At 39.2% G+C, this 220764-nt stretch overlaps 2 protein-coding genes, 2 long non-coding RNA genes and 1 other non-coding gene across 27 annotated transcripts; 3 read left to right on the plus strand and 2 right to left on the minus strand.

Annotated features, from left to right (window-relative positions):
• Positions 1-1609: 1609 nt before the first annotated feature.
• On the plus strand, positions 1610-107481 carry ERAP1 (endoplasmic reticulum aminopeptidase 1). Of its 5 annotated transcripts, none has more exons than XM_086693369.1 (19): positions 1610-1672; positions 60544-61087; positions 63103-63241; positions 65889-66023; positions 73101-73221; positions 73952-74106; positions 74454-74567; positions 76125-76256; positions 80668-80799; positions 80952-81023; positions 82815-82969; positions 95586-95665; positions 96253-96436; positions 98207-98363; positions 99013-99197; positions 100135-100296; positions 100780-100920; positions 101491-101572; positions 105829-107481. In XM_086693369.1, the coding sequence occupies exons 2-19, from the start codon at positions 60561-60563 to the stop codon at positions 105982-105984; spliced, it is 2829 nt and encodes a 942-aa protein (XP_086549495.1). In that variant the 5' UTR covers positions 1610-1672; positions 60544-60560; the 3' UTR covers positions 105985-107481. The 5 variants fall into 5 exon arrangements, with proteins under 5 accessions (XP_086549495.1, XP_025779377.1, XP_086549594.1 ...); XM_025923592.2 differs by lacking the exon at positions 1610-1672 and adding an exon at positions 53887-54178; XM_086693468.1 differs by lacking the exon at positions 1610-1672 and adding an exon at positions 53928-54150 and having other exon boundaries at positions 60548-61087.
• Positions 74578-75530, plus strand: LOC147584258 (uncharacterized). The gene is made up of 2 exons (XR_015246424.1): positions 74578-75040; positions 75277-75530. It is a non-coding gene; the product is annotated as an uncharacterized LOC147584258 (long non-coding RNA).
• A 1255-nt stretch (positions 107482-108736) lies between the features above and the next one.
• Positions 108737-219181, minus strand: CAST (calpastatin). 19 transcript variants are annotated; one of them, XM_086694294.1, is made up of 32 exons: positions 218971-219181; positions 205885-205947; positions 186234-186305; positions 160557-160616; positions 156204-156269; positions 155550-155591; positions 153666-153722; positions 153088-153201; positions 151985-152065; positions 148374-148442; positions 146876-146974; positions 145174-145254; positions 144073-144111; positions 143364-143456; positions 143139-143228; positions 141168-141272; positions 137234-137317; positions 136321-136368; positions 135194-135289; positions 133457-133552; positions 129600-129701; positions 129007-129090; positions 127320-127370; positions 127075-127146; positions 121286-121381; positions 119515-119622; positions 118128-118220; positions 116611-116655; positions 116097-116192; positions 114846-114917; positions 110258-110323; positions 108737-109318 (listed from the first exon to the last, which is right to left on the minus strand). In XM_086694294.1, the coding sequence occupies exons 1-31, from the start codon at positions 219043-219045 to the stop codon at positions 110273-110275; spliced, it is 2400 nt and encodes a 799-aa protein (XP_086550420.1). In that variant the 5' UTR covers positions 219046-219181; the 3' UTR covers positions 108737-109318; positions 110258-110272. The 19 variants fall into 19 exon arrangements, with proteins under 19 accessions (XP_086550420.1, XP_086550475.1, XP_086550701.1 ...); XM_086694349.1 differs by lacking the exon at positions 218971-219181 and adding an exon at positions 218298-218450; XM_086694575.1 differs by lacking the exon at positions 156204-156269 and having other exon boundaries at positions 141168-141269.
• LOC147584259 (uncharacterized) lies at positions 110766-128199 on the plus strand. Its single transcript, XR_015246457.1, has 2 exons — positions 110766-113080; positions 116979-128199. It is a non-coding gene; the product is annotated as an uncharacterized LOC147584259 (long non-coding RNA).
• On the minus strand, positions 145826-145930 carry LOC112861811 (U6 spliceosomal RNA). The gene has a single exon (XR_003223704.1). It is a non-coding gene; the product is annotated as a U6 spliceosomal RNA (small nuclear RNA).
• Positions 219182-220764: the final 1583 nt, after the last annotated feature.

Here is a 220764-nt window from a genome sequence, read left to right on the forward strand (position 1 = left end):
TGCCCCTCCCCCATTCATGCTCTGTCTCTCTCTGTCCCAAAAATAAATAAACGTTGAAAAAAAAAATTATATTCCTTGACTATGTAACTTTGGGAAAGTCACTTAATTTCTCTGTGCTGTTTTCTCATCTGTAAAATAGGAATGATGGGGATAAAACTGCTTTTCAGGGTTGCATTAGAAGTATTTCCCATTGGGGCACCAGGGTGGCTCAGTCAATTGAGTGTCTGACTTCAGCTCAGGTCATGATCTCATGGCTCATGGGTTTGAGCCCCACATCAGGCTCCACGCTGGCAATGTGGAGGCCGCTTGGGATTCTCTTTCTCTCTCCCTCTCTCTCTCAAAAATAAATTAATTAATTAAGTAAATAAGTACAATAATAAAAAATAAACATTTTAAATCAGTATTACCTATTTTTTATTGACATATAATTAACACTCAATGTTACATTAGTTTCAGGTGTACCGCATGGTGATTCCACACGTCTGTATATTATGCTGTGCTCACCACAAGTGTAGCTAGCATCAATCACCATATGACATTATTACAGGAAGTATTACCTATTTTTATTATGCTTGTTGTTGCAACTCATTACACTAAAATTTACTGAGAGTTTTTTATGTGCCAGGCACTGTGCTAGATGTCGAGGATAAAATGATCACAAGATGCAGTTTCTTCTCTCAAAGTACTCACTTCCAGGCAGGGAAAAGGTCAAACAAAACGATGACAATACACAAAGTGATAAATTTACCAGGAGTAAGACAGGATGCTTTGAGACCACATGGGAGGCTAACCTCCTGGAATTTGCATGGGAGAAACTCAGGAGACCAGGATGGTGGTCTAGAGACTTGTGGACCCAGGGAGATTATATGGAAGTTTTTCAACATTTTAATGACTGGAACAACTATAATGTGTATACCTGTTAACTATCAGGCCTATGACCTAGAAAACTACTGAGTTCTCCCATTCTTGAACCCAGCTCTGCACTTCGTGGTGGTAACAGATGTGCAGGGACAGAAAGGCAGATAGATAGTCCACATGTGATATGTTGGGTTTATACTTGAGAAGGAAAACACATATCCATCAACACACGTGTGCACATATGTGCATAGGTGTGTTTGCACTAATTATCAGAGAACTGAAAATTACCTTCTTCTGCATCTTTTTATTCCTTTCTATTCCTATAAGGACAAGAAGGGAATGTCTTGGGCCTCAAATTCACTGGACTGTAAAAACAGATCTAAGTGTGGCTCAAGCAGTTGAGTAAGTGATAGAGAGGTAGAAATGATCCAAGGGCAGCCAAAGTTTGGTTGCAATATTCTTAGACTGGAGGTGAACCAAGGTTTAAAAAATGTCATCATACCTTTTTTTTTTTTTGAACAGAGTGTGTGGTTGCTGTGAGTTATGTCCTTACCCTGAAATCAGAAGTTACTGTGCAATTCACTAGGGAAGCCCCACCAGGGGCATTGATCTGGTCATACCCATGTGGGTTGACTTTTCCTCCAAAGCCTTCTTGATACACTATTGTTTCAAGAGTGAGAGATGCAAGGTATGCTGTGAAAGTATTTTGACATAATTACTGTTTATATTCTTGCAGTTCCACTTCATTGGATATTTATTCAACTTCCCTCATCATTGACTGAAAGTATTTTTCTACAGGCAAGAAGGAATAATGGTGAGTACCATCATTATTACATTTGTTATCATAATCATGATGATGCAAACATATAGTCTCTTCTCCTCCAGTGTGTTTTTCTTTAATACTAATTTACACGTATGTGTTAAAAGATAAACCAAGGCATATTAAACATTTTAAGCATTTATTTGAGCAACACTCAATCTGAATCAGGCAGCATCAAACTGCAAGTAGTCAGGAATGTTCCATTGACAGAATCTAGAGGAAACACTTTTAGAGAGAAGAGGTGGAAGCAAAGCAAGAAAATTATTTGGCTACATAGCTTATGCAGTTACATTATTTGGGAAAGTGTAATTGGCTTGTGATTGGCTTGTGATTGATTTGTCCTTACGTTTGTGATCAGCTTGTCATTGGTCATTAGGATTGTCCTTAGGTTTCCATTTCTTAACCTTGAGGCATTTACAGGTTTAGGTTTGGGATTGCCTACATAGGCTGCTAAGATATTAGAATCACCTGAGTCTAATGGCCTCCTGGTTTAATTAATTTCACATACATGATATACGAATTGGAGAATGAGGTCAGTGTATTGGGGAAGTTGTGTGTAAGTTGTGTGAAGTCTACTCTTGGATTGTATTTTAAATTTTGGTCAAACAGATTTCTGTGGAAGTGCCTGTCTTCAGGGACATGTATTTCAAAAGAGGAAGTAAGCATGACTCCAGGGTAAAATGTCACAAAGGTTGGAACGACTGAGATTCTTTGGCAAATGCCCATGGAAATTTACCCATTTTAGTATAACTTCTTATTAGGATTTTAATTAGTTCTGTTTAGGGCATTGGTTTCAAACTTTCATTGGTTTTGAGTATTCTGCTGTTAATGCTATTTTTCCCTACAGACCCTATTATTCTTAGTGTACAATTTTTGCAAAATGCAAAGTTGTTCAGGAACACATAATGGTGTTATTGTAAATGCCTCTATTTGTCGCTTGAACATAAAAGATGAAAATAAAAACCAAGAGTTCACAGTTTTGGTTTGTTTTACAACATTGGTCATTGATTTGAGTGCATAAATCTGCTTAATCCAATTTGTTTATAGATCCAAGTAAAATTATGGGCCATAGACCACTTTATCAACATCTGTTTACATCTTTCAGTGTCAATTGAATTAAAAACATAGCACTAATTTGTGTCAATGACTACAATCTTTTATTGATATTTGCTACCTTCTAGATGGTCACTATGCTAAGTGTGTTGCATGATCATCTCATTTGTTCTCACAACAGATTCAGGAGATTTAGGAGGTTGATATTATTACTCCCATTTTATAGATGAGAAAAGAAACTTTTAAGAAAATTAAGTAAGTAGGGGCGCCTGGGTGGCTCAGTTGGTTAAGTGTCCCACTTCTGCTCAGGTCATGATCTCATGGTTTGTGAGTTTGAGCCCTGCACCAGGCTCTGTGCTGACAGCTCAGAGCCTGGAACCTGCTTTGGATTCTGTGTCTCCCTCTCTCTCTGCCCCTCCCCTGCTCATGCTTTGTCTCTCTCTGTCTCTCAATAATAAATAAATGTTAATTTTTTTTTAAAGAAAAGTAAGTAGCTCAGGTAACACAGCTGTATGTGTGTGTATTCAAGACTGCTCAGGAACAAGAGAGCAGGATTATTGAACTCAAGATAGGGTAAAAATGGCAGTGACTACAGATTTTCTCCAATGAGGTAATGTCCTTCAAAAACCCATCCTTTACTGTTCTGTTTGTTTGTTTTTTGTTTTGTTATCTGAGAGAGTGTGCAAGTGAGGAGAGGGGCACAGGAAAAGAGACTCTGAACCCCATCGGGAGGTGTGGGGCTCAATCCCACGACTCTGAGATCATGACCTGAACTGAAATCAAGAGTCAGACACTCAACTCCTCAACCAACTGAGCCACCCAGTTGCCCCTATTGTTCTTTTTTAAGTGAATACTTCCTCTCTTTGGGCATAAATGCAATTCCTACCACTATTAAGAGTCTGCACCACTTTGCTTACCTTTCTAAGGTACAGGAAAATTATCTTTTCTTAGTCCGTTTAAGTACTTTGAGGTTGATTGGACTACAGATTTGAAACACTATTTCCTGTTACCTTAGGCACTCTGCTCACAAAACAAATGTTGAAACCCTGCATGGGGAAAACAATCTTCCCAAAGCCACATTTCACTGTGAGTTCCAAATTTACATCTGTCACTGGCCTGTGTGGGAAAGGAAATTTGCCTTAACAGGTTTGTTCCCTAGTTTACAGTGTGAATGAATACAACTCAGATTATCCAATCCCTTGATGGAAGAAAATGGGTCCACTGGGCTAAACTGAGTTGATAACAGTTGCCCTTCTTACCTAATGGGTGCCTTTATATCTTCCAGTTCTTGACATTTGCCTATCTGTACACACTTCTAACTAGAGATAAGAATACAAAGCATTGGCACTGACTTTTGGAATAATTTTTCTGAACTTAATAGTGTACATATTCTCAATATGTGTGAGGCTAAAGCAATTGTAGCCTTTCTGTGTTAGACTACATCGTCAGATTTACCTGCAGCCTTCCAATCTATTTCTGCTACAATCTAGATTCTGTTCTCCCCTACCTTCTGTCCACAGGTTGTTTCAAACCAGAGAGAGAGCAAACAATATCTCCCCTGGAATCATTGGCCCCAGTCCTGTCTTTAGAGAATACAGCTTGGCCCTTCCTTCCTCAGTATCTTCTAGACTTGAAGACTGATTTTCTCTTCTTTGTTTTAGCAGCTTTCTGGCCTCAATCCTTTATCTGCTTAACTCTGTATTGGTTGAATGAATGAACAAGTACACATACTACCAGCTCAGTCCAGTCTCCCAACTCTGCCCATAAAGTGAATCAAGGGGCATTATTTTTAGCCATGTAAGAGAAATGTTTTAATAAAATATTTCTAGACAATCAAATTTAAAGTAATCTAACATCTACTGCATATTATTCTGTCTTATTGTGAGTACAGTGCATTCATATTTCAAGGTAGCTGAATCATAAGATAATTTAAAGCAGTTTAGCCATGAAAATCCCTGCAGCATATGAAGAACTAAGATTAAATTTAAGGCAATAATAATTCCTTGTCAGAAGAAAATGAATATATTCATCAAGGTACTTATTTGAAAAGTAATTGAGTTACCGTTTCTATTCACATTACCATCTGAACATTGTAAAACTAAATTTAAAACTATGGGATTGTAATATGGTTTTTTGAAAAATCTATTTTAATTGTCAGACTTGAATATAAGACTCTGCATCTAAAATAAGTTATTTTTTCAGAAGTAGGAGAGCACTAAATTATATTTATGGGAACATAATATCATTTTTTTGGTTGTTAAATAGAGTTCCTATAACTTGTCATAAAATTTTAACTAGAAAATTCTAAGAATGAGGTTTTTTTTCAATATTTACTTCAAAACAAACTTGAAAACATAAGTTTCTTGAGCCACAAATCTAGATATGCAAAAATTGTATTTTTTGTCTATATGCGATTTGAACTGACTGAACTATCTTGAGACCCAAATCCACCCAATTTAGAAATTCAGGAGTCAAATCATGGTTTTCTTAGTGAATTCTGGGATTGTGTCTTTCTCGTTCAGGGTTTTTATTTTCTACTTGGAGGTCAGGGATGGGCCTTATGGTACACACAGATTGGGGAGGTTAGAGATAGCAATCTTGTCTTCAGTCAGGATTCATCCTTACTGTCACTCCCTTTTCATAAAAATAATGTTGTTCATCTACGTTATCTGTGTCAGACATGACGCTCCTGAGTATATAAGGCCAGAAAAATGTACTGACCCTCTCTTTGTTGTAGTAAATCAGGGAATCTAAGAGCCTTGATCCATGGTAATAGAAGTGGGAATCTGGAAAAAAGTCAAGTGAAGGATTCCCACAGAGGGAACTCACTGTTGGATGCATGAAATGAAAAAATGAATGAATAATGAATGAACAAATAAATGCGTAAATAAGTGAATGTTTTCATTGAGGCCTAGGAGGCTGTTTGCTCCTCTTTTCACATGATACAACCACTCTAAGTTGATTGCTTTTTCTCTTCTCTGCTGTCAGAGGACTTGCTGTTTGCCTTCTGTACCACAATTATTATCTGTGGTGTCCTTGCGATTGGTCTCCTTTACACTTCCTGTTTTTTTCTTCTTTGGTATTTCCTCTGGCTCTTGTCCTCTTTCCTGTGTCTCAGCTTTCCTGAGAAAAGGTTAATGCTTCATTGCCATTTTCAGCGAGAGCAATCAGGCACTGCTGGCCCCAGCATACAGTGCACTGTTGTGTTCTTTGGCTCCTCTGCTGCTTCCGTGCTAGAGAGGCCTGTCATTGTAACTGCTCCCATTCCAGGGCTCAAGAGGAGGCTTGCCAGAAAACAGATATTGTACTTATTGTCCTAGATTGAAAACATAAAGTGAAATCAGAATCTGGGTGTAGGTCTGCTTCATCATGCCTGTAGATTGCATGGACAAAAACCCACAGGACCTAGGCTGAAAAAAGAAAGAAACCAAAGAAAAGCAGCATCAAAAAAATGTTTGACATTATCGATCAATAGAGCAGTCCAGTTTAACTGTGGTGGTAGCCCGTGCCAACACTGCTCTGTGTCCCGAGTATACAGAGGGCTCTAGACTTTTGTTTTTCCTTGGTGTTTTGTTTATAATCTAATTCACTTGTAGATTCTGGTATCCCTGCTCATTCTTTATCAGTAAAAGGAGACACACCATGTAAGTCACCATGCAGTCTGATGAAGTTCACCCACTTCTCAAATTCGTGCTTCAACAGAGACAGAATTATTGCTTAGAAAATTACTTTCAGATAATCAAATCTCAAAGTCATGCCTTCAGTTAGAGAAAAGTTTAATTACTATAAAGCGTTAATTATAGACCATAACTTAATTATCACAGGCTTTTAATTACCTGAAAGCCTTTCTTATCAGAAATAATTTTCATGGATGCTGTTTATATATTAAAATAGATATTTTTGAGGGAGTAGAAAGCGAAAGAAACTGAACATGCCAAAATGTTTTCTGACACCCTCAGCTGGATTATCAGGTCTGTGATTCTAAAGCAGCGTTCTACAAAGTGGGCACCATAGGATACTAATGTGTGGTGCTGGGGTGGGGGCAGGTGGACCATGGGGAGGTTTCTATGGACTAATAGGTTAGGAAAGCAGTGGGAGAGTTGAGGAGTTTAATTTATTATTTTTATTTCGTACAACAAGCTTTAGTAACAGACCCTTTAGTAGCATGCCAATAATGCAGTATAAATCTCCAAGAGAAAGAAATACATGCAGCATTTCCTGGTTTTATTTCAACAGAATGGTAGAAGATCTATGTCCTGGTGTTCTATGGAGCACGTTTTGGTATATCTACACTATAAATTAATAAAAGTAATTACCAGGATACATATAAATATGGTGTTTACATATAAAGGACATATCAAAGTTAAAAATTGATAACAGAAGCATGGCATAAAGAGCTATGACTGGAGCAAGTATGCTTGGTACAATTTCACAGAATTCATTTGTACATGTATCAGTCTTGCCAGTGTTAGTAGGTTGCTAAATAAATACATGACATTGAAGTATACATTCCGCAGAAAAATCAGATGAGTTATTTTGAAAATCAGCAAGACTTAATGGAAATCAATCTTATTTAGTTGCTTATTATTGTTCAATCAAGGGAAGGTTTATTTCAATAGATTGAGGGAACTTCTATTTCAGTGTTACAATATATAGTAATCACAAAATTAAGCTTAAAGCATTCATAGGAGCCTTTGCTCCAAAGTTCTTTATTACAATATGAAGGTATCATCAGGAAAAGTTTTTCATAAGCAATATTTTAGCATCCATTTATTTCTCTCAACTCTTGTTACTTACAAACATTGGCTTTCAGATTATCTTCATCTAGCACATTTTAAAAAAGATTTATTTCATGTCGACTTAACTTTTTTTAAAAAAAATTTAATGTTTTTATTTATTTTTGAGAGACAGAGAGAGACAGAGCATGAGTGGGGAGGGGCAGAGAGAGAGGGAGACACAGAATCCGAAGGAGGCTCCAGGCTCTGAGCTGTCAGCACCAGAGCCTAATGCAAGACTAGAACTCATGAACCGCAAGATCATGACCTGAGCTGAAGTCGGACGCTTAACCGACTGAGTCACCCAGGCACCCCTTGACTTAACTTTTACATGGCATTTTCCTGGACAGTCACCATGCCATTTCAATGACCATCTGATTATGGCATGCAAATAGGACCTTAAATTCATCATTTGTTCCATTTTTAAACTTATTTACATCAGCAGAAGCAGTCTCCAAGTCAACTAATTCTTTTACCATTGCTTCTCTATTTCTGAATTCTGAATTTTGATTCATTTTCTGATTGTCTGGATAGGGGAGAAGATGCAGGGGGTTGGGAAAGAGAACAAAATATAAAACTGTCATCCATGACTTTACTACTCACTGTGTGATCCCGGACTAGCAGCAGCAGCAACAGCATCTCTTGGGAGTTTGTTAGAAATGAAGAAATTCATGCCCATCCCAGACCTACTGAATCAGAATCTGCATCTTAACAAGATGCCTAGGAAATTCATATGCATATTAAAGTTTAAGAACTGGTAGAGGACATCAATTCTCAAACTGGGCAGTATATTGCAATCACCTTGGGAGTTTAAAAAGGTACTGATGTCTAGCTTCCTGTGGAAATTCTGATTCAGTTGGTATAGAGTCTGGCCTCAGTATCAATTTTTTTAAAAATTTTAATTCCAGTATAATTAACATATAGTGTTTTATTGGTTTCGGGTGTACAATATAGTGATTCAACAATTCTATACATTACTTAGTGCTCATCAAGATAAGTGTACTCTTAATTCCCTTCATCTGTTTCACCTTGCCCATCTTCCCTCTGGCAACCATCAGTTCATTCTCTATAATTAAAAGTCTGTTTTTTGGTTTGTCTCTTTTTTCCTTGGTCCTTTGTTTTTTAAACTCCACATATGAGTGAAATCACATTTGGCTTTTCCTGACTGGCTTATTGCTCTTAGCATTATACCCTCTAGTTGTTACAAATGGCAAGATTTTATTCTTTTTTATGATTAATAGTCGTGTGTGTGTGTGTGTGTGTGTGTGTGTGTGTGTGTGTGTGTGTGTGTTTACCACATCTTTACCATTTTTCTGTTGATGGACCTTGGGTTGCTTCCACAATTTGGCAATTGTAAATAATGCTGCCACAAACACAGGGGTGAATACATCTTTTCAAATTAGTGGTTTTGTATTCTTGGGTAAATACCCAATAGTGGGATTAACGGATCATATGGTAATTCCATTTCTAATTTTTTGAGAAATTTCTGGACTCGTTTCCAAGGTGGCTACACCAGTTTGCATTCCTACCAACAGTGCAAGAGGGTTCCTTTTTCTCCATATCCTTGCCAACACTTGTTGTTTCTTGTGTTTTTTATTTTAGCCATTCTGTCAGGTGTGAGGTGATCTCTTATTGTAGTTTTTGTTTGTGTTTCCCTAATAATGAGTGATCTTGAGCACCTTTTCATATGTCTCTTGACCATCTGGATGTCTTCAGAGAAATGTCTGCTAATGTCTTCTATTTTTTTTAAGTTTATTTATTTATTTTGAGAGAGACAGAGACTGTGCAAGTGGGGAGGGGCAGTGTGTGTGTGTGTGTGTGTGTGTGTGTGTGTGTGAGAGAGAGAGAGAGAGAGAGAGAGAGAGAGAGAGAATCCCAAGCAGGTTCCGTGCTGCGAGCACAGAGCCCCATGCAGTGCTCAAACCCATAATACTATGAGAGCATGACCTGAGCCAAAACTAAGAGTAAGATGCTCAACTGACTGAGGTACCCAGGCGTCCATGTCTTCCGTCCATTTTTAAATTGGATCATTTGTTTTGGGGGATGGAGTTGTATAAGTTCTTTATATATTTTAAAAACTAACCCTTTATCAGATATGTCATTTGCAAATATCTACTCCCATTTCGTAGGTTGCCTTTTAGTTTTCTTAAGTGTTTCCTTCCCTGTGCAGAAGTTTTTTATTTTGATGAAGTCCCAAAGTTTATTTTTGCTTTTGTTTCCCTTGCCTTAGATGACGTATCTAGTATCTAGTAAGAAGTTGCTGCAGCCAATGTCAAAGAGGTTACTGTCTGTTTTCTGCTTTAGGATTTTAATGGTTCCAGGTCTCACAATTAGGGTCTTAATCCATTTTGAGTTTATTTCTGTGTATGGTATAACAAAGTGGTCCAGTTTCATTCTTTTGTATGTAGCTGTCCGGTTTTCCCAAAACCATTTGCTGAAGAGACTATCTTTTCCCCATTGCATATTTTTTTCCTCCTTTGTCAAAGATTAATTGACCATATAATCATGGGTTTATTTTGGGGCTTTCTATTCTTTTCTAAAGATCTATATGTCTATTTTTGTACCATTACCATATTATTTTGATTACTATAGAGTTGTAGTATATCTTGTAATCTGGGATTGTAAGACCGTCAGTTTTTATCTTTTCAAGATTTCTTTGGCTATTCAGAGTCTTTTGTGTTTCCATACAAATTTTAGAATTATTTGGTCTAGTTCTGTGAAAAAATGTTGTTGGCATTTTGATAGGGATTGCGTTCAATTTGTAGAGTACTTGGGAGTAGTATGGACATTTTAACAATATTTGTTCCTCTAATCCATGAGCGTGGAATTTCTTTCCATTTGTTTGTGTCATCTTCAATTTCTTTCACCATTGTTTTATAATTTTCAGAGTACAGGTCTTTCACCTCCTTGGTTAAATTTATTCCTGGGTATTTTATTATTTTTGATGCATTTGTAAATGGGACTGTTTTCTTAATTTCTCTTTTTCCTACTTCATTCTTAGTGTATAGGAATGCAATGATTTCCGCACATTGATTTTGTATCCTACAACCTTCCTAAATTCATTTATCAGTTCTAGTAATTTTTGGTAGAGTTTTTGGGTTTTATATATGTAGTATTATGTCATCTGCAAATAGTGAAAATTTTACTTCTTCCTCACTAATTTGGATGCCTTTATTTTTTTGTGTGTGTTGTCTGTTGTTGTGGCTAGGATTTCTAGTACTCTGTTGAATAAAACTGATGAGAGTGTGAATCTTTGTCTTTTTCATGATCCTAGAGGGAAAGCTTTCAGTTTTTCACCATTGAGTATGTTGAGTATGTTGAGTATTATGTTAACTGTGGGTTTTTCATATCTGATTTTTTTTAAGTAGGCTTCATACCCAGTATGGAGCCCAATGTGGGGGCCAAACTCACAACCCTGAGACTAAAACCCAAGCCAAGATCAAGAGTTGATACTCAAATGACTGAGCTACCCATGTACCCCCATATATGACCTTTGTTGAAGTATGTTCCCTCTAAACCTACTTTGTTGAGCATTTTTATCATAAATAGTTATTGTACTTTGTCAAATTATTTTTCTGCATCTATTGATACGACCATACTGTTTTTATCCTTTCTTTTGTTGATGTGATGTATCACATTGATTGATTTGCAAACATTCAATTTTGCATGCAAGCGATAAACCCCACTTGTTTGTAGTGAATCATTTTTTTAATGTATTGTTATATTCAGTTGGCTAATATTTTGTTGAAGATTTTTACACCTATGTTCATCTAAGATATTGGCCTGTAGTTCTCTTTTTTGGTAGTGTCTTTATCTGGTTTTGCTTTGGGGTAATGTTGGCCTCATAGAATAAATTTGGAAGCTTTCCTTCCTCTTCTATTTTTGGAATAGTTTGAGAAGAATAGGCATGACCTCTTCCTTAAATTTTTTTTAATGTTTATTTATTTTTTGAGAGAGAGACAGACAGACAGACTGTGAGCAGGGAGGGGACAGAGAGAGAGGGAGACACAGAATCCGAAGCAAACTCCAGGATCTGAGCTGTCAGCATGAGAGTGATGTGGGGCTTGACCTCACGTACTATGAAATCATGACCTGAGTTGAAATTGGAAGCTTAACTGACTGAACCACCCAGGCACCCCTGAACTCTTCTTTAAATGTTTGGTCCAATTCACCTGTGAAGGCATCTGGTTCTGGACTTTTGTGTGTTGGGAGTTTTTTGATTACTGATTTAATTTTGTTAGGGGTAATCAGTCTGTTAAAATTTTCTATTTCTTCCTGATTCAGTTTTGGTAGGTTATATGTTTCTAGGTTGTCCAATTTATTGGCATATATTTTTCATAATATTCTCTTATAATTGTTTGTTTTTCTGTGGTATTTGTTGTTATTTCTCCTCTTTCATTTGTGATTTTGTTTGAATCCTCTTTTTTTTTTTTTTTTTTTTAATGAATGTGGCTAAAGGTTTATCAGTTTTGTTGATCTTTTCAAAGAACTAGCTCCTGGCTTCATTGATCTGTTCTGCTGTTTTGTTTGTTGGGCCGGTTGGTTTTGTTTTTAGTTTCTATATCATTTATTTCTGTTCTAACCTTAATTATATCCTTGTTTTTGCTGTTATGGGTTTTGTTTGTTCTTTTTCTAGCTCTTTTAGGTGTAAGGTTAGGTTGGTTTATTTGAGATTTTTCTTGCTTCTTGAAGTAGGCCTGTATTGCCATAAACTCCCTCTTAGAATAGCTTTTGCTGCATCCCAAAAATTAAAAAGAAATTAATATTTATTTATTTTTGAGAGAGAGAGAGAGACAGAGCGTGAGTGGGGGAGGGACAGACACACACACACACACACACACACACACACACACACACACACATACACACACACACAGAATCTGAATCAGGCTCCAGGCTCTGAGCTGTCAGCACAGAGCCCGATGCAAGGCTCACATGAGGTATGAGATCATGACCTGAGCCGAAGTCAGATGCTTAGCTGACTGAGCCACCCAGGTGCCCCTACATCCCCCAAATTTTAAACCATTGTATTTTCATTTGTCTCCATGGAGTTTTTTATTTCTTTTTTATTTCTTTATTGATCATTCATTTTTTTAGTAGCATGTTATTTAACTTCTATATATTTGTGTTCTTTCCAAATTTTTTCTTGTGGTTGATTTCTAGTTCCATGGCATTATGGTCAGAAAACAGGCATGGTATGACTTCTATCTTTCTGAATTAGTTGAGACTTATTTTGTGGTCTAATATGTGATCTACTCTGGAGAATGTTCCATGTGCTCCTGAAAATAATGTGTATTTCATTGTTTTAGGATGGAATATTCTGAATACATCTGTTATATCTATCTGGTCCAATGTGTTATTCAAAGCCTCTGTTTCCTTGTTGAATTTCTGTTTGGATTATCTATCCATTGATTTAAGTGAGGTGTTAAAGTCCTCTACAATTATTTATTACTATCTGTTACTTCCTTTATGTTTGTTATTAGCTGCTTTATGTATTTGGTTTCTCTCATGTTGCGTGCATAAATATTTATAATTGTTATATCTTCTTGTTGGATTATTCACTTTATGATTATTATATAGTGTCCTTCTTTGGCTCCTGTTACAGTATGTTTTAAAGTCTATTTTATCCAATATAAGTATTGCTACCTCAGCTTTCATTTCACTTCCATTGGCATGAAAATGCTTTTCCATCCCCTCACTTCCATCTGTGTGTGTCTTTAGGTCTAAAATGTGTCTTTTGTAGACAGCATACAGATGAGTCTTCCTTTTTTTTCATTCTGTCACCCTATGTCTTTGATTAGAACATTTAGTCTATGTTCAAAGTAATTTTTGATAGTTATGTATTTACTGCCATTTTGTTACTTGTTTTATGGTTGTTTTTGTAGTTCCTCTCTGTTACTTTCTTCTCTTGCTCTCTTCTCTCACAGTTTGCTGGTTTTCTTTAGTGATTATTTGGATTCTTTCTCTTGATTTTTTGCCTATCTATTACTGGTTTTGATTTTCAGTTATTATCAGGTTTACATATATCATCTTATTCATATAGCAGTCTATGTTAAGTTAATGATCACTTAAGTTTGAACCCCTTCTAAAAGCACTAAATTTTTATCTCTCTCCCCTCCAAGTTTTAGGTATATGGTGTCATATTTCACATTTTTTTATTCAGCGAGTACTTTAACTGATTTCTTTAGGATACACTTAACTTTATTGCTTTTGTGCTTCCTACTTTTCTTACTCCTGCATATGGTCTTTCTTTTCTACTCAAGGAGTCCCCTTTAACATTTCTTTCCTTATTATTTTTTAATTTTTTCAGTGTTTGCTTATTATTTTTTTTTTCAACATTTATTTATTTTTGGGACAGAGAGAGACAGAGCATGAACGGGGGAGGGGCAGAGAGAGAGGGAGACACAGATCTGGAAACAGGCTCCAGGCTCTGAGCCATCAGCCCAGAGCCCGACACGGGGCTCGAACTCACGGACCGCGAGATCGTGACCTGGCTGAAGTCGGACGCTTAACCGACTGCGCCACCCAGGCGCCCCCAGTGTTTGCTTATTATTGAGAGGAGAGACAGCATGAGTGGGGGAGGGGCAGAAAGAGAACGAGACACAGAATCTGAAGCAGGCTGCAGGCTTTAAGCTGTCAGCACAGAGCCTGTTCCAGGACTTGAACCCACAAACTATGAGATCATGACCTGAGCCAAAGTCGGAGGCTTAACTGACTGAGCCACCCAGGGGCCCCTCTTTTATTATTATTTTTTTAACATTTCTTATAAGGCTGGTTTAGTGGTGATGAATTCTTTAACTTTTGTTTGGGAAATTTTTTATCTCTCCTATTCTGAATGCTAGTCTTACTGGATAGAGTACTCTCGGTTGCAGGTTTTTCCTCTTTCGGCACTTTGACTATATCATGCCACTCTCTTCTGGCCTGCAAAGTTTCTGCTGTGAAATTAGCTAGTAGCCTTATGGGGTTTCCCTTTTATGTAACTGTCTTCTTTTCTCTTGCTGCTTTTTTTTTTTTTAAATTTTTTTTTTTCAACGTTTATTTATTTTTGGGACAGAGAGAGACAGAGCATGAACGGGCGAGGGGCAGAGAGAGAGGGAGACACAGAATCGGAAACAGGCTCCAGGCTCTGAGCCATCAGCCCAGAGCCCGACGCGGGGCTCGAACTCACGGACCGCAAGATCGTGACCTGGCTGAAGTCGGACGCCCAACCGACTGTGCCACCCAGGCACCCCTCTCTTGCTGCTTTTAATATTCTCTCTTTATCACTAGTTTTTGTCAGTTTAATTATTATGTGTCTTGGTATGGACCTCCTTGGGTTGATTTTGTTGGAGGCTCTCTATGTCTTCTGGATCTGGATTTCTATTTCTTTCTCCTGATTTGGATAGTTTCAGCTATTATTTCTCCAAATAATTTTTCGCCTTTTCTCCCCTCCTTCTGGCATTCCTATAATGTGAATGTTATTACAGTTTGTATTGTCACTTAGTTTCCTTAATCTATTTTCATTTTTTATTTTTCTTTTCTCTCTCTCCTATTCAGCTCAATTGCTTTCCATTACTTTGTACTCCAGGTTGCTAATTCATTCTTCTGTTTCCTCTAGTCTACTATTTATTCACTGTAATGGGTTTTTAATTTCAGTTATTGAGTTCTTCATCCTTGATTGGTTGTTTTTATGTTTTCTAACTCTTTGTTAAGGGTTTCACTGAGGTCCACCACTCTTCTCAAGTCCAGTGAGTGTCTTTATGGTCATTATTTTATTTATTTTTTTTAATTTTTAAATGTTTATTTATTTTTGATAAAAAGAGAGAGAGAGAGAGAAAGAGAGAAAGAGAGAGAGAGAGAGAGAGAGAGAGAGAGAGAGAGAGAGAGAGAGAGAAAATGAGCGGGGAAGGGGCAGAGAGAAAGGGAGACACAGAATCCAAAGCAGGCTCCAGGCTCTGTGCTGTCACACAGAACCTAATGTGGGGCTTGAACCATGAGATCATGACCTGAGCTGAAGTTGGATGCTCAACCTACTGAGCCACCCAGGTGCGCCCCTATAGTCATTAGTTTAAATTCTCTATCAAACATATTACTTATCTCTGTTTCATTTAGCTCTATTGCTGTAATTTTGTCCTGTTATTTCATTTGGGATATATTCCTCTGTCTTCTCATTTTGTCTAAGTCTATGTGTCTGTTTCTATGTGTTAAGAAAGTCAGCTATGTTTCCTGGTCTTAAAACTAATGGTCTTGTGAAGAAGAGGTCTTGTAGTGCCCTATAGTGCAATATCCCCTGTTTATCAGAAACTGATGTCTCCAATGTGTATTGCGTGTGCCCTACTGTTGTGACTGAAGTGTATTTACCTTTAGTCCAGTCATCTTCAATGGCTCTCTTTGCCTGTTGTGAGCAGTGTTTGGTCCCTGTGTTATTGTTAGATGGCCAGTTTGAGGCTGCCTGGGGCTGCCTGGGGCTGCCTAGGACTTGAGTTTAGTCAAAACTTGAGTTTTAATGCCAAAACTGTAGTAGAACCAAACAGAACACTATTTCTATGTTGTCCCCTGAGAAGCTTTGTTGTTGGGTGGGTCCTGCAGTCAGACTAGATGTCAGCCCCCAGCCCACTGCTGGTGCCACTGTCTGACTGGTGTGCGTGGTTATCTTCACTTTGTAGTAGTGCTGGCCCTTGTTGGGGCTGCTTGCACACTGCTAGGCTTATGGTACTCCTTTCTATGCATTCCTGCCACAGGCTTGTTAGAGAGGGTGGGTCCATAGGAGAACGTGGTGGCAGGCTGGGTACCTGATGCATCAAGGTCTGCACAGGTTCGCTGTGGGAGGGGACTTACAGCTACACAGGAGAACATCTGCTGAAATTAGGATGGAGAGGGCATTTCCACAGGAGAATTCAGGGGATGGACATTGCTGTTAGCAGGGGAGGTAGAGAGTGTTCAGCTGCACTCATTTTTGTATATGTAGTCTGGGGGTGGGGGGACAGATGAGAAAAATAGCACCTACAGCTCTTTTGTTTTTGGAGAAGTATCTCAAAGATCCACGCCTCTGCAGCATACACTCTGAGATTAGTAAATAAATCTTCCCCAGATGTTTTCCAAACTGTTGCTTCTATGCTATATCTCAGCAGGGATGTTTGTTATGCTATCTCTTTAAGGACAGTTTCCTATTGCCCCTCTAGCTCTCCTGGAGTTGAGCCTACTGGCTTTCAAAGTTGCATGTATTAAGCTCACTGATTGTAAGAACTCGCAAAGTTAGGCCCCTCTGTTTTACAAAGCCACATGTTATGGGGATTGGTCTCCCTAGTGGGGGTCCTCTGTGCCTTGGGCGCCTCTCCCTTCTTTAAGCCTATGGTGTCTCTCACTCCTGTGGACAGTCCCGTGGGTCACTTTGACTCCTGACTGTGTCTCTGCCCTTCCTACCCTCTTTGATATGGCTTCTTCTCTACAGTTAGCTTTGAAGAGCATTTTCTGCCAGTTTTGGGGTCATTTTCTGGGTTGTGTACACTGATGTGAGTGTTATCTAGGTGTAGCTGTGTGATGAGGTGAGGCTAGGATCCTCCTACTTCACCACCTTCCCCCGAAGTCTAGGTGTCAGGATATTTAAAAGTGGCCCAGGTCATTTCAATGTGCAGGAAACTTTAAGAACCACTGGTCAAGGACAGTGGAAGGCCAAATAGGTCAGAGCAGTGGATCTCAACCTTTGGTGTATATCTTTACCAAATCAAGTAATACAAAGGGTCAGCCTGCTAATGTAGGACAGATCCTGAGCCTTTGTATATGCCTCTTTTCCCAGTTAATAAACACCAATATCTAAGAACCACTGCACCAGGAAAGTATAATGTAATTACAGGGCAGCTTTAAGGACCTCTTTGAAGCTCCTGGAGATCTTCCTTTGGTTCTGTTTTTTATGACCAAATTAGAACATTGATAAAAGCTTCTCTGTAAGCATCTCTGTGACCATTCTACTACCTTTCTGTTTTACATTCTAATATGTATCAAGAATGGATTCTTCCAGGGGTTAATTTATACCCTGATTGTTTGTGAGACTATTATTACCAAGAGCATTTTAAAATATGAGAACTTCAAGGAAAAAAATCAGAAGGTTTTCTTTACTTTTTCTTTTTCTTTTCTTTTCTTTTTCTTTTCTTTTCTTTTCTTTTCTTTTCTGGTAGAATATCTCCATTGGGAGACTCCTCTCATTTCATTCTAAATATTCAGAAAATTAGAATCATTGTCTTCCCTCCTGAATGAGAAAATCAGAAGATTTAAACGATGTAGTAACATAATTTCTTTCTCTCTGAACAATATATGAAAATTTTCATGTCCAAATATATTTAGATTCATGGACTTTTACAGCTACAGTGGGTCTTAGGCATGATCTAATGTAATTGTTATTTTCAGTTGAGGAAAAGGAAGACTGGAAGGAGTCAGTGAATACCCAAGGTCACACAGAGAATGTCAGAATATGAACAACAGTTCTGATCATTTTTATTCTTTTATTTTTTTGTTTTATTTTGTATTTGAGAGAGACAGAGACAGAGACAGAGAGCAAGCAGGGGAGGGGCAGAGAGATGGAGACAGAATCTGAAGCAGGCTCCAGGCTCTGAACTGTTAGCTCAGAGCCCAACGCGGGGCTAGAACTCACGAGCAGTGAGATCATGACCTGAGCCAAAGTTGGATGCTGAACTAACTGAACCACCCAGGTGCCCCAGTTCTGATATTTTTTTTTAAAGTTTGAGTACACAAAACTGCCACATCAGCCTGAAGTATGTGGGCTAAGTATTATAAGGATAAATTAGTCAAATAAAAGAACCAAGTTTATAGGTAATATACTTACTGATGTGCATATAATTAATGCTTTGCAACATAATAAAGCCTGAGTGGTAAGGAGTTTGAATAAATGATTACACTTAGTGTTACTTCACACTGACATCCTTATTTTTCTATTCCCAGTTTAATTCTCTATTCTACATTAGCAGCATTAGAGCTTCATTTTCTCCCTAGTAACATGGATTGTCATAGTCAATATATATGCCATTCTGTAGACAAGTTTATAAACTTTGAGGAATAGAATGCCTTAACACCCCAGCGTATTTGGGAAGAGATTCAGACATAATTGTCTTTACCCTATTTGTTATTTCTGATTTCCCTGCCTCTCTTCCCTACTCCTCAAAGCTATAGTATCTCAGCTTCTTTCGTGAGACTGAAGGTGAATACTTGTAAATAAACAACCCTAGCTTCCATAGTGCTTGAGTCAATAGCCCTTTTAAAATGTTTGATAAATTCTCTCTAAAGGAGGTAGAGAGTGCCAGAAGCCATGCTGGGCAGAATTCTGAAAATAAGCTCTGTTTTTAGCACTCTCCCGTCTTCCACTCCACCTGTGACTCTCTCTTTTAAAAAAAAAAAAATTTAATGTTTATTAATTTTTGAGAGAGAGAGACAGAGACAGAGTGTGAGCTGGGGAGGGTGACCCTCTTAGTGTCTCCCGACAAGCACACAGATTCTGCCTGCTACCAGCTGCTTGCTCAGCCTTCCTTCCCTGGAATCCTTCTACCATGCCTGGCCTGTTTCCTACTTCTCTCAGGAACCAGGGCATCTGATAAACCTACTCAAACTAAAGTGTTAATATCCTAAAGAGTGACCCTCATTATTTTAGGGTCTTTTTACTGCATGTAGGAAAGGCTGGTTGTAAATAGCTTAAGCCAAAAAAAAAGTGTTTACTGGAAGGAAGATGAATGAGAGGAATATCTCTGAGAATTTCAGAGTTGCATCACTTATCTCTGGAAAATTCAGGGAACAGGGTAGGAAGTATATTTGAATCTTATCTGAGGGGCAGACATTAAAATGACAGCTCCATCGATGTGTTGGAGCTGGCTCATCACAACTGGGGAGAACCACTTGTTATATTTTCAGAAGTTTTGCAAACCAAATAGTATTACATTAATAGCTTGAAATTGACCACGATGTTTTAACACCAAGGAAATCATTAAAAGCTGCAAAAAGCATTTCTAGCATATTGTTATTCAGCTCTAACTTTGTTCCAAGATTCAAACTGAAAAGAGAGATTGTTGGAATAACACGGTTGAAGTGTCCATTTCTCACGTATGGCCAGGAATACAGGGTTATAATATACAAACATAGCAAACATGGTGTATCAATGGTGTCCTCAGAGAAGGGAATTTTTATGAATTGGGCACTCACCCAAGACCTTTCTGCACAGTTACTATCTCTTTCTCAGATAATATATTTGCATCCCAACCAGGGTTAAGCAATTAGGAAATTAGGAAATGTGACATGGGTTCTTGATGGGAGCAAATTTATGTACCTACCCATGACCATGATGAACACTGTAGCTACTCCTGTGGGTCACAACTGACTGCACATTATAATAACCTGGGACTTTAAAAATAGACCCACGCCTGGGCTACATCAGAGATTCTGCTTTACCTGAGTATCAATTGGTTTAAAAGCACCCCAACGAGGTGAGTAGTTAACAATACTGTTTTTTTATGTTTGAAAGTGGCTAAGAGAGATCTTAAAAATTGCTCATCACAAGAAAAAAATTGTAATTATATGTGGCGATGGAGGTTAACTAATCTTATGGTGGTAATCATTTTACAATATGTACATGTATCGAATCATTATGTTATATAACTAATCTAATCCAATGTTATAGGTCAATTATATCTCAACTTTTAAAAAGGCACCCTATATAATTCCAGTATGCAACCAGGATTGAGAAAAACTAAGATTATGGGTTAACATCATGAAGGGTCTTACATGAATTCTTAAGTGAAATCTTTACATATTTGTCCCTTGTTGCTAAGTCAGAACTATTATCTATAGACTTTTATACTATAATATATGACAGACTTAAATTTTATATTATGTTACAGACTGTAAAGTGGACTCTGATTCATCATGGAAAAGGAAGAAAGAGTGGTAATAAAGCAGTTGATGTGTCCAGGGTCAGGGACAGCCTTGCTCTCTGGAGAATGAGAATGTAATTTGGGGCTGATAACTGAACCGAGATGGCTCCAATAACTTGGCAGTGATGTGTCAGGCACCCTGTTGGGGTTAATAAGTCAAACTGAAAAGTTTTGAGACAGATGGTGCAGATTAGGGGGTTTTCATTACTGGAAAGAGAGGAGTTCTTAAGAATGCTTACAAGCATTTACTCATTTATTGATTCCATTCTTTCTTTCGGGCAGCAATTATCTATTGAGCAAGTATTATATGTAAGGTACTGTGCTAAGTCCTGGCAACATAGTACACGGTCTTATTGAGTTTCCATTTTAGCAGAGGAGACAAGAAATAAACAAATCATTACAGATTTAAGCATTTACAAGATTTAAGATTTATAAATGTAAATAGTGCTATGAAAGAGAGGCTCAGAGTTTCTGAAGCCAAACAATAGGAAGACTTGAGACCTATTCTAGGAAGTCAGGTGAGGTCGGGGGAGACTTCTGGAAGTATATTAGAATATTTGTGGGACTTATTAAAGAACGTTGAAGATAGAGATTGTTTCAGGAAGCTGAAATATCATGTGGCAAGGGCTGTTTTGCTGGAAGGTGGCAAATGTATTTGAGAAACTGAAAGAAACCCAGGGTATCTGTTGGGCAGGGAATGATGGAGAATACAAGACTGATAAAGAAGGCTGAAAAATGACCATGCAGGGCCCTCTAGACTATTGTGACATATATCCTAAAGGTAATGAAAACAATGAAAGCATTTTAAGAATAATATTGTATAATAAAGAATTTGGCCAGTCTTTGTCCCTGGTTCCTGAGAGATAACCTCTAAATCCTTGGAATTTCTTGGGGCGCCTGGGTGGCTCAGTCAGTTAAGCGTCCAACTCTAAGTTTCAGCTCAGGTCATGATCTCACGGTTTTGTGAGTTCAAGCCCCACATTGGGCTCTGTGCTGACAGTGCAGAACCTGCTTGGGATTCTCTCTCTCTCCCTCTCTCTCTCCTTCTCCCCCAGTCACTCTGTTTCTCTCAAAATAAATAAATAAACTTTGAAAAAAAAACAACAAAAAAAAGAAAATCCTCTAAATTCTTGGAATTTCTTGAGCAATAGAACTGTTTGCTTTTCATAGTGACCCCCTTGACCACACCTGAGTTAAGGCTGATGAGATGACTCAGGATAGGGGCTGCTTGCAACAGAAAAAACAACCATGTCCTTAGAGACTTGGGGTGTAAAGCCATGTGGTATCAGACTGACCTCTGAGGAGAAGAGTGAGCCTGGAGATTGACTTCTGTCACTTAGCCGGTGATTTACTGATGCCTCAGTAATAAAACTCCAGTAAAAACTCTAGATGTAGAGGAGATGGTGAACTTTCTGGTCAATGATACACATCCATGTGCCATGATAGTGAAATGTCCTGAGGACACAGATGTTTCATGTTGGGACCCTCTCAAACCTCGTCCATATGTTTCTTCATTTTGGTTGCTCCTGATTTTCATCCTTTATAGTAAAGCTATAATTTTAAGTATAAGATATGCCTGAGTTCCATGAGTTATTTTTAGCAAATTATCAAACTTAAGAATGGCGTGGGAACCCCTGAATGTATAGCCAATTGGTTAGAAGTGTGGGTGATGGGGAATCCCCAAACTTGTGACTGATGTGTAAAGTGAGGGCAGTTCTGTGGGAAGCTATGCCCTTAACCTGTGAATTCTGTACAAATTCCAGATAGTTGATGTAAGAATTGCAATGCAAATAGGTGTGTGTGTGCATACATGCATGTGCATGTATGTGCCTGCACATGTGCGTGTATGTGCCTGCACATGTGCATGCATGTGCATGAGTGTGTGTGCATGTGTGTGTGTGTGTTATAGCAAGTGATTTGCTCTCATGTTACAGTTTTAGGCTCAAACTTAGATCTCTCACTTCCTCTTAGAAACCTTTCCAACTCTTCAAGGCAGAGTTTGTAGCTTATTACTTGGGTTCCCAAAGGCTTTCATTCTTTTCTCTGTTCTGATGTCTACCCAATGTATTAAAATTATTTGTTCACGTGGCTGAATCACTCACTTGGCTGATCACTCCTTGAGGACAAAGAGCTTGTCTGATTCTTCTTCAGATCCTCAGGCCCCACCCTAGGCCCTGAAAGAATGAATGAATGTTCAGGTGGAGGGCAAGAGAAGTGAAGCCCTGCTCACTGAACCTCAGCGGTTTTTATGGCTTCTTACATAGCTTCAAGTTGTTGTCATGGTTGGCCTTTGGGAGGAAATAAATGGACAGCAGTGAGGAAGTAATACAGTAGGGCAAATCTGTCCCACAAATTCAAGAATTCAAATAGCAAGGTAGTAACTATTATATGCAAATAGATAAATCTATGTATCTAAGTCACCATGTTTCTCAAAACTGGGAAGAAAGGAAGCCTAGATCAAAGTGTGTCTCTTCAATGGTAATCTTTGGACTACTGGTATGAGAATATTCCCAAGGGCTCCCTAATCCATCTCAGGAATTGATCCACCTCAGACCTCCCAGCCTAAGCCTATGGCTGGGCTGGGACCTAACTTCTGCAGTTGTGGCAACCCATTTAACAATCTAGACATTTGCAGATTTGCAGATCCAAATACCTGCAGATATCTGCAGACTACTACTGGCCTACCAGTGGTCTCTGTTTTGCTGCCATGTCCTAAAAAATAATTTTTAAACACTATATATCTTCCTAACATTTAAAACATTTAAATCTAGAGGTGCCTGGGTGGTTCAGTCGGTTAAATATCTGATTCCGGCTCAGGTCATGATCTCATGGTTTGAGTTTGAGCCTGGCAGTGGGCTCTTTGCTGTCTGGGAAAAGCCTGCTTCAGATCCTCTGTTCCCCCATCTCACTCTCCCCTACTCATGCTCTTTCTCTCAAAAATAAACATTAAAAAATGTTTAACAAACATAATTCTTCGAAAAAAATTTTAATTAAAAAATAAAAAAATTTATATCTACGTCTAAATTTTAAACATCTAAAAACACTTGGATACTATTAATAGTTATAAATGATGTAAATTTTGGCATGTTGTAAGTATTGACATTTAAAACTCTTCTATTACATTTTAAAATATGTTCAGTGGAGAATGAATGCCATAAAAATTTGATATCTATCATATTTATACTAAAAAGATAAACATGTTATTTTCAAACAGTTGTAAATTTCTCCTTCCTCAACACTTCACTTCCTCCCCAGAATTTTAACCTAATATAATATATTTTGTGATTGAAAGTCTTTATCCGATTGTGATTTCCTGAAACAAAAATATGCATATAAATGGAAATATAAATGAAAATTTAATTTCCAGTGACCATACGGCTTAAGTATTTTAAGCATCTTCTGGTTTGCACTATCATTATAATCATAATCAGTACACCATTGATCAAAACAATGTAAATGTATTACAAATTCTGATGATTAAATTATTTAACATCATACATCTATTAAGGAAATGAATGAGTCTTATTTTTCAGTCAATGCATCTGTGCACAACTATTGCTAGAATGAGTCAGGATTCGGCATCAATTTTATTCCTATTTTGAATTATTTTTTATGTAAGTGCTGAGGAACTTGGTTCACATAAGTAATATTAGTTGAGAATGTAATGAGCTTTGTTCTGGTAATGTCACACAATTCTTTGAGCTCCTTGCCATTTAGATTCCAAAAAAATCACACAGCAATGTATCATTAAGAAATCTTTTAAGGGGCACCTGGGTAGCTCAGTAGGTTGAGCGTCCGACTTTGGCTCAGGTCATGATCCCACAGCTCGTGAGTTTGAGCCCCACGTTGGGCTCTGTGCTGACAGCTCAGAGCCTGGAGCCTGCTTCGGATTCTGTGTCATCCTCTCACTCTGCCCCTAACCCACTCACACTCTATCTCTGTCTCTCTCGAAAATAAATAAACATTAAAAAAAAATTTATTTTAAAAAAGAAGTATTTTTAATTATCTATCAATGAGATTTTGCTTTAATTTTATTGAGAGGAAGGATTTGAAATCATTTTGAATAAAAAAGGATTTATTGCCCAATCATTAGAGGCATTCACTTTCTCAATATCAACAAAATATTTCACCTTTCTCTTTATTTGCATCATGGAGGTTTTTCAATCTTCAGGAATTGATTTATAGTAAGATTAGCCATGGAGAAGTTGTTGGCCTTTTTTTTTTTTTTTTTTTTTTTTGTAAAGTGAAAGCAAAGGTGGAAAGGAGATCCTGTATCCCCTCTAACCCACAGGAGTGTTTTCAGACCATGTTTAGATAGGGTGCATACCTAGCTGAAGCTCTGGAAACTGATCATCTGGGAGCCACCTGTTTTTCTGGGTGTCCATTACGTAGTCCTTGTGTGTTCCCAGAGGCCTGATTACTCCTTTTGGAGACCCTGACCTACCTAATGATGTTTGTGGTAACTAACAATTAGGATGGGCCTTCCTTACTTGTAAGCCTTGCTACTGCTGGCTTTTGAAGGGTTTGTTCATGTTACTACAACTGAATTTAACTCTCAGTGCAATTTAAAACATGGTTATATGGAAAAAACACACTTTAAAATCTTAAACTTAGACTTTAAAATCATGCATAGAGACACCAAATAACAAAATAACCACTAATCTTTAAAACATCTTGTATTCCTTTACATGATTTCATACAAATAGATTTTCTATTTCTACTAGGGATATTCTATTTTATTGTTCTTGTTAAATGATAAATGATGAGAAATCCAGACCACAGGACTGGTATTTGAGACCGCCATTTGAGCTTCTATCTGGCTTTCATTTATGTTTTTCAAGATCATGATTCATGCACTTAATAGGACAGTGTCCTGTCCTCCATGTCCTCAGGGCACTTGACAGGTCCCTGAGGACTCCATCATGTGATAAGAATCACTCAGTAAGTCTCAAAGCACCTCCAAATTGGCTTTTGTTATAAGCTACTTGGCAGCTCTAATTATCTTTGAAACTTCTGGGTCAGTCAACAGAAGGGTTTTGCCTTTCTCAAGAGGCAATGTCTTAATTTTACTTCAAGCCACAGACAATGTCATAGTGATATCTTTTCCACTGACACCAAAACAAACTTCTCAACCACCATTATATTCCTAGAAGCTCTGTAGTACTCCTTATGATCTGAAAGGGTTCAACATATAGTAATTACTAAAATAAAAAGCCCTAGGGGCGTCTTGGTGACTTGGTCAGTTAAGCATCTGACTCTTGGTTTGGACTCAGTTGTTTATCTCATAGTTTGTGAGTTCAAGCCCCACATTGGACTCTGCATTAACAACGAGGAATCTGCTTGGAATTCTCCCTCTCTCTCTCTCTCTCTCTCTGCCCCTTCCCTGCTCATACACACACAGGCAGACACACACACACACACACACACACACACACACACACACACACACACACTGTCTCTCTCCCTCTCTCTCTCTCTCTCTCTCTCTATCTCACAATGAATAAATAAGCTAAAAATAATAACAAAATAATAAACAGCCCTATTTCTGGTGGTTCTAAACTGGTTTTGTGCATAAGAATTATATGGGGTGCTTCTTTAAAATGTACATTTGGGGGCGCCTAGGTGGCTCAGTCGGTTGAGCGTCAGACTTCGGCTTATGTCACGAACTCACAGTTTGTGGGTTTGAGCCCCAAGTCAGGCTCTGTGCTGGCAGCTCAGAGCCTGGAGCCTGCTTTGGATTCTGTGTCTCCCTCTCTGTCTGCCCCTCCCCTGCTCACTCTCTATCTCTGTCTCTCAAAAATAAATAAAAATGTTTAAAAAATTTTTTAAATCTACATTTGTAGCCCCTGAATCAGATCTTGATTTAGTAGGTCTGAAATACTACCTATTACTAAGTAATTATTATCTTATATTTCTTGGGGTTGTCAACATTTGTATCTCATAGCAAAAATTCAGATAGAAATGAATTTTCATAAGATGTTGTATACAGTATGGGTTAAGCACAACGTAGCAATGTGTTAGTAATAAGAGTGAAATGAAAAAACTACTCCTTCACAACATTGAACACTTCCAGCGATCACTTCCCCAAGTCTGTTTCTATGTTCTTCATTAAAGAGTGTCAGCAAATTGTAGCTACCACTGATGTGGATTAATTTTATTTTGATTATGTTCCCAAATATTTCTTTATTCTTCTTCTTAAGGTAATTCCTTTTACTGTCAACCAGGACAAATGTGAAAGTTCTGGCTCAGTGGAAATGTCTGTTCATCAAACCCAGGACCCCATTTACCATGCCACAATTTAGCAACTAATCGAAAGTCCCTCATATTGGATATGGTCTGATAGCCGTGTTGAAATGAAATAAGGAATCAACATTAGTGACACCTTCACTATGCACAGCACTCTTTTTGGTTGGCATGATTATTTCCATTTCACGGATTAGAAAATCCAAGCTAGAAAGCTGAATGAATTCTTAAGGATACAAAATGACAGAGCTGGAATAAGAACCCAGCCTGTTAACTGCAAATCCATGCATTAAACATGTTGACAAACTACACATATATTCTAGCAAAAAGAAAATTAACTTACTAATATGTTTCTTGTGACAGTGAGGTTACTAAAAACAATTTTCTTTAATCAAATCTCACTTTAATTGTAGATGTAGTTGAATTACTGAGGAGCCCAAACTCCACTGACACTAACAATTTAGCACAACTCTTTATTCATTCTGTGAAGCTATATCTAAGATTTCAAGTTTTAGTTTTTCATATATAATTTTTACTTGGGGCTGTCTCGTTAATAACTTTACTCCAAATGACATACCTTTTTGCTACAATCAGCAAAGAATTATTATTACTACATTAATGTTGGGAGTGTCCTACTATATTTACAAATACAGAGACAAAGATGTATGGATAGGAAACACAGAAGACACATAAAAAGTTGAAAGTGGAAAAAAGAAAATCCTGTAAATGAAGTTGTATGATGTTTTCTTTTTTTTTTCACTTTTTTTTTCACTTTTTTTTTCAATATATGAAATTTATTGTCAAATTGGTTTCCATACAACACCCAGTGCTCATCCCAAAAGGTGCCCTCCTCAATACCCATCACCCACTCTCCCCTCCCTCCCACCCACCCCCATCAACCCTCAGTTTGTTCTCAGTTTTTTTTTTCAACGTTTTTTATTTATTTTTGGGACAGAGAGAGACAGAGCATGAACGGGGGAGGGGCAGAGAGAGAGGGAGACACAGAATCGGAAACAGGCTCCAGGCTCTGAGCCATCAGCCCAGAGCCCGACGCGGGGCTCGAACTCACGGACCGCGAGATCGTGACCTGGCTGAAGTCGGACGCTTAACCGACTGCGCCACCCAGGCGCCCCTGTTCTCAGTTTTTAAGAGTCTCTTATGCTTTGGCTCTCTCCCACTCTAACTCCCCCTTTTTTTTTTTTCCTTCCCCTCCTCCATGGGTTTCTGTTAAGCTTCTCAGGATCCACATAAGAGTGAAAACATATGGTATCTTTCTCTGTATGGCTTATTTCACTTAGCATCACACTCTCCAGTTCCATCCACGTTGCTACAAAGGGCTATATTTCGTTCTTTCTCATTGCCATGTAGTACTCCATTGTGTATATAAACCACAATTTCTTTATCCATTCATGTATGATGTTTTCTTATGCAAAGTGAGGTCGGGAGCCATGTGACTAAATTATTTTTATTTTGATGTCTTCTCAGTCTCTGAAGTAGCGATATATGAATAATAGTACATCAGTGAACCAACATTTTGACTTGACTTTATAATGGAGAACACATTTTTAAAAATATTTATGTATTTTACAAAATGGATGGTTTAGGGAAAGGAAAGCTCACAGTCCTTGAGAGAAAATGAGAGAATTGTAGAAGGTTAGAAATGGAAGGGCCTTAGGTATTATCTAGAAGAGTAGTTTCATGCTTTTTTTTTTTTTTTTTTTAATCTGGGAAACTCCCTTTCCAAAATCCACAATTTTGATCTCAGTAAACAAATCTACACTTCCAAAAAAAACTTATTAAGGAATACTTATGTGATCAAAACACACAGGAATGAAAACATTGTACTTTTGAAGCTTAGGGCCCCATTTTTTGGAGACGTATCATGGATCATAAAAAGATAATCAATAGGACAAAAGCAATCGTAAAAATGTCATCATTCACAGATTGAATAATGCAATCAATACTTTTAGCTTCTGTCAAAATATTTACTGATCCAGAAGCTTATTAGCCTAAAGGGATCATGAATTCAATTCAAGCAGTATTTCAAGAGCATTTATATGGAGAAACCTAAAACCTAAGATATTTGTAGCAACATTCTTCCCTTGTATGTAGAAAGTTATCTGTTACATAGAGCACATTTTTGGAGACTAAATGTATGTTATAAATCTTGTTTATTTTTGTAAAGATGACATAAATATTTTCATGTGTAAAAATCATAAAATGACACAGCTGGAAAGGACCTGGAAATAATTTCCTCAGATTCTTTGATTTTTATACATTGCTCAGTTAAGAGGAAGACTGAAGAGATATTTGTGAAACAATCTAAACACAGCACCCTTGTATATTTTTACATTTCTCACAGTCTTTTGCAGTTGTTGTATGCACACCCGATTCCATTCAACTTTATCAAGACTTTCCAAAATAATCAGCATGGACTTCATAGATGCAACAACAACTGCTTTTTACCACCCATTTGTTCCATAACATTTCATTAACCTAAGTAACTATATTGACACAATTGGTGTCAACAGGTTGGGGACAAATACAAGTGACTCCTGGCCAGCATTTTCCTCAGTTGAGGGGACACAGTTCTCTGGCACACCAGGAGCTAAGTGTGCTGTGCTATCTATCAGTCAGCATGTTTTCCAGGGGGAATAGAGAGCTTGGGTTAATCTACTGGATCAGTTTGTGTACCCAATTACTGTGAAATTGTTATGTTAGGTTGGACTCTTGTTTAAGCAAATTTACTCTTCATCCCCTTCCCCCCATATCTGAATGCTTGGACTCTGTAGAGCTAGCTCTTCCCCATCTCTTGGATAAAATCACAGACAGTCTCCATAGTTTCCTCTGGTTATTCACAGACAAGAAAAAGTTCTAATTCCATCTCAAAATATTCTCATTGCAGTCATCATACAGGAAAGTTTACTGTAATAATAATTTTAAAAAACCTCAAACCTCATTTGAAGTGACAGCTCTCCTCAACCTCAGCTTGATCCCACTCTAGAAGACAAATCTGCAGTGGGAACAGAGGTGGGTATAGGCTAGCTTCTTCTCTTCCTCCTCTAGTCCAATTTGCCTATTCTTTCATTAACAGAAGTAGACATTCCACACTTTCAACTGTACCAGCTAATGCCAATCCAATTTGCTGTTCAAAATGGTTTACATACTCACTAACAGGGAATAGCATTTCCACTGATGAGGGATATTGACTTTTCCCTACATACCGTTTTGTACTCTTGGCCTTTTGTGCTCTGAGTATATATTACTTATTCAAAAAATACATATAAAATTATTAAAAATAATAATAATGAATCATCATTAATTTGGAACGCAGATGCCCTCAAGGAAACTAAGCCACATGTTGTAATTTCTTAACCCTACTTCCTAGTGTTTTCTTTAATTCAATAGTGAGCTGATTATTATGTCAGCCAGAAAATTTTCTTATAGATGACTATGTCTATATTCACAGAATCTAAAATGATTAGTGTCACTGGATTAGAATGGATCAAAAGATCACAGTGATGAGAAGAATTCAATCAGGAAGTCTTAATGTATATCAGAGAAATGACTAGTTCATTTGTTGCTATGGGGAAAGTGATGTTTTCAATTCCTTTCCCGTTAAGGGCATTCTTGGGTTTAGTAAAATCCAAAACAGGCCAGCATTCCAGGAGTACTACTAGCGCTGTAGCATGCAATGTTGTAAATAAACTCAGGTGAATTTCAGAAATCCACTGTATTTTATTTAGTGTATGAAAAAAAACAAAGAATTGTTTATTACGGTAATAATAATAAGTTATTTGGGATTGGACCCAAGGGGACTTCAGAGTTTGTTTAAATTCATGGATGTGCAAAATTACAATGTCATGAAGAAGAAACTGTTAATTGTGATTGCCAGTGACTGAATGATTTCTTAAGATCTAGATTATTTTGAAACGTATTGGCCTTCTCTCCCTCCCCAAGTGTCTAGAATTGCTGAACTCTAAAATATTAAAAACTAGGACAGATTCCCACTCATCTAGGATGATGTCAGGATGACCTCTCTTCTCACACAGAAGGGTGGTTCTGAAAGTCTCTCACTCTCTCTTTACCCCGAGGATTCTGTAATTATCCAAATGCCTCCCCCAAAATGATAGGTGCATCACTATGTGGGTTGAAAGACAAAATTGCTCAATTAGAGGATCTGTCTGTAATAAACTTAAAAAAAAAAAAAGCTACTAATGTCATCAATTCTCATTTATTTAATTTTTTTCTCTTAATACATATTTACCTAAGTAATATTTATAATTGAGAATTTAATATTAGAAGACTGACTTAATAAGTGCTCAATATGTGTTTGCATTATTATTATTATTACTAACATATTTTTACAATCAATCTACAGCCTTTTATATTTTAGTAATATATTTACATTCAATAATTGGATTTTTAAAATGTATTAATCTTTACTTTGTGGTCGTAATTTACATGTAATGATCTTTAAAAGATTTATAAATCAGGTAATCTAAGTAGATGCAGAAAAAGCATTTGACAAAATACCACATCCTTTCTTTTTTTTTAATATGAAATTTATTGTCAAATTGGTTTCCATAACAACACCCAGTGCTCATCCCAACAGGTGCCTTCCTCAATGCCCATCACCCACTTTCCCCTCCCTCTCACCCCCCATCCAACCTCAGTTTATTCTCAGTTTTTAAGAGTCTCTTATGGTTTGCCTCCTTCCCTGTCTGTAACTTTTTTTTCCCCTTCCCCTCCCCCATGGTCTTCTGTTAAGTTTCTCAGGATCCACATAAGAGTGAAACCATATGGTATCTGTCTTTCTCTGTATGACTTATTTCACTTAGCATAACATTCTCCAGTTCCATCCGCGTTGCTACAAAGGGCCATATTTCATTCTTTCTCATTGCCAAGTAGTATTCCATTGTATATATAAACCACAACTTCTTTATCATTCATCAGTTGATGGACATTTAGGCTCTTTCCATAATTTGACTATTGTTGACAGTGCTGCTATAAACATTGGGATAAATGTGCCCCTATGCATTAGCACTCTGTATCTCTTGGGTAAATTCCTAGCAGTGCTATTGCTGGGTCATTGGGTAGATCTATTTTTAATTTTTTGAGGAATCTCCACACTGTTTTCCAGAGTGGCTGCACCAATTTGCATTCCCACCAACAGTGCAAGAGGGTTCCCGTTTCTCCACATCCTCTCCAGCATCTATAGTCTCCTGATTTGTTCATTTTGGCCACTCTGACTGGCGTGAAGTGATATCTCAGTGTGGTTTTGATTTGTATTTCTCTGATGAGGAGTGATGTTGAGCATCTTTTCATGTGCCTATTGGCCATCTGGATGTCTTTTTTAGAGAAGTGCCTATTCATGCTTCTGCCCATTTCTTCACTGGATTATTTGCTTTTCAGGTGTGGAGTTTGGTGAGTCCTTTATAGATTTTGGATACTAGCCCTTTGTCCGATATGTCGTTTGGAAATATCTTTTCCCATTCTGTCGGTTGCCTTGTAGTTTTGTTGATTGTTTTCTTTGCAGTGCAGAAGCTTTTTATCTTGATGAGGTCCCAATAGTTCATTTTTGCTTTTAATTCCCTTTAGAGATGTGTCAAGTAAGAAATTGCTGCGGCTGAGGTCAAAGAGATTTTTCCCGGCTTTCTCCTCTAGGGTTTTGATGGTTTCCTGTCTCACATTCAGGTTCTTCATCCATTTTGAGTTTATTTTTGTGAATGGTGTAAGAAAGTGGTTTAGTTTCATTCTTCTGCATGTTGCTGTCCAGTTCTCCCAGCACCATTTTTTAAAGAGACTGTCTTTTTCCATTGGATATTCTTTCCTGCTTTGTCAAAGATTAGTTGGCCATACTTTTGAGGTTCCAATTCTGGAGTGTTTATTCTATTCCATTGGTCTATGTGTCTGTTTTTGTGCCAATACCATGCTGTCTTGATGATTACAGCTTTGTAGTAGAGGCTGAAGTCTGGGATTGTGATGCCTGATGCTTTGGTCTTCTTCAATCTTACTTTGGCTATTCAGGGTCTTTTGTGGTTCCATACAAATTTCAGGATTGCTTGTTCTAGCTTCGAGAAGAATGCTGGCACAATTTTGATTGGGATTGCATTGAATGTGTAGATAGCTTTGGGTAGTATTGACATTTTAACATTTATTCTTCCAATCCATGAGCATGGAATGTTTTTCCATTTCTTTGTATCTTCTTCAATTTCCTTCATAAGCTTTCTATAGTTTTCAGCATACAGATCTTTTACATCTTTGGTTAGGTTTATTCCTAGGTATTTTATGCTTCTTGGTACAATTGTGAGTGGGATCAGTTTATTTATCTTTCTGTTGCTTCATTATTAGTGTAGAAGAATGCAACTCACTTCTGCACATTAATTTTGTATCCTGTGACTTTGCTGAATTAATGTATCAGTTCTAGCAGACTTTTGGTGGAGTCTATCAAGTATTCCATGTATAATACCATGTCATCTGCAAAAAGTGAAAGCTTAACTTCATCTTTGCCAATTTTGGTGCCTTTGATTTCCTTTTGTTGTCTGATTGCTGATGCTAGAACTTCCAACTCTATGTTAAAAAACAGCGGTGAGAGTGGACATCCCTGTCATGTTCCTGATCTCAGGGGGAAAGCTCTCAGTTTTTCCCCATTGAGGATGATATTAGCTGTGGGCTTTTCATAAATGGCTTTTATGATCTTTAAGTATGTTCCTTCTACCCTGACTTTCTTGAGGGTTTTTATTAATAGAGGATGCTGAATTTTGTCAAATGCTTTTTCTGCATTGATTGACAGGATCATATGGTTCTTATCTTTTCTTTTGTTAATGTGATGTATTACATTGATTGATTTGTGAATATTGAACCAGCCCTGCAGCCCAGGAATGAATCCCACATGATCATGGTGAACAATTCTTTTTATATGCTGTTGAATTCGATTTGCTAGTATCTTGTTGAGAATTTTTGCATCCCTATTCATCAGGGATATTGGCCTGTAGTTCTCTTTTTTTGCTGGATCTCTGTCTGGTTTTGGAATCAAAGTAATACTGGCTTCATAGAATGAGTCTGGAAGTTTTCCTTCCCTTTCTATTTTTTGGAATAGCTTGAGAAGGATAGGTATTATCTCTGCTTTAAATGTCTGGTAGGGGCGCCTGGGTGGCGCAGTCGGTTGAGCGTCCGGCTTCGGCCAGGTCACGATCTCGTGGTCCGTGAGTTCGAGCCCCGCGTCGGGCTCTGGGCTGATGGCTCAGAGCCTGGAGCCTGTTTCCGATTCTGTGTCTCCCTCTCTCTCTGTCCCTCCCCCGTTCATGCTCTGTCTCTCTCTGTCCCAAAAATAAATAAACGTTGAAAAAAAAAAATTAAAAAAAAAAAAAATGTCTGGTAGAATTCCCCAGGGAAGCCATCTGGTCCTGGACTCTTATTTGTTGGGAGATTTTCCATAACTGATTCAATTTCTTTGCTGGTTATGGGTCTGTTCAAATTTTCTATTTCTTCCTGTTTGAGTTTTGGAAGTGTGTGGGTGCTTAGGAATTTGCCCATTTCTTCCAGGTTGTCCAGTTTGTTGGCATATAATTTTTCATACTGTTCCCTGATAATTGCTTGTATTTCTGAGGGATTGGTTGTAATAATTCCATGTTCATTCATGATTTTATCTATTTGGGTCCTCCCCCATTTCTTTTTGAGAAGCCTGGCTAGAGGTTTATCAATTTTGTTTATGTTTTCAAAAAAACAACTCTTGGTTTCATTCATCTGCTCTACTGTGTTTTTTATATTCTATATTGTTTATTCTGCTCTGATCTTTATTATTTCTTTTCTTCTGCTGGGTTTGGGGTGTCTTGGCTGTTTTGCTTCTATTCCCTTTAGGTGTGTTGTTAGATTTCATATTTGGGATTTTTCATGTTTCTTGAGATAGGCCTGGATTGCAATGTATTTTCCTCTCAGGACTGCCTTTGCTGCATCCCAAAGTTTTTGGATTGTTGTGTTTTCATTTTCATTTGTTTCCATATATTTTTTAATTTCTTCTCTAATTGCCTGGTTGACCCATTCACTCCTTAGTAGGGTGTTCTTTAACCTCCATGCTTTTGGAGGTTTTCCAGACTTTTTCCTGTGGTTGATTTCAAGTTTTATAGCATTGTAGTCTGAAAGTGTGCATAGTATGATCTCAATTCTTTTATACTTATGAAGGGTTGTTTTGTGACTCAGTATGTGATCTATCTTGGAGAATGTTCCATGTGCACTAGAGAAGAGAGTATATTCTGTTGCTTTGGGATGCAGAGTTCTAAATATGTCTGTCAAGTCCATCTGATACAGTGTATCACTCAGGGCCCTTGTCTTTATTGATTCTGTGTCTAGATGATCTATCCATTTTTGTAAGTGGAGTATTAAAGTCCCTTGCAATTACCACATTCTTATCAATAAGGTTACTTACTTTTGTGATTAATTGCTTTATATATTTGGGGGCTCCGGTATTCGACACATAGACATTTATAAATTTTAGCTCTTCCTGATGGATAGATCCTGTAATTACTACATAATGCCCTTCTTCATCTCTTGTTACAGCCTTCAATTTAAAGTCTAGTTTGTCTGATATAAGTATGCCTACTCCAGCTTTCTTTTGACTTCCAGTAGCATGATAGATAGTTCTCCATCCCCTCACTTTCAATCTGAAGGTGTCCTTAGGCCTAAAATGAGTCTTTTGTAGACAGAAAATAGATGGGTCTTGTTTTTTTATCCATTCTGATACCCTATGTCTTTTGGTTGGAACATTTGGTCCATTTACATTCAGTGTTATTGAAAGATACGGGTTTAGAGTCATTGTGATGTCTGTAGGTTTCGTGCTTGTAGTGATGTCTCTGGTACTTTGTGGTCCTTGCAACATTTCACTCACAGAGTTCCCCTTAGGATCTCTTGTAAGGCTGGTTTAGTGGTGATGAATTCCTTCAGTTTTTGTTTGTTTGGGAAAACCTTTATCTCTCCTTCTATTCTGAATGACAGACTTGCTGGATAAAGGATTCTTGGCTACATATTTTCTGTTCATCACATTCAAGATTTCCTGCCACTCCTTTCTGGCCTGCCAAGTTTCAGTAGATAGGTCTGTCACTAGTCTTATTGGTCTCCCTTTATATGTTAGAGCGTGTTTATCCCTAGCTGCTTTCTGAATTCTCTCTTTATCCTTGTGTTTTGCCAGTTTCACTATGATATGTCATGCAGAACATCAATTCAAGTTACACCTGAAGGAAGTTCTCTGTGCCTCCTGGATTTCAATGCCTGTTTCCTTCCCCAGATCAGGGAAGTTCTCAGCTATGATTTGTTCAAGTACACCTTCAGCTGCTTTCTCTCTCTCTTCTTCTTCTGGAATTCCTATGATATGGATATTGTTCCATTTGATTGCATCACTTAGTTCTATTAATTCTCCCCTCATACTCCTGTATTTTTTTTATCTTTTCCTCAGCTTCCTCTTTTTCCATAATTTTATCTTCTAATTCACCTATTCTCTCCTCTGCCTCTTCAATCCGTGCTATGGCTGCCTCCATTTTATTTTATACCTCATTTATAGCATTTTTTAGTGCCTCGTGACTATTTTTAGTCTCTAGATCTCTGTAGCAATAGATTCTCTGCTGTCCTCTATGCTTTTTTCAAGCCCAGATTAATTTTATGACTATTATTCTAAATTCTTGTTCAGTTATATTGCTTAAATTGTTTTTGATCATTAGCTGTCGCTACTTCCTGGAGTTTCTTTAGAGGAGAATTCTTCCATTTCATCATTTTGGCTAGTTTTCTGTCCCTTATGTGTTTTAAAAGCTTGTGTGCTCTGCACCTGCAAACACTGCCATATTAAAGGAGGGTCATACACTTTCCAGGGCCTGGCCCTTCAGGAGCTCTTTTTCGGGGATTGTTACTTGCTCTCTGTTGTTGTGACTTTGGTTATTTTATTACCCTACTCGTAGTAATATTTTGTACCCTCCACCAGGTGTGCTTTGATTTGTTCCTTGGACTAGCCCACAGGGGCTCAGTCACAGGACTGAGCTTGTACAACAAGTTGCAAACCTCAGGACAGATCAACACACATCATGTTAGCAAACAGCGAGAAGTTGGTGGACTTGTCAGGTTGTCCCGCCATCTCCGAGTGGTCCTGCCACCTCCCATCTCCTTTCATTATGAAAAACCCTCAACAAACTGGATATATAAGGACATACTTCAACATAATAAAGGGCATATATAACACACTCACATTATACTCAACAATGAAAGGTTGAAAGCTTTTCCTTTAAGATCAGAAACAATACAAAGATGTCCTCTCTCACCACTCTTATTCAATACAGTACTGCATGTCCTAGCTAAAGCAATCAGGCAAGCTAAATATCTGAAAAAGAAATTTTTAAAAAATTCCATTTGTAATACTATCAAAAGAAATAAAATGCTTAGGAGAAAATTTAACCAAAGTGAAAGATTTGTAAACTGAAAACTATAAAATTTTTTTTTAATTTTTTTTTTAACTTTTTTTTAATTTATTTTTGGGACAGAGAGAGACAGAGCATGAACGGGGGAGGGGCAGAGAGAGAGGGAGACACAGAATCGGAAACAGGCTCCAGGCTCTGAGCCATCAGCCCAGAGCCTGACGCGGGGCTCGAACTCCTGGACCGCGAGATCGTGACCTGGCTGAAGTCGGACGCTTAACCGACTGCGCCACCCAGGCGCCCCTGAAAACTATAAAATTTTGATGAAAGTACAAACAAACTGAAGCAGACACAAACAAATGGAAAGATACCCATTATCTTAATATTATTAGAATGTCCATACCATGCAAAACCATCTATAGTTTCAACACAATCCTTATCAAAATTTTGATAGCATTTTCCCAGAAATAGAAAAAAAATTCCTAAAATTTGTATGAACCACAAAAGATCCCAAGTAGCCGAAGCAATCCTAAAAAAGGAGAACAAAGAGAGAGCAAAAAAGGAGAATTACGCTTCCTGATTTCAAACTATATTATAAAGCTATAGTAATTCAAACAGTATAGTGCTGGCACAAAAATAGACACATCAGTGAAACAGAATCAAGAGCCAAGAAATAAACCCCTGCATAATCAGTCAGCTAATAATTGACAAGGAAGCCAAGAATGCTCAATGGGGAAAGGATAGTCTCTTTAATAAATTATGCTGGGAAAACTGGATGATCACATGCAGAAAAATGAATTTGGGCCCCCATCTTACACCACTCACAGAAATTAAATTAAAGAAATAGATTAAATAGATTAAAGACTTAAGCATAAGCATAAGACTGAAAACCATAAAACCCCCAGAAGAAAACATAGGGAAAAAGCTCATTGATTGGGTCTTCTCAATGATTTTTTGCATATGACACCAAAAGCACAACAACAAAAGCAAAAATCGATAAGCAGGGCTACATCAAAATAAAAAACTCCTGCAGAACAAAAGATATTACTAAAATGAAAAGGGAAGGTACAGAATGGAGAAAATATTTGCAATACATGTATATGATAAGCGGTTAATATCCAAAATATATAAAGAACTCATTCAACTCAACAACAAAAACAGCAACAACAAAACTTGATTCAAAAATGAGCAGAGGGACTGAAAGAAGGCATACAGATGGCCAACAGGTACATGAAAAGATGCTCACATCACTAATCATCAGGGAAGTGCAGATCAAAATCACGAGATATCACCTCATAGCTGTTAGAATGGCTGACATCTTAAAGCCAAGTGTTGATGAGGATATGAAAAAAAAGGGAACCCTTGTGCACTGTTGGTGGGGATATAAATTGGTACAGCCAGCAGAGAAAACAGTATAAAATTTCCTTAAAATATTAAATATAGAACTACTGTACAATCCAGCATTCCCACCTCTGGGTATATATCCAAAGAAAATGAAAACAGGATATTGGAAATATATCTGCACTCTATGTGTATTTCAGCATTATTAACAATAGCCAAGATATGGAAACAATCTAAGTATCTGTCAACGGATGAATGGCTAAAAAAGTTGTGGTATATACACATAATGGAATATTCAGCCATGAGGAAGAAGGAAAGGCCATTTGTGATCATATGGATGGACTTCAAGGGCAGTATGTTAAATGAGATAAGTCAGAGAGAAAGACAAATACTGTATGATATCACTTATATGTAGAATCTAAAAAAAAAAAAAAAGAACCTGTAGATACAGAGGGTAGAATGGCGGTTACCAGGGGCTGGGGATGTAGAAACTGGGTACATGCTGGCCAACATACACAAATTTGTAGCTCCAAGATGAATAAGTTCTGGGGATCTAGTACACAGCATAATGATTATAGTTGGCATTACCATATTAGATACTTGAAAGTTGCTAAGAGACTACTAATCTTAAATGTTCTTACCACACACAAAAAAAAGAAATGATAATTACATGACATGATGGAGGTGTCAGCTAGTGGTACCATGGCAATATGCAATCTGTAAGTGTATCAAATCATCATGTTGTACATCTTAAACCTACACAAATTTATATGTTAATTATATCTCCACAGTGAAGAAGACCTATCAATTAAAGGCTTGACTCTGTAATAGAAAATAAGAAGTAATTGGGGTTAGATACTACAAAACACAGCAGAGATGGTGTCTACATTTTCAGTGGTTCTGTTCTTTTTGTGCTTAGTAGAAAATGTTTACTTTTTTTTTGAAAATGTTTACTTTTGTACAAATGCCAGGAGAATAGCAGGTTTAAAATTTTAAATAATTTATAACATGAGTGTGGTTCATTTCTAATAGGCCTAACCTATCACTCTAGCTTTTTTTTTTTTAATTTTTGAAAAATGTTTATTTATTTTTGAGAGAGAGAGAGAGATCACAAGTGGGGAGAAGGACAGAGTAAAAGGAGAGAGAGCATCCCAAGCAGACTCCATGCTGTCAGCTCAGAGTCCTCTGCAGGGCTAGAACTCATGAACCACGAGGTTATGACCTGAGCTGAAATCAAGAGGCTTAACTGAGTGAGTCATTCAGGGGCCCCTAATAGCTTTAAATAGGTTAGTCTGTGAATTAAAAAGTCTTACTTGGAAAATAATTATGAAACCTAATAAATTTGACTTTAAATTGGCCCAATAGGAAAAATAATGGTCACTGTCTCAGGACTCACTACTCTTCTATTATACTCATGGGGTTTCAGCCCATACAGGGGTCTCTGTGTTCTTCAAATCAGCATTTGGGAATTTTTTTTTTTCAGGGAGGTGAGTGGCATGCCATGGGTAGAAGTCAGGGGAAAGGTGAAGCGGAGGGGAAAAGTAAAATGGGAACTACTATTACTACTTTAAGATTAAAAGCACCCAATTCCAGAAAACGTTTTTGTATTTTTACTTCATAAACAGAGGGAAATATGTCAGTGTTATTTTTAACTTCTTACTCAAGTGTCTTCCACCTCCAACTGACTTAAAAAGGGAGATAGAAGGGAGATAAAAGACCATATGTCCCTTGTGGTCATGAATTAAAGGGCTCACTAGAACTTCTCCAAGTGTCTGCACTTTTATCCGCCTCTACCCTCCTCTGCCTGTGCTGGAGTAAACCCACACCAGAACACAGGGAATATGTGTTTGGAAAGATGTGAACTAGAGCTGGGGTTACAAGGCAGGTCTCAGATCCCAGAATTGTTAATATAATACTAAATGTTAACGTTGTAGCACTATTTGTTAATTCCATCCATCCCCTTCCTTCTCAATACTGCCTCATAAATACCATGGGTATTTGAGTGTGGTAAAAAAAAGCAGGGATTATTTTTATAGCTACACTCTGCACCAATAAATATATCTAATAAACATTTCTATAACCAGTTTCTTTCATCTTCAGGGAATAGTTTTCCTTACAGTTAGAGAACCTGACCCATCTCTAATGTCCAATTAATCTTAAAATGAGGGTAAGAAAATGAAGGGGACATGGTGAGGTGGAGGTCCTTCTGGAGAAGAAAAACCACACCTTCAAGGCAGGGGTCAAAAATTCAGATACTTTGAAGGGTCCAGTGGGTAATAGGAATACAGTATATGAATGTACCGCAGTAATATGGTTAGGAAATGATGTGCTGGCCAACTAGAGAATGCATAGCCAATTCACACATGTTAAAAACAAACAAACAAACAAAACAAAACACCAGTCTGGCTGAACCAAGAGGCTACTTTCATGCCACCAATATACCCATTGGGGATCATTCTTTTTAAAAAGTTTTAGGGGCACCTGGGTGGCTCAGTCGATTAAGTATCCTACTCTTGATTTTGGCTCAGGTCATGATGTCATAGTTTGTGAGTTCAAGCCCTGTGTCAGGCCCTGCATGGACAGTGCAGAAGCCTGCTTGGGATTCTCTCTCCCTCTCTCTCTGTTTCCCCTTGTCTTGTCCCCTTTCTCTCAAAATAAATAAATAAGCTTAAAAAAAAAGGGATTTAAAAAATAGGGTTTATTTGACTAGGTTGAAGATCCCTGAGTTTCACTTATTTCTTTTTGTTTTTCCTAAGTAGATATTAAAAATAGATAAAGCTGGGGCGCCTGGGTGGCTTGGTCGGTTAAGCATCCGACTTCGGCTCAGGTCATGATCTCACGGTCCGTGAGTTCGAGCCCCGCGTCAGGCTCTGTGCTGACAGCTCAGAGCCTGGACCCTGTTTCAGATTCTGTGTCTCCCTCTCTCTCTCTGCCCCTCCCCTGTTCATGCTCTGTCTCTCTCTGTCTGAAAAATAAAACGTTAAAAAAAATTTAAAAAAAATAGATAAAGCTTAGAGAAAAGCCATCCCTGTGAATAAACAGTAATAATTAACAACTTATCTGAAGCTTCCCAAAGTTCTTCCCGCCCAAATTTTCTTTCCCACTGGTTTGCCACAGAGCCTACAACCTCACTGGCAACTGTCACCAGGCTGGAAGCAATGGCCTGGAGGGAGTGGGCAGAGCAGGGGAGGAGGTCACTTTCCCACAGTAGCTTCCAGAAGACACCTGTGAGTTCCATAGATACTTAGCTGTCATGTAGCCAACAGCCTCCAGCAAAGTCATGAGAAAAGTGAAAAAGTGTCAGGTTTTTATGTAGACAATGCATTTCAAAAGAAATTAAAATCTCTGGTCAGCCAGGAACACTGACAGCTTTGGAGCACAAAAGGTAGGAGGCCAGGGAATGAAGGAGAGCCAGGCACCTGGTGGTGGGGAATGAGGGACACATCAAATATCTGAACTAATGTTATTGAGTGTCTATTCGATGCCATTTACTTTGTTTGGTGCTGGGGACACAAAGAGAAACAAGCTATGAATCCATCCATCAGGTAGGACAGAAATGTAGCTAGTTGCAAGATTTTTATCAACTCCATGACTCAAGTTTTTTCATATTTAAACATTTCCAAAATTAATGGCATCTCACAATTTTTTTGGCAGTAGTTTGTTTTTTGTTTTTGTTTTTGTTTTTTGTTTTTTGTTTTTTTTTTTTTTTTTTTTTTTTACCTCTTCTACAGTGGTACTTAAAATAATTGTGTTTGTTACAACAGAAGAAACAGAGCAAACAGATTGGGACATGTTACTATTGAACGGGAAGAACACTAGAGTTAAAATGTATTGTATAGATTATAGTGAACTACTGAAAGCTTTGGATCAGGGGAGTAACATGTGAAATCTCTGTATCCACTCTTCCTCTTGCTTGATCCTTCTCCTCTTATTCAATAACGTTTTGGAGCACATTCTATGGGTCATGTTCTCTGTTACATCCCAAGGATTCAATGGTGAAAAAGGGACATAGCCGTTAATCAACTGGGTCTAATTGACAATTATAGAATACTTCATCTAATGGTAGCAGGGTACATATTCTCCAGCTCACATGGAACATTTGCCAAGACAGACCACAGTCTGGACCATAAAACATGGTTTACCAAATTTAAAAGAATAAATATCATATAAAGTATGCTTTCAGACTACAATGGGATTGAACTAAAAATTGATAATAGAAAGATAGCCAGAAATCCTAAAGTATCTGAAGACCACATAACACACTTCTAAATAACACATAGGTCAAAGAAGATATCTCAAAAGAAATTAAAATGGAGGGGAGCCTGGGTGGCTCAGTCAGTTAAGCATCTGATTTCGGCTCAGGTCATCATCTCATGGTTTGTGAGTTTGAGCCCTGTGTAGGGCTCTGTGCTGACAGCTCAGAGCCTGGAGCCTGCTTTGGATTCCGTGTCTCTCTCTCACTCTCTGCCCCTTCCCCATTCACACTCTGTCCCTCTTGGTCTCTTAAAAATGAATAAATGTTTAAAAAAATTTTTTTTAAAGAAATTAAGGAGGTGCCTGGGGGGCTCAACTGGGTAAGTGTCCAACTCTTGATTTCCGCTCAAGTCATGACCTCACGGTTCGTAAGTTTGAGCCCCACATTGGGCTCCGTGCTGGCAGTGTGGAGCCTGCTTGGGATTCTCTATCTCTCTTTCTCTCTCTGCCCCTCCCCTGCTTGCTCTTGCTCTTTTTCTAAAATAAATAAGTCAACTTATAAAAAAAAATCTTAAAAATAAAAAAAAGAAATTAAAAGGTATTTTGAACTGAATGAAAATGAAAATATAACCTATCAAAATTTGTGGGATCCAGTGAAAGCTATGCTTAGGTAAAAAGGAGACATAGGTTCTGGCCTCATGGAACTTATTAGCTAGCTGAGGAGACTGACCAAAGACCAAGAAAGCAAAAAAAATTTTAAAAGGAGTAGAGGCACCTGGGTGGCTCAATTGGTTAAGTGTCCGACTTCAGCTCAGGTCATGATCTCACGGCTCATGGGTTCAGGTCCAGTGTCAGGCTCTGTGCGGACAGCTTGGAGCCTGGAGCCTGCTTCAGATTCTCTGTTTCCCTCTCATCTGCCCCTCCCGTGCTCATGCTCTGTCTCTCTCTCAAAAATAAGTAAACATTAAAAACATTAAAAAGGAGTAAAAAATTGTGATTATAGCTGTGTTAAATAATAAAGGATGTGCGACTACCTTTTGTTAAGGGAGTCAGAAAAGGTAGTGTTTAATTTGAAATCTCATGGTTGCCAGGAGGGAAAAGTTTTCCAGGGTAAGAGAATAGCATGTGTGAAGCAGAAAACTGCTCAGCATGTTTGTAGAAAGAAGATTAGCATGGTAGAAACCTAGCAAAGAGAAGAGATATAGAAGAAAATAAAAGATATTAGAGAAGAGGTATAATGATTTGGAAAGTTGGGATTTGATCACTGAGACTCTTAGACCTTTGGATGTGTCAAGAGAAGCCATTAAGGTGTTTTAAGCAGGAAAATTAGGAATCAATTTACATATGGGGACAAAACTTCTAGGTGAGTAGAAGAGATATTTGGGTCCTGGCTCAGGCCTGACCAAGAACTACAGCAGAGGCAGACACCTGGGCACCAAAACAGCCTGCCATTAGAATGTCTGAGGAATCTAACTTCTGAGGTAATTTGTGTTGTCAAGTGAGTTTGACTAAATATTTGAACATCAGGCTTTGGGTATGAATACAGCATATTAATTGTTAAATTCACTCTAGCAGGATGACAAGATTGTATCTGCAATTACATAGCCATGATGGGCAGTAGTACAGAAGATTCTGGCCCATTGATCTTTCCTATTTAGAACTTAAAACAGGTTTGGGCAGGAGAAAAATTTGGTACCACATTCTGCTTTAAGCTCAGCTTGACTGCACTCAACACCCCTCTGAATCTCCACTTCAACTGTTCAGGCAAGGGAAACCAGCCCAGAGGTGTCCATTTTAGTAACTCCAGCCATGGTCCTATTTCTTCAGAAAGAAAGAGACTTAATAGGGGAACACTGATTATTTCTGAGCCAGATTTTGGACTCCAGAATTGGAGAACCCTTCCATAGATTCCCAAAGAGCTGGCTGTGAAGTAAAGAGTTGCTCAGCACCCTCCGAATCAGTCTATTAATATACTGTAGGAGCACATGGTAAGAAACTAACTTGGATAGGATACCAAAGCCACAGGAAGACTAGATATGGTACTGCTCAGAGTTAGAAGCAAAACAAATCCAAGACAGCCAGTAACAGAAGTGCTAGGGACTTGTGGGAAAGCCAAGACAGTCAATAATAGAAGTGCCAAAGACTTGTGAGAAAAATGGAAATTTCATTGTAGATGACACTCAGAAAGAACCCTCAGTGATTGAACTATATTCACAGTGTTTGATTGCTTTAGTTGGGTGCTGGGTCAAAGATGTGTCATATATCTCTTAAATATTTCATAGTATTTTTTTTTCTTTAAAAAGTGGGAACTCACTCCTAGCAATGACAGAGCTAAGTAATTAATTACTTGATAGGGTACAGGGTGATCTTGGGAAATCAGAGACAGACCAGACAGTGGAACTCCTCTGGTTTCTCAAAGGGTTAGATATGGTTGGCACCTATGCCCTCTTGCCCTCTCAGAGAGATAAAGCAGAGACACCTGAGAATTGGATGAATAAGAGTAGGTTAGGAGAAGTAGGGGCTAGGGAGATTCAGGTGGCTAGAATAGCATGTAGTAAGGTCGTGAGGCTGGAAGAAGAACAGTGCACTAGAAAAACTAGAAGGCTAGTGTAGCTGAAGTGCAGAGGGGAAGGTGGGAAATGAGGCTCTTGAGGTATGGGTGGAGGAAAGGACAACAGACTTTAGGGAGTCTCATCTAAAAGGGCTAAAAAGAAACAGGGAAAGGCCCTAGCCACACACAGAGCAGCCATTCTCTGGCTTTCCTCCTTAATGTGGGCTATGTCCTAGTTTGACTGGATGAGTTAATGTGGGGTGGTTCATGAGAGAAGGGCCCTGAGAATAGGTGACATTACTGGAGATTCAAATTGGAAGGCAGACCTCTATTTGTAGTCTCACCTGGTGCAGGTAAAGTTCCTCTGAGGCTTACTACCCTCAGAAAATAATGGGTCTGGGCCTAATGGCCTACATGAGATGGAGCCAATGCCAAGAAGGACTATTTCCAAGGGAATTGTCTCTAGGAAGTGGGTCTGCTAGAGTGAGAAATTCACCTTTGCCTACATTCACCTGCCTGCCTTGGGAGTTCAGGACTCTTGTCCTCCACAAGCAGGTGTCAATTTTTTAAAAGAGTTCCTGTCCAGGGCAAGATGCTTCAGAATAGAAACTTGAGTTCCATCCTCTTGGAGGAAGTTAGAAGGGGTGGGATTTTTCTCTCTGAATATGCAGATTTACTGATGGAAGATAGTAAAAGAAAAGTAATTAAAGTATTAACTTGTGTGTTTTTCTCCCCATATTGTTTAGTCCTCTATCTCAAGTAGATAACTGAGATAGTTTAATTTCCCTGTTGCAGGGTCATTCGTATACCCTAAGGCAGAACTTGCTTGAAAGCAACATCTAAGTTGATAAAATCTGAACATTTTGGTGAATCAGCTGGGGGCAGAGGAAAGGGAAAATAGCAAGAGAGATTTTTAAATTCCCAGCCTAGGTTAAGCTGAAGGTATGTACATTCCAAAGATAGAAGGAACACATGTACCACTAGCTGACAGTGTTCCTGCAGAGATCTCAAGATCTCAGATCCTTTAGGAAGGATAGACCCTAGGGCCGAAGCTCTCTCTGAACTGCCTGGAGGCAGCAGATCCCCTGGACTGGAAGGTGAGGGAGCATCTCCATGATAACCAGTAGGAACCTAAGACTGGGCTGCTTATGACCCTGGGATATTTTGACAGTGCTTAAGACCTTGGGACAATGGTTGTGCTCTGGGGAAGTGTGGAATGAAGGCAGTAATACTTGAGATCAGATATCCCAACAATCTGTTGGGACGGAATCTTAGAATAGAATTTGTTACCTTAAATAAAATTTTAAAATGTGTTGCTTTTTGCACACTTGAGTGAGAGGCTAAGATTCTAATCCATTTTGTCCATTTCGCCTGCTTTGTGGAATGCCTTATAAGGAGGCAAGCATGGAAATGAGGGGAATTTGGAGGCTGTTGTAGTATCTAGGCAAGAAATAGTGTGGCCCTGGATTAGGGTAATGGGATTGGACGTTAGGAAAAGTGGAAAGGTAACAAGTGGTGTCAAGTTTTTTTGGTACCTGTGATGGATAGACTCCTAAGGTGGCCCCCAGACCCCTGCCTCCTGGTAGCCATGTCCCTGTGTGACCCCTGACCTGAGAGTATGAGCAAGACCTGCCACTTGCTTCTAACTAAAAGTTGATGGGATGTAAATGGTTATGTGATTGTGTTATTTAAGAGTGTAAAGCTCACTTTGACTCAGTTGCTCCCTCCTTAGCTGGCTTTGAGAAGGCAGACAGACATGCTGGGGGACCCCACACGGTAAAGAACTGCAGGTAGACTCTGGGAGATGAGGGCAGACTTCAGTCAACAGCTCCAAGAAACTGATGTGCTCAGTCCTATAAACTAATGGAACTGAATTCTACCAACAATGAAGTGAGCTTGAAAGGGGATCCTTCCTTAGTCAAGCCTTGGATGAGACCACAGTCTTGGAAGTCGTCTTAATCGCTGCCTGTGAGACCCCCAGCAAAGGACTCAGATAGGTTGCACCTGTACTCCAGACCCACAGAAACAGTGAGGCAATAAATGTGTGTTGTTTCCGGGGGCTAAAGTTGTTACATAGCATAGTAGAGCATAATAGCATGTTCTTAAGGGCACCCATCTCTTCCCACTCACAGGCATAATAAAGTCCTATATAAGAAATCATTATGTCTATTGGCACACTTTCTCAACTTGTTTTTCTGGCTGAATCTAGTTATAGCCTCTCTGCTTGAGAGCCAGTGTTTGGATTTCTGCTGGTTCTAGTTGAAATGGTACCTTCTCTTCACTTTATTTAGGTTTCTGACCCCAACTTTTCACTGGACAATCTTTCTGATTCTGCTTCCCTCCTCATCCACTCCCTGTACCTGTCCTCCTCTCCTCTCCCCCATCATAGTAGTTGTTCTCGTAATCCCTTTCTTGACAACTCTGGCTTCCTGGTTTAGATTTCTGGGCCCCATGCTTGTCTAGGATAGTGGTTTATACAGATGACAGTATAGGAACCAGATTGAAGAAGAGGAAGTTAGAAGTTAAAGCACTAGTTAAGAGGATATTTACAAAAGCACAGGTGGGAGGACTGGAGGCAACAGGAATGAAGAGGAAGAGAAAGATTCAAGACACCTTTTAGAAGTAATATTGACAGGCCCTGGTAAGGTTGAGGGGTAAATGGACAAAGGCCCTAGATGATAATGTATGAATGGCTCATAGGTTGGGTGACTAGACTGAGGGTAAGATCATAACCACACTTGGAAGCATCCACCCCTCACTGATCCCTTTTAAACTAAGATGTTACATAAGTAACCCTACGCTAGGAGAGATTTGAAAAGCACAGAATCTGAAATAGGCTCCAGGCTCTGAGCTGTCAGCACAGAACCTGATGCAGGGCTCGAACCCGTGAACCGTGAGATCATGACCTGAGCCAAAGTCGGACGCTTAACCAACTGAGCCACCCAGGTGCCCCTCACTGATCCCTTTTAAACTAAGATGTTACATAAATAAACCTACACTAGGAGAGATGTAAAAAGCAGAAGCACATAATCTCTAGAATTCATCCGGGGCCCACCACTAACCTGGCTCCTCTCACTTCCTAGCCATATATCCCACAAGTTACTTACCTTACAGAGCCTCAGTTTTATTGATGGGAATGAAAATGGAACATACCCTAGAGTGTTGTTGTTAGAATTAAATAACACACTTCATAGCGCTTAACACACAGGAAATGTTCAAAATATGCCAGTTTTTATTACTGAGATGTGCTCCTTTTCAACACTCATGCTTTTACCAGGTTCAGATTTCCTACTGCTTTGCGATCTCCTTTCTGAACTATATGTTTCATCTCCTAGTTTTCACAGAGCTCCTAGTTTTGACTTTTTCTTGCTTTGACTTTGGTAGTCATCTAGGTATAGGACATGACTGCCAGTACCTGGTAATAGATAAGGAACCCCTCTGCCCCTTTCTTCACCTTGTGTTTCAGCTGGGTCCATGGGACTAAAGGGCCAGGCCTGCTTTTCTTCTCGATCTGCCCACAGTCTGTACAGGACTCTTGCAAAGCTTTTGCATGACTCTCAATTTTAAATACATTTGAGTACATACTTTCTCCTGGAAAATGGAGTAAAATGAATTTTAAAAATTTGTGACCCCTTCAAGATCCTTAATGAAGTTTTAGAAATGCAGCTTATTTTTTTTTAATGTTTATTTATTTATTTTGAGAGTAAGAGAGGGGCAGAGAAAGAGAGACAGTGAGAGAATCGCAAGCAGGTGCTGCACTGCCAGCACAGAGCCCGACATGGGGCTCGATCCCACGAACTGTAAGATCATGACCTAAGCTGAAATCAAGAGTCAGACACTTAACTGAGTTACCCAGGTGCCCTGTTTGTTGTTTTGAGATTTTTATCACTTCAGAAATTGACTGCACCCGTGATGATGAATGGAGAACAACAGGATTGGATTGGGGTATGGATTCTGCATGGTTGGATAGGTCCACTCAAGGGTCAAGTGGCTCCTTCTCTGGCATTAGTTCATTATAATTCTAATTCACACCTCAGTGAAATTACCAACTATTCAAGTTCTAGACATTCAAGTCACCCCCAAATAGTCAAAACTTTTAATATTAAATCCATAGCTAATGAAAGTCTATATGCTCAGTTTTTTGGTGATGTCATGGAAGGCAACGATATCATCACAAAATATTAGAATATTGTGCTGAATGCACACAGTGTTTATAAAAAGGTGGATGTCAATACTCAGAACTCATCCCTTATTTATTTATAATTTTTTTAAGTTTATTTATTTATTCTTAAGAGACAGAGACAGAGAGAACAAGCAGGGGAGGGGCAGAGAGAGAGGGAGAGAGAGAATCCCAAGCAGGCTCCTCACTGTCAGCACAGAGCCCAATGCTCCATGAGACAGTGAGATAGTGACCTGAGGTGAAACCAAGAGTTGGACTCTTAACTGACTGAATCACCCAGGTGCCCCCATCCCTAATTTAAACCATTTTTGAGAGTGATTATTTCATATGCTGTATTTCTTTTTTTATGTTTATTTATTTATTTTTGAGAGAGAGAGAGGACGAGCAGGGGAGGGGCAGAGAGAGAGGGAGACTCAGAATCTGAAGCAGGCTCCATGCTGTCAGCGCAGAGCCCGACATGGGGCTCGAACTCACAAACTGTGAGATCATGGCCTGAGCTGAAATCAGATGCTTAATTGATTGAGCCACCCAGGTGCCCCTCATATGCCATATTTCTAAATGCTGATCTGATCTGGTCTTGTAGTATCTGAAAAGACAGATTCTGGGGCAGGTTTTCAGTCATTCAAACTTACAGTATATCCGATCTTTGAGGAAGCTTAAAGGCAAGTAATACGTGTTATTGGTAGGAAAAGTTTTGATTCCCTTTTTTCCCCCTCTCTCTGTCACATATACACACTCCAAAACTTACAAAGCCTGTGCCATGGAGCCATAGGCTCTCCTCCCTTCCTGGGGTCACAGTACTTTTCCTTTGGCTGCTTCCCATTGCCAGGGAAATTTCCGGGGCTCTCCAGAGTACACAGCAAGCAATTGTAAAGACTGGGTGATTGTGCTGTCCCAGCTTTATCAATGAATCTTTGAAAAAATGGAGTTGTTCTTAGACGATGCTTATCTGAAATTGAGTGACATTATCAAAATTACTTACATCAAGTTGGTTGATTAGAAATGTAGTTCAGGTTTAGGCTTCATTGGAATTTGGATTAATCAACTTCAAACAATGTATGGGAAGCAAAGAAAAAAAAAAAAAATCTCACGTTTCCCACGGGACACAAAAGACACTACGCTACCTTCCTTCAAGTGAGTAGTGGAGTTAGTGGGTTATAAAATTGAGACTATGATTTGTTTGCTGTCTTAAAATTGCATGCAGCTGATACCCAATTCAACCAACCTTAATCCAAAACGGCTGCTTTATTGGAAAGATGTGGGATGGCCCACAAAACTGAAGAACTAGCCTCAGGAAGGAGGTAGTTTCATGCCGAGAGGGTGAAATCAGAAAATCTGCACAACAAAGGAATCTCTCAAACTCTGCCTCTAATTTCTTCTTTCCCTCTTTTGTGTGGGTTTCATATTCATAGGCAATGCCCCACAGTGGGAATTTGGCCAGGAACTCTAAGGCCATATTCTTACAGCATTGGGCTCACAAAGAAAAAGGGAAAAAAAGAGGCTTCTCGGCTAGCATCAGCCAGAATAATGCTGGGCAAAGCCTCTGAATGTCCTGGCTTTTGTCATGTGCCAATCCTTGTGAGACAGGGAAACTGTAGGACTCCATGAAGAACTGCTGTTTTTGCTCCTTTTCCTGCTTTTCTTCCTGCACCCCCACCTTACACATGCCTTATAGTAAGTACAGTGTATCTCCTCCTTGTAAGGGTCAAGGAGTTAATGATTTTTTTTTTTTTTTTTTGGAGTCTTCCAGCACAATAGATAGCATCTAAGGAGTGACTAGGTGAGGTCATCATTTATGTTTTCCAGACACCTTGACGCCAAGACCCTTGGCTCCAGGGGGTAAATGATTCATGTAGGACACTTGAGCACTTGCAACCTTGTTTTGACCAGTTCCTAGGTGCCTGAGAGGACACCTACACCAGACCACAATTCTCAATAAAAACCCTAGACCTCAAGCAAAGACGAGACTCACTCTTCTTTCCTTTCTGAATCTTCAAAATGCTCTGTCTATATCTATACCCTCTCCATATCCTCAGTAAACTCTGCTCTCACTTCCTCCTGGCTTGCATTTGATTTCTATTCTGCGTGAAGACAAGGACTCTGTTGGCCCGTCCTGTGGGATGCCCTCTGGGTTCTCAGACCCAGCCAGCCTCGGTCACTTGGACCAGTCACTGTGGCCAGAGAATGGGGTTGCTATGTTCATCCTAGACTAAGACTGAGTCATGTGACTATGAATTTACCAGAAGGAGGAAAAGAATGGGTGCTGAACAGACAAAAGTGGGAAAGAAAAGCCCCTAGAGACATTTCAAAGGTAGCAAAGTGTAACACTTGATGCTTGGCAAAGTGTTTGTCACAGAGGCAAACATACATCACACTTCCAAGTGCTCCATGCCTCTTATAAGTTAGATTTACAATCAATTTTACAATAATTATTTTTTGTCCATAAAATATTCGAAATTACTTGAGGCTTCCTCATAATTATTTTTTTATTTGCTCAGCTTCAATACAGTTTAATATTTGTGGTGAATATTGTGATTGGCTTACTCAGTACATCTTCCAACCTTGTTTCAGAATTCCTCACTCCATTGCAGTCTGGAAAGCAAATACTTCTTTGCCCAGATCTTCTTGCTCCAGAGCTCTGGGTGTGCATTAGGCTCTGCCAAACAGAAGCACTGGCAGGACAGTAGAATTTGAAACTGAGTTTTAAGTGGAAAGAGAGGCCAGGCTTGAGAGGTTGATTTTGCTGGGCAGACTGTAACATCATGACATGATTCTGAAGCCAGCGGCTGGGCTAACAACTGCCCAGTTTAGCAGATGGCTTCTAAGTTGTGACAAGAGAACGTTTCAATGGTGGCCAGGTTCTACATTGTGGTTTTGGAATTTGTTCTTGGAAGCTCCTCCTAGTGTGTGTTCTTTAAGCCTTCCCACTGATTAGGTGCCTCATGTAAAAGCCTGCAACAAATCCTTTTTAAATTAAATACCTTGAATGGATTCTCTTCTCTGTGACTGAACCCTGACTGATACAACATACAAATTAGTCTTTAAAATGTCACTGGTCATTTTGGTTATTTTTCCTTTCTGCCTTTTTAATTATGTGCATACAAAACACAAAATGAGGTTGGCATTATTTGTTGCTTTCAATGAACAGGTGAATTGGGAAGTGATCACAGTCCCTAATGAGACAAGGTTTCCTAGATTCCTAGGGAACACCTGCTATTATTCAAAATGCCTGGTGGGAGATCTTCCATTTGCCTCTCCTGATCCACAAAGCATGCATGAGTTTACTGGACAGAAGTTCTCATGTGAGCAAACTGGATCACTCACTGACACCTGGAGGCCTTGGAGGCTATAGCTATCTGCTCACATTGCCACCACAGCTGCAGATGAAAAACATCACCTGATCCCAAAGCCCATTTCTGGTTGAATTGTAATGAAAAAACTTCCCTTGATCTCACCTTGTTTGGGGCTTGGGACAGGATATTAATTTTGTATCACAAAATACCCTTGACTGGAGAGACTATGCAGAACCAAATCTATTTTGTTATTTTTCTAAAGGAAGAAAAAATTGAAAAACAAAGGTTGAGAAATTCTGTTTGAGTGTGGTACCCCAAATTCTCAAAGGGAAAGAGACTAAACCGAGAGGAGAAAGCCTTAGTAAAAAAAAAAAAAAAAAAAAAAAAAAAAAAAAAAAGGTCTCAGAGGGATTGCCTTCCTCTTTCTTTCTTTCTTTCTTCCTTCCTTTCTTTTTCTTTCTTTCTTTCCTTCGACATTTCTTCCAGTCTTAATATTCTAAGGGGAGCGTAGAAAATGGTCATTTGAGGGGCGCCTGGGTGGCGCAGTCGGTTAAGCGTCCGACTTCAGCCAGGTCACGATCTCGCGGTCCGTGAGTTCGAGCCCCGCGTCAGGCTCTGGGCTGATGGCTCGGAGCCTGGAGCCTGTTTCCGATTCTGTGTCTCCCTCTCTCTCTGCCCCTCCCCCGTTCATGCTCTGTCTCTCTCTGTCCCAAAAATAAATAAATAAACGTGGAAAAAAAAATTTAAAAAGCTTAATATTCAGGAAAAGAAAAATATTAAAAAAAAAGAAAATGGTCGTTTGATTTGAAAAAGCAGAGGAAGGGTTTTAATACGGGGAGCAGCAAATGGACGGGCGGGGGGGGGGGGTCCGAGTAGCCCCCTTGATAGTGGTGGGGAAGTTCCAGGGAGGTATCTAACCCCTTCTTCCTCTGAGGCATCTCCTAGCATAACTCCTGTCCATTAAAAGCCCAGAAGTTTCAGCATTTCACACAACAAAGAATTATTCTGGGTTCGTTTTTTCTTTCGGAGGCGGGCCAAGAGCTCGCAGTCCATTTGCAGAGACGAGATGATGGACACCAGTTGAGTCCAACCGGCGTCGAGCCCGTCCAGGCTCCGTAGAGAAGCAAGCTCGAAGCCTGCCCGGGTCACCTACGGCCGCACCAACCCTTTTTTAATGCGCTCAACCCTGGGAGCGCCAAAGCCTAACCACTGTTGGGGGGGGGGGGGAGGTTCAAAAACACACTCAGAGAAAATGATCTGCATTCATAAAGGGGTGCTCCTTCCCGCCCGATCTGCCCTGCGTTGCACCTCCTCTGTTTCCCTTACGTGCAGCACTCTTGCGAATTCCCGGCAGGGTTACGGCGGTCCCTCCGCACAGGTTTCCCTCGTCGCAACTCCCGCCTCAGCCGAGGGCTCTCCCGCGCCTGCCGGGAGAGCGCAGGCAGCTGCGCACCTCGCGCCCGCCTGCCTCTGCCCCGGCCCCGCTTTCACTTTCTGTTCCGGGGAAGGCGAGGCAGGCGGCAGCGGCGCCAGGGTGAGTCGGCTCTGTTGCGGACCACCAGGTACAGCGCGCCCGTCCCCAGGACACCCCTCGGGGAGCGGGCTGCGGGGCTACAGAAGAGCAACCTCCGCGCGCCCGCCGGGGAGGCCCGAGGGCGCGGGGCGGAGGGCAGCGAGGCGCGTGGGAACGCGGGGCCGGGGGTTGTTGCGGGGCCCGGGCCCGAGTCCGCGGGGAGGGCGGCGGGCTCCGCGGCCTGCGGGTCCCGCTCGGGTCCTTCTGGGCCAGGAGAAGGCAGGGGGCGCAGGGCCGGTACTCCTACTCCGCGCGCTCTCGGCCCCCCTCTTCCTGGAAGGCGGGAGCCTCGTCGGTGCTCCGCCTCGCGGCTGGGTTCCTGCCAAACTCCAAGTCCACCCGGCTCCCAAGTAGGGCCAAGTGGAGGGGAGGGGCGGGGTGGACGCGGGTTTGGCCGAGAGGGGTCCCCTGGGGGTAGTTACCGGAGAAAAGAACGTGGCTTTGGGTTAACTGCTGGGTTGGGTGTGTTGAAGGATCAGAGTGCATAAATGTCAAGAACAGTTTTTTTCCCTGCTTGTCTTGTACTGGCTCCCAGCCACTGTCTTCCCTTCACTCTGGCTCTAGCCGAGTTGTATTCAGATAAAGCTGTCCTGTTTGAGCAAATTAAAGTTGCCTGTCTGGGTGCCTCACTCGCCAGGTGGGCCTGCACGTTAATTTCACGGAAGGAGATGAAAAGACACTTCCTTAGCGTTTTCTGGAAGGTTCTTTGTGTAGGCCAGGTTCAGAAGGAAATGCTCAGTTTTCTGGTGAATGCCCAGAGAATTTGCTCTCAACTCAGGATGTGGTCAACAATCAAAAACAAGAACAAAAACGTTAAAAAAAAAAAAAAAAATGGCCAGTGTTGTTTCTTTTCCCAAAGATTTGGAATTGTACGGATACACAGCACATTTTCAGGTGGGCCTAAACAGAAAAATTTTAATTGGTTAAAAAAAAAATTCAAGTTAATTCAGCATTTTTATTGTTACCAGCAGTGACCAACTGTTATCAATGCTTGTTAATTTAATTGTTCAGGACATTTTGGAAGAAAGTCCCATTGCCTCTTGATGATAGATTTCACATTGAGTGGTGTTCAATAAAGGGAAGGGTGTAGTCACCCAGGATCAGTTGTCCCTGACTTCTTTGTGAGTGGGAAAAGTCCTGATCAGCAAAGGGAACCTAAATAAGGTTTCTTTCTTTTCTTTTTTCTTTTCTTTTCTTTTCTTTTCTTTTCTTTTCTTTTCTTTTCTTTTCTTTTCTTTTCTTTTCCTTTCTTTTCTTTTCTTCCCTCTAAATAAGGTTTCTAAAGTAACTTCCTGGCAGTGAAGTAATGTTAGATACTCTGTTACTGTTGCACTTTCATCTACAGCATTGGCTGTTGACACATGCTTTATTTAGTAAGATCAGATGCCAAAGGAAGATACTTTTTAAAACTTTAAAGAAATGCAGTAAAGTACAGGAAAGTCCTTGAAAACTTTTATCTCTGGGCTCTAAACCTGTGTGTTCATCTACCTGCTTGATATTTTCTCTTGGATGTCTCAGAGACATCACAAATTAAACATTAAAAAGCGAACCCTTCATTCCCTCTCCTCCTTTGAAAACTGTTGCACCTCTGGTCTTCTCCATCTCAGTAAATGGCATATATGACTAACCAGATGTTCATTATAGAAACCTGGCACCATTCTGATGTGTTCTTTATGTCACCCCCCACTTCTGGTTCACCCCAAGTGTAGATGTTGAGTACATCCATCTCTCTGTCTCTCCCCTCCCTTCTGTCACTCCTTCCCCCTTTTCTGGTGACACCACTAGAGTACAAGCCACTAGCTTATTTTATTGAGACTACTTTCTTTTCTTTTTTTAAAGTTTATTTATTTTGATGATAGATTTGATGATAGATTTCACATTGAGTGGTGTTCAATAAAGGGAAGGGTGTAGTCACCCAGGATCAGTTGTCCCTGACTTCTTTGTGAGTGGGAATTTTTTCCTATTTGAGAGAGGGAGCCCAAGCCAGGGGAGGAACAAAGAGAGAGAGAGAGAGAGAGAGAGAGAGAGAGAATGAATCCCACGCAGGTTCTGCACTGTCAGTGCAGAGCCCCATGTGGGACTTGAACTCACACACCTTGGGATCATGACCTGAGCTGAAATCAAGAGCTGGAACCTTAACTGACTGAGCCACCCAGCCACCCCTGTTGAGACTACTAACTGGTTCCTTGGCCTTTACTCATGCTCCTTTCTTGTTCCACACAGCTTTTAAAAATGTGAACTGGATCCTAAGACCTAGCTCAAAACCCAGTGGCTTCTTATCGTACTTAGGATAGGATCCCAAATCTTTAACATGTCTACAGTCCACATGGTGGTCTGGTCCCATGTGGCCCTTTTCAGGTTCACTAGCCTTTATAACCAGCACTCTCTACTGTCTGAGAGCCTACAAATATGCTTGCTGTTTCCTCTCTGGAAAACTCTCCTTCTCCCTCTTTTCTTAGCTAGTTTGAATTTGTCCTTGAAATCTCAGCTAAAATATCCTCAGAGAGCCCCAATATAAATCGGTCTGCCCTGTTATTCTCTTTTTCATATGTGTGGGTTTTTCCTACATAGCCCTAATCATGGGGAAAAATTCCTCCCATCCCAGTTCCATAAGCTCTTTGAGGAAGAGGATGCATGCTATCTTACATTGCCAGTGTCCAGCAAAATCCTTGGCATATAATAAGCCCTCAATAAATATTTGTCAAATGAACGATTGAAAATATTTTAACACAGTCTAGGGGAGCCAGGGTGGTTCAGTGGGTTAAGTGTCCGACTTCAGCTCAGGTCATGATCTTACAGTTGGTGAGTTCAAGCCCCACATCGGGTTCTGTGCTGATAGCTCAGAGCCTGGAGCCTGTTTTGGAGTCTGTTTGTCTGTCTGTCTCTCTCTGCCCCTCCCCTACTTGTGCTTTCTCTCTCTCTCAAAAATAAATAAACATTAAAAAAAAAGAAGATATTTTAACTCAGTCTTTACAACAATGCTATGAGCGAGGTATTATCTCAATTTACACACAAACAAAACAAAACTGGGATTAAATAACCTGTCCAAGGTCATACAGTAAGTATGTGGCAGAGGAGGAACTCAAAGTCAGGTTTTCTTTTTCTTTACTGTAAGTGTAATATATATCATTATCTTACTGTAAGTGTAATATATATTATCTGACAGTAAGCATTATATATTATTGATATAGCAACAGTTAGAGATATGTCCATCTGTATTCTCACATTTATGCTGTCTACATTACATGTTCCATTTAGGTTTCCTGGCATCACATCCCCCTTTGAGACACAGCCATATTCTCTTTGACCCCCTCCCCTCATCGACTCAACCTTGCAAAGCCTTTGATATGAGGTCTCCCTGCCAATTCCTTCAGCAGCCTGTAGACCTTGCTGTCAGCTCAGAACCAGTTGGAAATTTTAGATTTCCTCCTGGACTTTTAGAGACCACTTGGGGACTTTTGTAGTCCTCCCGTGCCCAAACCTGACACCTTCAATGCACTCTCTACCATCTTGGGGTACAGGTAACATCCACAAAGCTACTGCCATCAGAAATTCAAAATGGAAGCATCACACAAATTCCCTTTATTTCTGCTCTCCCAACTTCAAAAGGAATCCATCATTTTGCCCCTGCGCTGGAATTCTGCCTGAGGAAGTAGAAGTGGGCACTCTTTACCGCTTTGGTGTTAAACTTTACTCTTCTCGGGGCGCCTGGGTGGCGCAGTCGGTTAAGCGTCCGACTTCAGTCAGGTCACGATCTCGCGGTCCGGGAGTTCGAGCCCCGCGTCAGGCTCTGGGCTGATGGCTCAGAGCCTGGAGCCTGTTTCCGATTCTGTGTCTCCCTCTCTCTCTGCCCCTCCCCCGTTCATGCTCTGTCTCTCTCTGTCCCAAAAATAAATAAACGTTGAAAAAAAAAAAAACTTTACTCTTCTCCTTCAAATTGCTTCACTTCTCAATGGCTGGAAGCATCCTGTAGCTGGCTCCTACATGCACACACACACACAAAACAAGAAACACGTGAACAAACAAACAAAAAAACCTGTTCTTAGAATGAGCGTGAACCTTTGATTCTGTCTTCTCTTGTGCCTCTGTGAGTGATTGTCTCTGCTGTGTTGGTACCCCTTCTGTGGGGAAGGCAGATTTAGGCACCTTTAAATGTGTGTTTGGGAGGGGAGCAGGATGGACGATGAGGGCCTGGGGACAGTGCATCAGTTATTACCTTGAAGTTATATCCCTCTGTGTGGGGTTCAAGGGGTGAGACCAGGGTTTGCCAAGGATTATCTAGGAGGTTCTCAACTTGGCTCTCCAGGAGAATCTCTAGATGAAGGTTTTTAAAAATCCTGGTGCCCTGACCTCATCACCATAGATTTCAGTTTAATTATTCTAGACAGGGATCCAGGCACCCGTCATTTTAAAAGCCTCCTAGGTGATGTTAATATGCAGCCGGAGTTGAGAACCGCTGATACAGAAGTAGAATCCCATGTACCACATTGTAGCATTACTACTTTTCTTATGTGATCTGTATATTCAGGAGCCAGAGGAGTTTGGGGGAATTAGGATCACTTACCTGGATTCATCTGGCAGGGATCCTTTCCTGGAAAACACCCATTAGAGAGACGTCTCTGTCTAAGAGAAATATGCTCAGTTTTCAGGCATGCTTGCCTACTCTCTTAAAATTCACATTCCTTTTGTGTCCTATGACCTTTAAAATAAAGTACAAAATACAGTCTGCAGAATGACTCCCAGCGTGCTTTGAGCGTCATTTGGAGTCACTTCCCTCCTTGCCTTGTGAGTAATCATTATGCATGCAGTTCTCCTAGGGTTTCTTCTGTCCACATTGATTGCCCAGCCAGCCCTCCACTTTCTCCCTTTGTGCTTTAACTCCCGCCCTGGTTTCCTCTTCCTTCAGTGCCTTTAATGCCCTCCCTTCATTTTCAAATCCAACCCTTCCTTCCAAACCATGCTCCAATGCTGGTCTTGCAGGAAGGAATCCCAGAGTCACTGTGCAGCCAAAGTCACTCTCTCCCTTCTCCCCCAGCACTGTCTTTTATTATTATTCCTAAAATGCTCCACACTTTCTCTGTTGCATTTCATTGTGTATGAATGTTTCCTGCCTTTCCAGATTTTGAAGTCCTTGATTGTGGGATTTGTGTTGTGTATTATTTTATCCCACACAGTACTCAGCACATGGCCTTGTATGTAGCAGGCATTCAACATATATTTGTTAAATACTTGCAAGAGAGAATCCTGGGGATTGCTATGTTTATCACAGACTATTGGTGTGAACTCTTTAAGTCATTCCTGGCTAAATTAATATTAGATTAACTTTTGGTACGACAATTTGACAAAGATGCCGGCCGCTGTTATTGAAGGTTACTGTTAGGGATACTTGCCTCCCCACAGTCCTGGCCACTCAGCATCTGTGTCTCCTTCCTTTGCTTCCTCTATGTTAGTAATTCTCTACTTTGTAAGCTTGGTGGGCAGCCAGACCTGTCCCTTCCTGCAGAAGCTGTGAAATCCAGATTTTTGCTTTTTCCGCCTCCCTGACAGGCGGGCAGGGTGGATACCTGACCTCAGCTGAAAGAAGTATTGCCAAATTGCAGGGGCAGCAGAGACCTCACATTGGCAGTGGCTGCAGCAGTGGCCAGCGTCTGATCCCTAGGCAGAAGGGTGGCTTCCTCCAGTGTGGGTCCAGTGTGGGTGGGACTGGTCACCTGGCCAGTTTCTCTGATATGGTTCTGGTGTCCATCTTTGCCTGTTTTATATATTTATTTAAACATTTTTTTAAACATTGTTTCGTTTTTGAGAGAGAGACAGTGTGAGTGGGGAAGCGGCAGAGAGGAGACAGAATCTGAAGCAGGCTCCAGACTTCGAACTGTCAGCACAGAGCCTGATGCAGGGCTTGAACCCACTGACCACGAGATCATGACCTGAGATGAAGTCAGATGCTCAACTGACTGAGCCACCCAGGCGCCCCAATCTTTGCTGTTTTATGGGGCTGGTTTCCCAAATATCCTGATAACTCTGTGACACATTTGATGAACTACTTAGTGAGCTTGTTCTTCAACCAAGAACCCTGAATGATAGAGTTCATGTAAATTTGTAAAGCTAAATGATACTTTTTAAATAGATATTAAGATTGGTGCTAACCATAAACTTCTTTCTTCTATGAATCAGTAACATAGGGAAGGTAATTTTACTTTCGGGGGGAAAAGACCTAAACCTTTTGAAAGTTTGTATCTGTATCTGTTAATCCTGGGTAGATACAATGTGAAATTACGCAATCTTGATAATATTTTAGTGACTCAATTTTTTTTTCCTTGGGGTGGGGGGCCTTTTATACATTTGTTTCACTAGGTAGTGTGAGCAAGAAGATGATATCTCTGTCCGTCAAGTGGCCACTTGGAACCATGCTGCTTCTACTGTCCTCACTGTTGATTCTCTTAACTGTGTCAACTCCTTCCTGGTGTCAGAGCAGTGACACCTCGTCTCCAAAAGCTAGTAATGGGTCACCATTCCCTTGGGATAAAATTCGACTTCCTGAGCACATCAGCCCGGTTCATTATGATCTCATGATCCATGCAAATCTCACCACTCTGACTTTCGAGGGAACCACTCAAATAGAAATCACAGCCAGCCGGCCTACCACTACCATCATCCTGCATAGTCACCACCTGCAAATATCTAAGGCCACCCTCAGGAAGAGAGTTGGAGAGAGACTGACTGCAGAACCATTGAGAGTCCTGGAATACCCGCTTCATGAGCAAATCGCACTTCTGGCTCCCGAGCCTCTGGTTGTTGGGCTCCTGTACACAGTTGTCATTGACTATGCTGGCACCCTTTCTGAGCATTTAAATGGATTTTATAAAAGCACCTACAGAACCAAAGAAGGGGAAGTAAGGTACTTTTTTTCTATTTTTTTAAAAACTTCAAGTGCTGTCCCCATACTAAATTTATGATTTCATATGGATTATCTCTTAAAACTCCCTTGATCATTGAATGCTTTTCCTTGTTTTGATTTTGCGTTTCATTTATACAGCTAAACATGGCCAGTAGATTCTTTTTGTGTTTTTGGATGTCACGTTTCATTCTGTTTTAACCAGTTTTCTTTCCTTCAGCTCTGTCAAAGTACCTGTTTGTTTATTTAGTTAGATTTCTGGCATATAATAAATGTTTTTAATTCTCTCGGTCTATGTATTAGTTTTCTTCAGCTGCTGTAACAATGTATCATAAACTGAGTGCCTTAACACAACAAAAATTTATTCTCTCACAGTTCTGGAGGCCAGAAATTCAAAATCCAGGGCTACACTCTCTACATCTCTGAGAAGAATCCTTCCCTCCATCTCTCTAGTCTGTGGTGGCCCTCCTTTGTTGGCATTTCTTGGCTTGCAGCTACATCAGTCTGGACTTGGCCTCTGCTGTCACATAGCCATTCCCCCAGCTTCCCTCTTCTTGTAAGGACACTGGTCTTATTAGGGCCCAACCTGATGGCCTCATCTTAATTTGATTACATCTGCAAAGACCCTATTTCCAAATGAAATCACATTCACAGATACTAGGGATTAAGACTTCAACATATTTTTGGAGGATGTAATTCATCCCATACAGCCTATAAGAAAAGTTTTTTTCTCAGTTAAAACTCTTTTTAGAGATTCTCACCTGCCTTTCTATTGTTCTGTTTTTAAGAAGGTATAATCTATTTTGGGAGATTTTATGCTGAACTTTAAAATCAAATTTTATTTGCTAGTAGATTATAGTCACTTATTCTTCTGATTCCATATTATTCTTTTGAGGTTAAAAAAAGGTCAGATGCTACCAAAAAGAATGTTTTGAAAAGTCAATTTTATCCCTATTATGGTCCCTAGTGATAACCACTACTTTTATTTTGGGGATCATCCTTCTAGACTTCTTTTTGGATATGGTTATACATTATGTAAGTGGAGCTATGTTATATTTTCTGTTGTATAAGGAATTTTATTTTAATATGTTGAGGAGATGTTTCATATGAATGACTATTCCTATACATCATTTTTTTTTATTTTTCTTTTTATTTTTTTTTTTAATTTTTTTTTTCAACGTTTATTTATTTTTGGGACAGAGAGAGACAGAGCATGAACGGGCGAGGGGCAGAGAGAGAGGGAGACACAGAATTGGAAACAGGCTCCAGGCTCTGAGCCATCAGCCCAGAGCCCGATGCAGGGCTCGAACTCACGGACCGTGAGATCGTGACCTGGTTGAAGTCGGATGCTTAACCGACTGTGCCACCCAGGCGCCCCTCCTATACATCATTTTAATGACTTTATTAAAATGTATGTTTTGCATTGATTTAACTAATCCACCATGATGGATGTTTCCACCTTTTCAGCAATAGCAGTATCTTTGAAAATCATTTCCTTGGAATAAATGCCTATAAACAAAATTGCTAAGTTAAAGGGTCTACAGTCTTTTGATATCCCTTGCCACAATCCTCATCCCTAACCAATAATGTATCTGGGCAATCCTTTTAGAACCAAAAAGCCAACAGGTATGTCTCTTTAATTTACATTTCATTGGTTATTGAGGAAGCTGGGCAGTTTTTGATATGTTTATTGACTATTTATAGGCCCTTTCTCAGTGAATTGCCTGTTTATGACCTGCCTGCTATTCCACATGGTTGTTGCGTATACTCTTACTCATTTTTAAGTGTTCATTTTTCTGTCAAGGCTATTAACCCTTTGTCAGATAACTTGCAATTAATTTTCCCAGATTTTTACTTGTCTTTTTACTTAGTTCATGATAACTTTTGTTGAAACATTTGTTTTAGTAGTGAAATCAATAATTGTGTGGTATCTTTAGGAATTAAAAACCAAACATACATCTATTTTGGAGTCCCTGGTGCTTTATATTATATTTTTATTTCACTTGCCATAATTTTAGAGTACTTGCATCAACACATTTTGAACCTACTGCAGCCAGAATGGCCTTTCCCTGCTTTGATGAACCTTCCTTCAAAGCAAATTTTTCAGTCAAGATCAGAAGGGAGCCAAGGCACCTGTCCATCTCCAATATGCCACTGGTGAGTCTGAACTCCTGTATATCTACTCACAGGAAACGTCTATTGATAGGCTATGCCTTGCATTTCCCCAGTGACAGTTATTAACATTCACGTCACCTGTGTTATTTGGTTTATTGCATGACTTTTCTTATTTCATTCCCAAGCTATACTTTTGTTTCAAGTAACAATTTATTTGTAGCCAAAGAAGAAACTGTCCCTAAAACTAGGAAGATTTCAACACAAGTCTCATTCCAGGTCATTGATATTGACAGGAGGGAAACTGTGTAAGGAATCAGGGCAGGTTTAAACGAGAGTGCCCTTCCCAAAGTGCTTTTGCCTTCATTTTGTCTTATGACCTTTTGAAAGGATTTTAAAGGGAACACTTTGTCAAATAAGGCCATATTTCTAGTATACAGTTATTTTCTATAATTTCTATATATGATAAACTAATACTAGCTATATAATTTGTAACTATATGCGTAAAATTGGGCTGACAGAAAAAAAAAAAGTAATCTTTTTGGAATATCATGGTATAAAAGGTAAGTAGTGATAGATAGCTCAGTTCCCTTTAAGGAAACCATTATCCTTCAATACCAAAGCAAATATGGACAGTGTTCCATCTGATTTTCAAAAGTGGTGAGAAAATGGCCGTGCCAAATGAATAAAGGTACTCAGTAAGTGCCCCTAACTCTAAGCTGATTCTGGCAGCTCAGAAAAACTCATCTGCAGGGCTATCATTCTGCAACTGGTGCACATCAGCTCCTAAAGCACACGCAGGCTTTGTTCAGAGAGCTCACTGTGGATGACACTCAGGTGGAACTGACTTGGCCCAGAGTCTTCAAGGGTATACCAGCTCCTTCCTGTGCTGACCAAGGAGGCAAAATATTAGCATATAGGGACTCTGAGAGCCACAGCCAGCATCTAGGACAGTACCTTGCAACTCTAAAAACTCTGTAGAGCCCCTCCCTCACTGAATACCATAAAAATCCCTTCCTCAAACAAGATTCTGACAGCCCGCCTCAGAGGGTTGTGCTCTGTTCTGTGAAGAGCACTCTTCTGCAAATTTCTGCCAGCTAAGAACTTCTGTCTACTCCACCCACATTTGTATATGAAAACACAGGAAACAATTGTGGTGTTTTTCTGATATAAATTTGAGATAGAGAACATGGTGGTTCCAATTAACATTCCATCCCTGGGATGGGAATGTGTTCTCTAATTACAGAATCACAGCTTTAAGAGAATAAAGCACAGAGATAAGATGGAATCAAGGAGAATACTGATGACCAAAAAAGATTGGTGGAGAAACTTGTAGGTTTTCAGGAGGTAGGCTAGGAGCTCCAAAGGCTTCACAAGGATGGTGGAGCTAAATCCATAGGTATCTAAGACCTCTAGGAGAGGAAAATCTCTAATGTAATCTTGCCTCTTGGACAGGAAAGCCCTCCCATTGGCAGAAATCTTACAGGATCAGCCTGAACTCAGGCTGCGGACCTGGAGTTTGGGGGAAGGACAGTGGGGTCTCAAAGGATCATTTCAGTGGCTGGAAAAGCAAATAGACCATTGGAATATTGAATTGTTTGGGCAGTGGGCAAGATTTAATCACATTTAAAGGTTAATTAATTAACCTTAATTAATTAATTATTAAAATTTCCTCTGCAATTTCCTAGTAAATAGCACAACTTCAGGAATGAGAATTTTGACTAGGGCAGAAGGCATTTAAAAAGAAGAGGTAATTTGGAGTTTTTTCCAGAGTAAACCTGTGTCGACTGTCAGAGTCAGGACTTAAGTGAGCAAAGAGTGGCCATCACACACACATAACTGGTGGTTGGTTGGTATTAAAAAGAAGCACAAGGGCACTGAAATAGAGGTAGAAATAAGATATCAGGAAAAATGCATGTGTTAACATGGAATTTCCCAGGCTGGTTCTCCTCTTGTTCTTGTTCTCCAAACTCACACCCCAGTGCTGTGTGTTGCCTGAGGTATTACACTTCCCTTTTTGGAAGCAGACCTCTTAGACTATACCGCCATCACCCCCACCCCACTGCAAGGCTTCTCCCTGATTGCACTTAAAGCTGATTCCAATGAAGCAAATCAGAGTTTGGAGGAAGCTTTGCCATGTCAGGCCCAAGCATGGGTTACTTTCAGTTTTTTAGGAAAATAGAGGCTCTATTTAAGCTGTACATGGTTACATGTTTTCCCACAGGAAAAAAAAATTAGACATTGTATTTCTAGATAATTCTCAAACCTGTATTTATGGTCAGGTGGACTACCTCTTAGTGAAACCACCAATCTCAGGTTTGCTTTGTCCCATTCATATTATTAATCCTCATGTACCAGATATGAGTTAGTTTGCAACCATCTGGGGTATTGAAAAGAAATTTAGTGATGATAGTTGCACAACTGTAAATATAATAAAAAAACACTGAACTATATACTTCAAAATGGTCAATTTTATGATATGTGAATTATATCCCATTTAAAAAAATTGAGTAGAATGGTCTTTATATCTAAATTATAGTCAGGTATTAGAAAGACAAATTTTAAAATAATTATATAAATATTGTGCTATGTACTTTCAATATTATATCTGGTGGTAAGGAGATTTCTGTTTATAAACTGTTTTCAATGCATTGGATAATTGGATTATATGCTGATTTTATTCTGATTTTAGGTTAAATCTGTGACTATTGCTGAAGGACTCATAGAAGACCATTTTGATGTCACTGTGAAGATGAGCACCTACCTGGTGGCTTTCATTATTTCAGATTTTAAGTCTGTTAGCAAGATGACCAAGAGTGGAATCAAGGTGAACCTGTGATTGTCACATAGGGTGGCCAGCTTGTCCTGATCTGACACTGTCCTGGTTTTAAAACTAGAAGCCCCACATTTTGGGCACATTCCTGAGTCTTGGCCCAACCAGGAAGGTTGGCATCCTATTGTTACAGATGCTCGTATTTATAATGAAGTTCTAACACAAAAACATGCAGAGAGGCTTGGCCTGGCCTAGATCATAGTCCTGGCTCCACCTTTAGCAGGCATTCTGACCTTGACTCTGCTCCCTTTGGAACTTAGTTTATATTTCTTTAAAATGTGTAAGTTGGACCAGATCCTGCAGTGTTTTCTGAGGTTGCCTCTGGCTGTCACTTACTGCAGTTTAGAAGTAAATGTCACTGACTACCTGAGCAGAGGATTTCTGGCCTTGAGTAGGAAGTAAAATAGAGCAGTCTGCTTGGAGTATTAAATGACTCTGGGGAGAGCATTTATGCCAGCTAATACTGGAATACTGGAGAAAAGATCTTGTTTCAAGGAGTACTTGCCCCTTTTCTGGGTACCATTGCATAAGGAGCAACCTATTCAACTATATGTTGTTGGGCTCTGAATGCAAATAGGTTTTTTTTTTTTTTTTGGAGAAGAGGAGCTTTAATTTGAAGATGCCTAATTTATTTATGCTGGTTTTCTCTGAGGCCTGAGTAGATAGGACTTCTGGGTTGGTGAAAGTGTGAAGATTTCAGCGAGAGTGGCTTGCCTGGAGATGGTATGGAAACTTTGTGCCTTTTCCCGTACCTTGCCCTGCACATCTCTTTCTCAGTTACATCCTTTTATAATAAGTAAAATATTCCTCTGAGTTTTGTGAGCTGCCCTAGCAGATTAATGGAACCTAAGGGGGAGGTCTTTGCAACCTCTAGTCTGTAGCCTGTGGGTCAGAAGCACAGATGGTAACCTGGACTTGTGAATATCATCTGAAGTGGGGGTGGGGACAGTTTTGTAAGACTGAACCTTTATGTTGTGGAATCTGGTGTATCTCTGGGTAGTGTCAGAATCGAGTTGGAACTGTGGGACACTCAGGTGGTGTTGGAGAACTGCTTGGAGGTGTGGGCATAACACCCCCCAACACACACACACACACACACACACACACACACACACACACACACACATTGGAATTAGGTCCAAGAATTCTTTTTACCTATTAGTATTTTTAGGCCTTTTATTTCTTTAAACACATTAAACGTTTTATATTCTAGTTAACTGTCCTATCTGAAGTCTTTATGTGTCTCATTCTGTGATTTGTTGTTTCTGCTAGTTATTGTTTTGTTCCTGTGTGTGTATTGAACTTACACTATCTGAGTTGACAGTGGGTTTCCACAGAGAATTTGTTTGCTCCTGGCAGATGCCTGGGAGCCCTTACCAGCCCATGAACCGCTTTAAATCAAATTATTAGCTTCAGGTTTTTGAGCCACCTGGTTATTGTGAGTCCAGTTGCTAACCAGCATGAAGATTAACTTGCTGATTCACTCAGGACTTCCCACAACCTTCCCCATATGGTACCAAGACTTGAAAAAGGCATTTTTCCCCCTTGCAGTCTCCTTGAGGAAGGGGATGGCTATTTTTAGTTTATCTTTACAGAAAGGGTATGGTCCTATAGGGTTCAACTTTATGCATGGTGCATATTCTGTTGGGGTTTCCCCCCTTGGACGGGCTCTGGACTTTGTCTTCTATCCCCTGAGACCTTCAATGCTGTGAAAACCAAAGCTCAAGTCCATTTGTGTTAGGTTAGTGTCCTCAGGACAAAAGCTGGCTGCAGGGCTCTTCTGTCTAGGAGGGTTCTACTGTTACTCATTTTTGGCATTTAAGTTTTCTTTACTTTTCCATTATTCCATAAGAACATTTTTAAAAAGACCTTTTTGTTTACGTTATCCAGCATGTTGTAGTTTTCAGAAGGGGACTTGGTCAGAAATAGGTGGCATTAATACAAGAAATCGAACTTCCAATTTTCTTCCTAAGTGGCAACCATATTCCACAAAATGAAACTGTTGATGTCCATCTTCCATACAATTGTGGAGATGTCATAGACTCTGGATCTGGAGTTCTCTCTTGTCCATCAAGAGAGCGGACACAGGATTAAAATGAGACAGAGGCTAATATCCGGGAGGAGACCAGAACCCTGAGTAAGGGTCCTTGCTTCGTTTTTATTAGGATCAGAAGGCTTACAAGTGTGATGGCTGTGCACAAAGACACAGTGAAACTGTGAATATTAACTCATGTGTTGGTGAGAAAAGGTGATCTTGAAGATATGCAGTGTTAGGGGTTTGGGTCAATACAAAGCAAAGTCCTGGCATTGGGCAGATGGTTGTTTATGGCAGGCATGAGGCCCAAGTTATGTTAATATGTTGATTTACATAAATTTCACCATGGCTAACAGTATGAGCGAAGAAAGGCCTAGCTTCCAAAGATTAACAAGCCAGGGTCCTTTTAATTTCCCTTTATGTGCAGAAATTATAGGGCCAGACAAGCCTCTGTCCTTCCAAAAAATGTTCTGTCTACTAGATTGGTCAAAGGATATGGTCTTATTTGAATATTTTGTTTCAAGATGTCCTCTAGGACCCCTGTCAATAATGGTCCAATTGCCCCAGTGAAGATTATGCTCAGTCTCTCCATAACAGGTTGTCCAAGGAATATTATTCCAGGGGTGGTCTGAATACTTGAGACTAGAGCAAGCTAGAACATTAGGAGTGTGAGATATGTTTGTTTTTTGAGGTATATCAAAGTTTGTGGCTGAGAAAAAGGTAAAATTGGCCTTTTAGAGATTTTGGTCTGTACATGTAAAAGCCAGTTGATTCTTACTTTGAGACAAGCAGATTGCTAAGTTTGGTAACACACATAGGAGGTGCTGGGATAAGCCACCATTGAGGTCTTGGCATATAAAGCCAATGCTCTTGTTCAGTTTGGAAGGGCAGGTTAAGATTGGCTCCTCCCATGAATTCAGTGTCATTATTGCTACCAGGAATATCCAGGTCTAGGAGTGTTAAGCTGTCAAATATAGGTGGGTTAAGGAGATGAGCCCAATATGAATATTGAGCTTGGCCCGGACAAATGAGGACAAGGAGAAGAATCAGGGTTACCTGTATCGAATTCCTGTCAATGATGGAGATCATGGCCATCAGATGCGAGTCAGGGGTATATGCAATACCATTGTGTTGTAAGAGGATGCCGACCTGGTTAGACAGGAGATTAAGGCTTCCCCATGTTATGTTGCGTTTGTGGAGTGGCTTCAGGATGAGGAGTCAATGAAGAAGCTTCTTCCATCTTGAAAAAGGGGGGCTGGTGGCTGCTCATTAATTGTCATTCTCTGGAAGTACTGGTTCATTGGAAGATATCCAGGGGTCTCCATGGTATGGCTTCACCAACCAACAGAGAGGGGATCCATAGAGGTCCAGAATCTGAAAGAACACAAACATATCCTCCTCAACCCCAGGTGAGAAGTTTAGTGGGCCCAGTCCATGTGGGCCCCCTTTCAGGGGTTTGGTATAGCACCATAGGATGAGAGGGTTTATCTGATTTTGAAGAATGTCACTCAGCTGCTGTTAGTCTTTGAGGATTAAGATTTAAAAAGTTAAGAGTAATCATAGCAAGATCAAGAAGGAGCTGAGGTTGTAATGTAGATAGCCATGGGTATCTCTCCCTTTTTTGTTTTTTTTTTTTTTTTGTTGTTGTTTTTTTAATTTTTTTTTTCAACGTTTATTTATTTTTGGGACAGAGAGAGACAGAGCATGAACGGGGGAGGGGCAGAGAGAGAGGGAGACACAGAATCGGAAACAGGCTCCAGGCTCTGAGCCATCAGCCCAGAGCCTGACGCGGGGCTCGAACTCCCGGACCGCGAGATCGTGACCTGACTGAAGTCGGACGCTTAACCGACTGCGCCACCCAGGCGCCCTGCTTTTTTGTTTTTTAAACACGTTTTTGAGCATACTATGTGCTCCTTTTACAATTTCTTGGCCTTGTGGATTATAAGGAATGGGTAATTCCAACCAAGGCTTAAGTAAAACAACTTAAAAAGGGCATGCTGTCCTGTCATTTTACCCTTTTTGTTAAAATTTTATTTATTACCTTTAACAAAAATGTATGCTCATTTTTTATATCTTTCTTACATATCTCTTACTTTTTTTATATATGGAGTTACTTTCCTTATTTCCATTAGCCTTAATTATATTTAGCAGAATTTTAACTCTTAGAAACCTTAGTCTCCATTGAAAACAAAGTAGTAACCAATTGTAAACCATCTGTTACATCAGAAATTTTTTAGGTGGCAGACTTATGGATCCATTAAGCATAAAGCATGCTTTTTAATAGATTTAAATGTCCTCAGTATTTTTGTCACAGAAGCCAGAAGCACAAACCTACGGTTAGTAAGCAATGCTTTACCATTCCATTTGATTTGGAAGAGGCCTAAATGTTCAATAGATTTAATTTATCATTTAAGCAAAATGTTAAAGTTTCAGGTTACCAAAGACCCTGAAAGCTATTTTAACAATTACCCATGAAAACTATGAGACAAAGTTAACCATTACTTTAAGTCATCCTTTGGCTGACAAATTGGAAAAGAGATAAAATGAACTTATTTGACTTTCAGTGAACCTTAGTAGAATAAAGTTTTATTATTTAATTTTGATAATTTAAAAGACATGTCTATCTTAATTACATTTTATCTGTGTCCTCTTAAAAGTTTACCATTGTCAATTTTTTCCTGTGGAACCAGTGAGGAATTCTGAAGTGGGTGGCCCTAGTCTAAGGGGGTATTTTTTGCTCTTAGGAGGAAGAGTTGATGCTGCCTGAGGCATTGAAGAGCCAGATATGCAGGTTGTATCCCAGTTGGTGCAGGACCCTGAGGAGTGGGAAGGGAAGGCCTAAAGGGTGAGGTGCCCACAGTTGGCCTGAAGGCAGATAAAGGCATAGAGGGCAGAGAAAGAGTTCTCATGGTCCTAAAGCCTGTTAGCTCAGATAGATGAGCAGGTACAGATTTTTGTTTTGTTTTGTTTTTCACTTGTGGAATTAGGCAGTCTTATGTCAGGCCAGAGAAGACAGAGAAGTTCCCCAAGACAAAAGGAGTTTTGGCAGCTGCTTGGGAATATTCCTTAAAACCTCCATCCTGAGGTAGACTAACCAGAGACAGTTGGCTCTAATTATCGTAGTCATTGACCAAGGAAATGAATGAGGGAGAAACCCCCACGTGTAGTTAGAGTAGCCAGAGTATATTGGGAGTAACAGTGAGAGAGAGAGAGTCCCCTTTAAAAGAGACGGCCTGTGTAAAATAAGTCATACTATTTTAGTGTATTGTTTTGCTGACAATGATTGGAAGCTGAGCTTGTTGCCTTAGTTGGGAACATTGTCCTGTACTGGACAGTTGTTCAAAAGACGCTGGAATAGCAGCGTCAAAGTTTTGCATAGCACGAGTTACACAAGCGTCATGAAACTCTTGGGCATAGACAGCATACTGGGCTGGAGTCAAAATGATTTTTATAAGAGAGCCCCAGTCCTAGGCACACATGGAATAGTGCCACAAATAGTTTCTAAAATGCAGATCGTAAAAGGGCTGTGGAGCCATACAGCTGAACTGATTTCTGCAATTCCTTTACTATTTGAAAGAGCAGGCCTTCACGGACGTATTGCCCGTTTTGCCCGACAACGGGAAACACCTGGAATTCACCGGCCTTCTGGGCTTCTTAATGCACTTTTGCATTGGGGTGAGGACTTTATCAGAACCAGTCGGTGAGGTTTCTTGAGGCTCGATATCGTCCCACCCTTTGGAGAGAGGGTGTGTATCTTCTGGCTGTAAAGGCAGTGAAGGCACAGGCTGACTATAAAAAAGCCTAGGGTTTTCCTCTTTTTTGGGTAATTCTGTATCTTTATATGCATCATCTGAACTCAATGGGAGAAGGGCAGTATGGACAATGGACCAAGTAAGGATTACCTCAGGGGAGGACATTAGCCACCTCGGAATGCTGAGATTTTAATGTTTTCCCTACTCGCTCCCAAATATCAAGATCATAAGTTCCTTGTGATCTGATATCTGAGGCAGTGTTGCTGGGTAATTATAATTCAGGGAGTGCTTTCTGAGTGAAGATAGTGCCAGCCACCTTTCCCAATGATTGTAAAATATGAATGTACTCTTTCTGCTCTGGGGATAGGGAGTCTCCCATGATAAATCTCTCCAAAGTTCCGCGGCAGCAAATCCTAATACAGTTTCGCTTTTCTCTTAGTTCATCAGGAAGAGATTGTAATCTGGTGTGTTTTTCTTGGAGCTCTTTAGTCGGTCCATGGCATCCCGCAGTCCTTGAGTTGCACCACCTTCTGGCCATGTCAGGCCTGGGTCACCATCTGTTGTAGACTTAGGGTCTGGAGTTCTCTCTTCTCCAGCAAGAAATCGGGACGCAGGATTAAAATGTGAGAGAGGCTAACGTTTCGGAGGAGACAAGAGCCCCGAGTAAGGGTCCTTGCTGTGTTTTTATTAGAATCAGAAGGCTTAAAAGCGTGATGGATGTGCACAAAGAGACAGTGAAACCATGAACATTAACTCACAGTTGTGAGGAAAAGGGGGTTTTGCAGATATGCAGTGTTAGGGGTTTTGGTCAACACAAAGCAAAGTCCTGGTGCTGGGCAGCTGGTTGTTTATGGCAGGCATGAGGGGCGTTGTCTGTTTATCCTAGCTTGCATAGGGGACAAGAGAGTGAGAGCATGCTACCTCAGGGACATCAAGGTACCTTTCTTTGCTAATAAGCTCCCCTCTGGGCAACTTTGGCCTGTTGCGGTTGGGCAGCAGCCCTATATACCTGTTACCTAGGGCTGGGCAACAGCCCTATTTACCTGTTCACCTATTCTGGACCTTCCCTCCCATGAAAGCAGCTTTCTGATTCTGTACTAAATTGGGGCGCTTCGGCCCTGAATATCTAATCTTGGTTACCAAATCTTGGGTGCTTTCATCCTGTGGCTTCCTATTTCTTTATGCCTTGTTAACCCATGGGTGCAAGCTCAGAGAATTCCTAAGTTTATTCCCCACGTGGAGAGAAGCCACTATGGCATTTGAGTAACTGTGCTTTCTCTTCAGGTTTCCATATATGCTGTGCCAGACAAGATACATCAGGCAGATTATGCACTGGATGCTGCAGTGACTCTTCTAGAGTTTTATGAAGATTATTTCAGCATTCCATATCCCTTACCCAAACAAGGTAGAAATTTTGCAAGATTATTTCAAGTTGTGGCATTTAATGACCTCAGCTATGTATTATATGCCCGTAATTGGCATTCCCATGGTATCTCAGCAGCCCTTCAAGTCTAGACCTCTGGCAGGAGAAGGTTGCTCCTTCTCACCCCTAATCTATACAGTAAATTTCTAATAATAGCAGGAGCAGATCTTGATAAGATTTCTGAGGCACATGTCATGGTGATAATTTTACCTTCTGACCTTAAAGATAAACTCAGTTGTATTCGTGGGCAGACAGCAAAGGGCAGAAGCTGCATCTTTTTCATTATTTGCACATATTTGGTAGAAATAGAGAGGGTGCTCAATAAATTTTTCTTAATGAACACATTTACACAGTGTAAGGAAAATCTGCAGTTTCCTTCTTAATGGGCTTTTAAAACTATTATTTGTTTGAGATTTTAGGTGTATGGGAGTCGAGGGCATCCAAAGTCAAGTGTATAATTGAGGAAATTATTATTAAGAGTATCCAATCCCTGAATTCCTTGTCAGAAAGTTGGAAGAGGAGTCAGAAGGCCCGAGGCCCCAATCTGACTTTGTCATGCGATAGCAGAGCAACCCTGAATCACTGAGCCTCTTTTTCTAGGTTGTGATAAATTCTTTTTTTTTGATCCCTACACCCATCCATTCTGAAAGTTAGTGTGTTTGGGCAATGTCTAGTTTAGGGACTGTTAATACATTTTTGTGTCCTTTCCAAGATCTTGCTGCTATTCCTGACTTTGAGAGTGGCGCTATGGAAAACTGGGGACTGACCACATACAGAGAATCTGTTCTATTGTTTGATTCTGAAAAGTCTTCTGCATCAAATAAGCTTGGCATTACTTTGACTGTGTCCCATGAACTCGCCCACCAGGTACACAAGATAAATGATACTTTTAAAAATTGTGGTGAAACTACATCTATTTTGCTTTTATGGGACTTGAAAGACTATTCATATTGATACATGAAGTGTATCGATTCATCTTTACTTTGTCTTTTTTTCGATAGGAAAAATGATTTCTTTTAAAGCATAAGGTCCCATGTTTTAAAATGAATGTCGAAAGGTTTTTCTTCTTATTTTGATAAAAAATTCTGTAAATGTTACTTATATGCTGACATTGAACATATGAAATCTTTCCTTCTGAATGCCTTATGTCTGTAACTGTGTAGATAATCCAGTCTCCATAGAAATGTATGAATAATCTAGTACTTTCCTTTTAGTGGTTTGGGAATCTCGTGACTATGGAATGGTGGAATGATCTTTGGCTAAATGAGGGATTTGCGAAGTTTATGGAGTTTGTGTCTGTCACTGTGACTCATCCAGAACTGAAAGTCGTAAGAAGTATTTACTTATTTTTAATAAGTTGATACTGCTGTTTTGTTCAGTGTTGCTGGTCTTTGATTATAGAATTCATGGAAATATTAATAACTCCCTGATAGCTTAGATAAGAATCTGGTTTCTAAAATGCTAGTGAACTTGAAAGGTAACACAAATGCTTATTTCCTAACTGGATTGCTTATTTCCAAATATGTGATTGTTAGGAAATTATGTTAAATCTTATCCTCCCTTATTATAAAAAAGCTAGAAGTAATGACAGCCTGTCTGTTGCATATCATTTCCTCAACCATTAGGTTTCTCTCTGAAGGATTATGTACAGATTGCTTTTATTTCAATAGTATCCTGCTTGTCAAATCAAATACGATTCTACTTGTTTTAGGTAACTGCACACTTGTTTACTTATGAGCCTACACTCGGGAGTCCCAGACTTAATGCTTTGGAACCTTTACATGTTTATTTTAAAAATCAGGTGTTGGGGCGCCTGGGTGGCGCAGTCGGTTAAGCGTCCGACTTCAGCCAGGTCACGATCTCGCGGTCCGTGAGTTCGAGCCCAGCGTTGGGCTCTGGGCTGATGGCTCGGAGCCTGGAGCCTGTTTCCGATTCTGTGTCTCCTTCTCTCTCTGCCCCTCCCCCGTTCATGCTCTGTCTCTCTCTGTCCCAAAATAAATAAAAAACATTGAAAATAAATAAATAAATAAAAATCAGGTGTTTAACTTGTGAAAATCGCATGTAGTAAAGCTAAAAAAGAAACTTACTTTAAAAACAAACAAAATCCCCCAAACAATCCTTTACCCCACTATAATTTTGACCTAGGCGTATATTAACTTCTCATTTTCATCTTCCTGTACACATAATTTATAGTTGTAATGTCTATATAACTATTGTACTACAATGGATCATAAATATTTTCCCATTTCCACGTATGCCTTAATAATAAAAATGATGATGTGTGTATGTTATTCTGTTGAGTAATATGCCCTAAGAAATTAGATTATATTTGGAATTTGTCCTCCATTTTTTTTTTTGACCATATAGTTTTAAATTTAAATTTCTATGGGGTGCCTGGGTGGCTTAGTTGGTTGAGTGTCCAACTTCCGCTCAGGTCATGATCTCACGGTCTGTGAGTTTGAGCCCCGTGTCAGGCTTTGTGCTGACAGCTCAGAGCCTGGAGCCTGCTTCGGATTCTGTGTCTCCCTCTCTCTCTGCCTCTCCCCTGCTCATGCTCTGTGTCTCTCTCTGTCAAAAATAAATAAACATTAAAAAATTTAAATTTCTTTGCCTTAAAATAAGATGATTGGAGATGTTGGAATCACTACACATTTTAGTTTGTTGTTTTGGCACTGTTTGACTATAGGAATGATAGTTCTATTTTTAAGTTAAGAGAAAATTGTCTTCTAAAGTGATAGGCATTTAAGATGAACAAAATCTAAAATGTTCACCTAAAATTGTTTCTAGGATGCTCTTTAGAAAACTGCACTTCTGTCTAGCCCAGATAAAACATTTGTCCTTTGATATTTTTTATCTAAAAATAAATCAAGTCTTTGTCTCAATAGGAAGATTATTTCTTTGGCAAGTGTTTTGATGTGATGGAGGTAGACGCATTAAATTCTTCACACCCTGTGTCGACAGCTGTAGAGAATCCTGCTCAGATTCGGGAAATGTTTGATGAAGTTTCTTATGAAAAGGTAAAAATGGATTATAAGGGTACATTTTAGACATCAAACTTATAAAGACTTTGGTGGAGAGATGACAGAGGGTTGTGGGGTGGCTTTCCATAAGGAACAACCCAGATGGAATGCCTTTTATGCTGTCCCATGCTGGCAGGGGCTTAACTTTAAGTTAAACTTAAACTTGACTCTTTAAGGCTTAACTTGAAGTTTGGTTTGTAATCCTAAAGATTATATTATAGTCAGTTTGTCATTTACTCTGTCATAAAGTGAAAATCCATGGTCTACAATAACTTTGTCTTTTATTTATCATTCAACAAATAGGTCTTGATTGAGCATAATTGTTGTACCAGGCAAAAATCCGTGCCCCATATAGCTTGCCTTTCACTGCCTTCAAAAATGGTTTATATTGTTGAACTGCAAAATACTGTCCTATACGGTGTGTTTAATACAGAATTGGAAATGGTTGCTAACATCTAGTGGGAAATTTTACACAAAAATCTTGATATCTGGCTTCTCTGGACAAGAAAAAAGAAAAAAAAAGGATTCTTATGACACTGGTTACATGGAACCTGGGTAATTTCCCTTGGCAATGCAACCTGGAGATAAAGTCATAGTTCCTTCTTCATGAGATCAAGGATGCTTTTCCAATTCTCTTTCCATTCCCAACTGTTTCCATTGTTTTTAACGGGCAGAGAAGGTCATTATCATTGTACTAGGCTGTTTTATTTGTAGTAAACAACGGTATTTCTTCGATGTTTCCATAAGTAGTTCAGGGGAGATAAAAACAACACACAAGTACATAACTTGGTGGAACAAATTAGAAAACCCAAAAACAAACCCACACATACGGTTATTTTTTTTTTTTTTTATCTGTGAAAAAAGAGCCAAGAATATACAATGGGAAAAGGAGAGTCTCTTCAATTAATGGCTGTCCCACGGTTGTGGGACCGAGCCCTGTGTCTAGCTCTATGCTGGATGTGGTGTCTGCTTAAGATTCTATTTCTCTGCCTCCTCTCCTGCTCCCGCACTCTCTGCCTCTAAAAGAAAACACACACACACACACACACACACACACACACACACACACACACACACACACACACATTATATATTTATAATAGAACTACCTGCGTAGGGCAGCTCCATTGCTCTTTGTGCAGAATTAAAAAATAGAACTACCGTATGATTCAGCAATTCTGAGTGTTTAAAGAAAACAAAAACACGAATTCAAAGATAATACATGCGTTCATACTCATTATAGCATTATTTACAATAATGAAGATAAGGAAGCAACCTAGGTGTCCATCAATGAATGAATGGATGAAAAATGTGATATGTATATACAGCAGAATATTATTCACCCACAAGAAAGAATGACATTTTGCCCTTTGGACAGTGTAGATGGACCTTGAGAGCATTATCCTAAGTGAAATAAGTCAAAGACAAATACCATATGATTTTGCTTATATGTGGTATTCTTAAAAAACAAAAAACTTCACCTTTCACAGAACAGATTGGTGGTTGTCAGTGGGTGAAGGGGGTTAAAAGGGTACATATTTTTAGTTAGAAAACCTTTAAGTCACTGGGATGTAATTTACAGCATGTACTATATAGTTAATAATACTGTATTGCATATTGGGAAGTTGCTAACAGTACATCTTTAAAGTCCACATCAAAAGAAAAATTGTAACTCTATGTGGTAACAGATGTTAACTAGACTTATTGTAGTAGTCACTTCACAGTATATACAAATATTTAATCACTATACACCTGAAACTGTTACATGTAAATTATACCTCCATAAAAACTTCAAATATTTGTGTTTTTTAAAAGTTTATTTAGTTATTTTGAGAGAATGAGCAAGTGTGAGTGGGGAAGGGGCAGAGAAAGAGGGAGAGAGAATCCCAAGCAGGCTCTGTACTGATAGCCCCAACATGGGGCTCGAACTCAACAACTGTAAGATCATGATCTGAGCAGAAACCAAGAGTCAGAAGCTTATTAACTGATCCACCCAGGCACCCCATCAATAAAAACTTCAAAAAGTATCCATTCTTTTGGCAGAGATATGCACTCCATGTCGATATTCAGGGATCCTGACTTTGCCTGTTATCCCCACCGTCCCCTAGAGCCACAGAAAAAGGGACAGTCTATGTCTTGAGAAGATATAAGAAATTCTCTCAGAAAAGGAGATTTTGTACTTCTTAAAGGGTGATTTCTTTCTAGGAAGAAAAGGAAGTAGGAAGGGCTTTCAGGGTCAATGGAATCATTATTGCTTAGAAAAAAGATTTAAGATAAGATAGTATATACAGGAAGTGAATAGAGGGGTTTGAGGGGAGAAGAAGGATGTTTTTGGGAATTAGAAAGTTACATTGAAAAAAAAGGTGGAAGAAGACCAAAGCAGGAGGCATCACAATCCCAGACTTTAGCCTCTACTACAAAGCTGTAATCATCAAGACAGCATGGTATTGGCACAAAAACAGACACATAGACCAATGGAATAGAATAGAAACCCCAGAACTAGACCCACAATCGTATGGCCAACTAATCTTTGACAAAGCAGGAAAGAACATCCAATGGAAAAAAGACAGTCTCTTTAACAAATGGTGCTGGGAGAACTGGACAGCAACATGCAGAAAGTTGAAACTAGACCACTTTCTCACACCATTCACAAAAATAAACTCAAAATGGATAAAGGACCTGAATGTGAGACAGGAAACCATCAAAACCCTAGAGGAGAAAGCAGGAAAAGACCTCTCTGACCTCAGCCGTAGCAATCTCTTACTCGACACATCCCCAAAGGCAAGGGAATTAAAAGCAAAAATGAATTACTGGGACCTTATGAAGATCAAAACCTTCTGCACAGCAAAGGAAAGAACCAACAAAACTAAAAGGCAACCAATGGAATGGAAAAAGATATTTGCAAATGACATATTGGACAAAGGGCTAGTATCCAAAATCTATAAAGAGCTCACCAAACTCCACACCCGAAAAACAAATAACCCAGTGAAGAAATGGGCAGAAAACATGAATAGACACTTCTCTAAAGAAGACATCCGGATGGCCAACAGGCACATGAAAAGATGCTCAACGTCGCTCCTCATCAGGGAAATACAAATCAAAACCACACTCAGATATGACCTCACGCCAGTCAGAGTAGCCAAAATGAACAAATCAGGAGACTATAGATGCTGGAGAGGATGTGGAGAAACGGGAACCCTCTTGCACTGTTGGTGGGAATGCAAACTGGTGCAGCCACTCTGGAAAACAGTGTGGAGGTTCCTCAAAAAATTAACAATAGACCTACCCTATGACCCAGCAATAGCACTGCTAGGAATTTACCCAAGGGATACAGGAATACTGATGCATAGGGGCACTTGTACCCCAGTGTTTATAGCAGCACTCTCAACAATAGCCAAATTGTGGAAAGAGCCTAAATGTCTATCAACTGATGAATGGATAAAGAAATTGTGGTTTATATACACAATGGAGTACTACATGGCAATGAGAAAGAACGACATATGGCCCTTTGTAGCAACGTGGATGGAACTGGAGAGTGTGATGCTAAGTGAAATAAGCCATACAGAGAAAGACAGATACCATATGTTTTCACTCATATGTGGATTCTGAGAAACTTAACAGAAACCCATGGGGGAGGGGAAGGAAAAAAAAAAAGGTTAGAGTGGGAGAGAGCCAAAGCATAAGAGACTCTTAAAAACTGAGAACAAACTGAGGGTTGATGGGGGGTGGGAGGGAGGGGAGGGTGGGTGATGGGTTTTGAGGAGGGCACCTTTTGGGATGAGCACTGGGTGTTGTATGGAAACCAATTTGACAATAAATTTCATATATTGAAAAAAAAAAAAAAAGGTGGAGGGGAAGAAACAACCTAAACAGAAAATTTTTTTTTACCCTTGAACGAATTCCCTCATTTATGTCCCTTATCCATTAGAGGCATTTGAGTTTGTGATCTACAATCCACATGAATGGGGGTGGAGGGGAAAAGAGCCCTTAACCCAGGAACACAGGGTATGTAGGAATTCTCTTTTCTCATTGTTACTCTTGCCTTCTATGCTCCAGCTGTCTGTGCTCCCCTCCCTTCCTTAACCGGTATCTCTGCTTCTACCTCTTGGACCTTCTGCCCCCACTGCTGCACTAGAGTGGCAGTGGGGAAGGCAGGTGGTGGTCCAGGGTTCAGTGTTGATGCTGCACCGTTTGCTGACCTGTGAGTAATGGGAATGGGCCATGATGTTAGTTTGTCCTGTGGGAGACTTGGTTGCTTAGTGGACTGAGAAAGAACAAAAACAGTCCTGTTCAATCCCCTCCCTAGACAGGTTTAGGTTTAACCTACTTTCTTTAAAAAAATTTTTTTTAAAGTGTGATGGTGGGTTAGATGATTAAACTATAACCATGCTTGACATTGTCTTTTCAGGGAGCTTGTATTCTGAATATGCTAAGGGATTATCTCAGTGCTGATGCATTTAAAAGTGGTATTGTACAGTATCTCCAGAAGTATAGCTATAAAAACACAAAAAATGAGGACCTGTGGAATAGTATGGCAAGTGTGAGTATGGTTTTATTTATCTCTATTTTCGGAATCCACAGGCTTATTATCATGTTTTGTTTTGTTTTTCCTATACCATATTAATCCATCTGAGCAGAATCATGAGTGTTTTCTACAGAACTGAGAATAATATGTTTATTTTTGGTTTTTAGATTTGTCCTGCCGATGACACACAAAGAATGGATGGCTTTTGCTCCAGGGGTGCACATTCATCCTCATCCTCAGTAAGTTGTTAGATCTCTACATGCTACCCCTAAGCACATATTTTGAGTCCGCATTCTTTGAAGGAAACCTCTGTGCCAAACTCTTTGAGGCCCTTCATTCTGTCATTCTTCTCTACAAAAGATTGTGTTTAAACTATACCAGACCGACAGTCTTTTATAATTTCTTTTGAGAACTATCTACACAAGGGAGTTGAATAGCATTCTTGGGTAACAAATATCACTGGTACTGATTTGTTGAGCTTCATTCTCTGTAAAGCAGTGAATGTATGGCATGTTTCTATGGTAGACGGGGTCTGTATCAGTCAGGCTATATGGATCATTTCCATAGGTCTTCATTTGTGAAACAACAAATAAGGGCAGTGAACATTCTGGAGAGCTTACTATGTGTCAGGCAAGTGCTAATAAGCACTTAGGTACATTACCTCCTTTACTTTGCAGAATAAGACCATGAGTGGGGTACTTTTACTTCTATTTTAACAGATTGGGAATATGGAATCCAAAAGCCTATGCTTAGTAAATTACAGAGTGGGGATCTGAATTTAGATTTAATTCATGTGTTTAACTGTTAAGCTGTGAAGAATTCATAATATTTGAGTCACAAAACAATGTGAGTCTGTTTATCTGGACTTGTGGAATATTTTCCTAGGTGGTGGAGGTTAAATCCACAGATTCAACTAAATTTTATTCACCATATTTTAATTTTTTTGGCTTTTGGTTTTTAGAGATCGCTTTATTCAGTAATTTCTAGATTGTTTTGTAGCATGTTTTGTCTTTTTTTACTAGCTCTTAAATATCTTTAGAAGCTTTTTTTTTTATTTTTGAGTGTTATCTTTCTTTTCTTTTAATATAATTTATTGTCAAATTGGCTTACATACAACACCCAGTGCTCATCCCAACAAATGCCCCCCTCATTGCCCGTCACCCACTTTCCCCTCTCCCCAACCCCCCCATCCACCCTCAGTTTTTTCTCTGTATTTAAGAGTCTGTTGTGGTTTTCCTCCCTGCCTCTCTGTTTGTAACTATTTTTTCCCCTTCCCTTCCCCTATGGTCTTCTGTTAAGTTTCTCAAGTTCCACATATGAGTGAAAGCAGATGATATCTGTCCTTCTTTGGCTGACTTATTTCACTCAGCATAATACCTTCCAGTTCCATCCATGTTGCTGTAAATGGCATGATTTCATTTTTTCTCATTGCTAAGTACTATTCGATTGTATATATAAACCACATCTTCTTTATTCATTCATCAATTGATGGGCATTTAGGCTCTTTCCAGAAGCTTTTTTAGTATCAAAATGTATTCTCCTTTGAATTTATGACTGTTGAGTGTGGACTATCTTGATGTTACCACTTAGGAAGTACAGGCTGTTGACTGATGATTTCCGCCTCCTCCCGCCCCACGTTGCTTCTCTGGGAGCCAGTAATGATATATAGGTGTTGAATGCCTGGCCATTTTGTGTCCCTTCTCTGCCTTCATTCCCATGCCTGCTTTGTGCGGTGTGCCAAGCCAAGGTATGCCTGGTAGAACCAGATACATGCTCTCAAGACATGACCTACACATGTAGATAGAGGAAGAGAATGAAAAGAAGTAATCAGTGCTCTAGTGGGAATGCTATGGCAGAAGACAGTGTGGGGAAGGGAGGAAGGAGGACAGGGTCTGATGAGCCAAGGAAGGGATGAGGAAAAAGCCTCACAGAGGTTGTCAACAGGAAGTAACCCTGTGAGCGCAAGCTTGGGTTCTCTATTAGAGTTGGGTGAGCGGTCACATGTCGGTTTTTTTCTGTGTATAAATCAGCACTGGCGTCAGGAAGGCCTTGATGTGAAAACCATGATGAACACGTGGACGCTGCAAAAAGGCTTTCCCCTGATAACCATCACGGTGAGAGGGAGGAATGTACACATGAAGCAAGAGCACTACAGGAAAGGACCTGATGACGCCTCAGAAACTGGGTAACATTCATAGAGAAAAGCTCATTTTGTTGCCTAGGTACCACCTGCCTTGTACGATGAAATCTTATTTTTCAGAGTGCTCTTAATAGATGCTGAAATATTTCAATGAAAGCTATGTATCCTATAAAGGTGATTACACAACATTGTCTTCCCAAAAGGATAACAGTGGCTTTAAACCTTGGTTCATCTCCCTAAAGCTGATTATATGTAATTATTTTGACATTCTCACATTGTGTAGTTTGATAGGATGGTAATTTCCAGTTACTGACTTGAAGTGACCACTGCTAAATTACAATAGTGCCTGGCATTTGGGTTTTCACTGAGGGCATAAACATTTAGGTGACTTCTGGGGATTATGAGAGACTCAGATCTCTTTTGGAAGTCCAAGTTAGATCCTGGGACCTGTTCAGCTTTAACACTTCAGAGATCAGGAGATGTGGCAACTTGATTGACTCTTGATAGGCCGTATGTAAAAAATTTTATTTTGAAATAATTTCACACTTACAGAGAAGTTGCAAGAAGAACACAAAGATTCTTTACCCAGGTTAACATATATGTTAACTCTTAACCACATTTGCTTTATCATTCTCGTTCTCCTCCTCCCTCCCCTTTTCTCCTCTGTGTCTTTACAGTTATAACCCAAAGTATGTATATACAACCTAAGATAAAACCTTTCCATGTGTAATCCAAAATACCCAACAGTTAAAAAAAATATACTCTCTATATCTATATCTTTTATATGGTCTCTAAATAACATGTATTATTGAAGTATAATTAATATCCTAGTAGTTTAGGTGTAAATCCTACTGATTCAATGTATTTTATGCATTACAAAATGATAACAATGATAAGTCCTGTTACCATCCTAAATAAAGGTATTACATTATTGACAATATGCTTTATGCTGTAAATTACATCCCATGACTTACTTATTTTATAACTGGAAGTTTTTATCTTTTAATCTTCCTTACCTATTTCATCCCCTGTCTCCACCCCCTGTTTCCTTGTTTATGAGTCTTTCTGTTTTGTTTGTTTTGTTTTTCAGATTACACATATAGGTGAAATCTAGTTGTATCTGTCTTTATCTGTATGACTTACTTCACTTGACATAATATGTTCTAGGTCTATGTCTGTTAATTGCATATGGGAAGAGTTCATTCTTTTTTATGGTTAATACTCCACTGTGTGTGTGTATGTATATATGTGTATGTGTATACTATTGTATATGTATAGACATACACACACCACATCTTCTTCATCAATTTATCAATAGACACAGGTTGCTTCTGTATCTTGCTATGATTAAACAATACTGCAGTGAACAATACAGGCACATGTATCTCTTCAGATGTATGTTTTCATTTTCTTTGAATAAATACCCAGAAGTGGAATTGCTGGATCCATATTGGAGTTCTATTTTTAATTTTGTGAGCAATCTACATACTATTTATGATAGTGACTGCACCAATTTACGTTCTCACCAATTGGAAAATGGAGCCTTCCATTTTCTCAACATTCTTGCCTACTCTTGTTATTTTTTTCTTTTCTTTTCTTTTCTTTTCTTTTCTTTTCTTTTCTTTTCTTTTCTTTTCTTTTCTTTTCTTTTCTTTTCATCATGGTAAGTGTACTCTTGATTCCCCATCACCTATTTCACCCATCCCCCCACCCATCTTCCATCTGGTTTGTTCCATCTGGTTTGTTCTCTATAGCTAAGAGGCTACTTTGTGGTTTGTTTCTTTTTTCTTTTCCTCATTTTTTGTTGTTGTTTCTTAAATTCCACATGTGAGTGAAATCATATGGTATTTGTGTTTCTCTGACTGACTTCACTTAGCATTATACTCCCTAGCTCCATCCACATCTTTGGAAATGGCACGATTTCATTCCTTTTTATGGCTGAGTAATGTTCACACACACACACACACACACACACACACACACACACACACCACATCTGTATCCATTCATCTCTTGATGGATACTTGGGCTGTTTCCCTAATTTGGCTATTGTAAATAATGCTGCTATAAACATTACGATTCATGTGTCCCTTCAAATTAGTGTCTTCATATTCCTTCGGTAGATACCCACTACTGTGATTACTGGATCATAGGGTAGTTCTATTTTTCAGTTTTTGAGGAATCTCCATACTGCATTCCACAGTGGCTGCACAAGTTTGCATTTTCACCAATAGTGCACAAAGGTTCCTTTTTCTCCACATCTTTGCCAACACTTGTTTCTTGGGTTTTTAATGCTTCTGACAGGTGTAAGGTGAAATCTCATTGTAGTTTTGAATTGCAATTCCCTGATATGTGATGTTGAGCATCTTTTCATGTGGCTCTTAGCCATCTGTATGTCTTGTTTGGAGAAATGTCTGTTCATGTCTTCTCATTTTTTAATTGGATCATTTTTTGGGTGTTGAGTTATAAGTTCTTTATATGTTTTGGATACTAACCCTTTATTGGATATGTCATTGGCAAATATTTCCCATTCTGTAGGTTGCGCTTTAGTTTTGTTGGTTGTTTCCTTCACCATGAAGAACCTTTTTATTTTTATGTAGTCCCAATAATTTATTTTTGGTTTTATTTCCCTTGCCTCAGGAGACATCTAGAAAAATGTTGTTGTGGGCAACTGCCTGTGCTCTCTTCTAGGATTTTTATCGTTTCAGGTCTCACATTTACGTCTTTAATCCATTTTGAGTTTATTATCGTGTATGGTGAAAGAAAGTGGCCCAGGTCATTCTTTTGCATGTAGCTGTCCAGTTTTCCCAACACTGTTTTATACCAGTACCATACTGCTTTAATTATTCCCATTTTGTAATATAACCTGAAATCTGGCATTGTGACACCTCCAGTTCTGTTTTTCTTTTTCAAGATTTTTTTTCAAGAGGTCTTTTGTTTCATACAAATTTTAGGATTGTTCTAACTCTATGAAAAATGCAGTTGCTATTTTAATTGGAATTGCATTAAATCCGTAGATTGCTTTGGGTGCTGTAGACATTTTAACAGTATTCTTCCATTCCATGAGCATGGAATGTCTTTCCATTTCTTTCCATTGTCTTGAATTTCTTTCATCAGTGTTTTATATTTTCAGAGTCCAGCTCTTTCACCTGTTTAAGTTTATTCCTAGATATTGTTTCTGGTGCAATTGTAAATAGATTGTTTTCTTAATTTCACTTTCTCCTGTTTCATTATTAGTGTATAGAGGTGTAACAGATCTCTGTCCATTGATTTATATCCTGTGACTTCACTGGATTCATTTATCACTTCTAGTAAGTATTTTTTTTTTAGTCGAGTCTTCAGGGTTTTCTATGTATGGTATCATGTCATCTGAAAATAATGAGAGTTTTATTTCCTCCTTATCAATTTGGATGCCTTTTATTTCTTTATGTTTAATTGCTGTGGCTAGGACTTCCAGTACTATGTTGAATAAAACTGGTGAGAGTGGACATCCTTATCTTTTCCCTGACCTTAGAGAAAAAGCTCTCAGTTTTTTACCATTGAGTATGATGTTGGTTGTGGGTTTTGCACATAAGGCCTTTACTATATTGAGGCATGTTCCCTCTAGACCTACTTTGCAGATGGTTTTTATCACGGATTGATGTACTTTGCTCAGTGTTTTTTTCCGTATCTATTGAAATGATCATAGGGTTTTTATCTTTTCTCTTATTAATGTGACATATGTTAATTTTTTTTTTTTTTTTTTTTATATGAAATTTATTGTCAAATTGGTTTCCATACAACACCCAGTGCTCATCCCAAAAGGTGCCCTCCTCAGTACCCATCACCCACCCTCTTCTCCCTCCCACCCCCCATCAACCCTTAGTTTGTTCTCAGTTCTCAACAGTCTCTTATGCTTTGGCTCTCTCCCACTCTAACCTCTTTTTTTTTTTTTTTTTTTTTGTTCCCCTCCCCCATGGGTTTCTCTTAAGTTTCTCAGGATCCACATAAGAGTGAAACCATATGGTATCTGTCTTTCTCTGTATGGCTTATTTCACTTAGCATCACACTCTCCAGTTCCATCCACGTTCCTACAAAAGGCCATATTTCATTTTTTCTCATTGCCACGTAGTACTCCATTGTGTATATAAACCACAATTTCTTTATCCATTCATCAGTTGATGGACATTTAGGCTCTTTCCATAATTTGGCTATTGTTGAGAGTGCTGCTATGAACATTGGGGTACAAGTACCCCTATGCATCAGTACTCCTGTGTCCCTTGGATAAATTCCTAGCAGTGCTATTGCTGGGTCATAGGGTAGGTCTATTTTTAATTTTCTGAGGAACCTCCACACTGCTTTCCAGAGCGGCTGCACCAATTTGCATTCCCACCAACAGTGCAAGAGGGTTCCCGTTTCTCCACATCCTCTCCAGCATCTATAGTCTCCTGATTTGTTCATTTTGGCCACTCTGACTGGCGTGAGGTGATATCTGAGTGTGGTTTTGATTTGTATTTCCCTGATAAGGAGCGACGCTGAACATCTTTTCATGTGCCTGTTGGCCATCCGGATGTCTTCTTTAGAGAAGTGTCTATTCATGTTTTCTGCCCATGTCTTCACTGGGTTATTTGCTTTTCGGGTGTGGAGTTTGGTGAGCTCTTTATAGATTTTGGATACTAGCCCTTTGTCCGATATGTCATTTGCAAATATCTTTTCCCATTCCGTTGGTTGCCTTTTAGTTTTGTTGGTTGTTTCCTTTGCTGTGCAGAAGCTTTTTATCTTCATAAGGTCCCAGGAATTCACTTTTGCTTTTAATTCCCTTGCCTTTGGGGATGTGTCGAGTAAGAGATTGCTACGGCTGAGGTCAGAGAGGTCTTTTCCTGCTTTCTCCTCTAAGGTTTTGATGGTTTCCTGTCTCACATTCAGGTCCTTTATCCATTTTGAGTTTATTTTTGTGAATGGTGTGAGAAAGTGGTCTAGTTTCAACCTTCTGCATGTTGCTGTCCAGTTCTCCCAGCACCATTTGTTAAAGAGACTGTCTTTTTTCCATTGGATGTTTTTTCCTGCTTTGTCAAAGATGAGTTGGCCATACGTTTGTGGGTCGAGTTCTGGGGTTTCTATTCTATTCCATTGGTCTATGTGTCTGTTTTTCTGCCAATACCATGCTGTCTTGATGATGACAGCTTTGTAGTAGAGGCTAAAGTCTGGGATTGTGATGCCTCCTGCTTTGGTCTTCTTCTTCAAAATTACTTTGGCTATTCGGGGCCTTTTGTGGTTCCATATGAATTTTAGGATTGCTTGTTCTAGTTTCGAGAAGAATGCTGGTGCAATTTTGATTGGGATTGCATTGAATGTGTAGATAGCTTTGGGTAGTATTGACATTTTGATAATATTTATTCTTCCAATCCATGAGCAGGGAATGTCTTTCCATTTCTTTAAATCTTCTTCAATTACCTTCAAAAGCTTTCTATAGTTTTCAGCATACAGATCCTTTACATCTTTGGTTAGATTGATTCCTAGGTATTTTATGCTTCTTGGTGCAATTGTGAATGGGATCAGTTTCTTTATTTGTCTTTCTGTTGCTTCATTGTTAGTGTATAAGAATGCAACTGATTTCTGTACATTGATTTTGTATCCTGCAACTTTGCTGAATTCATGTATCAGTTCTAGCAGACTTTTGGTGGAGTCTATCGGATTTTCCATGTATAATATCATGTCATCTGCAAAGAGCGAAAGCTTGACTTCATCTTTGCCAATTTTGACGCCTTTGATTTCCTTTTGTTGTCTGATTGCTGTTGCTAGAACTTCCAGCACTATGTTAAATAACAGCGGTGAGAGTGGGCATCCCTGTCGTGTTCCTGATCTCAGGGAAAAAGCTCTCAGTTTTTCCCCGTTGAGGATGATGTTAGCTGTGGGCTTTTCATAAATGGCTTTTATGATCTTTAAGTATGTTCCTTCTATCCCGACTTTCTCAAGAGTTTTTATTAAGAAAGGGTGCTGGATTTTGTCGAAGGCCTTTTCTGCATCGATTGACAGGATCATATGGTTTTTCTCCTTTTTTTTGTTAATGTGATGTATCACGTTGATTGATTTGCGAATGTTGAACCAGCCCTGCATCCCAGGAATGAATCCCACTTGATCATGGTGAATAATTCTTTTTATATGCCGTTGAATTCGATTTGCTAGTATCTTATTGAGAATTTTTGCATCCATATTCATCAGGGATATTGGCCTGTAGTTCTCTTTTTTTACTGGGTCTCTGTCTGGTTTAGGAATCAAAGTAATACTGGCTTCATAGAATGAGTCTGGAAGTTTTCCTTCCCTTTCTATTTCTTGGAATAGCTTGAGAAGGATAGGTATTATCTCTGCTTTAAACGTCTGGTAGAACTCCCCTGGGAAGCCATCTGGTCCTGGACTCTTATTTGTTGGGAGATTTTTGATAACCGATTCAATTTCTTCGCTGGTGATGGGTCTGTTCAAGCTTTCTATTTCCTCCTGATTGAGTTTTGGAAGAGTGTGGGTGTTCAGGAATTTGTCCATTTCTTCCAGGTTGTCCAATTTGTTGGCATATAATTTTTCATAGTATTCCCTGATAATTGTTTGTATCTCTGAGGGATTGGTTGTAATCATTCCATTTTCATTCATGATTTTATGTATTTGGGTCATCTCCCTTTTCTTTTTGAGAAGCCTGGCTAGAGGTTTGTCAATTTTGTTTATTTTTTCAAAAAACCAACTCTTGGTTTCATTGATCTGCTCTACAGTTTTTTTAGATTCTATATTGTTTATTTCTGCTCTGATCTTTATTATTTCTCTTCTTCTGCTGGGTTTAGGCTGCCTTTGCTGTTCTGCTTCTATTTCCTTTAGGTGTGCTGTTAGATTTTGTATTTGGGATTTTTCTTGTTTCTTGAGATAGGCCTGGATTGCAATGTATTTTCCTCTCAGGACTGCCTTCGCTGCATCCCAAAGCGTTTGGATTGTTGTATTTTCATTTTCGTTTGTTTCCATATATTTTTTAATTTCTTCTCTAATTGCCTGGTTGACCCACTCATTCGTGAGTAGGGTGTTCTTTAACCTCCATGCTTTTGGAGGTTTTCCAGACTTTTTTCTGTGGTTGATTTCAAGCTTCATAGCATTGTGGTCTGAAAGTATGCATGGTATGATTTCAATTCTTGTAAACTTATGAAGGGCTGTTTTGTGACCCAGTATATGATCTATCTTGGAGAATGTTCCATGTGCACTCGAGAAGAAAGTATATTCTGTTGCTTTGGGATGCAGAGTTCTAAATATATCTGTCAAGTCCATCTGATCCAATGTCTCATTCAGGGCCCTTGTTTCTTTATTGACCGTGTGTCTAGTTGATCTATCCATTTCTGTAAGTGGGGTGTTAAAGTCCCCTGCAATTACCACATTCTTATCAATAAGGTTGCTTATGTTTATGAGTAATTGTTTTATATATTTGGGCGCTCCAGTATTCGGTGCATAGACATTTATAATTGTTAGCTCTTCCTGATGGATAGACCCTGTCACTATTATATAATGTCCTTCTTCATCTCTTGTTACAGCCTTTAATTTAAAGTCTAGTTTGTCTGATATAAGGATGGCTACTCCAGCTTTCTTTTGGCTTCCAGTAGCATGATAAATAGATCTCCATCCCCTCACTCTCAATCTAAAGGTGTCCTCAGGTCTAAAATGAGTCTCTTGTAGACAGCAAATAGATGGGTCTTGTTTTTTTATCCATTCTGATACCCTAAGTCTTTTGGTTGGCGCATTTAATCCATTTACATTCAGTGTTATTATAGAAAGGTATGGGTTTAGAGTCATTGTGATGTCTGTATGTTTTATGCTTGTAGTGATGTCTCTGGTACTTTGTCTCACAGGGTCCCCCTTAGGATCTCTTGTAGGGCTGGTTTAGTGGTGACAAATTCCTTCAGTTTTTGTTTGTTTGGGAAGACCTTTATCTCTCCTTCGATTCTAAATGACAGACTTGCTGGATAAAGGATTCTCGGCTGCATATTTTTTCTGTCTAGCACACTGAAAATCTCGTGCCAATTCTTTCTGGCCTGCCAAGTTTCAAAAGAGAGATCAGTCACGAGTCTTATAGGTCTCCCTTTATATGTGAGGGCACGTTTACCCCTTGCTGCTTTCAGAATTTTCTCTTTATCCTTGTATTTTGCCAGTTTCACTATGATATGTCGTGCAGAAGATCGATTCAAGTTACGTCTGAAGGGAGTTCTCTGTGCCTCTTGGATTTCAATGCCTTTTTCCTTCCCCAGTTCAGGGAAGTTCTCAGCTATTATTTCTTCAAGTACCCCTTCAGCACCTTTCCCTCTCTCTTCCTCCTCTGGGATACCAATAATGCGTATATTATTTCTTTTTAGTGTATCACTTAGTTCTCTAATTTTCCCCTCGTACTCCTGGATTTTTTTATCTCTCTTTTTCTCAGCTTCCTCTTTTTCCATAACTTTATCTTCTAGTTCACCTATTCTCTCCTCTGCCTCTTCAATCCGAGCTGTGGTGGTTTCCATTTTGTTATGCATTTCGTTTAAAGCGTTTTTCAGCTCCTCGTGACTGTTCCTTAGTCCCTTGATCTCTGTAGCAAGAGATTCTCTGCTGTCCGCTATACTGTTTTCAAGCCCAGCGATTAATTTTATGACTATTATTCTAAATTCACTTTCTGTTATATTGTTTAAATCCTTTTTGATCAGCTCATTAGCTGTTGTTATTTCCTGGAGATTCTTCTGAGGGGAATTCTTCCGCTTGGTCATTTTGGATAGTCCCTGGCGTGGTGAGGACCTGCAGGGCACTTCCCCTGTGCTGTGGTGTATAACTGGAGTTCGTGGGCGGAGCCGCAGTCAGACCTGATGTCTGCCCCCAGCCCACAGCTGTGTCCACAGTCAGACTGGTGCGTGCCTTCTCTTCCCCTCTCCTAGGGGCGGGATTCACTGTGGGGTGGGGTGGCCTGTCTGGGCTACTTGCACACTGCCAGGCTTGTGATGCTGGGGATCTGGCGTCTTAGCTGGGGTGGGTAGGCAAGGTGCACAGGGGCAGGAGGGGCAGGCTTAGCTTGCTTGCTTCTCCTTAGGTGATCCTCTTCAGGAGGGGCCCTGTGGCAGCAGGAGGGAGTCAGATCCGCTGCCGGAGGTTTGGCTCCGCAGAAGCGCAGAGTTGGGTGTTTGCGCGCGGAGCGAGCAAGTTCCCTGGCAGGAACTGGTTCTCTTTGGGATTTTGGCTGGGGGATGGGCGGGGGAGATGGCGCTGGCGAGCGCCTTTGTTCCCCACCAAACTGAGCTCTGTCGTCCGGGGGCTCAGCAGCTCTCCTTCCCTTTGTCCTCCAGCCTTCCCGCTTTCTGAGCAGAGCTGTTAACTTATGACCTCCCAGACGCTAAGTCGCGCTTGCTGTCGGAACACAGTCCGTCAGGCCCCTCCGCTTTTTGCAAGCCAGACTCGGGGGCTCTGCTTGGCCGGCGAGCCGCCCCTCCGCCCCAGCTCCCTCCCGCCAGTCCGTGGAGCGCGCACCGCCTCACCGCCCTTCCTACCCTCTTCCGTGGGCCTCTCGTCTGCGCTTGGCTCCGGCGACTCCGTTCTGCTAATCCTCTGGTGGTTTTCTGGGTTATTTAGGCAGGTGTAGGTGGAATCTAAGTGATCAGCAGGACGCGCGGTGAGCCCAGCGTCCTCCTACGCCGCCATCTTCCCTCTCCTCTGACATATGTTAATTTTTGTGTGAGTGTGTGAATATTGAACCACCTTTGCATCCTGGGAATAAATCTGGCTTGATGGTGGTATATGATTTTTTTAAAATGTATTGTTGGATTAGGTTTGCTAATATTTTATTGAGGATATTTGCATTTATATTCATTAGAGAGATTGGCTTGTAGTTCTCTTTTTCTTCTAATTATGGCCTTTTGTTTTTTTCTTAAAGAAGATTCCTTAACATTTCTTATAATGTTGGATAGTCGTCATAAACTCCTTTATCTTTTGCTTGTGCTAGAAATTCTCTCTCTCTTTCTTTTCTGAATATTAACCTTGCTTGGTGGGTTATTTTGGCTTTAAGTTTTTCCCTTTCAGCACTTTAAATATATTCTGTCACTCCCTTCTGGTCTGCAAAGTTTGTGCTGAAAAATCAGCTGATAGTCTTATGGGTTTCCCTTCTTTGTGACATTTTGTTTTTATATTGCTGCCTTTAATATTTTCTCTTTAACTGTTAACATTGTAATTATAGTATGTCTTGGTGTGAATCTCTTTGGATTCATCTTGTTTGGCAGTTTCTGTGCTTTTTGGACCTAGATGTTTATTTCCTTCCTCAGCATTGTGAAGTTTTAACCATTATTTGTTTAAATACGTTTTCTGCTCCTTTCTTTCCCTCTTCTCCTTCTGGGACCACTATAATGTGAATGTTTGTCAGTTGATGTTGCACCACAGGTCCCTTATATCCTATCCTCATTTTTAATTATTTTTTCTTTTTGCTATTCTGATTGGGTGATTTCCACTATTCTCTTTTCCAGATTATTGATCTGCTCTGTATCGTCTAATCTGCTCCTGATTGTTTCTATTGTATTTTTCATTTAAGTTGTTATTCAGCTCTGTGACTTCTATCTGGTACTTGCTTACATTTTCTGAATATTTATTGAAGTTCTCACTGTGTTCTTCCATTCTTCTCCTTAGTTCAGTGAACCTCTCTATGACCATTACTTTGAACTCTTTATCAGGTAAATTATTTACCTGTATTTCATTAGAGTTTTTTTCTGGAATTTTCTCATTATCTTTTGTTGGAATTTTAATCCTCTGTTTCTTTAGTTTGTTTCATTTCATATGTATATTTCTATGAGTTAGGTGGCAGAGCTACTTCTCCTGGTCTTTAATGGACTGGCCTTACACGGGAGCATCCCCTGTGTAGATTGTGTGTGCCTAGTGGTTTTGGCTGTCCAGCGGAAGCTGAAGTGGGATGGCGGGGAGTGTCCTAGGGCAAATTGCACCAAGGTTGTCTTGGTGGGATGGCTGGAGCTGGATTGGGAATGGGCCCAGAGTTCCCAAACATTCTGTGCTGTGGCTGCCCTGGTGGAATAGCTGGAGCTGGAGTGTGCATGGGCTTGAGGTTCTGGAGCATTCTTTCCCTGGGCCACCCTGGAAACAGCTGGAGTTGGAGGGGATGCAGCCCTGGTGGAATGTCTAGACCTGGAGTGGGAACAGGGTCCTAGGCTACCCTGCCCTAAGGCTGCCAGTGGCAAGATGGCTGGGGCTAGAGTGGGCATAAGCCAGGAGGGTCCCAGGGTACCGTTCTGGGGCCACCCTAGCAGGACATCTGGAGCTGGTGTGGGCTAGGGTCCTTAGACTTGCTGGGGTGTCTCTAGCCAGCTGGCTATAGTGACTGAACCCAGCTCCTGTCCACAATATCATGGTTTAGGGGGAATATAAACAGTGATGCTCACCAGAGCCTATGACTGCAGAGAGTTCTAGAAATTTCCCCACTCTTTGGTAGATTCTCTAGAATTAGTCACTGGATTTTCTTCACTTATAATCTAGTTGTCCTGTAGATTTCTATTTGTCATTTCCAAGGGCAGGCAAGTCTGCCTGTGGAGCCTCTGGTAATATCCTTCCCTCACTGTGTTAGGTTGGGGTTCCTTTTATTATCTTGTCTCTGTCTCTGCCTTCTTTGTGTGGTCCCTCTGTCATTTGTTGTGCAGAAGCTATTCAGGCAGCCCTCCGTTCTTTTTCAGGAGGAGTTGTTCTATATGTAGGCATAGTTTTTTTTTAATATGAAATTTATTGTCAAATTGGTTTCCATACAACATCAGTGCTCATCCCAACAGGTGCCCTCCATATGTAGGTATAGATTTGGTGTATTCACAGGAGGAAGTGAGTTTGGTGTCTTCCTATGCTGCCCTCCTGGATCCAGAGGAGCTTGTATTTTTTCTTAGCTGAAGGTAGTTGTACCCTGAAATAGTTCAGTGTGATATTTTCATAAAAACAAGAATGTTGACTTGTGTAAGCACAGTATAATTATCAAACTTATGAAATGAAGTTGATATAATCCTTTTATCAGTAAAGTTGATTTCAGTTTTCCAGTTGTCATAATACTATATAGCAAAAGAAAAAAATTCTCATTCAGGATTTAATATAGGATCACATTGTATTGTCACCCATGTTCAGTTTTGTGTGTTTTTTTTTTTTTCTTTGCTTCCTTAAACAGTTCCTCAACTTTTTTCTTTCTTGACCTTGGCATTTTTGAAGAGTACAGGCCACTTTTCTTAATAGAATGTCCTCCATTTTTTATTTTCTGCTGTTTTTCATGATGAGATTCAGGTTGTGCATCATTGGCAGGAATTTTACAGAAGTGATGTTGTATTCTTAACAGATTATTTAGGGGCCACATGATGGCAATTTATTCCATTAATAGTGGTCAGGGTTTTTAAGGTAGGACCTCTGAGTTCCAATCAGCCAACCACTGCAAAGGATGCCAGGGCTCCCTGGAGCTCAAATTCCTAGCTATACTGAGAAGTCCAAGAAGAATGAACATTGCCTAAGCTGGCACCCCTTGCAAGGCAGGAAAACAGGCTGGTGTTGTTTTGACCTCTTGGCTGTAATAGTTTCGGTACCATCTTTTAAACTAGCCAGTGTCTGGCATATGATAGATGATTTAATAACTGTTGAAGTAAGTCAACAAATAATGCATCCTTTCTTGAAGGTACCTGTGGCATGTTCCATTGACATTCATTACGAGCAAATCAGATTCAGTCCAAAGATTTTTGCTGAAGACAAAAACAGGTAACTTCTTGTAGAAATAACCAGGATAAGTTAAGAAACTGGAAATGTGTAAGACTTAGGTACTCAGTTTGTTGTACTATTTATCTTGGTTAAAACCTAAAGACCAGGTCAACCTTTATTCAATATATTCAATAACCTTTATTGAAAGCAAATCTTTGGCTTTCAATTTTAGTGAAGATAGAAGGTTGAAAATATTCTCTTGTGTCAAAAAGCCAGTAATCTTGCCAGACCAAGATTAAAACAGTTGAATTATATAATGCTAAATAGGAGGGCTTACTAGTGAAAATTCCCTATTATTTTGTTAACATTGCTGGATTATTTTGCATGTATAACCTGAAATGTGGCTGTATTCTTCCCCTAGATCTGTAAATCTGAAAAAATTGGTGTCTCAAGCTAGTATTGGCTTTTACCTATTGGAATGGGCTTTTATGGTTTCTAAAATAAATGTGTTCAATATGAAACTCATTTCAGTATTAAAATTGTTCAACATTAAACTTCCCTTTAGTTTCTTTGTCCAGTCTCTGATCAGAAAAGCTTTCATCAGTGAAGAGAGAAAATGGAACTATGATTTATTTTATTTGCTCTAGATGTGCTCATTCTCCCAGAAGAGGTAGAATGGATCAAATTTAATGTTGGAATGAATGGCTATTACATTGTGCATTATGAGGATGATGGATGGAATTCTTTGAGTGGTCTTTTAAGAGGAGCACATACAACAATCAGCAGCAATGATCGGGCCAGTCTCATTAACAATGCATTTCAGCTTGTCAGGTAATACAAACTCCTCAGGGTCTTGGTTTATTTCTGAAAGCAGCTGTTAGCATTTGAATGCTTGATTTCTGAAGATGAAAATGATTACTTGCTAATTAGAAGTTGAAAGGTGTCTTCTCCTAAGTTCTTCTTACAATCCAAGGTTGCTTTTAGTCTCATGGTTAGCCATGTGTCTGTGTTTGCAGAGTAAGGTAAAGGAAGTGATCTGTATTTTAATCTTTTTTTTTTTTAATGTTTTTATTTTATTTTTGAGAGACCATGAGAGAGGCAGAATGTGAGCAGGGGAAGGGCACAGAGAGGGAGACACCGAATCCGAAGCAGACTCCAGGCTCCAAGGTGTCAGCACAGAGCCCGACATGGGGCTTGAACTCATGAACTGCGAGATCGTGACCTGAGCTGAAGTCAGACACTTAGCTGACAGAGCCACCCTGGCGCCCCTGATGTTTTTCATTAACAACTCAGACTGATGCAAAAGGGTGTAGAAAATCAGGAGATCAGCATTCTGGAGAAGCCCTTTGTCCTGCAGCTTTTCTGGCCCTGCTATAATACAGGAGGTTTCTGCCCTGCTGGGTCCTTCACATTCTGGAAACCTTAGAAGACCAAGTGGCTCAGTACCAAGTTTTTGCATTGTGACTCTTTTATTAAAAAATTTCTCCCCCCAACTCCTCAAACTGGATACCTGAACTTCACAGCAGCTGTATGGAACATGCTCATAAAATGTGGACTAACCAAATGATCTTTGAGTTGTTAAGGACAGTGTTCACTCTAATTTTTTGCCTTATGACAATGGCTTTTAAGGAAATGGTTCCTAGGTGCTCAGTCAGTTAAGTGCCCAACTCTTGGATTTTGGCTCAGGTCATGATCTCATGGTTCATTTTGTGAGATTGAGTCCTTTGTTGGGCTCTGTGCTGACAGTGAGGAGCCTCCTTAGGATTCCCTCTCTCCCTCTCTCCCTCTCCCTATCTCAAAATAAATACTTAAAAATAAATAAACTTAAAAAAAAAAAAAAAAAGGAAATGATTCCTTAACCTGAAACTCAAACTTCTCCAATATTTAGGCAGAACTGAAGTCCTAAGGGGAGTCACCCATGTGGGAAGGAATGATTCTATAGTTCTCATTTCCCATGTACCTTTGCTCTAAATGTTGAGTTCTTCATTTCTGACTTCTCAAGGTGGCAAAAAGCAATGACGATAAGGACAGAAGTTGTTTATCTAGCGGTTTCTGCGTTACTGAGACCATTTCCCTCTATAACATTATTGCTTAATTCTTAGAGGGTTTTGTGTTTACTTACCTAAGCATATACCCTGCCACTGAGACTTTTAACCCCTGGCCTCCATAATGAAGGGTTTACATCTATATTCAGTTTCTTTTTGAAATGGAGATAAGAATGTGTTCAATCCAGACACTCAGACTTTTGACTGAGTGGCAATCTCTGCAACCAAGATTACTGATTTTGATGAAAACTGACATCTTACTCTGGAAGTTGAACACACAATCCACAGTTTCACAGAGGGAGAGATGCTGACCTGTCTCCATTTTTTCTTAACCACAAGTTAGCCCTGGCCCTGTTATTCGAGAAACTTCCTCCACAATGGTAAATAAGCTAGTGTTATATGTGAAAGAAAAGATACTTATATAAAGGTCACTATTATTAAGGGGGCATTAATATCTGACTAATGTTTGGCTGGGAGATGAAAATATCTTTTGAAACAAAAAATTGATTTCCTGCATTTTTTTTTTAAACTGCTAACCATGGTGTCTCTTGACCAGCAATGGAAAGCTATCAATTGAAAAAGCCTTGGATTTAACCCTATACTTGAAGCATGAAACTGAAATTATGCCCGTGTTCCAAAGTTTGAATGAGCTGATACCTATGTATAAACTGATGGAGAAAAGAGATATGAAGGAAGTGGAAAATCAGTTCAAGGTAGAAGCCTTAAATAAATTGAATAGTTACATAACTGATTTGCTTTTGTGTGGGTGTAGGAAAGCATCCTTACCATTGTTCATATATGTATGTCCTCACATATATTAAGGAAAAGTAAATCAAAATTAACTCAGTGTTTAGACTAACTAGCAAAGATTTGGGTCTTACTGGCACAGACGGTGGTAAGAATCTGTACTCAATTTTTATGGATTTGTTACTCCTTTCTTTTTGCAAATACTTATTTCATTTTACTACTGCATTTTGATGGTTACTATTAAGATATGCTGAGTCCGGTACTTGAGGAAGAGGCACAAAAGCATTATTTTTGGCAAAATGTCATGAAGTCCTTTTGTATAATTTGCTCTCAAAATTTAGTGCTATCAACTCTCTTAGTTTGTTTCAAAAATGGCAGTTCATCCTGATTTTTAAATAGATGAAGGTATACTTACAAATGTTATGGAAATAGTAAAATCATTTTTTCTTGTTTTTGACCCTTTTATAATTAAATATAAACAGAATTACATGATTTTAAAAATAAGAGTTGGATTAAGCTTTAAAAATTAATCCCCATATCCCGAGGGTGTGTTGGTTTGTATAAAACATGAGATGGCCTGGGACCATTGTGGTGACACATGTGGCTTTCTCGCAGGCCTTTCTCATCAGGCTGCTGAGGGACCTCATTGATAATCAGACGTGGACAGATGAGGGCTCAGTCTCACAGCGAATGCTGCGGAGCCAGCTCCTCCTCCTTGCCTGCATGTGCAAGTATCAGCCCTGTGTACAGAGGGCAGAAGCCTATTTCAGAGAGTGGAAGGAAGCTGGTGGAAATTTGAGGTCTGTGTTTACAGAACAACCCATTTGTTCATATGAAGGGTATCTTTTCTGTTTTTCATCATTGGTGCTAAATGTTGGGAGGAAAAAAAAAGTATACATAAGTCTCCTCTGCTGTACTTTTTGAGAAAATAAATTATTTTTTAAGATTTATCTATGTATCTCTCAACTTTCTTTTAAGAAATACTAGGAATTTATATATATAAATATAAATATATCAAATCTTTGCAGATAAATATAAATATATATATCAAATATTTGCAGAGTTAAAATAGGATTAGAATAATTCCAATTTAATAGAGGCAAGGGTCAGAACGAAAACAGCTATCCTGGATAGGAACAGAGGCAGTGCCTGCCATAGAGGTAGCTCCTTTGGGCCTCCAAAGTCCCTGATGGGGTGTGTATAAATACTTGCTGACACTGTCTAAGCAAAGTAGGATCTTCCTGTATTTGGAATTGATTCTTGATGTACTTAAGGACTGTTATATTTGGGGCTTAAATGTCTCCAGGAAATATTAAGCAAACAAAAAGTATACATGCTTCCATTTAAAGAAATGCTTCCAAACAGTCCTCCCGTTGGATTCCTGACCTTTGTTCATGGATTACTTCTTGAGTCTAGTTTGCATTTCTTTCTTTTGGTTTAAAAAGTGACCACCCGTCGAGTTGCCAGCATCATTAACATATGTTAGATATGTTGGTATTTATCAAAGTGGAATTTCACATAATGTTTTTGAGAACGGGACTTAAAATTGAATTTTAGATGCTTTCTTGTACTTCTTTCTTAAAATCTAACTGAAGGAAAGAGGTTATTTTTGTTGACATTTCCAGGCACATTTCTCTGATCACCAGGCCATTTTATCAGCTTGTAATTGGTCACCATTATACATTCAAACACACTTCCTACATCTCAGACTCTCACTAGGTATGTTCTTTTCCGCAGTCTGCCCAGTGATGTAACCTTGGCGGTGTTCGCTGTGGGGGTCCAGAACCCTGAAGGATGGGATTTTCTTTATAGTAAATATCAGTCATCTTTGTCCAGTACCGAGAAAAACGAAATTGAATTTGCCCTCAGTATTAGCCAAAATGAGGGAAAGCTTCAGTGGTGAGTAATTCATTCGTGTTTACATGGCCATGAGGAATTAAATGACATCAGATGCTTCTGACGTTGTTTTTGTTCTCTTGGCCAGGAATTGCCTATTCTGCTGGGAACAGTTAAGTGGGCACACATCTAATGAGTATGGTAGTTAATTAGTGAGAAGCAGGTATTAGGAAAAATATTTAAAGGAATATATATTTGTATGTTTTTAAAAGAACATGTTTAGAAATACATACCTTTAGATAAAACTTTCTTATTTATTTTCTCTTATGAACAAATGTGATTATATGAGAATGGGTGTTGTGAACACTATATAAGTGTGAATTTTTATTATGTACATCTAGCAGGTTTATTAGCACTCTAGTTACCTATTTGGTCTTTATTATTGACGGATTGGCTTTTTTTCTTTCATGCATTATTTTATTGAAATGACTTACAACTTTTCCAAGGACTATTTGTTGTTACCATTTCTTCTCTTATTCATTTTAGGCTACTAGATGAAAGTTTTAAGGGAGATAAAATAAAAATTCAAGAGTTTCCACGTATCCTTAGAGCTGTTGGCAGGAACCCGGTGGGATATCCATTGGCCTGGCAGTTTCTGAGGGAAAATTGGGATAAACTTATACAAAAGTAAGTAGTGCCAAAAATTGTGCCGTGACTAAAAAAGTCCATTAACCTGGCTGTGTTTTAGCTTTGTTTGTAAAACAACAGTGGTGGTCTAAAGGGATTTTGTTTGTTTGTTTGTGTTTTTTTTTTTATTGCAGATAGCACATAGAGATACTTTAAAAATATTCTTAGAAAATATAAAACTCAGAATTTAGTGCTAACTAATGAATCTGGGTAGTTCAGTTTTCCATTCCAATCCCTTTCTGCATCTGCTGACCAATTAGCCTTCCTCTGCACAGTTCAACCCACGTCTTGCTTTAACACTTCTGCTTGTTTGCACCTGCACTTGCCTAGCTCTCATAGCACTTACTAAGCCTCTAGCACTTTCTTTAGGGTACTGCATCTTTTATTCAGCTGCTGGTGTATTTATATTTTACAATGGTATGTTAACACATTGGAGGATGCGGATCATGTCATAGATTTTTTTCCTGCCTAACCAGTTTTTAGTTAATTCCTGTAAAATTTATACGGCACTTAAAAACATGTTAAGTGAATAAATACTTTATGATACATCTTGACAACTTCAATTTGCAGGTTTGAACTTGGCTCATCTTCTTTAACAAATATGGTAATAGGAACAACAAATCAGTTCTCCACAAGAGCACGGCTTGAGGAGGTAAACAAAACTTTTAAATTTAAGTGACAATTAGCTAATAAATATGGGGTAGACAAAAGGGTATGAGGAGTTAGGAATGGATTTTGTCACTTAGTAGATGTTCTTTTCAGATGCTGTGGTGTTTTGGACACCAACCAAAATCAGTTACAATAAATTATTGAAAACTGTGCCTCTTTGTCAACATGTTAAGAAGTCTTAGCTCTGCCATTAAAATTTTTAGGGCTTAAAAATTACTGGAAGCATTTAATCTCTGTTTATTGAGATGTTAAAAGTGATCATTAGAGATATAAATGCCCTATGTGATCATCTAGCTGTTAGGAAATCTGGAATCTTGGTTCTCCACTATCTAGATTCATGATTTTCTTACTTATTTATATGCCATGTACTTGCAGAAAGAATTTTAGGCAACTTGTAATGTCCATATATAACAGAAATGTTAAATACCAGAAAGCTGCATGATTGACAGAAAGAGGTAACTGTATGAGGGATTTATGCTGAGGATAATTTATTGCAACTGTAAATGTATCACCACTTCGTAGCAGTCAAGACAAAAAATGAGAAAACCATAGGAGTTACTCCTATTGTCTGGTAAGAGAGAACCTGAAATGTAAAAGTTTTCCACCAAAGCAAACTTTTCTTCTGGCCTTAAACTTTGAGGAAGTGGATGTCTAGGTCATTGTTGTGTGGTGTTCCTTCTCTAATAATGTTTTCTAAAGGTGTAGAACAAATTTTACATGGCTTTAAAAATATGTTGCCTTTACATAAAGTCTGAGAGCCTAATACTATTTTTTTTTTTAGGAATACTTCCATTGTATAGTCTGGTTACACCATGATACAGCTTGATACAGGGAGAATGCTTTGAAAATCAAAAGAACTGTTGTATCCCTGATTTTCTCTAGTTTTCAGTAGTTTCATGCAGGCTTGTAAAATTGCACACAATTCAGGGTTGAACTCTAGTGAGGTCTACAGCAGAGCTACTCTATGTGATGACTGAAGACCAGTCAGGGGCTGTTAGTAGCAAGACAGCTGTCCCTAGACCAGATCTATAGCAACAAAACATTTCATTCATTTACTTGCTTATTCAAGTCTTTTCTCATTATTTCTTTAAAGACATTACATTTTTATTATAAGGCAAACATGGTTTTAGTTTCTGGGGCTATGATGACGAACAGAGTAGACAAAGTCTTGGCCCTCATAGAGCTTAAATTCTACTGGGGAATCAGTTACGGACAGATCAACCTACGTCAGGTGGTTACATGCTCTTAAGATGAATAAGGCAAGGTAAGGAGAGAGTGGGTACGGGATGGAGCTTTGTTCTATGGAATAATTAGGAGACCTTTGAGCAGAAACTGAAGGAAATGCAGTTGTCGTGTGCAAAAGAAACATCAGGTGCAAAGGCCCTGAGGTAGAGCATGGAAATGACATCTTGGATGTCATCAGAAGGGAGAGTGTCTTACTGACAGGTAAAATGTGGGAGTTAGTTTGAGCCCTTCTCGGTCCTGACATCCAACTCCTCCCTGAGTCTTGTTGGCTCGGCTTTCAGCATATACATTGTATCTGTGCACTTGTCTGCTTTTACTCCACCCCAAGCCTTTCTCATCTCTGGCCTGGCCTATGGCTATAGCCTCCTGCGTGTCTTCCCAATTTGCCAATACCAAGTCATTTTGCACATTTAATACTGAAAATCAACCCATGACTGACTCCTCCATGAACTCTTACCTATTCAGCTTGGAATAAATCCCAAGACTTTCCTTTGAATGTGCACAAGACCATGATGACTGGGCTCTTGCCCACCTCTCCAGCCCATTTTCACATGCTTTTCTGTGTCACCCTCATACAACACTTGAGTCACTCAGCCACTTCCTGTTCCAGGGCTACCAGGTGTTTATTTTGTCTCTAAGCCTCTAAACTTCTTTCTTTTTCAATGTTTATTTAATTTTGAGAGAAAGCAAGAGAGCAGGGGAGGGGCAGAGAGAGGGAGACAGAGAATCTGAAGCCCGACATGGGGCTTGAACTCATGAACCATGAGATCAAGACCTGAGCGGAAGTTGGACACTTAACTGAGCCACCCAGGTGCCCCAAGCCTCTAAACTTCTTACCTCTGCCTGGCTTGCTCTTTCCCTAACTTGGATAAAGGAACCAGTGGAAAGGCTCATTTTATCCTGTAGAGGTCTCAGATCACATGTCACCTTCCCAGACTACTCTGTCTAAAGCAGGCCACCCCCTTCCCCAGTTACTGTCGTAGCCTCAGTGTGTTTTGTCCACGGTGGTATATTTAAAGTAATCATAGTTTACCGCTTGTTGTTTTCCCAGCCAGAGTGTAAGCTCCCAGAGGACAGGCTGCTTGCCTGGTTCATTACCTCCTCCTCAGTGTCTAACACAGGAATTCAGCCAGAGGGATGAATAAGTGCCAAACAGTCATGAAAAAAGGGATGAGGATGAGTCCCTGATACAAGCTGGGTTTTAGGGTCTGCACTTTACTCACATTATATAACTACATCCTCACCCGTGCTTTGCAAGGCAAAGAGCATCCTCTTGCTACCAAAGTGAAAACTGAGTCCCAGACAAGTTAAGTTGTTTACTAAGGATCAAACAAGTTAGTAGGATAAAACTGTTTCTTTCTGTCTCTATATCACACCACTTATTGCACAGAACATGTTCTCAAGGAGGCAGGTTTGAATCAAATGCTCAGTTGAGAGGATGGATTTCTCAAGGTAGATGAAGATAGGAGAGAGAATTTTGGGTCAAAAGAGTTGAAGGGCAAGGGTTAGCAGCTGGCTTCGTTTACAGGTCTTACAGTTTTTTGTTTTGTTTTTCTTAGTGGTACTATCATGAAGGGCTCTTTCAGGATTATTTTAAATAATTTGAAAATAGTTAAATAACATATTAAATAATTAATTAGTAAAATTAATGATGTGATAGGACTGTTCTAAAGTGCCTGGAGTCATTCTTTTAACTGAGTATGAATCTTGAGTTCTGAAAGGATGTAACAGTAGGCTGAGCTCCAACTGAATGCAGGCCCATGAGGCATGCTAAGTGTTTTCTAGGTTGCTACAGCAGAGGGCAGGCCTTCAGCTCATTGAAAAGTTGTATTGAGGTACCAATTTTAAAACAAACCTGAATCATTTAATATTGGAATTTGATCTCTCAAAAGCCTATTCTTATTCCCAAATTTATAATACGATATTACAACACAGATTTTTTTTAAATGTTTATTTTTGAGAGAGACATCTCAGTCAGAGCGTGAGCAGAGGAGGGGCATAGAAAGGGGGGCAGAGGATCTGAAGCAGGCTCTGCACTGACAGCAGCAAGTCCCATATGGGACTCAAACCCAGGAACCATAAAATCATGACCTGAGAGGAAGTTGGATACTCAACCAACTGCCACCCAGACGCCCCTACAACATGGATTTTTAAGAAAATAACTGTCTGGAATCCATGCTGAATAAATACTGCATCTTGACCTAGACTTACCTCCTGTCTACAGAGTCAAAAACTTACAGATTAATGCTGTGAAAACATAAAGGACAATGTTAAGAACCTTTTAAAGGTGAAAGAGAGTACTGCAATAGTCAATGCTGTTGCAAAGCCACACTGTTCCTCATGTGAGCTTAAAGGAGTCGATACCCAGCCATGAAACAGGGAAGGTATTTTTGAGGAGACAGCAGTGTCTTATCTGTTTAAAACCATGGACAACTTTGTGTGGATTTTATCTTGGAGGAACAATACATGAATTGCGGATTAGTGTAAAAAATTTGGCGGTTTGGGAGATTTCCACCATAACCTTCTTGTTTCTGTAATGACCTACAAGGCCAGGCCCAAGGAGAAAGACTGTACTTGTGGGGTTCAAATTGTTTTCCTTGGCAAAGAAGATACTCTGCACATTTAGCTTTTTAGATATGTTAAAAAAAAACAAAAAACAAAAACTAAGCTTGCATTGGTGTGTATATAACAATATATATTAAATAAACACACTCAAACCTTAATTATAAAACAGTATACAGTGAAGTCTTTTAGAATCTGGCAACTGGGAATAAATAAAACTGCAGAGAAAAATGCAGAATTTGACATCATGATGCATGAGCTCATTTCGTAGAGCTTAAATTTCTGTGTACACAATTCTACCCAGACACGGGGCACTGCCTTCTATGTATAATTTGGGCAAATGCTGCAATTTTGGCTTGTTTTAACTAGCCTGAAAGTTTATTTATGTAATACAATAAAACAGATTTTTAAAATTTGCTTTTTCCTTACAAGGTAAAAGGATTCTTCAGCTCCTTGAAAGAAAACAGTTCTCAGCTCCGTTGTGTCCAGCAAACAATTGAAACCATTGAGGAAAACATTCGTTGGATGGATAAGAATTTTGATAAAATCAGAGTGTGGCTCCAAAGCGAGAAGCTTGCACTGCTCTAACAGTTTGTTCCTTGGTGGTTCCTGTGGTAACATTATGCTAAAATTTTGTCAGATGTGATTATTTTCAAACCAGAGATGGCTCTTTTGGCTTCTGCTGAAGATATTTTTCCATTTCCTTCGTACTCATTTGACTATTCCTGTGACAAAACGGGCTACTAAATTGTTCATCGATGGGTTACTGCCACAATGTATTTTATTGACAGGTGTCACCCTGCAATCTAAACGCAAGCAGTGGGTTCCCTACTGTAGAGGAGTAGCTTATTTCTACCGTTTTATGTCCTATACTTAAGCCTTGTGCTTTCCAAACCCCTGCTCCCCATGTGTGTGTCATCCATAAGCTGATTTGTCACTCTCCTTTAAAGACCTGTGCATAGTGAGGACTGCTGAACAGTGAACCCTTGGATCAGTGACTAAGCATGTTCCACCTTTCCCTTCCCTGCCACATGTCCAGGGGCTGACATGTAGGCACATGTCATCAGGCTTGTTTGCTGACTTCTGTCAGTCTCCCAGGAGGGCAGATGGGAGCTGGGGTAGGGGAGAATAGATGGGGGTGTTGTATTTCCCTGGTGCCCTTGCAGGTTGCCTCGGGTGGCCTCCACCAAAGCTTGGCTCCTGAGAAGCGGCCCTCTTTTTACCCAGCCTTCTCCACCTCTGCCTTCTAGTAACCATTCCTCCTCTCATCCCTCCAGGATGAGGGGAGGGTGAAGTGGGAGTCTGGCTTTTCATAGTCCTAGCAGTACTTGTGGGTTCCTTACACCCATCCCCATACCTTTGTTTAAAAAACAAACCTTTTTAGAGAACTCTTCTCAATCCTAATTTGAGTGTGTGGTCTATTTCCTCAAGGACCCTGAGTGATACAGTGTCCCTCTGAAAAAAGCAGAGTACATTCAGGTCTAGAGGAGAAAGCTTTGATTTGAAGTTGAACCTGGGAGCTGTTGATACTTAGGTAGGTGATGCTTCCTCTCTCTGCTCCATATTTGGCCTAGTTTATAATTCCCCAAAACCTTGTTACTGGCACTGCCACTAAGTCATGGCAGAGTCTCCAATAATGTGAAACTGAAATTATTTATATTAGCTTAAGTGTGGCAGTGAGTTGTTTTTATGAGTTTAACATACTATAAAATTTAAAAGAATATATGAAAAATGTCAATGTGTTCTAATATATTGTGGAATAGAGTGACATGAATGTGTTTACAATTCTCTTTTTATATGTATTGCATAGTCTAATGGTTTGAGAAATAAAACCAGGAATCACTGGTAATGTCCACCCCCAGGTATTAACCTTCTAAAAGACATACAAAGCCAAGATTTTAATGTAAAATACTTTTAATTGTTTTGTATTTTGACTTAATGAAACATGGAAATAGTGGTTTTCATTTTGGTCACCTGAGGAACCTATGTTAATTTGCTTCTGGAGAAGTCCATTTTCTGAATAACAATATTGCTACAACAATGTGCAAATACCTTTTTGGGAATAAAAATTCTATTTACTTCTAAGCAGACATTTGCAATCATTTCCTCCTAATTAGGTAGAAGAAGACTCAGACTCTGTAGCTTAGTCTCATCATTAATTACCAGTAAACGCCCAAGTCTTGAAGACATTGCTAATGAACAAAAAGGCATATTCAGGGTACCTTTAATGTTTACTTTTACAAGCATTTCTTAAATCTCTGGATTTAAAAATATTTCTGTATATGCAGGGAAATTAGTAATACTGCAGCCATTTCCCTGCAAACACATCTGTCAATGTCAAAGATTTCATTTTGAAAAAAAAAGAAAAACTTTATACTACCTAATTAGAAGACTTAGAAATACAGTTGAAATCCCACAGGAGCAGTGTTCATTATTTTCTTGTCAGTGCTTTGAAAAGGTCTGTTTACTCTCCCCAGCACTGGCTTATATTTCCCAGATTTAGAGTAATAGAATAATGCCCGCATCTCTCATGGGATAGATACGCAGCATTTAAAGGGGGCTAAGCATGATATCCTATATGTATGTGCATGACTTTTCATGAGAATTTTGGAAGAGTTAGCAATATCATTTTATGCCCCATTATAGGTACTGTTGTTGTTTTTCCTCCCCCCACTTTCTGGACTGTATTGGTGCTATTTCTCATTTTTAGAGAAGTCGGCTAAGTTCTAATAAGAACTTAAAACATATGCTAAGGAAGGCTGTGCTTTCTGAAATGAAGAATTCCAAATCAGTTTTATGACATGTACCTGATATCTTTTCCTGCATCCAGTACCAAGAAATAAAGATGAAATTATTTATCAAAATCCCCTCAAGGATATCAGTGCTATGTTCATAAACAATTCATTCCAAAAGATCCGAGAAACCATTCAAAGTTGTATGACATCAGAACCTAGTTCTTGAATTGCTGTGGGAGAAAAGCAGGTTTTTAAATTTCAGATAGCTTTTTTTTTTTTTAAAGAAGTTTTTATCTTTGGTACACCTACCTTCCTTAAAGCCAGATGGTATACAGTGCACAGACTAAAGTGGCAATGGTCTAAGCAGATAATTGCTGCTCTGCTTATATGTAGCAAAATGGAAAGCATAGCTTAACACAGTAACCCAAGTGAGTTCAAGGCATATGAATATTCTAAGGATCATATTTTCTTATTTTTGGAGCTTGCTATGTGGTGACATATAGTCTGCATTTTGCTTTTCTGACTTGATTCTAGTCTTAGTATGTTTTGTGCTGGCTCTAAGGTGTAGAAGTCCTAACCTCTGGCAAAAAAAAAAGAGTACTGGGTGCAGCATGTCCTGGTCTGTCCAGGTTATTAATTTATTAGCAGCCCAAGAGGAGATATGTGCCCACTGTACAATATTTTATGTTTGACTTATAAACATTAACCCAAAGAAACATCAAATACAGTTCTAAAGCCCAAGAGGAGATGGGTAATGAAAAATCAGAACATTAAACACATTCAAAGCATTGTTTTCCAAATGCTAACAATAAAAGTAAGTGCAAATGGAAAAAAACTAATGAGATTTACAGGCACTGTGTGTAGAATGTGCAAAAGTCTGCAAAGGTTTTTCCTTTTATATGTTGTTTTAAGAAACTATCAAATATATCTCTTAGAAATATAGAGTTCCCGTCTCTCCCAACTGAAGGCAATTTTTAAAAATTCAAAGTTTATCAATACTCAGTAAGTTACACAGATGAACCAGACAAATTCATTTTCTTTCTGGGAAAAGAATAACCAATGTTTAGGATGTCAAGAGTCAACAAATAACACTGTTTAGAAACCACCCAGAAAAATTTTCTTTTGTTCAAAGCCTTTTGTCCTTCAAAAGTCACCATTCACCAGCTGAAGATTGTATAGGCAGATACCTTGAAAAATTCAAAGAAAAGAAATCCAGTGAATACATAATTTTCTTGTTATAGGCATAGTAAATGTAACATTTACTAATAATGCTATGTAAAAGATAGCAACAAGGAATCTCCTATGAGTAAACATGAGAATGATTTTAGAAAATTCTAGAATTTAGAAAATAGAAAATTTTAACTTGGGGAAAAATCTTTGGAACAGTTCTAATAAGTGTACCACCCTTGTTATCCGAAACAAAAGTAGACCGTGGTGAGAGAGAGTAACCCAATCTAACCTACATTTTTATTTTCTTTAGGATTTGGTCAGCCAGTGGTCATAAGCTTTAATGGCTTAGATTAACACCTATTCTTATATATAGGAAACATATAAGAAATATAAGGGCTCTCAAGGTACATCTCCTGATTGCCTTATCCAAACAAGTTCTTCAGTCACCATCAGAATTAAATAAAGTACTTGACTTTTGCAAAACTAAGATGAACAAAAGTGGTCAATCATTTCCTTTGCTTTTGTTTCAAAAAAAACCCTGTAGTTTCCTCTAGACATAAGAGGTACTTGTGTTCCCCTCACCATGTGTTGGTATTTTGGTAATATCAGTATCATAAGGACATTTCACTGTATGATGTTAACAGGCTAACTGGGTAACCTGCAGTCACAAGCATCTGGGTTTCAAAGAGTCGACTAGACTTAGGTGGTCATTTTTAAGAGCCTAGTCTGATATATTAAAGAGCTCTTAATTATAAGATTACTGTTTTTAAACATTCCAGGAGCATATTATTCCATTTATTGCTTTTCAGTGAATTAACCTATTGACAATGCTATGTGCATTTTATGCCAATAGTATGAAAAGAACATGAATAAGAAGTGGGTTTAGTTTCCCTTGCCTATAAACAGGTCTGTAACAAGGTCCAGTTGTCTTCATTTACAACAAACCCTGAACTTACCAAATAGTGTGAACTTTAACTTGTATTTTTTTCATCAGCTTTTAGCTTGGAAGTTTCATCCTGTGCCTAAAAGGGAAAGCAGAACCATTACTGAACCCCTCCTTTCCTGGATTAAGTATCAAAAAGCAGATCAATCATAAGATTCTTATGAGTAGATGGGCTTTTCAAAATTAAAGGGTCAAAAGATGACAAAGTGGAGGGAAATTAAATGGGCCTTTCTAAGGATTTTTCATTTAGCCCAAACTATGAACTGTTGACCTTCAAGTTTGTAAACTAAAAATAACCATGGGGCGCCTGGGTGGCGCAGTCGGTTGGCGTCCGACTTCAGCCAGGTCACGATCTCGCGGTCCGTGAGTTCGAGCCCCGCGTCGGGCTCTGGGCTGATGGCTCAGAGCCTGGAGCCTGTTTCCGATTCTGTGTCTCCCTCTCTCTCTGCCCCTCCCCCGTTCATGCTCTGTCTCTCTCTGTCCCAAAAATAAATAAACGTTGAAAAAAAAAAAATTAAAAAAAAAATAACCTTAGGTGATTTTAAATTTTTTACTCTCATTTTTTTTTTTTTTTTTGAAGGCTAGGGTTAATTGAAGAACACCACAGGTATTATTGGATGGTATTCATTCATTTTACAGTGATTGATTCTCTCTTAATTGGGGGCACTACTAAATATGGAGTTATTAAACTTCGTTTTGACCATGTACTTTGTATAACTGAAATTAAATATGTTTGCTTATTTAACCTATTTGAGATGTAAGTTCATGAGCAGCTAATCATCAGTCTGGTTTCCTATATCTTTTATGGGTTTCACTTTTTTTTTTTGAGGTTATAAATTGACATATAAGCTGAATTTACACTTTAACATTATTCTAAATTTTACTATATATTTGCCTTTCCAGTGAGATTTGTACTTTCGTAAGTTTCCTGTTACTAATTAGCAACCTTTATTTTCAGCTTGAAGAAGTTGCTTTCACATTTCTTGTAAGGCTGGTTTAGTGCTGATGAACTCCTTTAGCTTTTCCTCATCTGGAAAATTTGCTCTCCTTTTATTCTGAATGACAGCTTTGTTAGGTAGAGCATTCTTCATTGAAGTTTTTTTTTTATTTCAGCACTTTGAACAGGTCCTGCTACTTCCTCAGGTCTGCAAAGTTTCTGCTGAAAATCTGCTGATAGAGACCACTGGTTTTCTTTTGCTGTGTTGAAGATTCTTTCGTCTTTAACTTGGGATTTTTAAATTACAATGTTACTTGGTGTAGGTGTCTTTAGATTCATCTTTTTGGGGGATCTTATGGGCTTCCTGGATCTGAATTTCTGTTTCCTTTCCCAGGTTAGGGAAGGTTTCAGCCATCATTTCAAGGAAGTCTGCTGCCCCTTTCTTTACCTCTTCTTCACCTGGGACCCCTATACTGTTAATGTTTGCCCATATGATGTTGTCCTAGAAGTCCTTCAACCTATCTTCACTTTTTTTTCCATTCTTTTTTCTTTTTACTGTTATGATTGGATGAGTTCCACTGCTATGTCTTTATGTTCACTAATCCTTTCTTATGCTTCACCGACTGTTCAATTTTTCAGTTCACATATTGTATTCTTTGGCTCTGTGACTTCTCTTTGGTACTTCGTCATTACTCTCATCTCTTAAGTTTTCATTGTGTTCATCCACTCCTCTCCCAAATTTTGTGACCATCTTTGTAATAACTATTATGTTGACTGCTTCATCAGGTAAATCATTTAGCTCCATTCTGTTAAGGGTGTTTTTTTTTGTTTTTCATGAGGTTTGATCTTTTATTTGGAACCTATTCATCTATGCTTCATTTTCCTTAACTCTGTATTGGTTTCTATGCCTTAAATAGACACCTCTCCTAGTCTCGCAGGAATGTCCCCACGTAGGAGATAACCCTTTTGTTCAACCCTGCTGTAGCTCTTGGCTGTCTCTCAAACCTCTGTGATAGGCTGCTTGGACAATTTTATTTTTAGTGGCTCCTAGTATTTGAGGGTGTGCCAAGATCTGTCAAGGTCACAAAAGGGAGTATCTCTGTCAGCACCTAGATTGAAGCTGATTAGAAGGCAATTCCTTACACAGAACTCTTTAAACAATGCACACATATACAGGCTGGTGAAACCACAAACTAAGTCCTGCTGACTGCCAGAGCCCAGTCATCTAGAGGGGTCCCTTGGGTGACAGTCACAAAAACCGGGTTTTCAGATGAGTGTATTAAACTGCTTTCCAGGAGATGCTGATGACCTGAAGTGAGGAAGAGGGAGATGGGAAAGATGGTGTCCACCAGCCTCTGTCCTAGAAAGTATTTAAGCAGGCCCCTAGGGGAGTGTTAAATAAGATGCCTGATCCTCAGAGGCCAATGCATAACATAAGCCATTACACCTTTCACAGAAATTCTGGGTGCTTTTCAATTGGTTGGACTCTGGAGCAGATGTGTCTGTGGTCTCAAGCCCTTTAAGAATAGTTCTCAGATCACTAAAGCCTTGTGGGTTTTGTGGACACAAGCCCTATTGGTTTTCAAAGCTAGATATTTGTGGGATTCTCTCTGATGCAGGTCTTAAAAGGTAGGATGCCAAATATGGGGTTTAAACTCTTTGCTCCTCAGGAAGAAGCTGTGGGTTTTGAGTTCCCTTTTGATTATGGGTCATGGTGCCTACAGTTGAGTTTACAGTGAGATTGTGTTCCTGTCCCCTCATTGCTTCCATTTGGGCTGCTCTCATCTGCTAGGTAAGTAAGAGTCACCCAGCTAGTTTTGGGTTTTTGTTTTGTTTTTTTTCTCTCCACAGGGCATTGTTCCATATGCAGCTATAGATTTGGTGTGTCTGTGGGAGAAGGTGAGCTCAGGATCTTCCAAGGTCACCATCTTGATTCTTTGAGTTTTGCTATGGCTAGAGTATTATTTTTAAAGCCGTATCTTCAGTTTCTCATTACAGTCTGGGTATCACAGTAATAACCCTTAAATCATATGTTCTTGGAATGGGAAAAGTTCTAGAAATTGTCTAATCCAACTTGCATTCCTTCTGAGCACAATATGAATAATTTTGATAATAAAATCTCAATCATTTGTCTCCATTAATGCCCAGCTCTAAGAAGTGGGACCCTGTAACTTTTTTAAGATTTTATTTTTAAGTAATCATTACATCCAAGGTGGAGCTCAAACTCACAAACCCAAGATCAAGAGTCACATGCTTCACTGACTGAGGCAGCCAGGTGCCTCTGGACACTGTAACTTCTCTTCATTAGTCTTACTACATAATTTTTCAAGTTGCTCTAGAAAGTAGAACTAATAGTTCTCCCTCCAGGTGGCATCTAATGAAAATTCTGGATATAAAAACCCTAAGGTCTTCTCCCATTTTGTATACTGCTTCTGTGTTCTAAAATTTATACAAACCACATTCCCTGGTGTTACCCTCCCCTCCCCCACCATGAATTTGCTATGACTTTTATAGTGAATCATATATCATAAGTTGTTGACTTTTTTTCTTAATGGTATATAAAGTAATCGTTTAGTTTATAACTGGCCATTTAGATTTGGTGAAATACAGTATATGAATCTGTCTTGCCAATGTGTTATCCACAAGTAGAAATTGTGCAGTAGGCAATTTCAAGTAGTGGTATGAGTCTTTGGAGAGGAGAAGGTGTAAAAAAAATTCACCCTTCCCAATATTTGCTATAGATGTTTGAAGGTTGGTGAAGGGATGGAAGGAATGGGACTATAGGCAGAAGGGCTTCTAAGTTTGAGAATTGCTTTTAAAATGGCAAACGAACTGGAATGTGTTTAAGCTGAGTTTTTTTTTTTTTTTTTTTTTTCAACGTTTATTTATTTTTGGGACAGAGAGAGACACAGCATGAACGGGGGAGGGGCAGAGAGAGAGGGAGACACAGAATCGGAAACAGGCTCCAGGCTCTGAGCCATCAGCCCAGAGCCCGACGCGGGGCTCGAACTCACGGACCGCGAGATGTGACCTGGCTGAAGTCGGACGCTTAACCGACTGCGCCACCCAGGCGCCCCTGGAATGTGTTTACAATACAAAGGAAAAGTAGATTAAAAGGTCGAAGATACTAGAGAGAGGTGATTATTGGCCCCTCAGAAAGAAGGGCCAAATCAGGGCAAGCGGGAGAGAGGATTTGTCTTTGGGTAGGTGGAAAGGGACCTTAGGGATTTTGTGCAAGGTGGCCTCATTTTTCTCTCTAAAGTTGAAGGCAAGGCTATCTGCAGACAGTGGTGGGAAGTGGCTGAAAGAGGGTTTTGGGAGGGGAGGGATCCTACCCTGATTATCGGCTAGCACAGATGGCTGGTATCACAAACTGTACAATTATGGTGGGGTCTTCCATACTTTGTGTGATAAAGGGGGAAATGCAAGAAACTTGAATTGTGTTAAAAATGATCATTTAGATTTCTAAAGTCCCACATACTTTTATAAAGTAAGTTCCTATTTTAATATCAACTTCTTTACCAAGATATGCTACAGGATAGATAGTACTTAAACTATTATTTTATTCTAAATAGATTCCAGTTAGAAACTAAATTGACTAAAAGGATAAATCCCACTCCATGTAATTTCTAAGCTAATATATAGTATATTTAGTGCTTTTTACCTTTGCAGAATCCTTTGCTTTACCCCCATTCTTGGGTGCTTTGGAGCTGGGAGCAGTTGTCTTGACTTTGTCCTAAAGCAAAGGAAACGTCATAAGGTTATTGTTATCATCAGTGCCTCTAACAGTTAACTCTGGGCTGCAGTCAAATCAAGTGTAATTAAAAAATGGAAAACTGAATATACATAGAAGTGTTTAAGTTGGGAAGTAAAAACACTTAAAAATACAGTGGAAAATGTGGGTCACAGTGATGTTCTGCCAATTTCCATGAGGAATTTTGGTCATCAAAACAGAGCTTGCTTCTATCAGGACTGGGTTTTATGTGCCAACAGAGCAAGAATGAGATACTGTTTTCAGTGTTATGGAAAACAACTTTAACAATGAAATCATCAGAGAAAGTCCCATTCACCAAAAGGCATTATTTATCCAGGAATGAGAAATAGGATGCTGAGGTGGTCTAGAAATTAAATTACCCAATATGGGGAGGACTGACAATTCAGTGATTGGGAGAGGTTTTTAATAAGAGCAAAACATATCTGTAGTTATCAATTCTTCTGAAAATAACAAGGAAGGGCATTAATTCACTTTTCCTTCTATTTGACTTAGATATGCCACACACCTGTTGTACTACATATTTTTCTCATTCATCTTTAATCACATGTTTTGAGTACCTGCTGTGTCCCAGGAATTTTGCTAATGCTGACCACAGCTGCTTTGTAAAGTGCACAGCTCACGGTTACAAATACACAGGCAAAGACCTTCCCCCCCAGGTGCAGGAGAGCATGGAAGAGAGGCCCCTGACCTTGGCCTGGGAAGGGAGAAGCAGTAAGAGCTGATGCTTGAACTGGGTCCAGAGGGAGGGAGTCAGCCAGCTGGGCAGTGTAGAAAGGACAGGGAATCCCAGAGGGCAACAGCCATGAGAAGGTACAGTACAGGGAGGGACTGCTCTCATTTTAAATGAACACAAACAAAAATAAATAAATAAACGAACACAGACAAAGCATTAGTGTCAAACTCATTAGTGTGGAAATCAAACATGGTGGCTATAGAGATTATACAGCAACATAGAAAACATTTACGAAATAATATTGAGAATGTTTTACATATGCACTTGAATTACTACTATATTAAACAGATACATATGGAAAAAGATGGCATCATTGCCATTGATGCTATGGCATCATTGAATTCATTATGTAGCCTACAACTCTATGTATTCACACAAAGAAAGGCCATATTAAAGTAGCATAGTACCTTCTCTGCTGTCTTCTCTGAGGTTTCTGTGGGTGTAGGACAGCTGTCAAAATCACCTGAGAGGGCATCAATGGGGTCTTTGTCAGCTGCAGATTTCTGAGATATTAACAGAAATAACCATCAGTGAAGGAGCACAAGGCAAAAATACCATAAGGAACATTTTTCCACATCACTAAAAATATTAAAAGAAAAAGGAAACCTTGCTGGCATTCTTTTCCTAAGAAACTAATGTACAATAAAGGAGATATTAAAACATGAAAATCCTTACACATTTACTTTCTCCTCTTTTATACATGTTTGCTTAGTATTCTGAGCCTCAATTTTTCTATCTGAAACATGGAACTGTGAGGGCTAACCAAGAGAAATCACACACACCCGTTCATACATGTATGTCTTCACATCATTCCAAGCACAGGGTAGCCATTCAATAAATTTCAGATTTCTAAAATGTAAAGTTCAGCTAGAATGAAAAAAAAAACCTTTCCTTATGGGAATATGCTGCTATGATATTTACCTTTGAGTCCTTGGGTTGCTGTGTAGGTGGCTTTACGGGTTTGCCCTTAAAAATAAGGCAGGTTATTGGTTAAACATAGATCTTAGTAAAAGTTTACTTAGATGCAGCCACTAATTGTAAAATCTATTGTCTAGTGATCTGAGATACAACAGAGTATTGGTTTGCAGTAACTGATAAACCTCAAGAAAGAGTCTGGTTGTGGAAGAGAAGGGAAGGAAACAATTATTAAGGAACTTTCTGCCATCATATGTTAAAATGCTACTTAGAATATTATTAAAAATAACCTGTGTTTTTCTTTCTTATTTATAAAAAGATTACACTTTGGAATGATTTGAGGGGCTGCAATGGCATATATTTTTTTTTTCCAGGATTACAAGTACAACTCAGCAGGGACTTTACCCATCTACAAAGGCAAGGGTTTTAAACAATACCTTTCCCACAGAATACAAGCAGGGTAAGGCAGTATTAGCAAGGCAGGGAGGCTTCTAGCACGATGCAGAATTGCTATTTTCGGGAATACTGAATGCAAGCAAGGAGAATGGATTTCTGTAATAAGAGACACTGAAGCTAACACTCTTCAAACCAGGGCATCCTCAAACCCACCAAATGAATCAGTATAGAAAGAGAAGGATGTAACCTGGGCTTCCTTGTTTCTCTTTGAACAGGCCTGGAAAGGTTCTTCATCATATAACTGACTTGCAATGAGGAGCCAAAAGGGAAGGATACAGGCCCAGCTGACCTAAGAAAATCTGGCTTTATGTTAGAAACAGAAGACCAACGGCTTCTTTTTTTTCTTTTTTGATTTTTTTTTTTTAAATATCTATTTATTATTTTGAGAGAGAGACTGAATGTAAGCAGGGGAGGGGCAGAGGGAGAGGGAGACACAGAATCTGAAGCAGGCTCCAGGCTCTGAGCTGTCAGCACAGAGCCCGATATGGGGCTGGAACCCATGGACCAAGAGATCATGACCTGAGCCACCCAGGCACCCCAAAAACTTGATAGAGCATATCTAGATATAGAAATAGGACTTGTGGTGGGGAATATAGTGTTGCCTGTCCTTACTCTGAATAGTGCTGGTGGTAGTGTAGAGGAAGACCCCAAGTCATGGAAGGGCCTTATTTATCTGCCCTATTAAATCAGTCCAGTACCAGCTGAAGTCAGACGCTCAACCGACTGAGCCACCCAGGCACCCCACAACTATCATTTTTATAGCCTTTTCTTGCAAAGAGAATTCATCTATGTACTGCCCTGGAATCACTGTTCAGCACTGGTGAGTGACTGAACATTATTCAACTCTACACCACAGCACCCAGCACAGTGAACATCATATGGTATTGGTTCAGGTGAATATTCAACAGAATTCTAGACAACCTGTTCATCAGAAACACATTAAAAGCACTCAGTCGTGTTACAATTTTATGCTATTGTTAAAGTGCACCTCCTATTCATTTCAACTGATATCTGAATTTAAGAAGCTTTGTGATATATATCCAACCTAGACATTTGCCTTCATTTACCTCATCATCATTATCCAGGAGATGTCTATATTCAGGGGGGATGGTGTCATCTCTTTCTCCCAGCTTGTCTCTATGTTCAGCTTTAGCTTTTTCCTGCAAACATGGAATAGATACAATATTTTCTCCTTCACTTACACAACACTTGTAGCACTCAGTGTTTACTGTACTTTACTGAGGCAAAACAGAATTTTTATTTTCCAAGTAACAACAAAGCGGATGACTTCCAACAGACTTCAACAATAGTTGATGGAAAACAAAGTAAACTCAGGTGCTTCTCTAGGTTAATCCACACCGAGATTGTGTGAGTTTCTACCTTGTATTTTAAAATAAATGATGAAATATTTATCCTTAGAAACGATGAAAAGAGATAAAGCCCAATGGTATAAACTATCTTTTGTCTTTATGTGAATTTCACTTTTTAAAAAAAAAGATCAAGTCTTCGGACCTTGATATTTAGAGGTAAAATACTTACAACTTGGACATGCATGAGCAAACCTTGAGGGGCCAGCACAAGCAGCAAATGGCATAGCAGGGGTACCTTTAACCCTCCCCGAATCCTCACCTGACTGGGGCATGTCTGGAACTGGTTCAGTGACATTCACTCCCCACCCCCCACCACCCCCCAGCCACCAGGAGAGAACAGGCTTTATTTTTCTGCATCATTATCATTTCATTTTTCAAATACAGGTGAAGTTCACATCAATATTCCTGTAACACTGGTGGAATTAAGACTTCAGGATCCTTTGAAATGCCCTGGGACATTCTGGGACATGGATTTGGGTGGCTAGTTACTTCCAGGTTTCAAGGTGAAGGGGTCATTTAGTACTGTACATTGTTAGGCAGGAATAAGCATTTACTCTTGTTCTAGAAGGTGGGTGGGGCTAACAGTGTGTGCCTTGCTGACATGCCTCTCCACAGTGCTTACTCCTGGCTTAGCGCTTCATTTGGGGGTTTGCATGCAGTGTTAATGGTGGCTCAGGAGGCTGATAGGGAAAACTCTGGCAATTAGGGGACCTCTGCCCTTACATGGACCAAATAGGTCATCCTAAAAATGCCATACACCTGATATATACTTATTACTAGATAAAACTAAGAAAAGTTAATGTGGGAAGAGAATGAAATTAAAGTAGCGCGGCACTTCTCCATCATAACTAAGTGTAGTCTCGCTAACAGGACATGTGCCTGAACCTGTGCACTCGCATAGTCCTCACTGAGGAAATAAATACAACAGACTATAGAGAAGGAAAAAATGAGACTTAAGTCATTCAACTGTTCACTGAAATGCCAGATTTTTTTTTTTGTTTGTTTTTCCTTTTATGTGCAGTGTAGGATATTCTATGCTTTAAACTTTAAATTTCACTTATTAGTATATACATATTTTTTTTACCTTGACCTTATCCTCTATTGGTTTGTTCTCATCTGGATCAGGCTGCCTTTGTCCTAGACTGTCAGAAAGTTGATCCAAGGCATCATCCAGTTCCTTGTTGTCGCCCTGCTAAAAAGTCAATCTGAATTAGTCGCTGGCTAGCAAAATCAGGTCACCTACTGGAATGTGGGCCTGCCACGGCCAATAAGACCTCCATCAACTCATGAGAGTTTGACCAAGGAGATGGGTAGAGTCGTGGAAGGTGGCCCTTGGGTAGAGCTCCTTCTCCCTAATCTCTCCTTCTCCACACTTCCACTTGAATCCCAGATGCCTTTCTTTTCCAAAAAAAAAAAAAAAAAAAAAAAAAAAAAAATAGGGGGTTCCCGGTCTGATTTGTTGGAAAATGTGCCTTATGGTGCGTTCAGTGTATGCAACACAACTGGTGACAGTCTAATGTCCCTAGGAAAAAAAAATACATGAATTACGGTAGCTTTTTTAATTCATTATTCACCTGTATTCATTTAAGTAAAGATAAAGATGTACACCTAGTCTGAGTGATATCTTTAGGCAAAACATGAACTGAAATTAGACTTTCCAATGGGAAAAGTGATGGGAAAGGTGTTCTAAAACATACTTGCGAAAGGCATACAGGCTTTGGATTGCAGATGTTGACCAATCGCCTCACCCAAGGCAGAACCCCTCACCTCAGGATTAGGAGCTGAAGCGTAACTGGCAGCCTGAATTAATAATGATTCTTCCTTTCTGTGCACAGGCACATTCATCATTGTGAACACACACACACATACACACACACACACACACACACAGCATTTTACTGGTTTTAAGTGTTTCGTTGGAGCTCAGGATTATAGCTCTTAATGGAGGAGCTACCCACGACTGAGTCTGGGCTTTGTCATTTGGGCCTCTGGATATTTTCAGATGATCCTGAGACTGACCCAACGGGATGAAAATTCATTCAGAATCTAAGACTACAGCACTAAGTAAGCTTTGATGCTACATCAAAAGGAAAGTAAGCGTAGCTGACTTCACTAAAGCTACTTCCTCTCCATCTAGCAAATGAGGCACTTGTTCTCAACCAAAGGAGATGGGGATCTGGTTTAGGGCGATCTCTTTGATGTGCTGCGGTCTCCTCGCCTCGATAGTGTATAATTTGGTACTGCACAGAAAATTAATCAAGGAAGTCTGGGAAAGCTTTGGTCCCACAGCCTCGCCTCAGGACATGTAAATAATTAAAACAATATTGATGCTGAGGTTTTCGTATTGCTAACATGAAAAGGACAACGTTTTACTGGTGTGAATGAATGGGAGGAAAACTGCTCTTCCATGACATGCTTGAATTTTGGGGAGAAGCGGCTCGAACACTGAGCAATTCCATAGAATAAACTTGAGGTTAAATAATAGGTAGTATTTATAGCATGTGTCAGGAAAAATCTAAAGGAGGAGAAAATAATCAAGAAAGCTAATGGATTTTTTTAAATCTAATAATTCAAATAAATGTGCAATGCACACTACTGCTCTTTCAATTCTAATAAAGTAGCAATAATATTAAGTTCCAGGGAAGTGTGTGAAATATTTCATAAACACTCTTTCATTTAATTATTTCAGATATACTGTCATCTCTCCAACTGGCTAGTCTTACACATCTTCTAAAACAGAAAGTGCTTTATCTTCTCAACAATTTTGTTTATTTTCATTTACTCTAAGGCAAGGGTCCTATTTTCTTCCTTATTTTGTTGTTGCTGCTGCAAAAATATATTTCTATGTTGCTTACCACATGAGGGGGCGGGCCAGCAGAGTATGTGGTTGGAGCTGGGGTTTGGGAAACCACTTCAGAGATGGCAGCAGAAAGGTTAGCTTCTTCAAATTTCTTTAAAAAGAAAAAAAAATTATTACATACAGTATATTACACAAAACTATGCCCGCAATGCCATTGCTTAAATACAGTTTTTAATACTTTATTATTGTTTATTCTCTTCATCCAAATGGATGCAAAGTAACACATAATCTTTTGGGGGGAAGAGACAGAATCTCAAGCAGGCTCCACATCCAGCACAGAGCCCACAATGAGATCATGACCTAAGCCAGAAATCAAGAGTCGGAAGCTTAACCCACTGAGCCACCCAGGTGCTCCTCAAAGTAACAAGTAATCTTAATTTTTATTCTATTTCCTCCTCCATAGTTGCAGTTTACACAATCTCCTGATTTCTATTCCTATTTATTATTCCAAATGTTCAAAAATCTCATAACGACTTAAAAGTTTCATGGTTTATTTACATGTTCTTTGGTGTACATTTAGGTTGTTTGCAATTTCTCAGCTTTCTTCTTTGTTAATTACTCTGTAGGAGTTCTACCAGTGGTTCTTTTTCTGGTGCTGCCTACATTCCACCAGACTGCCCCCTCCACAGTTGCTAGAAAGTCATAAAGCTAAAAGCAATGAATTAAGCATGCTTGTTTTCCATGGCCTTCCTTGCCTCAATTAGATATTTGTTACATATTTTTAATTTTGATATGAGATGGATAATGATATACAAATGTTGCTTTATACTTGTTAATATGGTGTGAGGTTTGTTTTATTTTTTCTTAATGTTAAATAGCATATTATTCCAGAATCTTTCTGAGATTATGATTCATTCTCCTTTTAAAAATATACTAAATCTTTTATGTTCATTTCTTGATTTTTCCCATTAAATTACAGCTTTGTTTTCTGATTCAGAATTGAATTGATCATTATCATGTAAATCAATCCCTGCATTTAGTTGGGTTAATCTTTCCTAGAAATATTGAAAAATGGTTTTCAGTATTTTTTCATGTTTTTATGTCTTTGCTTTTCAAACATATTTTAGAATAATTTTACTGGGCTATACAAAGTACCTTATTGCTATTTTAATTTAAAAAATAACTTATAAGATGACTAGAAAGAATTGTCATGACTCTTTTCAGACACTGAGTCAGACTGTCTTAGATATTTTAATTTTTTCATATTCTAACTTTTCTGTTTATTTCTTGTATTGCTCTTTTCTTTACATGTCTGACATCTCATTTTAATCGTATTTTCTAATCTGTTACTGATGTACACAGTATACACAATGTTAACTACATATGTGCTCTCTACAACTAGGAATATCTGCAAATACACAAATGTTCCTTTTTAATACTTGTCATTTCTTTTTCATGTGTTGTTAATGATTGTTCATACAACATTAAGCAGAAAAGATAATAGAATTTTTTATACTGTGTTTTTAAAGGAAATGCTTCTAGCTTAACTCCAAATATTTGATTCTTGAAATTAAATAGATACTCTTTAATACATTAAGGGATTGTCTACTTTTGAAAGGTGACATTTGAAATACATCTTCTGTATGGATGTAATTGATTATTCTTATTTGATACACTACTATGCTATATAAATTCTAATATTAAATAAATATTTAATTTCTGACTGATAATTAATCCTTTAATAATTGTATATTATCTTTGTTAAACATTATACATCTACAGCTTTAAGTGACTTTAGTTAACAATGCTATATTGATCAAGTTTTAAGATTAGGACCATCATTATTTGTAGAAGCAACTATATAAGCCATATTTTTGAAGATATGGTTATGTCACATGAGACCAACTGCTGTTAAACACTTAAGAGTCAATTTTAAACTTCTCTTGGAAGCAAAGTTTGAAAACAGTTCTATTGTCTTCAGTTTTTCTTTTGCTTAGATTCTATGAATTGTGTTTTACATTTTGTTGTAAAAAACTACTGTACATATTGGTTTTTGATCATTTAAATTTAAAATTTTAATTTTACTGGTAACTTTTCTCTTATTTCTGCCAATGTTTTATAAAATGTTAGTCATTCATAAAAACCAACTGTTGGCTATAAATGATTAATTTGATTCTTACATTGATTTATGCTATTTTAATAAGATTTTTTTCTCTTTTACATTTGTTGGTATCTTAAAAAATTTTAGTTATTTCAAATCAAGCAACTATGAGCCATTTTAGTCTCAGGCTGCTATTTTCTTTTTTTCTTTAATTTTAAATTTATTTATTTAAATTCAAGTTAGTTAACATACACTTAACTGGTTTCAGGACTACAACCCAGTGACTCATCAGTTACATATGTGCTCATCCCAACAATGGCCCTCCTTAATGCCATCACCCATTTAGCCCATCCCCCCCCCCCAACCTCCCCTCCAACAACCCTCAGTTTGTTCTCTGTGTTTAAGAATCACATATAGTTTGCCTACCTCTTTGTTTTTATCTTATTTTACTTTTCCTTCCCTTCCCCAATGTTCATCTGTTTTGTTTCTTAAATTCCACATACGAGTGAAATCATGTGATTTGTCTTTCTCTAATTTTGCTTAGCATAATACACTCTAGTTCCATCCATGTTGTTGCAAACAGCAAGATTTCATTCTTTCTGATGACTGAGTTATATTCCATTGAATACATACACTACCTCTTCTTTATCCATTCATTAGTCAGTGGACATTTGTGCTCATTCCATAATTTGGCTATTGTTGATTGTCTTGCTATAAACACTGGGGTGCATGTGCCCCTCCAAATCATCATTTTTGTATCCTTTAAGTAAATACCTAGTAGTGGAACTCCTGGATTGTAGGGTAATTCTTTTTTTAATTTTTTGAGGAACCTCCATGCTGTCTTCCAGAGCGGCTGCACCAGTTTGCATTCCCACCAACAGTGCAAGAGGGTTCCCCTTTCTCCACATCCTTGCCAACATCTGTTGTTTCTGGAGTTAATTTTAGCCATTCTGACAGGTGTGAAATGGTATCTCACTGTGGTTTTGATTTGTATTTCTCTGTTGATGAGTGATGTTGGGTATCTTTTCATGTGTCTGTTAGCCATCTGGATGTTTTCTTTGGAAAAGTGTCTATTCATGTCTTCTGCCCATTTCTTTACTGGATTGTTTTGGGGGTGATAAGTTTGATAAGTTCTTTATAGACTTTCCATACTAACCCTTATCTGATATGTCATTTGCAAATATCTTCTCCCATTCCATCAGTTGCCTTTTAGTTTTGCTGATTGTTTCCTTCGCTGTGCAGAAGCTTTTTATCTTGATGAGATCCCAATAGTTCATTTTTGCTTTTGTTTTCCTTGCCTCTGTAGACATGTCTAGTAAGAAGCTGCTGCAGCTGAGGTCAAAGTGGTTGCTGTCTGTTTTCTCCTGTAGAATTTTGGTGGTTTCCTGTCTCACATTTAGGTCTTTTATCCATTTGGAATTTATTTTTGTGAGTGGTGTAAGAAAGTGGTCCACTTTCATTCTTCTGCATGTCACTGTCCAGTTTTCCCAGCACCATTTGCTGAAGAGACATTTTTCCATTGGATACTCTTTCCTGCTTTGTCAAAGACCAGTTGGCTATACCTGTGCGGGTCCATTTCTGGGTTGTCTATTCTGTTCCATTGATGTATGTGTCTGTTTTTGTGTTAGTCCCATAATGTCTTGATGATTACAGCTTTGTAATCAGGCTGCTATTTTCATCTCCTACTTAACCTGCTTGCTACTTTCTTTTGGGTGGTTAGTTTATAATATCTTATTTAAATGTAAAAAAATAGCTTATTTATAATAATAGTTTTATAATAGCTTAAATTTGAAATTTAAAATCCAATAAACATTTGGTTAGTCAGATTTCTCTTCCTCTATTATTAAGACATTTATGGTAATAAATGTATCTCATGAATACTGGTTTGGTTGCTTATCGAATTTTTTTAAATATATTTATTTTAAATGTTGTATTCTCTTATGTGTATGAGAGTGGGAGAAGGGCAGAGCGAGGGAGAGAGAGAATTTTAAGCAGGCTCCTTGTTGTCAGCACAGAGCCTGATGGGGGGTGGGTGGACTCGATCTCACGAATCATGAGATCATGACGTGAGCAGAAAATCAAGAGTCGGATGCTTAAAAATTGAGCTATCCAGGTGCCCTGCTTATCAAAGATTTTCATTTGCAAATGTCTTATCCTTGATTTTTCAAATAGTCTATTCTGAATTTACTCCTTGATCTCACTGATAGTGGAATGTTTTTAAAATTCTCTTTTTAAGTAGAATTTCTACTTTATTGTGATCAAAGAACATGGTATGTACAGCAGGCACACATTTATATTTGAAGATTAATTATGAGTCAGAATATGATGACTTTTCCTCCAAAGTTTTTGGGACTTTCCCCCAAATAATTTTCTACTTTGGCCATTTGACTTACTGTAATTGGTTATTTCTACTTTATTAACTACAGACACTAACAATTTTTCCCTTTGCGAGATTAATTTTCTAAGCTAGAATTTTTTTTAAAAAATGGTTGTTTTGGGGCACCTGATGGCTCAGTCGGCTAAGCATCCGAGTTTGGCTCTGGTAATGATCTTGCAGTTTGTGGGTTCGAGCCCCAAGTTGGGCTCGGTGCTAAAAGCTTAGAGCCTGGAGCCTACTTTAGATTCTGTGTCTCCCTCTCTCTCTCTCTCAAAAAAAAAATAAACATAAAAAATGTTTATCTCTAGTCATGTCACTGCTATGCATCTTCTTGGGTGGGGATATAAAGGATATAAAGTCACTGTTACATTTTCTTTGAATTTCTAAAAGAAAAAAACCCTATAATAATAATAATACAGATGGTATAAGGAAGGGAATTAAGGCATTGGATCCCTCTAATTTGTTCTTATGTTTTGCATCACTGTAATGATAAGATTCCATATTCTGAGGATACCGCTCACTTTATATTCTTCCCTAAATTAGGACTCAAGAGCCTCTCTGTAATATAAGCTGTTTGTATGGAGGAGGAAGAGTGGAAGGTCATGGAATGGGGTGACTCAACTGCGTGGGCATGGTGTTTTCATAGGGGTATTACGAGGACTCTATTACTAACTGGTTAGTAATACCTTCTTTGACGGGCTTATTGCTTCACAGAGTCCAAAAACTTTGAGCAACTCCAACGAATCATTATTTCTTCTAGTTACTACTCATTCTGCTTCTCAACTAATGTATGTTCCGTGACACTGTCCACATAAGAACCTTGTAAACAGATAACCCCAATCCCACACACACAAAAAAGGTCTGGAGTTATTTAAGTGTGGGCACTCCAACAGACTTACATTTGCATATAAATAAGCCATAAAAATCCTGTAGTAGAGAAACCTGCTTACCATTACCCAACATTTCCTAAAATTTCTAGTAATAGAATTCTCTTTGAGGAATTATCTATTCTACCCAGAGCTAAGTTTTCCTATGAGGTAATTATGGAAAATGATAAATTGTAAAAATATTAACAAGTAAAGTTATTTGAGACATACCTTTGGATAAACTCAAATTTTAAATTCTCTTTTCATAGGTATACTTGATAGAGTATGTGCTCATTGGTTCAATTAGTTACAATGTTGCCAATGTCCACTGTGCTGGTACACTTTGAGGACACAACACATTTCTAATGGCTACAATGGCTTGAAAGCCTTTAATTTTATGATTATTTCCTCACCTCCAAAGTCAGATTCTAAGTCACTAGTTTCCATTTCTTTCTGCCACCCTAAGAGCAAGGAAATAAAATCAGGAGTTTCAGACTTACAAGAGATGAAGAGTTTGGGGAACCAGCAAAGTCCTTAGACAAAGCATCAAGAAGGAAGTCGTCAGTCACGGGCTGCAAGAACCAAAAAATATATCAACAAACACCACCTCAACTGTTTACTCATTATTCAAATGATGTCACTATTTACTGTCAATCAACTTATTACAAAGAAAGCTATCCCGTTCCAGAATTAACAATCAGGGCCAGATGAGAAAGATCTACTCAGAGAAAAGTGGCTTGCTTACTGGAAGTGATTCCTTGGGCTCTTTTGGCAAGAGGGGTTTTCCATCTTTATCCTATTCGGAAGAGAAAACCATGGCATTAAACCATTTCTCGTGATTTATCCTGTGGGATCTATCACAAATATGAACGCTTTTAAACACTGTAAGGGGTCTACAGGTCATACCTGACATTGTACATTATAAATTAGATTCATCGTTTCAGGAAAAACATTCTCTCATCAGAGAATATGTTCTAATTAGTTCATTCCAACCAACAGCTCAGGCATTCCCTAGGCGTGGGAGCTAAAAAATGAAGTAGGCAAGGCTTGTGACCTCAGAAGCCTATGAACTAGTGCAGCAGAGAAACATGCAAATAGTTGAAGTAGTGTGGCACAAGGTTCTGTGACAGGGCACTTACAGGACACGAAGGGAGCAAAGGGATGCACCCCTCACGTGTGTGGGGGATGGGCTTTGCAAATGTTGCCTGAAAAAAGCTGGCTAAACTTTACAGCCAATATATTCAACATTATCCATTGAGGAATACTACTTGGCAATGAGAAAGAACGAAATCTGGCCATCTGTAGCAACGTGGATGGAACTGGAGAGTGTTATGCTAAGTGAAATAAGTCAGGCAGAGAAGGACAGATACCATATATTTTCACTTATATGTGGATCCTGAGAAACTTAACAGAAGACCAGCGGGGAGTGGAAGGGGGTGAAAGTTACAGACATGGAAGAAGGCAAACCATAAGAAACTCTTAAATACTGAAGACAAACTGAGGGTTGATGGGAGGTGGGAGGGAGGGAAAGTGGGTGATGGGCATTTGATGAGGGCACCTGTTGGGATGAACACTAGGTGTTGTATGGAAACCAATTTGACAATAAATTATATAAAAAAAAAAAACAAGACAAACAAACAAAACATTATCCGTTGATTCGGTGCCACACCCTGCAGTAAGCACTTAGGAATAGCACAGAAAGTAGGACAGACAAAATTCCTGCCCCGGGAAGCTCATCCTTATGGCTCAGACGATGCCAAGTTTCAGATGACTCTAAGTGCCACTTCTGAGAAACAGGACAGAATCATTAAAGCATCTTTTAGTAAAGAAAAATTTATAAATGAACGGTAAATCCCATTAATCCACATATACAAAAATAGGCGCAAGGCTACATATGTATGTAGCTGTATAAAATGCATATAAATGTATATACATTTAGGTGAATATTCTCTTGAGCAGTGGTATTTCATGAAGATGACTGACATTGGTTCTACTGTCCACGTGTGCCCCTGTTCAAATGGTTGTACTTCAATGACTCCCCTCCGTGTCACTAGCTGTGTACAATCTCTACTTTCAAAATAAAGGAAACAGAACAACTATCCTTCTACTCAATGTTAAACAGGCTTTCTTTTTCAATGTGTATCTAAGAGTTGGAAATTTTTCTTCACAGGAAATAGTTATTCCTCATTTTGGTTTTTCCTAGTTATATAAAGGCTTTCTAAGTTTTTCTTTGCTTCTGGTATTGTAACAAAGCAGGTATTACATGGCAAAAAATTAGGTAGCTTAGGCATTAGATTTTTTTCACTTAAGTTTTAAGGGAAAAACTATCACTTAAAAACAAAATCTTTATATTCTGGGCCTGTTTCCATGTCCCTTCTTTATGTTTATAAAATTCAGTAGTAACTAAAATAAAACAGAAAAACACTGTTCACCTTGATGTCTTCTAATCTGTAATCAGGAGGAATTGTTTCTTCTTTTTCACCAAGTTTTTCACGATCCTCTTCTTTGGCTTTCTCCTGAATAAAAATTATACCATTCTCATTATTAATATATCCCCACAAAGTGGATGTCTAAGTGCCTACATTTGAGGGAAATAACTCCAGTGTTAGATTAGAACATATGTATGGCCTTATGTGTAGAGTTCCTACAGCAACTCTACACATCTTTCACACCCTCCCCTACTTGAGCCGGCTCAGACAGCACCACTATGCCGGCTGGGCTAAAAAGCAACGAAAAGGAGGGTGGACAGCTGCCTCTTCTCTCAGGACTCCTCGGCAGTGGAAATGCACATGGCCAAGGTGAGATTCAGAGATTATGTGCATGTTCTCCATCCACTGCTGTAGCAAAACACTGATGCTTTACTCAGGTTTAGATTGTCAAACAGGATATGCTCCATAAATAGATAAAGCCAGCTCGTCATGTGTTGTAGGAAATTAAAAAAAAAAAAAAAAAGATGACTAACTTGCTTGGGGAGTGAGGAACATCAATCACAGCTACTTTCAGGAAGTGACTGAGCTGCTATTACCTTGACTTTATCTTCCACAGGCTTTCCATCTTCTGGATCTGCTTCCTTTTTCCCCAGGCTACCAGCCAAGGCTTCTACAGCATCATCTGGCACCATGCCTTTCTAAAAGCATATTTGTGGATATACTAAGAAGGCAGTTAATCACTCCTTTTAAAAAAGACTACAACAAACAATTCAGAAGGGCATATCCTTATTTCAGGCTTGGATAAGAAGCACAGTCATCTTTTAGTAATTTGAATTACCAACTGAATTGGAATCTATGTTTAGGGACGCCTGGGTAGCTCCGTCGGTTAAGCTCCAACTGGTGATTTCAGCTCAGGTCATGATCTCACAGTTTGTGAGCTCGAGCCCCTCGTCAGGCTTTGCGCTGACGGCGAGGAACCTGCTTGGGATTCTCTCTCTCCTCCTTTCTTTCTGCCCCTCCCCCGTGCTTGCTCTCTCTCAAATTAAGTACACTTAAAAAACATCTTTAGAATATATGTTTGAAAAACCTAAAATGTTAAAAACTAGACCAAATTTCTTATATTAAGTGGGTACAACATATATTGACACGGAGAAACTCACATAATCTAACCCAGTTCTTGGTTTGGAAATAAGGAAGACAATGGGATGAATATACCTCAAACAAGTGGAAAGCCAGCAAAGAAGTGACCTGTACGGTAATCATTCTAGAGATGGTGCAGGAAAGATTTTCAGGCCTATCAGAGGACATTCCTCTCAAAGCTCTGTGATATAAGCCTGGCCCATCCCAGAGGTGGTGGCTCGGGCAGAGCCTCGGCCAAGATACAGAAGTTTGTGTTCTTTACCAGGCTTCTACTGGCCAAAGTGGATTCATGCTGATTCAGGTGACTGTGGCTGGCTAACCTGAGTGGCACGATGGGAACTGTCTACCTGGGGTCCCAGTGTTCAAAAGGAAATGTGCTCCCTTGTGATACAGTGAGCTCTAGCCATGCTGGTTATTAAAATGAAACTGAGTGAAGAAAACATGAATGATATAAAGGGAAAATAAAGGAGAAACTATGTTTGGGCTAAAAGATAGGACTCGATTTGACTTTTTCCAAATCACAGGTCAAGATCCACACATTAGTGGTTCATAAAATCAACAGTTCAGGGGCAGGACTTTTTTTTTTCTTAATTTTTAAAGTTTATTTATATTGAAAGAGACAGAGACAGTGTGGGCGGGGGAGAGGCAGAGAGAGAAGGAGACAGAGAATCCCAAGCAGCATCTATACCATCAGTGTAAAGGAGCCCGACATGGGTCTTGAACCCACGAAACCGTGAGATCATGACCTTAGCTGAAATCAAGAGTCAGATGCTTAACAACTAAACAACCCAGGTGCCCCAGGACTTTTTTTTTAATGAAAGAATAGAAAATAGAATGCATCATACATAACAAGAATAATTACTTCTAATTAAGCTGTTTTTTTCTATTATATAGATACTGGGTTGAAATATGAATGAATTTCTTATTGCTGTTCTTGGTTAAAGTGTGAAAGCTTCTGAATTAAAAAGTCTCAAAGTTTATTCTTATAAAATTCTATGACCTCACATAGAATACATATCTGAATATTAGAGTAAAAATGTCTTTCTGTTTTATATGGCTTAACCAACAATGTAAGTAAGAAAAGTTTTTCTGCTAAGTTGCACTGCAAAAATATCAATGAGGAAATGGAACCTGAGTGGAAGGTGATTTATCACCATCTGGTGGTTGGACACTGCATAGATTTTATTCCCAGGAGCTGCAAAACCCCCTGATGTATATCTAATTTGTTTGGGATTCTATCTAAAGTGCAAGAGTTGCAGTGACCAAAGTCTTAACCAAGCAATCAGAATTGCTAGCTGATCTAAGACATGTCCTCATACTTCACTTTTGTTTTCTCCTACTCTCTGCTGTAGAATCTATGGAAACTACTACTTCCTGTTAAGCCTGTTTCCCTTGGTTTAAGAATTAAACCAAACAGAGCAAAGCTAGGATACACAGCATTTTTAAGAGCAAAGGAATCAGGAAATAGGACTAGGGCCTGCAACTTCTATTTCTGTAGTGTTTTATGTTGTCAAATTCACAACTAGTATTCAGGTTTCTGGATGTCCTTAACAAGCTTTATATGAACAAGAACTGTGCAGGGCACATATTAGGCTCCTTTTTCTGCTTGGTTTTCTTTTGCTCACTAATCTTCAAGCCCTTCTTGGGCCCTCTGACCTTTGTCACACTCCACAGCTATTCTTGTGGCTCTCACGGGTATCCCAATTACAGAAATGCCAACTAACTTCAGTGATGGTAATCTCAGCAACCATGGTCAGCGGAGCTGACAGAACAGAAGCGCAGAAAAGATCATCAGAGAATGGGAAACACAGAGCCCTTTTCTGTGCACTAAACATCCAGTGCTCGACTCGCTATAGTCAGGGTAAAGTTGGAAAGGAACGAACCCTCAAAGGCCCTGGCAATCACCTGGAGCACAAGAGGCAGAGGATACATACATGTTTAGGTCACAGAGTTCTTCTCTGGAATGTTGGCTATTGTCTTTTTGATTCCACTCACTGCCTCTGTTCTTCCTTCCTTCACTGTCTTGCCCCACATACTCTCCTCTTCTCCAATTCTTTATCACCGTGCCTATGGCTTAATTCCCACAATGTGAAAGTTCTAGAGTGTACCCAGAGACCTCAAAAAGAGGTTGAGTCCTGTGTAAGGCAGGAGGGAGACCCTGGACTTTGAGGGGATTTTCACTTGGCACCAAAAATGTCCCTGGCAGGAAGCAGCCATATCAGGGCACCCAGGACACACGTCCTACAACTTCTCCACCCTCTTTTTTCAAACAACTAAATGCACTAAACCCAAGCACACCAAGTCCTCTGGGCTGGCCTGTCCTTGGTTCACTGTTCTCCCCAGGAAAACAGTGCTGTTCCCACTTCCCGGTGTGATCTTGCCTTCCCTCTGTGAGTATTTCCTAATTCCTCCTGGGGGCGGGTCCCTTCGCCCATGTTCCCCCTGCCCTTTTTCCATATGAGAATGATCAAATTCTACTGTAAAGCTTGAGATCTGGCCATCTATCCATGCTAGATGCTAAAGTGGCTAAGAGCAGAAGCCTTATCACTTATCTCACCCAGGCTCTGAAAAGTTAAATGGATTGCTCAAGGTCAACTCAAAGCTTCATTTCCCTCATCTATAATAGAGAGATGATCAGAACAGGGTTCATAATGTCCTTGTGAAACTTTAATAAGATATTGCAAAGCATCCAGAACAACTTAGCTATTCACTAGGTCTGTAGTAATAAAGCACAGTCCCATCAGCTGTTACTCTGAGTCAGATTCTACCTGCTAACAGAAACAAAGCCCACTGAACTCAAAAAGATTCAACTACTTAATTACCATACTTCATACAAAAGTTAGAGAGAGAGAGCTAAGAAGAAAAGGGAAACGAACTGAGTTAACCTTCCTTCAGTTGGGAGTGGGGGGAAGTCATGATGATATTGGTGTAGATTATTCCTTTAGGACAGCCAACAAAAGGTACCATCAGGCTATCTGTGGAACTCCCAATAGGCTCAAAAGATATGGGAAAGTGAAAGAGCAAGATTATCCACTACAGCTGAAGAACCAGTAAGAATTTCAGAAGGTGAAAAAAAAAAAAAAAAAAAAACAACAACACAGCCTGTAGAAGTTTAATGAAAAACTTAAATCTAGCTTAAATTTGGAGGATACCCTGAAGCCAAAAGAACAGTAGACCCCATAGCTCTAAAAGATTTTCTTTTTATCTTATCAGAATAAAGTGATGCGTTGGCAACACACAGTGGCAAGTGCACAGGAAAAAGAACTACCTTCCCAGGACACTGCTCAATGTCCAAGGGAACACTAACACTCACCAAAGGAGCTGGCTTGGTCGGTGTGGACAGTATAGTACACATGGAAGCTCGAGGCACAGCCTCACTCACAGGAGTCAAGGCAGCAGCCTGAGATGCCTGCGGAGAGAGGCAAGTACAAGGAAGAGTTTTTAGAAATATCTAGTTGGTAAGACTGAACAATAAGGGACCAACGACACACTCTGCTATATTATATGCTGTGAGCATGACTTTCTCAAATGCCTAAGGATTGCTAAATAGTGAATAAATCGCAGGTTCAAACTCTTCTACCATGATTTCAACTTGGTTTTACCTCTTACCTTAGGTAGGTTACTTAAACTCTGAGACTCAGTTTCACATCTGGAAAATGAGAACAATGACAGTACCTACATCTCAAGGGTCAACATGAGGCTTTCAGTAAAATAAAACATGTCCAGTGCTCTGCATACTACCTAGGAACACAGCTCAATAATATCAGCAACTATTATTATTTATATTATTTTCAGAAAATATATAACAATGATACACCAATTATAGAATGTAATGTTTTAATATAAATCCATCATTTTTATATATTTAATATTATCGTATCAATTGTAAATGGGTATGTTTACAAATGCAAGGTAGTAATACTATCCCAGAGGTTCCCAAAGTATGGTCCCTGGACCAGCAGCATCAGCCTTACCAGCCTTACCATTTGTTACAAATGCAAATTCTTAGGGCTCCACCCCAAATACTATAGAAATTCTGGAGGTGGAGCCCAGCAATCTGTTTTAACAAACCCTCAGGCAATCCTGGTACTAAAATCTGAGGATCACTGTGCTATCTTATCACAAGAGTAAAATTTCAAACAAACTGGTTTTAATCCAGACATTTACGAAAAGTTATCCTACATGTAAGGTGCTCAGTAGATGGTCATTAGCAGGGCACTATCTCTTCCTTCAAGGAACTTACTATTTACTGAAAACTATGTACACACATCAGAGGTGGAGATGAAGACAGCTAAAAGCTTCCTTGCAATAAAGATCTTAATAGATATACAAAGAACAATAGAGCCCCTGACATATTGTATTCTGCTTAGGTAGGTTTGGAAGGGTGGTAAGATTTGGGGAGGGAAAAGCAGGAGACAAAGGCCATACTTTAGCAAAACTTTAAAGGCCTGGCTAACATTTTAGATGATGTCGAATTAGGAAGGAAGTTTATTCTACATGGCAGGACCACATGGGAAAAGCCAAGGACACATACACTCAAGCCCTTATTGTCATGGTTTAGTAATGGGAGGACACACCTTGGTAGGGAAGGAAGCCAGGGCCAGAACACGTTAGCAGGGACTTTATTTTGTGGGGAACAGGGAGCTCCTGAGGGTTGGAGCACGGGAATGATGTGACTACTACCACGCTTGAGAAACAGTAACTCTGGCGGACATGTGGGAAGGACGGCAGTAAGACTGAAGACAGAGGCCACTGCCACCATAAGGTGAGTGGTGATGACAACTTTAGGTTACAGTAGGAGGAACAGAAAGGAAAGCATGGATGTGAAGGAATGATTATAGGACTTAAATTACAATAACATCTGGGCCAGTGTGGGAAAAGAAAGCCCATCTAGAAAAAGTCAAGATCAAAACTGCATGTAAAAAAAGATGGCATAATGGGTCTCCATCAACTACATCATGCTAAAATAGTTGGGCCTCAGATTTTTAAGATTATAGAAAAATATCTTTAAAAGCCCACAAAATAGAGACTTCTATTTTTAGAAACATACTTCTGTTTTTTTGGTTGTCTTAGATCGTTTTCCTTTACTTTTGGGCGGGTCAAAATCTTCTGAAAGTTCATCAATGAGTTCTGATTCACTCAGGGCCTGGAATATAAGAAAAACACTATATTACAAAGTGACTCTTTTTGGTTACAAGAAAGTTTTACATAGAGAATTTCCTGTTAACAGGTATTAAGCCATATTTTAGGATCTAAATCCAACATTTAATGTTTGGGGTATTTTTAAAATTTATCAATGTAAGATAAATGTCATGCAACAAGTAAGGAATACTAAACACCGGGGTACCACAAAAATGTTCATGATTTAGTCCAAAACTTTCCTGTTAATTCAGTTTCAGAAGAATTCTGTTCACATAAAACCACCTTTTCTTTCTAATGAAGATCTGTATAGTTTTTTCGTATGTGACTGTTTTTCACTATTTCCTAATGAGTGCCTTCTGAATAGCTCAGGAAACACAGATCATATACTCCTTCCCTAAGACTCTGAGGGATTTTGGCAACAAAGTTCTCCCATCCCTAGTTCCTTCAGATGAAATGGTATTATTCATTTGGAGCATGTGGAAATTTTGAGCAATACCAGTCATCTACAACAGAACGGCATGTCATCTAGAAGCTGTGCCTCTGTTGGTAGTCTGAGTTTTGAGTCCTGGTCTTGCTAGTTTTTAGCTGTAAGATCTTGGGCTATTTACATGTCTCTGCCTCTGTTTCATCGCATGTAAAATGGGAAAAATCACAGCACCACCTTCATTCAGTGAAGACCTGACTGCTTTAGACCAAGTTAAGGCAGTGTAGAATCATTAAAATATCTGATGTCATGATTATAATCAAATTCTGAAGTGCCAACAATATAATTTGAGGCATTCTTGACATCAGCTCCTAATGTGCAATGAATGCCACCTACAAACTCCCAATATTCTAGTAATAATTCATGAAGAAAATAATCATAAAAGATATGAAAAGGAGTCAGAGGTATGAGCCAAGTGTTGCTACCACAAGTTCCCCTCTCTTTACAACTAGGTTGGCATTCAAAGTCTCCACAGAGAAATCCTGTCAAAATGATCTTCAATTTATACTTTACAGTTCTTTTGCTCTTTATCAGAAAGATCATTTCCTAACCTTGGATTTTTCTTCAGGCTCTGGCAAAAGTGGTTTTCCATCTTTATCCTGTAAACAAAATTGAAAATTCATTGAAAGTTAAATAGAACATTTTCTTTTCATGGCTCGTTAAGTTTCTTCTAGGGAATTCCAGGAAAGGAGGAGATTTTTTTCCCCCTTATATTTTAATGATCTGTTTTTGAGTGAATTTCTTATATTTGAGTGAATAAATTTTCAGTATTTTTTAAATCAAGTATCAGAATAAACAGCTAAGCTCTAAAATAAACTTAAAAAGTCTCTGTTCTCCAATCCAGGGTGAAGAGGTAGATTTCATTCCTGTAATCCTTTTTTTGTTTTTTGGAGATGACGTTTCACAATTTAGAATATTTCTAAACTGAGGAACTTTCTGTATTAGCACCTATAAGGACAGTTTCCATATAGAAGCACATAGAAGAATCAAAACATTTTCTATCATGTGTTTACGTTTAATTTTTGAAAGATAAATTACAGATATAATTACAGAAGTCCACCATCCTCACATTAAACCCAAACCACCACCAACAAACCACCCTAAGGATACTGGCAAATAGCTACACATTTATGTCTACCCCTTCAAAGATCTATGGTGCTTTTATCCATACAACGGTTACAGAAAAATTTATTCCCAAATTGTTTCTTATGCTTCAAGGTTAAGGATCTATATCACGCATTGTTAATATCTGGAACACTTGGATTTGTGGGAATTTTAATGACCACACGGTTACTACTTAGGAAACAATCAACTACCTTTAAAGAACAGGAAAGAAAGGGTTCAGGGGGTTCAGTTAGTATAAGAACTGGGATAGTCATGTTCTTGAGCATCATGGGAACAGTCCCAACAGAACATGATATGAAGAAGAGCATATTCTGTTAGGTGTCATGGCTAACAGCATACCGTGGTTGGCTTTAATCTATACTCCGAAGGCACAGTTTCATCATCTTCACCACACTTTTTTAGTTTCTCTTCTTTAGCTTTTGCCTGATTAAAGTGGAGAGGGAAATAAAACACAAAACATGTGGGTAATGTAGGTAAAACAAGAGGATATCACTTTATGTACTTCATAAGTGTTGTAGAGAAAACCATATCAGATTCAAGTGTGTGTCTGTGCTTTGTAAACTACAGAGCACAAGACCATGGTAACTGGTTGGCTGTGAGGAAGACAGAAAAAAAACAACAGGGCGAGGAATCCTGGAGAGGTGTCCCCGCCCTGCTCTCAGCTGCTCTATCACCTTGGGGAGCCACTTAGTCTTTCTTAAGCAGTAAAATGGGGCTACCAATAATTTTTACCTAGTCCACTGACTTGTAAGGATCACTAGAGAAAAGGAAATAAAATATCGAGACCATTAAGCACAGTGCATAAGTTAGTTGTAATTATTTCAATAGCCTTCATCTCTTACTCAGTTATCTAGGGGGGAAAAAACCAACCAGTTCCCATGGTTAAATACAGTTCAGAAATGGGAGAAGCAGCTCATCACAAATCTTGGCTGATCCATGGATAATTGGTTTTACCTCTTTTAAAAGGACTCTTTTTTAATTTTTTTTTTTTTAATTTCAGTATCGTTAACATACCAGGTTACGTAAGTTTCAGGCATACACTATAGTGATTTAACAATTCTGTATGTTACTCAGTGCTCATCATGGTAAATGTACTCTTAATCCCCTTTACCTATCTCATCCAACACCCCATCCACCTCCTCTCTGGTAACCATCAGTTTCTTCTCTAGAGTTAAAAGTCTGTTTCTTGGTTTGTGTCTCTTTCTACCTCTTTTTTTGTTTGTTTGCTTGTTTGTTTTGTTATAGTCCACATATGAGTGAAATCATATGGTGTTTGTCTTTCTCTGACTGGACTTCTATCGTTTAGGTTTATATTTTCTAGCTCCATCTATGTTATTGCAACTGACAAGATTTCATTCTTTTTTATGGCTGAATAGTATTTCATTGTATGTATATACCACATCCTTATCCATTCATCTACTGATGAACACTTGGGATGCTTCCATAATTTGGCTATTGTAGATTGCTGCAATAAAAAAGGTACTCCCTTCACTAAGAACTAGGACTTTATTGGATTACTGAACCATGAATAACCAACTGCATTCGAGATAAAAGTGCAGTTCTATAGGAGATCACTGGCTTCTAGGATATAGCATTTGCATTTTAAACTACTGGTGACTTATGGGAAGTTCCATGATATGTAATAATTGGCACCTGTACCAACGCATGGATTTAGATCACAAAACAAGGAGCTCCTGGGCACAAAGAGGAATATCACTTAGCAAATTCCAGCTCAACCTACTGCTCCATCTGTATTTCAACCTAAAATAGTAGTTCTCCATTGAATGAATGATTGATTTTAAAAATATTAAGCACTTTTAATGAGCCAAGCACTCTTCTAGGCTTTAGAATTACAGTTTTATTGTCCTGTAAATTAACAATTATCATTAAGGGATTAAAGTTGTGGTTTTTTTTTTAAAAATATTTCCAGTTATATTCTACTGCAACACGTGGAGGAAGTCCTATTACGTAGTGGCACTCCCCCATTCAGAAATTCGTGAGGTTTCTACCTATAAAACAGCCTTCGTGAAAGTCAGAAGTCACCTGTAGAAGACTGTCCTCTCCAGGCTTATGGACAGTGAGAATCATGTGCACCGTTAAATCTTTTCTATTCCTGTTTGATCTTTACATTCTTTTTATTTTTTTTTAGTTTATTTACTTATTTTGAGAGAAAGAGAGGGAGTTTGAGAGTTTGAGCAGGAAAGGTGCAGAGAGAAAGAATCCCAAGCAGTGACAGTGTGGAGCCCAATGGAGGGCTTCACCCCACAAACCGTGAGATCATGACCTGAGCTGAAATCAAGAGTCAGTTGTTTAACTGGCTGAGCCACCCAGGCACCCCTGATCTTTATATTCTTTAAATGCCTGCACTGTAGGCACTGAAGACAAATGTCTACTCAACTGAAATAGCACCAGACCAGGTCACTACACACAGAAATGGGGAGGATTAATGAGGTATCATTGTAGAATACTTATGTCATGATACATTATAAGAATAAGTAGGCATGGATGTCTTCTCTGAAGAATGATGCAATTTCTCCATAGAGAGCTCTCTAGTATGGAATAAACTGAAGTGGTTTGGGACTCCTATAGAATATTAACCTTCATAAGGCTTATCAAAACATCAGAGTATCCAGAAAGTAATAAATTCACCATTAGGCACTAAAATTCAGCTTAAGAATCCAGAGGATTGGAAAATCTTAGGAAATATTTATACTTTGAATATAATTAAAAAGAAAACTACTTGGATGTAAGTAAGTAAATAAATAAATAAAAGGAAAACTAGTGGAAAATAGCGGAAGATAAAGTAGAAACTAATAGAAAGAATAGAAAGAACAGTCCTTTTAGTTTTAGTTAGAATTTTAGAAGTTCACTGCTGTGGAGGTTTTCTAGAGGAAACATAAATACATTTATACATGTATCCCAAAACTAGTTACCCCAACTGCTTACGAACTTATTTTTATGCAACACTTTTTACAACTACTGACCTGATTTTAGTCACCCTAAGACACTTTGCCCTGAGATTTATGTTTATACGTTTCCTCCCCGAATTACTGTCTTATTAAATCACACCATTCTCTGTAAAAAGTCTGAAATAAAGTGCAGTTGGTCCCCTGCCCTGCAGCTGTCTGGTGGTGGGACTGTAACTCAACTTGGTCTGCTCCCCCACCAAGACACACACACCTGCAGGGTCTTGCCAGGACCATCCTCTCCCTCAGACATTTGTCTATGTGGCTGCTTTAAATAACGTGTGCCTCACACTGTCTTTATGACAATTTCCTTTCTTCTCAATACATTACTTGGTCTTGGAGGACGAGGACTGCTTCCCCCACTCCCCTGTGTTTGCCTTCACAAAGCTTGTCATGCCACACTGCGCCTGGTAAGCCCTCAAAGAAAGCTGAAGATAGAAACTGGCCCATTTTGGACCACAGCAATCCCAGACTCAGGCCAGGAGCCTGTGAGACTCACTTTCCTCAGTGATTCAGAACAGGAAGTGACAGCGGAGGCAGCGGCATTATGACAGTGACAGGCACATGCCAGCTCCCCTCCCTGAGCTGATAGGCTGATGCTTCTGAGGGTGCCCAGGCTGTATTTCCATGTCCCCCAACTACACTGCCTTGTCAACAATGCCCACAGGCCAACTCCCTCTTTTATCCCAGATAACTCAGCTGAAAAATTCTTTAAAAACTGTAATGTCATGGTAAAACTCTCCTCCACCAAATATAAGCTTGTTATGGCTCAGAAGGCTTGCTAAGATGTTGAAGTGTAGTAGGCATGCAGGAACTGCAGTTACAGAGTTAATCCTTGCTTGATATTATTCTAATTTGAGACAAGATTTTCAACATTTTTCTCCATAGTTATAAAAAGAAGGATATTCCCACCCCATCTACCACATTCCCCCTCTCTGCTTATAAAAAGAAGCACCTGGAATCCTTTTGAAAACACAAATTTCCAATGTCCACAAGAGCAGACAAACCTCTCGCCAAGCCATTGCCTCCAGGTTATCTTGTTAGTCAGGTGTCATTTAAGCATTGGCAGAAGAGATTAGCATTCACTTTACATATTAAAACTCTAGATGGTTTAAAAGACAATACTCAACTATCCTTCTTGGTTGCTAACTATGCAAGAATGAAAATCTAAGTTAACTAGACTCTGAAAGTAAGGCAGAATGAAGAGTAGTTAATTTTTAATCTCCAAAAAAGAAAAGTTGTGTAAGAACATTTAGTTTCATAACCCGCCGAACAACATGCTTTGTATATGAATCCAAGGTCAGTACCTCATCAACTTCTTTAATGGAGCTGAGGTCGAGCTCAGGTTCTGGCTTCCGAGTGCCCAGCGAAGCAGAAAGAGCCTCCAGTGCTTGATCACTCATTGTGTCCTGCTAAAAAAGGAAAAAATCTGTACATTAAAAAAGGGAACATCTCTTCAGCCTGAACAACCTATCCACTTCTTTGTGAAATCCCAATTTTAAAATTCTAAAATGAGTTGCAGATTAGAGAAGGACTTTAGGAAGGCAATTTTATTGGAAACCTAGCAGAAAAGAGAAAGGAAAAAAAAAAAAAGAACTTACCAGTGAATGAAAATTGGGGCTAAGACACTTCCACAGTGTCTTATGCTGTTTATACCCTCGGGGGCACACTTCACCCCTTATTTCTCAAGCTATAATTATTACACAACACTCGTATCAAAATAAAAGCTTGAAGAAGTAAACTTTCACTTTTCTGTTGTTGTTGTTTTTTTTTTAATGTGTCTTTAGAAATAATTTCTGACAACCCTGGTCTTAGCAAACTAGCAAAGTCCAAGAAGCTGGGGAGCTTGAAGTGGCCCCACAGGCTTCATGTCTGAATGTACAACGGCTGATGGCTGATGGCTGTGGGGACTCCCACTCTCAGGGTGTGGCTCTCACTGTTCCCCAGCCAGCCAGATAAAAATAAACTGTCCCCTCCAGGAAGGGAGAGGCAGAGCAGACCCGACACAAACCGCTCCTTGCATTATCTGAACTATCTGCAGATGGAGAATGTCTTCTCAACCAGAAGATGAGCTGCAGGACCACCGTTCAGGATTGGGGACAATTGATTATGGTTAATAGAAGGTACAGAAGCAGCTACAACCACATCCCACTAGTGATTTACAGGTCAAACTCCATTAGAAAATCATGGTGAATGGGGCACCTGGATGGCTCAGTTGGTTAAGTGTCTGAATGTTGGTTTGAAAGGCCTGAGAAAATTGAAACTTAAAAGCTTAAGTTACGGGAAACTGAAACCTAACCAAGCTTAACCAGCTTGCTCCGCTTCTGTACAATTGCTTGGCGCGCCCATGTATTCCTGATCAATCATTATTGCCTGGCACATCCGTATATTCTTGATCAACCATTGTTACTTGGCACATCCGTGTACTCCTGATCAATCATTGTTGCTTGGCACATCCGTGTATTCCTGATCAATCATTGTGATACCCGTACCCCCGGTTGTGGTCTGACCTAAAGGCAGGAACCAATCGAATACTGTTAAGTGTCCAACTTTAAACACCAACCAATCGCAGCTCTGTAACTGTGGAAAATTCCTGATTTCCCCATGACTTGTTTGTACCTGTCTATAAAAGGGGTGTAAAAACCTCTCTCAGGGCCTCTTGGCGTCACCGGCAACGGGGGCACAGAGGTCCAGGTTCGAACCTGCAATAAATGACCCTTCCTGCTTAGCTTTGACTCTGGACTCTGGTGGTTCGTTTTTGGGGGTCTCTTAGACTCTGGGCGTTTCAGGTTTTGGCCCAGTTTATGATCTCTCAGCTTTGCAGGTTACATCGGGCTCTGTGCTGGCAACGTGGAGCCTGCTTGGGATTCTCTTTCCCTCTCTGTATCCCTCCCTGACTCGCACTGTCTCGGTCTCTCTCAAAAATAAATAAATAAACTTAAAAAAAAAAAATAATCAAGGTGAAGATTTATGTTCTAAGAGTGCAACTGTTTTGGTGTCTTGTCTTTCTGTGTGTTGTAATGATGAGATACTCTTGTTTCACAACCAAGAAGGCTGTGTTCAAATCATGATTAGTATTTGCAGAAACATAGAAGGCCTGTCTGGAGATAACGGATAGAACCCTGATTGGATTTACTAGTCCATACAGACCCCCGAGGGAAAAAAGATGCCCCTCATCATGCTGTACTGGGATTATCCTGAATCAACTAGATCAGGCTCAGGAAAGCAAGTGCTATCGGGTGGACCATGTTTATTTCCAAAGAAGTAATTATTTATACCTCCTCCACCTTTCTTTTTTTCTCTTGGGGTGAAGCAGCACTTTTGACTACCCTGGCTGGCTGAGCTTTAAGAACCTCTTCTGTAGATTTCTGAAAGACAAAATGCAAAAGATTAGACTTATAGTTAGAATAAATGTAACTTTAATAATCAGAACTAAAAAGAAATTGTTTTCAAGTTTTATATAGTTTCTAACAAGCTCCCCCTAATTATTTGGAAAACAGTACCTCTTCCTTAGGTTTCTTTCCACCAGCGGTAGGAGAACTGCAGGTGAAGTCAGATGACAAAGCATCTATGGCATCACTTGGCCCCATGGGTTTCTAAAGAAACAGGCACCACGATGGGTAACATGTGAGAGTCATTCAAGTTACAGATCACAATACAAACTCAGCAAATGAAGAGTGATTTGACATTCCTTTACTACCAAATCAAGTATGTTATCACATAACTCATATAAATTCTTTGTTTGGAAGGAAATGAGTGCTCACTAATACTATTTTCCTGTTTCCCTCCTTTAAATGGATTACATATTAAGATATTCTCATTCTATTTTTATTAATATTTATTTTGCCCTAATACCTTCTTGGCTCCATTCTGCTTCCCCTCAAAAAAAAGAAAAAAAAAAAATATATATATATACCTATATATATACGTATATGTGTATGTGTATATATATATATATATATATATATATATATAGGTATATATACACATATGTATACGTATGTGTATATATACCTATATATATATATATATATATAAAGCCATGAGCACTGAAGCAACCCCATACCCATCTCCTTCCTCTGAATAGATGGAAACTTGATCTGATTTAGCGATTATTCATAGACACAATATAGAGAATTGATGCCCTATCCCCCAACTAAAGATTTAAAAAATGGTTAACTTGTATCTTAGAAGACATTTATGTAAACTCACCGAAGAGTCTGGAGGAGGCCCTGTGATACCTTCTTTTTTCTGAAAAAAATATTAATTTGATCATGTTGAAAGTCCAAAATTAACTTTTACAGTTGGCAAAATGTACTGTTCAGTGAGTGTTATGGGTTAAATTGTGCCTTCCCACAACCTTTCAAGAGTTCCTAGTACTCCAGTGTGTGACTATATTTGGAGGTAGGGCCTTTCAAGAGGTAATTAAGGTTAAGTGATGATATTAGGATGTGTCCTAACCCCATAAGACTGCTGTTCTTTTTTTTTTTTTAATTTTTTTATGTTTATTATTATTATTTTTTTTTCCTCAATGTTTTTATTTATTTTTGGGACAGAGAGAGACAGAGCATGAACGGGGGAGGGGCAGAGAGAGAGGGAGACACAGAATCGGAAACAGGCTCCAGGCTCCGAGCCATCAGCCCAGAGCCCGACGCGGGGCTCGAACTCACGGACCGCGAGATCGTGACCTGGCTGAAGTCGGACGCTCAACCGACTGCGCCACCCAGGCGCCCCTATGTTTATTATTTTTGAGAGAGAGACAGATAGCAAGTGGTGGAGGGGCAGAGAGAGGGAGAGACAGAGGGAGATATAGAATCTGAAGCAGGCTCCAGGCTCTGAGCTGCCAGCACAGAGCCCAACGTGGGGCTCAACCTCGTGAACCACAAGATCATGATCTGAGCTGAAGTTGGGCGCTTGACCAACTGAGCCACCCAGGCACCCCAAGACTGTTGCTCTTAGAGAAGTGGGGAATGTAGACCAAAAGATGTACACACAGGGAAGATGGCCACGTACAAACCAAGTAGAGAGGCCTCAGATCCATGCTTCACAACCCTCAGAAGGAACCCACGCTACCCACACCCAGATTCGTTTTCTGACCTCTAGACCTATGATACAAAATATTTCTGTTGTTCAAGCCACTCAGTCTATGGTACTTCATTATGGCAGCCCTCGCAAATTGATACAGTGAGAGTCTTCATAACGACAACTTCACATGCCTCATTATATTTTCTAATTTTAAAAAATGTGAATATATTAATGGGATAAGATTATGTTCCAAAAAGTAAAATAAAAGTAAATGATTATTTAACTTACTGCCAAAAGTTCCCTGTATTTTGGAGGAATGGTGACTTCTCTTTTACCTAATTCCTCTATGTAGATGGAAGTCATTGGATCCTGGAATAAAGATCACACAGAGGGATATTATATAATTAATTAGCTGACAATGTTATATGCTATTACGCAACCAAAGTACTGTTGCCATTAGTAATTTATGGAGCTACTGAAATGAAATGCACTTAAAAAGCCAATACTTTATACAACTCTGAAATTGTAAGTTTATACAATACTTGCCCTTATTTAATTAGCTTAATTCATATGTAATACTAGAAAATATTCAACCTGCTATATTTTTTATTCTTATACTAAAGCACATTTTAAAACATTTTTCACGGTCTCTTTCCAATACATATAAAAGTACAGTTAATAATAAATTTCTCTATAAGCTAACACCCAAGTCTTCCAGACCTAATTTCTAAGAAAAAAAGATCAGCTAGAGTCACATCTCCTGTTTAACCCTCTACTATCCCATTCCTTTTCCTTGTTAGCCAGCAAGAGCCACCATCCTGAACTTTATTGTATCTACCCACTTAAAATCGAGCAAATTTTAAAACAATTATTCCATATGTAGGTATCCACAAACAACATGCAGCATTACTTTGTATATTTTTTCTTTTTTTTTTATTGAAAAGGTACAGAACGCGTTACGAATTGGTGTGTCATCCCTGCAGGGGCCACACTGATCTTCTCTGTATCCTTCCAATGTTAGCATATGTGCTGCCAAACTGAGCACTACTTTTACATATTTTCAAATGTTGTATCAATGGTATCATATTCTAGGTATCAAACTGTATTATTCTTATTCAAAATTATGTTTTTATAATGTATCCCTGTTGGTACATGAATAATTCATTTTAACCACAATAAAGTGTTCCCTTATATTAGCTTGTCTGCTGTTGACCAAAATCATGTCCAAATGTTTCACCTGTGCTTATAACTCCTGGTGCACATGGGTAAGGCTTCCTCCAGGGAATCTCTCTACAGGTGGAATTGATAGTTGAAGGACAAGTACATCTTCAACATCCACAAGCTCCATGTCAATTGTCAGACTTTTACACTTTTGCCACTCTGAGGAGTGTGTTCTCTCCATATTTTAGTATCATTTCTATAAATACTAGAAAGACTTTCATTTTTATTTATTTATTAGCCAAACAAGTTTTCTCCTATTTTTCTATTGGGCTGTCTTAAAAATTCTTCATAAATCCTAGAAACAGATCCTTTGTCATGTCTGCTTCAAGTATTTTCTTCCAGTCTTTTGCATGTCTTTCTATTTATTTTTTTAATATCAAGGAACATATAATTTTCTTGCTTTTTCTGGGTAAGGAATAGGGATGAGCTGAGGGTGGTAAATTTCTAGAAATCATAATAAGTTCAAGCCTAGTGGACTTAAATCTCAAGGACAGAATAATGTTTGTGACCCAACAGGCTGTATTCCAGCACCAGTCACAACACAGACAATCAATAAATGTTTGCTGAATCACTGTAATAGGATAGCTACCATAGGACAAACCATTTCCATTTATAACACTAATGTTTAGTTGCCATTATTGATGGCGACACCATTCTGCTTCTCTCCAAGCAACAGAACACTAGGTATTCTTTTGTGCCTCATGACCATGACCTTATTTCCTTTCCTACCCATTAAGTATAAATCTTTACAGATACCAAGATCACATACTGAAACTTCAGGTCCAGTATATGTTGTGTTATCTTCTTCAGTTTCTTCAGGTCCTCCTAAAGTGTCTACTAAGTCATCCAAAGCGGCATCCAGGTCTGACTAGAAAAGAAAGAGAGCAGGTATTTAAATGCTATTTGTAATACATATTTCACTTCTGATTTTTTAACTACAAAAAAACCAAAAATTCTGTGCAGAAAAACACGAAACATCAAAAGTTCTTCAAACATTAAAATAGTTAAAATCTAGTCTCTAATAAACTTTATTATGTAAGGCCCCAGAGTACACATTTCAGGTTACAAAAACAGAAAGCCATGTTCAGATAAGAATCACAACAACTTCAGTAAGTCTAATGGCAGTAACTACAGAACAAACGAATGGCTCATTAAAGTTCCCATTCCAATGTCCTCAGTTGAAAAAACAAAAACAAAGAATAATGATCATATAATTGTATGCAACAGGAGAAATTCTTTGTATTCATTCCTTACCAATAGTTTCCCAGAGTTACATATTTACAAAGAACTCCAACAAAATGTCTATATAGTACCTCTCCCAAATAGAATCTATTTCAAAGATGGATTGCCTGTGTTCCTTCATTCATTTGTGGTTTTTTGTTTACTTACTTGCCTAAAGAAGTCTACAAAACAAATTACTTGAAAGGGATGTTAAGCTTATAAGACGTGACAATCTATTCTGTCAATATGGACTTTAATTAGTATAATGAAGGAGGGCCTCCATCCTATCTCTTAGGTTTAAAAAGACTCATGGTGAAGAATATGCTGAATTTAAAAGGGAAAACAAGAATTTGGGAAAAGACCCTTTATTTACTTAACTCAAGTTAAAAACGATTATTTAACTTTTTTTTTTTTTTTTCAACAACTGTATTCCCACTACAATTTTAGGAACTCACCTGATCATGTAATACAACTTGGGACCTGTTAGCTTTAGACCAAATCATTTGGGAATTTCAGAATGAAGAAGTGTCTTAAATTCTTTAGTCATACCTCTGGTTAAAGAAGGTATATTTGCAAGAGAGAAACTGTAATGTAAACTCCACCAGATATAACTAGAGTTTTCAGAACAGAAGGTTTGAATATAAAATGTTACAGAGGTGCCTGGATGGCTCAGCTGGTTAAGCGTCTGACTCTTGGTTTTGGGTCTGGTCATGGTCTTGTGGTTTCGTGAGTTCCAGCCCTGTGTCGGGCTCTGAGCTGACAGTACAGTCTGCTTGGGATTCTCTCTCTCTCAGTCTATCATACCCCTCCCCTGCTCATGCTGTCTCTATCTCCCAAAACAAATACATAAACTTAAAAAAAATATTTTGAATGTTACAACATACCTGAAAAAATTTCACAATTTTAGCTTATAGCAATAATTCATGAGAAGGGTCTTTAAGTTATCCTACCTCATATAGTTTGCCCTTAAAAAATCAGATCCGAATAAATTTAGAGGCTATGAATAAATAAATATCTCATGTAGAAATGCACTGCTATCTTCATACCTTTCCAGATGGTTTACCCGGTTTGGATTCAACTGGTACAGCAGACGTTAATGATTTCTTTTCTTTTTTCTGGTGGATTTTAGAAAGAAATAAAAACTTTTTCACATATTTTTCTTCAATAATCTAAAAAATTCAAATTACTAAGTAATTCAACAAGTTCAATGATATTACATATTTAAAAATGAGTCTAATATTAACAGCATAGATCATATATTGAACATCTGCCTCTGTGCCAGACAACATGTTGTATATGTCATATCCTTTTCCAGAACAGCATAATTTATTTCATTTAGTGATGTGGAGAGCAAGACTCAGAGATGTGATGTAATTTTTCCTAGGTAACACAGTAAAGGAAAAACCAAGAATTGAATCCAGAACTACCATCTCTTTCTTCTTTGCTCTTGGTTGCCTCTCCAAGGGCCCACAGTCAGCCCACAGCACCCAAGAATTTTTTCTCTAAGTGGCCACTTCTCACTGTTGCTCTTTCAACCTTTGCCTGCACACATTAAGACCTCTCACTCCCTGACTTAGCATTTCACCATCCACTCCTTTCTTAATCTCCCTAAAATGTTTCAGTTGCTCTTTCAAACACTGCCGATAACTCTCCAATCTGCAATCTCCATGCTTGACCCACACATAATCGTTTCTGAAGTGTGATCTCAGTAAGCACCCCTAACCCAACACATCTCTCACAGCAGCCATGACTGAGCACCACCCTAGGGCTCCTCTGGCATTTGTGCCATCATTCTCTGTCACTCCTGCTGCATTGCCCCCAGCCCTACACATTCCACGTTTCTGCCTTGCACTGGTGGCCTGAAGCAAAACCATTCTCTAGAGCCAGGGCCAAACACTTGCAGGGACTGAAAGGAAGTAGACAGGTGAAGATGCCAGGTTTAAGACAACAGAAAAGCATCCCATGTGGAGGTCTCTGAAATGTGGGTGGCAGAGCATGGGGGGTGGAGAGCACACCAGCTCCTATGCACTGCCCACATGAGTCTTCAGGCAGGCTACCTCTTCTGTAGCTCAGTAACGTCATGTGTGACACGGGGACAGTAACTGCACCTCCCTCAGGGGGTTATGAGAATTAGATAAATTCATCTATCAAAGTGTGTTTGGTCTATCAAAGTGCATTTGGTACATACTAAACACTATGTAGGTACTCGTTGGATGATTAAGTGCTAAATAAGTGACCACCGCTATTGTTAAAAACACCGCGGGGGTCACCAGGGTGAGAGCGTGTATCTGGGCAACCAAATCCACTCTGAGGATTCAAGCACAACCTTATGCAGGTATGCATTCATATTTGTTATCCCCTCCTTCCTTCCCCCTCCTCTCTGCCCCCTCTCTTCATTCCCCTGTCCTTCAGAACAACATTCCAATTGCCTTGCTACACATCTCTCTCCAACATTTCAATTCAGCCTATCGAAAATCAGGCCACTTTTGACCTCAACCAGTTCTCCTTCTGACCTGTCCACCCATCAGTCGTAACCAGGGACTAGGTCACAATTTAGGGAGGCACTCTCTCTCATCAGAGCTGGCCCTGCACTTGCAGGAATCAGACAGTGCCCCCCTGGACTCACTTTAGGGTTACCAACCTAGCTCGTTCAGATCTGAAGCCCAAGGTTATCTCAGAGTTTATGATACTTTTGTCCACTGCAGCCAATTCTTTTCTAAAACCTGAAGATTTCACTTCTGCAGTGCCTCTGGCATTTCTCCCCACTATCTCATTCTACCCCAGCTCTAATTTAGGCTCACTTAGGACTGTGGTCACTCAATCCCACAACTCGGTGCACTGCCACCACTCTGTGTGTTCTCTAACCTCCAGTGTGTATCCTCTACTGGTTAAATAGCTACCACTCATCTCAGCACTATCCACAGCAGTGCCTGGACCTGTCTTTCTGGTCTTACAGTCCCACTGCTCATGCCCCGTGTGCCCCACCCTCAATGGAATTCACTTTGTACCCAGAACACATCTCACACTTTTCCACTCTGATGCATCTGCAAGCCTGCAATCCTAGGTACCTACCCTTCATGCCAAACTCAAACTGGATCTACTCAAAGTGTGTGTAATCCTGCAAACAGACAGAAGCCCTCCAATCCCCACCAAAGAGCTTCTAGTGGGAGTTTGTCTTAATCTGCCTTGGAATGCGGTCCCAGGGATTCTGTCTTCTTCCCGCCCCTGGATGCGCTAGCCTGCTGCTAGGGTGTCCTGCAGTCACACGACAGTGCTTTAAACATGCTAAGTACCCCAGCCCCAATTGAAGATCTGATCAATCTCACTTCAGAGGAGATGGATCAGAGACCAACAAAGTGAAATGCTTTGCCACAAGTTCAAGCACACCAGACTTCCACATATGCCTCTCATGTTACTGGTTAGCTTTCACTTTTTCCCTGGCTACTTTATATCTAGCATAAAATTTCAAATTGATGACATTTTTAAATCTTTTTGAACAAATCTAATCTTCTGTCTTAAATCTAACCATTTTTCAAACATTTTCATCTAAGTACCCCTCATCAACAACAGAGAGTAACATTTATCCTTAGAGTGGGGAGGGGGTGGGAGTCTCAAGAAAATATACAAGAAAACACATTTTTTTTTAATATGAGTATTTTCATTTAAAGGTTTATGTAAATTTTGCGATCACTCCATAGAATATCTGCATTAGTTTGCATACAAACTAATGTGTCTCTTCCTTTTCAAAATCTGAGAAAAACTGGTGTTTCAAGATGTGCCATACTTTTATCCTATGACCTTCCTTACCATCTAGCCTGAAGGGGGATACTTTTCCTATTTTGAAAATCAGGAAAACAGATAAATCAATACTACTTTTTAAAAAATTCATTTCTATCTTCTTACTTTTGCTGCAATTAGTTAATTGGGGCTTCCAGAGAAGTAAGTAGCATTTCGAGGGAGACATGGCCTGTAAACTGATTAGTAACTCTGCCTTGCTATGGGTAGAAACAGTAGACTACTTCTCATCTTACATTTCCAGGCTAGTATTTGAAATAGCTCTTCAAATTATCTAAAGAAGACTTGCCTATCATTAGTCAGAGGGGCATATATACTCTCTCCTGAGAGGGCTGGGATGTCTCCTTTGAAAACTTCCCCTATCAACTCATGTATATGTTATGACTGCTTGTTATTTACTCATATCAAGATAGATGCTCTCCAGGTTGAAAGCTGAGAGAAATGCTTATTCACATATGGCAATTTTATTTGCTTAATTTCAAAGCTATAAATATTGTTGAAAGCAGGGTCTGAGTCAACTCACATTTTAATTTTCTTGGTACTCATACCAGGCCTGACACATGGCAGGTGCTCAGTAAATATTTACTGAATACATGAATTCTCAAATCAGTTTTGTTATCTTGCTCACTCTGTATCTTTTAGATGCATCCTCTTCTTCACTAAATTTCACATAAAGAACAGTGCTCGGTTTTACCAAATACAGGTTATTTGAGCATGGTAGCACCAGATCCCTAAATGCTTACTGAGAACCAAACGAAAACCCAGGTTGTAATGGGTCTTCACCAAGCACGCATTTTTCATAAGAGAGACCCGACAGACAGTGAGGCCCACATACACTTCATGTCTGCTTAGGTGTGCTTACCTTGTTATCTGGTTTGGCAGATGCTGCAGCTGTATCAGCAACACCTTCTCTGCCAGCAGAAACTGCATCCTGTGATTTAGTCTAAAGGGGATAAAAAGATTAACAGAACTAAGTATCTTTGAATGACTGTTTTCAAGATCAAGCATTTCAAGTATCACTACTGAGCCAGTTATAACTATCATGGACACAGTGCTGAGGAAAAGGTTACTAGCTTCTACTACACATAGTACAACAGTGGGGACCACATAAGGCTGGACTCAAGAGCTACAGAGTGCACGCAGGTGCACAAATTTTGAAGGGGGCCAGGTAGGGACTGTGATAAATTGTTATAAAGTTGTAGCCAATTGTTGCCACATAATCTGATGTTTCAAGAGAAGCTAGAAATTTGAATTTTATGTGAAACATTATGACTTGAATTGTTGGCAACGCATTAAAAAAATTTTAGTAATACTGGAAGCCAAACAAAATAGAATTGAACAAAACACATAATGGCTGCCTTTAAGTGATGAGCCACATTTGTATAACTACCTTCTATCAAGTCCCTTGTCAAGCAGGTCTGCTAGATGTCTTCTAAGAGCTCTCAATGGAAAAGTTCTTCTCATAAGTGTTTATTCTTCAAAGAGTTGACCTCCATTAGCTGTGCATGGAATCTATTTCTGATTTTTTGGCTCTATAAATTCATCTCTTCTACAACGAAATTCTAAACACCTCTTTCAGAGTTCCATGTAAAGAGCAGATCATGCAGAGCATCTGTGCTCCTAACTCTGAGAAGAGGGGCCCAGGTAGCAACCAGTACCCCAAGCTTCCCGTCCATGAGACACCAGAGTCTGCTGCCTTGTAGTCATGACTGGGCACTGCTGGGCAGTGGAAGAAGGCTGGACTGAACTTCCCCTCAACCAATCTGATGTATTGAGCTTTCCAGAGGCCCAAGTTTCCACAAGGTTATTTGCAAAACCAGTAAAATGATAGCACCAAATCCTTACAATACAAGGTATGTTCAGCACAGCTCCACAGATTCAACTATACATGTCCATATAGATAGAGGACGTGCATCTTATTCTCTAGTTGATGGTAGTGTTTTCCTATCAATCTGAGAGGTATACCTTTGGTTTTGTTGATTTCTCAGATGTCAACTGCTCACTTGATCTGGAAACTGCTTTTTCATTATGAACATGCTTGCTTTCTGTATCTGATGCATGCTTGGGTAGGCTTTTTGGCTGAAACACACACACCACACTGTTAACAACACAACAAATATTGATGCTTTCCTCTATGAAGTGCCAGCGTTCATAGGACATTAATAAATTGCAAATCCTGCTACTGCCACATGGTGGTGCCATTTTAGCCAGAAAAACAAATAAATGAGAGTTCAGAATTTTATCCCTCACACACAAAAAAGGCTTCACCTACCCATTGATAACAAGTCTTTTTTTTTTTTTAATTTTTTTTTAACGTTTATTTATTTTTGAGACAGAGAGAGACTGAACATGAATGGGGGAGGGTCAGAGAGAGGGAGACACAGAATCTGAAACAGGCTCCAGGCTCTGAGCTGTCAGCACAGAGTCCGACGCGGGGCTTGAACTCACGGACCGAGAGATCATGACCTGAGCCGAAGTCGGCCGCTTAACCGACTAAGCCACCCAGGCACCCCTGATAACAAGTCTTAATGATGGTCACTTACCTCTTTGTGTTCCTTTGGCTTTATTTCTTGGGTTTTTTTCTCAGGAAGCACAGATGGCTGTTAATTTCAAAAGATAATATCTCAGTTACATTGGAGTCCTTTCTTTTATTACTTCCAAGCAGGCTTAAGAACAGCACTCCAAATTAGACCCTTCTGCCTCACTTGGGAAAGGCTCACTTAGAGGAATACACATGTGCTGCTTGTCAATAGTTATTCTACCAACAGCATGATAATGACAATCATAAGAGTAATAAAAAATTAGCATTTCACTTAGAATGATTTTTCAAATAGGTATGTATCTCTAACTTATTGGCTGTTTTTCACAATTCATACAGATCATTTAGTAAACGCAAGTCCATTCACAGAGATGTCACATGATCACTGTGACCTCTGAGTTTGTTGATTGGGAATCCTACTCTAGATTCTTTCTTTTAAAAATCTCCCTTTGGGGGCGCCTGGGTGGCTCAGTCGGTTAAGCATCTGACTTCGGCTCAGGTCATGATCTCGCGGTCCATGAATTCGAGCCCCACATCAGGCTCTGTGCTGACAGCTCAGAGCCTGGAGCCTGCTACAGATACTGTGTCTCCCTCTCTCTCTGACCCTCCCCCGTTCATGCTCTGTCTTTCTCTGTCTCAAAAATAAATAAACATTAAAAAAATTTAAAAAAAAATAATAAAATAAAAAAAAAATCTCCCTTTGTAGGGAATGAACATGGTATTTCTGCAATTTAATGATTTACATAGTCTTTTCTGTGTTACAAGTCGAGAAGGAGATATCACCAGAAACCCAATTCTCTTGAGATTGTGTAAACAACCAAATGGAACAGCAGATGATTTCCACCTTGCAGCTCAATTCTTCCTCTATAGTGAACTATAAGATTATCATTCTGAGCGGTAAACCCAAAGGAGCTACATACAATCAGATAAGTTCACCTTCCACCCAGATGACCTCCCCTTGCCTGCATTTAAAGGACATCTCTGTGCTTTCCCACAGGAAGCCTTGCAGTCTTATCTGAGTATTTGCTTAAGCATGCTTGAAAGAAGTAATGTGCACCATCATATGTAGGATAAACATTTGCCTGCAGACACCCTGGGGTCCATCTCCACATGGATACAGATTGGCTTTCAGTCTAGACAGCCATGAGTCAGGGAAGCCACTCCCAAGGGAAAGTCAGAGTTGTCTCCTGAGAAACTGGAACTCATTCCACAAACTGAGATAAAACTGTTAAGATAAACCTAGGATCCTCTTAGCAAAGACTCTCATCTGTAAGTCATCTAGGTGCTGGGTTCAAAAGATATTTACTCTTGATGTCCCATTTTTAAAGTAACTGGATACTCATTACCCTTTGTCCTTTCTCCTTGGTTCCTACTGCTTTTTTTTTTTTTTTCAAAGTTTATTTATTTTTGGGACAGAGAGAGACAGAGCATGAACGGGGGAGGGGCAGAGAGAGAGGGAGACACAGAATCGGAAACAGGCTCCAGGCTCTGAGCCATCAGCCCAGAGCCTGACGCGGGGCTCGAACTCACGGACCGCGAGATCGTGACCTGGTTGAAGTCGGACGCTTAAACGACTGCACCACCCAGGCGCCCCATCTACTGCTTTTTTTAACAATGACTTCAACTATAACAAAAATCTAGACCTGAACAAAATGCCTTCTGAAATATATTGTTTTCATTTACAAAATAAATTCATTTTAATGTATGGACTTAATGTTATAATTATTTACTTATGCTCTATAAAATGTTTAAAAGGGTAATCCAAAATTAATTAAATTAGCTGACAAAAAAATCCTTTTACCATTCAGTAGCACCAATGGAGTAAATTGTTCATTCATTATTACTGCTAAGAATCCAAACAACTCACTAGTTGACTTAAATTACTTACCTTAGTTGATTGTGACTTGTTTTCAGGTTCTGTTTTTGCAGCCTAAACTCAGAAAAATAAAGAAAAGAGGGAAGGAATTACAGAAGAAAGGAAAAAAAAGACATAGTTTATAAAGTTTAACATAGATTTTCTTCAACTAAGAAAGCTTTCCAAAGGAGATGATTTTGATCTAAATATAAGCTTTCTGAGTTAAGTTTATTATACTTTTCTTGGAATTTTAACTGTTTAAATAAACACGTTAAGTACACTAACACCCTGCTCTTACTTTTAGATAGCAATTTACATCTTACTTTTGTTATGTGTACCAAAGATATGTAAAAATTTTTTGCTACAAACATTGTAGCTAATATATAAGCAAAACAAAAAAAAAATCTTCATCCTTCAAAGCCAATGATATGACTGATCTTTGTGTGAAATACCACAGGTTTTGGCTGTCAGTGTGAAACAATGGGATGGTGACAGAGCCAAGGAGAACAGAAAGCAGTGACATTTAGTTTTAGTGCCAGAATATGAGCGATGCGTCACCAAGCCTACCACAAAGTCCGTGATGAGTGAGTTACTGAAGATCTAGAACTGTAATTATTAGTGCATGCTGAGCAGGTGAGGCGACCATTAGCAAACAGAAATGTCCCCTAGTACAATGAACCACATCACCTGTTTTTTGGGTCTTTTCTTGCTGGGGGAATGCTGTCCTTCCATCTGTTTGCTGATTGGAATAGCCTAATACAAGAGCACAGCCCCAAGTGTGATTTTATTTAATCTGAGAGTCAAATAAGTATCATGTATCATTGGGCTAAATGTTTATATCGAGACTCGTTCTACTCCTCTACTGCATCTACTCCATGCATATGTATGTAACTCCAAGAAGTGGTAGGCACTAAAATTCTAAAGCCTCAAGCAAATACTGCAATTTGGATTTACTTTTTTTTCTGTGATAAAAATCTATAAAATCGCCATTAGAAAAACTAACTTCTGACCCCTTTCCTTCAATTTCTCTGTGTACAGGCTGATTGGGCCATTTTCTTCCACCTATATTTCTAATGCTTGGTTATGACCAAATCAATAGTCATAAGTACTGTCAAATTTTTTCTGAAATTTTATAACAATCCTGTAAACAGTACATAGATTTTTTATGCACAATATAATCTAAAGTTCTAAGAATGCTTCAGAAGGTCTCATTGTGACTTAAGCCCTTTACTGGAGTGTTTTACTCAGTTTTACCCAACCAAAGGTCATTTGTGTCGAAAAATACAATCCCTTAAGCACATACATGCATTCTTGGTACAGGCAAGATGTGAAAACTGGAATAAAACTGGATTAAACATTTTTGAACTTTTCAAAATAAAAGATGAAAAATTAGGCCTAATATTTCCTGTCATTTCTTTCCTTTTTATCTATTTGGTGGTGTTAACATAAACTCCTATTTTTTATTCTATCTGAAAAAGCCAACACCAAATACCCTCTTGATGTATCATGGCTTGTCCTTCAGCCATGAAAATACAAACATTCCTCATATAACGAATGGACCCTCATTATACCAACATACATATTGTTTGAGAAGGAAACCAAGTTCATAACCACATAAATCTTTTTAAAGGAATTTTAATTTGGGATCCTTTCAATTAGGATCTTTGTTAATTAGTTTCTGTATCTGCTACTATGCTTTTTGAATTTATGCAAATGAAATTTATTAATGATTATTAAGGAAAACAAGCAGCTGGTATTGTAGTGGTTTAGATCTATGAACAGCTTCTACTTTGTAATTTGTCAATCAAGATGTTGCAAGGAAGAACTCTACAAAACAATTAAGAATTTATGCTCACACATGTAAGTAGTTTATAATGGAATATTTTTATTAGTAGTTGCTAATACATTTCCCAAATTTATTTTTGGTGAAGGTGGTGGTGCTTAACATAATAGTGATAACAATAATAACTAATGCTTATTGATTACCTCTTAGTATCAAGGACTGCTCCAAACTTTACATATGCCAATTCAGTCCTCATAATAATTCTATGAGGGAGGTATCATCATCATCCTATCATCATCATCTCCACTTCAGGGATGAGAAATTTAGGTACAAAGAAGTTAAATAACTTCCCAAGGATACCCATGGTAGAGCTGGGGTTTTGTGTTCTCAATCACCACACTGTACAACATTGTCTCTCCAGTGTTAGACAGCTCCTACTGGGCATCTGCTGTAGGACAGGCACTAATACCCTTAATGTTTATTTTCTTACATAGGCTTGTGAAACATGTACTATTATCCAAACTGTACAGATAAGGAAACAAAAGAAAGATGTGTTTCTGAATACCATGGCTGATATGAAATGAGATTCCACACCAGGCCATCTGGTTCCATTGTTCATGGTACATAGTCTTTCAGGGATTTTATCCTGATTAGAAATCTGACCTTCCATCTTAACTACAGCAGTATGACCACTGATTCTAATGCACCAGGGGCAAGAGAGAAAGAACTTAGATCTAGACATATCCTTCCTCTTCAGAGGTATATGGACTTTTATTTGAAAGGTATGGAACACAGGATTCAGTATAGGTATTATCTTGAATTAACATCTTTTTTCTAAAAGCTCAAAATATTTGAAAAAATACACTCAAGTTCACATTCACAAAAATCTTCAAGAGAAGGCTAGTATAAATGTTATGACACAAACATCACAAAAACATTGTAACTGAAATCCACCAAGAAAGGGAGTTGATGCCAAAAGTGGTCCTGAGTCAGCCATTGGTGATATTTCATCACCAAGACACTTATTTTGGTCTCTCCCACTTTTTCCCTACTTTCCCCTCTCTCTCCTCCCCTCCTCTAGTTCTGTAGGACTTCCAGGAATTCTCGTGATTAATCCTTAGCAAATGGTTGAAGGGTTTGTGGACACTTGAAATAAGCAATGGTCCTCGAAACGAAAGTCAGGGGCAATGGATTAGAGTCAGGCAATGGGTCAAATGAGAACCAAAATAATAAAAAAGAAATCCTAGATTTGTGGCTCTCCTTTCTTTAACTTTTCATGGACTCTGAACTCAATGATAATTTGTTATTGGTTGATGCTTCTCCGGTAGTCTGAGGTAAGTTTTTTTAATATTCTAAGATTAAGCTTGGTCTTCGTAAATAGTGACAACTAATAGATGAATAGATCAGGTAATGTATATTTTGAAAACAATTTAAAAATTCATGTAAAATACTAAATAAAAACAATTTTAGATTAAAATTTTTTAAGTTAAAAGAAATGCTAGATGACATTTATTAGAGATTTGAATAGTATACTTCAAGATACTTACAATGTCCTTCAAAAATAGCTGAACATGAGGAGCACCTGGGAGGCTTAGTTGGTTAAGCATGAAACTTCAACTCAGGTCATGATCTCACGGTTCATGAGTTTGAGCCCCACATAAGACTCTACAATGACAGCTTGAATCCTGCAGCCTGCTTAGATTCTCCGTCTTCCTCTCTGCCCCTCCCCTGCTTGCATGCTATCTCTCAACAATATTTGAATTAAATATTTAAACATTTTAAATACTTAAAATCTAAATATTTAAAATAAATATTTACTTTTTTTTTTTTTTAATTTTTTTTTTTCAACGTTTACTTATTTTTGGGACAGAGAGAGACAGAGCATGAACGGGCGAGGGGCAGAGAGAGAGGGAGACACAGAATCGGAAACAGGCTCCAGGCTCTGAGCCATCACCCCAGAGCCCGACACGGGGCTCGAACTCACGGACCGCGAGATCGTGACCTGGCTGAAGTCGGACGCTTAACCTACTGCGCCACCCAGGCGCCCCTAAAATAAATATTTAAAACAAACAAACAAACAGCTCAACAAGACACTACAGGATCTCCCAACAGCACTAAATTACAGTGCCAGTACTAAGTTTTGGTATAGGATCCTACTGGGATAGCAAAGTAACATGGAAGACAGAAAGCAAAAAACATGTCAGTGATTTTAAACAAGAGCAACTTAATAATAATGGAGCTGGGTTAGCTTTTAAGGGCACTAAAGGATACTGGCTCATAAAAATTAGTTAAGATCTTCTTGAAAATGTGCCCGCTTTAATTCTCCACCCCAATTGTCCAAGAAACACAGCTTGAGATATGGTAACTAAGGGAGAGGGTTAAGGCAGCTTTAGCCAACTCTTCAGAACTAGGCTTACTCTATGTGATAACTCCACTGTACAGCATTCTTTTTCTACTGAAATTCCCAGAAATAATTATTAGAATAAATCCCAAATAGAGCTCAAAGTTTTATCAATAAGATGTTGTCCCATAGGACTAAAATTTCACAAACTTAAGAAAGTATCTAAAGTAACCAGTATTATGTCACTTGTTTCATGTTCACTTAGTATAAATTTTCTCATTTGTACACTAAGTTTTATTTATTTATTTTTAATTTTTTCAATGTTTATTTATTTTTGAGAGAGAGACAGAGTATGAGTGGGGGAGGAAGAGAGAGAAATGGAGACACAGAATCCAAAGCAGGCTCCAGGTTCTGAGCTCTCAGCACAGAGCCCAACGTAGGGCTTGAGCTCCCTAACCATGATCATGACCTGAGCTGAAGTTGGATGCTTAACCAACTGAGCCACCCAGGCGCCCCTGTACATTGAGTTTTAAATGGCTAGAATATTATAAAATAAGAATATTATTATTTTAATAAGAAGCATTCATATTCTTCACTATATCCAGAAAAATGTACTTAGATCATTTTATCATTTAAAAACTCCATCAAGCCTAGAACAACAACAAAAAATCTCTGGATTACCTCTCTTGTCTAGATATTCTAAAACAATGTAGAAGAGCACAGATGATACTTGAGGTAAATATTAAAAGGAAAGGTGGGTTTCCAAAGATCTCTATAAATTAGGAAGAAAATGTTTACTTCCATAACTTAAGCTTGTTAGGACATATAACACGTTTGTCAGTCTACATTTGTTTTGCTTTATAAAATAATCACTTAAAGGCATTCACCCAAGTACACCCTTAAAGACTATTCATACCTTGGTGTCTGTGGGATTCATACTGGAAGACTTGCTGGTGGAAGCAGAAGAAGCTGACACCTAGAAAGTAAAGAAAGAGAAAGTCTGATTCTGGTTAACCTACAAACACTTTGTCTTTCAATTCCTCTTAACCATACTTGTTCTTAACTCTACCTTGGTTTTACCTCTTCTAGAGTACAACTCCCACAAAAGTCCAGTAGGTGGTCTTGCTCAGTGGGCAAAGCCTTTACAACCAGATCAAATGGGTGCAAATTTGGGGTGTACTACTTACTAAATAATCTTGGGCAATTTTCTGATTTTTAGTTTCCTCTTTCTCAATTTTTCTTTAGTAGATAACTATAAGTTTATTACTACCTGGTGCATAAGTGCTCAGTAAATATTTTAATTATTGTCTGCCTTATTTTTAGGAAGAACACAGACTTTAAAACTTGACAGAATTTTGTTCAAATGTGAGCTCTGCCAATTACTAGCAGTCTTAGTTTCCTAGGTATATAAAATGAGGTCAATGTTGGCTCTTTTGCAGGGTTTTAGGTATTTGAGATAACTAAATGTCTGGCATATTGTAGGTGCTTATTAAATTACTAATGCATTAGTCCCAAGATATTATAAAAGACAGAAAGAGCAGGATGTAGCACTAGAAAAGACTCAGGAAGATCAGAATTGTCCTTTCAGTGTCACATAAGCAAGAGAAGGTGGGAATGGTATTGCAAAGGTAATACTGCTGTATTATTTGTCTCATCCAGGCTCCTCCCTGCAGGGCAAGAGGTGATGATGATAATTGAAGTTTCAAGATACACCATTCCTAGGGATGCAAGGGGATGGTGGAATTAGTCCCTGCAATCTAATCACCCAAGTAGCGGGGAGTGCATATGGATACTTGCATGGTACTATTATGATAGTACTTAACTTGCATTACCCCGGTGAATATTAAATCAACCCTAGTTTATTTGGGAATTCCAACCTAGGCTCATTTAAACCTCCATAACATTTGAGTCTGTTAGGTTTTAAAGCTTAGGGATTCCATCTGGCACTTCTTAAGTAACTTACTTCTTAAGTAACAGGCTGTCAGTAAACAGCTGCTGCCCTGCCAAGAATACCCAGAGCCTGTCTCTGATGTCTGGCTCTGAGCCATTTCTGAGGCTAAGTCCCAGGGCAGGAGGAGCCCATGCTTGTTGGTTTCTTCACTCTCGCCACCCCCACACACTACCACTCAAGGTGACTGTATGAACCTACTATAACCCATGGACCGTGAACAAAATCACCTTCCCCACAGACCTCACTTACTGTAGAGTATGTTGGTGCTAATAGTAAATTACCACAATTTTCAGATAAAAGCCCAAAGTTTTAGTGTACTGATTTTTCAAACAAACTATATGAACTTTATTCCTGAGCACTATTAGGCACCAATAAGGCACTCCCTCACCCCAAAATATATCACACTTGGTCACTGTAGCAGGCGTGGAGTAGTGTCTCTCACATTCTCTTTGGGATAAAGAGCTAGAAAATGTACCAAGGTAGATTTTCCCATCAAATTAAAGGACAAATACATAAATATTCATTTTTCCTTGAGATTTTTTTAATCTGTGAGAATTAATGTATCCATTTGCCACACCCCATTCCTTCAATGATTTCCCTCAATCATATAAAATCAAAGACCAAACACTCTACATGAAAGTGCTTTTTAAGCTGCAAATCCTTAGGTAAACATTATTTCTAAACCTCTATGTTTATTAAAACGTTCCTGAAATCACACAACCTTGGAATATCCAATCTGCCTTACTCCTTTATTAAGCAATAGCTGGATGTGATCCTCAAATCCTATAAAGAAGACTTTCAACCCCCCTCCCCCCCAGAACAGTAAAATCTACATGGATAGCTATAAATATGCATGGAGCAGGTTATCACAGGAATTTAACTGAAGGCCTTGGCCACACCTGTTCTCAGCACAGATCCCTCCATGAAAGTTCTATCCCATCACAAAGGCACTAAACATTTTGAAAGTGAAATAGGACAGCTACTTCATGGGATCAGAAAATAAGGAAAATAATCCCACCCCACTGTGAATCCATTCAACTCCAGTGAAAACTGGTTTGTTTTATTTTCTTCTATTTGTGAAAACAATGAACTTTTAATATTTGTTATCTCTGGTGAGGGATTGAATACAGTTTCATTTTAATTCTGTACCATTTAAATTTCTGATCATGTATGTGAATAACTGATTGTTATTGAAGAGTTTATCCATAAAGCTCTGACTTGAAGAACTTTAAAGATAAACCTTAATATGTGGTTTTAAACAGGTGAAGAAAAAGATATCTCACAGAGGGTAAGTGCCTTGTCAAATCTACCCCAGTTCACTGGCTCCATGTGTATTTACCCAGAGTAAGTTTGTGCCAGGTACTCTGTCAGGAGAGAGGAACACGGTGGTGCAATTGCTAGACATGTTCCTGTCACTGCAGAACTTTCAGCCTCATCAGACAGGACATTAATAGAATAATCACTGCAATAATTACTTGTGATAAGTGCTATAAAGGAAAATCACAGGTTCCCATAAAAACATAGACTTGGCAACCAGAATTAGTTCAGAAGATGGTCAGGACAGGTGATGCTAAGGAAGTGACATCGTCATTAAAATATAAGGGGCATCACCCAGGCAAAGGTGGGGATTGTTGGGGGGGTGGTGGCTAGAGGGGCCCTTTGAGCTGTGTGTGCCAGGGTTGGGACCTAGGCCACCTGACTTCTAAGCCAGTGACTTTCTGCTGCAGGACTACCACAGCACAGTTCTGTTAACATCTAGGGACAGCCAATTTTAAAGCACAACCATTAGGGGCATAGTCAGTTAAGTGTTCAATTCTCAGTTTCAGCTCAGGTCATGATCTCACAGTTCGTGGGTTCCAGCCCCACACTAGGCTCAGTGCAGAGCCTGCTTGGGATTCTCTCTCTCTCTCCCCCTCCCTCTCTCTTTCAAAATAAATAAATAAGCTTAAAAAAAAGCACAATCATCAGCACTCATACATACCAAAATATCACTGTGGGATCAGTGCTGTCAGTCAGAGTAAAGTATAGCGACTACAATACTCTCCATCCCAAATGACTGACACAAATCTCTTTACATCCAGAGTATTAGTGGTCATTTATAAACTTAAAGAATAAATCAGAGTAACAAAGAACAGAGAAAAACTATCTTTTTATAATCATTCTCCATCTACCCATTCAACAATTGCTATTTGAAAAGGAATGAGCTAGGGGCTGAGTACATACAATGAGGAAGACACCATCTCAGCCTTCAGAGTCTAGAGTCCAGAAAGACAGACAGCAGGTTTTTGTTACAACTGAAGTGCTCTAACGGAGGCAGGAAAAGAATGCTATGTGGTAAAACAAATGTTTGAGTTCTACATCAGCTTCAGACCCGCCTCAGATAATCTTGCTGTATCATCAAGTTGCATTAAAACAAACCAACGCTGGTTAAGAGTAAATGCAACCTGGAAAAAAAAATTAATTCTGTACTTAATCAATATGGCAGGTGTTTTCTAGCATTATTCAACAAAATCTCTTCACATCGGTTACTTGCTACAGTAATAAATTTGGAAGTTTACTGCAGTAAACAATTACAGATAGGAAGGGTAGATGGTATGCTTTTAAGACCCTTGGATAATAGAAACTTTCCTTTTTCACATATATTTTGCAAAGGTCTCCCAGAGTCCAGATTTTCAGCTCTCTTACCCACTCTGGACAGATTAATCTTCCTACATAGCATTCTCACCTCTAAGTTTCCATCCGAAGTAAATCAGTGGTGACTCCTGTTGCCCACTACCTCACACTGAAATCCATTCTCTTGCCTTCAAAGACCTCCATGCTCCAATCCCTCCCCATCTCCCAAAGCAGAAAAGCAGCTTCAGGCAGCCAGCCTATCCCTTCCTTCCTCAGTGCACACCTCACTCAATGCTCCCTTTATGTTTTATTCACACAAATGCTACTGGCTGGCATGCTTCTCTTCCTAAAATATCCAAACCCTACAGGCCCTTCCTTTCAGGTGCATCTCACTAGCTCTCAGCCCCAGCATTATAACCTCCAGCATTACAACCACCATGAGCAGTCCTGATGGGCATCTTCCTTGTCTACTTCCAGAACTTTATATAATCAGGTAACCACATAACTGCCTCAGGAATGGTCTCCTCCACTAGATGGGGTCTCTTTGTAAGAGCTGTCTGTTGGGTGCACGCACCTGCTGACCCCACTCTTAATCATGGCAGGTTTCTGGCCATACCTTTTCCTGGATTCTGCAGGGTTTCTGGTAAGTACCAACCTCAACCATCGTGTGGCGCCTGAGTGACTGCCAAGCATTGTGAGCTCACCCAGACCCTGCTGAATGGCTGGTACTGGGCAAGTTAAGGGCTCCCTTAGGAAGGTGAGGTCCTAGAGGATTTGCTCATCTGTTCTGCTGCCATTAAATCTGGCTGATGAAAAATATTACTTCCTCAGCTCCTTAGTTCTCTATTACAAAACAGAGTCCCCTCCCTTGCTTGGGGGTGCCTGAAGACTTATAGTTCTTGGCAGGTGCTGCTAGCTGGCCTCCCCAGTTCCCCTCAGGTCATCTGGCCTCACCTTACTCTCTCCCCAGCCCGGCTGGCAGACAGCAGGCCAGCAGATGAGTCAACAGGTGCTCCTGAACTTGACCCATCTTCCTGTCCCCACCCCTCCCTGGCAAGAATCCCCCTTCCCACATCTACCTGCCTCTGCTGTGGAGTTACTAGAACACATGCCATACATATGCACACACCTCTTCTACCTGCTGACACACCTGCAGATCCAGTCTGAATCCCTGACCATCCTCTCCTTCATGGCTGCTCTGCCAGAGCAATTCCACAGTCTCTCATCCCCACTATAATGTTTCCTTCTGGAAGCCTCTTCCACTTGCTCCACTCTTCTCTTTGTTTTCATCTTCAGTCACAAGCCCTCTGCCTTCTCTCTTACATTGTTGCTCCCTTGGAATGCTGATTTCTCCCTTGACTTTACCATTTATTACGTGAACAATTCTCTATACCTTTTCAGCAACCCTACTTTATCACCCAACTATCTTATTTTACCTTAAAATGAGGACACTGAGACAGATGAAGGCTCAGCTCCCTGTTCCAGCACTTACTAATCCACATTAACCTCCTGTAATCCCCATTCCCACAGCCTTAGAAATGGTAGTAATACCACCTGCCTGTGGAGTTGCTGTAAGTGCCAAATGATGTAATACAGGGAACTCATTTGGCCCTGAATCACCTGGGTTCAGGCCCAGTGCTGGTTCCAGTCCTTGTCATTTCTATTTCCACCCACACTCCCAGTCTAATCATGTACCTCCCACACCTGGATTACATCATGGCCCTTCTAATAGCTCCATACCTTGTTCTCCCACCCTCTGTTCTACCCCATTCTCTAGCTCCCAATTCTTTGTCTATGGCTCCCTAGTTTACCTGGAAGAAAAAAAAAAAAAAGTGTACCGTGTTCTCATTGTGATGAAATCATAAACTCTCAATGGTTTGCCACTGTGTCCTAGATAAAGTCTAATGTCTTCTGCCTAAACTTTAGACTCTCCATTCGGCCTAACCTACTTATTCCACTATTTCTCTCACCATGACTCCATCCACATCTGCCCTCCATCAAGAATGGTGTCTTTCCTGTCTCACAGGCACCTCAGCAGGCAGCATAATTCAGTGACTAAGAGTGTAAGAGGGGGCTCTGGGCTCAAGAATGTCCGGTGGAATTTCAGCTGGCATTGATTTCATGTGCAACCTCAAACAAGTTACTGTGCCTCAGTGTCCTCATCTGTGAAATGGCAACGGTACCAATATTCACTCCATTCAGGTTAGTAATAAGTGAGTTAATGTATATGAACTAGTTACAACATTGCTTTGGCCAAGTGGTAAGCAATGGGCAAACGCTAGTTAGTATTATCACCATCATCACCATCATGCTCCTTTCCTCCTCCGGGAAGAGCAAGATGAGATTCCCAGATGCCTAGGAAGACTTTTCCCTGCTCAGGCCCCTATCCTTGAAGATTTAGCCCAAGGTACAACACCTGAATCAGCTTTAGCTCATACTATCTCCTCAACCCCTATATCCGTTTGTACTTCTCACTTGGACACTCCATCACATGCTGTGTTAGAGGGTTACTGAGCTCGTTTCTAAGTGTATGTCACGTCTTATCAATGAAGCTATAAATTGATCATTTCTGCTCCCCACAGTGTCTACCATAGTGCTAAGTATATGGTATCAGACAAAATATAAAAAATAACTGTTGATTCCAATCTTTGTTTCCATCTTCTAATTAGCCATTAAAGTTTCATTCTAACACACACAGTTTTAATACCTCTTGTTTTTAAGCTTGAATCAAGAACATAATAAATTAGAAAAATTAAGTTTCAGTCCGTTGGCTTCTCAGTGGCCATGACTCCACAAACAAGCACATTAAACCTGCTAAGCATCTAGCTTCCCACAACTGGAACACCATGCACCCTACAGAGTAATTGTGAGGGTCAAGTTAGATACCAAATATTAGGGCAATTTGGGTAAAACACAAAACAAATATTAAGCATTTTCTAAATTAAATAAGTAACCGATTTTTAACTTTTAATACTAGTTCTGTTAGATGCACAAGAGAAAACCAAATCATTTGTTACCGAACCACAATAAGATTATTTAATAACACATTTCAAATAACGGAAGAAAGAAAATCATGGATTTCTTATAAACAAGTTCTTTCCTCACAAAACTTATAAGACAGACCTGAACTTGAACTCCACAAGGTCAGGGGCCATGCCTGTCTCAGTTGCTGCACATCCCCAGAGCCTGGCAACAATAGTTGCCTAACAAGTATTTGTTAAATTATGAATTTGTGCATGAACAGACACAAGAGTATTATCTGATGGCTCAAATGCAATATTACATAAGTTTTTACTCAATCAGAAATTTTATTCAAAGCACAAGTCAGAAAACTGGTTAGAGAAAACAAAATTTAAATATCTAGTCATTTCTAGCACCAATGTCTTCAACCAGGAGTTGTAAGACTTTAAAAAGCACATAAACACACAAAACCCTGAGCTGCTTCCTGTAAAACACCTGGAACAAACAAAAGGCAGCTGAAGAGGAGCTTTTTAAGGAAAGCACTGATATTCTTCAGAAGTCTCATTTATGGACCCAGGTTTACATTTTTCTTTCTGTAATGACACATTATTCACTTCAGGAAATGAATATTCAGAGGTTTAAATTAGTCTATTGTTTGCCGTGCTGTCATATCATGACACACATTCTTGCAAAGTCTTTAATTATTTAGCATAATAATGGTGCTTTTAAGGAGGACTTCAAAACAGTCACCTAACAATAGTGTTTAATCAGGACACAAAACATGAATCCAACGAAACACAAACAATGGATTATCTATGAATGAAGTAGAGACTTCTCTTTGGGCAAGAACATGCAGATCTCCTTATGACACTAACTTATACTCCAGCATTTATGCAATACAAGATAAGATCCATTGTGATAGGATCTTAAGTACAACATGATGTAACAAGAGATCAGAAGAGGGAGACTATTTCTGAGATGTGCGTTTGGAAGACGGTTAGGAAAGGCTTCACACAAGAGATTGAAACTATTATTTATTGTAGTGTGATCAACCAGCCAGGTGGGGACCACAGAATCTTCCATGTGTTAGGAAATGTGCCAGGAACTGTGACAGGTGCTTGTGTATCTGATTTCAGTATATTTTCATAAAATCCTAGGAAGTAACCATTATTATCCCCATTTTATAAATGAGAAAACTAAGGCTCAGAGAAGTTAGGTAACTTACCTAAGATTACACAGTTAAGTGGCAGGGCTTGGATTTGAGCACAAATATAATAGTAATGCCAATCAACTTTGCAATAATAAGTGGACTCTTTCTTCAAAAATTAAAATACTGTATTTAAATTTTCAACAACAACAACAACAACAACAACAACAACAACAACAACAACAACAAAATGGAGATGGGGGCTGAGCCAGCACAGTCATTCCAAATGAGTAAAACAGCTTGAGCAAGACTCAGAGGTGGGAAGAGCTATTCAGTCCAGAATGTAATAGGCTAGATGAAGTAGAGTACTGAGAAACGAGGCAATGTGAACACTATCTGGGGAAAATGAAATGATTCCATCTCAACTGAGTACACAGCACATTCACGAAATATATTAAAATGGACACACAGATTTAAGATAAAAATAGAAGCCTGAGCACTTCTTGCTCTGGGAAGTGAAGAGCCTCATGAAGTTTTGGCCTCTGATGCAACATGTGGGTAGATCTCAAAATAAACAGCCAAACGTTGCCTGGCAGCCAGGACAATAGCCACAGCTGATCTGTGAGCTAAATCCACACCAGAGTTTATAGAAGTTTTGGCCACACCCCGGAAGCATCTGACTATAAGCATTGACACTGGATCACCCCAAACACTCAAAAATAATCCACAAAAGGTATGAAGTTGAACTCCTGGTCCAAAGCAACTTTCACTGTTTTTGCAAACTCCAACTTTCCCTTGTTTTTTGTTTTCTTTTTTTCTGGAGTGATAATTATTTTGTGGGCAAAGGAAATGGGCATGCCACACAGCCTAGTTTAGTCATCAAAGAGTAGAAAAGGCAGCATTTTTTCCTGAATTTGGGTTCAGACTAACTGCCCTTGACAAGCCGTGTGACCCTGAGCCTTAGCCTCCCTGGAACACAGTTTCCTCATCAGTAAAATGTCAGGCTTGAATGTTCTATAGTTCAGCAACTCTGATATTCTAGCTACAATGATGTGAAACTTATTGAGTAATATACCCAATGACAGATGTGCAAATGGGAAATACTGGTGGTTAGCCCCTGGAGTCCCATAGACCTGGGGTCTAATTCCAGCTGTGTAAATTCAAGCAAGCTGCTCAACTTTTAATTTGTTTAAATGGGTATAAAAACAGTGAGGATTAAATGATGGCATGTTTATAAAGTGCTTGGCTCAGTGCCTGGCACATAGTAAGGAATTCAAATCAGTGATTTTTAAAAATTTTATGAACACCAGCAGCCTCAAAAGTTTCTCTTTCTTCACTCTCACAATGGTAGAGCAGTTCTGTGGTGACCACTGCTTGGAGAAGTTACACACAAATGTTATTTGCCTTAGGATAAAAAGAGTAATATTATTTTACATTATTGTATTTTCTTTGGATTCAAATGTATAGCCTGTTTAGATCTAAGTTCCAATCAGTCAAGGAAGAGGAATCTTGGTAGCAGGAACACAGATTTGTACAAATCCTAAAAGATTATGAGCTCATTAATGCATATATGGTTAGTGAGGATATGATTTGTACAAAAAACAATTCTGAGCTCTGCTGAACAGCTGTCTCAGGGCCTTTTAGCCTGGCTTCCATCGGGCTTTCAAATTCATTCCTTAGGCATGGACCTAATGGAGAGTGAGAGAACTTGAGAACTTTTGTGAGTCCCTGTGTTACAAAACCAAGTACAAAACTCAGTATCTACAAGGATGATAGACTCTAACAGAAAACGAGAGGAAGTTTGTGAAGAAATACTGAGACCAAACCACTCATGGGGGAACTGAAATACAGGCCTGTCACATGACCATCCAGCTTCCCAGTGAAGCATGTTCTTAATTAGAAGGCTTAAATAACAGGAGCATCTGAGAGGCTCAGTCAGTTAAGTGTGCACTTCGGCTCAGGTCATGATCTCATGGTTCTTGAGTTCAAACCCTGCTTCCGGCTCTCTGCTGTCAGTGAAGAGTCCGCCCCGATCGTCTGTCCACCTCTCTCTGCCATTCCCCACTCAGGTGCACTCATGCTCGCGCTCTCAAAAATAAATAAACATTTATTAAAAGGCTTAAATAGTAGGGATTATAACAAGGTTCCCTTGCCCAAGCTGATTTTCAAATAATCAAAATGAAAATGTGAAATGAAATCAAATGTCATTCTGGAAACCATACAAGCAAAACAATTTCACAAATGTCTGACAGCAACTTTAAACTTTTCAAATATTAAAGAGGTAGTGTTGTTTGGTGGTTAGGATAATGGCTCTGTAGCCAGACACCTGAGTATGAATTCTAGCTCTGCTACCAGTTGTGTGAAATGAGCAAATTCCTTAATTGCTCTTCACCTCAGTTTCCTTGTCTGTAAAATGGGAAAAATAACAACTGCATTTCACTGCATTTCATCCCACTTTCCCCTAAGGAAGAAAAAAAAAAATCAATGGACAGAAGCCATGAATAAACACTTTTCCCAAGAAGACATCCAGATGGCTTACCAGACACATGAAAAAATGCTCAACATCACTCATCATCAGGGAAATACAAATCAAAACAACAATGAGACACCACTTCACACCTGTCAGAGTGGCTAAAATGAACAACTCAGATGTTGGCAAGGATGTGGAGAAAGGGGAACCCTCTTGTACTGTCGGTGGGAATGCAAACTGGTGCAGCCGCGCTGGAAAACAGTGTGGAGGTTCCTCAAAAAGTTAAAAATAGAACTACCCTATGACCCAGCAATTGCACTACTAGAAATTTATCCAAAGTATACAAAAATGCTGATTCAAAGAGGGCACATGTACCCCAATGTTTACAGCAGCACTTTCAACAGTAGCCAAATTATGGAAAGAGCCCAAATGTCCATCAACTGATGAATAGATAAAGAAGATGTGGTGTAGGGGCGCCGGGGTGGCGCAGTCGGTTAAGCGTCCGACTTCAGCCAGGTCACGATCTCTCGGTCTGTGAGTTCGAGCCCCGCGTCAGGCTCTGGGCTGATGGCTCAGAGCCTGGAGCCTGTTTCCGGTTCTGTGTCTCCCTCTCTCTCTGCCCCTCCCCCGTTCATGCTCTGTCTCTCTCTGTCCCAAAAATAAATAAACGTTGAAAAAAAAAAAATAAAAATAAAAAAAAAGAAGATGTGGTGTATATATATACAATGGGATATTACTCAGAAATGAAAAATAATGAAATCTTGCTATTTGCGACAACGTGGATGGAACTAGAGAGTATTATGCTAAGCAAAGTAAGTCAGAGGAAGACAAATATCATATGATTTCACTCATATGTGGAATTTGAGAAACTCAACAGATTAACATAGGGGAAGGGATAGAAAAATAAGATAAAAACAGAGAGGGGGCAAACCATTAGAGACTTTTAAATTTACACAACAAACTAAGGGCTGCTGAGAGGGGTGGGGGCGTTAGGTTAAGTGGGTGATGGGAGTTAAGGAAGGCACTTTTTGGGATGAGCACTGGATGTCATGTGTAAAAGATGAATCACTGGGTTCTACTCCTGGAGACAAGACTACACTGTACATTAACTAACTTGAATTAAAAAAAAAGTTCATAAAAAAATCAACGGAATAGCAGAATAGATTTTAAAGTAAGCTTCATTTGAAACTGATGTAAAAATATGAACACTGCAGCTTATCTAAGTAAAAAGTTCTATATTTCTTACATAAGGGACTTCTCAGTTATGTACTACTTAATCCTGTAATTTAATTTTCACCATTTTTGAAGATGGCTAATTTATCTCTTCTCTACTGCCCATTAGAAAGTCTCAAGAAACTCTGTCAACAGAACCATTATTTGCTAATTCCAGTCAGTGTACAATACTCTTTCACACAAACAGGAAACCTCATCCATCAGAGAATTTCAACTATATTAAGATATGGAGCATAATAAAGAACACAATATTGATTTCTAGTGCTTCTTTGTATTTAGATACACATTCCTCTCTGTTATTTAAACTGTTTTTTAGTAATCTCTGCAATCAATGTGGGGCCTGAACTCATAACCCTGAAATCAAGAGTCACGTGGTCTTCCGACTGAGCCAGCCAGGTGCCCCACAAAATATGCAACTCTTAATTAAGATGATTAAATGAAACCCTATGTAAATCACTTAGCAAAGTAGTTGTTCAATAAATTAATCAATGGGTGGTTCCTTTCTCTTCCCCTTTATTTTTAAATATCTAGATCCTAGAAAGCTTCCCCAAACTACATACATGCTACCGGACCTAACCCCTCCCCCAGAGCATTCTAGAATTATTTTCAGGTTATCAGCACTAGCTTGAATGTTCTTTGTTAAGCTTTTATTTCCTATTGACTGTCTCTCCATTTTGAATGGCAAACAAACTTTCAGTTCACTGGCTCATAGAAAACTGTAGAGAATGTAGTTATACATACACAGAGAAGATGTGCTTTACCACCAGTTCAATTGGAAATCACCTGGGGTATTATGCAAATATTTTAGTTGCAAATAAGTACATCACTGTTCATCACATTCAATGTTTGGAAATATTTGAAGGGGTGTAAGAATATGATTGTCAGAAGGACTAGAGAAGGAAACAATTTTAATTTCTAAGACTTGGAATCCTGTCTCACCACAAGAACATTATTTGAGAATAATTCAGCACCAATCACTGCAATCATCAAAAGATTCTTGAGAGAAAGGGAAGGCTCAAACTGAATGGCCAAAAGAAGGTAATCTTTCCTTTTTGATCTATGAATATTGAGCACGAGGGTACATCGTTTCTTAGTGATGTAGACACTTTTTGGCTAAAATCCCAAACAATGATTAATTACTCGATTGTTTAAAACTCAAGGTTAGAGTAAACTAGACTATGGAAAATAATTTAGTTTTATAATACTGCCAGGGAAGAAAGGATCAGTAATTCAAACCACTGAAACTTTATGCAAAATATACCAGAAGTCATAATTATTTAAACATTTTGTACCAGAAATGTGCATGTTTGTTGACAATCAATGTTATGTAAAACCACTGGGCAATATAACTGGCCAAGCTTTTTTTTTTTTTTTTTTTTAATTTTTTTTTTTCAACGTTTTTTATTTATTTTTGGGACAGAGAGAGACAGAGCATGAACGGGGGAGGGGCAGAGAGAGAGGGAGACACAGAATCGGAAACAGGCTCCAGGCTCCGAGCCATCAGCCCAGAGCCCGACGCGGGGCTCGAACTCCCGGACCGCGAGATCGTGACCTGGCTGAAGTCGGACGCTTAACCGACTGCGCCACCCAGGCGCCCCTAACTGGCCAAGCTTTAACACCTTAGGTCACTGGTTCTTGGCCCAGGAAAGGTCGCTCAAAGACAGTATGGACAGAGGGAGTCAATGAACACCCAGAAACTTATGAAAGGGAAAGGGCAGGAAGAAGAGGGAGTAGAGATTGTACACTGAAAAGCTGTGATTCAGGTGATTCTGAACCTCCTTGACATTGAAAATCACTGCTTTTTAGATAGCTTAAAACAAGATGGCTTGATAGTGGGTTAATGAAATAACCACTGTTTTCTACCATCTATTATCTATTGGCACTTTCTTCCTGGTGACAAACTTAGTCTTTTCATACTTTCATTAGGTTAAAAGGAAGGAATCAGACTACATAAGATACCAGGATAGTTTTACAGAATTGTTTTGCAAAAGTACTTTCCAGCCAGTTTTTAAAGGAAGATTTTTGGTGCTGATATTGCCAGCTCAGGTTAATGAAGAGCCTAGATGTTCCCTAAAAAGACAGCCTTGCCATACCTCAAGAATATCTGTCCTCTCCAATCTATGGTTTTAAAACTCAGGGACACTCGATACTTGTGATTATACCTCTGGAACACCTTTCTTATGTTCTAAGTCAAGAGTATGCTATAGACATCACTAATCCCAATACTGCTGTCATTTTAAAGGCAAATATTTTTGGGGCGCCTGGGTGGCGCAGTTGGTTAAGCGTCCGACTTCAGCCAGGTCACGATCTTGCGGTCCGTGAGTTCGAGCCCCGCGTCGGGCTCTGGGCTGATGGCTCAGAGCCTGGAGCCTGTTTCCGATTCTGTGTCTCCCTCTCTCTCTGCCCCTCCCCCGTTCATGCTCTGTCTCTCTCTGTCCCAAAAATAAATAAACGTTGAAAAAAAAAAAATTTAAAAAAAAAAATAAAAAAAAAAATAAAGGCAAATATTTTTGACCTATAGAGAAACTCCTAATGAAATACACATTCAGTATACAGCTCAGCTGTTAAGTATGTGCGTGTGCACACACACACACATATGTATACATGTAGATAATACAAGGATGCAATTTTCAAATAACTAATTGAATTTTCAGAAAATAATATTTGTCTTACTTTGTAGACTGGGGTCTAAAATTCAAAGGAAAATATGTGCCAGGTGTTGTGAATAAGTCTATCAGGTCAGCAGGAAGAGAGGGTAATGGGCTTTGTGACAAAGTAGAGCATGCATTCCCCATCTTTCAAACATGTGAAGGCTTTCAAACATTTAAAATACATTGTGCATGCCTAAAAAAATTAGTCTGAATATTGAAGGAAGAAGCCCTTCCTATTCCAAATTGATAGACATAATGGATACATTTTAACATAAATAAAGACAGGGATAAATAGACGGTGAATATAAAAAGAGAAGAACCCTGGAAGATTAAAATTCTGGCTTCTCATTTCAATTTGCTGCTGTAGACCAAGCTCTCTGATACATCTCTGTAAATACAATATTATGAAAAGATGGATGTGTCAAAGCACTCAAGGTATATATTTTAGCAGGAAAATATTTATATTCCAGGATTCTCATGATGACTAGCCATACTAATGGAGTTATATAAAAAGATTTACCATGTTGATATAAAGACAATTTTCTATTTTCATAAGGAGGACATATAAAAAGCACATAACTGAAACGTGTACAAATTGTCTGACTTTCTACTTTTTCTGCCCACCCTGTTAGTATAGATGATAAAGGAACACGACACAGTAGACTGAGCCCCTGGTTTCTCTGTGGGAACAGTTCTCTGCCCCTCTACTAACAACTCTGTTCAGAGCAACTCCAGAGGCTCCAAGATCTAACCTAGGTCTTTATACTTATGTCACTTGTGCAGAGGACCTCAACCCATTACAGAATCCAGAGTTTATGGAGTCCAAAGGGTACACTCACATACTAAACTGGCCTCCATCTCTTGGGGCAATTTTGAGTGAAATGGAATTGGTCTAGGCCCTTGCTTGTGCATCACAAATGTTAACCAGTTCAGTTCAGAGCCTCACTATGATTCAGAAGTTGGAGCTCCTATGGATAACTAGAATTTTTAGTAAATTCACTGAGATTTTACTGTACTGCTAAGGCCAGAAGAAGACAACTTATATAAAGGCTCTGTATAGTCCAACTTACTTCCTAGAATAGTGGTTAGCAAACTTTACAGGTGTACAAATTTATCTAGAGAGCTCATTAAGCCATAGATTTCTCATTGATTCTGACTAGGTACATCTGAGATAGAGCCTGGGAAATTTCCATTTTTAACTAAGCATCCCAGGTGACTTTGATGCAAATGCTCTCCAGACTACACAGCATGAAACACTGTCTTAGAGAATTCAAAGGGGGTGCAGCACATCCCAGACAAGGATTGGGAGACCCCTACTGCTATGGATTAGTCTGGAATTACCCTATTGCCCTGCATTCTCTGTCTGAAGACCAATAACCTTTTCTTTAAAGTGCTTTAACAAATATCTGCAATTAGATTTCATCTAATTACTTAGATGGCAGTTACATTCTTCATTCCTCAGGAATCCATCGGCAATAAATGTTTAAGGTATCATTACTAATTAGTGGAACTACTTACTTTTTCCCAAATGTGAACTAATTGGTTGGTCTGGTTTAAATAAAAAACCCACAATCTATGCTCTTCTGTATACATATATATCTTTGTATCTTCTTTTACATTATAACTTGCAATACTCTCATCTGGAAGACTATATAAACCTGGAATATGTGTTTTTGCACCAACGTGTCTGACCTTGTAAGAGAAATCCTATAGTTTTTTCTGATATATTGAATTAATAATCTGCATACTGGGAAAGTACAATGCTTGTCACCAACAACTGCATTGCATGTTTTCTATTTGAATAACTTTTTAAATTTTTTTTTAACTTTTTATTTTTGAGAGATAGTGTGTGAGTGGGGGAGGGGCACGGAGAGAGGGAGACACAGAATCTGAAGCAGAACCCAGGCTCTGAGCCATCAGCACTGAGCCCGACACAGGGCTCGAACCCACGGAACCGTGAGATCATAACCTGAGTCGAAGTGGGATGCTTAACTGACTGAGCCACCCAGGTGCCCCTATGTGAATAGCTTTTAACTTAAAAATGTCAGCTACCCAATGTTTCTCAACAGGGTACTATTGGCATTTGGGCTGACAATTCTATTTTGGGGGGCTGGCAATTCTTAAGTGAGCAGGACTGTCTTGCTCCCAGTGAATGCTAAAGCATCACCAAAAGCACTTTCACACATTTTAAAATACCCTTTCATTGGTTGCTAACTCCCCTGGTTAAGAACAAATGAGACACCCTATTTTTATGGAAAGCTGTAATTGCTCAGTCCCATTATTTCCAATTTCTAATGGTACTTTGCAATATCTCGTAGGACATACGGACTTCTGAGCTAGTCCATATACATGGACATTGGAGATCTGGACAGAGGCCATGTACAATCCTACTGTTCACAAGGTGATGTTGTTGGACTAGTGCTCTCCTGCCTATACTAGGCAATAATAAATTATTAGAAAGCGGCCATAATAGGTTTCAGAACAAGAACAGATCAGTAAATCTGTAGAGGAACAGAATAGTAATAGTTACTGCTACATTTAGTGAAAATTACTATGTTCTAGACATGAGCTGAGCACCACATAATGTGATGATAATGTAGCAATGAGGTCGATCCTCATTTATTATGCCCATTTTACAGATTAAAAAAAGTAAGAGCCTGACCTCTTAACTACCATGCTTTATAGTTTCTCAGGACATATTTAACAGGTCTCTATAAAATATTTTCCAAAAAATGAGTTTCAGGCATGAAAAGTTATCACACAGTAAAGTCTCAATTGGTTACACTGTCTCATTTAGGTATATATTTTTTTGTTCTTAGAATGCTAGCTCGTTCCTATATTGTGAGCCACTTAAAGACAGGATCCACCTATCTGGACCACCATAGCATCTACCACGGTTACTTCTACATAGTAAGTGCTCAATAAATATTTATTGAATTGAAAAATAAGATCGATTTTATCAAATAGAAAAGATCAACAGGAACCCTTCTTTGGCCAATTCAGAGAACAATCAAGGAACTAAATTAACCACTCATACTATAATCAACTCTTCTTGTGCACTAGGAATCTTTTTTTAAAGCATGTGAACTGAACCACAGCTAACATTTATACTTAGATGTGCTGCTTCATAAACACTGCCAGTGTCGTTTGCAAAACTCACTTGTTTATAATAGACATCAAGGGTCCTTGCTACACACGGATTCCCACTCCACCCTCATTGCTATTGGCCACTTACCCTTTGCTCCATCAGTCAGCAGATACAGCCTTTCCGACTTCAGCATGATTTTTGCTAAATGTCACTACTTCATTTTAATTCTATACTGTCTCCCGGAACCCCAATTATCACTCCCTCCCCACCACATTCCCAGTAACAATCATCCTTTTAAATACTAAAAACTCAGTGTGCAAAAGTTGAAGTCAGTGCCCACAAACATCAGGAAGAGGCACTTGATATTTATTTACTAGAAAATAGTTTCCTCCTTTGGACACCCGATGCCACTCCTTATTGACCTTCCCTGCAATGCAGAGGCTTTTGCTCCACAAAACATCTCAGCAGAAACTTTCCAGAGCTGCTGATGGAGCATTCTGGTTCTTCTGCTGTATAGGTGGGCTCCTACAAGACTAGTCAGAGAACCCAAGGTCTTGCCCCTTAAGCAAGTTTCCTAAACCCTCTGCCTCGTTTTCTCAAGCTGTAAAATAGGAATAAAGAATTAGCCTCTCCCCATTTCTAACTGAGGAACACTAGGACCCTAACAGTACATAAGAGATTGTTAAATCTCTGTGAAAACACCTTGCATTCTTGAAAGACAGACACAAAGTACCCCTCAGTGATGTTATCTGACCACAGTCTTAGGTTGTGTTCAAGGAAATAGAGAACTAAAACATGTTACAACACATGCCACACCACACCCAGAATGTATCAGGTACATGGAAAGGTTATACAGAGTGAGCTCATTCTCTAAAACGGAGGTCAGCACAGTAAATGAGGGCAGGGCTGAGGGGGGAGGGGGGACCTCACCATAGAAATAAAAATGCCAAACTAAATTAACATAGCTGCTGCTTTTCTTGTGTGCATTTTTTTTCCCCCGGGTCACACAAATCCCTGGTTTTGTAACCCAACCGCGCGTCCGGTCACCAGACACATTCCGGCTGAAGAGACAGCAACGGTGTTACCTACAGGGAGGGAGGGGTGACCAAATAACACAATTTAACTTAGAGCCCATGTGGAAAGAAACGCATCTTTAGGGTCAAAAGACGGTAGGAGCGCGGGTCCAAACCACGGGAGCCAGCGGCAGCGTGCGAGTGTGGGGTCGCGCAGGGCCGGGCGCTCGCCTGGGAAGCAGACGCGCGGCCTTGGAGGCCAGCGGCCGAAATCAGTACTCACTCTGCGTCCGACCCCCCCGGGCCCAGAGACTTCAGCTGGGTTTTCAGGACGTTTGCATTCCAGGCTGGGCTCGGCCCCCGCGGTTTCTGCTGTGAGCCTCGGCCCACAGGCACGCACGGGGTGGGGCGGGGCGAGGCGGGGCGAGGCGGGGCGGGCCCGGGACGCGACGCACGCTGCTCCCCGCCCTCCTCCCCCGGTGGCACCGCCCCTGAGCTCCGGGCAGCTCAGCGGAGGAACGCGCCCGCCCCGCCCACCTGTCTTGAGTAGGCATCCGGGAAGCCGGCTGCGTTGATAACGCCGAGGGTGATGCAGGCCACGCGCGGGGTGCACAGTCCCTGCTGATGGCAGAGATCTACCGCTCCCAGGAGTCACCCTGTGACTCCACCAAAATAAGCGAGCGAGCGAAGTGGGGTGCTCTCGCAAATACACGCTCCAAATATCTCTTTTTAAAGTAGAAAGCAAATTACTGATGACCATCACCAGGGATTCGTAATACATTTCAAATAGTATAATGGATATTTTAAAAAGCAGTGTAACAGAATCAGAATTCTACTAAATTATCGTCCATTATTATACTTAAAAATATCAAAATAAGTAATAAGAAAAATGGATTTTAAGCCAATGAATAAAATAAGTCATGGGTCCGTATTACTATGAATGGAATGAATGAATGAATGGAAAGGAAATGCTCTTTATTATAAAAGAATGGCAAGTAATAAATACAGAACGAATGATGGTGTTAATAGAAGAGTTATGAAATTTTAAAAGAAATACGGAAAGCCAACTTTTCTCAAAGTCACAAATCAGTCACCATAAAGACTCTGGACACTGAACTTGGGGTGTGACTGGAGGAGGAGAGGGTGGTCAGTGGTTGGAGAAAAGAAACCTCAGGCCTGGATACTGACAGCTGAGCAGTGACTCAACGGTGCATCCAGCCAAGGCAGAGGTGACTGCCAGCTGGCATGAAAAAGGCAGAGAGGTCATCTGCACAGCTTTATACCCACACCAAGAAGCCAGAGCAGGTGAGGTTCCTGACTTCCTCTGCAAGGTGTCCCTCACAGCCACCTTATTGATTTTCATTTTTCACTTACTTCTGTTAACTAAAGCTGGTGAAGTAAGCACCCTTCCAACTCTATTTTTTTTTATTTTATTTATTTATTTTGAGAGAAAGAGAACAAGTGGGGGAGGAGCAGAGAGGGAGGGAGAGAGAGAATCCTGAGCAGGCAGGCTCTGCACTGTCATCACTTAAACTGACATGGGGCTAAGACTCACAAACCGTGAGATCATGACCTGAGCCAAAATCAAGAGTCAGTCACTTAACCGACTGAGCCACCCAAGGTGCCCCCAACTCTAATATTTTATAATTCCCTCAACAGAAGACCCTGTCCTTAAAATTATTCCCAATGAAAATACAGCTTAAAAATTCCTTTTTTTTTTACTATTAGTAATTTCTTTCCTTTAAAAAATTTTTAAACAAAACCTCAGCTCATCTAGGTTTCACTAACATTCATTTCCTCCTATGACAAAAACAGCACAGGATGACTTATTTGGGCCACACCCCAAAAGGGATGCATCCTGGGTAACATAGCCCCAGGGTTAGCACATCTCCCTCAACGGAGGTGAGGGATCCTATACGACTGAAGAATGCAGATAAGTAATTACATGTTATGAGATAAATTTTTCAGAGAGTCTTATACTACAGTACGTACAGAAAGTGGCCCCTTTTCTTAGAAATGAAGAGGGACATTATTTCCTGATGTGCTTTGGCTGCCCAATCCCTGAGATTCATCCTTTCTCCCAGTGTGGTCCTCAGATCCTTTGCATCTGAAACATCTGGGGGTAAGTATTAACTAAATAAAATCCTGGGCCTCACCCTACCCCTTTGAATCAGAATTCTTGACTGGGAACCTGAGAATCTGTATTTAAACCAGATTCTCCAAGCAATGTTTATGTAATCTAAGGTACAGGCAGTCTAAACTGCCCACAATCAGAACAATTCAGCGTCCTTGCTACTCAAAGTGTGGTTGCCAGACCAGCAGCAGCAGCAACTAGGAGCTTGTTAGAAAAACAGAATTTCAGCCTCACTGCAGACTTCTTGAATCAGAATCTCATTTCAATAAAAACCCCACTGATTCAATATGAATATTACAATATGACAATTACTCCTCTGAATCTTGTTTTCCAAATGGTTACTTGTGCATTGCCTATAATATTTGTAATTGGCTATATTATATTTACTTAATATTTAAAAAATAGATTTACTTTTTTAACCTTTAGCCTGTCTTAAAACTATCCTTGGGATCATGAGTTTGAAGTGCTAGTTTATCTTGAAGCACATTAAAATACATGCATAACTCTTAAAATAAACATGTTTGCCTACTTATTAACACACAGAGTCATCTCCCAAACTACATATGGTCCAAGGATACTGTGGGGTGAGGCTGACACTGAATGCCAGAATACACATAGTTTTTCCAGCCTCTCACTAATCTTATGGATGAGAAAATTAGCAGCTGAGAAGAGGGATATTTAATGCCAACACAGCTATTTATGGCAAAACCAGAAGCAAAATCACAAAAGAATTCTTTGTGGGTGCTTATTCCTTCACAAATCTCTCCTGTAGCTGGAGGAAATGTTGTTTGTATCGTCATTTGACTGTTTGTTTTAGAGAGAGAGAGACAGAGAGCAGGGGAGAGGGGCAGAGAGAGAGAATATCCCAAGCAGGCTCCATGCACAGTTGTAGAGCTGGATGCAGGGCTCGATCCCACAACCTTGGGATTGTGATGTGAGCCAAAAACAAGAGTCGGGTGCTGAACTGACTGAGCCACCCAGGAGCCCCTTTTATGTTTTTTTTTTCTCCCTCTAATATAGCTGAGCAACATATCATGGTTCAGTTAGTTCTCCTGTTTTCCTTTCTGTCCTAGATGTTTGTCAGTTGGCAGCTGGCCACACCTTTGAAAACCCTCACTATGTATTTATAAATTTCCCACCTACCTACTCAATATGCACCTTCCCAAAGCAGAATCCAGAGCACTCACATCCCCAGGGTCCCTTGTAGCAGAGTTGAGGCACATGACTTACGCTGGTCAATTACATATGCCATAAAAGAATGAGGCTAGAAGTGAACAATGTGAAGAGACCACTGCCTACCAAGAAATCTGTGTATGACAAGGCCTATTAGTCTTCAAGATTGGCACTGGCAGAGTTTCTGGCATCTGGTCCTAAATGCCATAGGTGCTGAGCTGTGGTGGTAGCACAGGAAGCACCCAAGATGAGCCTGGGCATGGTTCTTGGCTGTGAAGATTTAGATTCCTTCTGCTGGAGTCCTTGGGATCTCTACGAGCTACCCGCCAATCCTTAAGAAATCCCTTTTTGGGGTGCCTGGGTGGCGCAGTCGGTTAAGCGTCCGACTTCAGCCAGGTCACGATCTCACGGTCCGTGAGTTCGAGCCCCGCGTCAGGCTCTGGGCTGATGGCTCGGAGCCTGGAGCCTGTTTCCGATTCTGTGTCTCCCTCTCTCTCTGCCCCTCCCCCGTTCATGCTCTGTCTCTGTCTGTCCCATAAATAAATAAAAACGTTGAAAAAAAAAATTAAAAAAAAAAAAAGAAATCCCTTTTTTGGTTTGAAATAGAGTGGAGTCCAGTTGGAACTAATAACCTCAGCCAATATATCTTCTTAATAGCTGTAGTCTACTACAGACACATTCCTTTTTTTTTTTTTTTTCATTTTTATTGTTCATTTATTTTTGAGAGAGAGACAGAGTGTGAGCAGGGGAGGGGCAGAGAGAGAAGGAGAGAGACACACACAGAATCCAAAGCAGGCTCCAGGCTCTGAGCTGTCAGCACAGAGCTGGATCGGGACTCATACTCATGAACCATGAGATCATGACCTGAGTGGAAGTCAGACACTTAACCGACTGAGCCACCCAGGTGATCCTACTGCAGACACATTCCTAAAGCAAGTTTCTTCACCTGAACAAGGACATGGTTACTATCCATGCTGCCTGAGAACTCGTCCAGCAATAGTTGCATGACTGATTACAAATCACAACTATTTTCATACTGGCGTTACTAAGAGCATAAATAATTTCTGCAACTTCATTAGTCCTCATTATTAATTTCCCAAAAATCGAATTTTAAGTGCTAAACTTCTTACAATAATTATTTGGAGTTAGAAAGGTCTATGTCATTTAAGTGCTTTGGATCTTCCAAGCACAGAACTGCATGGCAGTGATATTATTTGTGTACATAATTACTCATTTTGTAAGAACCCTCGTAAAATAGTTCTGCAATACATGGTATCCATTCTAGATCACACAGCTTATGATTAGTTTCAGATTAAATATTTAACTTTTAAGATGGGCTATAAAGTTTTCTTTATAATGGTGAAATTATCACTTATTTTAACTTTCAAGTTCAGTACATCAAGAATCAAGAAAACCAAAACTAATTCTCCCTGCCAATTATATCTACTATTTTGTCATCTCATCTGTCAGGGTAATACTATGTTGCCTGTGTGTGTTATTATAATTAACTTATAATAAAAGGCTTCAAGTGATCACAAGTGCTATTATGCCAGCTTTTCTAAATGATACATGGGAATGACCTTTTTTTAAAAAAAGTGATGATGCGGCTGAGTTAAAGCCCTTTCAATTGGGCATCAAAGCAGAAGTGATTTATATATATATATATATATATATATATATATATATATATATATATAATCTTCCAATAATCTATAAATGTTAAAGATATGAGAAAGAAAGGAGTGAAGAATAAAACTCTGGGGAAAACTAATATTCAGGAAACTGCTGAAGCAAAGCAAGTCAGGAAAGTGCAACAGGAGAGAGGACAAAGAGGACAATGTCTTAGAAGCTAAGGAAAGAATGTCAAGTTTGACATTAAATAAACACTAAATATGTGGCTAAAATGCCTCCACCTCCCAGCTACACTCCCTCCCTCAACTTTCGGAGACACAGCAGGGTTTGGGGAAGATGCCAAAATTCTTTACAGAATTCTGAATGAGTGACTAGGTGTGCATTTCCACAGTCTACTAAACACCTCCCCACCAAGAGTTTAGATAATCCCAAATTTTAGAAACCATCTCCACTTGATCCACCAAATCTCATAGGGGTGGGGTTTTCTACCGAGGCTTCTCATGTGTGGAGGCATAATTTAAGCAGAAGTTAAATAAAGGTTGCAATTCTATAAAAGACAGGACATATATGGCAAATCTTTATATATATATAAATATCTTTATATATATATATTTTTTTTAATATATATATATATATTTTAATATATATATATATTTAAGTGTTTGTTTATTTTGAGAGAGAGAGTGAGAGCAAGCAGGGGAGGGGCAGAGACCGAGGGAGAGAGAATCCCAAACAGAGAGAGAGGGACAATCTGCACACTCACAACTCGCAGCCAAACAAGGTGACTTGAGCCAAAATCGAGAGTCAGACGCTTAACGTACCCAGCTTCCCAGGTGCCAGTGGCACATCTTTTTTAGTTTTAGACATTCAAACAAGAGTGTGAGGCTAACAGGAGTAGTCACAGCTGACATACATTTTCCCCAGTACCTACGAAATGCCAGGCTGAGGGCTATGTGTTTTAAATATTTTATTACATTGAAGCCTCTTGGCAGATCTGTCCAAAGAAGTCCTATCCCCATTTTATACATGAAGAAACTGAAGCTCACTGGAGATAGGTAAACTTGCTAAGAGTAAGTGGCAAAGAGGCAACTTGGGTTTGTTTTGCTGTGCAGAAGTCCTCTTACCCATAGTTAGCACTGAGGCTGTGCTCCTGAATCTGTTCAACTCTGTGGCCAGCTTCTTCTCATTTCTCAGCTGGATTTTGTTTTGGGCACCTTTTAAGGGCCTGGAGAGCAGCTGGGGCTCCAAAAAGCATTTAAAACATTAACTCTTAACCAAGCCAAGTAACCTATATGAGAAAGTATGCAGACCTCCATAGAAAAGAGACTAGTTTTAAAGGAAAAATGCTTATTTAAAATAGTTGTGTAGGGGCACCTGGGTGGCTCAGGAGGTTGAGTGTCTGACTTTTGATTTAGGCTTTAGGTCATGATCCCATGGTCGTGGGATGGAGCCCTGTGTGAGGCTCCATCCTGAGCATGGAGCCTGCTTGGGTTTCTCCCTCTCCCTCTCCCACTGCCCCTCCCTCTCAAAATAAATATATAAACATTTAAAAATAAATAAATAGTGGCGGCTGGGTGGCTCAGTTGGTTAAGCGTCCAACTTCAGCCTAGGTCATGATCTCGCAGTTTGTGGGTTCAAGCCCTGCCATCGGGCTCTGTGCTGACAGTTCAGAGCCTGGAGCCTACTTCTGATTCTGTGTCCCCTCTCTGTCTCTCAAAAATAAACATTCAAAATAATTTTTTAAAAAAATAAGTAGTTGTATAGATAGCCCTGAAATAATGTTTTTGATGATCTCAGACATACTGGAAGATCACAAGTTGAAATGGGCTGAACAAAACTATTTAAATGTTGAAAACTACTAACTAAAATTGTAGTTTTTTGTCTTGAAATGTGTTGTTTCAGTGATTTTTATAAGTTGCAAAGCTCTCAAGTGCTATATTACCAAAGAATGCTCCATTAGAGCTTCTGACGTCCAGTGGTGTCGAGGACCTTGTCTGAACAGGAAGCCTGGGTTTGAACCCTTGTTCTATCCTACTGGCTTTGCAATCTTATCAAGGATGCTTAACCTCTCTGGGCCCTGACTCCCTCAGGTATAAAGGAATAATAATTACAACATTAATAAAAGAATACATGAGGTATTTACACAGAGCATTTAGCAGAGAGCCTAGTGTGGCTAATGCTCATCAAGACAATCTGAATTATTTTCTGAAGAAGTGAAAGTGCTGTATTTATACTTACATTATGTGTAAAAGTCCAATATTATCTATAGATATTATGATAAGAATATTTACTGAACACTTATTATATGCCAAGAAAAATTGTAGAATCAATGATTTTACTAGGTTTTAAATTGTTCAAACCATTACTAAGAAATTACATTCTCCTCCCCACCCCCAGCATAGAAAGGATACTTTGTTCAAAACTTACCATGATATACAAGTACTATTTGCCTTCTCTACAGACTCCACCCACTAATGATAGACCTGTTGTAGAGCAGGAGTCTTTTCATGCTCAGGAAATGACTGACCTTGGTGGCCGGGGCTGTTCCACCAGCATGGGTTCTGGAAGGCTGACTGCTCCCAAGGCTTGTTGCTTTTTTCTTAAAAATAAGAAAGTATATATTTTAGTTTCACTGGGGTAAACCATCCTAACAATGTAGACAAGTTAAATTTTCATATCAATACAAATATTTTCTTAAGCAAACTTCAGACTAATATACTAAGCACACAAAAATTAATGTTTTTAAACTTTAATGTTTTTAAATTGTTCATCTTTGTCTGAAGACTATATAAACACTGAAAAGGAAGAGGAAGCTGAATAAATCCCAATTATTCAATAGTGAATGATTCTGGAGAACTACAAAGATCCTCATGGGAAGTTGCCATTTCCACCATGAAGCACTTCTGGAAACAACTTCACTCGCTGTGGAGTGGGTGGCTTTCTCTCTTACAGCACTATAGACAGTGCATGCTAGCACAACCTCTACAGAGGGTGATTTAGCAATAAGTCGCAAAGACAGAATTCTACTTCTAAAAGTTTATCTCATGGGGCGCCTGGGTGGCGCAGTCGGTTAAGCGTCCGACTTCAGCCAGGTCACGATCTCGCGGACCGGGAGTTCGAGCCCTGCGTCGGGCTCTGGGCTGATGGCTCAGAGCCTGGAGCCTGTTTCCGATTCTGTGTCTCCCTCTCTCTCTGCCCCTCCCCCGTTCATGCTCTGCCTCTCTCTGTCGCAAAAATAAATAAATGTTGAAAAAAAAAATTTAAAAAAAAAAAATAAAAGTTTATCTTAGGGAAGTAAGAAGAGAAAGCAAAAGCCTTTTTTTCTTCAAAGATATTCACAGTATTATTAGATCAAAAAGCTGAAAGCAATATAGGTAATAATAATGAATATTTATTGAGTACTTACCATGTGCCAGGCAATTATTCCATTAGAATAATAGAATTATAGATAAAAATAGAGTAATAATACTTCAGTAAGAGTATCTATTTAGAGCATTACTGTAAGTGCTCTAAGTGTTTTAAGTACCATGTGTCATAACCTACTTAATTTTCACAGGAAACGGTATAATGCTGGTCCTATTTTTATCCTCATTTTGTGGGTAAGGAGACTGAGGAATGGGATGAACCATAACTCAGCGATGGTCACAGCTAGTCAGAAATAGGACGTCTGCTTCACACCCTGTTCTCTTACCTATCTGTACTGCCTCCCACAATAGAAGTCTGTTATAGACAGCTACAGGATGAAATATCATGCAGTTATTAAAAATCATGTTTAGAAGAACATTTCATTAAATGAAAACGTTATTCATATTTTTTATAAAGAAAAGTCAGCTTATAAAATAGTATGTACAGTATGATCACTGAAGTTCATATGAGGTTATTTTCTGATGGTGCAGTTAAGAGCAATTTTTTAAAATATTCTTCTTTGTGCTTTTTTGTATTTTCTTACAAAACTATACTATTTTAACTGAAAAAGAACATTAAATGGAGGGAGAAAAAAGGAAAGGTAAAATACACAGCTTCTTTCTCAACAAGGCCTTGATATATCTCTTACGAATATCCATATTTCAAAGAGGCAAGCTTGTGAACTATCCAGTTTTATAATGTCAAATCGATTATCCTCCAACATCTATAAGATGTGAATAATGTACTATGAGCATTGAATATAGGAAGGGCAATAATGCTGATACATAATATATTAAAAAGTTGTATGTCTATATGGTAAAAATTTTAAAAACATACAATTGAGGGGAGCTTGGGTGGCTCAGTTGGTTAAACATCCAACTCTTGATTTTGCTTCAGGTCATGGTCTCATGGTTGGTGAGTTCAAGCCCCACATCAGGCTCTGTGCTGGCAGCATGAAGCCTGCTTGGGATTCTCTCTCCCTCTCTCTCTGCCCTTCCCCTGCTCTCTCTCCCTCTCTCTCAAAATAAATAAGTAAATACATACATACATAATTGAAAGCAATGTGGTTTAACTTGTTAACATTTAGCAAGAGTCATACTGCTTACTTTTTTTTTTTTAAATGCCTGTCACGGACTCTTGAGCTGAAGCCGCTTCTTCCTGCAGGTTAAATATTACCTTAGGAAGCAGAAAAGTCAAAACCTAGCTTGTTGTCCTCAAAGTATCATGTTTCTGAATCCACTGGCTGACCACACTCAAGCACTTCAGGAAAGTCACTGAGGCAACAGGGTGGACTTGTGTTCATGAAATGGTATCTCAGGGGCCTCACAGGCATTTGCAGGAGTCCCAGGCTCCCAGGCATGGCCTGCGGACTAAATAGTCTCTCCCAAGCACACATGCAGTAACATTGGCCAAGGGAAGAAAAGAATCTTAGATAAACATGACAGAAATAAAAGAGGCTGCTAAAGAGCTAGTGTTGTGAGTGTGGTATGGGAGATGGTGAAAAGAGGGGATGGCCTCAATTTTATCCAGGTTGCAAGTCCCTTCAAAATATAAAGTGTATTAACAAATAGCTTCTGATGGTCATAGTGTATTCATGGATTCAGTGTAAGGTACCAGACCTAAGAAATAAAGACAAGAATACAGCAATGGGGTATTGGTTTTAATCCCATTACTCATTTCAACCTCCTCACTTCCCAGTGAGGAGACTGAAGCCCAGAAAGATCAGGCCACTGTCCTGTGGGCCATAGCTGCCCCGCACTCCAGCTATTAGCTTTTGGTCTCAACTATAATCAAGGAAGGTCATGTTCTAATCCTGCCCTAGCAACAGCTCCTATCCACTAAGTCAAAGCCCCCATCCATGCATGCCAGACCCTGCCTCATCTGTAAATGAATTCCACTTTAATGCGTCAGCGAGAATTTGCCCAAGAGAATTAAAAAAAAACTTGGTTTTTGGCTGAGTTATAAAACTATTAAGTTAAAAAAAATAACTATTTAAACTTGATATATTTGCTGATTTTTGTTTTCCCTTCATATGAACTCAAGATTTACTTTTTATTTTCATTTCTTAAATTCAATAACTTTTAACTCAAATGAGGATCTCTTGGCTTTCCTGTGGGTAGGACCTGTCACTCCAAAGCTTGCCTTACCTTCTGACCCTATATAACCTAATCTTCAAAGGACTAAATCTAATATTTATTAAGCCCTTATATTAGTTTCTTAAAACACAATAAAAAAGCTTAGAAATGTACACATAAACCAGATCAGACTCCTCATTCTCAGGTTAGTAACCAACATTTAATTACAGATGTTTTGGGCTGTATATAAGTCTTGGCAGTCTTTGTTCAATTGTGTCTGACTTCATGCATCCTTCATTCATTCACTCATTGGACAGGCATTTACTGAACCCTGGCTATGAGCCTGGTCCTATTCTAAGCAGTGGGGATGTAATGACCAATTAAGCAGAAAAAAAAACTCCTGCTCTCATAGTGCTTACATTCCAGTAGGAGCAATCAGACTCTAAATAAGTCAACAAAAAACAAAATGATTTCAGTGAGTGATGCCTGCTGTAAACACAGTAAAATAGGGTAACGTAACAGCAAATGACTGGCTGAGAATTGTTCCAGATGGGATACACAAAGAAATGACATTTGATTGAGGTCTGACTACAAATAACCCAATCATGGAAATAAGGGATGTGGGAGAGGAGGCATTCTAGGTAGACAGAGTAGCATGTGCAAAGGCCCTAAGATAGGAATGGGCTTGGCAAGTTGGAGAAACTGAAAGAAGTTAGAGCAAATGAAGAATGGCAGGCACAGGCATATTTGGTATGAGATGAAATAGGATGTTGGATGAAGATACTTAAACTGAAGTGATAGAGATTTAGGATGACCCTAGAGTCAGGTATGTTTGAGATCATCGGTTTCTTCCAGCTTCAGCCTGCTTCCTGATCTTCTCTGGTAACCATCTAGCCCTCCTGAGTCCTCCCTTATCTCCAGCTGAAAAGTTCTCAAAGTTCTCTGGCTTCACCTCACCTTGTGCTTAGTTTTGCAGGTATCTTCTTTACCCTCACTTTCTCATTACCTTACCATCAGCACTGGTCCTTAGAAATCACACTCTGGCCTGAACACCTCTCCCACCTGGTTAGGTCTGCATATTCACTAACTGGTGATAGGGCAGGATCTACCCTCACACAGAACAGAATCCATCCACTCACGGAAAGCAGAAACTCTCTAAACAAGCTCTCTTGGCTATGACTCTGCATTTGTCCTAACATACAGAAATGCTCTAGTCTTTAAAAGATTAAGACATTAAATGAGGATGCCAATACTATAGTAATTCAGATTTTGAGTTAATTTTTTTTTTCATTTCTATAAACCCATAGACTAAAAGCCATCAGGCAGATTTCTCCTTGCCAACCAATCACACCCGTTGTAATAATTATGAGCACTTCTTTGTTTAACTTAAGTTTTATAGAAAGGAAACTGGCAGGAAGAGACTGCCCCGCATCCCTAACGTCAGGTCACAGGCCTGGCTGAGTCACTGGCCCCTTGCAGTCGAGCATGCCAGGCCCTCAGTCCTAATGATCAACAGGGACAGAAGTACGATACTCCGTGCCTTATTTTCCTCCACTAGACTCAAACTCCAGGACACCAAGTCTGGGGAATTAACAGAGAAAAGTGTGTGATCTCTCCTGCAGTCATGAACGCAGTCATGAGGCCCTGTTTCCATGGACTATGAATCCACACCGACTTTAAGCAGCCTCTCCTACCTCCAAAAGTCTGCCAGCCAGCCATGAAACCCATAAAAGAGGCATCCCATGCTTGAGCAGAGAAGTTCAGTGAAGAATACACAGATGAGAGCAATTCTATCTGCAGCTGCAGAAAGGTATGAAAAGAATGAATTACACACCTTTTTTTGGTACGTCTGTGGTAATTCCCAATAAAAAAATTTATTGAATGAATCAGAACTCAAGTCTTAAAAACTGTTTTCAAAGTAACAATGAAGTTCTAAGAGCCAAGCAAAGAGCTGTTATGTCACAATCTCCTAAAATCTCAGGAAAGGCCCTGAGTGAAGCCTCATGTTGCCCTGAGACTTTAGTGACCACAAAGAAAGGTGCCACGTTCCCTAGAATAAAGGCTCTATCTTTTGATATGTATGGCAAGAATCCTGGCTCCACCAAATGCCCGTTGAGACTGTGGACAAATTCGTGAACATTTCTAAGCACTATTTTTCTCATATGAAAAAAAGAATAACCATACCCATATCTAAGATGGAGATTGTGAGGATCAAAGGAGATGAAGAATGGTCTGAGGAGTGGCCCACAGGTTACAAATCCCTGCTCTAGAGAGACTCAAAGTTCTTGATCAAGTCGCGGTGGAATAGGCTGATCTCCTCAAGGCAATACCACTGGACCTGGTTTTAACTCAGTGGCTGCTGCGAATTTTCTGTCAGCTTTTATTACTTATACAATCAGAAAAAAAACATTTTTTTTCATTGGATAAAAAAAGTGGTTTTTTCTTAGGTCTAGCCATGATTCTAATAATGGACACGATTAAGTTATTTGGAAACACTTTGATCCTTTTCAGGTTTGCTTTTAAGCTTTGTTAGGTTGGACAAAAGCAGCCTTCAAAGTAGGACTAATTTTTCTTTTTTTCCAAACAGAGATGACACCCTTCTGAGAGCTCTACCCAGTGACTGACTGGTGGGAACACATTGTATTCCCAGGCCTGGGTGAGCTCTGGGGATTACATGGAAGTATAAATGTGATGCATCTAGCCCCCAGGCAGGCATACCAAGATTACTCAGTAAATGCTGGCTAAGAGGAGCCCAGGACTACTTAACGGGGCTAATACTAAAAAGCCTCCTTCTTAAAAACAAAACAAACAAAAACAAAACAAACACACCTTTCCAGTAAATGAAGGAATTTCAGTTTGTAAGTTGGGCCACATCTCCTTTCAAGTATAAGTTTGTCTCCCTTTTATATTTATGAAGTTTGTACATAAGGAAATTTAGATCAAAAAATGTAAGGAAATTTAGATTCCAAGGTGAGGAGTGTTCCTACTTTGAACAACTCAAAAACTGCCAGAGAATTAAATGAAACAGTGGTCCTCAGACTCTGGACACCAGGCAGCGTGATGTTCCCTGTATGGGAAACATGAGAGGTGAGCCCTAGGGCTGTTCCAGCTTTCTGTCTGGAGAGTTCCCAGGCTGCCTGAACGTGGAACGTGGAATGTGGAACGTGGAAAAGGAACCTAGGCAGAAACCATCAGTCTCTATGGATTCAGGAGATAGAACTGGGAGCTCCACAGACCAAGGGGGCTCAAGAGGTTCACAGGGAGAGCACCAGAAAGAGAGCTGCAAGAGAGAGCCCCAGAGATCTGCATGCACGTGCATGCCATGTGGAAACCTGAAGTCTGGGTAAAGAACACACAGAAGGAGCAGAGGTATAATCCCTAGGGCTCGCACAGACCAGGAATAGAGTATGTCCCCAGCAGTCAGAATCATTGGCAGAGTCTGCAGAAGGATAAATTTGTCCTCTTCTAAAGGCTGCTCTGGGCCAGCCAAACAGCTTAAAAGCAAACCTTAAGTTATTTCCAGGTAACTGAACTGTGTCCCAGAACACAGCTCAACAAACAAGCACCCAACAGGATGAAATTCACATCTATTTGGCATCTGATAAAAAATTACACGGCATGCATAGAAGCAGAAAAATACAACTTTATTTTCCATGGGTAGGAAAATATAATGTTCAAAAAGCATAGTATCTTGATTGCAGTGCTGGCTACCCAAATCCATACATGCAATAAAGTGGTATAGAACTTACATACACATGTTCCAATGTCAATTTCCTACTTTTGATATTATACTATAATTACGTAAGATGTAACCAGTGGGAAAACTGTATGAAGGGTACAGGGGACCTCTCATACTATCTTCACAACTTCCTGAGAATCTATTTCAAAATAAAAAGCTTTTTAAAAGTAAGTTAAGGAGAGACATGAAAAGTATTTTCTTAAAAGCCACCCAAATCAAACTTCTGAAGATATAAAATACAATGTCTGAAATGAAAAATATACCGGGATTAAGAACTGATGAGATATCACAAAAGAAACAACTAGTGAACATGGACACATAGCAATAGAAACTACCCAAAACGAAACAGTGAGTAAAGACTAGAGGCTAGGGAAGAGAGGATCAGTGAGCTGTGGGACAACTTCAAGCAGCTAATATGTGTATAACTGCAGCCTCCAAAGAAGAGAAGAGAGATGGAGACAAACCAAAATATATGAAGAGATAATGACCAAATCATTTACAAATGTGATGAACCCACCAATCCATGAAGCTTAACAAATCCAAGTAAGAATGATGAATAAATAGGGTATGAACAAAGGGGCAAGTTGGTTTTTAGATGCCCATCCCTCAAACACTTCAGTGATGACAAAATCTACGTGTGGGGCAAGAGTTCTGTCCCAGCTGACATGATGTCTTTCTCTTCCAGGGAGTTGGTTAGAGTTCCTGCAGCCACAAAACCAGTGATTCTCTTCTCCATCCAAAGAGCAAGAAAATGGAGATAGCCTACCTTTCTACCAAACTAATAGCAAATATTCTTTGGGGAGCCCTTAAGAGTACAGCCTTTAAGAGTCAGACATTATAGGTCACAAAATTTTTGAGCACACAGATATACAAGAACTTTTGCATTAAACGAGTATTGAAATCCTCAAAGGTTCAATGTGGCTGCTGGCATGCTCAAATAATTTCTCAAGATATTTGTGAAACTCTTTGTTGAACTTTTTTCAGAAACTGCAACACATTATTTGATTATCCTTGGATGCAAAACAAATTTATGCTCTCAAAGGAGATTTAAGTTTTTGAACCTACCAAAAACTAATCAGATTCATATATGGTAAATATGAGAAAGCTACTGAACTGGATTAACAAATGATTTTAGTGAAAAAAAAATATTGATAGAAAGATGAAATGCTTTTGTGTTCTGAATGTAAAAGTAGAATTAATATCAATATTATTTGAACAATGGGAAGTAGCTTAACTATATAAATTTTCAGGTTACCACTGGATTTCATTTTATTGATAGGAAGTCACCATTTTCTTTCCTTTTCCATACCTCTTACATACAGATGCTTCTTTTTTTAAATATTTTTTTTTAATGTTCATTTATTTTTAAGAGAGAGAGAGAGAGAGAGACAGACCATGAGCAGGGGAGGGGCAGAGAGAGAGGGAGGCACGAATCTGAAGCAGGCTTCAGGCTCCTAGCTGTCAGCACAGAGCCCAATGCGGGGCTCAAACTCATGATACGTGAGATCATGACCTGAGCTGAAGTCAGATACGTAACCAACTGAGCCACCCAGGTGCCCCCAGATGCTTCTTAAAAATAGTATAAGAGGGGAGGTGGGTGGGGGCATGGGTGACATAGATAAAGGGATTAAGAGTACACTTATTGTGACGATCAATGAATAATGTATAAAATTATTGAATCATATTGTACACCTGAAACATAAGACACTGTATATTAATTATACTTCATAAAAAAAATAAGTACAGAAACTCTATGGTCAGAGATTAATTTATAGTTTTTCTTAGCATTTTTCAATCAGTGCATTTTTAGATCAATGGTTTCTTAAGACTTTATGAAATGTAGTAGTTTTCAGGATAAAAACTCTCATTAAAATATATGTTTTGACATATTTGTTAACAAATCAGTTCCATTACTCAATAGTTACCCTATAAAATGACAAGAAATATTGTGTTTCCACATGAAAACACATGCTTTTTTTTTTAACGTTTATTTCTGAGACAGAGAGAGGCAGAGCATGAGTGGGGGAGGGGCAGAGAGAGAGGGGGGACACAGAATCCAAAGCAGGCTCCAGGCTCTGAGCTGTCAGCACAGAGCCGGACGTGGGGTTCAAACTCATAGACCGTGAGATCATGACCTGAGCCGAAGTCGGACGCTCAACCGACTGAGCCACCCAGGCGCCCCAAAAACACATGCTTTATCAGAAAATAGTATCTAGAAAATAATTGTCTTTCAAAAGGGTAGGCCTATCCCCCAACAGTACCAATTATAAAGCTTGACTCTTATCTACAAATGATCCTTTATACCATGGTTGTAAATAGTCTACAAATAAATACAAGTTGCCTTTATTACCAAAAGAAGTATAAATGTATGCTACCACAAATGCAATGTAATACATAGGATATATTAGCCCCTGGGAAACAGTGATAAATAAGTCATAATGAATAAATCTTACCATTAACTCATTGCATAGAAATTCACTTACTGAGGGAAATGCCTCATGCACAATGGTCTTAATAACACAGACTATGGTAGCTGCACTTCATTGAGTGTGTTTATTTTCTAACCACTCAGTACCTATTCATCATCACCAAGCCAACTCAAGTCTTTCTAGTCCTGGGTGGTTGTCTTGCTAAGCAGCCCCAATGCTAGCCTTTTCCTGACTCTGTCTGCTGTGACCCAGCTTTCCTCCATGTTGCATTTCTGACCCCATGGAGAGAGAATGCACTTTCTTCATTTCAGGCTCAAGGAAATAGGAATGATTTAATCTTCCTTTTTTAATTTATTTTTTTAGTAAAGTATAGTTGACACACAACGTTACATTAGTTTCACGTGTGCAACATAGTGATTCAACAACTCCGTTATGTTGTGCTCATCACAAGTGCAACTACCATCTGTCATACACGCTATTACAATATCATTGGCTATATTCCCTATGCTGTGCCTTTTATTCCTGTGGAATGACTTAATCTTACTTTATAAACTTCTTGAATGAAAAGAGGGTACAACACAAGGAGGAAAGAAGGAAAGATTTACAAAAATTGACAACAGTAGTAAGAAAGTCTATGGTGTTAGCCTTAGATAGAATTCTTCTTTTTATTTTTTTAAAACTTTTTATTAAGTTTTGAGAGACAGAGCGTGTACGGGGGAGGGACAGAGAGAAAGGGAGACACAGAATCTGAAGCAGGCTCCAGGCTCCGAGCTGTGAGCTCAGAGCCCGATGTGGGGCTCCAGCTCACAAATGGTGAGATCATGACCTGAGCCAAAGTTGGGTGCTTAAATGACTGAGCCATCCAGGTGCCCCAAATAGACAGAATTCTTAAAATAGGTAATTTTATGAATATTATCAAGATAGTAGTTAAAAGCCCTGACTCTGTAAACTGAGTCAATTCTGGACTTCACTACCAAATACCTGTATAACCTTGGACAAGTTATTTAATCAAGCTTTCCCTCAATTTCCTCACCAGGAGAATGAGATTATTATAAGAGGGGTGCATGTATGTGGGTGTGTACAATGCCTATATTTGTGTTAGCTATTATTATCAAATGCTCTCTAGTTCTCAACTACCCTTACCAATCTTCTCTTGTCAAAATACTTCTCACTAAGGTGTTAATAATTGATATATTATCTCTCCTAGGAATACTCAGAATTTAAAAGAGGATCCAGGAGAAAGCAATGTTTAACTCAAAGGTTAAGTAAGTTGCTAATGGTGAATTACAGACAACAAGCTAACTGGGAATTATTATTGGATGGTACCTCCTAAATATATCTACTCAACAAGATTGCCCCTTCAGGGCTGGGGATGGCGTGTGCCTCTAAATGTCCTTAAATTGTATGTCACATTTTGGGAGTATGTTTTGAACACACATATGTATGTACTTTTCAGAGGAAAAGATCAGTTTTCATCAGATTCCATAGGGACTATGAACTGAAAATAATTATGAATCCTTGCCCTTTAAGCTACCTAATTCTCTGTCCATATGTAAGAGACACACTTCTAGTCAAACATGCACATTTGCTTGTCCCTGTACATAAACACACACACACACAGAGGAGTAGCAGCTGCTGGATCTCTAAGGGGTTCCAAAGAAAAAAGGCTCACATCTAAAATACTTCTCTCTTTAATGTGTAAGCAGACATATGCACAGATTTAGTTCCAATCACTGTTAAAAACACTTTCATTATTCTTTTATAACCTGATGATCTTTATTCTTTTCCTTCTGATTAAAAAAATACATTTAGAATAAAAAGTAGAAAAAAGAAATGTAAATTACTCAAATTCCTGTCAATCAAGACAGCTACTTTCAGTTATTTTTCTATTCTTGTGTAAACAAAAAAATATTCACAATGTTATAAATACAGTATATAAGTGAAATTGTAATTCCTTCATCGTTTTTTTTTTTTAACCTAACATAAACACTTTTCTCCACTAAACGTTCTTTGAAACATGGTGTTCAAGATACCTCAGTTACTACATCTGTGTGGTAACTTCACCAATTCATTACTGCTGTATGTTTGTTTCTCTCCCAGTTTGTCATTATTATAAATACAGTGATGAAGATCCTTGTGCCATCATGTACCTCTGATAATGCACTTGAAACAAATTCTCAGACTGAGAATTTCTAGATAAAAAAGGATGAATTGTTTTTCTTATTCAAGGCTCTCGGTTATTTTCCATTTTAAAACACCATTTATGTTTTTGTTAAAGGAAGAGTTTAATCGTATGGATTTACAATTTCATAATTTTGAAGTTTTCAAATATTTGAAGAAAATTTATATAAGAAGTCAAAATCAAACCTCCTTCTTAAAATACACACACAGACACCCCTAACATATGCTAATTTAGAAAGACAAAATCAACAATGTATCATCATTGCTAAAGCTAGAAATATTTTATTCCATCACTTTTTGAACATTACCATAGCAAAGAATTTCCTCCTTTTAACCACTGGGTGTCCCCTGAACTATGTTTTTAGCATTCAGGCCGATACCACCACACCTAACATGTATCTCTGCAAACTCTTGTCCCTATAGCTGGTCCTAAGAACCTTCATTATCTTCTAAATGCACTATTTTAAAATCCATTAGTCATTCAGCTTCCTATTTAGCTTTCATTATTCAGTGGAATAGATGCTTGGTTTCAGATTTTCCAGAGTCTACCCATCTTTTAAGAAAGCACAAAAAAAGCCAGTCACAAAATTACATTCAATGAAGCAATGGTTAACCCAAGTACTAAGTGAAACCAAAATTGGAATGTGAATATAAAAGTACTTGATCAATTTCCTATAAAAGAAATGTTTTTTCTTCAAAGTTGCATCTGCAGATTTCAGAGTGCTATATCTCTGGAATGTACTTAAGTCCAAAAATTCTGCTCTTGAGCTCCAGTTAGACTATGTAGGAATGGACTGACTTGATTTACAAAAGAAAAAATCCAGGGATGCTAACCTTAATGTAAATAACCAACCAAAAAGCCTGATGTCCTAATGATTAAGATAAACATATGTTTAGAATTCCCTCCTGAGTTCTTTCCAAATATTGTCTTTGTTACTTGATACTACTCAATTAACAAGTGAATCTATTTACCTATAAACAACTGGCAAACAATCCAAGAAATCTGTAACATGTGAGGCATCTAGGCCACACTTAACTCTTTTGGTATAAGTGAACACTGATTTCAACTTTTTTTGCTTTACTGATGTTCATTACATAAATCCATGTACATTGAAGAGTCATCAGTGCAGAATCTCCACTTACTCAGCACCCTCCCAAGCATAAAAGAGACAGCTCCAAAGAGCACCAACAATATCCCCATCTCCAATCCAGGGTCTTTCCACAGCCCCCATAATTCTGCAATTACCAGTCTAGACCCTTTTTCCAGTCTCCCCATTAATGACACTGCAACACCCAGGTCCCCCTACCTATTAATTGCTTTTTCTTTGACCTGTTCACTGATTTCTCCTTCTTACCCACCGCCCCCCCCCCCCACACACACACAGACACAGGCATTTATCAACATCTGCTTTTGGTTTCTCTCCTCTTTCTCTGGACACTCTTTTCTTCAATGATTTCAAACAAGAATTTTGGCACTGAGGGTTAGAAAGGAAGATAAAATGGGAGCTTGAGCAATTTCCAAGGATATATTTTGAAACAGTTTATGATGAAGAAGACTGAACTAATATGTAATCTAAAGAAATCATTAAACAAAGAGGAAAAGAAGGAAGGAATAGCTCCCTAGACAAGGTCCTACAAAAATTAGAGAAAAACACGGTTAGTACTTGCTCCAACCAAAGGCACCCACGTGATTCAATGACTCTTGGAAACTTCAGCACTCTTAATGTGCTTCAGTCACACTATAGCCAGAACATGACAGAGAACAGTAGGTACAGGGGCCAGGGTGGAAAGATTATGTACAAAGAAAGAAAGAAAGAAAGAAAGAAAGAAAGAGAGGGAGGGAGGGAGGGAGGGAGGAAGGGAGGAAGGAAGGAAGGAAGGAAGGAAGGAAGGAAGGAAGGAAGGAAGGAAGGAAGGGAGGAAGGAAAGAAGAAAGAGAGAAAGAGAACAAAAACCAAGAAACAAATGCTTATGTGTGCCAAGCACTGTGCTATGCACTCTGTAAGAATTATCTTGGGGCACCTGGGTGGCTCAGTTGGTTAAGCTCCTAACTCTTGATTTTGGTCAGATTATGATCTCACAGGAGTGAGACTGAGCCCTGTGGTGGGCTCCACACTAGGTGCGGAGCCTGCTTGGGATTCTCTCTCTCTCTTTCTCCCTCTGCCCCTCCCCTGCTTATACTCTATCTCTCTCTCTCTCTTAAAAAAAAAAAAATAATAATAATTAAAAAAAAAAAAAGAATTATTTCAGTGTAACTCAAAATGTACTCAGAAGACCAGTGACATAAGAGTCACGTGAAGTAATTGGTAAAAACAAAACAAAAATTAGGAATAGAGTTTTTAAAAATTTTTTATGATACTAACACACTGCTCTATACATTTACTAAGCATTCTGTAATAATGCTGACTGAAACATAAAAGACTTGATGACATCAACTTTCCTTTAGGTTTTGCTTTCACAAATGAATTGTTTTTAAAATAATAAAATAAATATAAAATAAAATATAAAATAATAAAATATATAAAATATAATATATAATATATATTATATATAATATATAATATATATTATATATAATATATATATTATAAAATATAATATATAAGATTAAAAATAAAAATAAGCTATGATGCACATTTTTGTATGATAAAATGTTGCTGACTTTATGACAAGAATCATACATTTGCAGCCCTCAGATGAAACTGGTTATTTTGCTATGAGCATGATTTCAGGTTATTGTCCCTTTTCAATCAGTCATGCCATTATCTTTGAGAAGCTAATAAAATCTAAAGAGAAGAATGAGAACAAATATATAATTTAAAATAGTATTATTTCAGGAATAATATTTAATCAATTGTCCATCAGGTTTCCAGGACTTATGATTTACTCTGAAGCCAGTAAATTTACCTTCTATTCAATTCCTTTGATATTTTGTGAACATTTGATTGCAATTTCATACGCCATAAGGTACAACTTTTCAGAGACAATTTTGGTGAGATCTAAGGTCTTCGATAATTAGGCTCATAAATTCAAAGCACTATAATGAAAGGCATACTATCACTATATGATACAATGTTGATACATTTATGTGCTCACTTATAAAGGCAAAGTACTTACTGTTTTTTACTAGCCTTTCCCTATCCAATGACATAACAATTTGTATATCACAGATGCTTGATTTAAAAGCACGTTATTTTCATATTATTTATTAAAAGTGTATCCTTAGCTTCTGATAAAACAATTCATTGAATGATGATGCCTAAGGTCTCTACTTTATAGCTATTGGCATATGTTCTGGGTGCTACATATAGCATGGTGTTATTTTTTAAACAAAACAGCTACTAAGCTTAATTAACTACCAAACTTTCTTCCTTTTTAATGGGAAAGGCTCTGCAATATGTAATAGACAAAAGATTTTGCATCCTGTCCCATCCCATAGTTAGAAATCAATAAGATAATGATTTTTATTGCCATGAGGGCTAAACCAAGATAAAAGCAATAATTAAATAAGACATTCTCAGGAAAAAAATTAATAAAGAGAAACAGATAAATACATACCTCCTGGCAAATTTTTTTAAATTGTAAGGACAACAACAAAATTGTATATGCACTAAGACAGGAAAAACAGAATTTCTAAAAATAAATTAAAATTAGGCTTCCCCACACATCTCTACAGCACAGAAAGCCAGACAATTTTGGAGCAACATGTATAGAATTTTGAGGGAACAGAATTGCTCACCAAGGATGTTGTACAATTTTGTATTTATTTCTTGTGTGAAGCCAGCACAAAAGCATGTTCAGAAAATCACCATTCGTGCTCCCTCCCTGAAAAAATTATGTTTAAAAATATTCCAGTCAATGAAGACATGAATTGAAATTTAGAACTAAAAACGAAAATGAGGAAACTGCAGTCCAAAAGAATTTCTGGAGCTTCCCTTAGAGAGTTTTTAGCCTGCCAAATCAGCCACGCAGTTGGATTCTGGGCTGGCTGCTGGAGTATGGCTCTCCCACTGAGCCAGGTAGGATTGAGCTCGGGGCACTTTGACTTTGCCTCTTTCTTGGCACTGGGACATGAGCTTGTGCAGCCACAGTCAACTCCCCGCAATTATCATGGACTTTTTTGTCACGACCGATAATCCCTTAAAACAATATATGCTGTACTACTCTTCCAGAATTTGCTAACAACAGCTAAATCACTAGCTTGTGAGAACACTGTCCCTGAAGAGTTTTTAAAGGTGTCTCTCCCTCAAAAACATAGCACTACATAAAGACTAGATTAAATGCCCTAATAAAATGCCAAGATACCTGAATAATGATTTTCTTAAAACCTACAAAATGACGACTCTTTTTAACTAGAAAAAATTGATCTCTCACAAAGCACATTATTTATCCTTTTCTAGGCCCTACTAATGATTTTCGTTGTTATCTCTGCTTAAACATAATATATACACAGGGAAAAATCACGTAGGGATATACGCCAAGATGGAAGTAGTGGCCACGTCTGTAGGTGCTAGAATGGTAGATGATGGTATTTTTTCTTTAAAGTCTTCACTATTTTCTTGGAGCATCTGGGTGGATTAGTCAGTTAAGTGTCTGCTCTAGATCTCGGCTCAGGTCATAACCTCATGATTTGTGAGTTTAAGCTCCACATCGGGGTCCATGCTCAAAGTGGGGAGGCTGTTTGGGGTTCTCTCTCTCCCTCCCTCTCTCTCTGTTCCTCCCCTGCTCATGTGCTCTTTCTCTTGGAATAAATAAACTTAAAAAAAATCCTCTTCAGTATTTTCTCAATTTTCTTCAATGATTATGTTTTAGCTGTATTAAAAAGTTGCTAAAATCAGCAAATCATATATTAAGTATGAACATGCAACATTATCACATTAATTTAAGAATACACAGAAAATTTTATACCAATAGTTACAAATAAGTGGTAGACTACGTAACAGTGTTTTTCACAAGTACACATTTCTTTGTGATTAAAAAAAAGACTAATTTCATTAAGAGGAAAAGTGTAAAAAATGCTGGGAGTCATTTAATACTTTATGCATTTTAGAAGGAGGAAAGGTAAATACTGAGAAAAGAATCCCACATATCTTTTCCTCTAAGGCACAATTTCTATCCTGTTTATAGCTCCCTTTGTACCCACAAAAATATATCTATTATTAAATTTGGGTTCTTATAATTGGCTCTAAAAGATTGTGCCCATCTTATGCTTTAAATTCCATTCCTCAGGCCTTCACTGACATATGTTGCGCAAATGATCATACTCCCCCAGTGTGGCCAGATGTGTTAGTCAAATACTATACATAGATTTGACTGCAGGTTTGGAAAGGCTTCTTTGTTCCAGTGTTTTTAAAGGGGCTGATGTTAAGTTTTCCCATTTTTCCTTTTCCTGCTCTAGTCCTTTTACCTTTGGTTAATTAATCCATGCAACTTTTAGTTTTGTAACTCCTTTACATCTGAGGAGGTCTTAGCCAATTCATAATGATTGGTATAAAGAAGTAAGTGAATATGTTCTAGACACTTACTCTAGTCCAGCCTCAAGCATCTGTATTGGAAACACAACACGACAAATGATATTTTGGTTGTAAGATTCTGTTAAAATTGCTGCCAACTTCTTAGGATAACTTAGTGGCTATGTAGGGGTCAAATTCCAACCAAGTAAAAACCATTTATGATCGCACGAGAGAAAGAGCTCTAAAATTCACACAGAGCATTCATCCCTAGGTATTTTTACATATGACAATATAATAGTGGTTCTTACCTAACCCTAATCATTTTGCTCCTGGTTATATCTTCCCAAAGTCCTCCTATGTACCCTTTTTCTTGCACCTCCAAATAAAATGCAGCAAAGTAATAAAGGGAGAAAGAAAACAAATGCAGAGAAGTATCCCTAAGCATAGAAAGCACACTTTCAAACTGACTTTGTTTCAAAGGTCTGGGTTTGTCTGTAGAAGCCTAGCCTACATGTTTGCATATGCTTAGGGACATGTTGTTTAACCTTTGGAAGTATATACTAGTCTGAAAATGGATTACCAAAACCCAAACTAAGCTTCTGGATTTCACTTCTTGTTCAAAAGAGCAGTGGTAAGAAAATATTTGGGAGAAAGGATTAGTTTGAGGAAATCTTTCTCTGGTAATTTTGAGAAGGAAAGAGAATGGTAACCAATCATGGATGGTAGGCAGGATAGATAACATATCCAAATCGCACATGGTGTTATAACTGTGAATACAAAGGCTAAAATAATGCCTAATACTAGATAGTTTCCTTGAATTGTCTCCAGGCCCACAATATCTCACCAATGACTTATCTGTATGTAACATAAAGAATTAGAGATTCCCTGGAGACATATCCTATTGGAAATATATCTTGACTACCAAGTCATCCCAACTCACAGGTCTGTCTACCTTATCAAACAGATATGGACTGAATTTGGTGGGATAATAAACAATCTTCAGTCTCAGACCATATGAATTACTACAGTGATTTATGCCAAAGGAGCAAGGAAAAGCCTCCGTCCTCTCTTCAGTTTTGCTGGCGGGGACAGAGCACAACAGATCAGTATGTCCAGGCTCAGCACAAGAAGAGCTATAAACCTGAATTTCTCAGAAGTGTTTTGGAACAATGTCAGAATTCCTTGAATTGCTGATAAAGAGAAGAAAAATCCCTTCTTCCTTTTCTTGAGATAGAAGTTCAGCCTTTTGGTTTCGAATTTAAAGTATAGTCTGCCTCTACTAACACAGAAATCACGAATTGTCCCCTGGCTACATTTTAAGAGGGCTCCTTATTAGTTTTCTCAAGCCCCTTATAAATATGGGAATAAGGTACTTTATAGTCAAGGTGTTACATATAAAACAACCCTAATACTGTGCTATCAGATGTTGTCTAAACCAACAATGCCTGTACATTCAAGATGTAATATTTAAGCTCTCAAGTAATAACATATTTAGTGAGAATACTCCTATAAGACCTAGTCTATTATTCACTTGACCACATTAGAAAAGATTTCCCTTTTCAAGTAAATAGGTTACTCTTAATTAATATTAATAGAGAATAACATCCAAAATCATTACTTCCTAGTATGGAGAATAAAGATGCACTACTGTTTTCAGATAGGAAATCATTTAATAGATATCTTACCTGGGAAGATACTTAAAAGGCAGGGTAGATAAGGGAACTTAATGACACGCTGTAGTAATTTTCATGCTAGTAAAGGGAGAAAATGTGGTTTTTCATATGGGAATTTATTTTTTTAATAATTTAACAAAGAAACAGGATAAAATCTAAATAAATGTTTACTCTTATTTTTTAATTTTAAAGAAACAGTTGCCCTCCATGGCAAACTTCATTACAAATCTGCTCATTAATAATCTAAATTATATTTTCAAGGATATTAGTAAGAAAATGACAGTAGAAAGTAGAGTGAACCTTAGTGCAGAATCCATAGCAGCTTCTATTCATAACAATCTCTTCCTATATTGAATATATTGAAACATATTAAATATTTCAAAACTGCAGGAAGAAGAGGAGCAAAATTTTTGAAACCATGTTGATAACAAAGAAAAAATATAATGATCACTGTATGCTTTCTGGTTTTCCATGTACCATTTAGGACTTGGCTGTTTTACCAAATGGAAATGACAGTGATAATTCCTATCAAATGAAGATGAGCATATCTATTGAGATCTAAAATGTAAAAAGTAGCAAAAGGGAGGCACATCCAGTGCCCTTTGGAAGGACAGCACATTCACAGGTCCCTTCTCCATGGAGAAGTTGACCAGTGTTGAAAGGCCACATAATGGTGTGTCATTCAGTGGAAGGAGAAATTCACAAGCTCAAAAACAACCATCTCAAAGTGGAAAGATTTGGTGTTACTAGTGTTTCCATACAATTGAGCCAAATAAAATAGACTTTCTCTTTTCCTTTTGTTTATGAACCTGAATAACGGATTAATCTAGGCTATCACTGTTCTTCTTTCATAGTGTATTCTCATGAAAAAAAGATTTCCTTTTCCACTAGAGCATTTGGTTTCCTCCTCTAAATCTGCCATGTTCACCAACAAAACATTTAAGGTTCAGCAATTCCTATAGGGAAAATACCTTCAATAACTGGGTTCTAGTTCTAAATAGAAACAATTTCTAAAGATTTTTTTCCCAGGAAAAGAATTCTTATTAATTCTTAATTCTTATTAATTTGTAATGATTTTCACTTACATTCTTGAATCAAATCTTAATTCAGATTAAATCTGCCAAAATTCCAGTAGGAACTCTTTGCAACCTCATTATCTGTGTCAAGATAGAATTCACAATTAAAAGCAAGAGAAAAGCAAAGCCCAGTACTGCAGAAATTACCTCATCTGATCCTTTCTTTTCTCCTGACTTTGAAGGTGATCCACTGGTTTTTTCACCGGCATGCTATAAAAACATAAAAAGGAAGAAAGATAATGTTTAAAATAAGGAGGTGTTACAAGATAATGTAATAGTGACTTTACTCCTGAAGGGCTAAATATGTATACTGTACAAACAAGGACCCCTTTAATCTTCCTTCTGAAAATGTTGATAATTCCACACTGACATGGGTGGCTTTCAAAAATCAAGAGAAGCTACAGACATTCATTTGGGATGTAGAAAGTCAGTCTATAATTAACCAGACATAGATCTGATGGTGATTCTAAGGCGGCATCTCGTCTCCTACAAAATGCCTCACTTAATTTTAAAGCCCAAATTGCCACTGTGGGAGACATGTGGTTCCTCATGGAGATGTGATGTCTAAGGACCATGTTGAGTCTAAAACCATACTTAAGCCTCAGTTCAGCATGGGCTCGACGGACGACCATAGCTTCCAAATCTACCATCACTTCTGATGGTTCTTGGGAATTACCCAGAGTTCTTCTATCTGAGTACTCACAAGTGCAGGAAAATAAACCCTGAAGGGTAAAGACCATACCTGCAACTTCTATTTATTATGGCTTTGGAATTTCATTATGTCCAGACACAGAATTATTTTTCTCACCAGGACAAATGAATGAAATGAATGAAATGAATTTCATTTTTCTCACCAGAACAAATGAATGAAAATAAGTATTTTTATGTGTTACATAAAACTTTCAAGTAGCTTACAGCCTCATTTGTTTTGATAATAAGATAAAATAAGCCATAAAATTTATTGAATTTTTTTGAGAAATAAAAAAACAAACAAACATATGTTCCTGAAAAGGGTTACAAAGAATTGTTTCACTTCTTGTACATTGTGGGATATGCAAGAAAGTGGGGGAAAAGAACCTCACTAAATATAAGAAAATAAAAGCTTACCATTGGGTTCAATCCTGACCACCTTCAGTTAAACCAAAATATAAAACCCCATGACAGTCCCTAGAGCAGAATCATAACCTGAATATGTAAGTCAATGAAATTATTTGAAGAAGAGTGGCAGCAACAGTAATATTAATGTTAATAATTTATATTATGTATAATAATTAATAATTTATATATTTTTTATTTTTTTTTAATTTTTTTAACGTTTATTTATTTTTGAGACAGAGAGAGACAGAGCATGAACGGGGGAGGGTCAGAGAGAGAGGGAGACACAGAATCCGAAACAGGCTCCAGGCTCTGAGCTGTCAGCACAGAGCCCGACGCGGGGCTCGAACTCACGAACCACGAGATCATGACCTGAGCCGAAGTCGGCTGCTTAACCGACTGAGCCACCCAGGTGCCCCTATATTTTTTATTATCTACTTTCATACACACTCTTATTTCATACAAAATAGAAGCTCATGTGATTTTTGGTATACGAAAAACTAAGAATAAGAAGAATTCAGTGAGCTTTTCACAAGGACCCATAACCAGTAAATGGGAAAAGTTTGCAAAGCAGCTTTTCTGACTTATAATATATTGCTTGTCACTATACCATGCTAAATAGAATAAGGTAATATTTCCTTTAGTCATATCAACATATATTTTAATGTTTTAAAAAGCCCAAGAAATATCAGACACATGGAAGAAATCTTGCATTAAGTATTCTCTGTACAAAGGGCACCTGGGTGGCTCAGTCAGTTAAGCGCCAAACATCAGTTCAGGTCACTATCCCACAGTCTGTGATTTCAAGCCCTGTGTTGGGCTCTGTGCTGACAGCTTAGAGCCTGGAGCCTGCTTTGGATTCTGTGTCTCCCTCTCTCTTTGTCCTTCCCCCACTTGTTTTCTCTCTCTCTCTCTCTCTCTCTCAAAAATAAATAAACATTAAAGAAAAGAGTTTTTGTATGAAAAACTAGGAGTAAATCACTTTCTTGTGTGGAAAATTCTCCCCAAAATGTAGCACCATCATGGATCAGGGGGTGGAATCCACTGAAAAGCAGCCAGCCTGCAAGAGCTTGGTGAATGAAGCCCTGTTTCACCATGATGTCCTAGTCTAGTGTTTGTCTATCTACAGTTGAGGGCAATCAGTATTGAGTAGTTCATGAATCTTGGGAGAAAAAACATCTAAAAGCCCACATATATATCAATGCTAAATGGTAAATGACAAATTTTAGAAGATTCCTGAAGGCCTGACTAGAGGGAAGAATCATTCACCATTTGCAGATAGAATTTAAGAGGGATAGATCTATAATGACAGATTTACCCAATTTGTCTCCTTCCAGAATTGGTAAATCCAGTGTTTTACTGAACGTGCTGCATGCGTCATTTACTCTTCAAGAGGTATTAGCATTCTACTTTACAAACAAAAAAACTTAAAGAGTCAGTTGCTTTTGTCTGGTAGAAGTCTCCATGCTCTCCTCAAGGACCCCCTCTGCTTCTGCTCATGTGGCAAATATATATTATGATACGTTACCCTACAGTAAATGTTCAGATAGCCCTTTGTCTCTAAATTTTAGGTATATAAATGTTTTTCCTTAAATTTTTTTTAAAGGGCCCCTGGCTGGCTCAGTCCATAGAGCATGTGATTCTTGATCTCAGGGTTATGAGTTCATTGGGCACAGAAATTACTTTAAAAAAAACAAAAAACAAACAAACAAAAGGGAATGCAAATAAATAAACATAAGAAAAAGTTTTAAAAAGTCATTTTCTGGGGGTGTTTCAAAATTTCATTCTTCTGGATTAATCAACACTATCAGTCACTTGTTTCCATTTAAACACTCAAAATTCCACAAATTATGTAGGCTCCAAATAGTTTGGGAGTGGTATATGTTATGAATACTTTTTCAAATGCTCAGTTATAAGGACAACTTACAAAAATTATGTTCTATAAGAACTGGTATTTCATGACTTCAAAAGAAGTATTTGCTGTCAGTAGGAAGCCTTTTTTTTTTTTTTACAATACACAGAAGTATACTGACATAAAAAACACAATCAAATGGCAATATTTTTAAGGAACTTTATGGATTATATTTCCCAGTTTCTTTGTTTTCTTTTTAACCCCACTTTTTAGTATATATTTTTTCTTTTTTTTAAGTTGATTTATTTATTTTGAAAGAGACAGAGACAACATCAGTGTGGAGGGGCGAAGAGAGAGAAGGAGAGAAAGAATCCCAAGCAGGCTCTGTGCTGTCAGCATAAAGCATGACATGGGGCTTGAACCCACGAAACTGGGAGATCATGACACTAGCCAAAACCGAGAGACGGATGCTTAATGGACTGAGCCACCCAGGCACCCCTATTGTAAATTTTTTCTAACACAAAGAAAAGTTAAAAGAATAATACAATGAGTGCCAATATTCTTACTACTAGATCTATGACGATTAACATTGTTCCTATATTTTGCAATATTTGCATATATTACAAACAGATCTATCTACCTGGATTTGTATATGTACCTGTATTTGAGAGTAAATTGCGGATATCCTGAAACTTTATCCGTAAGCATTTCACTAAGCATCTCCTTAAACTGAAGAATTTTCCCCAAGTAACTCCAATATCATTGTTACTCCAAGAGAATTAACAAAAATTACCTAACATCATTTAATTTCTAGTAAATACCAACCTTATGAATGAACCATTTCTCTGATCATTCCTTGGGGCTTATTGAATATTCATCAGTCTATTAATGATGTAAAATCAGTTATATCTTTTCACTGTGAGATATTCAAAGTGCCTGATTTTTTATGTTTATTTTATTTTTTTTAATTTTAGAGAGGAAAGCAAAAGTGGCGCAAAGAGATAGAGGAAGAGAGAGAGAAAATCTCAAGCAGTTTGCATGTTCAATGAAGACCCAATACAGGGGCGGATCCCAAGACCCTGGGATCATGGCCTAAGCCTGAACTCAAGAGTTGGACACTCAACAGACTGAGCCACCCAGGTGCCCCTAATTTTTTTTTTTTTTTAACATGAACATAGTTAACACACAAAGTGCCTCATTATTTAATCCATGGCATAACTGAGCACTTCCTACACAACTGAGCTGGTAGAATGAAATATGTCAGATTCAATCCAGCATAGGAACCTACCTGCAGCAAGGTCTTTCTAAGAGGGAAGAGAGAAGGTTTTGTCCACTACCTCATGCAGTGGGTGGGGTGGGGAGAGGTGAGAGAAGCATGGAGAAGGGAAGTACTGACAGGTCTGGAATGAGAACTGAACCACAAAACTGATAAATCCAGGGAGGACTTTTCTATATGAGGGGAAGGAAAAGAACATGTTCTAAGCACCTACTTACTCTGTGGCTAGCCCATTGCTAGCCATTTCCCCTAAGCGATTCCCTGCACTCCCCTCAGCAACTCCAGAGGTATACACTGTCACCTCATTTTATGGATAAAAAAATAGAGGATCTGAAAGGTGAAGTCCTCCTCCATCATATCACATATCCAGATTATAGTCTATCGCCCAGAGATGGGCTTCGCTGGATCTAGTGAAAAGCTAGGTGAGATCTTAAGATCCACATCAAGAAAGTCTCAATCCAATGCTCTGAAATGAAAACAACAAACCAAAACAGAACTTCCCTATCCTGAAAGTGGTTTGCTTTATAAAATGGATCAAACAGGCCAGTATGTAAATTCAGTCCTGTATTAGGAGCTGGAGGCCAAAGACAGGAAGAGCAGGATGCCAACTCTCATGCAGTAGAAATCCACTGGGAGAACAAAGCTGCAGAAGATAGGACACTCAGGGAGTTAGGACGAAAGAGGTGGTATGTGCAGCAGGAGTTGAGAAGCAGGGAGAAAGCAGATAAGGGACTTCACTGTCTTCCCCCCAAAAGGAATAATTTTCCAAACTGTTTTCACCCCCATGGATCACTGCGTATTTGGCAAGTACAGCGGTCCTCTGTCCTCATTGAAGGGTACAGCATTTATAGGCTTAAAATCTTCAGCCATAGCAAAGCCAAAAACGTGTCCGTAAATCAACAAGATCCAGGAGCAGTAAGGCTGGCAGCCTGTGGGCTCACCCCAGTGAGGATGTGTGCTAGTGAGCATCTGGGCACCCTCCCTATGCTGCCCACATACACTCTGACAGACACACAGTCAAGGGCATACATAATGGAGAAGAAAATAAGGGCAAACTTATACACATACATAAAGGAAGAAGGAAGATAGAAAAAATCGGAGCTTCTGCAAATGCAAACCCAGGTGAGAGTGCCAATGCTAGTGTGCTTCTGAAATGTTTTTGCTTTAATTTAAAAAACAAAAACAAAAACAAAACAAAAACAAAACAAAAAAAGACAAAGTTTTCTTTTAGGGTGACAAAAACATTCTAAAATTAAATTGAAGTGATTCTTGTACCACTCTGTGAATATACTTAAAAATACTGAGTTGTAGGTTTTAACGGATGAATTTATGGTTTGTGAATTATACCTGAATAAAATTGTTTTAAAAAACAGTAAAGGTTATTTGAAAACAACTGGAAAGTTTGTCTTTTTCTACTTGGAGGCAAGGCCATACAGATCAATATTTGCAGGTCCAGTGATAGCTGTAGACAAATCATGAAGCAATAAGAGGTTATCTTGATGCCCTCTGGACTTCCCTCCTACTCAGAGCTCAGCTCTCTCACTGCACTACCATTGCATATGGTAAGAAAAGCTTGTTTTCAGGCCCTTCAGAGGATCAGAAAGCCTTCATTTAGTAGTGGGTCTCATCCTTCAGTGTGGGTCACAAGCACCTGGGACACTTGGAAACATTCATGCCAGAGTGCAGGAAATTAATTTGTCTATAGTGGGGCCAGAGCACAGATATATTTCTCTAAAATTTCCTAGCTGATCTGAATATGCAGCTAGGATTCGAGACCACTGGTTTTGAGAGGAGATTTGTGGACACCATGACAGGAAGCAGACGGTTCTGCTCTTCAAATCACCCCACTGAGTTGGCACCCATGGGGAGCTTCCCCTGGTCACGAAGGTTGGGGCAGCTCTGGGGCTCTGACTGGTCAACGAAGGAGCGCAGTGCCCTGTGTTCACACCAGCCTTCCTAATTCTGAGCCTTGCCCTATTTATGGTACATTGTACCTTCGTATCTGCACATTAGTCTCTATTTTCTTAGAAAACAAATTAGCCCCTTATTTGATACTCTCTTGCTTACTGATTCCTTCATAAATGTCTATTTTGCCTTCCCAACCAGATGGTAAACTATATTCTTATTTTTCTGGTCCTGTGGTAGGGGTGTGACAAATAATTCTTGATTGAATGAATGTATTTCCACAGAGCTCTAAATATTCCCTGAGAAGTACTTTTGCTCTGTTCAGGTTAATAAACTAGACAAAAGAGAAAGAAGCCCCCCCCCCCCAAATAGCTTGAAAAATTAACAATGTATAAATTGATATTTCTTGCAAAATCCCTTAAAATCCATTCTTGTATGTATTCTGCTTGCTAAAACAAGCAGAAGGACCAAGATGTAAAGCTGGTTTTGCTTTAAAACCATCTCCCTGGAGCAATGCTAGACTTGTTTGCCCTTAGGTGAATTCCTTGCCCAGAATTCCTTGCTCCCCCTGCTCCTGCTCTCCCTGCTACCTCTACCAGGGATATTTGGGATGAAAGGCCTCAGGCTTGGGAGGCAGGGATAGGAGACTGGAGGTGGTAAGTGGTATTTCCTCCTCCTTTCTGCCTCTGGGAGCCTCTGTAGTAGTGTTTCCTGCAGAATCAGCCAGCTGCGGTTCCAGTTTGCCCAGGGCAATCCAGCTCCCCACCAGTCCGCCCTGCCTAGAAATGATAGCAGCTTCCTGAAATTTCTAATCTCCGGGTGGCTTCACCCTCCCCAGTTGGCTTCCCAGACTCTTCTGTTACCTGGGTAACCAGTTCCCTGCATTCCATTCTCTGACAAACTCTGATGGGACAGAAGAAGTGTGAATGTGAAAGGCTCTGTGATCCTGGGCAAAATAATTATCCTTTTTGTTTTCTACTTATAAAATGAAGCTAATAGTACTTGGCCCACGGGCTGACATATTTCTCAAACAAGTTGATGTTAATGAGGAGCCTGGCCCATTGCCTAGTTCCTTATAGAATACAGTAACAGTTATTCCACTCCCTTGTTTTTCTCTGTCAACAACCTGATTGTACTGAATTATGAAATAGTAAAATGAATAAGAAACATAAGCAAAGGTTTAAAGGTTTCATTTTCTAAGGCTGTAAATGTTAGAGCAGAGAATTTAGTCTTCTATTTTTCATAAGTATAAAGCAACCAGGTTCATCTGATATATTTATATTTAGTATTTTGTCTCTTATGGTTGTATATTAATCTCACATTTCTATATTATATCTATGGAAACAAAGTACACAGGGAATAGAGAATTCATTTTCCAAATAATCTACACCAAGTCAGTCACAGGCATGATACTTAAATGTGCAATTCCCCATGTTTTAAAATAGTTTGGAAGGAAGAGGTGTGTGTGTGTGTGTGTGTGTGTGTGTGTGTGTGTGTGTGTGTGTTTGGTGTGCTGGTGGGGCTGGGAGCTAAATAAAGGAAGAGTAGCACAATATTACAATTTTGATAATTACTGAAGATGAAGGGGTATATAAACAGTTGATTATATTATCCTCTCTTACGTGATAAAAAGTTTTGAAGAAGTTAGTATCCTCTTATCTAAAGCATATGTATCTCCCTAGAGTCACCCAAAGGCATTTCGCTGGGTTTTCATACTGAAAACTCCAAACTCAAAGAGTAATAGAGTTTATTTATTGAAAAAGAATCAGTGAGTAGCCACCATGTGCTAAGTGCTACAGGGAGAATAATTACTTAAGAAATATAAGTAAGTAAAATGTCTGGCTTTTCATACATATATTCCTGCTCCTCTAAAAACATGTGCTATTAGCTTAATCTTCTTTGGGATTATCATATAAAAGACACATATTAAGGACACATATTAAGTATGGCTAGAATTCTGAAATCTCAATGTTTCACTTAAACTCCATGTATGCTTTCCCCTACCATTTTAACGTTATCATGGATATGCCAAGATGACACTGTTATGGCCACAGCTCTTTCTGTCGGGTTTTCAGAGGTAGCATGAATTTTGAATTTTCTCTAAATCAAAGAAGATGTCATGAAAATTTCAATAGTTACTTTGTTGCTTGTATAGTAGTCATTGGGATGCACTTGTAATTTTTATCTACAAGAAATGCAAGAGAATTGAACTGAATACATACAATGCTATATATTCAAGTGGACATACTTAAGTTGAATGGGGATTTATTTATTTACTTACTTTTTTTAAGTTTATTTATTTATTTTGATAGAGAGAGCACACAAGCTGGGGAGGGGCAGAGAAAGAGGAAGAGAGAGAATTCCAAGCAGGCTCCATGTTGTCAGCACAGAGTCTGACACGGGGCTTGAACTAACCAACTGTGAGATCATGACCTGAGCCCAAATCAAGAGCCAACGCTTAACCAAATGAGCCACCTAGGCACCCAGAATGGGGATTTATTTTTAATGGTGCTAGAGTTTTCCTTTTTCAAGATAAAAAGAGTTCTGGTGATGATGGTTGCACAAGAATATAAGTGTACATGGGATGCCTGGCTGGCTCATTTGGGGGAGCATGCTACCTTACATCTCAGAGTTTGAATGCCATGTTGGACACAGAGATTAGTTAAATAAATAAAACCTTAAAAAACACGAATGCACTTAATTCCACTTAACTTTACACTTACAAATGGTTAAGATGGTAAATTTTATGCTGTGTATGTTTCACCTTCAAAAAAATTAAAAACACTCACAAAGAAAATAAACCTCAAGAAAAAGAATAGAATAAAGATGGGCTTCGGGTACCTGAGTGGCTCAGCCAGTTAAGTGTCCGACTCTTGATTTTGGCTCAGGTCATGATCTCATGGTTCATGAGATCAAGCCCTGTGTTGGTCTCTGCACTGACAGCACAGAGCCTGCTTGTGATTCTCTCTCTCTCTTTCTGCTCCTCCCCCACTCATGCACACACATATATGCACACACACACACACACACACACACTCTCTCTCTCTCTCTCTCTCTCAAAATAAATAAATAAACTTAAAAAAAAAAAAAAGAGTAAGGATGGGCTGCTCTGAGAAGTCTTGTATTACACCAGACAACCTACTCAGAACTAAATGCCTACCTATTCACCTTAGAATCTCAAATGGCCACCCATATTTCTACCCTCAACAAGCCATAGTACCATTCTTTAAAGCTGCCAAAACTGATTAAAGAACAATATCATCAGATGTTAGTCCTAATTTAAAAGTCCTATCTGCAATGGGAAGCAAACCAATTTAGAAACTGTCAACCAAAAGAGCAAAGTTGTGTCTGATCTCCATTCTCCCCAATACTCTAAAGCCTGTGGACTTTTTGCAGACTCTGTAATTTGCATTCCTTACACCTAAAAGTTATTGCAGTTATGTGGTCTGTCCTGCCATAGAAGGCTTGTGACAGTGTTCCCAGACTGGCCACAATGATGGGGCCTCCCAAATGACTGGGCTCCTTGATCATGCTTCCTTCCACTGGGCTCATGGGTCTAATTAGACTAAGAAACACCTTTAATTAGCATGGCCAAATTGAGTCAACTTATGACACAGAATGTGATTAGTGTCAACCAAATTTATTCTCCATGCTTCATCATTATGATGCTCATCAGATATTCTTCAGCTCTAGCTTTTTAAAGTTTTTTTGTTGTTATTGTTTTTGTTTTTTTATTACAACCACATAATTCTTCAGAAAATAAGATCAATGATTTTCTTGGTATTTCGTGTGGAAATATACATTGTAATGTGTCACTGACTAGCTTAAAGGTGATACTTCCTTAAACAAACATCATAGATACATCTTTTAATTATTTTATCTTATTCTGCCTAAATTTTTAAAGTTAGATCATTCATGGGGTGCTTGGATGGCTCAGTCAGTTGAGCATCTGACTCCTGATTTCAGTTCAGGTCATGATCCAGGGTCGTGGGATCAAGCCATGCATCAGGCTCCTTGCTGAGTGTGGAGCCTGCTTAAGATAGTCCCTCTCTCTGTCTTTCTGTCTCTCTCTCCCTCTGCCCTCTTCCCCACTTTCACTCTGTCTCTAAAATTAAAAAAAAAAAAAAAGGTCACTCACAATCTTTTGAGTATTTAAAGGATTCTAGTAAAGATATTATTTATAGGACATTTATAGATACTATAGGATTTACCAGGAGCATGATATATATATATATATACACACACACACACACACACACACACACACACACACACACATATATGACATACCTGATAAAAGTACATATATACTATCATATAAAATATATAGTTATATAATATATAATTATTATATAATTATAATAGTATAATATAATATAACATATTATATTATATAGTATGTAATACTATATAATTATGTTACATATTATATTATTATATATTATAATTTTTATTGTATATATGTGAAACATATATATACATTATAAATTGGCTCTGTGGACCTTTAGAGGATTTATGGTAAGCTTTTGTGTATTTGTGTGTGTATTTTGCTGAGGAAAAATGGTCTATAGTTTTTCTTTAATTCTCAAAATGGTCTCTGATCACTCCCTTTGTAACCATCAGACAAAACTGGTTAGGAAGCCATGTGTACAGCTATATAGTCCAATACGGTAGCCCTTAGCCACTCATGCCTATTGAGTACCTGAAAAAGTAGCAAGTATGAATTGAGATGTGCTATAAGTATAAAATGCACCCTAGATTTTGAAGAATTAATATAAAAAAGATCTAAAATATCTCAATGATTTGTACATTGATTATATGTTGAAATAATGTTTGTAACACAGTGGGTTAAATAAAGTATATTATTAGCATTAATTTCACCTGTTTTTGCTTTTGCTAATGTAGTTACTTGGAAATTTTTAAATTACATAGGTGGCTCACACAACATTTCTATTAGATGGCACACTGGTTTGGTAAGAATCAAAGCTGATCACAGACAGTTTGCTTATTCTAAGAGACAAAAAAAAAAATTAAAGTAGTTCCAAAATTGGATTATAAGAGATTTTAGCAAAACGTCAGACTATGTCTAAACATAACAGGGTTAAAAGTACTGACTTAAACTATGTCAAATATTCCAGCATAATTTCTTTTAGAGAACCATTAATTTGGAAAGAAAAGTCTGATGTTAACTCTGGAATACTGCCATCCATATTTGCAGATAATACACGTGCATTTTGGTAAGAACCTTAGGACCATGACGGAAGAGAGGATCCTGCAGTCCAGTTAAACCACCCCACCCATTCTAGGGGTCTCGAGTGAACATTTTCCCCCTTTCATCCTTATCCTCATTTCACCCACCTCTCACCATCCAACTTAGGACAATAATGACTCAAAATAAACTTTTGCTTTCAACACATAAATAAGATGTTACATTTTAAGAGCCCAGAAAACTTAATGGGAAACATTTACAATGAAATATCTTCAGGGAAACTGTAATTCCCTACCATTAAAAGTAAATGTGTCTGGTACTTTGATCCATGAATCTAATTAGTCCTCACCAACCCTTATTTGGTGCCTATTATAGCCCTTATTTTATAGATGTGGAAAGAGGTTCAGAAAGGTTGACTTGTTGGTCTTCGAGAAACAGAACTACTGTCTTATTCTCTGCTGTGTACTTGGAGGCCAGTACTGGGGTTGGCACATAAATGCTCAATGAATGGCCATTTGGCTGATCAGTGACAGTTTACTGATTCCAATATAAGGTTTCTCTCTAAAGAGTGTCTGATTACAACCTTGCTTTTCCTAATAATACCACATGCTGAGAGGTGTACTAAATTTTTCAAATTTTCACATAAATTAATGGGATAAAAATATTTCGATTCTCACCTATCAACACAACTTTTGTGTACTTTTTTGGGAATAAAGTACAGAACACCTATCGCTCTGTCTCATTCTCCACAAGGGCCTTGATCTCCGTTGCTTTTGCTTGTTGGAGTTTGGGGTTTTCTCCTTGACCCCATCCTGGCTGCCTCTCCTCCTTTGTGTTGGAAAATGTATGTCCAAGAACGTTTCTCTAAGTTTTGAGCTTTGCTTACAGGTTAGAAACACTAGATCTAAGCTCTTGAGAGCTGAGTTCATCCAGGAATCCGCATCCAGGGGAGAAATTCTTGCAGCAACAATTCCTGTCCCATTCAGCTTGTGAGCCGAGTTGAGCCTCGCGCAACTGCTCACATCCATTCGCACGCCCCGACGCGCTCGCGCATACCACAGTAGGGTGAGTCTCGGCCTCTCCCGGAGCCTAACCTAAGTCCTGAGAGGAGGTCCCACCTGGTCCCCACCCCTTCCCCAACAATACTTCGTCCGCAATCCCGGAAAGGCAAAGCAAACACAGTCCCTTCCCGTTCCTGCCCAGGCACGATCGCTCCTATTTACCGTCTTGTACCACCAGCTTGCGAACGCCATGGCGATAATCGGTTTGCTCAGAGCCGTGCGGCGGAGGGCCCGGCGGAGACGCGGTGTGCGGTACAGAAGGTGGAGGGTTCTCACTTCGCCTGCTTGGAGCGGACGGGCTCTGAGCTCGGCGAGCCCCGCAGCTGTCAGGCGGGAGGGCAACGGGGCGGTGCCCGATGCAGGCCCCGCCCCGGCCAGCTGGCCCCGCCCCGCCCGATTTGGCTCGAGGCTGGTTAGGGAAGATGTGTTATTTCTCCAGGCAGCCACGCCCTGCAGCCTGGGCTTTAGACGGAAGAGAGGATCCCGCGGTCCAGTTAAACCACCCCACCCACTCTAGGGGTCCTGAGTGAACTTTTTCCTCCTTTCATCCCTATTCTCATTTCACCCACCTCTTACCATCCAACTTTTCCCGGCGCGGGCCAGCCCCTGTTGAGTTCGTGCCACGCCCAGTGCACTTGGCCCCAGTCCGGGAATAACCTGCCACCACCAGCCACCTGCCCAGAGGCGGGCACTGAGCCCCGCGCCCTATTCCGGCCTGGGAGGGGGCGCACGGTGCTGGAGGCCAGACAGGTTACGCCCAGAAGAGGTGTCCCGCGGCTACGGGCCCTGGTCTCCCAGCGCCCAACCCTGTGGTTCCCGCAGGAGCGCCACTCACCTCCTGGGTTTGGCGGGCCGCTGCAGCGCGCCGGGGCCGCGGGGAGGCCGCGGGCTTCTGGCCCGGCTGAGACATAGCAAGGCCGCTGCAAACGCTGCCTCCGCGAGGGCGCAGCGGAGACTAGAAGGGAGGGCCAGGCGGGGAGCTCTGGGAGGGAGGAACGGAGCAGAGGGCCGGCGGGCGCGCCCGTGAGGCAGCTTTTCCGACCCAGCCCTGAGCCCGCGCGGGGGCTCCCCCTCGCACGGCTGGGTCCTCCCCTTCCTGCCCGCAGCTGGCGGCGGCCCCCGCTATAGCGGTACAAGGCTCCGGGGCTGAAATTTAACACCCTCGGCCCCGTTGTCCTCACCCAGGGATCCTCCCCTCCTCCCAGGATTTTGCTGCTCCCGTGGGTTGAGGGAAGGAGGGGCTGGAGGTCTCAGGGTTCCTCCTTGGACTTGCCCAGACTTAGCTTGCAGTTGTGCAACGGGAGAGCGGGACCCGGGCGTGGCCAGTCTACGCCTCGACCCGTCTTAAAAATCTCCAGAATTAGACCCCTTTTCTGCTATCTGCCCTGGTTTAGTTTAGAGAAGAACTTACCGACTTAAATCCTGGACCGCCTACACAAGGAAGCGGATCACAAAAACAAATTGGTCTGTGCGTGTGTTTGTGTAGATGTGTGTGTTTGTGTAGGTTGTGTGCGCGCTCCTGTGTATGTTTTATGTCGTCTCTCTTTGGTGGCTTTTTTGGGCAGGGGGGCGCGATTTGAAAGTTTAGAAACGTTTAAGGGTAGGAAGCCCGAGGTTCCAATCCAAGCCGAATAGTCCCCAATTTAAACCTCTATAGGCTTTCTAGATCCTGGCTGGGTTTTGTTACCGAGGCTGAAGTGTTTTTTTTGTCTTTGGCTCATCTTAAACCGCACTTCCTGGTTTGGGCCTGTAAGTGAAATGTAACAAGCCCGTCTAGAAAATGCTCATCTGCGGAGACTTTAGCCATCGGTTGCTGCGGATTTGTGCTCAGACCTGACAGAAAAAAACCTGTTTCCCAGCAGTGATAATGACACTTTGGGCCTGGGGGTGGCCTCTGTCTGCAGTGTTGTGTTTTAGACAGTTGGAGAGAGAGAAGCCAGATTGTAGGAAAAGATTTGTCATGCTACATTGAGCTTGGCAGGATGAATTCTTGTTTCCCTCTCCTCTCTCATTTTTAGGGATTTTGACTTCTTTTACTGGCTAGCAGCTTTCTTGATGTGGGGAGAAGAGAGGGGTGATTTAAATGGATTTCCTTTTAAACAGTTGTTTACTTATTACCATTTATACCTAGTAGTTCCAACACACAGGCTACCAGCTTAGAATTTATACGTAAAAATGTAACAACTTCAACAAGGGGTCTATGATTGTCCATTCAAGGAAAATCAATTGATAGTATGAATTACATTCATAATTGGGGAAATATGTCATAAGCCTGAAAAAATGACTTGCAACTAAACACCTAAAGTAATTTAAAAAAAAAACAAAACACACCAAAACTAATAGGAGCCAGGTATAGGAGCCCCACCTGTGGGCCTAGGAACTGAAACATTTCCTTACTTCAGAGCCTAGAGAACCCAGGTTCAGGTTTTAAAATTTATTTATTTACTTTGAGAGAGAGGGAGAGAGGGAGAATCCCAAGCAGGCTCCATGCTGTCAGCACACAACCAGACGCGGGGCTCAATCTCACAAACTGTGAGGTCATGACCTGAGCTGAAACCAAGAGCTGGGATCTTAACTGACTGAGCCACCCAGGTGCTCCAAGGTTCAGGTTTTAGATCCGGACGAATAA

Source organism: Puma concolor, chromosome A1 (assembly GCF_028749965.1).
Source record: "Puma concolor isolate L17-30 chromosome A1, mPumCon1.1.hap2, whole genome shotgun sequence".
Taxonomy (NCBI): Eukaryota; Metazoa; Chordata; class Mammalia; order Carnivora; family Felidae; genus Puma; species Puma concolor.

Excerpts from the sequence above, each read along its gene's own strand:
- ERAP1 (XM_086693369.1), top strand. The coding sequence starts at position 60,561 with ATGATATCTCTGTCCGTCAAGTGGCCACTTGGAACCATGCTGCTTCTA. Across the intron at positions 61,088-63,102 it reads ACCAAAGAAGGGGAAGTAAG|AGTACTTGCATCAACACATT; the intron begins GTACTTTTTTTC and ends CCATAATTTTAG. Across the intron at positions 66,024-73,100 it reads TGACCAAGAGTGGAATCAAG|GTTTCCATATATGCTGTGCC; the intron begins GTGAACCTGTGA and ends CTTTCTCTTCAG.
- CAST (XM_086694294.1), bottom strand. The coding sequence starts at position 219,045 with ATGTCTCAGCCGGGCCAGAAGCCCGCGGCCTCCCCGCGGCCCCGGCGC. Across the intron at positions 143,457-144,072 it reads GGCCTCCTCCAGACTCTTCG|AAACCCATGGGGCCAAGTGA; the intron begins GTGAGTTTACAT and ends CTGTTTCTTTAG. Across the intron at positions 116,193-116,610 it reads AGCAACCCAAGGACTCAAAG|AAATCTGCAGCTGACAAAGA; the intron begins GTAAATATCATA and ends TTAATATCTCAG.